This window comes from Anopheles gambiae, chromosome 2 (assembly GCF_943734735.2).
Source record: "Anopheles gambiae chromosome 2, idAnoGambNW_F1_1, whole genome shotgun sequence".
Taxonomy (NCBI): Eukaryota; Metazoa; Arthropoda; class Insecta; order Diptera; family Culicidae; genus Anopheles; species Anopheles gambiae.
Genome location: NC_064601.1, coordinates 82,032,382 through 82,285,976, shown reverse-complemented (window position 1 = coordinate 82,285,976; position 253,595 = coordinate 82,032,382). Strand labels below are relative to the sequence as shown.

The window sequence follows — 253,595 nt, the reverse complement described above, 5'->3', positions numbered from 1 at the left end:
ATCCCAATCTATCGCTGCAGCGTCGCGCAAATCCGCACTTCTATCGCTATTTTCGTCTTCGGTAGAGCTAGTTTAGAGGTAAAGTATACATTTTTTGAACGCCTAACATTTTGCCAACCCGAAACAATCATATTCAAGTGTTCAGAGCAAATATGTGGTTATTTTCGATAGAAAGTACAACAGTATTTTTGCAACTTTCTTTGACAACCGCATCGAAAATCTGACATAAGCTTTCAATGTGTTTCCTCTCAAGTTCCCAAATTCGAGTCACCCCCGAGCATAGGTGAGCATAAGCATAAACATAAACATTGCTGTGTCAGTGTGTGAGTGAAAGCGAATAACCCCTCAAACAAGCGCGAAAGCAACTACGATGGCCGATTCCGCAGCGACCGAAGTCCCGGCTGCAGCAGCTGCTGCCCCAGCCGCCACGGCCAAGTCACCGAAGAAGCCAAAGGCGGCCGCCGGCCCCAAGAAGCCCAAGCAGCCAGCGGCACATCCTCCGGTCAACGAGATGCTGCTGGCCGCCGTCAAGGCACTCAACGAACGCAACGGTTCCTCGCTGCAGGCGATCAAGAAGTACGTGGCGGCCAACTACAAGGCTGACGTGACCAAGCTGGCCACCTTCTTGAAAAAGGCCCTCAAGACTGCCGTCGCCAACGGCAAGCTGGTCCAGACCAAGGGAACCGGTGCGTCGGGCTCATTCAAGCTCTCGGCCGCAGCCAAGAAGCCACCGGTGGAGAAGAAGAAGAAGGCAGCGGCCCCCAAGAAGTCGGCCTCTGCCGCGGACAAGAAGAAGAAGACCGCAGCCAAGAAGCCCGCCGGAGAGAAGAAGGCCGCCGCCAAGAAGACCACCAAGAAGGCTGACGGTGCCGCCGCCAAGAAACCGAAGGCCGCCGCAGCTAAGAAACCCAAGGCCGCCGACGGAGCGAAGAAAGCCGCCAAGAAACCGGCAGCCCCGAAGCAGAAATCCACCAAGCCAACCAAGGCCGCGGCTGCCAAGCCAAAAGCACCGAAACCAAAGAAGGCAGCAGCTCCCGCCAAGAAGGCCGCCGCTCCCAAGAAGGCTGCCGCACCCAAGAAAGCCGCTGCCCCCAAAAAGGCAGCTGCAGCCAAGAAGTAAACCACCTACTACACGTTATACTGCATGCTTCTACAACAGCATTGCAATAACGCTCTCTTGGTTCCAAGCAACAGTCCTTTTCAGGACTACAAATCGAATCATTCAAGAACTTCATCATTTCATTCGAACACCTTACATATTACATAGATCGGCGGATTACTCCTGCTCGGTCGAATACTGCATGGCTTGTTCAGCTGGCATGCCATCAAGTTTGTTGTCGTTTCTTTTTCTCTCGTTTTAGATTACATTTTGGCACGCACAACAGGAAATTATCCCAACGGCCAAGCTTTAAGGCCAGCTCACACATCGTCTACTTATTCCCAACTCCGCTGTGATTCCGAAAAACATAGGGCCTGCTGCATCCATGTAGTTTTGCCTGACTGTCGAAGTATAGCGGAAACGTCTTGTACAGGAAAATCGAACCGTCAAGCGTGCTCCAAGCTCTGCGACCTCTTTACTACCCCAAGTCCTAAGCTCTGAATTATCAGAGTAGAAAATGTATGGCTCTGTTTGTGAAAATGACGCTCATCTATTTTGGCGACATCCCAACAATGTTAATACACAAGAACAGGTAATGACGGTTAGTGCATGCTACGACAAAGTCCAACGAAACCTCACTATGAACATGCTCTCTAGCATGCACATACACGCGACGAACATGGTTTTTCGGAGATTGAGCCAGTTTTGCCATACGCCAATGTGCCGTGATAGCTATTGGTACCCTAGCCATTCGGTACAATCATTTACGACCAGTCCATCGATGATGCCTACCCGTAATGTACTGTATGTACTACTCAAATTAAACGGGCTCATCCAAAATTACAGTTCTAACTAACCCATCGTGCCATATTACATTGAAGGTAGTACTGATCTGATTGATGTAACATTAATCACGTACTTGTACTTCTACAACCTTACATGATGCTTTGTCCTTACTAGTTTCACGTGCATTATCTGTGGTCGGATCATTTTTTCCCCTTGTTTTATAGAGACTTTGAGCCTCATTCGCCTCTTGATGATCGGATCATCCTGACGCTCTGAATTCATGCCGATCTTTTTATTTGAACTTTTAACCGGATGAATTGCATGGGATTTGTATATGTGAACATGGATTTTTTTAAATTAGATTATACACAAATGGTGATTTTTTTCTTTTGTTTATAGTAATTAAAAACTTGGTAATTAAAATATTGTTACTCTTCTTTTTAAGATTTTCTCTGTTAGCTTTTGGACCCGGTCTCATACATTGTTTTCTCTGCAGATCGGCCTTATTGGTTGTATCACGAACGAAACGAAAGATATTTCGTAAACAATAAATACTATTTATGAAGATCTAAAAAAGAAGAAGATCTCAGAAGATGTCAGAAAAAGGAAATTAGACCAACCGCCGATGAAGATTACTACTACTATATAGTTGAGAGTTGAAACCAAGATGTCAGCTCACGACATCTTAAACTCCCTAGTGCAGCGGTAAAGTACTGTAGCGAGTCGCATACGGCTCTATGCTGTTTAGATCTTAGCTCTTTAAACATCATATATTTCATAGAAATAACAGACACCCAGGGGCGAAATAAACACTAGGCAAACTAAGCTGCTGCATGGTGTTAATCCACCACTGCAAGAAACTTTTTCTCTTGATGTATTCAGCTTGGCTTTTCAGGTTGAGTCGTTTTGGTCGCAAAGATTATACGATGTATAAATGCTTTTTGAGGATTTTTCCATGCAAGGCTCAAAGATAAGTGCTCGTGTTGCCACATCGAATACAAAGGCGTCGTCGTTGTCAACGATCAAGATGTATGTGAAACTTTCGCTGCCAGATTCAGTGACATGTACAGCGATCATAATACTGATGCTAGTAAAATTGAACGTATATGACGCTCGAAATAACGCTCGAAATAACATCATCAATATACAGAATCTACGTGTGGACACGGAAAGTGTTAAAAACGCCTTAAACAAGCTTAAAATGATTTATTCTCCTGGTCCGGATGGAAATCATTCGTTGTTGTAAAAAAAATGTTATGATACACTAGGTCATCTATTAGCGCGTTTATTTCAGTTGTCATTTAATGAATGTAAAATACCTGAAATATGGAAAACGTCGTGTATGACTCCATTACTTAAAAAAGCGACAGAAATAAGGCACCAAGTTATCGGGGGATCACCTCATTATGTGCCACCTCGAAAGAATTGGAACTGATTATTATACATCAAAAGCTACTAAATGCATTTATGCACTAAGGATGAGCAAAACGGCTCCGACCGACTGCAAACAATTTCGGAGCCGGCTTCGCATCAACGGCTCCAGAGCCGACTCCGCACCCACGGAGCCGGATTCGACTCCGGAGCTGACTCCGTACCCACGGCTGCGCAATACTGCAAACACATCGGCTGTTAGCTTCCACACTTGCGAGAAGATATATTCGTGTTTAACGCTATCATGCAACACGAAGGACGAGTGGACGTCACACGAAGCGTGAACTTCAGCGTGAACTGAATTTCAGCCATGCAGCTCTATAATCTTTGGACAGGAAGATTACGCTCTCCAATACAAATTTAGCGTAAACTTTTTGAGTTTACGCCTCGTGTGTCATCCGTATATTGAACCATTAGTCCGGAGTAGTGATGGGTAAATGCAACAAAAATCCGGAATCGCTTCCGAATGACTCCGCCAAAATTGGAAACGGTTCCGGAAGGTAGGTGCAAAACTCCGATCTCGGAGCCGTCTGGAGCCGTTCGGAGCCGTTCGGAGCCGTTCGGAGCCGTTCGGAGCCGTCCGGAGCCGTCTGGAGCCGTCCGGAGCCGCTAGTCGGCAGCCGGAGCCGTCCGGAGCCGCTAGTCGGCAGCCGGAGCCGTCCGGAGCCGCTAGTCGGCAGCCGGAGCCGTCCGGAGCTGTCGGAGCCGTTGGAGCAGTTGGAGCCGTTGGAGCCGTTAGAGCCGTTGGAGCCGTTGGAGCCGTTGGAGCCGTTGGAGCCGTTAGTCGGCAGCTGGAGCCGGTCGGAGCCGTCGTAGCAGTTGGAGCCGACGGAGCCGGTTGGAGCCGGTTGGAGCCGGTTGGAGCCGGTTGGAGCCGGTTGGAGCCGACGGAGCCGGTTGGAACCGTTGGGGCCGTCGAAACCGACGGAGCCAGTTGGAGACAGTTGGAGCCGTCGGAGTAGTTGTAACAGTCGGAAGCATTCTGAAGCGCATTAATTCCCCGATATTAGTGATAATTTTATTGTAAAAAACAGCTTACGAGTAAAAAAGAGTCTTCTTCATTTATTGATATTAAGTTTTTTTGTGTTTTTTTTTTCAAAAATAAAGCCAAAAATAATTGTTTGCTCCTTAAACAAAATGATCCTCCTTGCTAAAAATGAATCAAATTAGGAGGTCAAGGAGCAATAGAACTGTGACGGGAGGTGGGTTTGATAAATTACGAAACAACGAGGCAGACGAGTGTAATTATGGCAGTTTTGCACGGTTGTTTACATCGACTAACGTGTATGGTTTAGGCCGCACCTGTTTTTTACCGAATAACTTTATTTTCCATCTTTTATGAAAATAAAGATCAATAATAGTTTGATTCATAGTTTTTCCCTATATATATACGGAGCAAACAATTGTTTTTGACTTTATTGTTTAAAAAAAATACAAAAAAACTTCAGAGCAATAAATGAAGAAGACTCTTTTTTTACTCGTAAGCTGTTTTTTTAAATGAAATCATCGCTGATATCAGGAAATTAAAGCGCTTCAGAATACTTCCGACTATTACAACGACTCCGACGGCACGAACTGGCTCCGTCGGCTTCGACGGCACCGACGGCCCCAACGTCTCCAACCGGTTCCGTTGGCTTCAACGACTACGACGGCTCCGTCGGCTCCAACGACTACGACGGTTCCGACCGGCTCTGAACGGCTCCGTCGGCTCCGTCGACTCCGGACGGCTCCAACCGGCTCCGTCGGCTCCAACTGCTACGACGGCACCGACCGGCTCCAGCTGCCGACTAGCGGCTCCGACGGCTCCAACGGCTCCGACGGCTCTGGACGGCTCCGACGGCTCCAACGATTCCGGACAGCTCCAACGGCTCCAACGGCTCCGACGGCTCCGGACGACTCCGACGGCTCCGACGGCTCCAGCTGCCGACTAGCGGCTCCGGACGGCTCCGACGGCTCCGGACGGCTCCGACGGCTCCGAACGGCTCCAGACGGCTCCGACGGCTCCGGGCGGAATCTACGGTTTGAATTTTTCGGAATCGGAGCCGGAGTAGCAATGCTCGGAAGCGATTCCGAGCCGTGGGTGCGATTCCGGTTACCCATCACTAGTCCGGAGCCGTTGATTCTCCGCCGGCTCCGCAGCCGTTCGTGCGCTCTGAAACACCCATCACTACTATGCACTACATCTTTACACCGATAGAAAAGTTTTATAATGTTGTGTTAAGTATTATCAGAACAAACGCGGAATTATTATTATACAATAATACCAACTAATGTGAAGTAAGACAAATTGATGCAAAACATGAAAACATGAATTAATTGGCTAGGTTAGCTCTACGTAATAAACACAGTTATAAGTTTTCCATACTCACATCATTTTCATCTTTTTGTTTGGTTTTTTTTCTGTACTAAATACAAATTTGCGAATAGCAATGCACTACAATTTACATTACAGCCACCACACATTGTTTCGAGTCTATTGCGGAACGACATCACGAGTGCGTAGTAAAAATGAACAAAATGGTCGAATTTTGCATAATACCGTTGCGTCGTTTGAAACCGTGCTGCCAACTAGATCAATAATTTGGTCGTGATGACGTTTCACCGATGTTCGAATTGATCGACTTCGAATAGATTTGTTGCTGTCAATTCAAATATTATAGAATAGCATTTAAAACAGTTTTAAATGACAACGATAGAGGCTGGAATGTGATACTGATTATATATTGACCCGCTTGCAGCTTGTAGTAAAAAATAGCTTCAAAAAGATGACGAAAAATTGCAAAAATGATGACGTATTTTTGCCCTCTCCTACATTAGGGACAATCGCTTGAACACGGCTGGCTAGAAATGTCGATGTTATTTTCTCAATATTTGAATCAAACATAGTACATTGCAGAGATGCACCTTTACATGCCAAACAAATTTGCGGATTGGTATTTTATCTCATGTTTATAAGCCTTACTCGTTACAGATACATTACACCAAATTCTTCCACTATCCCGCACTACATAAATTCCTCCCCGCTAGCTTATGTTGATTTGTTTGTCAACCAAACATTCTAACTAACAAATGTGATCTAGTTCTGGCATACCTGCATTTTGAATCTTCACAATGCGTCACGCGTGTTTCTCTGCATTTTATCTCACACTGGACGGGCAAACCGAAAGACAAAATTAAACAACGGCAGCCTACATTAAAACGGAAGGGCGTTTTTTCCTATTGCAGCGCAACCTGACATCTTGATTAAGCTACGTTCTTACAAATAGGCATGAATAACTTAGCAAAAAGTATTATTTCAAACAAAATTGCAAAAGTACGCATCATATGCGACTTAACTTTGTTAGCTCCTCAACACTGCACTGAACAAGCTGTAAAAGAAACAGATTTTAACGGTTTGAGAATGAGAATTTTTTATTATCTAAACCTCAAATAAACCTCATCATTGGACTTCTGGTCTGGTTTTGGGCAGGGAAAATGTATAGGGCACTGAAAAACAACACAATCAACCCTAGACTGAAGTTAATCATAGAACCTGTATGAACATATAGTATATAAAGCTAAGGGTTATGTATAGAAGAGGGACAACATAGAACTTTAACATGAAAATTGCATCGGTGTAGATTTTGGTTTTTCAATATCTAGGGTCGTTAAAGAACCCACATTCTTCGATAGCGTTGTAACGTGCGAATAGTATTTTCAAAAGTACTTCATAGTAAACAGCTCGATCATTACGTGTAATTCTTATTTCCTTGCTGTCCTGCTCGTTCGTACGAGCCTGGTGGTGGCTGCCCAACCAACGCCTGAGTTTCTGCTGTTTCGAATAAATTGTCTAGTATTAGGAAAACGGTTCATTTGACTACGCGAGAAAAACAATCAAATGTGTAATATTCCCGATCTCCTGTACTAAAATGTCTACAACGTTCGCTTGCATATAACATTTTGATTTGGTTCGTTGGAATATGCCATACATTATTGGGTACTTGTTTTCTGTTTATTCATTATTTGTTTCCTAAATTAAAACTAAGATATCATACCTGCCACACTAACTATTCTACTTGCTGATACACCATGGTGTGTCCCATTACTGCTACTGGTTCACAAATTTCCACTTTCCATTTTTTGTTCCAATTGTTTATAACCGTCTGCTTAATGCACTGTCGGGCTTTAATACGCACTATTTGGGATTATAATAGATCAACCCATGCCAAAGCAATATTTCTACACACACACACATACACACACGCGCGCACACACACTCTCTCTCTCTCTATTATGCTAGCTCGTTCCGTTTTGAAGACCTGTGTTTATAGTTTCGGGACACGTCTGTTGCAACATCGGTATTTTAAGAGTTTTAAAATCGATCGAACTTATGTTTGAATGTCGCTACCTCACCATAGCTACACAACTGTGTATGCGAAATATGCATTGTAGGTTTATTGTGTTTGCACCACGAGCGTACCCGCAAAACAGTTCAGCTTAGTAAGTATGCTATATACATACAATGATACCTTTTAGTTGCAAACCATGTTTATCTTTGAAGAGCTGATGTAGAAAAATTCCTCTGGTTCGTGGCCATTTACACACTGCACCATCGCATTGTTTATTTTACTTGCGTACTTAAATGCTGCAAAAACTCGTAGTAGGACAGCGAATTTGGATTCCGATCGTCTACGAATTTCTCTATCATTGCCGACCTAAATTGGCTGGTATCACTGGGAAAAGAAATGTTCAGCGTTAATCAGTTGCGCGGTACCACCGATGGCTGTACTAGCGAAGCTACGCTAAAAGCTAAGTTTTCTTACCGAATGACTTGCACATACGATGTGTAAGGTTTTTCTTCATTTACAATATCCAAGAAATTTAACAAAGCTTCACTCGCTTTCGTTTCCCGACTGGGTAGATCGATGCAAAAATCAGGTATTTCAGCGACTGAGTTGTATCCTACAGACAGGGTGGAGATAAATGTGTAAGTAATTTGCGATCATCACCAAGCAAAACCGTCCTTCACCCCAACTTACCCAAGATATCATGCACTATGCTTGAAGCCACATTGGAGCCGATATAAATGTACATGTACGGACCGCAATCAAGTAAAAACATCGATCGAGAGTCTAGCCTAGAAAAGGGAGAAAAGCAATAGTAAAATTAAAAAAATCTTCTCATCCAACACTTTTCATGACTCGATATTTACTTCTCGGCTGATAAGTGCAATCGTGGCGGCTCTAGCTTGTGTCCGTCATCGACGTAACCACCGGTACCCGATACAAACAGGCAATCTAATAGGTAGAAATCGGGATAGATGTACCGCATCAGTTGATCCAGCGGAAGGGATTTCATTTCACTCATGGCAAACACACGATCGTCTAGCCGTGTGCTCGTCCCCGTGCGGAAAGCAGGCTAAAATACAGAGCAATTATAAAAATAAGATTCGAACCGTTCGGGAGCGAAACCCAAACAAGGAAGGCATTGCCACTTACATGCTTCAACATGGCCAGTATGTACAAAGGCAGCAGTCGCAGATTTTCCGGCACCATTAGTTTGCTCGACGTTTGGGCCAGATTTTGCACCAGCCTGAACGCACTGATGATGTCGACCGTTGCATTAATGAAGGCATCTCTGGCATCGGACAGACTGGACGTTACGGAACGATCGACGGCCATCTTCGACAGTAGCCCGACTATGCACTGCGGATCGGCCGAGTACATCACCTCCGACAGGCTTTCCGTAACCGGTATGCACAGCGTGTGCACGCGGATACGTCGCTCTGCCTTGCTGCTCGTGTAGAGCAGGGCCGCTTGGAAGCAAACCGTCTTGATTTTGGTTAAGCTTTCCTCGTACGTTATCTGCAACAAAACAATGCGATTCGCTATTAGCATATGCTTGCCTCGCCGTAGCGTTGTTGATAAAGCGGCTAGATTGTGGTAGTCCGCACAACACGCACCTGCATTCCAAAGCCTGCGTCCGGATTCACGTTCGGCAGGGACAGCAAGTCCGTCGAGCGGACAAAGAAGTTACCGTGGAATGTGTGTATTGTCAACCCCCGAGTGCACCGTACCCGCATCACCGCCTCGAACCCAATCTTACGCGTCAGATAACGCTCCAACGACTTGCGAAGCGTTTTAACTAGCTGCGGCTTCGATTCACTGTACAGCGGGATATGGTGCATGCAGCCACCGCTAAATTTGCTAATGCCAGCTGGTAAACAAAACAACAAATCAACAATAAGAAGAAACAGTTTAGTTGTGCTGTCAAAATAATCCTGGCGTTTTCCTTTCGCCGCATTTTGCTACTCACAAATTGTTGCTAAATCACAGTATTGACTATTTAGTAAAAATACATCGACAGCAATCTGCTGACCGGAGCACTCCAAAGCGAGACGTTTGTAAAAATCTGTAGCCGGTCCTAGGTGGGCCACTTCCTTCGAGGAACGATTGTTTGGATTTTCTCTGTAGAAAGGTAAATGCAAATGGAAAAGTCATTGAATGTAGACGATAACGATCATATTTAATTGAAAACATTATTTTCAATTAAATACCTTGACTGCAGTGCTCCCGGACCGTAGTTGGGTAAACATGTCTGGAACACTGTAACACGTCCACCGGAAGCGCTCTGTAAAAAACAATTACACATCGATAAATGTTTACCTTTTTTTTAAATAACAAAATTTTATCCTTTTTTTGTTTTGTTATTATCAAATGCACACACACACACTTACCATCAGCTTATATGCCACTTGTAACGCCGCTCCCAGAGCACTATGAGTATCGTGTGTGTGTTCGAATCGCTTGGGCAATTGTTTCAGTAGATCTTTGACCAGCTCTTTGCACGACTTCAAGTTCACTAGCAGATTGTCCGGGTACGGAAGAAACACGTCTAAATGATTAAAAAAACAAAACACATTGCTTAATAATGTATTGTTCATTTTCCAGGTTCAGTTAACAGTTACCTTCAACATCCAAAACCGTCACCTCATGCGGTTGATTGTATTCTTCAGAAATGTTGTAGAAATGAATAGCACTGTTGTACGCAATAAATCCGACCTGCGTACGGGCATCCCCGGGCAGGGAATCCAGATGCTCCATCAGCGTATTGCAAACCGTGTACAGGTAGCCCGACTGTTGGGCTAGCGATGATACATCTAATAGGAACAGATAGATGGCCGGTTGTGGTGGACGCAGCTGGGAAAAGGTGGATCGTACATTTTTAGTTACGTTTGCCAATGTTTGGAAGACCTAGACTTCTTTGGTAGACCTCTCGGTCTCACTCTCGTTCTCTCTGCCTTACCATGTATTCTGATGGAGCAATAAATTCGATCGTACTGGACTTGATCTCCGGTCTTCTGGTTGGATCGCCATAGGTTTTGGTAACTGGATCATACTGAAATTCTTCCGGCACTGTGTGTCAATAGGACAAATAATATCGATATTAATTTTATGTACATCGAGCAGTAGTAGGCACAAGTTGCACAAAACAACAGAATACATACGATCATTTGTACGATAGCAAAGATTGCACTGCCACTTTTTGCTATCCGAGAAGAACACGAATGGATTTATGTACGTCCGGCAGGATTTGCAGCGTACGATTGTGTTGCAGGAGATAACGGGCAGGTTCTGAAAAGCATCAATATGGATAGGGTAAGCGGATCGTGGCATTGTTTTGTTTTATTGCCCATTTGTTTCTGCCACTTACATTCAAATCCCGGAACGGATGAATCAACAATCCCAGTGGTAGGCGTGATTTTTGCAACAGGGACGATGATTCCGGTATCTTGTTTAGAGTGCATCGGAATATGCTGCAAGGAGTGTGGAAGGAAGCGGGACGCCAAAATTAGAAAATCGTTCTCAAGTACAAACAACAATCGACAAAACTTACTCCGGATTGCAATTGGCCGAGCTTTGCAGCGGATTCACCAAATGTATCGACGGTGGAGTCACTCGATCGGTGGGTAAAACGTGTCGATTCTGCAGCAAGTCGACCGCATTGGTGCCCCACAGGCTGTTGAAGCCAGTGCGCACAACATTTCTCGAGTAATCTCGCCCGTACCCACCGTCATCGTATCCCGCCTGATATTTGCTCTGATCGTACTGCTGACGCTGTTGTTGCTGCTGATGCATTTGTTGCTGAGGTTGCATCTGCTGTTGCTGCTGCTGCATATACTGCGGATGGAACTGTTGTTGATTCTGCTGATGCTGTTGCTGTGGTGGCTGCTGGAACTGTTGCTGTTGTTGGGATGGAAATTGATGCTGTGGCTGGGTCTGCACCGGAGCGCCAGGTTGTTGCATCATAGCAGTGTACGGGTTTTGCGACGGAACCTGACCACCGCTCGCTGACGGAGGAGCAGCACCAACCATCGCCGATGCCCGGGGATACATGGGCCTTTTGTTCAATGGCGTTTGCCCGGCACTGAGTGCTGTGGGCATAGTTGAACCCAAGGCGGCACCTGTCGGTGGAGGAGCATTAAACTTTCCCATCCCAGCGGCTGCCGCCTGGAGCGATGGATTAGTAGTGCTACCAGGCCCATTCGGCATTGGACCTTGAAGCATCGATGATGGCGCCGTTTGTTGCTGCGGCTGCTGTGTATGCTTTAGTGGTGGTTGTGACTGTTGCTGCATTTGTTGATACTGCGCACTGGACGGTGGTGGCGCTTGACCGTACCCCCGACCAGCCGCTCCTGCCGGATGCGACGCAAACATAGCCGCTGCGCCCATTGTACCGTTTGTGGTAGCGGTGGAGGCAACTGGTGGCCCACCACCGTTAACCGTTGGTGGTGCTTGCTGCGACTGCTGATTCGGCGCCTGCGTCGTTGCTGCTCCTGCGCCAGCTGCCTGCGCAGCAACGCCCATGGTAGGTGGCCGCTGCAGGCTTAGATCCTGCACGCTGGCGGTTAACTTTTGCACACTTTGCTGCTGTCCGCCCAGTATCGTCGGACCGGTCAGCGTTGGCGTAGAAGCGTTCAGTGGCGTCGACATACCGGATGCACTTTTTGGTGGCGTGTTGATGAGATTGGCTGCGCCGGGCTGCTGTGCCATTTTCGCACTGGACCAGTTGTTGTTGGGACTGAGGTTGTAGCCGCTAGCGGTAGCCTGCCCACTCGGGAGCGTCTGAGGTGCGGCTGGTGGCGGTGGTTGAAGTTGACTAGATGCCATCGACGGAAGATTGTTGTTGTTGTGGTTGTTGTTACCGTTGGTGGTAGGATAGAGCCGCGCCGGTTCGGACGCTAGTGCCGGCGCCGTCCTGGGTGCTGCCACGGCCACTGGTGGCATACCATTGCTCCCGAAAGCCGGTGAAGATGTACGCGACGAGGTGGTACTGTTCCCGTTCGTAGTTGCCCAGTTCTGTACAATGTTAGTTCGAAGCTGCGTAGGCACTGCTGATCCTTGCGACGGTATGGGGAATGCTGCGGCCGCCGCTGGCGGTCCTCCGGCGACAGCAGCACCAGCAGCAGTGAACGGTTTTGCTGTAGTGGGCGGAAGCTGACTGTTCGCTATCGCTGGCGGAGGACCATTCGGCATTGTAGGTCCCTTGGATACGTTCGATGCGTCTCCAGATTGTCCCTTATACAGCTGCTGGTCTTGACTTTGCGGCTGCTGGAGTTGTTGTAGTTGCTGCTGCTGCTGCTGCTGTTGTGGGTACTGATACTGCGGACTTTGGCCATTGGATGTGTGTGGGAAACCGTTGGGAATTCCATAATATTGTGGTGGATAAGACATCATCCAGATGTAGTGGACGCTTTAATAGAGCTAAAATTAATAACAAATTAATAAATTAGTATAGGAAATGCAAGAAAAGCTGTAGACTGTTATTAATTAACTATTAATTTGCACACTGCCCTTGAAGACCCTCAACTTCGTACAACGATATATCGATATGAAACAACATATCGTGTCCTGTCTTAACGTTTTCATACATTCATACTTTCCTACAAGTATGAAAATTGTTAACAATTAGTTATGAGAAAAATGAAGTTTTCATCGGAATCAAATTTGGCTAGCGCTGAAGTTTTCTGGAATCGCTTCCGGATAGTAGGTTCGGAATCGATTTCCAGAATCGGAATGGGCTCAGGAATTGATTCCGAAATCGGCTTCGGAATTGGTTCCAGGATCGGCTCTGGAATCAGCTCCGGAATTGATTCCAATACGGAATCGGAATCGGGTAGGTCCGATTCCGTGCTCCCACCACTATTCAGAATACTTCAGTTTTTAAGGATATTAATTAAAACTTGATTTCCTTAACATAAGTCTCAGCAATAACGCGATCTGTTGCCATGTAATTGCGATGTAATAAGTTAATGTTTTATTGAAACAAAACAAAGACACGTGTAATACAAAATGTGCAGTTCTACGCATAGCTGCGCGAGACTTAGAAATTATCAATTCATTAAAAAGAAATATCTTTGCATTCGTAATGTGCGTTGTACTACACACACACAGTCAAAAAGCAGCTCCTCATCTCGCGCAAATGTTGATCTGCGCTGCGCAGACTGTGTCACTACCACAAAGGGACAGTGGAACAGACGGCTTATTCAACAACCTTGCTAAGCGGCCGTAGATAAAGTGCTGTTGGTGACCGTGAAGATCCCAGGGAAAGACGGTGGAATGAACTTCCTTCAACCCGCACGCATATGTCGACTATTTGCGAAGGTTTTGTTTTATTTTAAAGAGAACCAATGTGGACAGAAGGTGAACAAACGTTGCTATCAGGAGGAGTAGCAAATATTTCTTATCAAAAATTGACGATGCGCGATTAGGCGACTACTACAGAGACTCCTTTACCACGTCTCGTTTTCACTCGGCTCGAACACTATGAGATGCACATGTATAGCCACGTGTTTAATTGCTACGTGTAGGGCCAGCTTTCATTGATATGGTTGTATTGAAATATCGCGTAAAACGTACGTTCTACGTGATCAACGGTGGTAATACAATCATCAACGTTTGTAATTGAATGCTATCCATGTATTAGTTGCCCCTGTTCAGTTCCAGTGGAACAATCATTACCAAGATGTGCGATTCATTGGGTGAGAATCCAAATTTCGTGTGCATGATGACGTAAAATTATCTTTAATACTTCAATAAATGTAAACAAAAACTGTGAAAACAAAGCAATCTAAGGTACAGCGCAGCCTTAAGCTAACTGCTGAGTCATTATTGTGTTGGTGACGCACGATCGCACAGCTGGGGATGGATAGGTAACTGATGCGAGTAACACAAACTGAAACTGCTACGTGATCGTAATTCAGCTGTTTGTTACAATATTTTGATAATATTGAATGCCATACATATTGTGCAGCTACTATTTGTTGAAATTATAGCAAACTTTCGTATTTTAAGTTAATTTAACACTATCTCTACAAGTGATACAAGTGATGAAAACTGAAAGATTTGGTTGACACACTCTCGAGGTCAGGCAGCTCTAGACAATGCAGAGCAGCAACAACATCGATCATAATTGGTGGCGTCCTTCCACCATGTTAATGACCCAATTTGTGCCGAACAAAACGAAACGTTCCTTTATCATGCACATATACACACACACACACACACACACGCTGCCAGGCAAATCGACAAGGGCAAACGGAAATCCCAGCCAGTGGATTATGAATCCACTCTGCAAGTGAGGAGGACGACAACGACTTCATTCAAGGAACAATCTGGCCCAAACCCTGCCCTCTGTCCGTTTAACTCAGAGACACGTTGACCCTCGCTTCACACACAACGCAACACACGCTCACACACTAGTATACACACATACGCACACACACACGCACGTCAGTAATTGAATGCAAATCGCAATACACGTTCAAACGAAATCCTCCTCATTCAAGGAACCACTGCACACGGAGGGGTTACAAACGGGCCTGCTTCAATCAACTGCAACTTCACCACAGTACCATGGGAATCGATTCGGGTGGGTAGATTGTCCACTCTTGCACTATGCAGCAATATAGCAGGTAAGGCTAGTTGCAATATCATTTCACAATGCGCGACACCACCGAAACCTTCACCAGCTTTCGAGAACAACCTACTCCGAGCGAACGACACCACTTCCAACTCATCATGAATCGAGCCAATTTTTTTTTCGTAATCATTTTACACACTGCCAATCGAAAGCAAGGAGGAGGGAGGCACATTCCACAAACGCAGCGAACGACACACATCTACATCGCGCTCGCTGCAGGATCTGCACTTCGTTAGCACGGAACGCACATTACCTAGCTGTACTATCAATCGCGTTCTATCAATCGTACGAATGCTTACGTTTATTCGCTAACGTGGCGAGTAATTTCGGTGAAAACTATCCGCACTCTTGGCCACTATCGAACACGGGAAAATAGGCACCACCAAGTTCCGAACTGCGCGAAAGAGGAAAAGATGCGAAAATGCGACTTGACAGCTATGTTACGTGGCCACGAGCTGACGTTGTCATGCCTGTCAACTTCCACAGCGCACCCAAGGTACAATTTTTAAGAGGTAAAATGGTTGGTTTTTGGTCGTATAGTGGTTGAAATAGCATATCATTCTGTTTTAGGATATCGGAAAAACAATCATTTGTTACTTTTCATTGGATTTCATTAAATTTTAATTTACAACTGCCAAAAGAAAACCAAACAAGCGTCTTCATCACCAGAGTGGCCAGATTATTTTTGCGGTTTTCGGTAGGCGCATTAAAATTTTATCGGTAGTTTTCGGTAGGAGTTTAAGATTATTTCGGGGTAGTTTTCGGTAGGCTTTGAAGTGTTGAGCCTACTTAATACCCCCCGGGGGGGAAGGGGGGGGGGGGGTTGTCGTAGATGGAAGCTAATCTGTCCCATGAGGAACAGCACGAGAAAATAACATCTTTCATTTATTTAAAGGAGATAGTTTAGATTTGGTTCATAGCGCCCGCTGCGCAAAGCGACGGAAGAAATCAAGGCGTTCAGAGAATTTTATCATGCCTCCCGCTGCGCAAATTCGAGCAGTTTTCTGCGTAGTTTTTTGCGTCGTTTTGTGTCAAAAAATACGCAAAAAAATACGCTAGACTTCAGCCAAAACTACGATAGCCAGCGTATTTATTGCAGTTTTTAGGTGCGGAACGAGCGCCATCTGTTGAAGGAATGGATGAACTATTTCAGACGGTGGAGCAAAAAAAACGGCCGAAAAATTCAAAAATATTGGCGCCCATTCCTTCCTCCTCCTCTTCCTCTAACTCCCTTCCCCTCCCTGCCTTGCCTTATACTTGCGCTTCAGCCCGTGCCTTTCGCCGTCAGCTGATTGTGTGTATGCGTTGGTGTATATGTACATTGCGGTTGTGTATTGTAATTGGTGGGTGTTGGCATTTATTTATTCGTGTGTGACCTTGACGATGCGGGAGAAGCTGGTTCATTTTGGGATTTAAAGTGTTATCGATGTATTGATGGTTTATTTTATTTCGTGCCGCTGCTGATGATGCTATTTAATGCCCGTGCCAATCGAGGGTGAAGAAGCCAATTTCAAACAAGCGTACGAGAACGTCTAACACTGATCTAATATTTGTTTTTTAAATCTGAACATGTTTGATGCTTCAACGACCTTCTAAACATCATGTAGCACGGTGTATAGTGGCAATAATTTTTTTTTTTCAATGTGCCGGAATTTGTCTCGAGTTTTCTGGCCACGACACACACACACGGACACACACACAGCGCGGGGAAAGTGATCGTCCAGCCAACAATTCTACTGATAAGGTAGCGGAAATCGATCGTGCGTGTATGCGCGTTCGGGGTGCGTTCTCGCGTACGCGCGTGCATGCGTGCGTGCGCGTGTGTGTGTGTGCGTGCGGGAACCCCAAAACTGTTTGATTCTGATGCGTGCATTGTCACCGGCTGCGTCTACACACTCCATGCATTCTCAGAACACGCACTGTACGCCGCCCGGTCGAAGAGGGAAAGAGGGAAGGAGGGAAGGAGGGAAGGAGGGAAAGAGGGAAAGAGGGAAAGAGGGAAAGAGGGAAAGAGGGAAAGAGGGAAAGAGGGAAAGAGGGAAAGAGGGAAAGAGGGAAAGAGGGAAGGAGGGAAAGAGGGAAAGAGGGAAAGAGGGAAAGAGGGAAAGAGGGAAAGAGGGAAAGAGGGAAAGAGGGAAAGAGGGAAAGAGGGAAAGAGGGAAAGAGGGAAGGAGGGAAGGAGGGAAGGAGGGAAGGAGGGAAGGAGGGAAGGAGGGAAAGAGGGAAAGAGGGAAAGAGGGAAAGAGGGAAAGAGGGAAAGAGGGAAAGAGGGAAAGAGGGAAAGAGGGAAAGAGGGAAAGAGGGAAAGAGGGAAAGAGGGAAAGAGGGAATCCCTCCTTCCCTCCTTCTCTCCTTCCCTCCTTCCCTCCTTCCCTCCTTCCCTCCTTCCCGCCTTCCCTCCTTCGCTCCTTCGCTCCTTCCCTCCTTCCCTCCTTCCCTCCTTCCCTCCTTCCCTCCTTCCCTCCTTACCTCCTTCCCTCCTTCCCTCCTTCCCTCCTTCCCTCCTCCCTCCCTTCCTTCCCTTCCACCTCCATATTCGTACCTTTCCTTTCCCGCTGCGCATGACCGGGAGCAGGGGGTACTGGCACACAGCTGTTGGAAGATTGAACGGTATACTTAAATTGCCAGCGGGGAGGGAGGGGGATGGTCATGGGATCCCTACGATCATCTTTCCGGGGGCCTTTGTCGCTAATACTTGTAGACATATGGCATATCAAAGACTAGAGATCATCGGTGACCGCCTAGTCCGCCTACCGTTAGATCCACCGCTGGTTCATGACGGTTTTTTTTTATGGTGGAGGTGCATCCTTCCCCCTGCCTGCTGCGTATGCACCGGGCAGGAGACAGTGTGGCAGTATGCAAGTTGCACACTGGATAGGAGCGGGCTCGCGGCACCGCCATCATTCCGCACATCTGCATGCCCGTCGTGGGTTCTAATTGCGTATGAACCATCCGCCGTAGCAAGGGGTTAGTCACCGGCTCCGGCTACGTGGTACTCAAGTCCTGAAAAGGCCGGCATGATCGCGTTGGCTATTACGCCAATAATAATAAAAAGAACTTAGCATAGCAGTCCACACCCGGGTAAGAGTTTGTCTTGACTTTGTTGCTGCCGGGCTACCGCTGTGACGCGACAAATGCACGGAATGCACTCGACCAAAACATGAACCTACCGATCCGAACCCATTCCAAGGCAGTGCCGGTCGCACGGCGTCATGATACCGACTCAAAACCAACAAGCCACCAGATTCTGGACGGACAGGTGCAGTATCATACGCGCACCGTAATAAACCAAACCAGAATTCTCTTTTGTATGAATTCAATTCAAGTTTTGTTTCCACTTGCGTCCGCTAGCGGAATTGGAAAGAAATGTGTAACATATCACATGCACGTTTGCTTCGATCGTTTGTCTTTTTAATACCCCCAACAGCAGAACCGGTCGCAAAGATGGTGGTGCCAATTAAATGGTTGTATTGTCTCCTAGGTAGCGGTAATCGACCGGGCGGCGTACAGTGCGTGTTCTGAGAATGCATGGAGTGTGTAGACGCAGCCGGTGACAATGCACGCATCAGAATCAAACAGTTTTGGGGTTCCCGCACGCACACACACACACGCGCACGCACGCATGCACGCGCGTACGCGAGAACGCACCCCGAACGCGCGTACACGCACGATCGATTTCCGCTACCTTATCAGTAGAATTGTTGGCTGGACGATCACTTTCCCCGCGCTGTGTGTGTGTCCGTGTGTGTGTGTCGTGGCCAGAAAACTCGAGACAAATTCCGGCACATTGAAAAAAAAATATTTTTTATTGCCACTATACACCGTGCTACATGATGTTTAGAAGGTCGTTGAAGCATCAAACATGTTCAGATTTAAAAAAAAATATTAGATCAGTGTTAGACGTTCTCGTACGCTTGTTTGAAATTGGCTTCTTCACCCTCGATTGGCACGGGCATTAAATAGCATCATCAGCAGCGGCACGAAATAAAATAAACCATCAATACACCGATAACACTTTAAATCCCAAAATGAACCAGCTTCTCCCGCATCGTCAAGGTCACACACGAATAAATAAATGCTAACACCTACCAATTACAATACACAACCGCAATGTACATATACACCAACGCATACACACAATCAGCTGACGGCGAAAGGCACGGGCTGAGGCGCAAGTATAAGGCAAGGCAGGGAGGGGAAGGGAGTTAGAGGAAGAGGAGGAGGAGGGAATGGGCGCCAATATTTTTGAATTTTTCGGCCGTTTTTTTTGCTCCACCGTCTGAAATAGTTCATCCATTCCTTCAACAGATGGCGCTCGTTCCGCACCTAAAAACTGCAATAAATACGCTGGCTATCGTAGTTTTGGCTGAAGTTTAGCGTATTTTTTGCGTATTTTTTGACACAAAACTACGCAAAAAACTACGCAGAAAACTGCTCGAATTTGCGCAGCGGGTGGTCACATGAGGCCTTTCTGAAGTCTTGGTCGGAAAATTGTACTAGGGAATTTAACCCAACAAATGATTGGGACGCTCTAGCAGCAATCGAACGCGATATCGAACATGAAAAATATATGGGATTTTACATGTTCGATATGATAACCCACAAATCGAACATGTGAACCCAAGTGCCACAAATCTACTAAACGACCACTAAACGCCTTCTAAACGACTCAAGCTCTCTACCTAAACGGAATATAGAAAGTTTAATACATTAAGTGATTTGGGAAATGGTAATATGACTTTTTGGTCAGTATTACGAAAAAATCTGTGATTTTCGGTAGGATAAACGAAAAATCAGTAGTTTTAGGGGACTCATCTGTGAATCGGTAGGCATATCAAAAATCGGTAGGAATACAGATAAATCGGTATTTCTGGTCACTCAGTTCATCACTGCACTATTGCAGTGTTTCCCAGATATGTGTGTGATACCCCAAATAACCAAATCGTCCTTAACCCACTGTAAAACCACTTCAAACCCACGTGGGTTTGTGGTGGTCGATTCAGTCGTTAACCCTCCAAATTTTAGAACAATCGGAGCTGCCAGTTCCGATCCGATGTATTTATCTTGCCCACCCTTAACCCACCTTTTCCAAAAATGCTTTGAGGAAAAGTTTGGTCAAGGGTTGGCTAAGGTCAATATGCTGAACAGGATTTTAACTCTTCGATTGATTACATTCATTCACCTACATCACTGCACTTAAAGTTCCGCAATATTATTAGTCTATAAACTATGCACTGACCAGCGAAATGAAAGAGTCCACTCGCAAGTAAACAAACACACAGATACACATATTACACATGGATGTTCCACAACAAACCAACTTAAACACACACGTTTACTTGCTTCCTATGCTTAATTAAATCACATTTTAACACAGGTGAAACACGTTGAGCGAATAAATTATCCGTTCATAAAAAAACTGACTTCAACAACATTGAAGTGGCTGCTTCTGTGGCCGTGTGGCTTAACCCACCAAACTGATAGTTTTTTAGCTTTGTTTGATGGAACTGGATTTTTAGTACAAGAAATTGGTGGCGTTTTCGGTATCTTGGTTATATGGGACAGAAGTCACAAGAGGCGATAACTCAAAAAGTTTACGCTTGCTTTGTATGAGAGAGCGTAAACGTTACGTCAAAATATTGTAGGGTTGTATGGCTGAAATGTAGTTTACGCTAAAGTTTACGCTGGATTTGTATCCCAAGCGCTACAATTCCACTAAACGGCCTCTAAACGGGTTCTAAACGGCTCAAGCTCTCAACCTAAACTGAATATGAAAAGACTTTGTTTAACAGACGGCAAACGACTCATCCATTCTAAAAATAGCATCAAAAAAGGCTGTGGCGCCATCTGTTGGTGAGATACCCACACAGTGGAGCTTTCTTCGCTTTGAGAGCTTTATCCTTCGGTCTACACTGTTGTATGGTTTCGCAATGAAGTTATGCATAGCTAGAACTAGAACGGTGATACTATTATTAAAATACTTAACTCCCATGGAAACCACCAGCACTAAACCATGTAGATCTCTTTGTGAAATTAGATGAACATTTCACCCATCCTGATAATTTTGTATTTTTTTTTTAATTTTTAACGAGCTACTATTTGATTTAGCTGCTTTAATAGATTTCTAAACACAATTTTTCACTGAGGTAGGGGAAGTCTAGCAGCCTGTGGTGAATCTTTTTCATGCAATCCAAGCTATCCATCGCTGGATCGATAGCAAAAATATTTGCTTGCAATCTTTTGACAGGCCGAAAAAAATATCATGTTTTTCGCCTTTAAACATTAGTTTTCGATTGCTTCCAAGTTTTAAATGTTCTAACGGTTGTATATTGTGCATGTCTTACAACAAGAACCCGTTTTTTACGAATTATTTTGTTAAATTACGATAATTGTGTCCTGCTAAGATTCGTGGTGTGTGAACGCAAAAATATTGGCAAATCTTTTTTTGACACTTGTTTCTGGTTTAAGGGGAAAGATTCGCAAAGAAAGATATGCCGTGTCTGAGCGTACCTACTGGAAATTAAAAGCGTTGTGTCTGCTCTATTTAAGAAAAAACTGAATAATTACATACGTATACTTTTTAATTGAGATGTCAGCCATCTTTCTGACGTTCAATGTAAGAGCATGTATACTAAAAATATACGAATTGCAACTGTACATATCTTATAGAATACTTCTACTCATTGGGGGAATCAGATCATAACAGACGTTATATTTAACAAAATGTGAATATTTCTACGTGTCGGAAACGAAAATAACCGTTGCTCGATTTGCTTCTTACGTTTTCTGCATGTTTCCATAAGTTTAGTCGTGTCCGGCGAGTATGCGTAGGATTGTCATTTTGACTTCAAATTAACGGTCAATTCAACCGCACTACAGCACTTGACGTAGAAGTATCTGATTTTGCGCAACGGACATTTGCAGCCAACTGTCAAACGTCTGTTGCTTGCAAGGTGGATTCAAAACATCAGGTGGTGGATTAGGGCCTTTGGGGGGTCGCCATAGTTGGGGGGACTTTACGTCATTTTAGAACCGTTGACCATTGGTTTCCGCACACAAAGCTTAGCAAATATAACAGATTTCGATTTGTTATTATGTGCATTTTAGTGCGTGTCTATTGATTTTATCGAAAAAACGTAATATATTAACAAAAGATTTGATCATTTGTTTATGCACGAAATTTAAAATCATGCTAGCATGAGTTCTAATCTCAAGTAAATTGCGGCCATGCGGCTCGTAGATAATGAGGAATTAATGTAAAAATCGAAAAAAAAAAATAATGATTTCTTAATTTTTATCATCAAAAATGTCGAAAACACAAAGAATTCTAGAATAAATTCACAGAATAACACAAAATAACACACTTCAATGTATGTTTCAATGTTAAATAAGAGCTCACAAAGTCCAAAATATATTTTTAAAGAATATTTATTCGAAAAACTGGGGTAGATAAATTATATGAACAAATTTAATTAATGTAAACAAAGTTTGAATCCTGGGGACCTTACGTCAAGTGACGAATTGTCAAAATGCACCAGAGTCCACCATCTGATATTTTTAAATCCACCTTGGTTGCTTGGGTAGGTCGCACCCGTTTGAAAGCGTGTGCTTAGAATGTTTTTAATTAAGATCGAATCCAAAAGTAAGGTCTGAAAAGGAGCATTTCTTCCAGTTCTCTGCGGGTGTATAGTGTTGCAAGAAAAAGCAGCAAATTGTGCAAAACGATAAAACATATCCGTGTGCTGGTGGTTGATTTATGAATGCATTGAAAGTTCGATTGTGCGCATAAAACTAAACAAACTGCTAGTTATCACACCCGCAATCCGGTCAACAGGATGGAAGGTAACGCCAACGCAAGCATCCCCGCAGTAGCATCATCAAGGTTCGGGTTCCCCCGATCGATAAACGGAATGAAAAGAAACGCATCCTTGCGAAACGGGGGAAACAATCGTATTTGCTCCGGTGGCATGTGTTGTGAGGAATTGCACCACACGTGCACTGAAAAAAAAAGAAAAGAATTCTAGCGCCGCTGGTTGGCGAGAGAGAGAGTTTATGTTATTTTTATGCTCGAACGCAATTGTAACAATGCCGCCCGAGAAGTCTCCGTGGAGGAGGAGCAGTGTTTATGTTTGCGGTGCCTGGTTGCTGCGCTCGTTGTGCGAGAGATGTAAATGAAGTACATCGATCGCACTCAGAACGATTCAGACTTTTAAATAACTCACCGTTTCGGGGTCTTCCATGGATGAGAGGAAGAAGAGGAAACGAATAATTTAATACACATCTGGTTTCTTAGCATTTGTTTCCATGTTTTTTTTTTGTATACTTTGCGCTACCTTTTTGAGTTTCTGAAAAGTCAATGAACTAGTATGCCGTATTAAAGGCATTTCTGTGTCGGTCTAATCAGTGTGCGATTCCTTTCTTATCTTTAATTTTCTCTTCCTCAAATTTTCCTCCGTCTGCGCCCCGTAATAGCTGAAATGGATGAAATCATCGCCGGGTTAAAGAATGCAACGCTGGAGAAAAGTTCTGAACGTGCCCTACCGTTGCTGAAGCAACTATCCGATGCGGAAACGAACCTCTGTGATAAATACGATATTAAGAACGATTTGCTGGAGCTGCTGCAGCTGCCCGATGCTGGCGTGCAGATACAGGTGGCCCGTTGCATTGCCGAGGTGGCCAAAACCGAACATCAGCGAACCAAGTTTTCCAAGGAAGACATCATCCGGCGGCTGACAGAGCTGCTGCAAAGCCCGGCAGCGCAGAACGGCGGTAACGCAACCGATCGCGCCGCCCTCGAGCTGGCGACGCAAATTTGCCGCGCCCTGGGCAACATCTGCTATGCGAACGACGAGGCGCGAAACATTATCAAAGAGCTCGGTGCCGATGAACGGTTTTTCGCGCTGCTCGATTACGACGTCGATACGGACGACGAGGACCGGGAACAGTTTGTGCGCGTTCGCTGTGGGCTCATTTCGAACTACCTGCTGGGCAGCGACGAGATTGCCGAGCGAGCGGTCGAGCTGAAGCTGATCGATCGGCTGGAGCGAATCCTGACGCGCTGCCTGTGCGATGTGGACCGGCACGAGGAGCTGCTGCTGAGCATACTGCCCCCGCTCAGCATCCTGACCGAGCAGATCAGCGATCTCTACTTTGCGCCGTCGCTGAACAAAACGATCGCGCAGATTTTGGCCAAATGCACCAACCCGGACATTGCCGAGTCGTGTCTCGCGCTGCTACACTACGAGGCGCAAAACGATGACGTGAAGCTGCTGCTGGCAGAGGAGGGGCTGTGCGAAACGATCTACCAGCTGCTGGAAAAGTACAAAACGTTCGCCAACACGGACGAGGCACGCGTACTTATGAAGCTGGCCTGCGACTTGATTGTGCTGATACTGACGGGAGGTAAATAGCTTCTTCGACTACAACCTCTTTGCGAATGTTGAATGGGTTTCTTCTTCTGTTTTTCTTTAGACAAATCGATGCACTATCTGTACTCAACGCCACTCTTGAAGTGCATGGAAGATTGGCTAGATTCGTCCGACGTAGAACTGCTAACAACCGGCGTGCTTGCGCTTGGAAACTTTGCCCGAACGGACAGCCACTGCATTCATATGGTGGAGAACAAAATTATGCACAAACTGCTAGGTATGTCTATGCTTATTGCTTCCACAGAAATGAAGGACAGGACTTATTTAAAATCCTTTTTCTTTCCCATTTCCTATCGATAGCTATTTTGGCTAAAAATAATGGAACGGAACACCAGATGACGCTTCAACATGCGCTGCTAAGTACACTGAAAAACTTGGTTATACCGAAACCAAATAAGGCTGCCGTCATAGAGGCCGGTTTGGTGGACATTATTTTACCAATGCTGGAAATACATCAAGCGCCGGTAGTGTTCAAACTGCTCGGCACGCTACGAATGACCGTCGACGGGCAAGGTTGGTTGTTTTTTTGTCAATTTTCATCGATTTCTTGCAACCGTGTGTTAAATTTCCCTTTTTTTTTTAGAAAATCTTGCCTCCCAGCTGTTGCAAAACGAAAAGCTAGTCAAACAGCTGGTACACTGGAGCCAAACGTCCGAATTTACCGGCGTCCTGGGCGAGTCGTTACGGCTGATGGCATGGCTGATCAAGCACGCCTACCAGCAGCGCGACAGCAGCGCAAAGGCAGCGATGGACGATACGGGGCTGCGAAAGTTTGTCGCTATCGAGGGAGCGGTCGCCAGTATGGTCGGCATGCTAGCCTCAACGCATCTGGTGATGCAAAACGAGGCCCTGATTGCGTTGAGCATTTTGACCACGCTTTACCACAGCAAGGCGGCGTCCGAGAGCAACACGCTGGACGAGCTGCTGGTGCAGGCCGACGTCGGTGCCAAGCTTGCCGAGCAGATCACGCTTAACGGTGAGTCGATGACGAAGGAGCTGGTGGAAAACCTGCAAACGTTCGTAAAGCTGCTACGGTCGTCGAGCGACGCACTGGTGGCCCATTTGCGCCAGCACAACATCGAAGAGCTGCTAAAGACGATACCGAGCTTGGTGGAATACTGTACGCTTTGAATGCATTTTCCAGTGAATCTAGCTTCTACTGGGATGATCACAACACCATCTTACTTTACGGGGGGGAAAACATGATTTTCATTTCACACGATTTCCTTCGATTTCACGCAAAGGTAACCGATTTATCAACGTTACGTTATCAACCGAACGGGAACAGTCTTGCACAGGACCAGTGTTTGATTTTCACCTGAAAGCAATAGAGTTTTAGCCATAAATAACGATATTGATAGCGAACCGTTCGTTGAATAGAATAGATTGTTTGTGGCATTTTACAGCAAATGACATTATCGTACCATTCTATACCATTCTATGACAATCTGCATTAAAACGAGGAATCTACTTTTAGATTTGGGTAAACACATTTTAGTTTACTAGCAGGCGTGCAAATGGGAATATTAGGGCCAAATACTTGATTACAGGGTTTTACAGGAGTTCTCATAGCTCTCGGACACTTTATTGCCTCTTTCTTACTCGAAATGAACTTAATGTAATGGGAATTGGACTCTATAGCACGTTTATTGGACAAATCCAACAGGAATTTCCAAGGAGCTTGTCCAAAAAGGGTGCCATAGAGACCAACTTAAATCATATGAAGTTCACTTCCCATAAGAAAGAGGCAAGGAAAAGTCCCACAATTATGAGAACCACTGGAAAGCCCTGTATGAAACCAATCGTACTTCTACCACTACATCTATCCCCCTTTTAATACAATATGAATCCGATCAGCACACAACGGATGGCAAGTGGCAAACAAAAAAATGCATTTAACAGTTTTCTAGCCCAATTTAGTTTGTTTGCAAAGCATCAAACACCGATCACCCGATGTTGGGAGACATTTTCAAGAGCAATTTATAATGTAAGCTTTAATTTACATAAACACACAGCATGGATAGGATTAGCGATTAAGAGCAAAAGCGTGTATTTTGAGCATTGACACATAAGAAGCAACAACCGTTCGTTCACTCGGCGTGAATAAAAAAAAACAATACTTAACCAATGATAAAAAAAGCTATTAAGCGATAAAAATGACAGTTCAGTTTCTTAATATACATGAGATCTAGTGAAAAATGAGACGCACAGCATTACAAAAAAAAAACACACACACACACACTCACATCGACAAAAAATTCACACACACGCAGCTTCGCGATTTGTGCAACATAAACACAAAGCATTAACCTCTAGTGAGCAGCAAACAGCAGCAAGAAGTAGAGAACAAAGTGAGATATTTTGAGCCGTTCTAGCAGTTTTATCTCTTTTTGGGCATTTGAGCGTGTAGAGTATTGCAAGGTAAACATCCAGTTTTTAATAGTGTGTAAGAGATATCATATTTAAAGTGGCATTACCTCGATTCGATCAACCAGTTATATTCACTTTACAGTGAAAGAGTATGATAAGCGTTTACCGAGCGAGTGGTTTAGGTATGTTGGGGCAGAGGTGAAAGTGCAGATAAAAGTGCACGTGAGCAGCAATAGCCGCAATCGTCGTAGCTTGTTGTTGACACCGCGTAATGAGCTAAATCGTAAAAATATATATATTTGCTTGCGTAAGAAAACAAAAACTCTCGAAAACAATTATGCTTTGCTAAAAAACAACTGAACGCACTGATCTTGATAATAGAAAATTTGAAAAATTATGTTGCGCAAATTCATCACGCCTCTGTGTTAGGATCCCAATTTCATTGAATTCTAACGCAACAACGACAATTATCCAATAATGTGTATGATCATCACATTGCTTCGGGCATTTATACCAATGGCCAAGCTGTAGTATCCCCTAATAATGGCAACAACATTGGTTCGCCTGCGGCACCATGTCGCCAACACTTGAAAAAGAGTCCGTTATAGATAGCAGAGATATTTAGCGTCTACGTAGGAGTGTTCCCCCTAAAGTAAACAAAATCATACGTCAGTATTTTACTGCATTTAGCTATCTTAACGTAACACACACAAACCAAGCCTAAGTGCATCAACCATTATGCAAATGTGTATGCAAAAGTGCATAGTGGACGAGCACGGAACAGTTTTTCGGTAGTTTTGGGGCAAGTCCTCTATCCTTCATACACAAACACACATGGCATACAAATCTTGTTGCAAGCAAATCAACAAATAGTAAAAATACCAATATAGGAAATATGCAAATGGTAAGCAATGTTTTTTCAACGATGAATTTAAACAAACCACAAATACTCCGACGATTATATTAGTATGCGCAGTTGAGAGCAACACCGGAGCGTTAGTTGAGAAATAATAGCACAAAAGCAACGATAAGTTAAAATGTTTGAGCTAGCAAAAAGCAAAAAAAAAGCAAAGCAAAAAGAAAGAGACTTTTATCAAACTGTTCAGCAAATTCAACATTTCTCAAAACTGGCAACGCGCGCACATTCTTCCGAGCAGAATCAAGATTTTTCAAACTGACATTTTCATCTCCAACTTTCTCCTCTGTGTAGAGTTGAGTATCTTGTTTGAAATCCCGTAACCTACTTTGAACTACTGTTACATATGACGCATGTGTAGTACATTTATGTAGTAACGCGTCCACCGAACCAGATAGAAATTTTACAAAGAAATCTCCACTTCACAGAAAAGCGCGCAAACGCAAAGATCCCGTTAGTAGAATGAAAAAAAAAATCAACCACAACCTAACGGCCCCCATATAATGCGATAAAGCGCAGCCTTTTTAGCACTGTTGCTAGAAAGGGCAGCGTGAAACGGTACAGTTTAACAACAAAAAAAAGAAAGAAAAAATAGTCAGTAAAAAGTGATGAAAATAGGGCAATACGAGTGTTAAAATAATAATAATAATACAAATGAAATAATAATATTAATAATTACACTAATAATCAAACATACATACAAATGCAAACATTATGTGATGTTTCTTTTTTCACTAGAACTATAGTGTGCAAACAGCGCAGCAAAGAAACCGTGTGCCCGGGGCTAAGAGAGATTGTCTGTTTCACGTGCGTAGGCACACATATTTTGTATTAGCACTTTCCTGCTATTGTATAATTTATTTTCTAACTTATTCGGCTTAATAAATTTTTTAAAATACTTCACAACGAACGCGTCCTAGTTGGTAGAACATAGGAAAGAAAAAAAAACACCGTTGTACGATGAAATACTATTAATCATTTGCGGTTGATACGCGAACGATCCCCGTTTTCTCAATACCTTAGCCAACCAACTAATAACGCTTTTTGTACACCGATCCAGCAAACGTTTATTTTCCTTTATCTCGTGCTAAAGCTTTATAAATGCTTTACCCCCCCACAAGCCTACTATTATATTGCATATGTTATAATATATAAAACAAAAAAGTTTCCATGATGACCATAGATAAACGCAACGTCTTGTTACCTTTTTGTTTTCTTACGAGATGGAGAAAGTGTTATTTTATCTTAGCCTATATTTTGCTTTTCCCAAAAGCGCTCGTCCGTTCGACTGTGACCCACCCATGCCTCCTAGTACCGGTGGCGACTGTAATGCATCTGGGGAGGTGGCTGTTGCTGCGGATTGCTGATCGGTGGCGGTCGCGCCGACGGGTAACCCTGCGTGATGCTTCCGCTCTTCGGCAGCTAGATGGCAGCAAGAGAAATAAAAACCGTGCGTTGCTTTTTTGTGGTTTAAGGTCTTACAATGATTCAGTATCAGATGGTGTGCGCGCAACGGACGTGTGCACCACGCGCAAACACGGTGCAATCAGCCAAAACTTAAACGTATGCAAAACTTAGTATGAAGAGGTTAAGGGATGATAGAAAATGATGGATGGTATCTAAATCGTTGTTAGAATGTTTGTACAAGCGAGGTGCAATGTGCCTGTGTGGTTCGTGTTTTCAGTTGTCATCTGTTTATTGAAAGATATGTGTGGAAAAATAGTAGAAAAAAAACAACCAAACATAATCCTAATAGAAGTAGAAAGTCCTAATAGCTTTACAGGGTTAAACGAGTAAAATGCAGAAGAAGTACATTAGTGACCAATCGTGCTGGTACGGTACCAACCATCGGGTTAAGACAATGTGTGAACCCTTCCAGTATATAATGGGTTTAGTAACGTGTTCTGTGTAATACTAACTCTACCCCGCCGCGTTCTAGGCTCATTATGTAGAAAGGTGTGAGTTGGTGTTCGAGAAAAGGGCGGAAAGGGTTAAAAAACTTCCATCGTCTTGACGTCGTCAGCGTGGCATTTCGGATACATACATCACGCGATAGGAAGGAATAAGCCAAAATAAAATAAATGGAAGCAACATTGTCTAGCGTGCTACGTGCATAAACGTAACCGTGTGCGGATGCGTGTGAGTGATAGGAAAACATAAGCGATAACCGAAAAAGCCGTCCGTGTCAGCAGTACTTGGATAAGTCAATGGCGCTTACTTGCTGGTTGGTAGCGATCGTGTGCATTTGAATAGCGGCTGGCCGCAGGCTGGGCGCGTACACGATCCCCTCGGGCAGGTGGGTCGCTACCACGCCGGGCGGCGGCTGCGCCTGGGGCGGCACGCCCTGCAGCTGCCGCAGATCCTTGCGCTCGTCGTGCTTGACGAGCTCGATGTGGTACGGCACGAGCCGCTCCTGCGGGATCTTCTCGATCGTGATGGTTTTCATCGGTGGCTGCTGGCCGTGCATGGCCGCGACGGTGTGGTCCAGCGTCGGGATGTGATAGAGGTTCGCTTGCGATGGCGGCAGCGGCCCCAACTTACCGCTAACGATCAGCTGCTCCGGTTTCGGCTGCACCATCGGACCGGGCTGGCTCGGTATGTCCACGTACTGGCGCATCGGAATGGTGAGGCTGCTCTGGTACGGGTACAAAATCTGCGGCTGCGGCGGTGGACGGTTGTCCTGCGGGTTTGCTGGCGGGGCGCCCGGATAGAAACCAACCGGCGGACAGTATTGGGACTCTGGAAAAGCATAAGAAGAAATCATTATTTGTCTCGTACCATGGGCGAGTTTTGGAAGCTAGCTAAAAAGAGCGTTTAGTTTTTGCTTAACTTTTTTTTTTAATTTACATTTTACACACACACACACACACTCACACACGCACACCCATACATACAAACGCAACTGCACACACGCGCATTTTACTTTATTTACATACGCTAACAGATTTTGATGCTATATGAAATTGTCTAAATCTAGTCAAGACGTTTTTCTCCCTCGCTTCTGATATTATCTTGACCATGTTGAACAAGCCATTTTGCATTTGTTTTTCTTGCAAAATATCAGTGAAATTGAATTTGATGCGATCAACAGATTCGACGTCAAGCTAAATGTACCTTTCTCTTATCTGTATTTTCAAATACATGCTACTGCTCTTGCCTTAATTTACCCTTACGATACAAAGTAACAATTACAACACAATGATAGACTTCTTGTTGGCAATACCCAGTTTTGAGAGGTGTTGTGCCTTATACATAGAACCGATTGAAGGATTAATAATGAACGAAAGTCTAAACCAAAATGCAACAAACCATTCATAAAATGACGCCCAAGCTACAATGTCTGATGTGTTGTTAAACAATGAAATACTTATATATCATAAAACATTCGCGCTTCGTGGGGACTGGTACGTGATATTGAAATAATGTTGTGTGGCTCTACGTATGCACTTAGGAATCAAGCAGCAAAAGCAAACTTATAAGGTGTATGGATAAACTCACTTAATATGTGATGGGGATTGGAGGTTCGTGCTAACTAAAACCGATCTTAAAAACAATTACCAAAGCATGACAGTGTTAGGGGTCTGATCGGGGTTTTGGTTTAAAGGCGCAGGGTGGGAAAACAAGGGAAATCATTTTAAAAGGCCAGCTGTGCCAGGGGACCACGGTACCACCCAAGCATTGATGAGGAACTAATCATACCGGAATGAAGGCTAAATGCTAAATGTTACTCAATTCGCACACTTACACACATTCCTCTAAACTATATTGGTTTGATTTGGATGTTAGGTGTACTGTAACCATACCATCAAACATTTGTCACACCAAGCTAATAATAGATTTCGCACGACCATTTTTACACTACTTCGGAAATGCCTTCAAAACAATTGTTATCAGTTCTTAAAAAAAAAAACGGTTCGATAGCTTTGTTTTCTTTTTTTTAATTGCAACTATTTTGAAGGCATTTATGATTACTCGTGTTTTATTCACTTGCACGAGCATATTTGGTGCATTGAGTAACGTACTAAACAAAGATGAGTTAAGAAAATAAAAGAAAAACAAAACAAAGAGAAAATATTATACAATATTGAATTCAACTCACTGTTCCACAACACGGCACGGGCCACCTCTCCGCCCCGTCTACCTTCCTCGATTTCTGTGTTATTCAAAAATTGACCATTTGATACCGCGAATGGGAAACGAATGCGCAACGATGAGACAAAATCATACGGGAGCGTAAAGGGAGGATGGGGGGAAGTATATAGAAAAAAGAGAGAAAGAGAGAAAAGGAAACAAAATGAAACGTAAGAAACATGTCGGAGCGTTACATCAAATCAAAGGGCAGCCAAATAAGGCGTTGGTGGTTCGTAGGCGCATCTTGTTTACGCAGCGACCAAGAAGAGGCATTTGGTGAGATGAAGCTAAAATGATGCGAAACACACATCAGCATAGTCTGTTATCGTAATGGTATAAGTTTTTGTTTTTATAATAAACACAAAACAACAGGGGACGACAATTAATTCACAAAACTCTTGTGTTTGCAGCGGCAAAACCCTCCAGCAAATGGGTGAGAGACGGCTTATGAACTGAAAGGTTGACACTTCATGAACTGAACTGGGACTGAGGGCTAGAAACAAAAGATGTGATTAAAACATTCAAACCGTTGGCGGCAGAGTATTGCACAACGAAACGAGTCACCGCAGTGCACAAACGAGTTTGTGCGAGTGAAAGCATCAATCCTCGCAGAGTGCACCTCCTGGTTGACCGTGCGTGCCAGGAGCGGCTCCTTCTCCGTGTCTCCGGCTCGGAAACCGGACCGGACAGTGCGGTACGGTACGCGAGAGATCGTGGATGGTAGTACTTACTCTGCGGCATCGCATAGGGTTGATTGTTGAGATTGGGCTGCTTATAGTAGCCCTGGACGTGCTGTACGGGCGAAGGGCTGTGGGTGCGTTTGCCCACATTCACCTGCGGGTTGCCCTGCAAGTTGGGGTAAGCGTCGGTGAATATGCGTTCCGACGAGAGCATCACTTCGGGTTGACTCACTTTATGCATCATATGCTGCTGCTGGTGCGGTGGCATGGACCGCTGAGGTAAGAATATTTGCTGCGGAATATTTTGTATCGCAAACATCTCCCTAATGAAAATCCAAAAGAAAAAAAAAATAGGAACAATGTTGTCAATACAAAGTTCCCACCGTACGCAAACGATGAGCATGCCGCCGGCGTAAACTCACTCTTTCATCTGCCGTTTCCTGTTGTCGTCTTCGTTAAGCACTTTTTTCAGCTGCAGAAACAGCTGCTGCTTTTCGTTCCGCAGTTCGTCCAAGTTCTTTTCGAGCATCAGTATTTGCTCCTTCGTCTCGCCGAGCGTCATGACGTCCTGCTTTTCCCGTTCCTCCCGCTCCCGTCGCAACCGCTCCTCCTCTACCTCGGCCTGGAGCTCTGTGTTAAAATGGAAGCCGGAACAAAAACAAAAAAAAAAGTTAGCTTACATGTGAATGGAATCGATGCGATTCTGGTCAAGAGCAAATGTACCTTGCTTTTTCCGTTCCCGTTCCCGCATGATGTGGCGCTTCAGTGCGTTCCATAATTGCTCCTCCTTTTCCGTTTTGGCCGCAGGCTGCGCTGGCTGTTGGGCTGGCATCTTTAGATACTTTTTCGCACTCATTTTGTTGCGTTTCGTAGCAATTGTTCTGCAATATATTTACACTGCGCTGAAAGTCACTGCGTTAGTCTACGGGTAGTCGCTTTCTCCGTTGTTTGCACAAGCTAAGTGGGAGATATTATTCGTTTTTGTTAATTTCTTTGCAGCGCCAGCTTCCTTTGCAAGATGTTTGTGTTTTCTTTTCTGTGTGCGGTAAATGTCAAACCGCCCCAAACCTGGTGAAAAATAAACAGGAATGCCCGGCTGTCAAGGTACCGCTGCAAACAATGTAAACAAACGCACCGCTGTAAAAAAAACAATATAAATTCCCTGATTAAAACAATTATGATATAAATTATTTAAAAATCCATTGTTTTAGAATGGAAAAAACAAGAAATCAGAATTGTACGAGGATGTACTCTAATATTATTGAATGTCCGCTTTTCGAACCAGCCCGGTGAAAAAGAAAACCGTATACCTTCAGTCGAAGCTCGATGGCGGCTAAACAACTTGCCAAATTGCTGTCGGCACAAGTGCGCCAAAATACCAGAACCATATCCAGTCGTACGTTCGATAAAATGCCGGAATCGCAAGGAAAAAGGGGTGCCTTTATCGTGCTGGAAGGATGTGATCGCACCGGCAAAACGACGCAATGCAAAACGCTGGGTAACTATGGTGCCGGAAGCCTTTGCCGGAAGAGGGATTATTTACATTGCCACGGTACCGGATCTGTTTTCAGTTGACAAATTGATGCAGGTGAACATACGAGCCCAGTACATGAACTTTCCGGACCGATCAACCCAGTGCGGTCAGCTGATAAATGGTTATCTGACGCGCAAAGACGACTTCACGGACGAGGGCATCCATCTGCTGTTTACGCTGAATCGCTGGGAACGGATGAAGGAGATGGAGAAGCTGCTGAAGGCTGGCGTCAACCTGATCGTTGACCGGTACTCCTACTCGGGCGTTGCATTCAGCAGTGCCAAGGGTCTCGATATGGAATGGTGCAAAGCGCCCGAGTCGGGGCTGCTGAAGCCCGACCTCGTGATACTGCTTACTCTGTCGATGGATGCTCTGGCGAGGCGCGGAGGCTTCGGTGACGAGCGGTATGAAGTGGCCGGCTTTCAGAAGAAGGTGATTGAGCGGTATGGCATGCTGAAGGATGACCGCTACTGGAAAGCGATTGACGCCGATAAGACATTCGACGATGTTACCGCAGTTCTTTACGAGGAGGTGCTACGTGCAATTGAACATTCCGGCGACAAGCCGTTAGAGAAGTTATGGTAAATGTTGTCCATGTCCCCGCAACGGTATGCATCGTGCATTTAAGATAAGCTTATAAAGTGTTAAAATTGTAATAAGAAGACCATGTTGCATGTAGAACCAAAAGATGCAGACAGAGAAGTTCGGTATCATATACGATGTTTGAAATACATTTTTAAGGAAAGGTGAAGTTGAATTGATAAATTGCTTTTGAGTTTATGGTGTTTAAAATTATTTCCTATTTTATGCGCAAATGGTAAACATCCGATCCCGCATAATCATCAAAATTATACTAAATGATAGTTGAATAAAAAAATGAAAGCCTTATTCTTGCTTCGTTTAAATAACATCGCAATCCGCGCTGGATTTGCGATGAATTCCCGGTGCAAAAAGGAGTAGAGAACAAAAGACAAAAAAGCTGCTGCTGCATTTACACGTTGAAAATGAGAGAAAATGATTTCGGTGGGTATTGATCAAATATTGTGAAACATAAAACGTATGGCAGTTATCCTAGACCAGAAATAAGTAAATATTATATTTTGAAATATTTTATTAAATTATTTTAAATTATGTTATTTTATACTTTATATGGAAGATTATCCACCTTGTGCCGGTGTCGTGGTACAGTCGTCAACTCGTACGACTTCATGACATGCCCGTCATGGGTTCAAGCCCCGAATGGACCATGCCGGCATACGACCATGGTACATGCAGGCCTTGACCGACAACGGTTGTTGAGCCTAAGAAGAAGAAGAAGAAGAAGAAGAAGAAGATCCACCTTGTGCGTGGGAGTAGGACATAATAAGTGCATTGAGAATAAACCATTAATTAATAATTAATTAATTCATTTCTATAACCACCTACCCGTGTATGTTATGTTCATTCATTTTTATAATATTTTTTTTTATTGAAAAATCGAATCGATCCAATTTTCAGAATGTCTAGAAAAAACATGTTTTCAAACAGTGGTAAAAAAATCAGAATTTTAATTTTTTTAAATGTACTTTAAAAAATAAAATCAACTTTTACCCCTTACTTCTATAACCACCTACAAGTGTTGGTAATACATACAATAAAAGATTTTGGTTGCAGTTTAGTAGTTAATTTTGTAATGATATGTATAGTAATGCATGTACTTATATTTATAGAAGTAATTCCAGAAGTTTTTTAGCTCCAAATATTCTACTAAAGTCATATAGATAGAAATTATTGCCCCAACAATCGGGACGACGTGGAGATCTATTAGGGCGGTGGCAACACTTTTTAGCATGCGATTTTATCGGACGGCCTGTCAAATTTTTATATGGGATTTGACAGATAACGTCGGACGACGAAATCGCACGTCCGACGTTATCTGTCAAATCCCATATAAATCTCGTCAGATAAAATCGCATCCGATCAGCGTTGCCACCGCCCTTAGTCCCAAGTGCCACAAATCCACTAAACGACCACTAAACGGCTTCTAAACGACTCAAGTTCTCTACCTAAACGGAATATAGAAAGACTTCGTTTAGCAGACGGCAAACGACTCATGCATTCTAAAAATAGCAAAAAAAGCTGATGCCGCTCTCTGTTGATGGGATACCCCCCAACCAGTTGAGCTTCCTCGCTTGGAGGGGAGCATTCTCATCTCCTCTGTACTGTTGTATGGTTTCGCATTGAAGTTATGCATCGCTAGAACTAGAACGGCAATACGATTGTTCAAATACTAAACTCCAATGGAAACCACCAGCACTGAAGCAAGTGAGAATTGAGTAATGGTCGTTGGTGTTGATACCCACGTATCTGACCACACGACCATTCATATAGATTTTTGCTCAGAAAGTTATAAGGCTATATAGGTCATGATAAGATGAAACTTGTCGAAACACATTGCAAGAAAAGGATAGCAATATAATAATCAGTTTTAATACGCCATCTATTGATCAAACCAATGAAGCTGTGGAGCTTTCATTTTTTTTCTATGGATATTCAATTTTCCAGTCGTTTAAGCTTAATCTGTGGCGCTTGGGGTGTCAGTTGAACAATTTACTGTGAATTAAATAAACATAACTAAAAGCCATACATCATACATTTACAACATAAAAAGAAGTATTGTTATTATAGCTACATAAAATAATTTAAAAAAGACATTCTTTCACCAATAAAAATTAAAATTCCCTTGTAAAATGTATTACCTACCCGGGTATGTGGTCATATAGATGAGGGAGCATGTTTGGTCATAGAAAAGAAGGTTAAATGAACTTATTTTTTCGTTAGTCTTGTTTTAGAGATAATTACCACATCTGAAGTTGAGTTTATGAATTATTAGATCCTCGAGCTGGTATACATCATGTCCTTTTAATTGGAATATTGCAAAAAAGTTATCTATTCAATTTTCACGGATATGTAGTACAGTAGAGCGTCGATTATCCGGGCAGCTCGGGACCGGACGGTTGCCGGTTAATCGACTTGCACGGATAATGGTCCAAGAAATGTCAAACGCATATAAAATAAATGAAATTCACTAGTTTTATGATTAATTCACCTGAAATCAATCGATTAATCGTTAGTAGAATATAATTTTAATCAATAACTATAGGTTTAACAACTGTTCATGAACAAAAATGAATTTCCAAAATACCACTAGACACTACAGAGCTGCATAAGAAACTGGTTACCCACTTGACTATCTCTGCAAACATTCGCTGTACGCATGAACAGCTGTCAGATTTATGCGCACGGCTAAGCCGCCTGCCGGTTAATCCGTCCCCGGATAATCGACGTTCTACTGTATTCTTTAAAGCAAAAAGTGATACATTTTTCCACTGTTCTAACGTGTTCTTTTTATGATGTTGCCCAAGTAGAACTCCCCCTTGCAGCAGAACGTCGCAGCAAACATCGCGGCAGGCTGCGCTGTGACAGCTTGGTGCGATGATTAGGCGGTGTTTTTTCCCTCCCGAGACCGATGATGGGGGACTGCTTGCTCTTGCCGTGTTTTACCCCGTTTCGCGAATGAAAAGCATACGCATCGTTACTGTGATTGTCCCGAGTTGTTAGTTTGCGAGCAGAAATAGGGAGAAGTAAAAGCGCCAGCGTGCCGTGTCCGTGAACGTGATCGGCTGCGACGTGAACGACGCTCCGGCCAGAGCCACACTCTAATCCCCTTTCGATGGCGTAGAGATCTGCCCGCACACACCACCAAGCGAGAAGAAAAGAAGGCAGGAAAGAAGGAAAAAAAGAAGAGCAGGCTGGCTTGCGTATCCTCTCGGTCTGTGTGAGAAAGGTGCGTGTGCGTGTATGTATGTGGCAGAAGCTGTGTATATGCGTGCAGCCGTCGGACGGCGACGAGCATAAGCAAGTTCACTACTCACCCAACCCGCACACACCCCTGCCGCTCACCCGTTGATTGGCGAGCATAACTTTGGCGGATCGATTTTTACACAATATGCGTGTGTGTGGTACTGTGTAAAACCGGCGCGTGTCGCAAAAAGTAGCCGGACAATCAACAAATCCGGACGGGAAGTGACGGCTCGGCAAGCGAACTGTCCTAGCTAGAACTGTCCATTCATGCGTTGGAGGTGTGTGTAGAGCTTTGTCCTTTTCATTGGCCCATCACCATCATCACCATCGCCATCATCATCATCATTAATGCGAGTGTGCGATGCGATGTTCATTATCAACGCAACGGTGTGTTCGTCAGCGTAGGATATAAGGTCATGCTGGTTTGGAATCGTACTTTGTGCTTGCCATTGTTTCCCTCATCGAATGCCGGTTCCAATGATCGTTTGAGATGGATTGTGTTCCCGACGGTCGTTCGTAGTGTGTGAGAGCGAAGGAAAACGATATGAATAATCTGGCCAAAGTGTAGCGTGCATCAATGGTACAGGATCAGGCCCAGGATACGGGATTGCCGAATGCGCGAGGTGGATTAACATAGTGGTGCGAGTGGCAGGGTGAAACGAGCAACTGAATGCCAATGCTGTTTGATTTAAATTCCAGAGAGATTCACATAGAAACACGACAACAGTTACAATTTCCTTGTAGTAGCCCGCAGTAGTTGATCACTAGCGTGATTGGCTGGCAGACGGGACGGGACGGGAAGGCAGCATCACGAATGTCCCAAGCGTCCCAGTAGCTATAAACGTCTAGCAATGTCTGGGCACAATCCGCCGCATGGGCGTTTAGGGCAACCGAACACTACGTGGAGTCCGCTACAGGTATATGTGAAAGACGCGCCATTTCTGGTACCAGCTGCTAAAAGCATTTTCCCCCCTGCACAGGTCCCGTCATATGTTCCACGGCAACCACAGCTGGCACACATGTCGAGCGAACGGTCGATGGCACGCTCGCCGTTAACATGGCCCGCACCACCAACAACGCACCAGGACAAGATGTACAGCCTGATGAGCGGAAACATGATGAATGTAATGTCGTTTTTGTTTTTGTTTTTACGAATTTCTATCGTGTGACCATCAACATTGTACGTATTTTGCAGAACATTGAAATGAACCCACTGCTGCAGGGGTACGGCCGAAACGTCGGTATGCCATTGGGATCGGTCGATCTGACGCTGTCGTCCGCCAGCCGCAGCACGCCGTCCCCGAAGGGAGCGCACAACAACGTCCCGGTGCCGGCGGCGACCGGCTCGACGCATGGAACGCACACCTCCTCAACGACACTGCCATCAAACATTCCCACCGGCGGGGGCGCTCACGGTCTCGCCGGCGATGGTGGCCTTTCCGGAAGGTAAGGGAAAGCGAGAGCGTACGTTTGTGAGCGAGTAGGTGTTTTAATGCGGACCTACTTCTTCCCCTCCACAGCAACCATCAGCAAGCACGTGCATCACCATCGGCGAACGTCGGTCCGGCTCCGGGCGGCGTCATCCAATCGACCACGGTAGCGGCACTGAAGGAACGCATGCAGGGCATGGGCACATCCCTGACGCCGGGCACGGGCGGTGGAGCAGGCAGCACATCGTCCAACAGCTTCGCCCTGACGAACGCAATCAACGACGGCAGCAACAGCAGCAGTGTGATCGGTGCGAGTATGATGCGGGCCGGCGGCAATGGGTTCGGTGCAGGAGCACTGAACAACCGTACCGCGAACGAGCTGGCCGCACTCGTGTCGGGCAGCTTGCTGGTGAAGGATGCGAAGCAAATCAACAGCGAAATGGATGGCAAGAATGGACGCGATTGTGTAAGTATGGGCTTGGTCTGTTCGATACATACGCAAAGGTAACGCTAAATCTCGTTTTCGATCCCCTTTCTGGTAACAGTTCTCGCACCTCGAGTCGGCGGATTTGGTGAAAGAGTTCGTTTTGCAGACGATGCACTGCAACGCCCTGTCGGTTTCACCGAAACGAAGTAGGTGTATCGGTGGTTGGCTACTAGCAACGAGATTTACTGACAACCAACCAATGTTTGCCCTTTCCAGCCTCGCCGGCGAGATCATCGTCGGTGCAGTCAGCAGCGCTAAGCCCGACCAGAAGTAGAAGCCCACCACAGCTCAACCTGCTGCTCGGCTCGTCCAGCATCGATGGCAAGCTCGGGGTGGACTGTTTGACCGGTGCATTTCCCTTGCCGACCAGCAACGCCGCTGTGCCATCGCTAGCGCTAAACACGGACGCTACGGCGTCCGCAGCCGAAGGACCGGATGTGGGCAGTGTGGCGGCCCGAGCAATTGGCTCGTTGCTTGCTGGGGGCAGCAGCCACGATCTGTCCGTCGGTGCATCGATACCGGCCTGTCCGCTGGCCAACCCGGCCGCTTCGCCGACCGGTCACAGTATGGCGTCGAGCGAAGATTCGGTCGATTCGTCCAACAGCAGAAGTAACGGCAACGCGCGACGAAGGCGAAAACCGGAGAAAACGAACAAAATGAATGCCGCCGCCTTTCCGCCCGAGGAGGGCAAATCCTTATTCCACGGCGCCAAACCATCCACGGACGGGCCGCCGACGGCATCCGCAATGCTCGACGAGCTGGACGGCTTGCGCTCGAATCACACCGGCCGGAACGACATCACGGCACTCGCCATCGAAGGTATTAATGCGCTCAGTCACGGTTTAGCTGCGGCACAGTGCGATCTTAGTCAGCCTACATCACATGCCAGCGCGCCGGTGGAAGGTGCTGGCCCCCGGGCAGGTAGCGGTGGTCAGCCGCACGCGAACGATTTGCCGCACGAGCTCTTCCGAAAGGCGGGCCCGCTGGCCGAAGCGTCCCCCGACCAGCAAAAGCTGCTAGAATCCCTCATCCAAAGCAATATGAGCGCGAACAGCACAGTGCCGCCCGTTGCGGTAGCTGCTGAGGATGGTAAGCTTAGCGGCACCGCGGCGGCGGCAATGAACGATTGCGAAACGATCGACAAGATCGCCGCCATGGTGTCGGCGACGACAGCGATGGCGTCCAAGTTTTTCGCCGACAAGGCCGGAACCGAGAACGGCATCGTGGACGAGGGGTTGCCTGCTACGTCCGGGATGCATTGTAACGGGCCTGCCCTGCCCGCGAAGGACGTACCGGAGGGTGGTGGTGATGGGGAAAACGTTCACAAGGCTGACAAAAAGGCAAACGCAGCTGACAGCAGCTACGAAGAGGTAAGTGTGCTTGCGGCTGTGTATCAATTGCAGCATTGTAAAGCTAAAATATTCCTTTGCGCACTCCACAGGTGGAAAATAAGCTAGAGGAAATGTTTGCCGGCATCGAGGAGGAACCGGAGAAGCGTACCGACTCGGTGTTACGAGCCGAATCGGCCAGCAGTAGTGAGGATCGAGGCTCGAGCGCGGTTGAGCCGGTGACAGCAGCGATCGACAGTGCTGCGCCAGCGAAGAACCTGTCCGATAGCGAGGTGATGAAGCAGCTATCGAACGATCTAGCAGCGTCGGCCGCAGCGGCAGCAGCAGCAGCAGCAACAGCAACCGGCAGTGATAGTCCGGCCGGGACGGGTAGCGGGAAAAAGCCACTAACTCCAGCACAAAAGCGCAGTATTGGCAGCAAGGGAGGACCGGCCGGTGAAATGGCCACTAGTACGCCGGCCGCGAAACGCAAGCGCGGACCGAAGAAAAAGTCGAACGGCAAACCGTCCGTCCCGTTCCTGGAACCGGAAGGGCCGCCGATGCTCGGTCTGAAGGCGCTAAACAGCAAGCAGAAAAAGGGAAAGCCCGGTAAAAAAGGCCCGGCCGCGGGCAAGAAGGGAAAGGCGGGCGGCAGCGGCAACAAGGGCAAGGGAAGCAAGCAGGACGAGCGCGACGAGGGCGGTGCCTGGTCCGGGGCGGGCACCAATAATACGTCCAGCGCGGAGGCCGGCGGCGGAGGCAAGTACCGGGGGCCGTACGTGCAGGTCAAGTCGAGCGGAAGCCACACGGTCATCAATGCCCCGATCAGCGAGGAGGACGGCGAGAAGACGCAGCACAAAACGAAAAAGTTCGGCAACAGCCTGAACAGCTCGGAGCGCAGCAAAATCCGCGGCCTGCACGTGAGCACGCTCAGCACCAAGTACGATGCGGACACGACCGACACGAGCTGGATGTGCGTGTTCTGCAAGACGGGGCCGCATAAGTTCCGGCTCGGCGATCTGTTCGGACCGTACATCATCAGCACGACCTCGGGCGAGTACGAGCAGAGCCAGGTGGATGTGGACTTCTTCAGCGTGCGGCGAACGCGCGAAGATCTCGAATCGAGCCAGGCGAAGCAGCGGCGGGCCGCGGAAAAGCTGAAAGAGCAGCAGCAGCAAGGCGGGGTAAGCATACGACTTCGCTAGACCGCTGCAAGTCGGCATTCGATCACACTTTGTTGCACTGCTTAATGATAATCCTCTGCCTCTTGTCAATTTTCTATTCCAGCCCAAGGGTAAGAAGCGAAAAAACGCCGCCGGAGCTGCGGCAGCGGTACCCGGCGCACCGGCAGGACCGAGCAGTGCCAAAGCGATGGCACTGAAGCAGGAACCGTGCGACGATGTGGTCGATCGGTCGGCGTGCGAGATTTTCTACGGCATGGTCAAGGCGAGCGATAACACGTACGAGGTGTGGACGCACGAGGACTGTCTGGTGTGGGCGCCCGGCGTGTATATGGTTGGGACGCGCATTGTCGGGCTGGAGGCTGCCATCTGGAACTGCTGTCGGCATCAGTGCCAGCTGTGCCGAAACTATGGCGCCGTGCTGAGCTGCCTGCATCAGGGATGCCACGCCAAGGCGCACTACATCTGCGCCCACAAACAGCACTGGAAGTTGACGGAGGATTTCCAATCCTTCTGCGACCGGCACTCGGGCCATTCGGGCGGAAGCGTAAACGATGTGTCTAAGGTGGAGGAGGTTGATGCCACTGGTGGTGGTGGTGGTGCTGTTGCTGCTACTGTTGCGCCACTGGCGACGACCAAGCAGCTGAAGAAGGAGGCCAAGTCAAGCAAAGAGACGCTGGCCCTGACTACCAGTGCGTCATGAATCGTTCTCGTGATGGTGTGAACAGGATAGATCAAATTCAATGGAGAAAGGACTGATCGAGTGAGAATCATTTTAGCTAGCGCCACTCACAGCATGGAATTGAGAGAGGTGGGGGGCCCTTCTGGCAAGCCGTATACAAGGAAGCTTTTTTATGATTGCTGTGTAACAGTAAGTTGTAAAATGTTAATGTGTTCATAAACTGCACATAATCACACTTAACTAGAAGAACGCTCTTGTCACTATCTTCAGTATAATTACGACCGTAACGCAATGCCGTATCGCTTGTCCCGCTTGAAGGCTGCGAATCGCGCTGGGTAGGAGGGGAGTGTGGGGGGACATTTCAATCGTGCCGCAAATGTTTTGCTAGTTTTAGTATTGCCCATGTTTAGTTCCACTCCTGCCGGATAAGATTTTAAGGTGCTGGCGCTGCATGATAGTTGGTGGCAGCAGCGAAATACGTATTTTGGCTATATTTTTATATTTATTTCACTCCACGTGCGTACTCCACGTGCGTACCCTCAATATAGTCCGGATCAAGGGTTTCGGATATGCATGAAACATTGTAAATGCACAAAACAATCATTTTAGCTAAAAAAAAACATTCACTTTCAGCAGTGGTAGCAGAACAAGAAAGGTGTTATCGCAAATCGTTAACGACATTCCATTTCCCCAACTGGAAAGAATACTCTCATAATGGCGCATTTTGGCAATGCTTTATGTATATTGCGATCGTGGTGTGCGTGTTTCGGGGTTTTCGTTTTAGTCTAAAAGCGTTTTAGTCCACACTGAATCAAATAGTCTTTTAATTTCGTTTTACTATCAACGAATCTCTCTTATTCTAGTGCATACCGCTCTTCGTTCTTAATTGTACATAGTTATAGTTATCGAACCACAACCAAACCAACTTTCAGTCAAAAAAGAAGCCTAATTTCACTTCGATTCGAGAATCAAGTAACTGCCGAAGCTAGCAAAACATTGTCCCCCGGGATGGGAACGTGGTGGCACATGCGAATTTTAAACCTTCACAAGTGATGAAACAGCACGGCAATGTGTTTGATTTCTATAATATAAATATATATATATACAAATACTTAACAATGCTCGTAAGATGAAAACAGTTTTTAAGTTAATTGTAATCGTATAGTCAGGGCCATCACTAGCGTTCGCCATGGTTCATATACAAAGATATTTTTGTATTCGGAGAAAAGGAGACGTAATGAGCAAATCGAAACACACTACGTAGCATGACAAACATTTTATTCTGAATAAGCCATAGTTTACTTGAATTAGCGTATTGATTAAACTAATCGTGGTCAGTTTTTGTACTATAATAGGGAAGGGGGGGTTAGACGCTAAAGGATATTCCACCTTGTGCATCATTGTGGCTAGAAAGTGTAGTGGACAAACGGACAAACGAAGCTGATGCCGATATCGCCGATACTGCTCGATCGAAACAATCAATGCGCAACGATCGTTGTTCCACATTTTGGACAACATTACACGTAATAGATGGTCGGGAAGAGGGGGACGGCTACACTGTATGCGGAGTGCGATGTATGCGCCGATAAGCCGCAGCTGTGTAGGGCGAGTGCGGGCAACGGCGAGCGAAAGCTGAATTTGTAAAGACAAGTTTCTGTGTAAAATTTGTCGAATGCATGTGATTTACCGTTTAAAAAGAAGTGTAAAAATATGGAAAAGAAAGTTATTTAACAAAACCAGAGACAAACAGAAGGTAAAAGCAACAAAACAAATGCAGTAAACAGAGATAGTAAAATACAAAGAAAATAAAATTTAAAACAGATCAAATTCTACTGTAGAAGTATGTCGTTTTTGCATTAAAAGTCGAACAAAATTCGGATAATAAAACCAATGTAAGTTTTATGAAATGAAGCGATCGGCATTTTGAGAGATTTTGGGGGTTGTTGTTGCAGACCGGTTTGGTTATTTTTGTTGTTTTGCTCTTTCGTATTTATTGGCGGTGGGTTTGGCTTCAGCGATCTTGAGTACATCCTTTAGTTGCCTTACTTAATGTGGTTTGTATTTTTTCTTAATAGGTGACATCGTGTGTAAGTCATGTGCTTGATCGAATCTAATAGTCATCCCATTTCTTGTTTTTGCCATCTTGAAGTTGAAATTTCAGCATGTCACTAGAACAGTGTGATATATTTAAAAAAATAGGATCTGAAATAGGATTTAAACTTGCTGAATAATGTAAAACTTGCTGATCACACGTAGCCTTGTGTTCGGATACCTGTCTACTGCAAAGGTACATGTTTAAAAAGCAGTGACTCCAACTGACGGCTATAATCTCGAGATGGTAGAGAAGATTGAGAAAGGTTTTTCTGGCTATATGTAATCCAGGCCGTTGAAAACATTTTGGAATGGAAATTCGAAACGAAAAATCTACCAGATTTTAATCATCTTGAAGAGATCGCTGAATTTCAAATTTTGTAAAAGATCGTTGAACATTAGATCAGTGCTCTTTAACCTTTTTAGGATTGCGGACCACTATGTTCACCAATCAAATCTTTCGCGGACCACCTATGTTCACGCCAGAGACCAGAGGTTTGAGATCGCTATACTAGATGATCGATCTATCTCATAAAACATTTTACAGTGTTCTTCCGAGGTTCTCATAACGTAACGAAACTTTCTTTCTGGAAGTGAACTTCTTGTGACGGGATTTCGACTCTACGGCACCCTTTTTGGACAGGTACATTGGAAAATGCTGTTGGATCCAAAATGATCCAGTCCAATAAGGGTGCCGCAGATTCCAATTCCTGTTGTATAAAGTTTACTTTCCAAAACAAACAATCCAGGAAGTGTGAAAATGATGAGGACACTTGTAAACTCATGGCTTATAATTCTGGCATTTCCTGGTGATTGCAACCTGGTAATTGCTATTGTTGAATCGCATTTGGATCGTACCACTAAACGAACCGAAGAAACGACTCGAATCTCGTGGTGAAAGCAAGTCTTGGCAGTCCTTGTAAGGCCGTAGATTTCGATGAGCCGAGAAGGGAGTTTTTGGAACACAATGATAGTTTAAATACCATACCTGCATACCAAAATACCATGCATGAAGTACCAGTACCATGAAGTGAACAAGAATGGGAAATTGTCGGCACGTTTTTATTTCCGTAAAATATCTGCTTCAGAAGGCTGACATTTTCCCGTTTTCTGTTCAGGTATGAGACACATACATACCAGTGCCCCTTGCTACAAATTTCTTCGGCAGCTACCAAGCTGGGTTTTGTTGAAGGTAAATCCACCACTGACCCAATTTAAACTCTACGGCAGATGCTCCAGAAGTGCCGGGAGCGCCAGACCCCTACGCACCACCTGTTCATTGACTTCAAGGCGGCCACGGCACCATAGAACGGAATGAGCATGCAGCGGTACCAATTCCCTGGGAAGTTGATCCGGCAGTTAGAGGCCACCATGAACGGGTTGCAGTGCAAAGTGAGAACATCCAACTTGACGTCGGAATCGTTTGAATCTCACAGGGAGCTGAGGCAAGGTGACGGACTCTCCTGTCTGCTCTTCAACATCGCCCTGGAAGGTATCATTCGAAGCGAGGGACTAGACAACGACATCAGTGGCACGATCCTCTACCGATCTCTTCAAAGTCTTGGCTTCGCGGATGATATTGACATCATTGGTAGGACAACAGCGAGAACAGCGATCTGTCCGAGATCGGGTGTCTACATAGATGAGAGGCTGCAGCCAGGGACATTCATATTTCCTGGAGAATGATTGTTGACCAGGCTATGTCACGTCGACGTGCTCTATCGTGAGTAGGCCAACATGGGGGAGAAGAAGAGAGGACATGGTCGCATAAAGTGCACAAGAAGCTCCTCTCTTTTTACTAACAGGAATGAAGGTATATTAGTGTCAGTATACGTGGAGGTATATCGTTGTATTAATGTACTTATTTATTTAATGATGTACTTACACTTTTTTCCTCATTATTGCGTAAATTGCGAACAAATGGATCTAATCGATCTAATAATCCTCATATCTTGACTTAGGTGGCGATGTATACGACTCAGCCGAAGGTGGTTAAGCAGTCGATTGTTTCAGTTTGTTTTTTACTTCAATTTTAAACGTTCAGCCTTTCCTAAATGTGATATTCATATTTCTCAGACAAAAAATACACCAACAAAAGGCAATGAAAAGGCGTGGAAAAAGAATTTTATTTCTGTCACGATCGTGATATGATCTCTGCCTGGGTGATGATGATACTGATAGAGAGTGTGTGTTTGACTGTGTGTGGGTATGTTATTACATGAAGATGTGGAATTTCATAACTATGTTCCTTTAGTTACACACCTTGCGCATTTTATATCGCACCCTACGCTTATGACGTGCACGTGTGGGAGAGTGTTTGTTCTTTAATTTGCCTATTTTTTTTTTTGAAAATTATTCATACTATGAGCTGAATTGTCGTTAAAATATTGCGCTAGAATTCAATACTTATACAGATTGATTTATACCTTTCTGTTTCTTGGCTATCCTGTGGTTCGTCTGGGTGTGGAACACTTGTAAGATTTATGGTGAGCTGTTTCTTTGTATCAACGGAACACTTACTTTCTGAAACTAGCCACACAAAACCATGCTGCATCCACTGGTATTTGTGTTACTTCTTTAGATAACTTGCATCACAAAATGTACATATGTCTAAAATAATGGGGAATCTTTTCGCAATATGCACAAAATATATCATCATTTGCTGGTTGCACGCATTTGCGATAAAGTTGTCAAGTTGTTGTAATGTTATTATAACTCTTTTTGAAACATATTTTAATGCTCGCCACCGGTGGAAGAATTAATTAATCAGCTCAGAATTAGCAGACAAATTGCTTTAAATTCAGTATTCAATTTGGGATGCTTAATACGGCAAACTTATATGTAACAGTGAAACAGATGCATTAACAGTAACATAATCTCTTAGATATATCCTTTGGTTCGTGTTCTTTATTTCAGCTTTGTCTAGTTTTGTTATGGTTGAGTTTTTCTCTGATTGTGATTGATGATTGCACAGTTCTACAGTATAGTTCTCTCGAAAGTGAACGGTGTTAGTACATTGATGCGTATGATTTGATGCGGTGCGTACGTGTATGGGCATGGGCGAATGTTTGAAGCATATGAGAATGGGGGTTTCCCTTTTCGAGGTTCGCACTACTAACAATTACTACCACACAATCATAACACATCGTAACACATCGCTGTATGTTATTTCGTTTTAGTGTTGTGTAGTTTTTTAGGTTTTAGGTTGCCACATTTAAAATGTTCTTGCTGCTGTCACCACATCCTACTAATGGGGAAGGGTTGCATTACGCTGTGTTACAGTACATCTACGTCAACCCGCTACAACAGCGCCCTCTACTGCCGCCATTTACTATGCATTATTCCGAAAGGCTAGGCAATCGTTCCAGCATGGGTACTAAACACGATCCTCCTCAACACACACACACATATCCACACAAATCCAGTTCTCGCTATAAACATCATTGACGGGGGACAATACATTAAAACATTGCACGTGGCACACGGTGCAAGCACGGTGGTAGTGGGGATGTTTTAGTGTTTTATTTCTGCTTTGTGCCGACGCTACCTTCCTTCTAACCCTCGTAGACTACCAACGTGTGTATGTGTGTGTTTACAAACTACATTTTACATCGCGCCAGGGCTGCATCCATTATCCTTTTTCGGTAAATCATCATCAACATTATGCTCTAACCATTAGTTTATCACATACAGTTTTTGTTGTGTTTAATAGGGCTGCAATGCAATGCACAATGGAAAACGAATAAACAAAACCACTTTTCTAAAATCATCATTCGTTCAACAAAGTTTGTGTAACAATTCGTGTTATAGATAGACACTGCAAGAGGGGCCACGGCCGCTTTCCGATCAGGAATGGGGCAACACGCAACTTGCACACATCGTGCGTTAACTAAGAGGCACCCACTTCGCTACTAAATGGCTCCATTTTGTCGCGTTCATGTTCTCTCGATAAGGCAAATGTGAAGGGTTTGATAGACTTGCTGCTACTGATGCTTCACTAAGAGCGATAATCTCTGTCTGCGCACTGTCCGGTAAATTGATCGAAACGAATCAGCTGTATGGGCTAACGGAATGATAATTTACGGTTTGCTTAAACCTATCGGAACAATTTATCAATGTGTGTGTGTTGTCTGTGTGTGTGTAAAGCTAAAACAACGCAGCGTTGCGTCCAGACGCGCATCCGCCATCTTCATGCTGCTAAAACTGGCGCGATAAACAAAGACCGAAGCCAGATGTTGTGTTTATGTGAAAACGTGATAAAAGGATCTGTTCACTCCACTGCTTCAATTCAAGTGTTACAGCGAACTAAATACACGCACACATATACATAAATGTGCTTCGTCCACTGTACTGTACGGCCAATTATAATTGTCCAGACGTACATGGTACTTTTAGTTGACTGTTGTATTTATGTGCCTGCTTGTGTTACGGTATACTAAGGACTTAATTTACATCACATTCATTAGTATAGCTTGGGGGGGTTTTAAATTGCATGTTGCGTGTATAAGAGGGGCCAAACATGGTTCAACTTTCCCGTTAACCGCATCAACAATCGTTTCTAAACCCAATAATGTAAGTGCGCTACTACCGACGGCCCGTATGCCCTAGCAAAAGAATGATAACGGATAAAGCTTCCTGTTTGCGTGTGTACTACTTCTGCTACTAAGTGTGACATCATCGTGCGCTAGTGACGTGAGGATGGATTTGGGGAAAATGAGGCGGGGCTTATATGCGTGTATTATTACTGGTTGCCACCGTCCATAGTGCGCAGCGTGTATTTTTAAATTTTATTTTAGGCTTGGTGCGTTTTTCTACATGAGAGTATCCTATTACGCGTATATCGGTATATAGTTAAGTAGAGAGTTGCCTGGTACGTGAATAAAAATGTAGCGTACCTGCCTCCCCCCCTCCCCAGTATGGGATACAAACGGTTACTGTAAGCTCTGGTACTGTGTGTTGTGGTATGTTACGCTGGAAACGATGCAAATGATCTGCAAACCGTTCATATGCGAGTTTTTTTTATTCATGACGCTTCTTTCTTCTACCATGACGAAATGGTTCCCAATAAAATGCTATCTGATCTGAGGGGGATGAAGAGAGGAAAAAATGGATAAACAGAGGTGACACTTCTACTCCTAACGATCGGTACCGGATAAGTAAGGGTTCCGTCTACATCGATCGACTGTGAAAAGCGTTCCGTAAGTTGTACACCTGGAACAGGTGGAACAACAATCGGTTCGCCTACAGCGATGCACCATAAGAAAGAAATGCGGCATAACGTTCATTCGCTAGTAAATCAAACAAACCTGTGGTTGAGCTGCGTACGCTTATCACCACTGACACCATGGTAGGCGGAAGATCCAAAACCATTCGTTCTAATTTAACCGTCATACACATTTAGCTAAGTTAACGAAAGGTTAGCTACAAGTTAAGGAAAAATACTGGGGTGTGAACGCACCCAAATAACGTTACCGTAGGGTGCAGCAGGAGGTTAAAAATACTACCAACCAGCAATATACGTTTTAGTGAACGGTGTAATAGAAGCTCTCTGGCAGCTACACTACCAGCTGAAACAATAGTAGAAGCTCTAGTAAGGATAACGCTAGGTGGCAATGTTGCACGGCATTGCAAACGCTTCTTCAGCGCTTCTGGCTACAGCACTTCACTACGATTCTGTGGTGTATCTATGTAGTTTGTTCTATGTATCGTACTTTTAGTTTGCTAAAGCTGTTACTACTAAATCTAGTGAGTTATGTTAGAAACGCTCGAAAGCTCCTTTTGTTAATGCTGTACTGTACTGATGTAAGCTACTGTTTGGTCAGCAAGTAAGCAGGCTGCTTACTATTGACAGTCTATAACAAAACAAGATTCACTGTTTTGTGTGAAAAAAAATCGTAACTCAAAATGTACAACAACAGATAGCTGCTATTTGCTTTTGCAAATTAGTTTAGACTTCTCATTGGGACTTTGTACCTTTTTTGGTCGAGCGAAATGAGCGCGAGCAGGTGAGTGATGCGAACATCATGATAATGTTAAAATCATGACACATTCAATGGAATTTGGAAAAACTAAATATTTAAATTAATCATCATAACAAGTTTTTAATTATGTTTTTTCTGATTTTTTTTAGATAAAAATATGTGATTTGATTGAATGAATCCATTTGACATAAAATAAAATAAATTTAAATGGTTCATTAATCTACAGTCATCAAAATTTGCACACTTCAGAGACACACTCAATGCTAATCGATCAAGAGTACACAACGCACTAAATCAGGTGAATGAAGCAATTGAGGTAACTCTTTCGCTCATAACTCGACACTCCTTGAAAATTTCACAGTAAAAACGACAGACATGGAAGTCATTTGTAAAATAACAGCAGCTTGAAATGATCGTAACATTTATGTGTACATCCCCTTAAGACATCCATCGACGGATACTGACAGGTGAATAGTTCCCGCTTTATCAATACCAACATCGGAAATACTAGTATTTGATAACACGATTGAATAAGTTGCTGAACCAAGAATACCATTTCTAATGCACTATTGTATTAGTGAACTTTCCTTACTACTAGCATATGCACAGTAGCTTCACTCAAGAGCGCCTAAATTGTGGGAACTGCCAATTGAGCCTGTGGCTCAGAAGTTGGAGTCTTTTTTGAGATTAGCTACCAGTGCACATGATAGTGGTATAGAAAATTCTTCTACATTTCTTACCGCGTTCGTAGTATTCGGGCAAATCTTGCACTGGCCGCTGATAAATGCCATTCTATCGTTCCAGTATATAGTGGAAGTGGTCGTTGGTTTGGCGAAATGGGGAAGGGGGGAGCACGGAGAGCACGACTTGCACGGCTCGGAGGTGTGTGTGTCTGTATATGGGCTCTATTCGGAACATTATCACAAAGGGGGTTTCTCTGTTCCCCTGCCCAAACGCATTTCAAAGCGTTGGTGGCGAAGGATAGTCCGTTTTATTTCTACACGTGGTAGTGGGAGCAGGAGGCATTGCAACGCTCGAAAGCCATTTCACAGTTTCACCGTCTACTGTGCAGCCTAAGGGAGGGGGGAAAAGGAGCTTTCGCTAAGAGTGTATTAAATTCAACCTTTGAAACTACCCCAGAAGTTCGGCAAACTAAGGCTAGATTGAATGAAAGCTAAGCTAAATCCGGAACTATCTGAAACCTAGAGGAAAGTTAGGAAGGTGTCGACTTGTACTAGCTACAGAGACTATTATAGGGCTAGACTATAAGAGGATTAATCTTCTCTACAGTAGGGCGTCAAAATGTGCGCAAAAATGACTTAATGTATGAATGTCTGCTTGTGTACCCAGTATGTACTATTGCAACTGAGTGTGTCTGTTCGCAATGGACTATGAAGACTCTGTATGTATTAATGTACACAATGTATGCCCATCTTGCCATTGTACACCAACACCAATGACTTGTGTGACGCAGCAGATGCCGGGTTGATTAGTAGTTGATATTTTTGGAAAGATTCTAGTAGCACGGAAAAAAGGCTCAACCATTTCGTTCCGGTTTTGAGATATTTAAAATTTCCTAATGAGCGTAACGTAACACGGGTGGGTATGTACAGGTAACGATGGATATTAGATATTACATTGCTGGCTTGCGCCCTTTGATGTGTTTGGTTTTTGCAAAATTCTATGCTTCAAATGTTAAAATCGGTCTGGTTAGACATGGTACAACATTGTGATCGCAGATACAGATCCGTTAAGCAAGTAGTATGTTCGTTTTTGTATTATTGTTTTTTGTTTTGCGAAATGTTACTCTGTTCGTTTACCTTTGAAAGTCTACCTAACAGTAACAGGAAAATTATACCATCGTACAACCAATCGGGGACTCGAATGCCAAAAACACACAAGGGTGAACTGTATTGTACTCCAGTTGGATACTAGACAATCCCTTTCTTGTTCCTAGGCTTCTTTCGACAAAAACTGCCCCCAAAAAACAGGTTCTCCAAACTAGCCTTGCGGTGCAAATGTCAATATCAAAGATGTGGGTGCGCTTGTGTCCAGGACCAGGGATTGGTTCCTATCAAACATTGCCTTAAAGGATGTGTTTGCTACCTCCATTAGTGCCAGTCTGCCTGTAATGATTTCGCTTGTTTTGGTCTGCGGATGCGGTCGTGTCGAATTGGTTTTCTTTTTTCTTCTTGCTCTTCTTCCTTTTGTTTTACCTCATATAAAAACTCACTCCCTCACAGCGGGAGAAAAATGTATCAAAATCGATTTTGTATGTTTGTTTTGCGAGTAGTGGCAGAGTTTACACTGATGAAACAGATGAGTGAGACTTGTTTGTGATTAGGAATAGAGGAGGGTGGTTACATCCTCGATTTCCTCGGCGTTAAAGGACACTGACATAATGGTACACTGATACAAAGAACATCGAAAGACACCGAATGATGATGAGACAACAATATGATGCGGATGCGACTTGTGTGCGACGTGATGCAGGATCGGTACGGTCATTAAAATGGCAATCGCTTTCGGCTATGCTTTGGTTTGGGTTTTGGGGGTTGTACGCGGAATTGGTATATTCGGGTACGAGGGGTGTGGGTGGGAATCATCACCCATCGAATCTTACTGGCCGTTAACCAATCCCCACATCTTCTGCAAAAGGCGTCATTCAATAATAGGCGTTTCATTCGATGGTGGACTGTCTGCGGGAATCTAGAGGAATCTGTAGTTGTTTGCTGGTGACGACTTTGGGAAGAGCAACAGATGTTCGATGCAAACGGTGTGAGTGTGTGGTGCTTGGTGATCTGATGTGATCTGTGACAGGTATGTGAGGTGTCTGTGTGAGTGTGTGTGTGTGAATTCAGTACTTGAGATATTTGGTGTGTCGCCGCGTCTTCTTCACTACTGGCAACCCGTCCAGCCGGCCATCCGAATAGTACGAACAGTCGAGCAACTTTCACCAGAATGACAGGGGGCGTGAAGTGCTCTTCAATTTATAGCGCGCCCGCCGATAGTCCTGCGCGTCGAGCCGGTAGAGAGGCGATATTTTGACGCCCGTTTTCTCCGGTATGATCTGGAACCGTGCCTGCGGGTCCTTGGTGGACTCGGGCCGGGCGGCATTGCGTCGCGCTGCGGTAGCGATCGACGCAACGGACGGTTTGGTGGGATGCACCGTTAGCGGGCGCTTGGTCGAGGACGGATCGCTACCGGTCGCAGCCGGATGTCGATCCGTGCCGGCACCGAGCGGCCGGGCGGCCGAACTTGCCACAATGTTCATCTTTTTGGCGGGAATGTTTTTCAGATAGTTCTGCTCGACGTGACAGTTCAGCGGCGAGTACTTGTTCGGTTTGTAGATGGAAAAGATGTTGTTCAGGAAGCTGATCGCGTTACTGTTGCCGCTGATCGTATTCCCCGCTGGGTCGAGCGTCTTGGCACTGGTCGATTCGTGCGGTGCCGCTGTCGTTGATCTCTTCTCCTGATGATGATGGCCGGCATCTGCCACCAGCTCTCCGTACAGCCGCTTGTCACGATCTGCCGGATAGACTTTGTGTTTCGACAGCTTACTTCTGCCTGGCTGGTTGGTCCGATGGCGATGACTATGGCTGTGATTGTTCGACTTACCGATACCTCCCTCTCGGTAGTGGTAATGGTCACGATGATACGGATCGTCGTCGTGATAGATGTCGATAACTGTGCCGTTGTTATAGCATCGGCTCAGGTTAACATTCTTAACCTTCTTGGAAGGTGCGGTAGCCGATCCTGCTCCAGCCATCGCACTACGACCCGCCGTTTTGCGCTCTTCCAGCTCGCTCGGGGAGGTTGGTGACGGTTTTTCCAGCTCTTCCCAGTACTTCTCAAAATCGAAGTTGAAATCCTCCAGCTCCAAGTCGGTCGAGTCCGAGGAGGTGTCATCGAACCGGTTGGGTGGTTTTACCTCGAGCATGCTTTTGTTTTTCGCTGGAGTGGTAGGTGCCTTGAGAAGAAACCGTCCACTGTCTTGCAGCTGCCGATGGTTACGCTCGATGCAGCAGTTTTGGTTGAAAAAATCTTCAAATGATCGTCGATAGTTGTCGGTATACTCAACGTCGGCGAATTTGCACGCGCGATCCAGTCCACCGTGGAGCAGTTGCTTCGACCGCTGCCGATCTCTGTACAGATCGGCTACGTGGCCTGGTCCGATGCGCGATGGGTGACCGTACAGTTCGCGTGCCACTCCACCGTAGTCACCGCATGCGATGGAGTGACGATCCTCAGCATACAGCGTGTTAAGATCGCTCTCTATTTCCTCGTGCTCATCCCGATCACGCTCATCTTCGTCCTCCTCGTTCTCGCCATCCTCGTCGTCATCGTCGAACAGATCAAAGTCCTCCTCCATAACGTACTGCGGCCGTAGTGCAATAGCATCGCCGCCTTCTCCTGCTCCGGCCCGCAGATTGTTCCGATTGCGCAGGTTCCACTCGCTGATGATGTTACTGTTGTTATGACGGTAAGTGTTATTGTTCGCGCTATGAATGCTGTTATTGTTAACGTTATTGTTGTGTAGATTATTGTTGTTGTAAAAGTTTTTCTCATCCTTGCTGAAGCACGTCTCGTTAAAGCAACCCTCCCGATCACACATCCGTACCACCGCCCGCTCACCTTCCCCATTGCGCCGACGGTGGCTCGGAAATTCCGGCATCTCGAAGCTGTTACGATTGTACAGCTTTGCCATGTTAAAACCTACGCCCATGCTGCGCGACGTGCTGAACGAATATGACTTTGGGATTTTGGGACACCGCTCAGTCCACCCCTCGCGCTCCTGCCCGTCGCCCAGCTCGTCGATGTCCCGCATTCGGTTCACGCCGAAGCAGCAACTGTTCGATTTAGGATAGTTGTGCCGACGCTCGAAGTGACCGTCGATGGTGAAGATACCGTCATCCTCCAGCCCGGCCATGCTCATGTTACCGTTGATGTCGCGTCCCCCACCAGTGCCGCCCAACCCGTGTGGCCCACCCCGTCCAAACCCGACGCCCAACTCGCCGTCCGAATTGTCGATCGATTGATTCGAATAGATGTTCTCCGTATACCAATTCGGCTCTAATGAAGTTTTCCGAGGCCGTGGCCGCTTCACTGGATAATAGTTGAAGTGATGTCGGTACAAAATGCGCTCCTGGTTGTCGTACTTTAGCCGGTGCTCCACGTTGTACTTGTGGGCCTTCATCATTTCCATCTTTTTCTCCCGGAACTTTTCCCACTTCTCCCAGCTGCGATCGTACGATTTGTGGAAGTTGTTGCGACTCTCGCGGTGATAGTGATGGCCACTGGCGTGACATTGGTCCTTTGGCTCTCGGCTCTCATGCCGTTGCCCACTTGCAGCAGCAGCAGCTGCTGCTTCTTTTCGGCTTGATTTTGCAGTCGTGCTTGTCCCCGTGCTCTTGCCGGTAGTTCCTGTATGCTGTCGATAATCTTTATCACGATCCCGGTCGAGTTTTTCCTCTTCCGGTTGTCAGACCTCCTGCAAGTACTTGACCGGACAGACACCCTGGCGGTTGTCAGCCGAACGGACCATAACCATGCCGTTCACTTCATCACCGACCTGTAAAATTAAGACACAGGTGCAGAATTGGTGTTGATGGTTTCAATCACTCTGGTGTATAACAAACCTGAATAACGATCTGATCACGCAGCAATGTTAGCGTACCGTCTCCCCGTTCGTTATCCGTCACCTGTAGGTTGTGTGTTACTTGCAGCGGCTTCTCCGATGCAGCCAGCTTGGCGCAGTATTTCGAAGGGAAGTAGCCTACCTTCCCGAGACACTTTCCTTTCCACCAATCCGGATCAGATGTATCGATCACAGTGACCTGTAATGATCACATATTTATCACCATCACTCTGTTAGCTCATCCATTTGTCACCAGATTAGCGTACCTTGTATCCTGCTTTCAGATCCAATTCATCCTGATGCCGAGACTTGAAGTTGTACAAAACAACGTAGAGGTTTGTTGGTAGGAGACGATGAGATTTCTGCACAATAGTGATGAGAAAAATGTAGTTTTTAAGAATGACTTTTCGATGTTTGGTTTCATGATGCATTATTATAAATGTACAGTATCTTTGCCCTCATATCTTATCTCTTATCTCTTAAGGTATTAAATGCATTTTTTTTTGCACGACAACCGTTGTCGGTTAGTGCCTACCAGCACCACTAGTAACTTATTGATTACCCATAACAAGATAGTCAGTCCTACGTGACCATTCATAGTCCATTCGGGGCTTGAACTCATGACGGGCAGCTGTTAAGCAGTACAAATTGACGACTGTACCACGAAACCGGCCAAATGCAAGGTTTAAATAAAATTTAAAGTCATTGGTTCAAATATACAATGGGCTATGTTTCTCCATGTTAAAGAGCCTGACTATGCTGTTTATATGGGTAAACCAATTAAATTACGGTAGTGAAGTTTATGTTTGAACACAAAGAAGGTTGTACGTACTAGAATGAAGTTAACTCAAATACTAGGAGAGTAATAATTGAAGTTGTTTGTATATTTAATTACTTCGGATTATTTAACGCCTGTTTATTATCGTTTAATCAATCAATTAGCTAAGTGAATGACGTGAATATAATTACAGCTACAGCTGGAGATCCTAGCTTTTCCGATCGTGTTTGATTGCTCATAATAATATATTTTTATTTATTTATTGATTTATTTTATGCTTATATGTTATGCAGCAGCGTAAATCTCTACAAATGAACCCTCATTGTTTGCCTACTTCAATATTTATTTAAATCTAATTATGTCTTTAAAAATTAAATGAAAAATAATCCGAATGAATAATCTTGAGACAATTTAAACAAAAAACGAAAAAAAAACTACGTGTAACGTTTAAAGCCTTTGCTATATGCTGCATCAGTAACAATTGACGCTTATAGCGTGTAAACTATCATTTCTCGAATTTTATAGTCTATTTTGTCTATTTAGTCTATTTCATGAGAATATTTTTTTTTTAAATTTAATGTAGGACTGACTATCATGCTACAGTAATAAATAAGTAACTGAAAGCCAAGCCCATTAATGGTACAGGGAGGCCTTGACCGACAACGATTGTTGTGTCAAAAAGATGAAGAAGAAGGAGGCTTCAAATATGCAAAAGTATTACAGTATATATATTAGGTATTACAGTATATATTATATTAAGTATTCAATTATTTTTTTCCTTACGGGAACATAACAAGATTTTTAGTAGGTTTCTAAAATTGGCAAAGATCCCTAATTTGTTTAAAAAAGTTTTTACGAATAAACAAACTTTATATTAATTCATTCCAACGATTTTCGACTATTTACTAAATGCTCAAAGAATTCAATCTCAATTTCAATTTTCGACACTTCAACGGGCTGCCATCGTTGTTTTCACCGAAGCTTGAAACCGGATCTCGTCACCCGTTGACAGGTGAAGTGTTGAAAATCGTGTTGAATAAATTAAAAATTATTATGATGAAAATAAAATATCAGAGTGATGTGGAATAACTTCTTGCGCGCGATGAAAAACAATGTTTACATTGGAAAACTAACATGGAAAACTGATTTTTCATTTCATTTTCATCATCATAATTTTTAATTTCTTCTACTTGATTTTCAACACGTCTCAAGCTGGATTTAGTCTGACAGTTCTTTGTGATGTGTGACGTGAAAAACTGTAATTTTAATATGAATCAAATAGACCTTTAGACAGCTGTTGAAAAACATCTAGGCGGCGAATAATTATGTGCACATTCGAAAGTGGCTTGGAAAACCCTGCATGTTTTAAAGGAAGCCTCTTTCAAGTTTTTTTTTTAATTTTAAGCTAACAAGCTTTATAATCAATAATCAAAATGCTAGGAAACAGCGTAAGAAAACCAACGTATCTAGCATGAACGCTCGGAATGCACGAGAAAGAGATAGGGAAAGATTGCAATCATTTGGCCATTTAAGCAATGTGAAAAATGCTACCGGGTTTGAATCCAGTCTTGCCCGGCAACTCACCTGATTTTGACGAACCGGCGACGGGCAGGGAGAGGTGCTGGCCGAAGAAAGGCTTTTTTCGATCTCGTCCGGCAGATCGACGGAACCGGTCTTCATGCCACGCGTAGCGTACAGGAATTTTCTCTGCGTACCCGATGGGCTCGACGGTGCTGTTGGTGCGGGCGCGGGTATATCGATACAATGCAGTAAGACAAGAAACGGAATGGGGTAAAGCTTTACTATCGCTTGTTATTTAGGCTATGCCCCGAAACACACGATTTGGTGCACGGTGCCCCCGCAACGCGCCAAATCGTTTGATCTGTACCGCACGCGGTTGCTTCAGTGTGCAGCAAAACGAAATGTGGTGAAGGTGGTGCGCAGAACAAAACGAGAACGGGGAACGATGGGGGAAGGGAGTGAAGGAAAGTATGTATTTTTCAAATGTTTCAAGGCATTCGGGGCAAGTGTAGCGAACAGAAAAGGGGCCGGGAGCTGAGCGACGCACTACTGGAAACGCAGCGCAGGAAGCACCGATAGGCTCGGTTAGAACGACTAAAACACCATTGACAAGGGGGGCAGGTGGGCACGGGGAAGGTGGTCTGGGGGGCTATGATACATTCTTTCTCAAAAGGCAAATCCCACCCCACCGGCTAATACTTACAGTGTAACCTACTATTGTTAGATGGCGGCGTGCTGTGTTCTAAGTGACCCCCAGAACCGCCGTGGCCACCGTGACCAGTCGGTCCCGGAAGTCGCCGTCGTATTTGCCCATGCAATTCGGACGATTCTGGTGAGTCCAAGCTGAGTGATTTCATTCTAAGGTTCAGCTTTTGGCGTCGAGGTGAATGCGGTGCTACAAATGTTAGGTATTACACAGGGTACACAGGGCAAAGAATTATTTTACGATTAATTTACGCAGCGGCCAAAACGCGCCGCCCTCGGCAGGGAGAACTTGTTCCGGACAAAACAAAAGCGATCAGGAACGTTTAAAAAAAAGCTAAGAAGCGATCAGAAACACAAAATGTCTAACACCGTGTGGTAAGCAAGTGAGCACATGCAACACGACAGCAGCATGTTTGATGGGTTGGCCTGCAATACGGCCTGCCTTGAGGGGGTTTTGCACGCTGCTACTGGTGGGAACACGTTGTGTAGGCGACTCTTGGCAGCTTCCGGTTGCCAAAGAAGCGAGTATGGGTATGATGGATAAATCGATCGATTGGTTGGTGCATGTTACTCGTTAATGTGGCGCCTATATTTTGCATCAGCTCAGCAGCAAAGCAGTGCAAATACGAGTTTTTGGATTGGTTTTTGGAACGAGTTCCTCGTGGTTGATGGGCACTTTGCCGGGCTAGTGGCCTAAAATGTTGCAAACACTTTTATGCCTCTAACGTGCGTGTTTGTAGGAACGATGATTGTGTGCTGCTAATTTACTGTGCTAAACTAAAACACAACATCCTTGAAACAATTTACAGCTATCCAAAATGCACACGTTTCACACGTGCAATCGGAAAAGAAAACCCCTACAAAAACGTTGGCAACGTAGTGTGCAGAAGTGGTACATGCATTTGCTTTTTTGCTATTTCTTTTGAACATGTAATCAATGAAAACGCTACTGCTCAATTTAAATCATGTATTCGAATCGAGGGATGAATCGGCATTTTTATGCTCCAGTAAGCTCCGATACACTCTTTCCACGCGTACATCATCGATCAACGCGTGTGCTGTCAGCGAAATGAGGTTGATTATTTGAAGCCATGATATATTTGCATTATTCAACACTGATTATAAAATCATACAACGGGAAAGCCAAACGATGATGGTGAAGGGCGGCGGTGAGCGCAGCAAAATCGCGACATGATTTATGCTCACAAGGCTACCCATGCAGATGCGCTAGGTTCCCGGCTGCTGCCTGACTGTGTAATGCCGCGGCGTTGGCCGATGAATGGAGCCGTCGATAGGCGCTATTAGGCGGAATGACAGTGATATTTTGGCCGCACGGCCTTTTGTTTTCTGATTGTTAAAAGCATTTTGGTGTCGCTAGCGTGTTTTTGCATTGGTTTTCGGTTTTACACAACGGTTGATAGGGATATAGGGAAAAAACGGGAAAGGAAATATGAAAGTTCTACGTGCACATAAACGGTATCCACATGCTGGAGCAAAATTGTGCAACTACATACATTACAAATATATTACAGCTTATGGTACGAAATACACTATTTAACAACTGAAATAAAACAGTTAAATTACAATGCAGTTAATGAAATGGATGTATGGTGGAACATCTAGTTATGCTATGGAGATATGAAGTTACAGTATCAGTTAAATGCGTGTTATGGAAGTATTGATGTAGATCAGTTATAGTGTGTCGGGTTTAGCCGAATAGGAATATTTGTTATTTCTCTAAACAGTGATCCTATTAGAATATGTTTAGTTTCATTACAAAATAATTATTAACTTATACTGCAGGGTGTAATGGACTGTTATTGTTCTACTGTTATGGTTTAAATGAAGTAAAAATAAACAATTGTATGTTCATTTTTTACCATATTGATATCTTCTTACTCTGATAGACTGTAAACAGTAACTAACTTTTCAATCACAAAGTAACTACTGTAACTTCATCAATCGACAAGCAAAAATTCTGATAGATTTGGGAATAATTTATCGTAAATGTGTGTAAAGTTCATTTTGTTCGAAGTTGGGGGTGCATATTCTTTGCTTTTTTATTCTTGTAAATGTGTTCACGTAGTGAGACAAGCTTAAAATGTGAGTTGTTAGAAAATATGACTAAAAGGGAAAATATATGTATTTTTGTGTAATGGCTAGCTCTTTGGAACCTCTTTTTTGTCCTACTAAAAGATTTTTTTATTGTATTTACCTAATATATTTTTTATCATTTTATTAATCTTATTTTTTATATCTGATTAGTAACAAAACAATGCAGTTTTGCTAAGCACTGTAATGCATTGGGGAAGTTAAAAAAAATCAAACGAATACAGTGAACAATTAATAGTCCGCACCTTTTCCATCAACATGCTCTTCAATCCGCACTTTCGAATATGATTTTAAATTTGATTGATCATTATATTTCTTATTGAGAAATATAGAAGCTATTTGTAATAAAACCAGAATTCTTTAGTAAAACTAGAAAATATATGCAATATAACTATCGGATCATGGGTCAAGGCAAAAATAGAAAACATCAGACATTAAAATTTCATTCGATAATTCACACTCAATCAAGTAATTTTACTCGCAAAGATATCTTTGATATTCGTTCGATTTATAACTGTAGCAATGCTTTAAAATGTATCGACCTTAAACAAAGGTTTAATGCAATCATTTTAAGCATGTATGTACGTGTGCCTACGCATCCGACGTGTGCATAGACACTTGTCGTAAATTTGAAGCACCTTAATATGTTAATAACCGTTCCATAATATTTGGCATCAAAAACAGCGTGTGCGGGCCCCATTTATTTGCATCTTTCTAGCAGCACCGAGCGCGCAGATGGCAGTCTGTGGACTTTCTTGCCATATTTAATCCTCGTTTTCTTTCATTATTCGAATGCTGTTCCCCTTCCACGGAGCTCGCACATCGCAAAAGAAACAAACAGGCGCTCTTGCTCGGGCCGTGGTAATGGAGGAATCGCACATCGCTTGCGCTTCATCTGTTGTCACAACGCGCGTCGTTGTGCGTTCGTTATGCGAAGAAAGGTGCAGACAAGATGAAACAAACAGGGCCCGGCGCGAAGCATAATGGGCAGTATGTTTGTTTCTTTTGTATAATACGTATTTTAATGATCCGGATCCCAATCCATCGAACCATCGTACCGGGACCGATGGAGCACGAGGTGAGGTTTGTGTGTGAGAGAGATATAAGGCGAGGGACAGGAGAAAGACGCGCTTTCGGTTCGAATGCGGATACCAGTGGAAAGCTCGTATAATTTGTGCAAATACTCTCGAGATCAAATTTTCATATTCAACTTAATGTGTTTCCCCTTGTATCCGAGCGGCAGGAAAGCAGCCTTACTTCATTTGCTTACGAATGAAGGTAAGGGAAAAAGCTTATCCCAACCGCCCAACAACCGTTCCGGGAAACCGGAGGGTGGGAGAAAAATGATGGCCAGCAATTGAAACATTAAGCTGGCTTGTAAGAACAGGCATTAGGTGAAAAAGGGAAGCAAAACACTAAACAGGAAAAGAACACCGAGTAAGCGGAAGACAACAGCAGTGGAGCAGAGATAAGAAGGAAGGAATAGAAACATGTAAAAACAACAGCACAGAATACATTGAGCACTGCGAGTGGTTCGACAGACAAGACATTTAAGACCAACAACGGTACAACAACGGTAGAGGCCCCGTAGTCGTGGCCTACGCTAGAAAGTATGGAGATCAAGGTGTCGTAGAGGCAAAATGATCTGCCTGACAGCAACTGTTTGGGTTTGTTATCCCTTTATCGCACTCTAGCACGGCTTGAACGCGAAGGGCGTTCTGTGGATGTGATGTTTTTCGGATTCGGAACAAATCAGGCCACGAACCCTTTGGCACGGTTGAGGGTTGCGCTATATTTATTGCGTTTCTTCGGTTTTCAGTTTGTGCAGTTGACTCACTGTGCCGGCCTATTGCTGCGTCTAGGACGAATATTATTATTATGTGCGATCGTATGTATGTGTGGGTGTGTGTGAGTGATTGTATACGCAATTAGAGAAAACTGTAGTGCTCTCCAAGGCAGCATCGTGTTATTGTTGTTGTTCGTTCCATTATTGGAGGGACAAAAATGAACAACAACTGAACGGGTGTGTATGTGTGTGTGGGTGGAGTTTTATTGGGGCGGGTTCGTGCTTGGGTAGCATTAGTGAAGACTTCGCTATTCGTATTTATCACAGTCCGTTCGATAACCGTTTCGCTAATCTGTTTTTCCTTTGCCGGGAGAAATATATGCGTGTGCGTGTCCGTGTACCAGGCAGCGAGGCAGCTTTAGCCATCTCTCATGCATTTGAAATCGAAGATATTCGTTTGGGTGGATACAACAAAAAACCGTACCGCCACATCGCTTATAAACGTTCCGTTCAAGGGATGTAGATCGATCGATCTGAGCGCAATGCAAATGCGTTGACGGCAAAGCAGGGGTGGGATTTTTTCTCTATTTTTGATCGCACAAATATGAAACCTAAAAACTATCCCGATGAGCGATATCTAACAGAGAAATTAGTCGTTCTAGGCTACTGGTGCGAGCTGTCTGGCTGCGAGCGGATTCGGGACGCAAATGTCAAACCTTACCCTTGCCAAAGCTAAAATTGTAACTGTCGCAACTAACTGGTGTCCTAATCCAACGTGTCCAAGGAACAATAACTAAAACTGCTTCTGCTCGGTTTAGGATTTAAAATCAAAATCCGATCAGGGTTTGTCGCTTGCTTTACACACACACACATGATGCTACGTAATCGAACATTGCAACGCAATGCACCAAATTAACAATTTTTATTCAAACGGAGAGGATAACAAAACAGGGCAACTGCAACCATATTAATTCGTACAGTACAGGCATCTCGCAGAGCGTGTGTTTGCATGCGCAAACTCGTGCGCCGTGAAGCACACGGGAGGCGTGTATAGCAAGTCATACAATAAAAGAAAAAGGTATCATCTCCTTTCGATGTGTTTATCTTCCAGGGGTGCCGCGGCGCGTGTCTCAAACTGGCAAGGGGGGGCAATGTTGCCAAAACAAAACCTTATGCTAAGCTTGTGTCGGTGAAATTGTCCTTTATCTGCTTGCTTAAGAGTAAGAATCATCGTTCAACACGTGAGTGTTCTGTCAGGCCGCCTATACCTATACACCGTCCGATCGTGACGTTCACTTCTTTCGCTTGCCATCTTTTTTGCCCGATTGCATCTCCTCGGGCGGCGGTTCTTCCACCACGAAGCAAAGTGGCTGACCGAACGGACGCGTCGAAATCATAATGTCATCTTCTTCCGCTAAAACAGTAGGGAGAAAGAGAGTAAACATACACGATTACATCAAGCGCTCAATGTGAGGACAGTGTGGACATGGACAAAGAGTCAGGGAGAAAGAGAGTGAGAGACAGTCCAAACCATTCATGATCAAACCACGCTAATGATGCGGTTAGTAGTTGCACCGTCACAATCGGAAAGCAGCATAGCTTGGTTAATGGTTAATGATCGCTCAAGCGATCCTTCAATTAGTAGTTAAAAACTGCACACAATAACGCTGCAACGGGTATAACGGTTGTGTTAGTAAAAATGGATAGCGGAACTTCACTATTTCTCACACCCACACACATATATGCGCACACACACACACAAACGATTGTGTGGCAAATGCTTTTGTCGATTATTGGCGAACGTTTTGCAGCCTGTTCGAGCCTGCAGATTTGTGCCGAATGTCGATGGCAACGATGGCTATGGCAGTCGTTATTGATGGTGGCTGAACAATGGAAAGATCTTGCACTGAGCGATTTCCCTACGAACAAAAGCCGTTCCCTGCGTAGGGGAGGGTTTTGAATGACTGCAGGAGGACTTTGTGAAGCAAGAAAGTACGTACAGAGAAAGAGAAAGAGAGAGAGATCGAGAGAGGCAGCGGGTGAGAACGATGGGTAAAAAGACAAAGAGCATGAAGCGAAGGAAAAAGAGTGGGGAAATCATCTGTAGAGCATCTAATTGGTTTTCCATCATCCTTACCGTGGCTGCACGTGGGCTGCCACCCCTGCCACTATGGTACACTGCACATCGGCCAGAGCGTGATACGTGATCGATCAATCGATGTCGAATGTATGTGTGTCTATGTGTCTATGTGTATGGTACATCTATGGTGGTGCGCAACACACCAACAGGATGTGGAATGGATGATGCCTTGGGCATGATTTTCCTGGTACTTCTAGCAGTGGAGGTGAGGCGTACATAAAATCACAACACACTCACAACATTCACACACACACATTACACGTCACTAGATGCATGTAGGCTGCACACTGCACAAACGGTAAATGAAAACAAAAATGATGCAGCTGCACCTTTTTTTTTTGGTAGGTTGAGGACGGGCGAGTAAAAATAAAGTACGTTTTAAGCTGCAGAAAACGACAACAAACACGATAGCACACAGAAACGGTAGAGGTTTGATGGTAAGGATGGTGGAGGCAGCGGTTTTGGGAACATTTTCCATATAAATTGATGATGCCGGCTATCGACTAGATGGCAACGGGCAGTTGCAGGAGCAAACGTAGTAGGGCGTAGTCGTTGGCGTAGGGTTGGAAAATGTTAAACCAAACCACCGTGTTGCAAGAGACACCGTGTGGCAAAAATTAGGAATACATTTAATTAACTATTGGCCTAAAACGGACTGGCATGTTAGAGCAGCTTGGTCGGTTCGGGGATGAAAAAAAGTACAAAATTTTGATGTTTTGAGGCCATTGTGTTGCCTCCGCTCAAAACAAACAAACACCGATTAGCTTAGGGACACTAAAGGGGAGGGCAAGACATTCAAACTGCATATTATTATCGGCACACTCAGACGCAGACGGAAAACTTAGAGCATATCAATGCATAGGTAAAGAAACAACAATCAAAAACAAAAATATGCATATGAGCCAGAAAACAAGGAAGAAGAAAAAAAAAACACGATTGGTACAAAACGACGATAGTGTCTAGAAAACAAATTCGGGACAGGAAACAACTGCAATTAATTACTTTCAGGTAGCGAGATCGATCGATGCTGTGCCGATCGTAGCCGCAATATGCCGAAGCCGGACATGGGTCGGAAGCCTGCAAACAGTCGACGCCTGGCACCGGAATCGATGGCCGCCGCCTGGTGCGTGTTTGGGTTCGTGGGTACGCGCATATCTGGCCAATGTGAAGGGACAAAACAAGTGACTTTTAATGATGCGGGCTTAATGCGGGATGGCCCCGGCATATTGCTGGGTCGGGTTGGATGGTTTGATTGGTAAACTGGCGAGGGTGATGATAGTGTTCGTGTTCGTGTGTGTGTATGTGTGTGTGTGAAAGATTTATTTTACCCCTTTACCCGGCTGCATCTTCAGCGTGAATTGTTGAATGTTTCGAAAAAGTAATTATGCATGTGCCTATGGTTGTGTTTGGGTGAGAGAGCTTTTTTCGTACTATGTGGGTTGCAAGGCGAAAAGATCAATTATTTGATTATGCTTATCGATTATGCACTGATAGGGTTTAAGTATTTCAAATCGTGCTCAGAATGGTAGCAATAGTCAAAAATTGGTATGGTAGCTATGGTAGGTTTGAAATAAATATATAAATTCATTAAATAACAATAATGTTCGAGTTATACGTTTTCCATCCTTTGACTGTCCGAACAGTTATATAAGTTTTACTAATCACATTATTGTTTATGTTATATTGAAAAAAAATAGATTGATTAATTTTAATGTGCAAGTGGCTGTCGATACTATCGCCAATTGTGAAAACCTAATATTATGAAATTGCTTGATGACTAATAAATTTAGCTATATTTTTTTAATTTTTGGGACCGCTTTTTTGTTTGTTTGGAGACTAGTTTAAATGTAATAAGAATAATGTTGATAGAAAAAATGTGAATAAAAGGTTAATTTGTATGTCTTTCCTGCATTATATTTGGTGATGCTTGAACATGATGTACCTTAGAAGTGTACGAGTTTTCAAAAATTTACCTAAGACTGATTTGTATGTAAGAAGTAAAAGATCAATCGACATTTAGACTTTTGAGCAGGAAAAATCCACGATTTGAAGAAATAGATATTGTTATGTTCAAGGCTTTAGATATGCATGTATTTCGCTTTGTGGGACTTGAAGATTATATGATTGAATATCGAGGAAATGATTGAGAAGATATCTAAATTTGTTGAGTTGTAAAGAAAACGCAAAATGAAGCTTTCGCCATGAATATCCCGATTATTAAAATTCATCAATAAATTTTTTTCTTCAATACAACATATTTACTACAAAAGTTTAACAATACTAACTCTCGAATGTTCAGCTGCTAGCTGGCGAGCGATCGATGAAACAACCATAAGATGAACAAAAAGTGTACGTATCTACAAAATCCAATTTTCTAATGTTCACTTGGAGTGAGATTAACGAACTAGAAATAGCAACAATGCGTTCAACTACGATCCGTAGATGTCTATGTACAAAAAAGGATAACTCGCGTGCATTCGCGCTAGTGAAAGGAGATGCTAGAGTACATAAGGTAAAGCGTTATAACGGTATCTACAGAGACTGCAGGATCGGCTGACCGAACTGATAGTCAAATGGAAGAAAAAAACGGACTACTCAGGCATAAATATTGCGGGAGTATAGAGAAAGAGAGACAGTGAGAGAGAAGGACAGAGAGAAAGAGCGAAGAAGAAATTGGTGAAGGCAATAGAGCTGAGATAGAGGAAAAAAGGTTGACACAGCGCGCTTGAGAAGAAGGTTTAAACTAGTAGCGTCAAAAACAAACTGAACAGGACACGGTGCTGTGACATTAAAAGAAAGAAAGAAACAAAAACGATATACAAAAACAACCGAAATTGGCCAAACGGAACATGTAGTTAAAAAGAGCAAAGACAACAGAAAAAAACTAATAGTGAAAACAAATAAAAAAGTTCCGCTCGGGAACGGAACCACCGGCGGACCTGAGCATGACATGTCCGTTGCAACGGGTGCAGTCAGTCCCTGTTTCTGGTGTGGATAATTTGGCCCCTGAGATTTGACTGGTCCCCGCCATGGCGCTCGGTCCGGATACTCAGGCACTTTCACTACGGGAATGTCTAGCGGAGGGTTCGAGACGGTTTGGTTGTGTCCGGCGGCGGCGGCGGCGGCAGCTGCGGCGGCTGCAACCGACCCGATCGGTCCTGGGCCCTTTGACGGATCGACAACAATTTTGCCGCTGGAAATTTCGCCCGCCTGCTTAAGGACCTGATATATCTGATCGACATCGGTTGGTTCTGTTGAGGAGGGATCATGAGGGTTTTCGTTGTTAGTTGCGTCTGTGTCTGGGCGAGTGGCGGTTTTGTAGCGAAGGACACGAAAGAAATACAGGACTATAGATGGACAGGATGGTGAGACGAGGAGGCGGAGGGCATGAGGAGGGAAGAGAGAGAAAGAGAGAGTGGGGTAGCAGAATTTGGAGAAAGAGAAGCCAGTGGGACATCAGTGGGTGTTGGCGTTGGGAACATAGTGTCAGAGATATTTACAAATTATAGTTAACACGATATATTTTATAGAGAACAGCAAGACTGCTTCAATGTCATATGTTTGTTTAGTATTGTTTTTTTCTGCTTGAAATGTGTTTTTTTTCTGGTATGTTTTGAGTACGATCACGCCCGGTCAGACGACTCCGATAAGCCATTTTTGAATGTGATGCGGGCTAGCGAAGCTATCAATGATTTAAACAATCAAAAATAAAATAAAACAAAACAACACAGATAGTAACTGACACTTGAACACATCATTCACACGATGAAAACTACCAGGCGCAAGGCACACAACAGTTGGCCACAGAACCCTACAAATGTCGCGATAATTTGAGGTAGTAGTCGGTTGCTAGTGCCTTGATAGCATGACGGAACTGGAAGCAGCGGCAGTTTTTTGTTTTGTTTGCTGTTTTGTTCGTTGTAAGTAGTGTTAGTAGTGTTTTCGCTTGAGCCATTTTGGGCGCATCGACGGTTGGCTAGAGCATGTGGATGAATAATTAAAACAAAAGCACGATTTGTCGAGGCCGCCCTGTCTGCTTGACAGACGGCGCGAACATCGACAGCCGGCTCGTCGCGTAGGTGAGCGGATGAAACACGACCGGCAACGGTTTCCCGAATGCAATCGGGTTGAAACAAAAAATATAACGCGAAAAACGATTGATGGTGGATGGAGTGAGAGAGAGAGAGAAATGGACGTTGAGACCGGGTGCATTGTTGTACTCACTTTCTTCCTCGACCTCGGTGGCACGGTTCTCGATTTCCGAGGTGCTCTTCTGGCGGCGGAGCAGCTTCTGCTTTACCTGACACTTTGGCAGCTGCGAAGCACAGTCGGCGTGCACGTTCACCTTGCATATACGGCACCGTAGGCCCTGGCGGGTGTGTCCTGGCGTGACCGAAAAAGCCGGACGGAAGAACAAAATGGGAGAAAGAAAAGAAAGAAAGCGGTAAATGGATAATTCCATTAATCATATCCAGCTCGATGCTGGAGGTGTGGCACGATTCCGGGCAGTAGTGCGGACCTCCCTTGGGGAATGGGGTGAAATGGGGTGAATCAATTAAAAATGCTTTCGTTAGTTGAATAATTACGTTAAAATGACACCTGTAGACAGTGCACACAATCGATGTTATAGGTGGAGAGAGCGTTGGCATAGGTAGGCATAGGCAACGAAACCTATCGCCCCATTGTGTGCATCAGGTGCATTTTATAGTGAGGGAAGAGACAAAACAACGAAGAAGAAGCAAAAAAACCGCACACTCACAAAAAAGAACACCATAATGGAACACATGAGTTCATCTCGGCGTTTGAGACAGCAGTCGATGTGTTTCAAGTCTAACCACACGGGAAATTTTGACATAATGCCAAGCACAGCACACTGGATACGTGCTATATGTGCGCTTGCTCGTGGACATCAGAACTGCTGTCGATGGCTTGGGTAATGGGCCTGCCAAGCGCACCCAAGCAGGGTGCTGACCTCGAGCATTCTCCATGATCGTTCATAATTTATTCCGGCACAGTCCGGCTACAATGCACGCCCATGACGGATCAATTCAACAGTGGTGTTCATAATTTGGAAATTAAATTATAATGTGCTTTGTGTACGAGCATACGGTTTGCGTCCCTCTGGGTTCTGCTAGTTTTTAAAGCTTTTGAGGGAGGAAACGATGTACGAGAACACTGTGTGGTAAATTGAAGCCGATGCGTTGGAATATTGCAAACAATCTACCAAAGGTGTTTTAAATGTTTATACTATAGCTTACAGAATACATGTGTTGCAAGATGTAGTGGGTAATTTAACGGTAAAATATTCTTCATAATGTTTATACTTCAGACTTCCAGGTACACTGGATTTAAAGATATTAGAATTTTAAGAGTCAAATTATGTAGCTATTTACTTGAAATATCTGGTAAATGTGTTTGCTTATGTTCATATTCTGCTGTTGTGCAAAAACATCAAACTTTGCAAATTTCCAATCGGTTGAAAAGGTTCACCAAAAAAAGCTTAAGTAAATCCAATTGATCGTATCATATACGTATCGCAACACATTACCATTGAAGAGAAAGTCTTCAATGAAAGATAATGTTTTTAAAACTTTTTGCCAAGACATGTATGAGACAGTGCCAAAACATAGTTACGTTAAAAGTCGTTTGATTCAAGTGAATCATAGCGAACTACGTAAACGCTGATGAAAGTTGCTGTTTTTGTTTGTTGAAGGCTGTAACGGTACGAAGATGTCACTAGTGTTGAAATCAGTATTTTGAAGGTCCAAAAGATTCCTGAAAAATTGTTCAGACTCTATCATCAAAACGAGGTCTAGCTACTATTGCATGAAATAAGCACTGACTTTGAGTGTTTCGATAAGAAATACCTTATAAACATAAAACACTAAAAATGAAATGATAATATTGATTAATCTTAAATCAATATTATTGGTGAAAAATTGCATTTTCTTCTATTGTTACATATCCGATATCCTTTAAATGAATAACGGAGTGGCACTATTTCTGATTGTATTCAGCTTACGAGTTGAGTTTTGTAATGGTGTATTTGTTAATTTTTAGAATGTAATAGTTGATATTGTCCGGTCTCGTAGTACAGTCGTCAACTCGTACGACTTAACAACATGCCCGTCATGGGTTGAATCCCCAAATAGACCGTGCCGCCATACGTAGGACTGACTATCCTGCTATGGGGGGAAATCAATTAGTCACTGAAAGCCAAGCCCACAAGTGGTACAGGCAGGCCTTGATGACCGGCAACGGTTGTTGAGCCAAAGAAGAAGAAGTTGATATTGTAGTAAACGTAAGAACTACATCACAGGCAGCATTACGTGAAGATTACAATGCATTTAACGTGACATTACAAACGCTTACTGAAAAGTAATTGATTTATTTTACAAGGTTTCTCAGGCGACCTCAAACATCTCAAACCCGTGAAAAGCATTTGAAATAATTCAATGATAGCTCGAAGTTTTGGGTGATTTTCACTGTGAACAGTGAACAATTGACTCAGTTGTGCAATTGTACAAACTGGAGATGAAGTTCACGAGGTTGACCTGACCAGAGACTGTGCTGTACTCGCGATCTTTATCTATTGATTTTTTAAGTAAAACTACCCGTACTGTTGGTACGGGCGAGCTGTACCATCGTTACATGCTGCGGACAAAAATAGACAACGCTTTGTAGCCCGGCCGGTGGTACGTAGGATTTCCAAAACTTTCCGTCCTGATGGATGGGAGGTTGGTGAAGTGAATTATTTAATGATGGAAGTAAAAGCTCTGAAACATGCTCCGAAGCATCTTTTGCTGCCACTGCCAGTCTTCATAAATGTAATACGTCTCCAACCACAGTGACAGTGGTTTGTTTGGTGGATCAGGGAAGATGATTGAGTTTCGCATCAATAATTCAACGGCCAAGAAGGCACATTGCACATGGAAAACGACTTTCGGGCTAACATGTTCCGAAATTGTCGTAGTTCGCTTTCGCATACGGCCAAATACGAAAGTTATGTGTTCTATTTCGGGCAGGTTGAAGCCAAAAACGGCAACGAAAAAAAACACACACACACACCTAGCACAATAAGGTCTCGTTCGGCTTAGGTACGGCGTGCCTGTGGTGGCCAGCTGATGCCAGCGCCCGGCAACAGACGATGAAGTTTTATTTGGCGCTAGGGGGTTATGGGAGAGGTGGGGCTAAAAATTCTACGACAATCAACAAAAGCACTTTTGCGCGGGTTGATGGGCACCGTCCGCTGCATCGATCGAACAGTTGCCGAAGCCTTTCGAGTAGAATGTACGTACCTCGTAGCACTTGCGAGCAAACGTCGCACGGTGTGATCTTTTTGTAGGTGTACTCCTGTAGATTGTGATTATCGGTGCCATCGAAGCGGATTTGTGCTCCATTACCGCTCTTCCTGCAAGGATGTAGTAAATTACGATATTAGAGAAGAATTGGAGGAAGAACAGACCGGTTGCTAAACCGTACGGCTGCATACGTGCAAGTAGACACTCAGTTGGAAATTAAAAAAGAAATATGTGATAACTGATGGCGCAGAACGTGGGCCAAAAATAGATACATCGTTAGTGATAGTGTTGAAGACTTAGGGTAATTTAATACATTTCGTCGTATTATTGATTGGGTAAGAAAATCAGACATTTTATCGTAGCTTTGAAGTATCTCCTATCCACAATTGTAATAATGGAAAAAAAACGATTTGGATTTTATAGTTCAGTATTTTGTCAAAACTTCTATCCCACAGCTAGTTGCTGGTTTTGTGCAAGAACTTAGGACGATACATTCTTTGAGTGTAGCTATATTAATGAACATTAGGGGCTACATCTTTATCATTTTGTCCACGTTCAACCGTGAGACAAGAGTATAAAAAAGTAAATATTGTAAATGAAATGTTACATTAGGTTAAAAAGCACTTTGTTCAGCGAAACTGAAGGTAATACTTCAACGCATAAATTAATGTTAGTCAAACAATAGCCACACACACACACACACGCACATTTTGTTGCCTGAAGTCTAGCAAACTATACGAAAACTAAGGAAAAGCAGTAAAAATATCATCGTAATTGTTCTATAGGCGAGATTGAAGCAAATCTATCGGGATTGACTAGATAATGTTCAAATCTAAAATAAATCGAGTAAACAGTTAACTGTTTTTTTATTGCTTTTTCTCCTATTCTCTAATACACTTGATACTATAGAATCTCTTCGATACCACTTTAAGGAGCTTTTACGGAAATGCAACTACTATCATATATATTCTGATTGAGCAGTTAACTGAGGAGAAGTGTATCATCTTCATTATTGTGTACGCCTAATTTAAACAGAGGATTCTGCGGCTCTGTGCTACTACTAGTCGTAAAGGAATAAATAAACAGGGATTAAAACGTATACATAATGCCAATAGGTGATTATACGATATGGTAATATATAATAGATATATATGCTATCTCCTTAATATTACACGTGGAGCACACACTACGACAGTAAATGCAATACTTATATACGTTTATACAGCAGAGTATATTGTTTATATATGATTTTGTTGTTTTTTGTTGTTGTTGTATGTTGTTACCTCATAGTCAACACCGTAGACACTGCATGGTACATTTGATTGGTTTTGGTACTAATTGTGTGTTACCGAATTGCAAAAGTAATAGGAAGGCAATAAAGAAATCAAATGAAAGTTTTTATTAACAGTTTTCGCATACGCATGAGGCAGCGTTAAGGCTCTAGACAGCAGGGCAGTGCCTAAGCTGGGAAAACGGGATGTTTTGCACAAGATTTTGAAGTTTATAGCAGGAAAAAATACATTGCGGTCGGTTGGGGCGATTCGAATGCGACTGTATAGCTAAGCTTATCATCATACGCATGAATGTTAAAACCGATAATCGGGCTAATGCAAATTCCCTATCCTTTGGACATGTTCAACATCATATTTAAGGTTAAGATAGTCAAATAACTAATATAGTACAATTCACAATTGAGGTAAGGCTTTTAAAGCAAGAAAGAGATGATCTTTCTGTGTCTTCCTTTTGAAGTAAAAATATGTTTTGATATTATAAATTATTGGCTTGGCTTAAATTTATCAACTATCCAGGAAATACTTGTTACGAGAGGACGCATCCGTTTTCAATCACAATAGCGCATCCGTAACACAGTCACCGAAGATCTAGCTTATAATGCGTTATAAAATTGGCTTCAAGGTAACTCTTTGATAATGAAGTAATACACGCTCATTACATTTTTGCGTAGCATGATTTTGATGTGTAACAAGATTTTAATATATATTATTAAAATCAGTTCCGTTTGCAAGGAAAAATGAAAACATGCCATTGGCTTAGTTGAAATAATTCACCTAATAATGGCAGTGATTCACACCTAACAATCGAAGCAAAAAGCCATGAAATGTTCCCTCATTCCTTTCATTGTTCACAATAAAGTGATCACGAAAGCGAGCAAGAAAAAGAAAAAAAAACACACACACACACACACGAAACAAAATGTTAACGACAACGGCAAAACGCTGCCAATAGCGGCGCCATTGCTGTTGCGATCAAAAGCGAGTCGAAGCAGTTAATTCACGTGTAGCGGCAGCGTGTAGATGAAAATTATGCCCCACGCTGGCACCAGATCGTGCTAGAGGGTCTGTACAGGCAACAACGGTCCATGTTGAGCTCATCCTTATTTTTCCTCCCGCAACACTCATGAAAATGTCGTGTAGCCGTTTCGAATAGAAAAGCAAGGTTATACGCCCGGGTGTTTTTTTTTTTCTTCTCCTGCCTTTTCCTACACTAACACGTTATCATTTGTGATGAAAGCGGATGATGATGCCCTGCAGACAGTCGCATTCTTGAAAGACCGTGGCACTACAACCATTTGCTCACGCCTGCCTGAAATGGGCCGGTGTTTGGAGGTTGAGATGTGTGGCGAGGTATGGGTGAGGTCTCTTTGCCTAATGGATGGTTCCCGGTAATGAACCTGGGCCGCCGTGGATGCCTGGATGGATTGAATGGAGGTGTCGGAGGTGATGGAGACACGAGTGCCGAGAGCGGGAACATGGGAAAGCGCGCGCAGCAGAGATTAAGGCGGGGTAGGGTTCCCGCTATTTTAAAAGCGTGAGCGGTGTTGTGCGGCGAAAAGGTACATTATAAAGGATTGTGGAAAGCCCCTTCCGCTTGGGCCAGGGTGTGAGTAATTCGCGCAGAAGAAAATGGAAAAGTCATCGGTGAGAAAAGTTAAGGCGTGGGGAAGATAAGGGTAAAAATGGACCATGGGAAGGCAGGGGCGAAGAAAGAGTAAAACAAAACGTTAAGCGAACATAAAGCGGGCGATAAATGCGAAGAAAGGCTTGAAACTTAAGATATTGCAACGGTTCGGTGGGGCAAAATGAGCCAAGAACAGTAGATGGAGTGGGATGGAAAGGGAGCAAACTAAAGAAACAAAACAACAAGGAAAATAGGGAGAACAGGGATCATTCAAACGCTACAGTAACCAGAGGGACGTTATAGAGAGCGAATGGGGGAGGGGGAAGAAAGAGAGAGATAAAGTTAAAAAAAACTGTTCCACTTACCTATCGTTCGCCGAACCTGCCGGTTTCAGGCTACGGAACGCTTTTAGCCACTTAGTCTTCATTGAGGAAGAACTAGAAGAAGACATTTTACGTTCACCGCGAGGTGAACCAGGATCTATTCTACCCAAAAATAATTCTTTCTGTAACGAGAGTACGCAAAGTAGAAAGAGGAAGAAAGGAAGATAAAAGAGAAGAAAACAGTGAAATTACAGATAGACTATTCTAGTTCGGTGTAATATTAAGTATTTGCTATCGGTGTAATGCAATGTTTTGCTCAAATCTATCCCGATACCAATCACAGCGTATGTGAGTGTGTGTGTGTGTGTGTGTGTGTGTGTGTGTTTATTTGTGGTATGTGTATGTGTTGTAAAGATTTTGTTCAGTACTACATCCATAATCGCTATGCGTTGCTATAGTAACTCGATTCAAGGTAGTTAGAAATGTATCCACTAATAGCTAAACAGAAAGCTAAAGGAGTCTATTCAAATGGAATCGAAACATTCGGTAGCAGTAATATAGCTTATAGTATTAGTAAAGGTGTAAAAGTAGGCAGTAAGTAAGACTAATTGTAAATAAGTAAAACACAACCGAAAAATGCCAAGGCCATCAACGTCTGCTATGAGCTAAATACCTATCGATTCACTAGAATAAATAAAAAAAACAGTACAAATCTACACCTAGATTGCGGCAACGCGTAGTAGAGTGGCAGTAGTTGAAGCAGTAGTATGTTATTGCTACGAAATGGATTGCATCCAATCAGGTGGTTGAAGTGGGCAAACAGCAGCTGTAGCATCTCGGCTTTCTTCGCCTTCTGCAGCAGTGCAACGTGCTGCCCATGTGTGTAATAGAGAGAAAGAGAGAGAGAGAGAGAGAGAAAGATAGTGCAGCCGGCGCAACTATTATGGTTCTAGTTTATTCAGGTCAAGAGCTCTATCCGATCTGTGAAGCTGGCAGCACACGACGTCCCCGGTGGTAGGTCGCGATACACATCTCGTGATCGTATAAGCAGCCCTGGCAGTCCCATTGCAAACAATTCCCGCCCATTTCCCGCCCATACGGTGCCGCCTGCAGGAATGGTTTGTGTGAGAAGCTTTCATGCGTGATGTTCTTCAAAATGAATGCTCTAATAAATCATACCGAGCGTCGCAAAAGAAAAAAAAAAACGCTGGGAAGCAATGTCGAGTGCTTTCGGGTGCCCATCTTCCTCGGGGTCAACATTTATAAACTAGCACTCGTACACACATACACACGAACGATTGTGCGGGGATGCACGAGCCTGGTTGGTTGACGCGGTAAACGAAGGCAGAAACTCAAACAAATTTCCACGTTTCTCACTCCAGCGCAGTAAGCGTTGTGGCCTAGGCTGACACACCGCGTGCGGATTGAGGCGGGTGGGTGCCGCAAACCGTGTGTTCTCGACTTTTATCGACTCCAGCGCCTGCGAGCCCGGTTCCCAGGCGCTATCAAAAAGCGAACTTCTGCCCGTAAGATATTACCGTGGCTTGAAAGCATCTCGGACAGCGCCCGTGCGCGGGACGCGTAGGAGAAGGGTCCGATGGAAGGGATAATATACCTACCGGCTCTATCTATTCAGCAAAGTGGACGACCCTTTGAATGCAGATCGACCTTGCTGAGGTTGACCGCAAAGGGAACATTTTTTTCCACTTTTTTCCACTCCAGCATCCTCTAAGCGCGTCCCACCGGCAGGGGTTGGTTCCTAATGCGAACGAACCACACTGGCGCGCTCTACTTGACGATTCTTTGTGTCGCTAACGAACCGGACTACTTATGGGTCCCTAATGCTTACCAGCTGGCACTGAATTGGTTAGGCCTGCGATGCCTCCCACGCACGGACCATGCGCCAAAGCGGATGGCAACGCACACGTTCCAGCTGAATGTGTGTGTAAGTGTGTGTGGGCCTTGAATGTTTTCATTGGGCAGGTGTTAGAACACACAAAAGCTCTCGAAACCGGAGAAGCGCCTTTGATTGAAGCCTGTTGCTGATAGGAGGTTGTATGTTGGGTGAATTGAGAACAAAGAGAGAAAAAAAGCTTCCAACAAATGACACTTGGCTCAAGCACGAAAGCGTTCAACGGCCGGATGATGCTCGGAAACTCGAAAGTCATTGTCAGTCAATGGTTTCTTTTTCCCGAAGAGCTGTTAATTATATTGATCCTTCTCTTGTCACCAGAAGCGGAAACAATCCGTGTTTCTGTGCTGGATTCATTCCTGTCTTCGGTTACTGCGCTCGAGAACCACTCATCCTGGAGGGTGTGAAAGATCATTAAACTATTGAAAGCGAAATCATAGCATGACAAATAACGAAGCACATGCGTATAATGACGCTGACTGGCAAAACAGTTTGTCGATAGCTGTGGTTTGTAACGTAACGAAAAAGGTTCGAAAATATCTGGTTCACTGATCATTATTGCGGTTAGAGTTTATGTTCAAGATCATGATACTGAATGTTTTACTGATTGTAAATGATGTATTTTTGTGTAGGTCTTATGCCGCTTATGAAAAAAAAAATCAAATTTATTTCCTCAAAGATGCAATAAATGAGAAAAATCTCATCTGGAGAATCTGTTTTTAGTAATAGTTCAATTACTAAGTTGAATTACACAGAATAGAAATTAATTCCGATATTTTCAATATTCGGTGCAATTATTAGTCAAAACTTAAATGGTTCTTTATTCCATTCCATAGTTCAACCGAAAAAAAAAAAATAAAATACGGAATGCATCATTGCCATAATATCGAGAATGGCAATTGCAGATAGCGTAAGCAAAGGTGAAAGTACATACTTATTGTGAACGAATTGGGGCGCAATATTGAATATTCTCCTGAAGGTTTGGTTATGGCTCTAATTGTTTTACTCAGAAGAACCTATAATTTATGATTTTGTTGTTTTTATTCCACTAGTAGAAGGAAATTCGGTGCGTATGTTGAATAGGATACTTAATTGTGGTGTGTTTGCTGATTAGGAAAAGATATTACCTTTCCCTATAGCAAAGTCCTAAAATAAACCAGCCATAATTAATGTTAAACATTGGGGGTTTTACGATTCTAGCCCTTTTTTATATTAAGTTTGACATGTCATGTCATGTTGACATCATGTCAATACTCCATACAAAACACACACAAAAAAAAAAACTAGCTTCAGATTTTCAGCCTAGATTATTGCAGCCTTAAACATATGTAAACAAACGCAAGCTTCATTATGTTAGCTAATAAATGTTTCAATGTTTTGGCTGAAGCAAAAGCGTTTTGTAAATGAATGTAAATAAATGAATACACATACACACAAATGTTTTGTCGAGGAATGTCAAAAACTATTTGATTGGATGTTTTTGAATCTACAAAAATGTACTTTAACACATTTAACCCAAGTAAAAAAAAACGATTTTAAAATGCTTTTTTTAGCCCTAATGGTGAAATCCGATATGGCGGAACATAAATGAAATTTTAGCTTTCTGGCTAAATTATAGTTTTAGTAAAGTTGCACTTATTACAAATTCTGTTTATGTTGTGCAAAACACTACGCTTGCAGGTAGTGAATGCGACATCATTTCATGACACTTATAAGAAATTAAAAAGAAATCTTACAAATGATCGAGTGCAATCAATTGAAAAGAAAATCCTACAGCATTTGCCTCTTCAATAAATGTCATTAAGATATTTTGTTCGTTTCTAAGAAATGTGCGTTTTTTTTTTGTAAATTTTATTAACAATCATCTGACTACGTATGTTTTAATACCTATACAGATAGTCTCCGTGATACGCGGTACAAATAATTTCTCTTGATATCGAACTCTATAAAATATACAAAAAGGTTTAAAATTGTAATATTAATTCAGAATCAAATGGAGTAATTGATTAGTGGCTAAAATCACCTATTATATACAAAATTAGCAACATTTTTTGCTGGAAACTGCGTGATTTAACTTACACTGATATTCTAGATACGCGGATTCTTCCCTGTTCGCATTAATAGCATATCTCGAGGACAACCTGTTTATCTAAGCATTTATGTATGAAAGTTAAGAACAGCAGTTTGAGGACTTATTTAATGCAACAGGAATGATTCAAAATTTCATTCTTGAACAAATAAAAATAAAACTAATTCACCACATCTTACAACTTTATACTATCGTAAATTCAATTTTGCCAAAGCATAACATTAATAAAAATGAAAATCATTAGCAAACATAAGCCAACAATTAAACATCCCAGTTTATATAAGCGCTGCTAAAAATCCATATCACTTACTGTCGTAATCACATTTTCTACCATCTTTTCAGAGAGCTTCATCATGTTGCTGGCAAGCTTCTTAGTGCTACAAGAGACGTCTTGCAAGTACCTGACTTATAATTGGGCTTTCAGCGAATTCAAGCTGCCAGTATTTCGCTTGAGCGCGAAATATAACCCAATTATAGTGAAGTTATTAACTCCCCAGTTACGCCGAACGCAACGGGTACCCAGCCTTGTAACTTTATTTCAGACTGGCACTTGAATCGCAATTGACCTAAATTGAATGGTAAAATTTCTGTGGAATTATCCCCAGTGGTCATTGTTAGTGTTCGAATGAGGATAAAATTTTGTTCTACTGCGAATAGATTCCTTCGTAAAAGGTTACTATTACAATTAAGTTTCGGTTCGTCGGATACGGTAAAATAGGTAACGTACCAGTCGAATAATTGGCAGCTCAGATGAATATAGTGTTTTGTTTGGAATATCCATGCGCTGCCCAAAAAGATTAAACCATGCAATTGAAATGGGAAAAAATAACGCAAACAACTCAAAATATCTACTGTAATGCGTAATGCATGCTGTAGGTTATTATTACCGTTCAGCAAACGCTATGCGACTTAGTAAGGTCATTTTTTAAATTATCTTTTATGATTTTTGACAGTACAGTGAAACTTGGATCAACGATGGAGAATAAATGTGTAAACAAATCAAATCTACATTTTAAAGTTTTTATTAGCAACGATTGTATATTTTTTATATTTTATCAGAAACAATTAAAAAAATGGCAAATTTGTTGACACTAATTAATTAGCACGGAATAAGAATGTCATATTTTTAGTCATTGCAGTATCCTCGTATTTAGAGGCAAATCCAGTCGCCGTCGGGTTTGATCTATCACATCAGTGCACAGTGGGCAACGACCAAACAAACGCCAAGATGAAAATCAATTCCTCATACTACTTTTGCAATTTTTCTTCATTCAAAATCGCTTTCACTCTTTTAAGAAAAAGATAAATAATTATTGGGGTCGGATGGTCGTAGCTAGTCGCAGCGCAACGACTAAAAGTAGGAAAAATGTTGATCTTTCATATTATGTACGACTATAAGTCACGACTGAAAACGAGTCCAATCAGGAAAAAATCACTCTCAAAGATGAAAATATAAAACTTTTTAGAAATTCTGTTTGGTTTTTGATCATTTATGAACTTTGCAAACAAATTTTTGACAATTATTTAGACATAAAATAAAAGAATGTAGAAAACCCACTACACCCACAACGACACATTGATTTTCAAAATCTGACCATTATTTATTAAAATAGCTCTAATTTTTATTTTGAAAAAAATAGCTCTAATTTTCACCAAAAGCACAAATTTTGTACTTTGATGGCCTATATCTCCTATATTTGTGAATTTAGGATAAAAACGTGGAATATTGTGGTTTTAACTAAGTTAAAGTATCTGTTTTGAGAAAATGTGATTGTAAAAACAATCATACATACATACTTAAAAGTGATTGAAGAAAGATAAGTCCGCATAAGCCTACTAAGATCGAAAGATCGAAAGACCCCCAAACGGAGCCGTAAAACCGGTAATTTTGGGGAAGTACATCGTATTTCAACTATACTGTATTAAATAGACATTTTCCTTCTTGCTGCTAAATTCATGGGAAAATATCTGCACCATTAGCAAATTACATCACTATTATAAACATGCTTATACTTTTATATACTTTTGTAAAAAAGTAACGCAACGAACGCGATCCTACCATTTTCATTTTGTTTGATTATCATCATTTTAACGATCCCTACCATCTTTACTGTACATCCATGTTTCACTGTACAATACAAAATATAAATAATTTGATATCTGTTCTCAAAGCTGGAACGATGTAAGCTTGCGCGGATCAAATCCTTTCTTACATGAAAAATCGACTGAATCCAATAAATTTGACCATTCATTTTTTTTATTCTATTTGCAACCGTCGTAAGCGTGATAGCAAAAGTAAATGCTTCATCGTAGGAATGAACGATCGAACGAGCGAGCGAATGTCATAACAAACGAAACGAAACAAAAAAGCAGAGCCGAAAAGCAAAGAGAAAAAAATGGATCAGAAAACAGAACCGAACACCTAATGAAAACTAATTTACCAATCCGCAAGTGCTGAAGTGCATCCTGCAATCGTAAGATGCCAGGAGCGTGAAACAATCGCATAGTGTGCAGAGAGCGCTGCAAAAGACAAAGGACCCTGCAGCGGGCTGTGACCGGGTTATGCCCGGGCAAGCGTTAGCAGCGTTCGCAGCGCAACCGGCAAAGGGACGGAGGGCAACCGTTGTGCCGCGTGCTGGATACTGGGTGGCCGACGTCAACAGCGGCTCCAGCGCAGCCCATTCGCTGGGTCCATTTGCTGGCCGTTCGTCGCTTCCAGGGCGTTTCAGGCGCGGAGACGCGGAAAGGCAACGGACACCCGTGGGCGCTCAACCCAGCAATAGATGTATAGGTAAGCACCGTACCCTGTGCGCAGGCTAATGGTGTGTATGTAAGTTTGGTCATCGATTTTGTGCACATCGCCCCCCCCCCCACGATTTCGACCCGCATTCGACCGTAACCACGGATGCATCACCAGAACACAAGACATGTAGCAGGGACGAGAGAGAAATAGATAAAGAGTGATTTAGTGCAGATAGTATGCAGCGGGCGGCAGCAGCAAGCCTGTGAGGGTGATGGTGGCTGGGATGGTGTAACGAACATAATAAAAGAGGAAAAACATACAACAACAAACAGCCTAGCAGCGACAACAGGCAGAGAGACACATGTGAGAGAAAAAGAAATAAAGAGAACAATAGAGAAAGGGAGAGAGAAAGAGAGAGAGAGAGAGAGAGAGAGAGAGAGAAAAGAAGGCAGAACAAAGACACATAATTGAAGACTAGCGAACAAGAACTAGATGAAGATAAAAAACAATGGAATCAATCGCGACAGGGCCGGCCGCCCGATGGGTGGCGGCTGCTGTAGCGTGAAGTGAACGAAATTCAATCTAGCGATGGTAGAACACCACCATGCCAAGAACAATAGAGCAACACAATTGCACGGCAGGATGAAGGATGCGTGCAAGTAGAAACAGAAAGAGAGAGAGAGAGAGAGAGAGCGCGCGAGACATGGCCAGAAAATCGAATCGATCGAATCGAACATTCGAGGATAAGGACGTACAAAGAAGTGGAAAAAACAAACGTTTGTGTAATGTGTGTAAGTGTGTGCGAGGGGAGAAACTTACAACACGATAACGGATCGCTATCAAGCCCATTTGGAAGCGACACAAAGCAAACGATAAACACCCCCGGCAACCCGTGGTACCAGTGGACCCCCTCTTGGAAAACGGGTCTGGGTTCGAGGTCCGGGTCAGCTACAGAATCATGCGTAGTTTTGTTTGCATGAAGCCGGGCTCCGCGTCGTTTGTCTCTCTCCGCACGCTGCACAGGATGGGGTTTTGATTTTGTTTAACTTTCTGATTGTGGAGCAAACGTCCGCTTGTGTGCGACGTCACGAAAGGTTTCGTGCGCGTGCAGATCTTAGCCTAGCGGGATGGTAGAAATTGTTCCACCAGTCAAGGGTGCAGTGGGCTGCAAAGCAACTGGAGTTGAGCCTTCTTTTGCGCGCAGAAAGCTCCGCTTCATGTTCGCCTCCGACGGATCGACGGGGTGGTGCGATCGCGACGCGAGGTAAACTACACTGTCACTCTCCTGTCACTGCCGTCAGCTGCTGCTGTTGCTGCCTTTTTTGAGCGGTTTTTTTGTGTGTGTGAGCTTTCTGTCATAAGTTTGGTACGGCTTACAGCCTCAAATATTCCTCGCCCTCTAGGCTGGCAAGATTGGGCAGACTAATAAGTGTGTGGTAGAGAAAGAGAGAGAGAGAGAAAGAGCGCGAACAAAATAAAACCAAAGTAAAATAAAATCGAGTAAACGAAGACTTTGTTGACCGTGTACGCGCGCGTGTGTTTGGTTGCGTGGGCTCAGGCAAACACCTTCCCTCCCGAGGGACCGAGGCGCACGTCGATACGGGATGGCTGAGGGGATAATTGATGCTTTTTCATTACACTCACGCACTTGGTTTCGTTTCGCTACTACTACACGGTCCCCTCGCGGCTTGCCTGGGGTACCTGGCCAAACTGTACCTTCCTCGGTTTTGGGTACTTATTTATGGCTTCTTTTCTCACACCTCCGTGGCAAGGGCGGTGCTGTTGCTGCTGCTGCGGTAGGACAGGTTGGCACAGGGCTGGTTTGACGAAGCTGTATCGCGTCCGCTGCACTATATCCGATGCTGGATGCTTCAACAATCTCACAGACACACTCACACAAACACACACCGTTAATCAGTCGCTGGTGAAAACACACACTTTACGATCGTACGCGCTGCTTTATCACTGTCACTCGGTCGTTGTTTTCCCCTCCCCCGATAAAAAAGGCATCGGGCTAAGAATGCAAACCAGCAAAAGGGACAGTCCAATATGGATTTTTTGTTGTTTTTGTATTTTAGCCTACACAATAGCTCTTTGGTGACGCTTAAACCGCTAGCAACAATGAGTGTTTACGTTTGTGCACGATTTCGACGATTTTTGCTATCACAATATTTGCTGGAGTTTCGCTTTGCTATGGCACCGTTCTGCCGGGATGATGCTCTCCGGCACCAGCACGCGGTTCTCCCTTGGATTAACAATCGGCAAACACGATGGTGTCGTAAAACGGTCGAGAATATTTGCAATAAATATAACTATCAAACTCCTAACCATATCGTAACAGGGCGCTGCGTTTAAGGTGTTGTTTTGTTTTTTTTTTGTATGTTTTGTGCTAAATATTTTACTTTCAACTGTGCGTATCTACGTATGTATCGGGCATGTCGCCTTGTGTTTGTATAATTATCGTTTTAACAAGACTTCGGCGGCCAGCGAAAGGTCAGTTGTAGGGGGGTTTTGTTTGTTATTCGTCGCCGTTGCCAACGTGGTCGCTGCCAAAAAACAAAAAACAAAGCACTCTCGCATTACACATCCAAACCCGACGGCGCACCGGGCGTTGAAATGGAAGTAAAACTTGTTATTTCCGCGCTCGATGGGCTTATGTATAATACACGTTCATATTCACGCACACTCCAAAAACACACGCACGACGCACACTGTATCGCAGATGCGTTCTCTTACGCGCGGGAAGGCCGTGTCACACGCGCGTGGTTTACACAATATCACAATGATTGTATGTAATCTGGCAAATGGGAAAACAATTTCTCTGTATGTGTGTGTGTTTTCTTTTCACCCAAAAAGCACATTAACTGCAATTGCAGCTCACATTCGCTGCCTTTGTTTTTGAAGGAAAATATGGTTGTTGTAGAAGGTTTGAAAGAAGCTTCGGTTTACCCGGGGGATCCCGTTGCAACTGTGCTCGCTCACTCACTCACTGCCTGTCAAAAACGGCCTGTTAGTCAGCCCGTTTTGGATGGGGACGTCCTTCGGCGGCCTCTAATCAGCAAGCACCAACCCAACCTGACAGCAGACGTGGCGTTGACACATTCCACGGGACGCAACGGAACGAGCGTCGTCCTAAACCTGGCCGACCCTAACCTTGCGCTGGTCGGCGGTGTTGGTTGTGCTGCTGCTTTCTCCTTCGGTCGGTTCGTTTGTGTTGTTATCAGGCGTGAAAAATCATCAGCCCGATCGAGCTGTTTTTCGCCGCTGCACGATGTCTTTGTTGGGGAAAGGCGCCAGCCATGCTTCCCACGCGAGCGCCCAGTCTTCTCGTGTACGTTCTTCGCTCGTGTTCTCGTTCTTCTTTTTTTTTCGTTGGTGTACAGAAACGTTGAGATGTTTCACAGGGCAGGAGAGGTGTCAATGGGTACACCTGGCCGCAGTGTTGCTGAACGATACTCTCGATGGAGAGGAGTGGTTGGTGCACTGTGCAAAGGCAACACTTTAGCCGCAACACACACAAAAGCGCACCCAGTAACAACTGTCCATTCGGGGACCACCGCACTAGCACTGACCGAGCGCGATAACTCTCCGGCAGATGGAAGAACTGTTTCCGTTTTTTTTTTTGGTTATTGGTTGTTGTTGCTCTTCCTGGGCAGACACGGTGTGGGCTCGCTAGCTACTGCAGGCAACGATGGTCCACGGCACAGCGATATGTTGGCGTAATACGGCGGAGGCACTTCACCGACTGGCAAACGTCCGACTTGCACTGCATGTTTCCTGGGCCCGGGGCCCGTCGCGCGTGGGCTGCAGGCTGTGTCCTCACTGGCTGAGAGCTGTAGGGCACACGGTACACACGCTAGGGGCGAGTGAAGTGTAGCCGCGCGTCCGGACAGTGTGGTGTTTCGCCCGCGACCTGGTTACAAATGCGAGCCACTGCGAGCCAAGTCGGAACAGGTGACAGGCCACCACCACCACCACAACACACAGCAGCGGACAGAAGCAGTACGGAGCTTTCGCTCGGCTCGGTCGGCTCGAAACTGAACCGAACAGGAGCAGAAGCGGTCGGATTTTCGACGTGCACTTCCCTGTGGCGACTGTCGGTGTGCCTGTGGTAGTGCAGGCCTGTCGAAAACCGAGCACTTTTGATGGCCGCATGCGCACTGGCTGGACGCGTTTTCGCGGCGTTTCACCGTTTCAGCTGCGAGAGTGAATAGCATTCCAGCACTGTGTCGTATCGGGACCGAATGCATGGCTACCACTTTCGCCAGCCTCTTCGTGTGTATGTGTGTGTGTGTGTGTCTGTGTGGGTGTAGTTTGTTTCGGGTACGGACACGTTTTCTGAATGAAACATTCCCGTCCCTGGTTGTGCAATATTGATAAGTAAGCAGCAGGCTAGAAACACGAAAGATAACCCCATCCAATCAACGGAGGCTACCCGGAGCCGGCAGAGCAATGGGCAGCATCAATAGGGGTTGCGCCGCGGTTTCGGCTTTTATCGATGAAGCTTGATGTGGTGGAGCAAATGTTGGGCTTTTTGAGGTAGAAATCAATTTCGGGCAATTTACTAATGGTAGCACTACAAGCACCGTACAACACATCCTTCACGGGAGTGTTTGCAAAGTCGTTCTTTTCCCTTTACCGGAGTAGACAAGACATTAAACCATTCATACAGAGTGGCATTTTCAGGTCTGGATGAAATATGAAATTCGTTTTTTTTTTCTATTTGTTTAGCTAGTAACACCCACACGGCAGCTGCCACGTAATGATCGATGCCTTCGTTATCGTTTGAAATAGACAGGCGTAGCAAATGGAGACGCCTGGTGCTTTACTCGTTTGGTACATACGAGTGGAAACGCGATGCGATAAAAGCTGTTATCAATTTATTAGAGACCTGTTTTGTTATGTAAATGCATAAATAATCTTTTTTGAGAGTCATTTTATGTATCCCTCCAAGGAAGTATCCCTATCGTGTACTACTGAATTAAATTTAACATGTAAAGAAGTAATAGAATTGCGCACCAACAACCATTACAAAAGTTCAAATTTAAAGCAATGCCCAGGTCTGTGTATGTGTTTATTTTTGGTTCTCCAATTCCCCGTAGTAAATAGCTCGAAAATAGAGCTTGGCATTGTGTCCCAAAGAAAGCACCCAAAGACAAGCAACAGCTCAAAGCTTCTTCGGTGAAAAATTTCATCGTGAAATGTTTCTGAAAGCTTGCTTGGAACTGATAGACAAATCGAATTAGAACTTTTACTTTGGCGCACTATTTCTATGTTGTAAACAGATACAAAGCGAATGGAAATTAATGAAGCTGGAGCTACGATTGCAGCTTGCGAGCTATCTCAACCTACCACCTACTCTAGACAAAACACATGTTTTAAGCAGATACTTATTTGAATCATCCAAGAAATGGCTACTGAACTCTTTACAACTGTAATGGAGCGCGGGACACGGGAGCGAGTAAAATTTGTAACAAAAAAAAAACAAAACAAAGAAAATACAATACACAATCCTTACCTGGGCGCGGACCGCTGCAAGATGGATCTGTTTGGCCCGTACGTCGAATTTTTTCATCGAGATATCCTCCTGGATCTCGTTCGCCTTACTGTACAGCTGGCCCTCGATGCCTCTGATCTGTGTACGAACTAAAGCGTCTACAGAATCCTACAGAAACGGATGCAAACAAACGGGTAACAGAAGAGAAAAAAGAAACCACAATAAATTTAATTGACGCGCGCGCCTACGGCTACGGTTCAAATTTCAAACCACACAGCTATTGCGAAAAGCGTTTTGTAATATCGGCCAGGCCGGGCCTGAAGGCAAACAGTGGTCTGCTACCACGCAGTGTGATATGCAGAAAATTAGAGCGTCGAACACAGACTAACAAAAAAAATGTTATGAACTGGACTGAACAAGAGCTATTATTAATTAAGCGAAAGAAAAACACGACAATAATACAATCAGAGTAAAAAAACACACACTCCACAGACAAAGGCACGAGTAGCGCGCCTCTCGCACGCGGGCAGCCCCATGTAGTGCAAAGTATAATCAAAACGAAACACAACACAGTGGATCGGAAAACTGGAGAACACTTCGGAGGACGTGGCCCGAGCAAACATGCAGAAAACAACAACAACAGAACGAAGCAGAAACAGAACAGATCTCAGCCGGACCAACCTGTAGTTGTTTGATTTGAATTTCTAATTCCTGCGACTCTCGTCTCAGCGCTTCCAGCGAGGGCCGCACCTGGATCGTTGCACCGCGGTCGACGACGAGCTCATCCTTGAACACCGGCAGCATGGGATCCTGCAGAGAAGGGAGAGGGAGAGCAAAAGGCGTAGAGCGTGTCAGCGGGGCGAATAAAAAGTTGTTCCCCCACAGCTCCGGTCAGTCATAATTGTGGGAGTTTCGGTTTCGGATTCCAATTAAGTATGGTTGCATCTGGTTGTGACCCATGCCGACTACTACCCGCCCGCTTACCCCGCCATAGTCCGGATAATCGTCAGCTCCAGCGTCGGTGGGCGCATTTGCTGACTGCGGTGGTGCAAATGCCTTTCGTGGAATTCGCTGGTTGTTCTGCGGCACTGGAAGCGTGCGAACGAAGTATCCAAGATCGAGTGCCGGCGAAACGTTCTTGCACTGCACTGCCAGCCCATCGTAGCGCTTCGCCTGTTCGGCTGCCTGGAATAGTAGCAAAAGGGAGAAGTGTGGTGAGCGCGGGTTTGTTTGCAGAGAAAGCTGGCAGGACATGGACCAAGAAAACCAGAAGAAAGAGAAAGAGAAAGAGAGAGAGAGAGAGAGAGAGAGAGAGAGAGGTTGACGGTACAGAAAATGGAGACGATGCCGTAAGCAAACTGACACCGTCAGTTGTCAAGCAGAGCGACGGTAAGGCTGGGCGATGGTGTCAATGGCAGTGAAATTCTTCACTTTTGTTTGAAAATTAAACATGTCGCCTTTCCTTACAAGCTGCACCACTTCTGGGAACGAAGGTAGAATTACCTCAGAAACTTGAAATGAAGGAATGTGGCGCTTCCGCTGCTCCGAGGCTTTGTGTGGCGGAAGTTAAGATGTTACCAAAGTTCATATTAGATTTATTATGAATTTACTCATAACACATTGTTTTTGTGCTTAAAATTTGTTCCTTTTGCAATGGAAACAGATAAAAAACAAGCCAGGAGATACAGTGAATACATAAATCAGAGGTTTTATTTGATAAGATAATTATGACAAAAAATAATGAGACCGCCAAAACAATTCTATCGATTTGATGAAAAATTTTATCAAAAATGAAAAATTTCAAAACTGACACTCCTGAAAATGAAAAAAAAGAGAAAGCTCGATAAGATAATACAGTCCCGAAGACTCATGTTGGAAAACCCCGGATCAGAACAAATTAAATTATTCAAACCTTAATATTCTTTTGCTGTTGTTTCCGCAAAATGTTGACTCTAATTCACCTATTTTTGTCTCTAAGGCATCAATTTTTGTCTCTGAGCCAATTGCTTTATTTCCAAAATTAAACGTAATTTCTGAAACTTTGGGTTCCAAAATTTCTGAATTCTAGTTCAATAGTTAATATTGTCTTTGACAGAATTTAAAATAGCACAATTTGTATGTCTATGTGGGAAGTTTTAATGGAGTGAAAAAGTTGGTATGCATTTTCATGTGTAAACAATGGCTTTAGAATTTCGAAAATTTAACTATTTTTTCGTTAAAAACAATCAAATTACACGGTTTCTATATTTTTTATGTGAAGTAAAATTACAATTGTCATAGATCTGCTCAAATGCCTTGTAAAATTACGATGATTCCTATAAGAATCAAAAGTTGATGACTTACAGACAAAAATAGGTGCGTTAGAATGAAACATTGATGCGCACTGTCATAAATTGATGCCTTAGAGCCAACATTTGGTGGCAACGACTGTATCAAGCAACATTTGTTTATCACTTTTTGGTAAGATAATCAGATTCGATGATTATGAGATATTTTTCGGTGCCTAAATTTAGAGTATCTTTAATCTTAACACATTCTTTGAAACAAATAAGATGCTACTTATTTATATATTTTAAAACAAACCCACCTTTCCTTTAAGATCATATTTGAATTATTTATTTATTTAAAAATATCAAAAAAAGTATTGCGAAAATTTTTCGTTTCTGTATGAAGCTTCCTCAGAAAGAAATCACTAAAATTGATCGATCGTTATTTCTGGTCCCTTTCCATTTTATCCAAGTTTTACTGTACCGCCATTATTTGAAGAAAAAAAAAGCACGTGCGTAAAGGAATGTTTTAAAGTATTTGAAACAGAATTATGTTTTTTTCTCCCTTGCAAACTTCATCTCGTTACGAGCATAACGTGAAGAAATCGTACACGCCGTACAGGGACTTAGAAGCCATCGTCGCGAATGCTGCGTCGTAGGCTGACGGTAATTGGCAAGAGTTTTATCAGGGAATTTAACGACTTCCGAGTGCGCTATCGTTCGGGAGGATCGACAAACGATTTTCACACTATGTAATGTTAATGGAACGGCAAAATTTGTTCCGTGCCCATGGGCAACGACGTTTGGCATCGAGGGGACGACCGTTGCTCCGCAATCCGCTCACGTGTTAGTGACAGTGTGTGTGTGTGTGTGTTTCTGGTGGTTCTACGAACGATCCACGAGCCGGTCGCACATCAATCGAAACAGGAAAGTATTTGCCCGCTCGCCAAAACTATCGCTCGCTGTCGGCGCTGGTGATCTGAAGCACAACTTTCTTTACAAGTGACAAATATTGATACTGAAATTTAATTGGATTTTTCATTGCACTTTGCTACCACGTTCGGGCACGTGGCAGCGTGAAACAATCGCAGCGCAAAGCGGCAAAATTGATGGAATCATTTCATTCCCCGTTCCTCCATTTTGCTTCATAATAAACTGCGCGGAAATTTAGCTTCCCTTCAGATACATTTTTCAACAACTGCTGGGTGGTTCATTAAAGTCGGAAATGGCTTGCTCGGTGGGGGATGAGATCGGTGATATAGTTAAATTTCACCCGTTCTGTGCTGGTAATTTGGCCGGGGCGGTAGCAGGTGAATAATACAAATAGAATTCTCATTAGCGATTTCATGTTTTTGTTCCGTCACTCATTAATTACCCAGTGCGCTTTTAACGATCGTTACGATCTCTCGGCGAACGCACAGAGGGAGAAAGAAAGTGAAAAAAACAAAAACCAAGTCTGGAATGAATGCCACAATCGCCCGGCTTCCATGAAGTACGCGTACCGGCGTACGGCGGTACAAAAACACATTCACCAGATTTGTAAAGTATCCTTTTACAACTTCGGCCCGCTTTGGCCGTAGAGTTAGTGGGGCTTCAGCGTATCCGTAAACGGTGCAGAAAGGGTGAAAATTAATATTTTATTTTCACGCTACATGCCCAACCAGCTGCTGAAATGTGTTTTTTATGTATCATTTTTTTATGCCGTAGTATAGATGGAGCCATTTTGATTGAAACACCAACTTGAAACGATGCAGACGAAACTATGAAAGACTTTTGTTGAGCTGTTTACTGCTCGATCTAGAAAAAAGGGAGCGCCGTCTACAGTATCCCTCGCTGTCCAATGTAACATTATTAGTCGAGAGACGCAACTAATGGATCATTGACTAAATTAGTATCGCGTCGATGCTGCGAACGATAGCGCTTACCGGTGTGTAAAGCTATGAACGGAAGAGCAGAGACCAACGAGATACAGCTACATCCATCGCATCCTAGCTGGATCAATCCGTGAGGAACAAGCTGAATAAAGCACCGCGACCACCATAAAGCAACGCAGGTTCTTGCATATTTGATTAGCCCGAGTACGTTTGCACACCATCAACATCAAAGAAAGATGGCGATAGGTAGAGCATAACGCTCCGTACAATATCTATGCAAAACAGCGCCGGAGCGTTTGAATGAGATGAATTGCAGGCTCGTGTTGTAAAACCGTTTCACGAACGCCTGGGGTTTTGTAAGTCTTTTATCGTTGGATTCCGTTATGCTTTATTAATGAGTTTTCATTGAGAAAATTGCCCTTAAAAGGGCTCGACGTGGTTAATCTGCTTATAACAGTTGTGGGGGTGCCAATCGCCTCTGCTCGTGCTAGAGATTGGTGGCACCATAGCTGTGAATGAACAATGAGTTTGAAGTGCGTTATTCAATTTTAAGATTGGGGACCTAAGAATTTATGTAAATATTTTACACCGCATAACTTTTAATTGCTTTTATCTGTGATCTACGTCTGGTTGCAGTAGAATGCGATTTTATTATAACTTTTCTTTATCAGTGTGAGGTAAAACAATTTGATAGTTAGTAGCTCACTGTCTCATAAAATAGGTAAACGTTAGCTAAGTTAGTGAAAGCTGTTAGTTTGCTTAGGAATTAGATGAAGCACACAGTCGTACGACCTAGCAACCTGTCCATCAATAATTCAATGGAAGAATGTTCAGTAGAAAACTTCAAATATACTTGAGCTTAATTTTTTTCAGATTGAAAAAAAGCTAGGCTGAATATCCGAGGCTAGTTTTACATGTGGTTCTTAAGCAGTGTTGAGATTTCAGCTGTTAACTGTAAAATCCATATAAAAAATTACTACAATAATGAAAGTCCCTTGTGGTGTATTGTTTTTTTCATAATCTTATTTAATTTAGCGATTCAAAGCGTTTGTTTGCTGTGTCTTTAATAGGAGTATGAGCGGGTTTTTTAAAGGTGCAACGTTTCAGAGATCCTATCAGATTTTTCCCAATAATTTCGAAATTAGCCGACCTGGCCGTGACACTCTATCTCCTTGCTAGATGTTAGAAGGGGAAACATATTTTAAGATATTCTGTGAATGAATTGCTATGATATTCATATTATAGACAGGAAGTTGCCCTAGAATTTCTAGTCCCTTTCACATAGTAAAAAAGGATCTGTCGAGATTAAATAAATGAATGGCTAAATTTCAATTCTACTTCTTCGTTAAACTCCGTCACGTATCTACAGTGCTCGGCAAAATAAAGTGCCCACTACTTACAATTATCCTTTTTTTTCATTTTCTCGTGTAAAATGAAGTTATTGCACTGCTTAATTTTTTTTTAAATATTTTATAATATGCTTGTGAATAATAGGAATTGAAAACTAAAACATGTTCCTATAGGCCAACATCCCAACACACAAAATCAATTAAAAAATATATATTCAATTCATATACAATAAAGCACTTTTAGTAATATACAAACAAACAAATAAATTTTAATTAAAGCTCTCGATAATGCATGAGAAGAACCATATGCAAAAACTAGATGAAAAACTACATAAAACTTAAAAAATTAAAAACAAAATCACGGCAAAGATCCTGAAATAAGTCTAGATTGCCAGAGAAATGCATATAAATTATTAGATTGGTGTTATATTTGTTAAAAAAAAATATTTTCTCTAGAACGATTAATGTAGGCACTTTATTTTTTAAGAGTGATTTTGATCAATCATGGAAAAAATATTTGTGCTTGAAGCAAACTTCTCATTTTTGCCATGGTTTAGAACTGCACATTCATAAGCATATAACGAATAATGTTTCAGAAACTAAAGCATTATAATAACTTCATTTTTCACGAAAAACATGGAAATAGTGTAAAATTGTGAGTAGTGGGCACTTTTTTTTGCTGACAACTGTGTAGTATGTTAGTTTCCTTTCATTTCGAGTTAGTTCGAATAACATTTTTCATGCATTATCCATTCCATTCAAATACTATTCTTTTTCGTAAAACTGCACCACACTGCGTCTTTTGAAATTTAAACCAAACACTGATGCTATCAAAATATTGATTGAAAGTAAAATGAAAAATTCATTGGATGAGATTGTTTTTTAGTCAAAACACCTACCCAATGATAAATCTAATGCCAATCGCAATTAAGCGCAGACGTGCGGTTCGCTCACATAAACAACCAACAGTTGGCAATATTCGCCATATTTCAAAGTGTCTACGTGTAATGTGCTCGTGTGGGGTATTTGCGCGGTGTCAACATTAACCAAGCGTGAACCTTTTCCCCGCCTGCAGTCTGCGAGTTCCTTATGTTTTATTAATGAACTTATCTCACTCGGTGCTCGGTGGCAGCAGCCGCGCGCATCAACGTGTAAACGGGTGGCGAGAGAAATGTTTCGCTCCCGCTCAAGCCATTGACACCGGGTCCCGCTCAACAATGGGCGATAAAATATTCAAAATCAACACAGATCCCATTTAGATCCCAAATTTTTGGTAATACCTGCATGAGCTTCTTGGCGTACGTCGTTGCGCTCGTTGATTGGTTTGGGCAATTTTTAGATCAATAGGAATCGATTAACGCTGAACCGAAAATAAACGTGATTGAGGAAAGCGAAAAATAATGTAACAAGGTTGGATTTCTTTCCTACTACCGCTGCTACGGCTTATCCCACATTGTCGACGGTCTGGCGCCGGCAGACGACAATGTCACGTCGTCTATTTAGCTTTCGGTTATCTTAGAGTTGCTTCCGGCCACGTGTTGCTTCCTTGCCGGGCCGGTAAGTGCGAGGAGCGTATTCAATCAAAACGTGTGGGTCTTCTGGGCAAATGGAAGTTCAGGAAATACGCACACACACACACACGTACACATCAATGATGCCACTCTAAATGGTGCGTATGCAAACGATGGCACAATGCTTGTGCGAGAACGTCTTATCAAGGCGAGGGATAAAAAGGCAAAGTAGTAGCAGAATCGGACAGGAAACGCATGGATTGGGCGAGAACAAAAGAGGTAAGGGACGGAAGCGGCAATATAGATTTTGTGATGTCAATTCTATTTCGGTACTACCGTAAGCCGGAGGACAAACGCGATGGGGAACCTTTTCCCTAAGCCTGCCGGATCTGCAAGAGGATCATTCAATTTAAAAAGGGACCGGGGCCTCGTTACAAGAGCCCACCACTTAATTGATGTAGTTGCCGAGACGACCGTGCGAAAGAGGGAGGCAGCAGGACGGCCGCATGACACAATCACAAGGACTTCTGACGTGCGACCTGGGGACGCTGGGGATTCACCAATTTGGAAAATTCTAATCTCTTTTGCATGAGACGACTCGCCTCCCCTTCTCGGGCAAAGAGGCAGTAACTGTGAATAAGAGACTGCTTTAACAAACGGGCTGAGCTGCTCCACCACTAGACAGGACGTGTCCGGAGCCGGAGATGTCCCAATCGGGATGATTATTTCTGCAGCCACTGTCACGTTCGTCGTCAAGCGCTTCTGCCCTTCGTAGTCAACACTTGTGCGCTGAAGACGGTGTGGCGATGAGCACCACCCGGAAGATTCCTTTCTGTGGCACCGGGCACAACCATTGTGCGCTCAAGAGGGCGTCCGCTCGCTCGCTGCGCTGCACTGGGCGGGCCGCAGTCGAGCTTGCAAACGAACCTCACTCGTAATGACGTGCGCCGCTCAGCGGGTCGGCTGCATCAAGCGGAAAGGCGGGGAATAGAGTCCTGTTAAAAATGTTACCCATCCCATCGTTATGTGAGCGGGAATGAGTAATGGCAATTTGTCTTGTCGGCCCGCAGGTGGTCCGGCTATTATCAGATCCAGCACACCGGTAGTTATGCTTGAAGGTAATTTCCATCTATTAAGAAACTCGTTCTCTCTCTCTATCTCTCTCTCTCTCTCTCTCTCTCTGTCTCTCTTTATCTCTCTCTCTCTCTGTCTGTCTCTCCGTTTGGTGACAGCAAGTCCGGCAAAGAGGCAAAGTGTCGGAAGTGCCATTCCAATGGAACGCAGTGTCTAACCTTGGCGGCGATGGCTTCGGCACCCTGCAGCACAGCTTCCGACACGATATTGCACAGGTCGTTGTAGATCTCCTCGAGCTCCTGCATCAACTGGGGCAACGTTTCGCAGTGGTACGCCTCGAGCATCGCATTGGTCGCATGCAGCTGCTGCACGTACGCATTGTGCGAGTCGATGTACTGCGTCAGCGTGTGCTGCGTTGGGCTTTGACGGTGAGCGATGTAGCATTGTTTGTATTCGATTCGGCACTTGGATAGTTTCTCTTCAGTCTTGGAAATGATTGTATCGAACGATTCCCGGTGTGTAAATACTTTCCTGCTCTGGACCTTGCGATAGAACGAGCGTTCCAGCAGTGGACGAGCGACCTGGCGCGGGGAAAGAAAAACGGGCATTAGACATACGGAGCTAATAGGAAAACAGATAAAGTGTTATGAAAAAAAAAAAAAAAAAAAAAAAAAAAAAAAAACTAGAGAACATGGAAAAAGTCGAGTCACGCTACGGTTCTTGTCAGATGCGCAGTTTTTCGCTTTGCTCTACCTCCTCGTACGGTCGAAAAGCCATCGGTCGGATGAACTGTGCTGGGAAACGGTGATAAATTAATTTGCCTTCCAGCCAGAGCGAAACTGTTTGATTGATTACTTGCAAGACATTTTCATTAACTTCGGTAACTAATACGCACGGACGGATGAAAACAATATCTACGCACCAGTAGTGTAACCCTCTGCAGTTGTTGCTGTCGTTGCTGAGCGTATGATTTATTGACGGAACGGCCCCAGCAGGGCAAACAGATTGCCAAACTGGGCAACTTCCCCCTCCGACACGTCCGGTACTCACCTGTCTGGAGAGCGTGCTGGCCACGTCGATTGTTGCCTGCGAGTCCGCTTCGATTTCCTGCAGCAGCGTTTCCCAGGCCGCAAACAGGTTCGACTGACAGGCCGGTCTGCGCGGGCGGAAGTAAGCCAAACGGTTGGTTGTTTTATATTTAGAAACGTGCCTCCTCAGTACCATTAAATTCCCTCTTCTCCCAATTTCCTCCTGCCCGCGAGTACGTACCGTTCCTTTCGCAGTTCGCTGTTCCGTTTGCGGTAGTTCGAAACCAACACTTGCAGTGCCTCGGCATGCTGCTCGTAAAGTTGCGCCAAGGTCTCGCTGAAATCCGAAACTGCAAATGTGAACACAGATACGAATGATTGGAAAGTTAATCAACCGTCGAAGCGCGTGCTTGATGTGCTTCATCTGAGTTTGTGGAGGGAGGAGGGCAGTGTACACGGCTCTGTGTACGGGCGTGATGTTATGCTACCCAAAATACTCAATTAAAATTCGTGCATTCGTGAAGCGGACCGCTTAAATCCAGCTGGCAACTGGTTTTGCCCCTAATTTGATTGAGTTATTTTTCTGACGCAGTCTATTGGAAAAAGAGTTTCAGGACGGTCTGTCAAGGAAGGCTAAACAGTGGATTGTTGAGTTTTTGTGTTGTTTGAAATTGTATAACCGTATCATTTGAATCTTGCACTTGAGAATGTTTTTTAAACAGACTACAAGTAATATTATCGGTTTCATTTGATTTTATTTAATTTCGTGGCATTTAAGAATTGTTTGATTTTTTGTACCAAGCATATATTTCTGTACGCCACGACACATGTTCACGGAACTTTTCGTGCAGCGTTATTTCCAACGCTTGCATCGATACGATTGGTGAAAATAGAGGTATGCCGATATTTTTGTTTACGAATCATTAGCGAGTAATGAGGTACTCACACGCGCACTGTGCGCACTGGCTCACAGGGCGCACACAACCGGCGTAAGTTTTGCCGGGTGATGGGCCTCTTGGAACGTGCAGCGTAGTAGGCAACTCGCATACCCTCTTCACATCAGAGCACGTGAAGTTGGTGATCTGAGCAGCTCGTAAGCTGCTTGTCTATTTTATTGCTTTGCTTAACCATTAAGGTGAGTAAATATAGGAAATATAATGGCAACGCAAATACAGGCTCATGATTTATTTGTCACGGTGTAGTGGGATGACCGAAGGAATTACAGTAGGACAGAAGAATATTATCAATAGGATAAGATAATACTGATCATTGATAGCAACGTAACATTATTTGATTAATAATTTGAGAAATTTGTGGCTCGTCTTTAACATGCTACCGAAGGCGTTTTGTAGCGCTATTTGTGTTACTTATTGACTTGTTCTTCAGCAGCATTCTATGTCTCGATTACGATACGAGATGAATTTTGTCAAATTGTACGATTTCACAAATATATTTCAGGATCAAAAAGGAAAAAGGGAAACATATAATAATTAAATGTATACTGAATGAATCATTTCAAAAATCTCTTTTAGATATATTGTTTTAGTGTAGCATCGTTGGTTCGATTATGATTGGAAAATATTATAAACAGTGGGACCCTTTCCGTTGTAAGTACGTAGGCTGAAATTTCAGCCTGTCAGCTGTTTGCATTGTATAGCAGTTTTCGAGCAACTATCTAAGTAGGTTTAATATACAGGTGGGCTTATCCCAAGGGTTATGAATTTAGAAGGCTGATTTTTATCGCTTCTGCTTTTGAATGAAGATTGTAAGAGTGTTTTGTATATTTGTCAAGCTTCCAGAAAGCTTGTTTGAACAAAAAATTTCACCCATCCTGTCAAAAAGTGATATTCAAATTTGGTTTTAAAAAACATACTATGAGACCACCTGGACTACATACCCTTTGATTCTAGATTCCACCACGTGATCTCTTTAATGCACCTTGGGGTAAATGTAATCAACAGGTACTCGAATCTAATTCTAGCTTTGAGGTTAGGATAATCTAGACTGAAAATTGCAGGCTAGTTTTTTGTGTAGTTTTGTATGGAGTGTTTACATGATTTCAGCTTCCAACTGTCAAACTCCATACAAAAAACTGACTAGAATCGTGAAGGGCCCCAGTGTTGGCTTCTAGGTAACGATTTCGGAAAAGAAAAGTATAAAAGTGTAGAATACAACGGAAACAAACGTCTCTTTTTTAAACGACACTGAAGAAGTAGCTCCGTTAGCTCACAACAGTAGCATTGGTTTGCATTGCTTTGGTTATTTTTTAATGATAAAATATTAACAGACCGACAAAAAAATATACTATGTTGTGATTTTTCACAATTGGTTTTGGCATTTTGGATTACAGAAAACCACAGAAACATGAAACGGAAATCAGAGAACAAATCAGAGAGTTTCAATAAACCTCATTGCAACCATTTTGCTAGCTCCTTCATTGCTTTCATTCAACAGAAGATTAAAACAGATACGTAATAGCTATGTAAATTGGGCTTAAAAATTTCCACGTCACACTTTAAAGTTTGAATGTGTTCTTTAACGTGTAGAATAAAGTTTGTTGTACGATACCAAACCAAAAAATAGAAAAAACGGCTCTACATTTCCTATTCTGTTCCGTTTCGGTACAGTGGTAGTGGTATAAAAATATAAAATCGCCCAGCACCAAATATCACAACATCGGCAGCAATTCATGCATCGAACGGTACGGTACCGGTAAGGCTAAAAAAAAAAAGAACTCCGAACACCGGGCACAGAAACTGGTGTCTAAGAATAAACGCTCGTGCATCTAATTTCTAAAAATATTGACCATCGCAGGACCAAGTCGCAAGTCTGGATTAACAAAACAACAACATATTAATTTTATTTCGAACCCATCCAATCGTAAAGCGTATCGGCCAGATTTCCGCTTACCTTGTGACCTTTTACCTTTTGTTTGCGCGTGTATTTGATTGATCCGTTATGTTGTTATTGCGTATGTGAAATACAAAACAACAGCTTCTTCCATGTTTGGTCCATCCAAGCTAATTCATGTAGTTATAGCATAAAAATAGAACAGCAACCAATAGCAAGATGCGATTTCACAAAGCCTCTGGTACCTCTTCACCAGATCAAGCTGTCTTTTCCAGTATTCCTTAGTTCACTCGCACTTAATTGGTGAACGTTCGGGAAGTGCTCTTAAGCTTCAGAGTTGAGAAAACCCCAAACCTCCATCGTAGCTACGTCAGCTTAAAGGAGGCGAAAGAAGTTAGCATTAACAACACGTGTATTGACTAGCCCAAACTTAGATTCTGAGAATTTTTTTTCATCAAGAGAAATGACTGCATCGGCACGCAGCTATCAATCTTCATTTCCACCGGCTCACGCGTTTTCGGTAAGAGGCGAGGGCGTAGGTTGGTATATAAAAATGCCGCTATTATTTTTCTTCTAATAATATTGTGCACGTACAATTTTACGAAATGGCATACATTAATAGTAAAGGATGGGTGGTCGTTGCAATGGTTTTTTGGACCGATAGTCCCAAAAAGAATCTCAAGTGGTTGATTTGAGTTTCAAATAAAGGGTGGAATAGAAAGTATAAGCACAATTAAAAAGTGAGCAAAAATTAACTGTTGGAGCAACTGCTGGAGTCGAGCAGTTCGGAGCGGAGCGGAACAAATCCGTTCATTTTTTGAACTTGTTTACGCTGACATCACTAGCGGTTTAGATTTAATAAATAGATGACGAAAAGGCTTTTTCGTCCTTTTCTTCTCTGGCAAATCGTCGTTACTAGATTGGTAATTATTGGTAGCTTAGAAAACAGAAAGAAACGCGCAAGACTTTTTCCGAATTTCTCCACCGAGTTAACATTAACAGTTGTTCCAAAAACTGAATGTTTATTTTATAAGCCGTGTTTGTGTCGTGTTCTGAACAATTCTCTAAAATATTTGTTTTTTATCTAATCGTTTTCTAATGACCGCACTTTTTACCTGACGCCGTCCATGAGGTTCTGCCCAGACTTGTCCGCAACGATGTGGCGAAGAAATGATGAGTCGTACGTCAGTTTTGACTGTAAAAGAGGTATTGTATAGTCTTCAATTTGTTTTGGTCAAGAATTGGCCACATAAATTCGTTGGGGACAAGTCTGTGCTGAACCTCATGGGAGGCATCAGGTTAAAAGTGTGGTCATTAGAATGGGCTACGAGAATTGGCTTAGCGAAAGATTAGGAATCGAGCATCATTTATGCAAAAAACTTTTGCACTTTTCGAGGGAAGTATTTCACATTTTAACAGAAACTGTTGAAAAAATAGTTTCGAGACACTAATTAATAGCTTTAAATGTAAACAATCAAGTACACGAAGAATCAGCTGTTTTGCATCATCCATTTACCAGTAACGTCATTTCGAAATCGTGCATATACTTTCTGGTGTACCATTTACATGAAAACATGTGTGAATATATCCCACGAATACTTTGACTTATCCCAAAAATAAGTCATAAAGGTGAAGGTACAGTTGCATAGGATATAATATAAAACATATTGTTGTATATATATCTATGAAGTTAAAGGTGTAATTATAATTGTTTAAATTTTATTAATTGTTTTTTATAGTTTGGCTAAAACATGATAAAGCAAGTGTATGTCAGTTATCAACCTTCCATTTTCAAGATTTGATTTGGTACGTTTCCACAGAACGCGAATCTTTGATGGTGTATTAATCCCTTTTCATTAACAGAACAAGAATCGCAAACCTTTTTAGCGTTTCCAAAACACGATTCCATAGGTGAAACCAAAAATTGAATTTAAATCTGTCAAAACATTACAAGGAAAGATTTGTGCCATCCAGCAATCAGCGGATTTTGATATGAGTTTTCAAGCAGGCATCGTTACATGGAAATGCCTCTAATGATACTTAGAATTACTTTTGAATGTTCGAATTGGAGCTATTGGAGAGGATTGGATCAAAAGAACAAACAATTGGTGTTTATACTTCATTTTTGAGAAGAGACCAGACTGTATCACAAAAAGGGTTCTATAAATGCTTGTCACTTTTTATGCCATTTAGTTAGTAATTGAATAAAACAAATTATCATTCTTGTCTGGTTATGTTTTGAAACCTATCAAAATAAATTCATTCAATATGCATGTCGACATTATTTTCTTCTCTTTTCCTAGCAAGATCCAATTTAGCACAACTGTAAACAAGAATGAACATTTACTTTTTATTTGACGGCATAACATTTTCAACTTTCCCTTGGTTCACACACTGAATGCTGGAATACTGCAGCGCTAGTTTCACCAAAACTTGCTCATAATCGATATTCACTGCTTATAAATTCTTAATTCTCATTTCCTTTACAGGCTCAAGAAAGCAGCAATGGGAAAGGGAATATGCTGTCTTGCCGCCCAAAACACCACCGCCAAGGAGCAGCAGGAACCGACAATAGCACGCCCAAGCATCGCACGCCGCACAACGTACCGTCTTCAGTTTCCCCATTCCCGCTGTCGCTCATCTGATCTGACCACGGAAAATCGTAATCCGTACTTACCTGTTTTGACTAGCTTAAACGTTACACCGTTGTGTGACTTGAGCGCTTCATTCAGGCCCGGGTGGCCCAGATCCTTGAGCACTCCTCCGCCCCCGGAGGTGGACATGCTTCCTCCGAGTGACTGAAACGCGGGGCCCGCACTCGGCGTCGCTCCACGCTTGCTAAATATGTTATGTCGATGGCTTTTTGATGATTCTGCGCGGAGTCAGGTCAGCACGTCCGGTAGTCCAGGGAGACCGGGAACAACCCAGATAAGAAGTATCGGTAGCAAAATGGCAATGTGTGCGAGAGAGAGAGAGAGGGATGGAAAGAAAAATAGACAAAGTTTTATCAATACATCGGTTTTCGTCGGACGCCATCTCGGTGCTCGGTACTTTGGTGAATTTCCAAAAAGTAAAAAAAAGAAGGCCAAACAGTGCGCGCTAAAGTTAGGATCACGCGTCAAGAACAGAAAAGCAAACGAGAACAAAAAAGGAAGAAAAATAAAAACCAAATCACTGTGCTGATTAAGCTATTTATTATAATCTCATTTAGCGGCATATTTTTGCATAAAATCTCAATCCAGCATGACAGCAGCGGGGGCAGCGTCAGTGTCGCCACTGCGGTCTCGTGAGCGCGGTAGCACAGCAAGAATCGCTAGTGTGTAAGGACGCATTTAGTATTAACGATCTGACTGACCGAGCATGCTGCCGTCATGAGCCTGGTGTGCTTGGGAAGTTGGGGAAGTTGGTGGTTGGCACTATGTGGCATGGTTTCTTGGTGGTAAAACGAAAACAACAGCACTCAAGCACTTGCAAAACGGCAGCTAGTTATTGCTGGAGCGGGACAGGACCGGGCGCACAGCTGTCGGTGCTCAGTTGACAGTCGATTTGTCGGTTTTGCCATTACCATCCAGCACCGTCGTCTGGACTGGATGCGGACGAAGCCCGATAGATCAAGCGGACGAATGGGACGTATGGAGGAGAGATCGCCAGTTTAGCGACTTGCAATGACCAAAGGGTATGCGGTATATGGTTGTTCTCTCCGGTTGATAATGAATAGAACGAGTTTGAGCGACAAAATGGTCGTTGGATGGATTCAGCCGTGACAATGCATTATAGAATCATGCACTCGTCGATAGATGTGGTTGTTCCAGTTTTTACAGCGTTCCAGGTATAAAAGCCACGGATACCGTTCGGGTGTTTTATTGGTTCTATGTACATCGCACCCATTAAGGCCAGCTGACAGCTTCACACTAGATAAAATAGTTAACACAAAACACACACACACGCACACATACAAGACACACACTTAAACACACAAACGACGAATGCGATGGTTGATCAGTACGATGGAACGATGTGAACAGGAAGTACGTGATACAAGAGGACGATGCATTTGGCAGCTGTTATATCCGAATGCTTTCAGGCGCTTGGGATGGTGGAGAGAAGAGTGGTGGAGGGGGAGAAGATGGAAGATAGCCGGATTAGTTTGGAAGCAGCCTCAGTGATAGGTCACAGTAGTATCAACACCGGATTAGGCAAGAGAGACAGAGAGATATAGAGAGAGAGCAGGAGAGTGCGAGAAATCATCATCATGCACTCGACGGATGATTCTGAGCAGAGGGAAGGGGTCGGCAGTGCGGCATGATATGAGACAAGGGACACGGGGGCACGAATGTCTGTGAACTCACTCAGAAATTAGAAAATAGAATAGCAACCACAACTAGTTGGTCAGGGGCACCTGTCGTCACCTTTCTGGGACGTCTCAGCGTCGGCGAACTCATGCTCTGCACTCTTGGAACGTATGCTAAGCGGCGACTTGGGCTTCCGGAAGAACCCTAGCGAGCTGGGGCGCTGGTCGTACCCGCCGGCGGCCGCTGCCCGCAGCCCGCCGTCGGCCTCGGCCAGCCCCGGATCGGAGCCGCTCGAGCCGAGCGCATCGAGCGACCGGGGCGTGGGCTTCTCGCGCACCTCGAGCGAGTACACCTGCTCGCCCGACTCGAAGAAGGCATCGAAGTTGCGCTGGCGCAGATTGTCGCGCGTAAAGACCGGATTCGACACGTGTATGTGCAGGTCCTCGCGGACGCGCGAGGCCGTCTCGCTCTGCTCGATCGAGGAATGTGGTCGCAGCCGGCCCAGCTTGAGCTGCAGCTTCGATTTGGACTTTGGGGCCCCCGCCGCCGCTGGCTCCTTGCCGGGGCCTCCCCGGGGCGATGCGGCGGTGGCGGCAGCACCTCCTCTCCCGGCCCCTAGGGGGCCAGCGGCCGCCGCTGCGGGGATGCCGTTACGAGGGCCTGCATCGTCGGCGAAGGTGGCCAGCTCGCTGGCGTCTGCTAGGGCGGTGGTACCGCACGGGCCGTCCAACTCGTACGACTCGCCTGACTCCTGGCGTCGGTTGCTGGCGGCAGACGTGGTAGCAGTCGTGGTGGTAGCAGCGGTGGCAGCAGTGCTGGGGCCTGTTTTCGACGAATCGTTGGCCTTTTTTGTGTTGGCGGGTGTGTTCGCTTTGGTGGCAGTGCTTTTGGATGACTTGGATGGGTGCTTGGAGGAGGTGGTGTTGGATGTGGAAGAGGTGGTGACGGTGGTGGTGTTTTTGGAAGTGGTGGTGGTGGTGGTGGTGGATGAAGGCCTACTGCCTGTGGGCACAAGCGGCTCCCTCAGGTTGTCCAGAGTTGGTCTGGGCGGTACTCTCGGTACGGCAATTCCGTATGTCAACAATATGAGTTCATCCGCCGGAAATATTACGTACATTCCTGGCCCCGACGGAGCATGGCGAACGACTGGTGGTTTCCAATGGCCAACTGTGTTCCAACTCAAAGTAGTACATGCGCTTACACTTGCCAGGCGAAAACTTCCGGTTGCGGTTGTTCTACGTTTCTACGTTAAACCAGCTGAAAGAGGCTGGTGCTGCTCTGCTCCTGTACCAGTCCGTTCGATTGAATAAAAACCAACATTGGCCACACTAGCACCACCACGGCCTATTGGTTTTCTGGTGGTCGTTTTGTCAACGTTGTTTGTGCTATTTTGCTGACGGTATTGTTTTTCTTTTGCTACACTTTACCTTCTCAACTTTCACTGCGGACATACGCTCCCTAATGTGTCGATTATGGTTGATGTCTAGAAAAGGAGAAAATATACAAGCAATACGTTTAGTAAACAACGAGCACGTGTATGTTGCCATGTCGATTTATCTCGCTATTGCAGGCTATTCCAGGAAATCACGCTTGGGAAAAACTATTAGCCGCGCGGTTTCTCAATAATGATCGATATCGATAGGATACATTGCACCGAACGTCTTAGTGTACGTGTTCAACTCAGATGTTGAGATAATGGTTAATGGTTGCCTCCGTTACGGGGGCCATTTTCTGAGGTTGTGCAAGAATTCAGAAATGAATGAGTGTGTTTGTATTTATTTTCCTTTAAGATTTCCTTTTGATATTTAGGGGCTGGAGTTGAAAGGGCAATGCTTCCGGAAAATGACCTCGAAGGTATACTCAAATGGTTGTTGAATTATTCATTCGTTTATCGTTCGATGCGATTGGCCGCCAATCAAACCGATTACGAAACGATCTTGAAGTACGTTCCAGGTCTGGGCGAAGTACGGATGAAAGATTTTATTTACAAGCCAGGTTTTCGCTGCAGAATCGAAGTCCTACCTTGACCCCTACAATCAGATCGGTATGCGAAGTATGTTTTGATCCGTCGGTGGCACCATGCGTACCGTTCGCTGAGTAGCACTCATTGAATATATCGAGGGTTAATAGCTTTCAGTTGAAAGAATATTGACCCAAATCGCGTGGATGTGTTTTTATGACTCTGTTTCGTATCTTGACGGTGGTGCAGTTTTAGCTGTGTTTCTAACATTGGTTGGTGGTTATGATACGTTTTCCCCTGTGCGCTTCATCCTTGTGTTCTGGTCGGTTAATAATGCAAAGCCAATATCCGAACTGATACGTGGTGAAACAGATGCAAAAGGTAATATGGGTGCACGCGATGTGAAGGAAATTGATTTGCGTGTAATACACAGAAGTCAATTAGGAAGACGTTTCTAGGTAGTAGGGTCTGAATAAAACATGCATTGATGATCTGTTACGGTTTTACTGTAGAAACGCTATAAATGTACCAATAAAGATATTGTGAAAGATAATTGATTCGATATGGTAAATGTGATTTCTCAGGAATTCAGCCTTTCACTGTTCCATGAAAACTGTGGCATCCTATCTTAAACCTATTTGACACAATAATTTCAGCCCTTGCGCCACCGATTAGAGAAAAGGTGTCACATCAACGGATAATGTTTTTAATGCTAATTATTTTATGAAGTACCAAAAGTATAAAAATATGCAGCATGTACTTAAAGGGCAATTTTCGCAATTTAAACGCAACTCAACCATTGTCCCAGTTTTGAACCAATTTTTGACATTTTTTTAAATAGTAAAATGGTAGACGTCTAATATTTCATGGTTACTGTTTTGCTGAAAAAGTGTCAATATTTTGCCTATAAAACAAAAATGAATAGACTAAAAACAAAACATTGAAATATTTTCCGGTCCATAAGATTTAAAGAATGTCTGGAATTTGAAGTAAATCGAGAATTAATATTATAAACTACTTAAATATGTATTGAGGATACATGGGACATTATTAATTATTTTAGTAATATTGCTATGTAGTCTGGGAGCAATATTTTATTTAGATATTTTAGATATTTATGTATCTTCTTTTAAAAATAGCTGATCTACGATTGTATGTGCTACATATATTAGGTATCATGTTATTGCTAGGATATCATGTTATTGCCTTAATGGCTAAATATCATTTGCTGTAAAATAATTGCACCATATGACTGCTACTGTCTTACGTCCAAAACACTTTGGGGACATGATAAAAAATTTGATGTTCGAGACGTTTGAGACTCAACATTTTATAGTATATAAGAAATTACATACACAAATAAATACAAATAAATACAACTGGAATACACAAATTTAATTTTTACCTTAACTTTATCCTTTAGTAATAGCATTGGCATTTGTAATTGGGTTATTTGTATAATAGTCAGCTATTTTTACTGATATTCTTATATTTGCATGAATATTACATACTATTATTGTGTCTATTTTGAATACTATTATGCCAGGAATAGGATTTTACAATCATGCAACAACAGACAAAATTTCAAATGAATTTCGGAAATGATTAATCTACTAATTATAATCTTTCTTAAAGCGATATTGAAATTTTCTAAAGCTGGAAACCCCGTCCAACGAAGCAAAAAAACTTGCTTAAAGCAGAACGAGTGGTAGGAATTTAGTTAGATTTTGCATTTCCTTCGTTGCTGTCAGGCAACGCCAGCACCCGTCACGCCGGTGGTACATAATATTTCCATTAACATGCAAGTATACCGACGCAGTATTAGCACATTTACGTGCGTCCCTCCCTGCTGTTTTCTTCGTGTGCAAAAATGCTAATTCATGTTTGTCCCTTTGCAGTGCGCGTGCATAGTTTGAGAAATGGCACATGTCCATAAATGCGCAGGACGCCGACAGGTACAGCTTGAATGCTGGGGTATCTTGCTCGCAGCACCTGTAAGCCCTTGAGAGCGTGGAACAATCCGACAGTTGATCCTGCTTCTCGCTGGAAAACAAACCCTACCTTCCCCCCACCTTAGATAAAGAGTTGATGGAAGCAGCGTGGAAAACAGATCGAAACATTGTTATTCAATATTGCATTTCTCTGCTTACATTCCTTCATCTCTTTATCCCTATTAGATAACGTGCATGACGTACAGCTATTCGGAACAGGAAAATATTATGATACTCGCAGTTGGTTCGAATCACACTAATCCTAGCACAATTTGAAAGTTTTTGCACGAAGTAAAAGTTTTGTTTCATAACGAGAACCGTAATTCTTTGTGGGGTCGTACGGGAAATTATTTGATCCCAATGGGGAACAAACCCAGAGATGGTCGATTTAATCATACTACACTTTGTTCAGCAATGTGAGACAATGCGTACAGACTTTATGGTTTGTTTTATCTTTAACACTTTAGATACCACAATATGAAGATATCAACTCATTCTGCGGTATTTAAATGATTTCTTTTGAGGATAAAGTTGACCATAATCAATCCTCAATAAACATTTTGAATTATCAATTGATAATGGAGTAGTAGCTCATTTTCAATATTTTAGGCGTCATTTTGATAAACAAAAAAACGAAACAAGTAACAATAGAACTAAAAGAAGCAAAGTTTCGTTCAAACATGAACAATAACAAAATGTTGTAATTTGATTGGTTACTACCACTTTTACCTATTGTAAGAAAATATTAAAAATATGAAGCTAGCTTAAATTTTATTTCTTATTTCTTATTAGGTATTAAATGGTTTATTTGTTGTTTGTATGTATGATTTTTTTTTTGTAATATGGTGTGAAGAAAGCAGCAATATGTTAACAAATTAGTCATTTTTAACTAATTAACTTATCTCTGCAAAAGGGAACTTTTTTCTTCATTGTACGAAACTTGTTTTTTTTGTAAGATTTCAGTCAAACAGATCTGTGACAGCATACAATCATAAGAATATGTGAATTATGCCTAACATTATACAATTGATTTAATACAATGTATCATAAGAAGAATACAATGCTTTTCTTTGCAACGAATGTCAATGCGTTTCTGCATATTGGTGGAAATATATTCATCGTAATTCACGGTGGAATAAAACCGCTCCACGTGCAACACGCTCACGAGTGCAATCTAATCGTATGTAAAACGACATTATAATGTGCCCAGAAATGTTCACCCAACACTCATGCCAGCTACACCCATTGCTTTGGTATTCCATTGCAGAATGGCGGAAATACGTTCAAAATCTTTCTCCAGCCAATCTTGGTAATGTGAAGTGTGCGTGCTGAATATCTGTTTCGCGTGCCTTACATTTTTTGTCGAAATCGGTCGATTCATTGCGCCATGAGGAAGCACAAACGCAACGGTATTCGCAGACGGGGAAACGAGGGCAAAAGATCTCACCGGGACAGTGGGCACAAATATTGAGCAAATGTTTATGGTGACAGTTGCCATGACACCTGAGCGAGTTTTGCTTTTCCTGGGCGGTGGAAAACCGAGCTGCCTTTGTTGGTTGCGTGTCACTGCAGGAAAGGGCAGGAAGGCACGTGGAGTACCGTTGGCCGTCATACGCGCGATGCGTGAGGGTAACGAGGATGAAAAACCACTGTGAAAAAAGTGAACCACTGAGAAAATGCTCTGCTTTTCTTTGCGAGGACAAACGTTTGAAGCATTTTCCGTATGCTTTCGCTGAAAGGACCGTTGGGCGGGGTGAGCAGTTTGGTAGCCAGGGCCTGGACGAAAGTTCAAGCACTGTTTTTGTTTGCGTTGCGCACGGCTGATGGATGACGCTTTGTGGCAACGCAAAGCCCTAGACAAAATATACAACCGTATATAGAGCGTTGCCCACAAGCTGTGGTTCGCTCTAGATAACTGGGCGGTTGATTTGTATTGAAAAAGGTAAAATATTTTTCTTCCAGAAATATCGCTTACCTTCACAAGGTACAAGCAACGATGGCAACTTTCAAAGCAACGTGTGTACCGAGGTATCGAGAAAGGTTCGGAGGTTTTCAGTTTTTCATACCTCTGTGCGCATTCTAAGAAGTTTAATGAAGTAGATATACAAGTGAAGTAGGTTCGCACGGAGTGTCACGACAGCGAAGCACGCAAAAGCACTGCGTGCGATTTCAATCATTCAAGAAGCCCGGGTTTCATCCCTAGAGCTAGAGAGCATTGAAAACCCGACAGGCCAAAGGGTACGAAGTGAAGCGTACCTGCCTTGACGGCGAGACACAAATATGTTTGGGAAAATAAATAAATTCAAGATGAAAGAAATTCGGAAAGAAATGAGTGTGCGTTGGTAGGTTCGACGAAATGGGAAAAGGAATTGCCAACTGATGATGAAATAAGAACGAAACACAAGACCGTCGATGCTTCGAGGTGGATGGTGGTGTGGGTAGAAAGGGATGAATCAGTCCCGTTGGCTTTTGGGATCATTGCGTTGCTGGGACCTGCGGGCAAGGTGGAAAGACGCGTGTGAAGTTATGAGAAATAACTCGGTAAACCCCATCTGCATATTATTTCGTGTGCGTGTGTGTGTGTCGGGTGTATTGTTGGTGCTGTCCTCATGATCTGTCAATAACATTCATATTACATACTATATGGCTCGTGAAAGTGACAGCAGCCCAGTGGCGATTGATGTCCTTCAGAGATGAGAGCGTTCGAGTTTTGGCTGTTGAATGAACAAGCTTGGCAGTAAGCAAAAATGTAAAAAAGAAACAAACGCTATTTTCAGTATTAAACTTTTGATATTTTGCTATTGTTCGAGAACAAATTTTGTCATTATCCATAGAGCAAACAGAAAATTGTCAACTTTCCAGCAATCGTGAAAAGTGTCTATAATAGGTATACCGTTGCCTGGTAGAATAAATATGAAATGGAAACTGTATATACAGTTTTCGTACTGATGAAACGGCTACAAAATCAACTCCCTCAAGATTCTGCAAATTGAGAATATCTAATTTAATAGCAAGAAATACATCCATTAATCTAGCAAAAAATTTAATAATGTCACAAAAATGTTAGAGCCAGAAAAGAGCCACCAACGTAGTCAATTTCAAATTTGTGCATGTTGCAATAAATTAAATTACTTTCAACGCTTCAATTACTGTGGCTGGCGTAGGTACTTCACAATCTGCATATAATTTTTTTCTGAACAATGTTGGCAAATCTCGTTAAGCTAATACAAACATTTTTGGTGTTCTTTTTAAGTAACTGTATTGCGTTGACACCATGCTTCAAAACAAAATTATGTTTGAAATCCAAACTCTCGTCTCTGCAAAATTGTGAAATGTAAAGCTTTGACACAACAAAGCGGATAACGAATAACGCGCTCATGATTTAATTTGTCGTTGTTAATGAACATCAACGATAAAGTGACGGCATGCGTTGATTTTAGCAACAGCGCTATTGTATATGTTGTTAATGGAAGATAGTTCTTGAAAACGTATTTTATGGATTTAGAGCACAGAAGTTACTGCAAAAAGGTGGCTACGTTATGTATGAACTTGGAAAAGTTTCGTTGATACAACGAGAATGAGGTCAGCAGAATAATTGATGATAATGGCATTTCGTCCGTATCTAACTCAACGACATTAAAGATGTTCTGCCACTGAATTGTTAATGGTTGCTACTTTTTTTTTGTTTGCAGGAAATTGGTAACTGAAGTCCTTACATTAAATTGAATTGAATGTGCGGGATATGAATTTGTTGTATTGCTTCAAATTGTATTAAAAAAAAACAAAATCTTACAGATCGTAGAATGGATGAATGATAGAATATTTAAATTCCACTACATCTTGGATTCCACTCCATCCTGAATAAAATTTAAATCAATTCTAAAATTTTCCCAACTTATATATGATCATTTATGCTATACAGCGCCTACCACAACTATATGGACAGTCGTTTTTCGCGATTTGCGGAAAATCTATAAAACTGGCGATTTTGAAGCGGTCTAAGAGAACATCGATGGTGAATCAAATTTAAAAAAAAAATCGTTCAAAAATGCATTTCTTTAAAACCTTTGTAGAATATGTTATTTATATTTTTGAACGATTTTTAACTGCGTTAGTTAGCACACAAAACCTGTTTTTCGAAGTGTCTTTATAGTTATGGTACGACCATAAATTTGTTTTTTCGTCATAAGTCGTGTAAAAATGTGTTAAAAAAATTTGAACAAAATATACGAAGATGTAAAACAGTATTCTGCACAACTCATACATTCACTATTTTTATCTATCTCTCATGGATTTTCCGCAAATCGCAAAAAAACGACTGTCTATATAGTTGTGGTAGCCGCTGTAGAAAAGAATATATGGAGCATAATGCTTGAGGTGTCAAAAAGATTTTGATTGGAAACTACAAAAGTTTGCATTGACATTGTTAAAGCCATTAAGTTTAAGCTGTTGTTACTTAAGACCATAGGTTATTCATTCAAATTGTTAAAATTTTAGGTAACTTTTTTTTTAAATAATTACCTTGCAAAATGAAACCTAAATATTCATCGGTATTTTTCTTCCGAGAAGGATCTTTGCCGGTATCGGAAGAATTTTTGTGATTGGATGTACAACAGGAGACTTTCACGTCGTGTAGTACGACCGTAGTGATATTTTTTGATGACTTTTGCCGGTGTTTGATTTCACTAAGGAGTCAAAAATCAATGTTCAGATTGATAATGTACCGATTGTTACTTGTTATCTTGGACATTTTAATTTAATGCCCTGAGAAACAAATGCTGGTATCTGAATTCACAATGTAAAGAACAAGTTGAGGAGTATTTAAAAAAATCTATGTTGTCTGGGTTATTCTGAAGCGTCGAAATAGTAGCCAAACTACATACAAAGAACAACAAATATGCAAAAGAAATATTTAAAATTTGTATGAACTAGCAAAAGCTACTTGGCAGTAGAAATAAAACTTTGTGTGCGTAGATGTTATGTGCTCCTTAGGACTGAAAATTTGCTTGACTGAAAAATCATGAAAGATTGCTTGACACATGATATTTTTGTTCGTATTTTCTGCGAAGCAACAATAAATTGTGAATTAATTTTATGTTGCTTACTTGGCATAATAGCCGTAGTTGAGCTCGTTCTGCCGTAGGACGACAAATGGGATTAAATATCAATGACTAATTCGCCTTTAGTATAATAGACAATATTGCCTGTGAGGGGACCCCAGTCCATTGCAGTTTGGAACCCTTCAAGGGTGCTCAAATGCTCAAATTAAAACTAAAATAGCAACTCATTTTCATATGCTACGAATCAAAGACGCTCCCTAATTATACAGTGAATCGAAGCATTAAAATCGTAATATATGCGTGTTATAATACGCAATCTATCTACTTGAAAGGGTCATTTGATCCATAATGCGAAGTAATCGATAAGTTATAGAACTTCTGATGTGCATAAAACTATCTTTGCATCGTGCGACATCGTAAATAAAATCTTATTATGGCTGTGGTACACTTAAATCATACCTTATTTATAAAGTGGTTTTCGTTTGACTGTTTTTAGATAATAAAAAAATGAAAGATTTTTCCTTGATCAAAATTTAAAATATCAAATAATTAACACTAACATTTTTGGTTTATAAGTGTGACACACGATCATTTTCTGGTGCTATAATTTTACTCAATAAAACAGCAAGTTGTTTAACTTATCCTCTTTAGTTGTAAAATAAATCCACATCCCTTTTCAAAAGTCTCATGGTGAAAGTATTTTAACCGTTCGTTACTCGATTGAACGATGAACGCTAATGTCGATAAATGTACTGTGGCTTCCGCAATGAGTTGCGCCGCGAAAAGCGAGCGCAAGAGAAGGAAAGAAAAGATACAGGAAATCATGTTCCTATGTTTCTGTCACTCTGTTTACAAACGGATATAAAAATAAATCGTCAATCCATACCATGCTTCAGGATATAAATAAAAAAATCTTCAGTCCATACGTACGTTTTCTCTGTATCTTTCTAAAAACACTACGATAAAGAAATTCTCCGATTCTTCTCAGAAATTCTACCGTCAGACAACTCCGTCAATCTTGTGCAGTTTTTCCGTGCCATGTTTGATCAAACTAGAATCATTGCAGGTAGCGATAACAGACTGTTGAAGTTCATAAATAAAGATCCAAGGTTGCGCCACTCCATTGTGCATGAAAGATTATTTCTTAGGATTTTTATAGAATGTATAATGTCAATACTGCGTGAGAATGACATATTTTGCTCTCTTTATGCAACAACATGTAAATGATGTTGTAAATGAAATTATAATGAAAATTCTAAATGCAGTATAGTGAAGATATTGGCAAAAGCCAAAATTGAAGGCTGTGGCATAGTGCCTGTCTCCTCTCGCTAATCAATACCCACCTTTTCCGTACTGGTACGCCTTCCCCGAAGAAATTCATTTTCTCTCGGCACAGCTGTCGTTCTACATGATCAGAATTTCACCACCGCTCGGATGAAGCTCGACGCGGCACATCAAAAGCGAAGGCAACACTACTTGAAACCGTGGTACCTGCACCATTCTCACTATTACAACTACGAACACACAGGCTGAAATTGAGTTTCTTTCCGGTAGGTAGGTTGTGCTATGGTTCTGCCACTTTGAGCCCTCGATGCTGTTAATGCACGCTTCATTAAGCACTTCTCGTAATGTTGCTCATTTTTGCCCACCGTTTCGTCTCGTTTGAGTGCTCCTGCAAATAGTAAGAAAGCAGATGCATTAGTAAGATGTGAGTGAGCGTCGAGGGTGGAGGAAAAAAAATTAAGTGCCCGTTTGCCCTTGCCCTTAGCCCACTTATGAATATCCCAACACTGGCTGACAACGTTGCTTCTGGCAAAATTCATTCTGTGCTCGAAGGTTGCGAAGGCTAGTGAAGGTAGGCGGGAGTGTTTTTTTTTTGTTTGAAATTTCTAAACCATATGAACCCGTTCAGTCACGACCACTTCTCGAGCTTTCCTAACCTATGATAAACGTTCCGTCCTTAGCAGAAGGTTACTTAAACGTGCCCGTAACCGGAAGTGAACCTGAATGCTTTGCCGAATGCACTTGACTTTTACGCGTGTGTTACACGCGTTTGAGGGAGAGTGGCCAGGAAAACAATTAATTATTTCATTTCCCACACTGACATCTTGATGTTCCGGCACAGACCGCAGCAAGCGCCGATTGCTGCTGCTGTTGCTTTCGCAAGACTTGCAAGTTATTTTTGTTCCTATCGACTTTCTCATTTGTGCTTATTGTTTGGCTTCAAAACCGGCCCCAGCGCTCAATGCCATCGTAAACTGGTGTTTGCACTTGACTCTCGATATCTCGCTTTTATTTTCACTCTAAACAATCCGCCTTTCTGAAGCATCGTGGTCTATTCGTACTTCATGATTTAAAAAATATATAAAAACCACACATACACACCCAGTCCGCCTTTCCGAGCATTTTAACTGTTGCAGCATTTCACACGATGCTCTCGCGTGTGTTAGAAGTGTCAACATTCCTACCGATGAAGCAAGCCAAATCGCAGCCCTCTACTGCTGTGTTGTGCGTTTTGCTATATTTGCTGGCTGTATTGTGAGGTTTGGTACCCGTCCCGATTCGCTTGTATGCAGCAAAGGTTTCCCCGTTTCGTATGCACGTACAGATGAATATTTCTATATATTTCTGCCACCAAAGCGTTACGAAGCGGGGCTGACCTTTTATATGTTTCTTTTTTTTCCTTCCTTTCTTGTTTTCAATGCAATTCGGTCAAGAGAAAAAGGCCACCTTTGCTGCACAGCATGCACGCTGGGGCGTTTCGTCACCGGCGCAGCATTACGAGCATTGCTTTTATGTGCAATGAAATGGCGATAGGATGGAAGGATGATGAAAACAAATATGTGCTTCATATGTGATAATGCAGGTCACAAATTGATTGATGATTGAGTGTGTGCTGCGCTTGATGGAAATAGCTGACCCATACTGCGTAGTTTTTAAAGGTGATTTTTTACAATGTCGTGTTCCAATAATGGTGCTATAAGTTGCTGCGCCATGAAATGCCATTTTTTGTAAATGTATAATACTCTGCTATAGTGTTATTTTACAATGATCAACATTCTCGCTTCAACATAGCTCAGCTTGGTAAATCAATAAAAGTTAATATAATAACTCGTATAGAAATTAAAAAATACACAGTTACCATTAAACTGCTTAGAAATGAAACATCCATAACACACATTATTGCTGCTAGTGAATAATGTCAAACTGTTACGTTGCACAGCCACACCGATGAGGAAAACAAATCAGATTGAGCCATGTCTATGCAATTCAGTCTCATTTGCATGCAGTTTTAAAGCACTCTCGCGTTTGATGACGTACCGAGAAAGGTCTTCTTATTAATTACAAGTGGAATTCATTCATTGAAGCTAGGTGCTTTCGCAAGGCAGTGTGTTTCTTTCCCTGCTCTTCATGGGAAGTCCATGAGGTCGATGGAAACAAATGGATTCAACTCTTCCGAAACCACTTGATCTATGACCCTATTGACGTTTCGCTACCAAGATGGCACTACAGACACGAAGCTCTAAACTGCACGGTACACTCATGACACGGAACGGTGAGTTCGGGAGAAACCAACCAACTTTTGCTTTGTTTCCATCCATCCTTCCTGTGCTTGCCAAATTTGTACAGCCACGCTTCGCCAATATTTGGTGTTAGGCAGGGAAATAATTTGCAATTTGCCGAACTGCTGACAATGCCTTCGAGATATAATCATCTTCTTCGTATTCGTTGAAAGATTCCAGATTAAACAGAAACGTTTTTAAAAGGTTAACAATGCGCTGTTAGTTTATTTTTAAAAAAATGTCACAATACAATAGATTCTAGATTCGTTAAAATAGTACATGTTGAACGTCATGTTACAAAATCAATTCAAAATTAAAGAGCTTCAAACATTTAGAAAAAGATTGGGAGAATATTTTAAAATAATTATTAAACTCTAATTTTATAACCAGAATCATTACCTTCTTCAGTTTTATGTATTAAACCTAGACAGTCATACTGGCATTTAAAGGCTTTCGAGAAAGTACGCACCACGCATCCGGATGTTCAGTCTTTTTTAAAGGAAAACGGTCCATTTAAGGTTTGCAAAAGGCTTAGGAAATTCGATTCATTTTCGTGCACGTGAACGTACTAGTGCTTTCATTTCAATTAACTGAACGTGAATCGCGATTCATTTGTTCATTTCAGTTGATGAAAATATGGTTAATGGTTTCATTTCAAAATAAGAATATAATAAGCTTACTACATCATGAAAATTATTTGGTAGGCTAGGGTAACCTTTTTTCGACTGATTGAACGATCTTTTTGTGAACGACCTGGTCATAAGGTACACGTTCATATTTGTATTGGAGGAGATGAACGACCTGGCGTAATGGGACGTTCGTTATATCGACGGGTTGGATGTTATTTTTATGAACAACTCAGTACACTGTGATTTATAAAGAACCAGTGAACATTGATAAAAAAATAAAATATCGTTCATGCTTTCGAATGAACTGAATAAATTGCACGGTTCTGGATCTTGAGGCATATCTCTAGTTTGAAACCACGACGGTAAATAAAAATAAAATATTAAAACATAGCGACAAAAAAAATACAAAAAAATGTAAATTAATGCTTTTCTGAACTATAATGAGCTATAAAAAATATATATGTAGCCAATTAGACAGTATCATTTGGTAGATTCAATTTTGTTGAAGATATGTTTGAAAGACACTTGCAAAAGAAAGATTTAAAGGATACATAAAACTGCACCAAAACATCCTTTGGTTCAACACTTTGTTTTCGTGATCTTTGCTGTACTCAAACTAACAAACGAGGTGACGTTACCTACTGGGAAGTGAAGAGTGAAGCCCACTTTGCGTCCAACATTCAACAATAAAGCAATCCATTAACGGGGGCGCTTTGACGAGCTAAATGAGTTAAATACTTTCAATAATTAGATCGGAAAGCTTGAAAGCGCGTGTGAAAACTGTTTCGCCCTAGCGAAAGACTTTGAGCCCCTTTTTTGCCACCCCTGTTCTCATCCTGTACTGGAAGGTCCGGGAAATCTTTAGCCAGCCATCACATGCTAATGGAAAAGTTGCATCCGATAGTATCTCTCTATATGTAGGTACGTGTTTGTATTTTCAATGAGCATACCATCGTGTTGTTGTTCCCTGTGCCATCAGTTGGTTTAAAAAGCGGTATGGTAATGAAATATTTTACGATACGACCAGCACAAGGAAGTAATAATATAAAAAAATCAAACGCGAAAAAGCACACAAAGTTATATCGGTTTTATCTTTCAATATTTTTCCGGAGAAAATATCTGTCTCAAATAATCAGGGATACTGACGTTACAAACTTCCAAACAGTTTAGGATCACGTTTTCTCTCCTGGTTGGTGTAGCAGCAATACATATACACCTTACGTATGCTTGATACAGAGGCGGGGAACAGGAGAGTATGGGCTGCTCGATCCCTTCCTCTGCCTGGAACCTTTGCTACCATTACAGTAATTGTCGCTTGTCACGGCAAAGTCAAACTTTGCCTAGAGCCTTCGAATTCGGGAAACCGTAATACTGTTGAAAGTTGGAACTTTTCAGCCATACTGTAAGAAGTCACGTTGTGTGCAAGTCGTAGCGGTCGTGGTGAAGCAACCGACCAAAAAAACCCCTATAAATGTATATCACCGTTATTAAAGAGGGCAACTGGTATTCCGAGGCACTTTGTAGCTTTTAGTGGTGTGCATTGCGTGATAGTTTTTGCTGTTGGTGCCGTTGTACCCATCATTATCATAATGTTGAACACTTTTTTTTCGCCAGCCTATGCTCGAATATCGAAGAATCTTACAGATGTAATAACCATGCGCATGACAAAATGATGTAGGCTTCTCTGGAGATATGTTTCCCAACAGCTTTTACGCTTATGGACTTGTTCGTTATGTTGTCTCTCATTGCTTTTTTTTTTGACTCTGCCTGATATGACTTTTTATGGCTCTGTTTTTTGGGGAGAGGCTTTAGCTGCTGTTCGATGCGTGGCAGAAACACGTAAATTCAAATTAAATTATCCGTCTCAGAGCGAACACACGCACACACCTACAGACATACACACATTGCAAACACGTGCCGAGGCCCTGAACGTATCGAAGTCTTACTTGCGAATTTTCTAAAAACCTCGTCTACCACCCAGCCACACACACACATACACACACAGGTAAAGTTTTTCAGTGTTCGGCACGGTGCCCCGTGTCTGTTGAGCAGGGACGAACCCGAAAGGTTGTTTCCCTCGGCTGTGAGTGTGCACATTTGTTTGCATTATTGTTTTGGGTTTGTGTGCCTGTCTCCTCCCCCCGCCCTCCCTCCCGTGCGCCACTGACAACAATTTATGGGAGGGTGTGCTGTCAATTGGCTTAACGGTGGAGGCGCCAAGTAGATTGAGAACGCAAGATGGAGCCGCCAGGTACTGGTGTTATGAGGAGGGGGGGAGAGCATGTGCAGGCTCACATACAGCGCAGCTTCATCGCAGCAGCTGCAGCCTTACATACGTACCACGGAGAGAGGGTAGGAAGGGGGAGATGGTGAAGAATTCGTTACGTTCGAGTGCATTGGGTTCTTTTGCACCCTTATCGGATGGACCACCCCGCACACGCCTTCACGGGAGCGTTTCGGAGCGTGAAGTTGATCATAACGCTTCCCTGCTAGTCCATCGTAAGTTTGCGCAACCGTTAGACAAGTTCGTTAGGAAATCAAATCGTTGCCTTTGGGTGAAATTCAATTTTGATGCTTTTCCATCGCTTCTCTCCTGCAGCCGCTAGGAGGTTTCGCTAGCAAATGGAGCGTGCCAACTCTCCATTTTTTTTCTCCAAAATCACATTTTTTTGTTTCACGACTACGTTTCGGGTAAAAAGAAAGGCGAAAAAAATACACTGTTAACTTTTTTAGCACACAATCGTGGACGTTTTAAACGAAATTTGTGGAAATGCTACCGAAATCCGATGGGGGAATGGCTCGATCAATGTAATCGCTCTGGTTTCAGCCGATGCCCGGGAGGAAGAATGATCAAACGAAAAGGTGCTACAACTTGTTTTACAGCACGAACAACGGCTATAGTTGATTGAGCTTAGATTGTTCACCATAAATTGGTCGCATTGTTAAGTTCCTTCTTTAAAATAAAACAAACAATAGGGCGTCTTTAAAGCAGGCAAGACACATACCGCAAAGGCTAAGCTATCCCGATGTTCTGCAGCTAATGAGCGTGCTCATCTGAAGTTGGGGTCATTTTTTTTCTCGCGATTCAGCCCGGTTCTATCGCCTTATGCACACGCGACAGATGTTGCAATGACGTCAGCGTTACCTCGTCGCGCGGAAAATTGGAGGATGTTTCTTCTCTAATTATACACGTGACTAATTGGATGATGTGTGGAAAGATTGTGTTGGAGCGAGTTGTTTTTTTTTTTGTTACTGAGAGATTGTGTGCGTGTGTATGTACATTTTCCAGTTTTCCACTCAAGGCTGCCCGTGACTAAGATGCTGACCCTGTGTGTCCTGTGACGGGTGTTAAAACATTCCACCAAACCGTAGCTCTACGCCACATTTACTCTGCTGCACAAACGGGTTCATTGTAGCAGAGGCGAGAGGAAACGGACACTTGACGAGTGCAAGGTGAAGGTGGTCGGTGCACGGGGTGCAAATGTTCAATCGAGAGGATTCGCGCAAGAAAGACGTAAGCACTTGGGGTTTTTTTTTGTTTGTTTATGGCTTCATTGCTTAAGATAATTCGGATTGGCATTTTGTAATTCGTATGTATTTTGATACATTTTTATTTATGGTAGCCCGTAAATGGATAAATAAAGAATATTAATGAATTAAAGAAGAGCAAAATGATTTTTTTTTCAATTCAAACATTCACCAATATTAAGGCGGAACGTTCATTAGAGTGATCGTTACACTTTGTCCATCCGAAGCAACTAGAGTCTAGTAAAAACTTCCTATTCGACTAAGATCTTGGCCCGTCATGCGTTTTTATGTGCTTCATTTTAAAAAATTTCTTCATCGTTAGAAGAAAAAATATTCCTCACACCCCCCCCCCCCCCTCCTTACGAGACCAAGCCACATTCTTCCGTACTGATCGCCATGCTGTCGTGAACGTTCGGCGTAAAGCAAAGCGCACAGTTGAGGTGTTGCCGAGAGGATGAAATAAAATGTAATACCAAAAAAACCAACAACAACAAAAAAACAACGAAAAACACGCTCACAATCATTACGCAAAACAAATTTACACTTTAAAATGTAAACCTGTTTCGGAGGGCGTTTAAAGAGAGGGAGCAGTTTGAATCGGAGGATATGTGTATGTGTGTATGCGTGGATACGTGTTTGCCCACGCGCTTGACCATGGTACGGCAAACGGTGACAGCGACACGTTTCCGTTTGGTTTTTTTTTGTTGCTCTTGCTCCTTTCTTCATGGCGGTATAATTAGATTTAGTTAAATGTAACGAACGATAACAAGTGTCTTTTTCCCTTCGAGCCCGAGGTTCTAGTGATCAGCCGCTGGGAGATTGGGGGTCGGTTGGACCCTTCTACACGACTCGAGCGTTCTGATGTTATTGCTGATGTCACACAAACACACACACACATACACACACACACACACACACACACACACACACACACACACACAAACGGTGTGGTACAGAGTTTCCCAGATTGCCGATCGAGCTCGCGTAATGCACCGGTATGGAAAGCATTTTTGCTACGGGCGTTCGTTTTCACCGTGTCGATTCTGAAGTCACACACACACACACACACACACACACACACACACACACACACACACACACACACACACACACACAAGTGTATTGGTGTCTCCGAAACGCGGATGTCACCGCCGGTGGAGCTGGCAGCGCGTGTAAAAATAACACCTCCTCGGTACGAAGCGCACACACACACACGCGCAAACAGGCGCGATCAAGCTGTGCGGGAACGAACGAGACCCACGCGCACGCGGACGGCACAACTCGTGCTGGGAGCATAACTCGATCTGGCCCTATCTGCCACCAGTTGATAGCATTAATCAAATTTTGCCACTCACCTTGCCGGGTAGCCGGTGTACTAGCTACGGAGAGCCCTCACGGATGCACACAGAACACAAACACACACACACACACGCTCTCGTTCGTTCGGATGCACTCGCGCACGACCGCTGCACACTCACCGGTGGTTCCCTGGTGCCCCAAACGGTTCGAATGCACTGGTTAGTGTAGGCGTTTTTGTCGTTGCACTCGAGCACTCACAACAACACCAACAGCACACGGCAGCAGCAGCAGCAGCAACGGCGGAACTGCAATCAAACAATCAACAAAACCCCCGAAAATCAAACAAACGTTTTTCCACATCCACTTGTTGGCATGGTGTGATGGGAGGAGCGGAAGGGATTGAGTGGAAGCCCCACACCTTCGTCCACGCACTCGCACTCGCTGGTATGCCAACACACTTGCCCCCTTGCCCCCGCTTTCACCGAACGAGCCGGGTCGGCCACCCCAGACGACGGCCGCTTCATTTCACTGACATTTTTTCCCACGTCACAAACGGTGTATGTCCCCTGTCGCTTGCCTTCTCTGTTTTTTACGCCAAATCTCAAACACTGCCCTACCCGCACCCCCCCCCCCCTCCTATCGCCTCCTTCCTGTCTTTTCACCCCGCACACCACACCACATGCTGCCGCGACCGACCGCCTTGCGTAGCGTGATATTTTGCCCAGCGGCCGAGCGCACAAATGCGGGGGGCTGAGTTTGAGTTTATTTTTACTACTGATATTTAATAACTTATTGAAATGTGATCCGCACGGCGTGGTGGCGAGGGGCCCTGTCGATGGGCACGCTATGACGGCATTTGGCAGAAATTCCCAGGCGGTCGATCGGAACGGCAGACCGCGACCCGCCCGGTTTGCCACACACCTGTGGGGTGTGTGTGTGTGTGTTTGCGTTGTTTGCTTTGGGAACGATGGTTGTTCTTTTTTGCGCTGCGGGACCTGCACTGCCACTCCATTCAGCAGGGCTATTTTCCTTACCCTCTTGCACACTCTAGTCCTAGGAAAGCTAGGTTAGCTGGTTCAACAAGCCGCAGACACTCCGCAGCTGGCCACTTTTAACGTGTGTCTTTTGCAGGTGATCGGATCTTCCGCAATCAACAGATTGGGTTCTTCTATTTGGTACAGAGCGCGTAGAGTAACGCATTCAATTCAACCGTGGGTTGCCAGTGGAGCTTGTGCATTCATCTGTGTGCTTGCACGAAAAAACCGCAGCAACTAGCAAATCACGGGCACTCACGGCACCACCATAGGAACTCGTACAACTATCACACCACATCATTCCCTTCGGCGACGGGTTCAATGGGTAGGAAGACATATTTTAAAGTGGATCCACCACCGAGCGAAACTCGGTGTGCAATGCAAAAATAACCGAAAGAATTGGAAAAGAAGTTTGCAAAATTTCAAGATCGCGGAACTGGTGTGGGGCATTGAGGTGAAGGGAGGGTGTAGATAATCTAAATTTTTACACATACATGAAAAGTCACTTCTAAAACGGAGGGAAATGCAGCAGAAAAACACTAACACACACGCACGATCAATGTGCTCGCGTGTCTGTTTGGTAGTACATTTGGCGAGCTCCAAAAACGGGGCACACTTTTAAGTGGACAGTCTCACTACTCAACACTCTCCTTCCCTTCACCCCCTCCCTTAATCATCTTCGTCTCATCCTATCCCATTCGCAGGTACACGCACCACCGACACCGTCTTTCAAGCGTACAGGAACCAACCGCTGAGATACACGTCCGCACGACAGCGCGTCTTGTTTCGAACTGACACGGAAACCCTTGGCAAACGCGCGGCACGACCGCAGCTGGCGGTTACTACGATCGCTCGTCGTGGCCGAGACGACGACGTCGCCGTCGTTGTCGTTACGCTATAGGTGGAGGGCTGAGCAGCAGCAGCAGCAGCCGCAGCATATGAGCATGTACACTAATGCACGGAGATTATTATTACAAGGAGCAGCTGACTGGCGCAGCATTACTGGTGCTGGGTTCTTGTTGGCACTCGCTTCTGCTGCTGGTGGTTCGGAAGGAGGCAACCGAACAGCCAAAGCACGAACACCCCAAATGCATGGCCACAGGAGGGGAAGGTGACGCGCCTGCGGCTCGGGCAGTGTGGCAGCGCGCTGCGATGAAAGCGAAGGCAGCATGGCGAAAGTGAGCATATTTTTCTCAGCTCGCTCTGGTTCCTGCTATGTTTCTCTCTCGTTCTCTCTCTATATCTCTCTCGCGATCTCGCTCTCTCTCCCTCTCTTTCCCTTCGCTCGCTTAGCCAGAGTGCATCGGTAGGAAGCGTAGTCGTGGAAGGTGGGAAAGTGTATGGGAAAACCTCCGCATACTTCGACAACTATTTCCACAACCCGCGCTCGTTGGCACGACGAGAGTCACTGGTAAGGGGGAAGGAGGAAAGGAGGTTTGCTGTGGTTCTTTACTGGGACCGTTTCTGACGCAGGGGAATGTTTGACGGACGCGGGTATATATTGACGCGCCGTGTACAGTGCACTGTCAATCGTTGTTCGTTCGTACGGTTCACTAGCTATTGCAGGAGTTGCATCGGAGTAGTAGTATTACAGTGCGGGTCGCAATAAACGCTGCAGAGCTGTTGTGAAGAACTAGGATGCCATTTGTTCAACATGGCTGATATTTGAAGTACTTAAAACTACAAAAGTCTTAATTTTTTGCGATGAATCGAATAAAAAAAACCTATTCGTTTCGATTCTTTGTGAGTCATAACCAAATTTCGGATCGTAGAACTTAGTCCTAGTTCGGGCCGATCTGGTGATAGAGTCGTCAACTAGTACGACTTTAACAACATGCTCGTGAGGGGTTCAAGCACCAAATGGTCCGTTTACCCCATACATAAGACTAACTATCCTGCTATGGTAATAAATAAGTCACTGGAAGCCGAGTCCTGAAAGCCCACTAGTGGTACAGAGCTTTTGTTAGCTCATAGTAAAACTGAGATGTGGGATAGCGAATCGATTCCTTGTGATTGGAATCTCCCGTATAGAAGAAGGTAAACAGATTGGACTGCAACAACTACGGGGGTATTACGGTATTAATACCTATTATTCCTATTACTGCCTATAAAATATTCTCCCTGATCTTTCAGGATTGACTTGTCCCTTACGTCAAAGAGATAGTCGGAAACTATCAAAGAGGATTCCGAAACGGAAAATCATCCACTGGAGAAGATAGCATAATACAGACAAAACACGTACCATCTCATCATTGATTTCCAAGCCAGCTAGATAGCATAGCTGGGGTAAAAATGTAAGACGCCATGAGCTCATTTGAAATCCCAGCCAAACTGATAAGGACAGTTAAAATGACTATGACCAACTCAGGGCTATCAGCACAGGTCTGTGCCAAAGGGACGAGTTTGCTTGTCTGCTATTCAACTTGGTGCCACAGGGCAATCCAGGACTCAAGGGTGGAGACTTCGGCAACCATCTTCCATAAGTCAACCTAGACCCTGGCGTACGCTGATCATATGTACATAATTGGTCTGCGGCACTCCTAAGTAGCAGAAGCCTGCCAAGAGATCGAACTGGTGGAGAGAGAAACTTGGATTGCAGATAACCAAGGCAAAGACCAATCTGATGGTGGCAACATCAGCGGCTCTACGAACAATATTCAAAATAACGTAAAGGTTACGGACAGATAGGTGAACGCACTTTAGAAGTCGTCCAACATTTCGCGACGGATGAAGCTGGGACTATATTGTACCTAAATAGTACACAGCTAAATAGTACACGCGTACTCACATACGCGTCTGAGACATGGACAATGTCTAAACTTGACGAAACCCTCTTAGCCGTGTTCGAGAGGAAGATGCTCAGAAGAATTTTTAACCCCATAAGCGTGGAAGCCGATATATCGACGAGCTATATGAGGTGTTCGGCCACCTCACTGTCGTGCAGCGTATCAAGCTTCCCTGGCTCCAGTGGGCTGGCCATGTTATACGTACGAAAAAGGACCACCCAGCTCTTACAGTCTTTTTTTGGAAGATTGGATTGGATTGGAAGGAACGTTTGGATTCCAAATTTAGGTATCAATATGGCGCGGAGATGTCCACCATTAAGCCCGTGCTAACATTTTGTAGACAAAGTAAGTAAGTAACTTAACCTGCAGATCAGCAACTTTAAGAGGTAAGCAGGCAGAAAATTAATAAACAACATTGAAATTGCACAACACCAAACGCAATAGAACCCGAATAAGGAAATCGCGACCAGCTGAAAAAGAGCTCTTATATATGGAATTTTTTTGATGCTTCTTTTTGCATTATTTTATATTATTTAATTATAATTAATGTCTTACACCCCTGTAATGAACCAACTTCGTTTGCAGCGAATACTAACCCTCATCCATCTAAATTCTTTGACACAGATTCGTTCTTTTCGTACCTTGTTTTCTCGCGTTTCGTTATGCCATGTAGCTTTGTAGATGTTTGTAGAATTGAACTGAAGATGTTGGGCCTCATAATTATTGCTTTGGCCTCTCATCTTTGGTATTATGGACACTTCAGCTTTAAATTATACGAAGATACCATTTGATTTCAAGACACACATTATATTCTATAGCCTTGCGTGGGAAACGAGGCATCAAGGTCTTTCGTGCTTTAACTGCATCTGGAGCACAGGGAAAGGTCTTAAGACATTCCGTAAAAAACGTCTAAAATAAGCTGCAGGATCATGTTAAACTTAGGATTAACCCATTAGAAAAATATTAACTTCAATAATTCACAGTTTTAGCACTTGTAAGGTATTGAGTTCATGTTAATTGTACCATATATTCATGTTAATAGTTTTAACTCTTGCTCTTTCACACCAGATGAGCGGCGTTTCAATTGCCATTTGGATAAGTATCATTTCCTTTCTAATTAATCTCCTACAAACAACTGCAAACGATAATATCACGTAAAACAAAACGAAGGAATTAAGATAATAAAATATATTACTGGAAAAAAGATTAACTTTGTTTTTTTTTTTATAATAATCCTTTGAAAACACTATTTCCATAGATGTATGTATGAAATATACGTATCACGTTTTGCAATAACTAAAAAAATTACTTTCACGAGTTAGACTTATATCATAATGTAAGGCGAATATGCTGTTTGTAACATTCTTTACAAAAGTAGAATTCTAGAATAATTCTGCGCTGCTACCAACAACAATTTAATCTTAAGATTAAAGTATCTAAGTTTAATTTTTTAATGTGAATGACATAGTTATGGTGCCCTTTACTACAAATCTGGGTTGGATAGGCATGGTTAATACGCATTTAACAAGCATTTAGATCGAAACAAGAACGTAATTGTTTAGAGTGGTCTCGTTGGTAGAATCCTTTCTAAAGCTTAGAAAGGCCATGTGGTTGTCGTAAACCAAAGCGGATTACCCTACGTTTTGTATCGGCAATATCCTGCGGTAGGCGTATGGAACACATGCATAAAATGTAACATTTAATTGGGATTATGCACCCGAAATGCACGCGCCATGCGTTGCAGGCATGAGTATAATAACGTGCTCTAATGGAATAGCCCACACATGTTCGATGCAAGGTGATAAGTGAACGGAACGTTATTTAAAATGCGAGCGTATTTGTTACATTCAGCAATAAACAGGGAAAGCCTTTCAATGTTTCGGTTCGTATCGATCGCGTGGTAATAAATATAACTTCCCATGAGAAACTTTTTCGTCCACACTCGTGGATAACGCATGACGCAAGTCGATATTGGAAAGATAGTACGCGTGGAATGCTGTGAGTATTGAATTGATAACACGTTTCACACAGTTTTGGGTTTGCTATAGAACATGTGATAAAATATTATTACACGAGCCCAACGATATGATAGAAAATGGTGAGAAAACGATGCACCTGGGAAACATACGTGACAGAAAAAACAGAAAGTTATAACTGATGCTGACCTACAGCTACAAAGCGTGAACAGCAAACTTTTTCTTTTCCCATGTGTAGCAAAGAGTCATACATTATTGATTGATTAAAAATAAACCTTAACTTGTTGAATTGTTTTTTATCACATACAATAACTTAAAGATCATTGACTAACATGAATATAATCTATTTTATAGAAAAAAAAGTGTTTGGATCTTACTTTCAACTTTTCGTCTGTTTCAAATAGCAGATTTCCATAAAATTCAACTGAATCTATACATATTAAAATGTTTCGATATTTTTTTACTTCATATTTTAATTAAATTCCTCACTCTCCTTTGTCTTGCTGTATTCTGTTCGACCTGTTTTCTGTCTATTCCTAAAATAGCTTTAGAATGGTAATTGATACTCCCTCATCATTATAGGAACTAGTCCGCCTAATTGTTAATGCTGCAGGACTTCCAAAATATCCTGTAATTAAATCTTTAAATTGTTTAAAGCGTTGTTGGCAATCTGCTTGTATTCTGTTACTGTTAATAATTTGTTAAATCAGGAGTGATTCAGGACATTATATTAAAGTAAACAGGATGCTTTTTTGCTCGATTGATGAATTTTAAAACATTGAGAGGAATGGATAAAGAAGGGTACAATCGACTAATTTCATGGTTCGTAGGAAGTGTACTTAAAACAAAAGAAAAATAAAAAGTGATAAATAACAAATATTTATATTCAATTTTCACGAACCTTTTATTTACATACATGTTAATGAGTCGATTAAAAATGCTACATCACGCAGAATATTATCAAAAGCATCTTTTGCATCGTGCAAATTATATTTAAAAACTTTATCAGTAATTTTGCGATTCCTTGACACCTCTAGCCCATTTCAAAAGAAATGTATCGTTGCCCGTTCGATGGATGCGTCCTATTCAAAGCTTCGAGCATAATAGATTTAAGTTTAGAATATTTCTCGTTTGTTAGTCAGACTTATTTCTTGACAAACAGGTGAAAAGCATGTCCTGAAGGGTGGTTTCGACATAGACAGGTAAACTAGAGCTAAGGACAAGGCGGTGTGTGAAGCATATTTAAATCCAGATGTATTCTTTAAAATGCCTAGCATTTAACCATTCAACTTTGTAACGTCACAACTGATAAGATTTGTTGCTCCTAAGGCCAAGATAGATTTCGCAAATAGAGATGTTTCTAATCCTATGTCTGGGAGTTCTAAAAAAAGAGTGATTTGTTGTATTACTAGTTTGTAATTTCATCTCAGCACTAAACGATTTGTATGTTAAACTACTCCTTTGTTTTTTAACACACTGATATAATACAGATAACATTACGTTTTGACTAACACCTTGCTGATTTTGTGTGTGCATAAAATGAGGAAATTTTGCAGAGAGTTGGGTGAAGTCAAATAATAAAAAGGATGTCAAAAAATCAGTACAGGATTTGTGTAGGTTTATCATTCTTCAAAGATTTCAAACAATTGAGAAAAACGTCCGATAATTTTTACCGCCTTTTCTATTCAAAGACAACTCACTGACAAGAAGGATAGTGTCACTGACAATGAAACTTGAAAATATAATCTACTATCGCTTAGATTAAGCTTAATATTAAATAAGGCCGGTCCGCGAACCAAATGCGGCCCGCCGCAACATTAAATCTGGCCCACAAATGGATTTGAATGAGTTTACAAGATGGAAAGGAACTCTTTTTATAAAATTACTGAAAATTTACGCAATATGGCCGAAACCGTTCGCTCTGAATAAAAAAAAGAATATCTTTAATACCGTCATACTATTCAATCTTTTATTATCGTTATATACATTGGCGGACTAATTACTACAGGGGTTTCAGGAGTTCTCATAATTTTGCGAAACTTTTTTGCCTCTTTGCAGGCCATTCAGATAGCTGATGAAATATGTCAAATATGTCTTATGCCAATCCTAAACGATTGAAGCTTTGTTATGAATTCTGTTACAAAAACTATATTTTTCTCCTAAAATTATTTTAGCATAGCTCCTCAAACTCAAGTGATGAATTTTGATATCGTTCAAATGCTTGTATATCATGAAGCCGTTCATTTTGCTTATTCAAAGTTACCTCCAGAGATATCATATTTTGTTCAAAAAATAATATTGCGTCCAGCGTTCGCTTTCAGCAGGAACCGAGATCGAACTTATCTACTTCTATTACAATTAGTTTTAATATTAGGAATTACCAATATTTAACATTGAATGATACTATAACAGAGAAACAACAATATCCCCAATCGTATTGCGTGATATCATAAAGCAATTATTCAGTAAAACAAACAGTAGCAAAGTTAACACGTTTGTAAATGTAAAATTTAAGACTGCTAAGGAATATTCATCTACTGGTCGAATCAAACATTTTCTTATGGTTATGTACACCTATGCAAAAGCTTAGCATGCTTTTTCCGAAAGCTTGCTGTTAGTTTCAACGAAAACCTGCACATTTCGAAAATCGCTAGCTATGACGTACCAGCTATACGATGGAATGTCAAATATTCATTCATAAAAGTGGTTCAATCGGGGTACCCTGCCGAGGGTGGACATTGTGGAGAACGCAACGAGGGCGAAGAGTTTTCGAACAGTTTTACATCAGACCGGATGCGCATGCTCGAAGGCTCGCTCCCACTCGTGATGTGGTCGTGTGGAGGCGACCGTTTGTAAATAAGATCAATAATTGAGTCGAATCCGCCGTCGTTGCATTCACACGTCGTTGCGTTCATGTTCGCAGTCCTCGCCAGCGACGTTTCGGTGTAATACCCAGTGTCACAGAATTCAGTGTGTCGAAGAGGGGTGAAAAATCTTCAATCACACTGATTAGTGCTCCGTGGTGAGGTGAGCGTGCTAATACTGGAAAGTTTGGCATACCAAAGTTTGCTGTCCTTGCTGTCCAGAAACCCGTGGTGGCTGGCAAGTTCCAAGCTTTTAGCTCAACTACATGTTGGCTGTTGGGGAGATTTTTCTATATCTCTCTTTCTTTTTCTTGGCCTTTCATCGCATATTGGTTTCCCCTCCTCAGTTAGTGTGCATGTGTTGTATGAGTGTCTGTCTGTGGATGTGTGTGTGAGCGTTTGTACATGTATTTGAGTGTGTAGGTGGGTCCAGCAGATGGGACGAGTGCTGTGAAAAAGCTCAGCACAGTGAATTTTGACACATAGATCGTCCTCTGAGGCAGCACTCCAACGGTGTGTGCAGGCATAGACGAATAAGTGCCACTTAAGGGGGCTAGAGAGAAGAAAAAAATAGCTCTTCACGTTCGCCGTGTGGTGTTTGCAGGTGGGAAAATAAAAACTCACAGCCTACAAGGAAGTGTAGCTACTGCTTGCGAAAGACACTGGTGCTTGGGAAGGTGGGCTGTGTGCAGGCAGGCTGCGTAACCAGCAGTGGGGAAAATATTGATAGTTTCACCCTGGCAGGAGCCCTCACTTGTGCACCGTGGGTCAACCCAGTTAACACATACTCTTATTCTTTTTAGGATTGCTTCCGTTTCGCACGGGTAACGCTTTTCAAGTGGTGTTAAAACATAGTATCATACAGCAAAGTGCGATAGTGCGGAAGATAAAATAAACTGCAGCAGCTTCGATTCAGTGACGGAGGACGACTATAGTGTGACAGCGCGAGTGTCTGTGTGTGTCTGTGTGTGTGACTATCCTGCTGGAGAAATTAAGTGATTCCGGATCCAGCGTCGACGAGGCGCTCGTACCCTAAGCTAAACACATAACACGCATCCTCCGCACAAGAAGGGCAGCTACAGCCAACTCGTTAACCGAGCTCGGAAGTTTTCCAGTGGAATTTTCCATCAGCAAACAGTCACTGCATAGAAAAAGGTACGTGCATGAATTTCCTCCACCGTCAGGTCTGATCCGTCCTGTCACTGTCAACAAGAGACTTTCCTACCACTGGAAGACGTCATACGAGAGGACGTACGAAGGGTTGGCGAAGAGAAGAACCTAACGAGGCAGTGGGTCGCAGTGTGCAGTGCGGGGTGGTACAGTAAAAGTAGCACAATGTCAAAAAAGCCCGTCATGTTTTTCTCGCGCTGCTCGCTGCTGTATTACGCAAGACATACACCATCCGCTTCGGGAAGGTCAATCACTAAAATGCTAACTATTGACGCCAGCGGCAACGCCAGTCTTGGAGACTGGTCTTTTGGGCTCAGGTTTTTTTACTGCTCACTATTGCTGTCCGGACCAATTGCTGGGCTGCTGGCGGTATTATCTGATTCTGCCTCGAGAGCAAGAACACGCTCAACGGCGCAGCGCTCATCTGATGCATAAATGTATGAGCGACTAACGAAAAAATCAATAACAATCACAGATAGCCATAAGTTAAGCTGCGGCTTTTTATGTGGGTTGAAAATCAGGGGATGGGAAGGGTGCGCGGGACACGTTATGTTCTGACCGTGCGATTAATTGTTTCCGTTTTAACGAAGCTAGCTGCCGGAGATTGGGTAGCTTCCTTCACTTGAAACGGCATAGGCAGAAAAATACGTTGGTAGGCAGATTGAAAGATGAAAAGTGTTAAACTTATTTTTTGTCATTGTACGTGCTTATAAATATTGACACAGTTTTTTAAAGTTACTTGATAACCTTGAAAGTTTGCTTTTCATACCATTTCCTTTGGTTTAAAAGATATGTATAAAGTTTAATTCAAAAATTGTTTTTACACCAAATAAATATTTTGAGGTTTATTTTATCATTTTCCAATTAAAGGCTATTCTATCTATGTACATTAAAACCAGAATGTTTGTTTGATGTTTATGACTGCTTTCGATTTTATATTGATGGTCAAGAGAACGAAAAAAATAATAAAACATTTTTTTTCTTTCGAGTGCTATCAAATTAAAAAAAAAAATGACTGCTTGACTGTAGATGAATTACAACACAATACAGCAGTCATTTTGATATAAATTGATATAAATATAAATATAAATATATATATATATATGTATATATATATATATATATATATATATATATATATATATATATATATATATATATATATATATATATATATATATATATATATATATATATATATATATATATATATATATATATATATATATATATATATATATATATATATATATATATATATATTAAGTTACCCACTATTGAAGATCGTTCACAGCGAAAAACAATGTAATTATGAAATGTTGCTATTTGGCCATAAATCAAATTTGATCATTTCATTTCTTCAGAAAATTTCTTGACAAAGACTAGAAAAAAGATTTCTAAAACAATTGGTAAACCAAAATCACTTCAATCGGTATGACAGGTTTCAAAAACTTCTAGTTAACGATCTAGTTTTGAGAAATGTTTTTATAAGAAGAAGAAGAACACATTGTAGCATTCTATGACAAATGGAAATTTTTCATGTAATGTTTTAAAGTTTCCAGTATTTTTTGTATTTTGGACTTAAAGACAATGTAGAATAAAATAACTAGACATTGAAAGCATGTTGATGTTGATTTGAATACAACAAACTGCTGAAAATAGTAAGAAAACATCATAAAATCTATTTTTTTAATCAGGAGGGACGGCTTTGCCGTATGGCTCTCATAAAATCTATTACAAAATAATAAAAGGCTAATAAAACACCTTTCTCCAGCTGTTTGGAATAAATATTAGCAGGAGAAAAATACATCTTGTGGAAATGGTTGCTCAAAACTAACTTAAACGAACACTGCTCGTGTTAAAGCAAGCATTTAAAATGCATTGCCCGAGCATTGCATATTTACTGCTTCGCTCTTTCCTAAGCCATGCGTCACCTCTCATCATCGCTGATCAATTAGCACCCACGCACGGTATTGCTGCAAATGAAAGCGTGCCCAAAGCCTATTCGTATGCAAACTACTTGTTTTGTAAGTGGTAAAACCACGTGTCAAGGAAATGTAAATAAGAATTTCGATTGCGCAATCGTTTGTGTATTTTCCTCGAATGTGAAGCAAACCGTACACGGCAAGGCTATCGCAACGAAACAATACAGAAACACGCGACTCGCTCCTTCTTTTTCGGACAAATCGCAGCTGAAGCACATCGTTCGAAATGCAAACGCACAGCAACGTCACAAATGCCTCTTTACCGGGGTTCGAAAGCGTAGTATCGCCGGGGTCAAGCTCAAGCGATTTCAATCGCCCTTCTTTGAATGGTCATTCACAAAGCGGGTTCTAGTCAACGGCTTTTGTTACGGGGCTTTTGGGATTGGGAGTAGGGATGTTCTTACACGCCTCCCATTTCGGATGCGCGTTTAGATTGCACCGATCGCTAAAGGTGAGAGCAGCAAGATCAGCGATCAACCTTTCAGAGCAAAGAATCGTCGGAGGTATCGGGAGTGAGGCTTGGCTTCCAGAACCGGGCTGGATTATAAAACGGGAACCGTAACATTCCAACACCGTCAGAAGTTTGTTGGCCCTACCCGAAGCGGTACAGTAAGTTCTCCGGTGTCCACCAAACGCTGTCCAGCTGAGATCTGCGGTCTGTCGCCGGGAACCGGTAAATGATCCCCTTGGGTTTGGGCAACTCCGATCGAAGGTGAAAGTGTAGCGTGTTGTGAGAATTAGAAAACGTCTTCGAGCTGTTGCTATAGAAAGAGAGTAGAAAAAGAAAAGTGAAAGTAACATGAACAAAGCTAATCTCTACCAGCAAGCGAATGGCGTGCAGCGGCGCGATGCGATGGAGATATTGAAAGAATACGCACCACTCATCAGCTGTCCAAGGGATGGCGAAGAGGTTGCCCTGTTAGACATTGGGTGTGGCAGCGGGGACGTGTTGGTGGACTACATTCTACCGGTGCTGAGCCGCGGAAGCACTCCTGTGGCGCGCGCATTGGCGACAGACATCTCGGAGCAGATGGTGCGCCATGCACGTGAGTCGTACCGTCACGTTAAGACGATCGAGTTCGACACCCTTGACATCGGCATCAAACTCGATAGTGCAAAGTTGTCCCGCTGGGGACAATTTAGTCACGTTACCTCGTTCTACTGCCTACACTGGGTTCAGAATCAGCAGTAAGTACCTTAAAAAAATGCAACTGTAATGTGCATTGATGTCGATTTTAACGTGACGCGATATTGATTGCAGCGTAGCCTTTTCCAACATCTACAACCTTCTGCAGCATGGCGGTGACTGTCTGCTGGTGTTTTTGGCAAACAACCCAATCTTTGACATATACAACCAACTGTCTCGCTCACCCAAGTGGTCCAAGTATATGTACGACGTAGAAAAGTACATTTCGCCCTACCAGTATTGTGAAAATCCAGCAAGTGAGATCGAGGATCTGCTGTGCACGGTGGGCTTTCAGCAGTATCAGATACAGGTTCGCGACAAGCTGTACGTGTACGAAGGGCTGGACAATTTGAAACGTAAGTGCGTTTGTCATGACTTGAAATGACTTGTTTATCATGAGTGTGGAAATTCATTTTGTTTTTTTTTTTCAATTCGTTCCTACAGGAGCAGTTTTGGCTGTGAATCCATTCAGTGAACGAATGCCACCAGAACTGCAGGATAGGTTCCTACTGGACTATATCGCTGTTGTGCGGCAGATGTATTTGACCAAAACTGGCAGCGAAGAGAATGATTGCAATCTTCAATTCATATCCCCATACAAGTTGGTGGTTGTTTATGCGAAGAAATAACAAACAAATGGAAGCATTGGATATACCTACCGGAATACTTTGAAAACGGAATTCATCAGAAATGTTTCAATATGATAGTTCTGGAAGCCAAGCCCGGTTCTGGAAGCCAAGCCTACATTAACATGAAATACACCCTTTTTAAGCAAACTGTTTCTAGCTCTTAAAGTTCAATAAATTTATTTTTACCTCGGAAATGGTTATTATTAACAAATGACTAATATTTGCGTTTACTGTTAACTGTTTGCAAAGTACAATCAACTACACTATTATCCAAAAAACGATTTTTTTTAACAAATACCCCTGTACTCGACCAGTCTATACTGCCTATTGAAAAATAAACCGAACAGAGCTATTAGAGCTATTATTTTGCTCGAAGAACGTGTATCGAAATGGTGATAAGAAAACAGCCCAACCAAGCATACCGCATGCGCTATTGCAGTGAGTTCATGAGTGTGCTATTTATTAAGTTCACCTCCATGCGCTTGTGAGGCTTTGCAGCCCTGGCGCAAGGTCTAGATTATCAACAAGAAACTGTATTGCTTGCCGTGTGCGATCGGTTCTAGTGGCCCAACCTAGAGCTGGTGGCATTAGTTTCGCCACAACCTCATACGATGCATGATTGCAGTGCAGTGGTTGTATACGATTATTGTTATGCATTCGAGCACCAGAAAGGTCATACAAAGTGTAAGAAAACGTATTTGCAACAACTGTTGTAGGATAGATTACAGTGACTTGGTGGACCAGATAACAATCTTATGTGCTGACATGTTCTGCGCTTGAAACAGCTTACTTGATAGGTGTGATTCATACCATATAAATCTATTTACCCACATAGATGGCCGGCGGTGGTGATCCCAAGTGGCAGAAAGATGCGTCCGATCAGAACTTTGACTACATGTTCAAATTGCTCATCATCGGCAACTCGAGCGTCGGCAAGACCAGCTTCCTGTTCCGCTACGCAGACGATTCGTTTACCTCAGCTTTCGTGTCGACGGTGGGCATTGATTTCAAGGTCAAAACCGTGTTCCGTCACGACAAGCGTGTGAAACTACAGATTTGGGTAAGTATGTGTGGTGGTGACATATTTAAAAAATATTCAAAATTTCCTTTGTGTCACTCTCACTTACAGGATACTGCCGGACAGGAGCGATATCGCACAATCACGACAGCATACTATCGCGGTGCAATGGGTTTCATTTTGATGTATGACATCACCAACGAGGAAAGCTTCAATTCGGTACAGGATTGGTAAGGATGTTGTACAGAATGGTGGAAAAGCAGTTTTTCTGCCTTGCCATGTATCAATCGTAACTTTCCAATCTTCTTCGTCAGGGTTACCCAAATTAAAACCTATTCCTGGGACAACGCACAAGTCATCCTGGTCGGCAACAAGTGCGACATGGAGGACGAGCGAGTGATCTCGTTCGAGCGTGGCAAGCAGCTGGCCGACCAGCTTGGCGTGGAATTCTTCGAAACGTCCGCCAAGGAGAATGTACACGTTACGGTAGAGTATTGAGACGCAGTGGTATCACGGAAGCCTTAGCAATGAGATTAATATATTTCAATTCTCCTTTTCTACTCCACACCACCACCATCACGGCTGCATATAAAGGACGTGTTTGAGCGGCTGGTAGACATCATCTGTGACAAGATGTCGGAGAGCTTAGATTCCGATCCAACACTGGTGGCCGGTGGTCCGAAGGGCCAGCGACTGACTGACCAGCCAGGACAGGGGCCACCCAATGCAAACTGTAACTGCTAAAAGAAGCAACCTCTTCAAATTTGCTTGCGGGTGCTCGCACCTTTCGAGCGCCCGTGTAAGGTTTTTTGGTGTAGCTAAAGAAGAACGCCCCCCCCCCCTAAAACCCCAACTGAAACACATACGCAAACAAATATCCCTACACAGACTCAAACACCTTCAAGCACTCGTTATGCTTTCCTAGCCGAAAGCGGCCCACGGAAGATCCAGTGTCGTGAACTGTGAACTTCTATGGCAAAATACACAACACAACAATGTAGCAAACCGATTTGAACCACAGACGGTGCAGTATGCCGAAGGCGAACACAAACCACTGCTACTGCTGTGGTGTAACCAAACGTCCAACCGTGGGCGAGGACTATCGAGCATTGCAGTGAGGTTTGAGGTGGAAGTATAGTGGAATATTTGGAATATAGCAACCTGAGTTGTATTGGAAACATTAAGATATGAGCATGTGTATGTGTATGTAACGGACAAAATGTGGTTTACGGATGGATGGGTTTTCGTAGTAAGACGATGGAACAACACATTGGTACATTAACCACTAATCAAATACAAAACCAGACAAAAAACAACAATCCATACGTCTCGTAACTATTGGGAAGAGAGAACGAGTTATAAAAAACAAACAAACAAACAAAAAAAAACAAACAAAAACATCCACTAAGCAGAGCAAAAGGATAAAATTAAATTAATCCAATTTAAAAAAATACACACACACAAACAGAATGATTATTAGAATTTATTCCGTAATTTAATGAAAGTATAACTTCAGTAAGTGCAGAAAATATTCATATCGAAGAAAAAACCAAGAACGCAAATTTGCAAAACATTAATACACTTCAAGGTCACTGTGTGTAGCTATGGGTTAGTCATTTCAACGCAGCATGAGAGTATATTTAAAAATGGACCTAGTGTTGAAACAATAGCGCAGAGTCGGATAGCATAAAACGACGCCATTTTACATAAAAAAGTGATGTTGTTTTGTTGGTTGCATAAATCGGTCTATTATTGTAAACATATTATCATTCAGTGTGACAAGTCGCAACAACGGTCGCTTAAAAGTTCCGTGTGTCGATGCGATAGGTGCGTGAGTACGTGAACGAACAACGGCAAAACATAAATAGGCACAGATGATGTAGTGAGTGTACGATGGTAAAGGAAAGCACCATATGGTCGTTGAGGCTGCTAGACCGTTTCCGATGTTTGGTTTCAACCGCATTTCGTGGTTCGTTTTAGCTCGGGGATTTGATGATCCAGCTCTGGTTCCAGCATGCGAGAACCGAGCAAGCACTGCAGATGTGTAGTTTCATCCAGCCAACTAGATCCGGCTCAGATTAAAGACATGGATGGCGTGGCGATCATTCGATGAGTTCGTATAAGGTGAGGATTTGTATTGTTTAGATACGTTGTTTGTAGCGAGGAGTGACAATAAGCTTAAGGATGAAGGTAAAATTCAAATTCAATCCCATTATTGTTTCACGAAAGGATGTATAAGTGGCAAAAAAACGAGTCGTACCCTGACATGGGTCATGTTTGAGAGCAAATTTGAGCTGTTGGTCACAAAAAGTCATACACACACAAACACAAACAGCATTTTAAGCTCAGTTAGGTGGACGTATACATCTTAGGATGTGTTTTATTCGAACTTCTTTAAAAAAAATAACTATCACATGTTATGGAAGCAGTATTACCAATGTACAGAAAGTTGTTCGTAGGATGCCCATCGTATCAAGTTCATTGAAGCTTTTCGTTTCATGTAATGTAATTTAAAAAAAATCTGTTGCTTTCAACGCTTTACTTTGTTTAGTTAGAAAAAGAAGAACCAGTATTTATGTTGGAACTTGTAGCGGGATAATCGGTTAAAGAAGCCATTTTATTTTAAAGAAGATCTCATAAACAATCACGCCAACCATATGCTGCACAACCTCGCGGCACGAACTACTTATGTTTGGGAAACGAATGACCAAAAACCATTTGGAATCTGTCATTTAAATATAAATATATATACATACATGTGTCATTATCATCCTCACTGTGCAAAACTACACATCCTCATATAGCGTTACGAGGAACGAGTTGTTCAATGCGGCAAGCGAAACGCGAATAGAACTTTATTTTAGTCTAAGTAACAAATCACATCGACTTTGAAAATAGTATAAACATATTACAAGGTTGAGATTAGTGCGGAGAGGGTTTGAAGTGATTCACAAAACAGCAAAAAAAACTCTGCGGACAGGTTTAGTTTCAAAAACTGTATGCAAAACGAGGCGGTGCATGTAATTCAATTAATGGACGATAATTCAGTGTTAAAAAATAGCAGAAAACAAACATTCGACGTATGTATGTGTATACGTTCATGTTCGAAAAAAGTATTTTTATCGTACGTTTCAAAAAACCAAATATGCATCTACATGTGCCTACTTTGCAGCTGCAGTGAAAGATAGAAGGAATTATTCATGTCCTAATATGTAGACGTTCCTCCATAGGCTTTAATCAACCGGTTAACATTGAACTCGTTCACTCTCCGCAAGGTGTAAAGCCGTGCAAAAGCATCGCTACTCCACGCATCTATGCCATGCTACGCGTTCAAAGCAGCGGCAAAGCATTATCTTTCTAGCTACACATTTTGTTCGCAATTGCAATGGAATGCAATTTGTGAGGTCACCGTACACTGCAATCAAGCAGACTCGTTTTTCTACATATCTTTTTCGCGCGACCACCACCACACCTCTTAGTATGAACCTATAACAAAAGTCTTATGAAAGTTGTTCAACTTCAACAAGTGTAACTTTAAAAGCTTATCATTCGGCAACAATTCCTTCATTTTCGCCTCATTGTGCACACTCGCGGTGTGCTGTTGGCAGAATGAATCCGATGATCTGGATTGCTTTTGATTAGCACACTGTAAAGTGCTTCTACATTTGATCTGCTGCGTTCTTGAGCAACTCACGAGTCCCTATCTCACGAAAACGATTAGAACCAGTCGGATACAAACACATCGAAATGTATCAGAATGAAACTAAAACTAAAGCGCAACAGAGCCCCGCAGACAAAATAGAAAACGTATTAGGATACGCGTGCGTCAAGCTAGTACAGTTTCTTAATCAACCGACCGGCAAAAACCAGAGCAAGGTAAATTATTGGTCATCATAATTGTTGTCATAATTAAAAGTATATATATACATATATATATACATATATATATTTAGCAAAATATATACGAGGGAACCTGGTCCTGTAAGCTCGAAAATATGCTCAATTTTACGTTTCTAAAAATTCCATTTGCAGGTAAGTAAAGTGTTTCCTCTTTAGAAATTTGTGTAATTGCACTGTTTTATTGTTATATCACATCACGAGTGCTAAGATTCATAAATGAATGTTTGCATACGTTTCACTTTATATTACGCTATCCCCGAAATAACAAATCATACAATTTTCGACGCTTAACCAACGCCATGATATGGTGTAGCTCAACGTACCTTAAAGAGCTCAGCTACAAAAAAAACACGAAATGTAATTGCATTAATTGCTCGAATGATACTAAACCCAATTTTTTCAATAGGCTTAACTGGGACATTTTTAATAGCTTTTAGATCACCTGATCTTTCCATTCATCATGATGTCACCTAAGTACGATTTCTCAGATCACACTCCTTAGACTGCATATTCTTTCCATTCGTCAGAAGATTGCACTGTCTCGTGATTATGACTCTAGCGCATTCGGTTCAAAAGGCTACTGAGTGAAGCGATATTTTTTTTTATGTGATTGCGATTACGTCAATGTGATCTGAATAGTCCATCCTTTGAAGTGACCTATAAAAATTGAGTCCCAGATATCTGCAGCAGCTTTCCAGAGCTTCAAGTGAAAATTGGTGGATTTAATATATATTTGTCATAGAAATTGGAGACATTGGAACAAAATTCGACAGAAGCTTCGACATGGTTCTCTTGCACTGCACTCCCCATAAGGCGGTTCTTAGAACAGTCGCGTCAGCTTATTAAGAAAGTTTGCAGCATGATATTTCCAGATCGGTCTAATCAATGAAATCGTATGGCGCCTTGCAGTCAATGAAAAAGTGATAGATTGGGATCTAAAACTTTCGTCATTTCTAAAGGACCTGAAGGTGGTGGTCTATCTAATCTGTCTATAAAGTCCAACCAAAGTGCCTGACTAAAGTGTCGACTGGTAGATAGAAATGTTGAAATTACTCGATAGGGTAAAAACTCCTAATCTTGGATCACTACATCGTCGGGAACCGACGTGACTGCTAAACTTCAAGGATATTTTTTACATAAACGAAGGTTTATTTGAAATTGCGACTTTACTGGTTTATTCGTTGAAATAGCATTTACAGTTCATAATTGTTCGTCATAAGAAATTCACGGGGGTAGTCCCGTGGTACAGTCGCCGACTCTAACGACTTAATAACATGCCCGCCATGGGTTCAAGCCTATAATAGACCGTCCCTCCCTAACAAGGATTGACTATCCGGCTGCGTTGCGTGGTGATGAATTAAGCCGCAAAAGCCTTTATAGGCTGGGCATGTACGCGTAGGACGTTACGTCAAATAGAAAAAAAAGTAATTCACGAAGGAAACGAGACTAAATTTGATTTAGTTTAGTAGAACTAAATGACATTTGATAAACGATATAAAGACCAAACTCATGGTGGCAACATCAGCGAACCTAACAATAAATAATAATAACCTACGTAGAAGTGACGTTCAGATATGTGAACGCATTTTTGAAGTCGTCCCTGGATTCACCTATCTTGGGTCAAAGGTCAGCAACGACAATAGTATGGTAGCTGAGTTGCGTGCAAGGATACTGGCTGCCAACCTGTCTTTCTATAGCTTGAAAAATCAGTTCACCTCAAAAAACCTATCCCGACGGACGAAGCTGGAATCATATAACACCTATATAGTAGCGATACTCACATACGCCTCTGAGATATGAACACTGTCCAAATCTGAAGAAAACCCTATTAGCCGCTTTCGAGGGGGAAAAGTTCAGAAGGATACTTGGCCCCGTATGTGTGGAAGGACAATGGAGGAGCTGCTATATGTTTAATATGTTTAATATGTTTATTGATTAATCCATCGGGATCTTGAAGAATGTACTTAAATTAGTGCTTAAAGACTATGTAAGGTACATAAATCGATAGGGGAGAACTGGTGCACAAGAATAGAAAATGTATTTTGAAAATATAATTATTAGGTAAGTTGTGTCCTGAGTCTATCTCTAAAAACATCTCTAAAACGTGCAGCGTATCAAGATAGTATTAAGGACCGTCCCCCTGTATTAAGGATTGACTATCAACCTGCGTGATAATCAATTTAGTCTCGAATGCCTGTATAGGATGGGCATGTCCGCGTAGGACGTTATGCCAAATAGTAGAAGAAGAGTAATGTAGAGTCTCTAAAATTAGGATGAATCAATATGAAACTAACAAATTAAATTAACAAATATCATTATTAAAACATATAAATATTGAAATACATTTACATGAATTGATTAAAGTTGCAGTCTACTGATGAAACAATTCAATGGGCCTAAGCCTGCCTAAGTCACATTATGAGTTATTGGCTATCTGTGATAAGTAGGTGTACACATACCCATGCGCTCTGCGTATGGGTAGTTGGTCCATACTGGGCTTAAACGGACTATACCGAAGGGGACCTCTCCAAAATATTTACTAATGGCCTATTTTCGGATTAAATTTACTTTTCGTTAATTGATACTAGTTTGAAAACTGCACCTATCAATTCGAGTTCAAGAAACAATCGTCAAATTACGTTTGCCTTGTCAGCTAAATATAGCACATATCACTACAGAATCACCTTCAACATGGCTTGTTGCAAAAAATCATGGTCTAAATCTCACCAGACGTGATAATAACTAAATGTTTTAATTGCTCTATTTTTTATTGAGAAAGAACAGTTCAAAAAGGCCGTATTGCTTAGAATGAAACTCTATTATGATATAGTAACAAACTTTCTCGAAACTGTGCAAACATCTCTATGGGGGTTTCCTTTATATTCAATAAATATTTAAGAAGCTCTCATAACTAACGACTTTTTGGAATCCCTAGAATCTATATTTCTCTAAATTCCTAGAGCTAAATAATCTGGACAAAGCTGATTTGATTACTTCTTCTATTTGGCGTAACGTCCTACGCAGACATGCCGGCCTATACAGGCTTTCGAGACTTAATTCATTACCACCTAGCCGGATAGTCAATCCTTGCTACAGGGGGCATTCTGAAATTGCTAAAATCTAATGCTAATTCTAACCCCTACACTGGCAGCGAAACGAATCACTTTAAACAATGCATGTGCGAAACTTTCGTAACGTTCGATATGAAAATTCTTCGCAACACCGAATTTTCCACCGAAAAGAGAAAAGCCTCAGCCTGATTGGATGCAATGGGGAGGACTTTTCGAAAAGGCTTTTTCTGTCGCGCACTCTTCCTTTTTTCGCTCGCACTGTCTATCGCAGCCTGCGCGTTTTACCCGTTTGCCATCGAGGTAGGACAGTTTTGTCCCAACCGAAGCGCCCGTGTGCGTGCGTCAAAACTCGTGATCGAATGAATTGCCAACGCAATTGCTCGGCCAACAAAATTCCAACCTTCCAGCTCGTTTCCGGCGGTGTTGATTATCCGAGAGAGCAGCTCATTCGATGTACGTTTCGGCGTGGTGCTAAACTGGTGGCCAATACGATTACGCTACGGGCAAGCAAGTGAAAGAAAGGCCGTGGCCGTGTAATCATAAGAAGAAGAAAAACCCCCCCGAAAAGAAAAAGGAAGCAGGAAAAATTTGTTCGTGTGTTTGGGGCGTTAATGTAAAGTTATTGCGGTTGTGTTTGAAGTGTGATAAATGAAGTAGTTGTGCAAACGATGCAAGCGAGATAGCGAATTAGGCAGTTTGGGGCGCGCGCGTGAACGAGAGAAGAGAGAGGGTGAGAGAAAGAAAGAGAGAGAAGAAGAAAATGGCAAGGGCGAGTGATTAAGAGTGCGTGTGTGCATAAGAGAGAGAGAGAGAGAGAGAGAGAGCGAGAAAGCAAGAGATAGAGAGATAGCAGAGCGCGGCAAGCGGAACGGAGTAGGAAGTGAAGGAAAAAGAAGAGGCGGTAAAAGATTCGGTTGGTGATCGCGGCTCGCCCCAAAAGTACGTGTTGGAAAAGTGTGCTCCCCCTCCCTCGGTGAACCCCCGTGGCCACGCATGGTCAGGGTTGGTGCAGAGTTGCTTTGGTGAAAATGCTGCCGAGCTACCGTGCCCAGTGGAAAATGTCTGCGGCTACCGTGGATTGAAGGCCTGCTGCTGCTGCCAGTGTGCCTGCACGCAGATTTGCGTCCGCCCTGCTGCTGTAAAATGTACCTGTGCACGCGCCTCAGTTACAGTCGGAACGGGCATGGCCGGTGGTGAAACGGTGGTGAAAAAACAGGAAAATAGGCAAATTGGTGTGAATCTTCCCCCTCTCCAATAGCAGGTGCGTGTGTGCGTGAGCGAACGGAGCTGAAGGTGACAGTGGCTGAAACATTGATTAACGGGCGTCGAGGTTGACTTCGGCTAGAAAGTGGGTTCACTGTCTTGTCAGGCAGTGTATGGAGCAAAAAGAAAAGCGAAAAAAGCGGCCTAGTGCAAGTGTGGTTCTGGCTCAGCGAGATTCGGTCCAGTAGTGCGGCAGGAGTTGCTGCTGGCTGCTACTGGTTGGGTTCCGTGCGCTTCAATATCCCACGTTGCGTTCGAAACCACCGACTTGAGGGTGCGAGGAGACGAACCCGACTCGGCAGAGGGCTGGTGGGCTGCCTGCTGCTAAAGGCGTTGGTGGTGGCCGTGCTGGTCGGCAGTGCTGTGACAGCGGCAGGGGGGTGACGGGGGCGAGTCTTGGAGGAGGAAAATTCTGAGGAAAACAACGACCCGCAGTGCGTCTGCGCGCTTCCGAATGAGTGAAAAGCGATGAAGTGAACTGCCCTTCAGTGCCTGCCGCACACAACACATGCAATAATACGCGCACACACACACACACGGGCACACACTCACAGCATAGAATCGTTCATACCTATACTCCCAAGCTGACACTAGCTGCCACACCGACACACTCACACACATACACTCGCACAGACTAGCTAACGAGTGTCGGACAGCGCCTTTGCGCGAGGACGCATCTCAGTGGTTCAAGGGAAGGGGCAGGAAGGCGGCAGGATATTCGAAACTTGATTCAATCGATCGTTCAATTCGAACAGTGCGTGTCGGCGATGGCAGAGTGCTCCAGTGAAGCGGGTCGGCGCTATCTTTCACCGCGCTACGTCGGAGGCGCTGCACGGTAGTGCGCTCGCGAGGGGCCGTGGCCGGAAAATCCCGAGCGTTTCGAGGACCCGTGCGGACGGGTACGCGGTGGGCCCGCGGTACGCGCAGGTTGCCGCGGTGTTACTGACCGGTGCACGGACACCAGCCCGGATCGGCCCTGGTGCAGTGGGGCGTGGAGTTTGTGTGTGCGTGTGTGGGCTTGTGCGGGGGAGGGGGGAGGAGTGCAGTTCCACGTGCGTGTGTGTCGACGGATGATGGAGCCGGGCGTAGCGGTCATCCCATCGCCTGCACTGTCGTCGTCGCTGTCGTCCGGACTGCTGTGAGCATATTGGGGCGGATTGGCGTGTGTTTGCGGAACTAGGCGGAAGGAATTAGCTAATCACGCGGGGCGACCGCCGTCGTGCACGCCGCACGACCGTCCTCCGGCGACTACAATTTCCGGTGGGCAGGTGCCGACGGATGTCGCGTTTATCGCCAGCGAGTGTCGATGCAGCGAGGGGGCTCAAAACAGTGCCCCCTAGGTCACTCTTTTGAGGCATGTCGTAATGGCAAGGGAGGTAGGTATCAAGTGTCAGGACTTGTGCAGCCCCAGTGGTTCGAAACCTCCAACTCCGCAACAGTGTCATAACCTGTGAACGTGAACATTTGGTGCTCCCGGTTCTCGCTACTACTGCTATTGCTGCTGCTGCGGATACTTCTACTACTGCTGGTGCTACTGGCTGTTGGCGTAATATCCTCTAGACGGCCGTTTCGAGCGACACACTTTGATCGCGTTTGGGTGTGAAATACGGGTAGTTTTTTTGTTGTAGCTGTTATTGCAGAAGTGCGCTTTTTCGGCGTAGCTCTCGCTCCCGTGGCCATTTTTTCGCCCACTCTCGCTCTACCCTTCAGAGAGTCGGAGGTTTTCGGCGAGCAAAGGGTCCGGCCCGAGCCCGATCACTACCACGACCTGCTTGACAGCGTCCGTGGGCGGGTGAAAAGGTTAATGAAAACAATCCCAGTTGACTACCCTGCCGTTGACAGATGGAAGTAATCGCATAAGTATGCTTATGCGGTCGGTGCGCTGCCGTAGGTGCTGTCAAAACATGGCCCTCGGTCCTCGGTATATCCAGTGGGACGTACCGCGATCAACCATGCAAGCAACAAAAAGCAGCGTGCAACGACGATTCATAGTGAATGGGTGTCAATTGCGGTGCTGCTGTAGATTATTTAACACAGACCAGCCCATCTTGACCGTTGCAAATCACGCTTTGCAGGATAGACTATTAGACTAGCTTGATTTGTTAAGTACTTGTAAATAATAATTGGAATTCTGTGGCTAAACCTAAAAAAAACTTGTGTCCCTGGATTTAATATGCAAGCTCTTCCTCGAAGATCTTTGGATATGCATTTTGGAAGAAACGATTAAAGCAGTGCCTGCTAATACAATAGTAGTTTCATTCAAAACCATCTAAACATACTGGTAAATGGATCGATTTGTGTTGATGTCTTTCAGTGTGACTAACCTGGACTCGCGTTACATGTGTGCAGTGAACAGAAGTTGTCCTAGGACTCTAACGCGATACCGTACCTGCATGCCACTGCTGCCAAAGCCATCCTATAAGTATTTTCACATGAATATGACATGCAGATGATCAGAAGTGCAGGTAGATATTGGTGTGAAGAGAGTTACAAAAAACTCCGTGTGGGAGCTCATAACAAGAGCCAAGGAGAGCGTCAATGTTTTAAAGAGAGAGATATAAATAGAGACAGAGAAAGAGAGAGAGCGAGAGCAAGGGAGCGAGCTGGAGAACTCAAAGAGATCTTTGATGGAATCTCTGTCGGAGCGAACTGAGTGACTGTTGGAAAATGGGAGCACTCAAGAACGAGAGTGTGAGAAGAGTGCACATGGGATAGGTCAGAATGTGACTAGCTGGAGGCTGGAATGTTGGAGGCTCTCTGGAAAATCAGGATATCTCTTTTCACACGCTGTTTGATTGCGGTTAGTGGTGTGCGTGTGTGTATTCGTAATTTCGGGATAGGAAAAGGAAGAATGGATAACCCGTTTTTCTCTCTCTCTGCTGGAGCACGGGAGAGAGGCGATGGTCGTGGTGCTAGTGGGGTTCCGTTTTCGGTATATAGGGATTGTAAATTTATTGCATTGCAAGCGCTACTTTGTCCGAAACGAGGTTACACGACCGCGTTACCGTAAACGACCGACTGTCGATGCCAACTTTCGGTCATGAGGGCAGTGCACTTTGTGTCATCGCGCCGTAGCAATCGTTCTCGAGGTCGAGGTGCGCTCCATCGTGGCTGTGCTGTGCGTTTCGTTGCTTGGGCTGGGCTGGAATTCCGCCACGCAGCGATGTACACTACGAATTGTTTGGCTTTACATTACCGCAAAAGTATCGAGTTTTCAGGGCTATTCGATCACACTCAGCACAGTTGCACACTTTCTTCCTGTCCATTGTGCCAGTGAGCTGAAGCAGCGCAGACACACAATTGTGTTTCGTGTGAAGTACGCGAGTGGAAATGGTCCTTCTATCGATATAGGGCAGTGCTTCTATCGATGGTCGGGCTGTAGGATCTGTGATGGCGATAAGCCACGTAGAGAAACGATAAGATTCGAACCGCGTAGTGGCACGTGAAGTCATCTTTGCCCTTTGCCTGGACTTTATCTGTTAGTTAGCAGTGTCTGAAAAACGGTTCGACCATTAAAACACTTCCGAAGAAGCTTTTGGGTACCATCGTGGTTAACAGTAGGCTCACTGGGACGCGTGTAACGGTGCTTTTGTTCCTATAAATCCGAAAAAAGGAGAATTTAGAGAAGCAGCTGGCGAACGTATAGCAGCAAGTGGCAGTTCGTAGTGCAAAATGTAGGGCAAATCAGTGTGGCGTCTGGTGTATGTAGTTGTATCCCTCCCTCAAACTCCCTTTACGAGTGTATATAGTACATACTACAGAACCTTCCTAGCCATTCTAGCCACCCTAACCTTTCAGTGCCTCCAGTAAGCGCTCAATTCTGCCATCAACGAATAGCGGGAGAGTTTTCCAATCCTTTTTTTTTCTTCCCGCTGTGCCCGTTGAGTGAGATAGAAAGGCCAAGAAGAGCCGATGCTGGTGCTGCGAGTTGTTCTGTGTTATGTGAACGCTGGTTGGTACTTGCAAACGGGCACATGCGGCCAAAGTCAGGGGCCAGCCAGCACTAGCACAGATTGGTGAAATCGACTACGGCAGTAGTCATTGGAATTTGTTGTTTTCTGTTGTTATACGTTCTCTGTGCACGAAAGTACAACACAAAATTGGAAACCAAACTGTGCTTAAAGACTGTGTCATCCCGGGTGTTACCTTTGTGTTCTGTTTTAGATGTAGTTTGGAGCGACCTGTTAACGGTGCTTAATAGTTACTTACGGAAAGGATGTTCCTGCTGTACTGTAGCCTACTGAAAATAAAGTGCAAGTTTACGAATGATGACGTTAAGGATTTCAAACTCTACTCCCTGTGATAGAAGCGATGTGCATCGGATTTGTACATTGGGTGGTATTAGTAGGGTAAAATTGGTTTACGAAGCCAACCGTTTACAATCCATCTTCCCAATGCTGATCACCAATCTGCCACCGGAACACTTGAACTTGTGGCATGAGTGAGAGCGTGTTCCGAGCCTTGTTTCGAGCTGCACGATTGCCCTAGTTCGTGTTTGCACCTACTGAAACGGCCAAAGCTGTTGTTATCCGCGCGCCTGATACTAAGAGACCTTACAATTGCCAAAGGTGCTAGTTGATGCAACATCGATAGGAACCCAACAATGACTACGGAGAGGAAAGGATAAAACATAAGACTGCAGGAAAAAAAACTGCCGTCACACAAACAAAGCAAATAAAGCTAAATCAAAACTCCGCAGCAAGCTACTCCTCGGTATACCAAAGAAATGCAGCACAATGTGAAAGTTTTCTTTTTTTTGGTATGATCTTCGAGCGGCTGTGGAACCGGAATGCTTCACACGCCCGTAGGGCATCAATCCAGGGGCAGTGTCAATAGCAGCAGCAGCAGCAGCATCATCATCACCAGCAGCAGAAGCAGTAGTAGTAGCAGTAGCTAAAACAAACACAGCCTGCACACTACGGTGTGCATCGATTTGTTCGTTTGTGAGTGCAACCTCCGCGTTTGTGTGTGTGTAGCGTTGAAGATGTGGTCTGCAGCGTTATGTACATTGGGCGTTTCGAAACCGATTTGGGGCTGCAACTGTTTGAACTTTCGCCAAGGAATGTCCGTGGTACGTGGTACTGCTACTGCCCCACCCAAGCGGTTGCCTCAGCCTTTTGGAAAGCAAGCCAAAGCACACTCAAAACTACTTTAATTAGAACCTCCCCAATCCTACCCCCTGCCACCATAAACTGCCTCCCGCATCTTGCCAAAAGGTCAGAGCAGCTTGCCTGGATTGACCGATTGGCACTGGCGATACGGCAGCAAGGCATGGTGATTCGGTGTAGGTGTGTGTGTGTGTGTGTGTGTGTAGGCTGCGATGCTGAGAGCTACAACCCCGGTGAGGCAAAAGGCGTAATTTATCATCACTATATCTGTATGCTTCATTTCCCATTTGCTTTCCGCAGGAGTCTCGTGGCAAGAGGCCTTTAAAAATCTGGGACAGTTGGCGCAATGTCCGTAAAGGTCTCGTAGTAGGTAGCTTCGAGGAGCTAATAGTTAGAGGTACGTGGCCGCTGAGAAATACTAGCTCTGATACCCGCCACTCGATGGTGGCCGGACCGGGGCCGGGTGGTCAGGTGATGAGCAGCACGGTGTGGACGTGGTTTTATTTGCTTGTTTCCCGATGTTACTGGACATCTTCATAGGATCATTGCAGCGACGACAAATGATTGTGAATCTGTGCTAAACCTGCATAAAAAATATCCCCCTGTTGAAAAACAGGGGAAAATATCGAACAAAAAAAAAGTCAACTTATGATATAAAAGGAATAAAAAGTGCATATACACACGCGTTTGCTCTCATGTCGCCGTACACATCCTAAGGACATCCTTCCCTGCCCTGCCCCTGCTAGTGCTCAATAACTCGTCCAAAGCGAGTGCACACGGGCAGGAAACAGCACGAAACGAAGTGGGGCTGACACTCGGGTGAGTAGAATGCAAGTGACCGAGTAATGGAAAGTAGGCCAAACTAGGACACAGCGAAACTGCCATTGCCAATTATGACTGGATAAGCGCGACGAGAGGGCAGCACGCGGGAAAAGCAAGCAACGAAAGCAGCACAGCGTGTGCCATTCTCAGCAAGACATCAGAGAGACTGTGTACGTGTGCGTGAAATCTAGAGAGGGAGAGAGAGATAATGGAGAGTAGAGTTCTGGAAGCAGAGTACGTGAACACGACGGTACATAGAGAGCATCAAAATCCTTACTGCAGGAGTAAAACTCAACCCCGCTCTTCAAAAGAGAAGCGCAGAGGGCGAGACGACCGCCAGAGCGTCCCAGAGTGTAAAAGAGTGCTCAATTCACTCAACTGAAAGGTAATAGAAAATGAGTGGAATCCCTTTTTTCACGTGTGGGTGGATTGAAGCAAAAAGTTCTCTCCCTGTCACACACTCGCTCTCTCTCCAATTCTGAGGATGCTGAGGATGATCCTTTCGTGAGTCTCTGCTGAGCATTGAGCGACTCTCACGTTTCGCAAAAATGTGAAAAATTGTCCGATCCGCTACCACTACGGCCTACACATACACACAGCAATCGTCGACCATTCTGCTATCAAGGAACGTTGCAAAAGGTGCAATTATTCACACCTCGAAGTAAGTGGCCATCAAACATCAAAACAGTTCTGGGCGTATTGTTCCTAACAGTTTAGAAGCGATTGATTAATCTCGATGGTGGTATTGTGGTCGTCCGAGTCAGGGCAAATCTCGGTGAGTTTGGTTACATATCGGACTCGCTTCGAACTCCGAGGTTCCACCGATAACGTGAAGAAAGTAACTGCGGCAGAAAAAATCACACCACAGTCTGAGAAAAAAACAGATCATTACCACACCGTGCTGCATCATCAGCCTCACCAAACTCCTCCTACGATTAATGTGGATGTACAGAAAAACGTTCTCTCCTCAATGTTGGCTGTCTAAACCCCTAGCTGACTCTTGTTTTCTCAAATGTGTTTCCTTTGCCTTTGCATGCTACCGATATAGGAAAAGATAAATTAGGAGTGCCAGCCTCCGAGCCCGTGCGATTGGTGTTGGAATGCGATGGCACACAGGTGGAGGATGGCGAGTATTTCAGGACGTTAGCGAATAATACCGTTCTGCTTCTGCTGCGGCAAGGTGAACGTTGGTATCCTACGGGTGTGGATGTAATTAAAGCTGGTAAGTTTTACCGCGGCCACGGAGGTGAATCGACCAGATGGTAGGCATCGTTATTTTTACTAAAATATCTTCTTTTTTTGTTGTTGTTTGCAGCAATATCAGCAATACCAAAGATCGTTTGCGAAACTATACATGCATTGGAGCTGCAGGATGAAACACCCTCCTGGAAGATTATGGATAACAAGGGTCGAGTCACAGTTGTGTTGCATTGGGATCAGCGGCAAGGCGGCGGCCAAGGGGGCGGCGGCGGAGGCGGCAGCAGTAGTAGCGGAGGCCCGGGCGGTTCCAGCATCGGGCTAAGCAACGGTCCGACGTCGGACAAGTTTTCGCCGTCGAAGAAGAGCCTGTCGACGCAGAACTCGATCGACAAGTCGTCCGTGTCGAGCCAGCCTCGCTTCCCCAGTCCGCAAATTACCGTGATCAACCACGATGATCCCCAGTCGCAGATGTACCATTCGGCCCGGCGGCTGTCCAAGCAGGGCGGCTCGTTCGACAGTGCGGTCGGGGCGGTGCACGTGCACACGCCCGAGTGTGCGCACCACGCGCACATGCCTACGCGGGCCGGCAGCCCCGGCGCGACCGAGTGTGACTTTCACTGCTGCGCCCTGCACGAGGAGGGGCGCAAGATTGCGGTGCACAAGAATGTGGCCACCTCGCCCATACAGGACGGCTCTGCCAGCCCGCAGCCGCCCCCGAGCAGCCTGTCGGACAGCCGGCGCACCTCCACGACCAAGGGGCACGTGCGCTTCCTGGACATTGGGCCCGAGCGGGACAGCTCCGAGAGCGAAACGGAGAACACCGTGATGGAGGACGAGACGGTGACGTCCGAAAAGTTTCTGCTGCTCATCGACCAGCTGTCCGTCGACCAGAAGCGGCACCTCAGCATCAAGGACATCGGCATCATACTGGAGCGGCTGAGCTCGAAGATACTCGACGTCGAGCGGTTGGATCGCGAGAGCGAGTCCGACGATTGCTACAACTGGACGATCAAGGCGACGATACGCGGGGACGCGCTGCGCGAGCTAGGTGTTATTTACAATGGAAACTATTACGCAATATCAGAGCATCCGGGCTACAAGGAGGAGAACGAGGAGAACGGCGAGGATGCGGAGGAGGAGGACGAGGATAGGTTATAAAATCCGCAACCTGGTTGCTTGAGCGGGGGCGGCTCGCGGTTGCAGATAAGCCCTCTGTAAGCCACCGAATGTTGGTCAATGCGCCCTGTGTTGGCAGGCCGCGCACCACCTGGTGCCGGCGCGGTGCGCGCCATTCCTAGTGATTATCTTTATATTTAGCCGCTAGTAGCAGCGCCACCCATTTGCCGCACCACCTGGGTCACCTCTGGCCAGGGGAACCACTCCACCCCCCCCCTCCCTCCCTCCCTCCCTCCCTGCCCCCTCCCACGGAGGTAGTGCTAACTGTGCTAGGGCGGGCAATTGTTTTGGAACGGGGTGGAATTCAGGGAACGGAAACCCTAATATTAGCATATTAGCTATGTTTGTGTGTATGTGTGTGTGTATGTGAGTGTGCACGTGTATGCCGGAGAATTTTGTACCCTTTGTTCGAGAGAGAGACCGAGTGCGCTACAGGAGGGAAGGGGATTGTAGGCGGAAGCAGCAATCACACGGACAGACAAACCACACCTCCTCACGCACACGTAGCAGCAAAACAAACCGAAAAGAAACACATCCAACTACTGTGTAGCATTTTGTACGGCGTACGATTCATCGTTCAGGATCGGGCAGGCGATCGGTTCCTCGATCCGTAGTCGATTAGCCAGTCAGTCGCATAAAACGAGCTAGTTGAGAAGGGGGAGGGGGGACGGCAAACAAGTGCCAAAGGAGAAGTGACTCATTCATCACCCCAGTTCGGAAAGCCGGGTGAAACGAAGACACACACACACACGCTCAACAATTGCATCAAATTGCTCCAGTTTATCCACCAAGTGCAGTTCAAGCTAAAATGCGCCAGCGAATGACCTGACTAGGCGACAAAAAACACGAAAAAACTTGGTTATTCTAGTTCAAATAAAAAAAAAACAAATAATAATTAAACCCCCTCCCTCTCCATAAGGAAAAACAAACACGAACGACACACACACACACAAGACAACACAAAACTGGGCTAGCGCCAGAGTGAGAACTCGTTAATATAAAGTAAAACTCGAATAAAAACCTTACAATGATAAACAAAGCAAAACAAAAGTAAAGTAAACGACGCACTGCACGCCATAATAGCCAAACTATAAGGCATCAAACAAAAACAAACTTAAACAAACAAAAAAAAAACATGAACATAATAAAAAAACAACAACCGGCATGAGTGTAGTAGAAATGAGAACAATGTTTTTAAAACGCTGCCAGTTACGAAAGTAAATTATAACGAACAATAGTGACAAACAAAGATGTCGAATTGCAAACAAGTGGGAGAGAAAACAAAAAATGGACGCGAATATCAAACACGATAGACATTCGTATCGTTACAAGCAAGCAAAACAAAAAAAAGAAAATAAATGCCGAAGGTGGTGTTGTGCAGCATAGCAAACGAATAACAGAACACATTCAAATGTTATAATGAGCTGCAATCACAATACAAACGAATTGGACTTAGAAAAGGTCAGGGTTGACGGAGGGACAAAAACAAAAAAAATAAACCGCACATCATTGTAATCATTACCTAGAAAAGAAACTAACGAAAAAGTATTACTAAGCTGTGGCGATCGGAGGGGTGGTAGAGTATAACATAAAACGAAGCAATTAAATTAAAAGGAAGAAGCGAAAGAAAAACAGAACAAAAGTCAAACTTTAAAACTGGCACTGTGAAAGAGAAGAAAACTAAGACATAAAGAAAATCCACGAATCATACAAACGAAATATCGTAAACGGACGTCGTATGGTCGGGTTAGCTTGTTATTAAAAACAAACAAAAACCTACAAAAAGTATAAATCATTGGATTGGACTTGAACCGGGAGCGATCGTGTATCGAACACTTGTAGCTGAACGAAGACATAAAAAATAAAATGAGGGTTATAAAACCAGTGTGCGAATGCAACAAGAGGACAATTTCAAGCAAGTAGGGTAAACAGCCGTACTAGACTAGATTTATTTGTAAAGTATATAGGAAGTGCAAGTGGAAGCAGGAGTAACGGGAAACCAGAATACTACTTGCACGATGCCGTTAAAACACATCTAATTCGATGATAGAATTTGAATAAATTTCAAATAACCGCAACCCCATACTAAGAACAGCTGGGCGTGATTTAATTTAAACAAAACACTTAGCAATCGTAACCCGATAGAGACGTGCTCGTTAGTGGCAAAAAATACACTGACACACAGAAAAAGAAAACCGAAACCAAACATGCAACCCTGATTAGACAGGCAACGGCTGGATCAGCTCACTAAACAGCGACACAAACACACAAAAGATAGACACTTAATAGTACGAAAACCTTTAATTGCAAAAGTTTTTTGCCGAGATATGCAAGCGTAGAAGAGTCTCAGTTAAGCCAGTTGTTATAATGAGTGAATACAGTTGAACAAACATTGACAGCAGCAGAGGAAAAGAAACGCTACAGAGACAGAAGTGAGAAACATAGACCGAAAAAAAAACAAAACAAAACAAAACAAAAAGTAATAATAAATAATAACAAAACTATAGAGCTCGGCAGCCCGCAACGCAACTACAAACGTGCCATCAAGGACACTATGGTAATCTAATTGAGTATTTGAAGATAATCGTACAACATGACACCTTTTCCCGCTCCAGTTCCCATTCCCTCCAGAAAATTATACGCTCCCCTAAATCCTCAAAACAAACAAATGTAATGGAAAACAAATGACGTTCTTACTTGCACCACTACCACAACACGAGAGTTTAATCGAACAAACAAACAAAAAAACCAAGAAAAACCCCAAATAAAACAAAGATTTAGAAAAAAAACATAAATTGCCTATCAAACTGGGTGGCAAAACAGATAACGCAAAAAACACAAAATAAAAAACAAAAAAACACACACACACAACCACACACTAACCAAGATAGGATTCAGACCCAGCACCGGTGTATGCGATTAATGGTATATGGTACGTTGCTGGGTACTGGAACCGCTTTGGGTAAAATAATATATATTATATTATTGGTAAATGAGTATTTGGAGCAGATGTTATCATCGACGGGCATGCGTTCCATGATGATGCTACAAATAAACTTGTTGAAGGAGTCGTGTGTTGAAGGGGGAGGAGAAGGGGGAGGAGAAGGAGGAGGAGTAAAAAAATGCAATAATCAGTCAGACACGTCAGTCACGCGTACACTTTTTTCGGTGAAAATACGTACACTGCGAGAGCAGCAAATCAGTGGGAACCAGCCCCGTTTGGAGCTGGAAGTTGCCAATCAGGACGCAGCAGATATTTACGTTTGCCTGTATTTCTTGTTTGTACACTCAATCACCCCCAAACACTTACACATACAAACACAGTGAACACACTTAGTGAAAATGGCATTGTTTGGCACCGGTGCAGGAGGGAGTGGAAGCGTTTTGCGCCTCGAAGTGGCGAAACACTATAGCGCGGTGGTTTCGGAAAATTGGAATCGAAATAAAAAAAAAAAACAAAACGTAAATGTATTAGAAAGTATGCACATATGCACATATTGCTGTGTATACGTGTATGTGAAATTATGCATGTACATGTGTATATTTGTATGTATGTGTGTGTGTAGAGGTGTATGTATGTGTGCGATCGAGGGGGAGGGGGGAGAGAGAGAAGTCGGTAGAAAGGGGCGAGCTTGAAAGAGGATTAATACTGGACTGGGTGCAATCTGTGGCCGTTTTGGGGCGTAAGAGTCTACCGTTTGCTACTAAAGTTCACTACAGTTGCAACTGATCAGGCTTGAATGCGTACATTGGACTGCACTGCGTAACGTCTGCACCGAGCGTCTTCTTTCCTCGTAGTTCTGGTGACGGTTGCTGCTGTTAATTTGCATGTGCGTGTATGTTTTTCAGTAACAGTCTTCTTTTCTATCAACTATTAGACTCACACACACACACACACACACACACACACACACACACACACACACACACACACACACACACACACACACACACACACACACACACACACACACACACACACACACACACACACACACACACACACACACTCACTCACACACACACACACACACAGACACAGACACACACAGACACACACTTACACTCAGACACAAACAGTACCTGTTTAACAAAAGTTGCAGAGCGAAGGCGCTGTGTAGCCCTTCATTTGCATGCTAGTCCGCTAAGGGATGGAATTTTACGTTTATTCGTAACAGAAAAGAGCCCCCGTCTCCTTGGCGCATCGTGAAATAGACTTACTTACTGTTTAAGTTAATAATAGTGTACCACTGCCATTAGTTATCATGTAAATCGCATCAGGGTCGGGAAGAATCTATTTTTTTTTTTTATAAAATTATGATGAAAATCTCTCTGATGGTTTTTAAAGGTGTTTGCTGTTATTGAGCCACCAATAGCATTTATTTGGCCAATAATTTATATTAAAGGAAGTACAAACACTCCCATACGCACATTCATTACTTACGCAAGAGCACTGGAACATCGTTTGTTCAACGTAAATGCATTATCGCTAAAGAAGCATCTGCAGTTAAGACGCCTTAGGTCGGATCATTGTCAACGAGGGTGTGTGTGTTCGCTTCAAAAACCTGTTTCGTGATTGACTGCCAGTATTCCTATCTTTTGTCACCTCAATTTGCCAAAAACGCATGTCTGCCATATATCTATCCTGTGCCAAATGCTACATGTAGTCTGATGAAGGTAGAGAGACGAAGAAACTTTTGTTTTGCCTAGCTCGAGGATATTTAGTACGATAATAAGAATAATGGCTTTTGTTACTTTTGTATGTACCGGCTATCCGTTTTTATAGTATTAATTTATTCTTGAACGATTCATTGAATGGTATGGATTGGTTTTGTTTTCATCAGATGCACAAGAATGTCCGTAACGAGAGTGAGTTGAGCTTTATCAAGATCGTACGGCAGCACTCGATTCGACACACCGGTTGTCTCTTTGCTGTGTAATCAGAATCGGGAGTGGAAGTAATAAACAAATAGGAACAAATCTTGTCACAGTGTACATGAATGGATACGTTACTTTGTTAATCCATTGTATGTATAATGAGTACCCGGTTTAAAACAGTAACAAACAAAACCAAACAATCTTTATCATCGGTGTAGTCGTGTGTTGGGCTCCAATCAAGCCGGGCGGAGATGGCCTACCATAATCCGTCACTTTGGTTGCTACTGCTTCTTGCGTGATGCAACGTGTACGCGAAACATCTTACCAACTACCAGCCTACAGTTTGATGGAATTTAGTTACAATTTTACGTAAAAAAAAACACTACGTCTCCTTCTGTACTGTGCAGCAGCAACATTCCAGACAGAAAAATGGAAATTTTATACGTATTTATTTTTGCTTGAATAATATGTTTAAGCCACATCCAAAAAAGAACCATCGTGTTCGGTTTAAATGTTATCGGGGCGTTGCTCAAATTAGGAGCAAAACACGCACGCCAAGCAACGTGACTAATACAACAAATCATTGAATACATAAATAGGTACTGATTCGTAAAAAACATACACAAAAAGAACATATTAATTTGAAAGCAGGTGGGGAAACGTCAAGTGAGAAACTGCTAATACGTATGATTCCGACAAGAACGGAACGATACAAACGAGCAACGTACCTAAGTAGGGGGGGAAATCAATTGGCCAGTGAGCAGTAAACCCTGCCCAATGATCGCGGGAAAATCGGATGTGTTGTGCTATCTTGTCCCGGTGAAAAAAGGGCACCGGGAATTACACATCTACAACAACACGAACATAAACACACACACACAGAGAGACACATTCGTTAAAGAAGTTGCAACTCGGCGCAGCGGTGCAACTTTCGTAGACACAGCTAGCGAGTTAAATTATATATGACACTGCCCTAAGCCCTACGGTTTGACACCACAGAAACTCCTCGTAGCGAACGCTGTGGAGGAATGCAATGCGCCAAGGGGGGAACGCTAACATACGACGCCTGCAGGCCGCGTTAAATTCAATGCATTAACATAAATAACGAAAAAAAAAAGGAAAATGCTAATCCCAGCGTAAAATCACATGCAAAGGTACAGCGGTAAACTGAAACGAACTTAAAAGCAAAAAGTAAACGGCACGTTAAAACGATACCAACCCTACACATACATCAAAACCGGAACGTTATCCTTGCGCTGGTTTGATCTATTGCGTCAAGCAGTCCCTAATTGTGCAGCCTCCGAGATACATTACCGAAGCATAACCGTAACACTAGTGAACAATCGCGCCAAAGCCAAAGCGCACGAAACGAGGCGCCTCCATTAACGGAAAAAATACACACACACACACACACACACACACACACACACACACACACACACACACACACACTTCGCGTAATGCAATGCAAAGGTAAAGGATACTATCTAAAACCCCTACTAATCGACTGTTCGTACCATTCTAGATGAGAGGGGGAAGGATAGCATAACCCTTCCCCAAACTGCACCGTGCAGAAGTAGTGAAACCCTGAGGGTTCATACCGGGGAGGGGTGGAGGGGGGATAGGGTACAGACAGGAACGGCGTTGTAGAACTTTCATCTGCCAGCTAGAAGGAGAAAAGAGGGGAAAAAAGAACGGAACAGCGGCAATAGAGCGGTTTAGTAAACGAGGGAAAAGAAATAATTGAAATATAGCAAACTTCTAATATAAACGATATCGTAACATATTTTTTTAAATATATAAAAGAGAGAAAAGAAAAACGTCAAAAAATATAACACTGAACGCGATGGAATGCCTGCGGACAGGAGTATCGTTTCGAGAGAGCAAACAGGCGCAAAGGTGCGAAACCCGAATCCCGGATTGGATCGCGGGCGTAAAACAACTGTTTGCAGAGCATAGAGGAACAGCATAAGTGCAGCGAAAGAACGTAAACAATCCGCCAAAGGGATGTCACTCAATCATGGTGGAGGAAAGCTGTAGGGGGAAATAATGGTGGAACACGCAGCTATAGCTCTCGTAGTTGACAGATACTTACCGGAATTTAGCCGCATGATTTCTACTACCACACATACTGCATAACAGGAAAATAATCTACCCCTCCCCTTAAAAGCTAAGCGTGGTATACGTTGCTAATCAATCCACTGATTATCGCAAACGGAACTCGGAAAGCGATACACTTACACGTACCCCCGTACAACATAGACAAAATGAAAAAAAAAACAACAACAACATCACACGCACACATACACAAACACATACACAGACATTGATGAAAGTCGAATTCATTTAATACCTAGAATTATTAATCTAAATATTCACGTATTTAAATGGTGACTGGTCGAAGGATCACGGCCCTTGCGGCGGGTAATGTAGCAGAACAGTGGCAAAAGAAAATTATGGAAGAAAACTAATTAAACGGGTTTTGAATATAATTCAACAAAGTGAAACAGAATAGAACAAACGAGTAACCAAACAAAAAAAAAACTAGATCGTGCGTGGGACAAGCATGCAACACGTCAAGGATCGTCTGCGCAAAATGCACACGTTAGCAACAATAGTACGCATACTGCGGGAGTACGCAAATGAGTAGGCTCCAACCATCACATTAGTACAGACACTGTGACACAAACAAACAAAAACACACACACACACTCTCACACACAAGAATTCCCTTCGGTTTGTAAAACAAAACCAAACAAAAACCATACGTACACATATAGACAGACATAGAGCAAGTCAGATCACTGCTACATCTACTACTATATATATACGTTAAATGGGGTATTAAACTATACGCATACATAAATCGGCAAACACCGAAATCGCCCAAAGAGAATGCATGGCGTTTTTTTATGTTTTTAAAACACTCACACACAGCAAGCGTATTGGTAAAGTGACTAACTTCTATCTTCGAGTGCACCAAATTTAAACCCCACTGGACACTACTTACAGGACACACACACACTCACACAAACACACGTACACATACAAACATCGACAGCCATTTGCAAAGAAATAGCAACAAGACGAATAATAGCAGAGGAAACTGGAAAACAACCACTTCTCCATAGTCGCTCCTCCCCCTTACACCACCTTAACTCACCCAGCGCTAGCCTAATGGGTGGTTTGGAGGCAAATGTAGGAAGAGAATAAAGTAAAACGAAAAAGAAGCAAATGAAGAAAAAGCAAACCGGTACGATGGTAACTAAAGAGCAAGATGACGAAGAAACCGATTGTTTTGTGGTAGTCGATTGGGTGTAATCCTAGTCAATCGAAGACGATTCATTGGATCCTGCAAACCTCTCCACGACAGAAGAGTGTCAGTCGGGGGATGGCCGCCGGGTGCGGTGGAAAGTGTTGTTACACACCGTGTGCGCACAACAAAAAATGCTGCCGAAGGAGAAAGTACGCAAAAAAAACAAGTATGAAAGTATATTTAAAGAAACAAAGAAAAGTAAAAAATAACTAATGTTTTGTATAGAATATTTCTGTTATATTATGTAAAAATTATTTAAAAATGAATAAAAATTAATCGCTTAAGAAGTTTAAAATAAAATTACAAAAGAACGTCTTACCTTAACTCGGGTGCCAAATAACTGATGGAGAATCTCGTGATTGGCCCCAGGTGGCTTGGTCTCGCAACATATGCTGCTGAAGGGTATTCGGCCGCACCGGATCTTTACCACCCTCCCCAAGCAGCTCCTGTCGAACGCCAGCGAAACGAGGACACTCGAACATGATATGTTTTCATGTTCTCAGTGAGGACATGTCTTCATGTTTTCGTGTTTGCCAGGTACCAATGCCGGGCAACACGCGTCGAGCCCACCGTGTACCGTGTATGTCTACTTGCCGTTTCACTGACGGCAGATGCAAGGAACCATGACTTGGCCGTCGCTGGGGACGCTGTGATTCAGCGTAAGACGCGATACAGCTGCAACCACGCAACCTGCTTTCTCCGTGATCTACCGAACATGCGGCATTCAATAAAGGTGGTCGTAGAACACCTAGGTAGCGGACGCTGTGAGATGACTTGATCTCTACGTTGCCATCGTGGATGATTTTCTGCCTCGGTTTCTTGACGCTGGAAATGGGAACCATTTCGGTTTTGGTAGGTGACAGCTAGGGCGGATTAACCAGTACGCAAACCTGGCGGCCACGTGGTACATCATGGAAAGGAACTCGCATCGACACATCAAAAAGGCCTACATTAGAGAGGCCGCTTAGGTGGTAGTTCCAAATGGTGCAACCGCCTTCGCAGCTGCTTCCTAAATGGGAAATGAGGTTGGGTGCAAGCTAGTAATCGGAACATTAAGGCCGGGCTACATTGATCGTACTCCTGAGTGTAATTTTTGTGAACGCGTACGCCATCTAGCGGCGGCGGGTCGAAGCTAGAGGCTGGTATAATTTATCTGTCAAAAAGTGTTTTGGGTCCAGGAGGCTATAATTTTACCCAATGATGGAAAGATGTTGGAAGATGGGGAAAAATGTTGCCTAGCGCTTTGTATGAATGACGATTTATCCACCAACAACAATTAACGGCCTATTTTGTTGCAATTTATGGACATTTATAAACATTTCATACGGCATACAAGTAGCCTGCTCGAAACTTGATGAGACACCAAGTATGAATAATTTTGACACATAAATTATACCGACATCTAGCTTGCGCTGGTCGTCGCCAGATGCGCTAGTGAAAATAAAAATTACACTTGCGAGTACGACCAATGTAGCCCGGCCTTTACGATCTATATCTGTGAGTGGATTCCAGTCCAATAGATCTTATTTTCCTTCTATTTTACGAGATAGGGAAGGTCTAATGGTATATGCCTGTCTGGATGGACAGACCAGAACGACATAACCGACCAGCCGTAGCAGAACGAATGAGTTTTACTAAATGATGTTTTTGTCAAATTATGGGCGATAATTTGCTGTCTCATGTACATTGTAGGACTCTTTGCTAGGCGTTTGTATGGTACTATTTAAGTATAAAGTGGAAAAAAGTGTCGAGTGGTGCGTAAGTAGATTGGCAAAGGATCTCGATCTTTTTGGGAAAGCTCATTTCTACAAATCATTGATCTCGCCACTCTTTGACTTCTGCTCATCCATTTTGTTTCTTGGCAACAAAAGTCAAATTAAAAGACTACAAAGGTTCAAAAACCGTATTAGTTAGGTTAGTTCTGGGGTGCGGTCGACGTACGCCATCTGCGGTTATGGTAGATATTCTTCAATGTCAGCAGAACAGAGGATTGTATACCATACCATGAACTTCATTTTTAAAATGTTAAAAGACCTGTTGCCTGGGCATCTGGAGGAGAGCATAATTCGGGGGTACGGCATCGGTCCATCGGCACTGTTCACGCAGGGTTAGTGAGCCGAGGATACCCAACTTGCATTCTGCAAGTGCTAGAAACTCTTTGTTTTTTCAAAGGGATTCAACAGTACAACAGTTTACCCGGGGAAATTTAGAATGCGAGAAGCTTGCCGGATTTCAAACGTAAGTGCGTCACATATGTTAAACAAACTGTATAATGTGAAATATGTGTAGTTGTCCTATGTCACAATGTAATGTGTAATTACAGTTGTCATCACGATCTTGATGATAGTGATAAGATTTTTCTTTATCTATTATAATTTTTTATTTTATTTTTTTGAAAGAAAACGAAATCCTTTTCAGAGAAACTGATTTAGGAACTCATAGCGATCCAGGGACTTTTAAATACCCATACCATACCCAAATATCTGTTCGAATTGCTCATATAACTAATTTCACATCTTCTCCTTTCTTATGAGGTTGAGACTTCCTGGACAGCACCGTGAAATCTCTCGAAGGTGAATCTTCAAGAGACCGTCAGCTTAGAGAGATATTCGCGTTGAGGAAAACTGATGAAGGTGGTTCACTGAACTTACTATTTCTATTCCTAAGCAAAATGACTACGAAGCATAGCAATAGTATAGTTATAAGTTATAAATCTATAGTGTAACTCAAAAAGCTGCATAGGTACTACATATGCGTATAATATAACCTAAGGCATGATTTTTTTGCACCAGCATAACCGAAGAGTTTCCTCATGGACATGCAAAAGGAATATTCTTATGCGCAATACATACGCAAAGGTTTTCGATATACGATATCCGATGCGCATGGAAATGTTCTAGAAGCCTCAAAGTTAGCACCAATTTGGTTATAAGAAAAAATAGGTATCCGATATAGGGAGGCCGCCCTAATCTGAATTTGCGATACCCTGGACAGTTCCTTAGACCAGTGCTCTCCAACTTTTTTAGATTCGCGGACCACTTGGCTTTAAAAAGACATTTGCCGCGGCTCACATCGATAGTAGGCATGCATTTTGTACGCTTAGTTCAACGTTTTTGATCAAAAATATGTTTTATCTTACAGGGTTTCCCACGATTTATTGGTCAGTTCCCATGATTTGTTGGTGCGTTCCCACGAATTTTTGGTCGTATCCCATAGATTTTTAATTCGTTCCCATAATTTATTGGTATTTTGGATATCAATACAATTGGACCAAAAAAATCTGGGAAACGGCCAAAAAATCGTGGGAACGCACTAAAAAAATATGGGAACCCACCAAAAATTGATGGGATCCAACCAATAAATTGTGAGAAACCCTGTATTCTAGACATGCTTGTTTGATAATTAATCTTGATTGTGGGAAAAAATTGCACGATATGTGTAGTAATTGGCTTTTCTCCTTTAAAAATAAATTCTTTCGCTGTGGTCCTTCTGTTAACGCCACGGACCACAGGTTGGAGGCCACTGCCTTAGACCATTAATTAAAAATAATTAAATTTACGCATAATTGAGGGCATTCTTCAGCTATGTTCCTGAAAAAAAATCGATGTCTTAAAAACGGTTAAAGAAACGGTCTAACAGGAAATACCTAAGTAAATATAATGGTTGATGCTTAACCCGATTTAGATGGTAGAAAAACACACAACCAAACACCTTTTTACTGAACAAAATCTAGTGTAAGTTTTAATTCTTCTTCTTCTTCTTTGGCTCAACAACCGTTGTCGGTCAAGGCCTGCCTGTACCACTAGTGGGATTTGGCTTTCAGTGACTAATTGATTTCCCCCCATAGCAGGATAGTCAATCCTACGTATGGCGGCACGGTCTATTTGGGGATCGAACCCATGACGGGCATGTTGTTAAGTCGTACGAGTTGACGACTGTACTACGAGACCGGCTGTAAGTTTTAATTAACATGTACTAAAACCTTGATCGTGAAATCCTAGTTCGCATTATTTTTGGTCTCAAAAATCTTGGTAGCAAAATCTTTTTACAAAACTATCTTCGGCGCAAAATCCTTATTCATATAATTATTGGTGCATTTATAACGCGCAATCACAAACTTAAAACCCACGGACGCAAATACACTGAGTATTCAAAATGGCAATCGATGCAAACCAAGTTCAACTGAAAATAGTTTGGCACGTTTATTTATTTATTTCCAGATAATTTATTTTATTTATTTTCTTTATTTATTTATTTTAATTATGTATTGCTCAATCGTATTGCTTCAAATTGTACAGACTTGACATTCATAGAATGGGTGGAGAAATATGATACACACTATTGCGTTAAAAAACTTTTGTTAAAATACTATTAATATTTTCTTCCAATTTGATTCTATGTGCAAAACTGAGCTACTTCTCTTACAACGAAATGTTGCTCTACTTTTATTTGCATGGTGGTGGTAGGGCCTTAGCAGTGAAGATTCGCCAAATAATAGTCAAGGAAAATTACTAGGTCTTCTAGAAGCTGTTTTATACTTTCGGAAAAGCTATTTGATGCGGAATTTTCAAACAGGAATCTTGCCGTAGATGTAAAACTCAAAACTAGTATTTTATTTCTGTTTTATTTTAAAATTCAAAAAAGTATTTTTTCAAGCAGTAGACAGAGCATGGTAGTTCTAAGTAAAACAAGATGGCATTTAAGTTCAGGAGATTGGTTCTTCCCTTTGAGGGTGAACACAATTAAGGAATGCAAATTTCACGACATTATCACCTATCTGAAATTCCCACCTCGACTTCGACTCAAAGAGGCTGCCAAACCCGGAAGACCAATGCTCCCAAACGTGTTGAGCATATCATCCTCCAGCGAGTAGCTGTGCATCATGCGCAAGATACGCACCAGTACCACTTCCGCGGCCGTGTACTGATGCTTAGGATAGCGCCTTCCCACTTCGTTCATGTGCTCTACCAGCATCGGTAATTGATGCTCCGGGACATTCACCATACGTAGCAGTCGGAGAAAATTTGTTTCCTGTGGGGTCATATTACGGACATCCACGTACGAAAAAGATTCACATACTGCGCAGCGACACTTGAAATAGTAGGACTTTCTCAGGCAAAATATACGGAACGAACGATCAAAGTCCATTGAAGCAAATCTGAAAGGATTTATAAAAAAAAATATTTTATTACGAGAAAAATGTTAACTCTTTGAGAAAACTTACGCATAGACGTCGAACAGCTGTTCGCCGGCAGCGATCGGTCGGGTAGCTACAAAAGCACACCTACCATCGAGAAGATGGATCGGGGCCACGTTTGGTATGCAGCTATGATTCACCATGCTAAACAAAGGGTAAACAGCAATAGCATGCATTTCGTCGGAATATTCCTCCTCATCGTCGCTATCGTACCCAGCATAGTTATACTCATAATACTCGTCTTCCTCGTCTTGGCCTTCCGAACGTTGCACGTGATACACCTGCTTCTTATTGATCAAGGAAGTTTGCCAGTGGCGTAGCAGCAGATCGAACAGGAGCTTGCTTCTTGTCGGGCTCGGTTCGCAAAACGGTCCGAGATCGGTGCGTTCCAGCAATAGTCGGTGCACGATTGAAGTGAAAAACATGAGCACAGCCAGATCTTCGCGACTCCGTCTCTTCTGGTTCGTGGCGAGCACGTGCACCGTGTCGTAGATGTCGCTGTCCGTCACCTTGTTCCAGTCCACCGTAAAAGCGTTCACCTTCGTTTCGTCGAGCGCGTTCAAATGATTGACCCAACCCTCGAGATCCTGTTCGAAGGAAGCGATCGCCGTGGCAACCATACGCAGTCCCACGATGCCTCCCACCAAGCGACCAGCAATGCGCCAACAGTCACGAAGCACGCCACACTCGTACCGATGGTACTGTCTGTACGCTTTGTCCATACATTCGTCTGAGCAGTACATCGTTAAAGTGCATCCTTCGCAGGGAATGAGCGTAAACGTGTCCTCATTGTGGCAGAAAGCGCAACGCTTGTACCGTTCCTTGTCATTCAGCATGCTAGCATAGGGTTTCTCAATCAGCAGGACGTCTCCCGCCTTTAGATGCTGCGTGGTCACTAGATGTCGACCGAATTCGCTGTTCTGGCGCAACTCCACACATTTCACCAATTGAGGGACGTTTGCGTGTGCCTCGTAGCTCAACTTTGATGCCGGATATCCTGAATTACGTGGCCGATACTGTCCAGGCGTATGCATTACTCTGTCGGAAAATTCTTCAGCATCTTCCTCGATACATCGCTTCACATACTGTTCGCGCTTGTTCAGTTTGTCCGCCAATTGCATCGGGTAGTTTGATGCCCTTGCTAGGCGTATGTTTTCCAAACACTCTTCGTACAGGCCAAACTTCAGACAGACCGCCGAACGATTGCCGTACGCAAGCGCTCTGGTTTCCGAACCTTGCTCCGAGTACGCGATACTCTCGTTGTAGTGTTGGAGCGACTCCATGTACTCACCGATCGACGGGGCGAACCGCTCATTGCCACAGTTGCGGGCGGCAAGCGCTTTCGCATTGTCCTTGGCGTCGGGATGAAGATTAAACCGGTCGCGAAACGGGAACGTGCGCAGAAAGTCTTCGATTTCGCGCTTAATAATCTCTGCTACCATATCCTTGTCGCGCTGGTTGTGGACAAGCTCGTTGATACGCTGTTTTAGCAATTCCTCCCAGAGTTCATGGAAAAGCTTGACCACATTGCACTCTTTTTCCTGCAGCGATTCAGCCATGCTCACGTCTGTGTTTGGTTTGTTTTTGCGTGTTAACAAAGTTTGAAATTGAAATTAAAACATGAACAACATATAGTGTGCACTACGATAGATGATAAAACCTACGAAACACAAAATGGAGATGAATGTTCCAGGTAGAGCCCCCTTTACATCGACGTTGCTTTATTTTCTATCAACGTGAAGCCGGTTATTGTGAGACCGAACAAAGACCGCGCAAATAAACGTACGGCGTAAATAAACGTACCGTGCAATTAGACGTAGAGCGAAATTTGTATCGCAAGACAATTTCGCGCTGGTTTTAGATCAATTGCGACCCGCTAAACATTGCGAGGGCTTTTGAATAGTTTTTTTTTCTCGAAATTGTCTGGTAGTAGGCTATTTGTTAATTTCATCGCTTCCGCCTGAATAATTTTTCATGATTTGCAAATTTACCAAAACCGTTCAAATAGACATAGAGCGACAACGTCGCGCGCGACAAAAAATAGCTCAAATTTCATTCCGCGTAGATCAAAGTAGCTCATTTGACTCAGTCAACCAACTTGTTTTTATGTTTGAAAACACAAAAAAAAGTTAAAATGTGTTCAAATCTATTTTTTGCGTTTGACATTAACCTGGCTCGTAAACAAACTCGATACTTCGATTATTTCGGATGAAGCAGAAATGTCACGCGAGACGAGTAGCAAAATTGACTGTTTGCAAAATTGAGCTACTTTTTGTAGCGCGAGAAGTCGTCGCTCTATGTCGAACGGGAATAGGACATTGTGATGTTGAAATTAGCATATTTTTAACTAAATATAATGTATGTTGACTGCTGTTTGCACTACTGTTTGCGAGGTACTATAATCACCGACAAACCGACGTGACACTTCGAACAAAATGAGCTTCAAAAGTTGTCTCCTTATTTCAAATGAAAATACGTTAAACACTAGCGCCATCTCTATAATGATTCGATTACTACACTGACACAGCGAAGAAACTGCTAAATCCCTTTTTTTCTTCGCAAATTCCAATGCGTATTGTTTTATTTACTTCTCACATCTTTTGCATTGATTTGGAAACTTATAAAATGATTTTCCTGGGTGTTTTGTCCAGTAATTCTCACAAAATATTGCCTCACACTTCCTTCGCAATTTGTATTTGGGAAAGTTGTTTACATCGAAGCAGCAGTGAACAGAGCTAACTTTGACAGAAGTGATCGCCTCACTGGTAAATGACAGTACCCAAGTGCCACAAATCCACTAAACGACCACTAAACGGCTTCTAAATGACTCAAGTTCTCTACCTAAACGGAATATAGAAAGACTTCGTTTAGCAGACGGCAAACGACTCATGCATTATAAAATTAGCAAAAAAGCTGGTGGCGCTCTCTGTTGGTGGGATACCCCAACCAGTTGAGCTTCATCGCTTGGAGGAGAGCTTTCTCATTTCCTCTGTACTGTTGTATGGTTTCGCATTGAAGTTATGCATCGCTAGAACTAGAACGGCGATACTATTGTTTAAATACTAAACTCCAACGGAAACCACCAGCACTGAAGCAAGTGAGATTTGAGTAATAGTCGTTGGTGTTGATACCCACGTATCTGACCACACGACCATTCATATAGATTTTTGCTCAGAAAGTTAGAAGGCTATATCGGTCATGATAAGATGAAACTTGCCGAAACACATTACAAGAAAAGGATAGCAATATAATGATGAGTTGTAATACGCCATCTATTGATCAAACCAATGAAACTTTGGAGCTTTCATTTTTTTTTTCTATGGATATTAAATTTTCCAGTCGTTTAAGCTTAATCTGTGGCGCTTGGGTACTTTCGTGTGGCACACTTTCGTAACGCCAGTGTCACGTCGGTTTGTCGGTGCTATAATTATATCTGCTAATACTATAGGTCAGCGGTCGGCAAACTTTTGAGGCAAAGGGCCAAATTTAGTAAATGATCTAATCGCGAAATTCAATGCGCCGGCGATTACAAGGCGATTAGAAGGCATTTAACGGAAATTCGGGGGTAGGGAACTGCTTGTCCTCACGAGCTGCTCAACTGCGAGAGCGCTGGGGCAATAAAGTTGTATGAAGTGCGATTTTTTTTTCCTTATTTGAGTTTCACCTACGCTTGTTTGATATAGCTTCGTGACCATCAATTGGCATAGAACGCAAATGGCCTCATCAGAACTGGCATGCAATAAATACATTGATAAAAGCACCGTTAAAAATTCAATACCGGCCTTCAACACAATCGCACACCAGCGCGAGCTTAGGCCCGTTCTGTGCTCCATCGGATGCGATTTTATCGGAAGGCCTGCCAAAATTTTATATGAGATTTGACAGATAACGTCGGACGTGCGATTTCGTCGTACGACGGAATAAAAAAATTTTGATTTCATCCAAGGATAATGTATTTATGTCATTTATAACACCTTGATTTCATCGGACGCCGCATCCGATATTATCTGTCAAACTAAATGTGTGGTGTTTTGTAGGAACAATCTCAACTTAATTTTTCATAATCGTTATGAAATCGTTCACAGACACGGGCCTTATTGGCGGCCATCTTGAACCTTCAAAAACCTTCGCTCGAACCGTCAAAACCGTCATAACGACTTACAAAAACAATCGCCAGCGAAGGAAAATCGCACCGATTAGGAGCGTTGGCGAGCACAGGAAAACCGAATTTTGATTGAAATAGATTTTTAGATTTTTTTTTTGCAATTTTAGCGTTTACAGTCTTTCCCCGAGTTACGCGACACTCGAGTTACGCGAATTCGAGTTACGCGAATTTTTATTTTTGACAGTTTAGATGTCAAATCAGTACAATTTTCTCCATCAATTGTCAAATGAAAAATAATTACCGATAAATAACCAAATTTTCTACACCAATTGCATCAAATAAGTATTAAATTACATAAATGAACTAAATTCAATCAAAAATTATGATAAATTAAGTATATTTTTGCTGTAAAGGCCGGGCTACATTGATCGTACTCTTTGCTGTAATTTTGATTTTCACTAGCGCACCTGGCGGCGGCTGACCGAAGCATTTTTCCAAACAATTTGGAGCCGCTTCAGAAAATATGTTAATTTTCCATGTTTTTTGCTTAAACTGGTCTGAAAAAGCTATGCAATTGATAGATAAAGATGTTGTGCAAGTATTCCAGCCGTTTTCGCATCGAAAAACGGTTATAAAACTACTTAAATTTGAGATCCGGCACTACCCTTCCCCCGACGACCAAAAAAAGCTTCCACCAGCCGCCGCCAGATGCGCTAGTGAAAATCAAAATTACGCGTGCGAGTACGATCAATGTAGCCCGGCCTTAACATGTGATATTCGACTTACGCGAAAATCCGAGTTACGCGAATGTCTCCGGAACGCATTATTCGCGTAACTCGGGGAAAGACTGTATACTATTACGGGTTACCCGTCGCTCTAGCACCAATCGTACATTGAAAATGTTAAATCCCATACATGTTTCAGAGCGTTTCTACATACACCGAGAATGCAGCTGAGAGATGGCTGTGAGAGAATTGACAACCGGTTTCTCACACTGGTGTGTGTAGAAGCTCTGAAAAGCGCCGAGATGAGACTTTTAAAATGATGTTCAAAAAATCCATTTTAATCGCTAAAATGAAATCAAAAAAGTTTCTTTTACTTTTTAATAATATTTCTACGATTATTAGACGGCAAAAATGCAAACAATAATTGATCGATCGCTATAAACTGCCAATTCAATTTTTTCTCAGTTCCATCGTTCTTTGCATGCCGAGGAGAATTCTCTCACCGAAAATGCTGTCAGTCGCTGTCAAAGCATGCTGTCAGTTATTTTCTCAGCTGCATTCTCGGTGTATGTAGAAACGCTCTCATGTTCGATGTCGTGCTTGATTGGTACCAGAGCGCCGTCTGAATTATTTATTATTTGTCTGATTGTTGGAAATGAATTTATTTATTTTTTGACTTTGTAGTAATATTTTTATAGCTTTTTGGACTTATTAGTTTTGGCCATATGGTTTTAATTTTTATATTCAACTTAATTTTTTAACTTAAATAAATAAATAAATAAACACTGTGGCAAGTAAATGTCTGCTAAAATGACCAACAGTGCTCCCGCCATGCTGCTTCCATCAGCACAACAGCAACAATAACAATGATCGTGCTTGTTTACCTTTCGCAACATTTTTGTGATAAGAAGATATTCTGATAAGTTTATGCGTAGATTAGCAAATACCACCTACCCGTTAGTGCAATAATTGACGCAAAGTCACCCCTAGTGTGATTCAATAGTGCCGTGCCCGAGAGCATCATGTTGGATAATCCCGTAAAACCGACGGAGGTCAGCGTGAAGAATCGGATCGATTTGGCGGTGGTTCCCCTGGAAGCTTTAAGCTCACGGACACGGGAGTTGGTAGCCGAGTTGCTGAATCACAAACGAATATTCACGTCCGAGGATGGCTACTTTCGTGACTGGCGCGGTGTGTTCGATGTCATTGGCATTCCCAAAAGCTTCCTACCGCTGGTGTCTACCAATCCGAATCCGACCCGCTGCCTGCTGGACCTCTGGCAAAGCGAAACCCATCAGTGTAAGCGCGAACCGAACCTGGCCGAACTGCAATGCGTGCTCGGTTGTATCGACCGTTGGGATATACTGGACGACACTTCCAAAATGTTTGGTAAGTTGCCGCATGGCGGATCACAACTCGTATCGAGCCAACTTCCAACTGATTCCGGCTCGAATACTTTCAGAGCGTGATGCAGAACAGTTTCTACTGCGGGAGCAAAAGCGTGCTGCACAGCGGGGGCGCGAAACGGAAGCGACCGAATCGAAGGTCAGCGCGGATAGCGACATTATCACGCGGGACGATACGTCAGACCACAAGCAGCAGTACGATGCGTTCATCCTGTTCGCCGACGCAGACATAGAATTTGCCTCGAAAATGGTGGACAAGCTGGAGGCGCGCGGGCTGCAGCTATGCCTGCGCGATCGTGACATACTGGGTGGAAGCAATTTTGAGCACGAAGTCATTTCCCGCCTCATATCGGAACGCTGCCGGCGCGTGGTGGTGATCATTTCCAAAGCCTTCCTGGCCAGCCCGCTGAACGACTTCACCGTCACCTTTGCCCAGGCGCTGCAGATAGAGCAAAAGGCGCGCAAGGTGATACCGTGCGTGTACGATCGGTGCGAGCTTCCGCCCCACCTGCGCTACACCTGCCGGCTGGACTACCAGCGGTCGCAAAATCTGTACAACTTTTGGGACAAGCTGGCCGAATCGATACGCGATACGCCCCGGAAGGTGGGCTTGGAGGTGAGCGGGCGCGAGTTGCCAGCACCGCAGAAGCCACCGGTCCACAGCAAACCGGTGGAATTGATTGGCCCACCGCAGCCGCTACCGAAGGTGGGAGTTGAGCAGCCCCCGTTGGTCGTGAAGCTTCCTAGCGCGCCAGAGCAGGACAGTCGCACCGGAAGCCTTAAAAAATCACACTCCTTTTGGGACATTTTCTCAAACTTTGGCCACAAAAAGGACAAACTGAACGGGAGCACCTCGCAGCTAAACCTAAACGAAATGGCTACCCCGTTACCCAGCCCGAAGAAGGTGGGCTCTTCGCCGTTGGCACTGATCAGGCGCGATAAAAAGCAGCCCCCCGCTGCAAGTGCTTCGTCTGCTCCGTCCGAATATCCGCTAGATCTTCCGCCAGTGACCAAGCCAGTGAAGTCGAAAAAAAAGTGGTATAAGCCGGGCAGCCGCAAGCTAGCTAGCGCTGTGTAAATATGCCAGCAGTGCCTTTTTACGATGGCATCGTCTGTGACACCGTATCGTACGGGTATGTTCTGTATTTTATTTTCACATATACACATTGCTTTTACACAATAAACTCCGTACAAGAGTACTGATTCGAGCGAACTACTGCTTATCTTGTGTTGCCAAAGAAATCAAAACCGATTAAGATAGTAGTGCGCGGAAGCGCGCCCACCGGCACACGCGGGTCCAATGTGTGCCAGTCGCTCGTGATTGATGCTGATGGAATGATAATGCCGGCGGGTGTATTGTTGGGTGAGATATACACGTTTGAAGAGCTCTCGAGACAACAAAACAATCGAGTGTCTACGAAATCATCTCTTTTTCTTTTTTTTTATTATTATTTTTTCACTGAATCGACTCATCTTGATTGGCCCAAGCTAATCACGCATTTATTTTCTCAATACTACAACCACTCACCGACACCAACCGCTGCCACTGTTGTTTGCCGGTGTTAAAATCAGTTTTTATTAATTTCTCACTAGTTTGTTTGTTTGTTTTTTTTTTTTTAATGGATTCAACACAATAGCGATGTAAAAAGAAAGAACAGTTTCATCACTACAGACATTCATGTACTCGCTACTGCTCCGCCAGCGGAAGCATTTCAACTGCCACCGAGCGAGCGGGACGAGGGTAGATTCCTCAGCCCCTTCTCCAGGTGGTCGGCATCGCCGGCGGAAAAGCGATAATTCGGTGGTACGCGGTCCTGTTTTCGGAAGATATGATTCATAGCAGATTGCTTCAGTACGTTCACGTTCTCGTCTACCAGGATGCAGTCCGTGTCGGGCACTGGGGCGCGGCCGCCCTCAGTCCCGAGCAAAGGTACGTCGTGCGGATTAGAGGGAGCTGATAATAGCGATGGTAGTGGTGGTGGGGGCGGTGGCGGAGGTGGTGGTGGTGGTGTTGTTGTTGTTGCGTTCGATATGTTGTCACAGTTGTCCTCCTTGGCGCAGGCGCTCGAGGGCGCGGAATAGAAGTCGCCCTCCTGATGGTACGCATCGATCAGCGCTCGGTGATCGTACAGCTGGCCGTTCAGCTCACACTGATGGTGGTGTGTGGCGGGCGGGTTGCTAATGATGTTGGTGTTGGTGAGAAATGGGGGAAGTTTGTAGGTCGGGACCGTGTCCTGTACCCGCGACGAGATCGTTTCCCCCGAGCTGGCCACCTCGGAGATGGTGTTCAGCGGATACGATTTGGCGAGGTGATCGCTCTCCTTGCCGAACACGGCCTCCACGCCCAGGATCTTAAGCACCAGGTGCGGATGGGCGAGGACAACCTTTTCCAGCGTGTCGAAGTCGATCATGTTTTCGGTTTGCGTCGAGCTGGACATTTCCTCCGAGTACTTCTGGGACAGGATCGACTTGCGCCGGTACATCGCCTCGGACAGGACCTCCGTACCGTTGGGGCTGGCTATGCCGCCCTCGGCAAAGACGTTCATCTCCCGGCACCACATCTCCGGCGGATGGGAGCTGCTGCGCGCCATTAGCACGTGATCGCTGTCGCGCAGTATGCCTACCGCACCGTTCTGTAGGTTCGGTATTGACCGAGCAGGCTGAAAATGGCCCAGATCCAGCTGGGAATTCATCGTGTTGTACGTCATCTCCTGCAGCGCGTGTATAGCATTGCGTACCTGTAGTGAAGCAAATTAAAAATAAGGTCAATAAAACGAAAGTAAATTGGGGCTAATGTGTGTTCTCATCACTGGTGAATTGATTATTGATAATGTGTAAATGCAAGTAAAATATATCACATAATTTGCATTGTTTTAGTTTGTTTTGACTATCAAGATTTAAACCATCATTTACAAATATGAAACAGATCATCAATATAATGTTGTTGTTTTGTAAAGTCAGGTTGGACAAGGATAAAATGCCCGTAATTATATTTAATTTAAATTTATTTTTACCACTCTTCTAATTTCATCGGCGTGTGCCCTTTTAATAATGATTTTTGCATTATACAAGTTAATATGGGCAGATTACAGGGCTGCGCAACTAAATTTAAAAGATTTCCTTTAATCTTAAGAGTACGCCGAAATTAATGGCCTCGAAACCCAATTCAAATGAGGTACTGATGACGACCGCTAAAGAGACCTAAAATCAAAGCTAAACCCATACTGATCCTGACATCAATACATTACGTTTTCTGGTTCAAGAACTACATACAATGAAATAACGGTTCTGAATATAATACTGACCCTATACCAGTCCTGGAACCGATATTAAGTCCATACTGGACCAGGAACCAATACTAATTACACCGGTAAAAGAACTGATCATGCATCCATACCGGTCTTGGAACCTATTATGTACTCATACCAGCCCTGGAACCTATCATGAACCCATACCAGTCCTGGAATCGATCATGAACCCAGAACTGTTATGAACCCATACCGGTCCATGAACCTGTCATGAACCCATATCGACCCTGGAATATATTATGAACCCATACCGGTCCTGGAACCTATCATTAATCCATATCGGTCCTGAAACCAGTGAACCTATACCGGTCCTAGAACCTATCATAAACTCCTACCGGCCCTGGGACCTATCATGAAACCATACTGGCCTTGGAATCTATCTTAAATCCATACTGGTTCTCGAACCAATCATGAACCCATAATGGTCCTGGAACCGATCATGAACGCATAAAGGTCCTAGAACCCATACTGGACCTGGAACTGATACTGAACCCAAACCGATCCACGAAACTGTCATGAACCCATACCGGCTCTGGAATATATAATTAATCCATACCGGTGCTGAAACCTGCCATGAACCTATACCGGTCCTAGAACTTATCATAAACTCCTACCGGTCCTGGAACCGATTAAGAACCCATACCGGCCATAGAACCCATAACGAAAACATACAGGACCTGGAATCTATGATGAACCCAAACCGGTCCACGAACCTGTCATAAACCCATACCGGCCCTGGAATATATTATGAACCTATACCGGTCCTAGAACCTATCATAAACTCCTACCGGCCTTGGAATCTATCTTAAATTCATACAGGTTCTGGAACCAATCATGAACCCATACCGGTTCTAGAACCGATCATGAACCCATTCTGGTCTTGGAACCTATCATGGACTCGTACCGCCCCTGGAACTTACCATGAACCCATACCGGTCCTGGAACCGATCGTGAACTCATTATGATCCAGAAATAGCTCGAGATTTGTACTATTTTTATGAACTGTACCTGGAACTGTTCCGGATTCGGATTTTAAACGATACTGGGAACCGATAAAATTCCAGTTCCAGTCGACAAATCATACCCGGTAGAAATTATGCAGCGTAGGAAAGCGTTGCAGCGTAAGAATTAGCGTTTTAAATAGCGTAGGAATTAGCGTAGGAATTAGTGTTTGAATCAGGGTAGGAAATTCAGTAGGACTTACATAGCCATGATTGTAAAAAAGGTCTATAAAAGAAACATACATCAAACAATTGAATGCATCAACCCTTTACCAGCCCATACAACTCATTATTTGAAGCATTAATGTTCATGTCAATCAGTGCTTTCCAACTTGTATAGGATTACGGACCACTTAGCTTTGTAAATACGTTAGCCGCGGCTCACAAATATTGATGGCATATAATTTGTTAACCTTTTTCAAAGCTTTTTCAATTTTTTTTTTTATTAAAGTATGAAAAAATTGCACGATTTGTGTTGTAAAAAGCTTTAAACAAATCATTTTTTTTTCTCAAATACAAATCAGAATAGATTTCTAATGTATCATTTATTATTTAAATATTTCGTTCAGTATTTGAAATCTACTGCATCATTGATTTGAATGAAGGTAAATGAACAGCAGAAAATCCTTTGCAGAACATTTCAACGCTCTGATGGGTGACAGCTTTGGATTGATTGTCGATAATGTTCTTCAAACCCGATAAATCTGACATTCCAATGTAAATGAAAAGTGTAAGGAATGAGAAGCCATCGATTGAAAAAAAAACTATCACCCATGCTAAGTGATTGCAGTGTCATTTCAAAACATGCAAATAAGCTAGCTTTAACAATCATGTTCAATAAGTGATACACAATGTAGTTGTGACTAGGTTTGGAGAGACAGCTGTTTACTGTAATCAGGGTTTGAATGCCGGCTTTTTTTTTTAAACAAATCTACCTTTTAAAATGAAATAAAAATGTAGTTAAACTTTAAGGTGAGCGTTGATGTTAAATAATTGATTTTCACCATGTGAAAGTTTGCAATCATGGGAATCAAACTGTACAAGTTTTAATCGATTTGTTCAGTGCTGCTTGCTCTTCACACACGCAACAACACTCAACAGTTTTAAACTTCGCGCCCGTAAAATATGTAACAATAAACCGCACCGCCCGCTTCGCGCAGTGTTAAGATGAATTATTAATGATATTCCATTATGCTGTCGGTTTGTAGCCTCGGTCAAAAATCTCGAAAACCACTTGTTGTGTGCTGTTCAACATCTAATCGACAAAATACTATAATCCAACGGCGAGCCAAGTGCAAACGCCAAGTTAATTAGAACTTTTCCCGCTCTCCCGTTAGCCCGCCCTGGTGTTTTCCTTACCTCTACGCTAAGCGCAGCCACGTCGTTGTGCAGTGTGGTAACCTGATTGTCCAACCGCTCCACGGACATGCGTCCCTTCTCCTTCTCTTTTGCCACCTCCAGGTTCAGTCCTTCGAAAGAGTTGGCCTGTTCGACGGTAGGCGGCTGGCTGGCCGTCTGCACCGACCGTTGCCGCTCGACTCGCTCCCTGAGCGCCACTAACGACCGATTGCGGCTATGGGTGGATTTTGTGAGAAGGAAGAGATGGGTGGAGTGGGAGAAGCGGTACGAAAAATGGGGAGAAATAAATTAATAATATTCTTGCATTTCTATGCCAACGGAAACGAACTCGAATGAATCATGAAACGAACGAAACATGGAACAAATTATGGGATGCCCTTGGGCCTGGTAGCATTATAGCTAAACTAAAATAGGTTTTTTTTTGTCAATATTTGGATTAGTATTACCTCATTTACCCTCTAATTAATACGTAAATTTGAACTCTTCTAAGCATCACATTCGATTTTAGCTACATCTAATCAACTGTCGTTACAGTAAGGACTTGCTACAACAGTAGAGTTTTTAAGGAGCTCCTGTGAACGAACACATATGTAATAGGCTATCATAGACCACATAGAGCAATCAATAAGCAATCAATAAGTGGCCAACATTGGATAATCTTAAAAATTCAAAAATATTTTATTTGAACCGGGGATAGCACAAAACGAGTTATAAAATTTTGTAAATAGAAAAAATATTAGATTTTTTTGTGTAGCGCATATTACGCGACGATTCAACATAAATCAATAACATGAAACATCCAGTTCTATCGTAAAGGTTTGATAAACATTGTTCGGTTTTTTTTTCAAATGCAAGAAAAACATCTTCGTATCTTCGCTGCTCTTTTGACTTTTATGTTTAATTTCAGCGCTTGAAGTACTTTTACCACTAAAGAACATTTCAAACTCCCTCCGTGCCATCGTAAAAACGAAAGACGCCGTCCCTCGGCCCTTGCCTGCTACCTCCACCAGCAAACAAACAAACTTTATCTCTTCGATGCTGGTTCCGTGCCGTTTTCGGCTTTACTTCACGAAACTTTCCAGCGCGCCTGTTGATATTCGTGCGCGCTATTTGTTTTGCGCCCCCAAAACCCCGTATACTCACCTATGCACCAGCTTGGCGTGCCGTGGGCTACTGCCGACGTTGTGGGCCGGCGACTTTTGCAGCGCGGTGTTCATGGGCGAGGCCGAGCTAGTCTCCGCGTCGGACTGGTTCTCGTCGTCCTCGCTGATGGAGGGCAGCGCCAGACACGGTCCGTTGTTTTCCGTCTCCTCCTCGGCCTCGTACCCTTCGCGCAGGTTGTACGTCAGGTCGTGCTGGATGTCGTTGGCAAACTCCTGCTGGTACTCCGGGTACAGGCGCAACACTTCCACCAGTCCGCTCATGTGGATGCTTTTCAAATCACAATAGGTGAGTGCCTGTAATGATGGGTTCAGGGAAATGGATGAACCGCCATCCGATGTGGCTCGGCTAAATGCCGGCGCAATCCCGACGGGATGCACGCTCGGCAAGATAGGCAGATATATATACCTTTACATCGCCGCTGCTCTTAACGATGGTGTCCTGCGAGCCGGTGTTGCCCGAGTTGCCCTGATTCCCGTGCAGCAAATGTATGCTTATATCACAGCCAACGAGATCTCCCTTGCCTGGTTGCGAAGTGATGGTAGGATTCGGGGGGAGTGAGTGAGAAGACCCCCAACCCGAGTGGACACCGGTGCTAATTAGCAATGGTGTAGAAACTACGGCTGTACCCGCACACTTACCTAGGATGGCGACGACCATGTTGTTTTGCATGACCTCCATCGAGCCGTTGCATATGTAATAGATGTAGCTTAACGCATCGCCTTTGTGGATCAGATACTCGCCCGGTGCGCAAAAGTTCGCCTTGATATGTAGTGATAGCAGCTTCAGGCAACCCTGGAAGAATCAATTAGCGCGAAGGAAGAGCAGGATTCAATCACGCAAAGACTTAAAACTTGATTGCAAAAAAAGAGAACCACATGGACAACAAACAATGCCGTGTGTCTTACCTGTGATGCGGACTCAAAGATTGGAAGCTGCAGTATTTCACGGTGCAGATGCATTGATATGTCGCCCCGTAGCTCCTCGGGAAATTCTTTTAAAATCTATAAACAGAATTGAAGGCAACACGTGTCAACGAATAAAACTAGCGAGCAAGGTAATAGCTTTATTAGTCCACATATTTGGTGGAAAGCACGGTACCGAAAGAATTTCCAGGATCAGGATCATGAATTTCTAGGGATTTGTTTCATTCTTTGAAATTTAGGGTTAGTAGCTCTCTAGCGCTGTTCACTTTTATCGCCAGTTCAATGTAACCGAGTGCAACTTAAACTTTTTTGTTTGTTTGACATTAACGGCTGATGTTTATTCAACCGAATCAACCACTAAATCCACATGTACTTTCACATACTTCTATAACCACGAATAAACTGTACCACAACAGGGCGCAAGTGGTTACGTACACGTTGGAGGGAGTATAAAAAGTGACATGATGGTTTGAATAATGGTTTCTGTGGATTCAGGATTAAAAAAAACCAAGCCGCTCGCATATTTGAAGGATTGGATGGGTAATGGAAAGCGTTTAAGTGGAAATTCATTCCATATCGTTACCATTCAACAGTACGCAATGAATAACATTGTGTTAATAAAATGCTCTGAATGATTGACCCACCGCTTTGGGAGCAAATTACAATGCCATTCACACTTGATGTACAGCAGCTCGATGAAGTTCATGTTGTTGTTGATTATACATTGACGATTACTCAAATTTTGTTTAAGTTGGACTGATCCATTGTTTTGATGCATATTTTCTATAGTTTGATAACATAATTTTGTATAATCGTGTGAAATTGAATGCGTAATGTAAGATAATGTTAATGCTTGTCGGCGTTAGATAATGTTAATGCGTTGTATGCAACTGGCGTTGATGGTGAATTTGTATTCTTTTGTCACAAGTATCTAATATAATGGATTTTCAATGGACGTCACTTTGATTATGTTAGAAGAAGAGTACATGCAACAATATGTTTAGGCCATCTCGCAAGTGTGATAAAGATATACAGTCGTTTTTGACAAAAAAGTTTCTCCTGACATGACGAAGAAATAGCAATCTTAATAAAATACTCTATGAATAAACATGATTATAAATAAACTCAAATTGATTGATAATAAATGCTTACAGTATTTACTTTTATGCATCGTATTACGCGTTTTTTTCGATTTCATTGAGGCTACAGCAAGATATTGAATAGCAACTTTGTCATCTAACGTAATCTGATTAATTGAAGAGTTGAGAATGGTGATTTTTTACTAAATTGTTTTGAAAAGACATATTTTTCCCAACATGAATATTGAGATTTATTTCGATACTGTAATTTGCCAACCACTCCGAACCAAAATATGGCAAACTCACGTCGTAAAAGCGTTATCGGTCGCCGTAAATACTCATTCAGGAGACGTAAACCCATATAAAAATTAATACCGAATTAATGTCAAAACAGTTACGTCCTCAATATACCACGTTCTCGTATATAATCTTGAATTTGGGTGTTGTAACATTTCTTAATATGTTATTGTTGTTGTTGTTGATCGATTGTTGTATTGTTGATCGATTGTTGTATTGTTGTTTATTTGAAAAGTATTAAAAAAGATATTTGTTTGTATTTGAATTCACTCAGGAATTTAACAAAAAAATCAACATAAAATCAACTTAAGCCCCCCCTTTTGATAAAATGTACCAAAAAGGACTGTCGAGACTAGAGCAGTTTTCCTATCTAGTTAAGGGAGATAGTTTTGTTAGCCATTTTGTTGCATACGATAAAGTGGGCTTTTAACTACCTTTTATTTTATTTCTTGATTACAAAAATAGTTTCACCACTGTTAAAAAAAAATGTTTATAAATGTTGCAGTTATTCATATCCATAAAACTGATTGGAAAAATACGTTATATCTGATTTTATAAAAAAACAGCTGGCTCCAAAAACGCACAAAACGGAAATTGAATTCAACATGTGTTGCATTAAAAAATTGATTGACGAAATCCTGTAAGATATTTATTAAAACTACTTTAAATCCCTTGAGAGTCAAAGCGTTTTTTCACAACAGTTTTACAAAATGTACCCATACCATCTCGGTATGATATTTCTAAGAAGTTATGCTTTTCCACCATACTTGATGAAAGGTTTTGAAGCTGAAGCTTGATGAAAGGTAAAAAAGCAAGTCATCTCATTCGGTGTCAGTAGCTGTCACAGTTCATCAAAATTCTTCAAACACAATGTCATCTTTTGTACATAATCGAAACGACAAAAACAGGTTTGAAAAAACAGTGCAACAATGAATAAAGCATAAGGTACAGAAGGACTGGGAAATGCTTTCCATTTCGGGCACTAAACTTTATACTTGCACTGCACTGATTGAAAGAACCACAAAACTGCCATCAAATTTGCACAGCACTTCGGTGCAATAGTTTGTTGCAATGGGACCGAGCACAAAAACGGGAGGGTGGAGGCAAACTGCATCACACGCGGGAGCAGGAAAGTCACAATTCTCACCGCCAGTAGCCAATGTTTATTTTTGTTTCATTGTGTTCATGCCGTGACAAACGAAAACCCCAACGTTATGCGTTCCATTAAAAGTTGCCCGTTCCGACAGCCGTTTGCTCGTTCCGCTGGTGGCGCATTAAGCAGCATAAAGCTTGAGCAGAGTGAGAGAGGTCGGACTCAGTGCAACAACGAGCTGGTTTTCGACGGAAGTAATTTGTATGACGGTGACGGGGTTTCCCTCATTACCAAGACGCTCACATACGCTACCACCATCAACTTCTTACGCTTACTTACCTCGTACACATCAATTCCATGATTAAGTGACCACATTGTTTGAAAGTAATCCTGCATCCGCTGTTTCAGCTCCTTCGGCATCTGGTTAGGACGAAACGGAAAGTGCGAGTGCGCGCGGGTTCCATGCAGTCGAATGAAACATGAGAAACAACAAGCGCGAGAAGAGAAAAATGGAGCAAAAAAATAAATTACATCCCTTCCGGCACAGCCTTAGAAAGTCAAGGGTGCTTGCGATGTAACCAACAAATCCACGATGTCAAATCACGTTGCACCGTGAGCGAAAATTATGTCACAATCGGTCCCGGCGGGCCGCTTATTCGCCACCGTTGAAAAGCCCTGCGAAGTGCTGCAACTCACCTGATGCAGAGCGATGAAATCCTTCAAGTCACGCCACTTGCTCTGGTACAGGGAGCGGCGTGAATACATCCGCTGAATTATGGCTGTCACGTTTCCGAACACTACGGCGTGCATAAGGGCTGGGCGGTCGCAAACGGTGCGTGCGTTGTTTGGTGAAAGAAATTGAAAGGAAAATCCAGAGGTAAGCTGCTGGTAGGAAACGAGACTACAGGGAGTGTAAAATATATATATTTCTCCTTGTGGGTGAATCCAGCTGACAGTGATAAAGGGCGGGACAGGTTAAGGAACGAGCGAGTAGATCGTCCCAATCGTGCTTGTTTGCTGGCTAGTAAACAGCGAAATGGCTTCGGAGGGGGAGTAGAAAAGGGTGGCAGGTTGGTGGTGGTGCTTGTTTATAACAACTACGTCCGAACGCCGTCTCGATCGCGCCCCACCAGGGTTGAAATAGACACCACGGCTTTGACGAACCGCTTCGCCCCTGCCGAACCCGTGCCGTGAAGATTGTGGCGGGAAAATCTAACAAACTCTCTGCCGCGTCGTGACAGAGAGCCTCCTGGTCTGGGTCGGGCACACGGGGACAAGGGGAATAATTTTGAACTTTGCCAGCCCACTGCCGCCCGCAAAACCTCATTAGGACAGTCGATATCGCGAATTCAATCGTGCGGTTTTCGAGTAGGAGATTTGATTTGGTTTTTCGTTTCACTCGATCCCCCCATTCGTCACCTTTTTGTGGATGCCCTTTGTGCGACGGATTCGTCGCCTGGGCAAACATCGAATCTTCTCCGCCTTGGCCGTCGTGTCCGCCGTTGGAAGGATGGAGTGCGGTGGGTCACGTTTTAGAAAAGTGTCGTCGGGCGACGTCGTCATTATTGACTTTTCTCTGCCCATACTGGTGGATGAGATGAGTCGTTGGCCGCTCGGCGGAAAGAAAAACAAATTACAGCCCCACGCCAGATTCAGTGTTTGGGGAAGCATGAACAACCGCAAAACCCACTAACACTGGGAAGGGAAGTACGTCCACCCTCGGCGTTTGCTGCTCATTTCTACCCACTTTCTTGGTATATTATTTACTCATTTTCTTCTCCATTTCAGTGTGGGCCCAATTCAACACACATTATGCTGTGTGGATGTTTCGAAGACGCTCTGTCATTTGCACCTATTGTTATGATGAGCAGTGGTAAGATTCTATTGCCTCACAACCACCAAAACGTCACATTCCGGAATGCAGACGGTTCGGGACTTGGTTTGCCTTTTTAGGTGCTGTTTTTTTATGGTCGCTCAAACGAGAAAAATAAGCTGTTCATGAGAAAGGTTCGTCTTTGTTTGAAATGGGAAAATGGTAGAATGGAAAGCTGGGTGTTTTTTTACATTTGAAATTAACCCTTTTATTTCTTATCTAGCCCAGCAGGAAACTGGAATGATATGATTTTCAACAAAAACAAACCCTTTTCTCACAATCACTGCGATGAGTATTAGCTATTTTCTTTTGTATGTGTGATCTGTGCTAATACATAACTTATTTAGAAGGTAATACACATATATATATACTCTGATGAAATAAGCTACGATGAAAATACCCAAGTATCTGTATACATAACTTTCACAAATATATCTGTACAATCCTGACATGAAAACCCTACGTTTTTTATTTGCCATCAGGGCCTCTACAACCAAAAGAACTTTGTGTTAGAATTAAACATACATCTAGAATTAAAAATTAAACAAATCTGAAACCTTCAGGAAAAATACAGAGACTATTACTGGTTTTGACATGACGTGTACGAAAACTGTTCAACGCGCGGTATAGACCCGGAATTAGGTTCTGAAGCAATTTTCAAATGCAAGTTCCTGAACTGGGATATCTTTCCAGGATTGTTCGTCTAGGTCTTCCTATACCACTAGTGAGATTGGCTTTCAGTGATTTATTTGTTACCCATAGCAGGATAGTCAGTCTTACGAATAGGGGATCTAACGTATGACATGGTTCTATTCGGGTCTTGAATCCATGACGGGCTTATTGTTTAGTCCTATTTAGGCATATTGTTTTTCCTTAGTCGCAATATTTTCGTGATCTGTTCAAAATTAATTCTCTATCATTTGGAAAGACGGACATAATGTCCAAACTAGTACAGATTTAGTGTCAGTTCAAAGAAGCATCGGTTCGAGTAGTATGGTGTCTAGAGAACAAAACGAACTCCCGGACCGATACTTATACATCAAGGTAAATTTTTTTTTTTAAATTCAGTTTGCAAACTATAATCATAAGTACCGTTTCAAGAACCATGACGAGGAACAGGTGCAGGTTTCACAGTTCCAGGACATTGCTTCAAATCGGACATTAGTTCCTAAACTACTATCAGCTTGATATCTCTTCCACTACCAGTAAAGATATTCTATCAATTTCTTCAATTGCGATAGCTTCAGGACCATTTTGTGGAAGAAGGTAAGGTTAAAATGTCCAACGTCAAGAAATCTGTTGTAATATCCCAGTATCCTGCTATTGCGGTAACAATGCCTGACAGCGTCCTTAGGATTCATGTGCATTTTACATTGCGTAGCGTATTAAGTAAGAAATCAAATCTCCATCGTTTTTTTCTCATTAGACGAATTTATTCCTTTCTTGTAAAAATTTAGCTAGTGGTTCTTTGAGTGGTTCTTGTACTATCTACACGCTCTTGAAACATACTTCACTATGAAGATATGAGATAGGTTCTAATAAAATTATATTAGAAGTTCATTGCCTTTTCTTTCTTCTCGTTATCCTAGACTCGTACAATAATTCACTAGCTGAAATCATCGTTAATTATGTTATATTTTTGCAAATATGTAAAAAAATAGCAATCCTCGCCACAATGCATCGTTTTCATACAAAGTACAGACCGTATTTTGTTATCTTACTGGCGAATAAATTCCACAGCACACCCGTAGTTGAATGGTTCACACAGAACTCAGTGTCTAGATTTCAATTAGCAACGGCTGTACGGCTGCCTAGAACTATGTTCGTATTTCATTCCCCAAAACTAGCCAACAATCATGCACCCGTCCTGTCTATTACGGTTTGTTGCCACTGCCCCGCAACGATAGCGTTGGTGTGTAATCGAAAACAACTGACGCAGGAAAAGCCGTCCATTTTTCCAGCCCTCTGTTCGGTTGCTGTCCCTCGCGGGGCTTCGCACGAATCAAGCAACGAACCCCCGGCTTTCTCCCACCCCCACTCCCCCCTTCCACCCGGGAATTTTACCCTTCGAGCAAGGTGCAAACAGGACGATCCAATCAACACCACAACGAAGCTTCACCGGTCGCATCATGATCACTCAACTCAACTGTATCACCACACACACACACACACACACACACTCACACATATAAAAGGTACATCAACTCCCCTGAAGCCGTTCCCCTTACCCCGCTCGTATTCACTTACCTCCAATCAGCATCATGATGATGCTAAAAATTTTCTCACTCAGTGTAGTCGCCGAAACGTTGCCGAAGCCCACGGAGGTAAGGCTGGTGAAGGTGAAATATAATGCCGTTATGTATGCCTCGCCGTGTGTCACGTTAGATACGGGAATTTTAAGACGCTCCGCCAGTGTGTGGATCCAGCCTGCCGACAAGAGACAGAGAGAGAGAGAGAAAGAAAGAGACAAAGAGAAAGGGAGAGAAAAACAGAGAGATCGTGACGGGTGCCACGAAAGTAGAGTTTGAAATGGGGAGAGCGATAGGAAGAAGATGGGATAAAACTTGAAACCATTCCATAACGAATTTGTGGTTGATGAACTGTCGGCCCAGTGAGCCAGGGACGCCCGGGCTGCTGCCTTTTGCACCTGCGGCCATCCACCGGTCGGGAATATGGGCAGGAAAACAGGGCAATCTGGCGGGGCGGGAAACTTTTCAAACACTACACACCAAACTTTCCACGGAGATCGTACCCTAGCGCAAAACGCTTAACATTGAGAGTCTCTTTCCCGTGTGGTTCCGCACTAATCTGCCGCAATCGTCCCTCTCGGACGAGACAATGCTGCAAGGTGAGGTTTTTGTCGAACACGTTACGAAACCGGGAGTGGGAAAGAAGAGGAAAAAAGCAGCTCTCTTGAGTTTTCCCTGTTCCGGCGGCTCAGTTTTCCGCCCGTTCCGCTTACCTTACAACTCAGGCTTCAATCAGGGCTGCCTATATTCTACCAGAACTGCTCTTTCTCTCTCTCTAACCCATCCGTCGGGTGGAAGCAATCTTTGCTTATCTTATTAAGTGTGCTTTTGCGTACGCGCACTTTGTTTGTTGCTTCAGGTGCCTTTTTGCGGTTTTCTCAACACTTTCCCTACGGCGGGCGGGCAAACACAAACGCACCCCCGCACCGGTATCTAGTTGCCCAAAACTCGGCAAAGATGGCTTGTGGCGCGATACAATACAGCTACTGCTATGCCAGTTTGCTAAATCGATCGAAAGTGAAATCGGTGTGAAAGTAAAAGGAGTTGTGAAGAATAGCTGATGGCGGAAAAGTAACGGAAAGCAGGAAAGTTTGAAGAGGATTTCAAATGTACCCATGCACTTGAAATAATATTGCAAAAACTCATTTACTAAGATCCCGAAGCTCTTACGTGTACGATGGAAAGCTACAGTCTGCCGTTGAATGGCAGCTTGTTTTACACGAGGACATATTATAGTATGTTTAAACTGGTTTCTATTGGAAATGAATGCCTTTGATCTATTCTAAGTGCAGTAGAACAACCATAAAGTGTATGTTGAGCTCGTGAAGAACAAAATGCGAAAGTAAAACAAACTACTTTACGTACGATACAAGCTTAACAACGCACACAGGAATGTTTATGCTAAAAGTTCAATTTGCAATTCTAAATATGCATAACTTGTTTTGTACCAAAGTGAGAATCAACTGTCAGCTCAAAGATAAAGCGATTGTTTGGTAAAGCGAGCTCCATTTCGAATTCATTTTTAATCACTCTATCTGCGCTCACTCTGAGGAGATGCATCTACTCATTTGGCCTAATTATCGTCACTACAAACGCAAAACTCAAGGCTTCGCTACGCTCCAGCGTACTGTGCGGATGAAAATGCACTTGTATACCGCTGATGCACTTGCATATATCGCATTGGAAAACATATAAAACTACTACTAATGGCTTCTTGGCTAGCTCTGGGCGCGCCTCTGTGTGTGTGTGTGTGTGTGTGTGTGTGTGAATGTAAATGAAACCCCAGTCGCCAAACCACTGTTACTACGCTTCGTTCGATGATGGTGCACGGGTGAACGTGCCGCGGGTGCACCTAACACACTTACCAATGTCCCAGTCCGCGTCGTTCATGAGTCTTTCTTTCTCTGCAATCACAAACCATACGCAAGCCAGCCAATGTGCAACTAAAGAGAAGCATAGCATCAACAGGGTTAAAATCATAGCCGTGTACTGCGAGTATCTATCCATCTTTTGAAGCAATCGTGCCAGCCGCAATAAACGTGTTAATTTGACTAAGTGTATGTGAGATTCCTGTGCAGGGAAGAAGAAGAAGAAGAAGAATAAGGGGAAGAAGAAATGGGGGGAAAACAGGTGAGATAAAAATTGACCATTGCTTGGTACTAGGATTCGCCTACATGTACAGAAATATAACCTAGATTGACAATAGATTCGACCAAGGTTCTCACAATTGTGCTCATAGTAGAGAAAACACGCGATAAAGAAAATATTGGTAAAAAGTCGTAATCATTATCGGAAGCAAGGGGATTGTGATCATGGACGGTTGGATTGTGTCAATGATTGAAAAATACAGTGCATATTTAATGTCAAAATTTTGGATTAAATTATTGTCTCAATAATCCCTCAATAATTTATAGGAGTTTTGAGATAAATGATTTTAAATTTTGATAGCTCTACACTGAATTTATTATTATGCAGATAGTTGCTGATATTACAATTATTTCAATTATAGGATCATTTAAACAATGCTGAACACTACTCAAAGCTATAGGGGGCTTGATTAACTACCGTTTGATTGTACACTTTTCTTTTTTAAATTTTGGATGCCCTATATTGCAACACACTGAGTATTTGAAATGACCTTTATGCAAAGCTTTAGTTGAAATGTGGTGTGGTGTCCTTATTTTTTTTCCTATGACGATCAAATCATTTTTATACAAACCTTTTCAATCCTTTTTATATTACTTTGTTTAAAGATGGTGTTATGGGGTTTGTTTTAACGTTAAAACAAACTTCAATTATTTCATTATTAACTTGAGAACAAAACTCGAAAGCTAATAGTTCTTACAAACAATTTTGATCCTTTCAAGTATCATTTATAGCTCGAAAAACTACATCCGGCTCTGAGAAAACTTTAATGTAGTTTGCTTAATTCGTGTCATAAGTCATGAATCCTTACTTTCTTTAGCACACAAACCTTTTGCGTTACTTTGCCCTATTAATGGTAGGTTTTGAAATTTTAAGATCCACTAGTTGCTTGTTGGTATGAAATGAAAGTTATAAAGGGAAACTTATTTGAAAGTATATACAACGTACTACGAAAAAGCTCATAAGCTATAAAAAGAGCGTCTGTAAACTTAAACTCATCACAGCGAAACCCGAGAGCTAAGCCGCTTATTCTGCTAACGAATGATTCGGACGTCACTCACACATTTACCGCCAAAGAAAAGTTCGCTAGGTCTTATTTAATGGCTTGTTTTGATGGTCTAAATTTGCTTCCCTCAGCATTAAACTGAGCGTACATCAGTGCAGCATGTTTCGCCTGTCCACGGTTGATGCGATAGAGCGGCGATGGCTCTGGTCTGGTAAATGCTACCCTCCTCTCCGAATGCTCCATGCAACCCCGAAAAACCCCCTCCCCTTCCCGTTGTGGTTGCCGATGAATCGGTCCCAAAAGCGTTTACCGTGCAAAATTAACTTACCTCACCACTAATGACATTGCTTGCGTACAGGTGATCGAAGGGCAGGGCGGCTAACAGATCTACGACGAACCAGCTTCGCAGATAGTTCAGGGCGATGCTTTTGGAATCCGATACAACCTCACCCTTGCGCGAGACGTACGTCGTGCGGAAGTTTACTAAAATATCTGTCCAAAAACCAAAGCGCCAAGGAAGAAGTTGGAGAAGGTGTCAGTGAAAAGGACGGCAATGACAAGATGCAGTTAACCAGGAGTTAACCGGGTGGGTGCAAGTGTGGGTGATGTAAAGGGGGAAAGGTGAAAGTTAATATTGGTCTGCCACTGGTGGGAGGCAAAACGGGGGAAAGCGATATGTTTCCCGGCAAAAGAGCGTATATACTTGCCGGGCTCCGGGAGCGATCACGGCGCACGGTAGCCAAAATGATGGCCAAAAAACCCCCGACGGAGCAATGATTCAGTTAAATGATGCAATTAGTTATATATCCTCAATAAGCAAAAACACCGCACCTGGGGATGCCGGGGCTTGGGCGCCACGGGAGAGCGCCCGGCAAGAAAAAGGGTCGGGAGATAAAGTTTACTGTTTGCCATTACCGTTTCTGGGTTACGGCTTTGCTCATTTTCTTCATTGGCTACAAAGTGGCAGCGCACAGTGGCAGCGCACGGAAGCGATGGATGGGGAAAGGGGAGAAGACGGGAGGGCGAACGAGAAGGGGGGGGGGAGAGATTAATATTTACCAACAATAAATAAAGCCTCGACAACAACATCCGACACCATGGTTAAGCGATCAGTTTTAACGAACGCCGCATTGTACGGCACGGCGATGGCGACGTAGAACGTGGCGACCAGAATCATCCAGTCCCAGCAGCCCTTGAACATGCCGTAGTGTGATAGAATGAAACGCGATTTCTTTAAGGCTTGCGTCTTGTACTCAGGTAGCGGTGCCTCACTCGAGTGCAATAGATTCTGCAACGGGAAGAATGAGCAATGAGAGCAAAAGGGGGAAAGGGCATATTAGCTGACGAATAGATTCAATATATCGAGGCGATACATGGATACCATGGCATGAAAGCAAAGCAAGTGAGCAAGTGAGCAACAGCGCAAGCGAGAAACTTGCCTCCACGTCTACCTACTTACGCTATTTAGTTTAATTTTAGTTTTCATTTTCTCCGGCTTGTAGTGTCCGGACAGTTGATAGAGAACGGCTCGCGACCGTCGACGGCCCATGTTCACACCTGGCGGTATTTCCAAACTATCATCCTCCGCCCCATCGTCTGCAAGCAAAGAGGTTTCAGCTGATCGAAATCGTGCTCCCAACAAAGCAGCTAAAATTTCCACCGGTGTAAATGTCGAAAGAATTGAATTGATTAAAAAACACACACTGAAACATTCAACAGAAGGTACTGGCAAATGGGAAGGGACCAGCACTAGGAAGGATAGAGGGGGAAAAATAGAAAGTACGAATCGGCATCGAGCAAGAAAAAAGAAACGTTGACACCAAACCGTATAGAAAGAGAAGAGGTTTATTAAAAAAATAAAATGAAAGAAAACGAAAAAACACAAAACCAAACCAAACCAACTGGTGGAAACATAGAGAGAGACAGAGTGAAAACAGACACACTTAATTGTTCCACGAGAAAAACGGTTCAATTTCAAGGTACCGAACGGTTCTGCGCGTTCCAATTGGCGTTTCCCAAACCCAAAAAAGAAGAAAAATAAGACCAACAGATAAATCTTAGAATACTTTCAAACACACACACACACACACAAACACACACCAATGACCCTATACTACACGACTGTTTTGAATGTTTTTGAAGATAAATCCGAATTGGTGAATGATGTATGTAGTCTTCATTCTATACTTCAATGGTAAAACAAAACAAACTACATTCAACGTACAGGATACCAACAAGATCGCCAAGATGACGCTCAAACGTTCCTATGAACTACAGGAAGTGAATAAATTGTATAACAGTTACATAAAAATCACAACACAATAAAGAAAAAACCGATCGCTTATCTGGAGCAACATTCATGCAGTCAGTCAGGAACGGAATGCAATTGTACGAACTACCTCCTGCAGCACTGCACAGGCAACGGCAGTTGGTTCCTAATGCGCTTTTTTGCTTTGGTAGGCGCATTGCTGTTTGTTCCAGATGAATACTGAAACCATTTGAGTTTTAAATGTGTGTCTGTGCATCCTTCCAGGAACGTTAATCTGCTTGCTCGAGAACTTTTTGTTTTCGTAAACAGTGGGCCCTTTTTTGTTTCCTCGAAGGATTTGAATTGGAAGTGTATATTGTCGCTACAGTTTCCGGTTAATGCATTCGCTATGGTTGGATTTGATTACAAATTATCATTTTCTAGTGATGGGCATTTGGCATCATTAGAAGAGGACTGCTTTTTTTCTTTTTCGTAACCTTTAACAAAATTATGACAGCCAAACTGCGTATTGGCATTATTATTCGACTTTCGACAGAGGAAGTAGATTTTCTGGTCCTTGTGCAATCATAAAACTTCAAGACAAAAATAGAACAATGAACAAACAGTGTTCCCTGTAATGCTCAATCATCTCTGCCTTTCAATAGAGCTTTAAATAAGTGCTTGTAAGTTTTTTTTAATAGAACAATTCTGAATTTGTTTGCCGTTAGAAGCAACGTTTGTTACTGTAATAATACGCTTCCTAAAAGCTTATTACAATAAGAGTAATAAAAAGTAACATTGAACATCTTCTTGTGTAGAACTTGGACATGGCCAATCAAAGTAAATGTTGTCCTTTTTATTACCAAACAGTTTAATTGATTCGTCCAAACTACATTTTTGAAGTATTGAATACCATTGCACAATGGGCAGTTTAGAACAAATTGCGGGATGAAATTATTTTTGCAGAAATTGTTAGTTTTTATCGTTTGTAGTAAAGTATTTTGATAGTAAATAACATTTTATTTGTAGTTCGCATCCATACCACCAGGTGGCGCTACATAAAATAGTGTTTTAAGAGATTTTTGCTTAGTTTTATTAATTTTGTGTGTTTTTTTTCTTGCATTATTTGTTGCTAATAGTATAAACCATTTTAAAATATACTGTAATGTTCCATAATGAAGAGTAAATAAATAATAATAATAATAATATATAAACAAAACATAATAATTTTGAATAAAATAATTTTTTCTGCTTTGTATAGGACAATTGTAGCTAATTCTCGTCACTTTTACTCACAGGTAGTACAAATATTAAAAATTTACATACACAACTTAGGTGGATGCTATTACAAGCTCCTGACGTCTAGTTCACTTTTCTAAAGACATGAATAAAGGCATTTAAATAATTAGATAGAGCAGGTGCATTGAAATAAAGTACTTCTCAAATTCGTAATGAAAAGCAGCACATATTGTTTGTCTTTGAATATTCATCCAATACCTTTCCAAGTGCTGTACTGCCTTCAGAAGGGGTAATAAAACTAAAAATCCTTCTTGGTTTTACAACTATCTGAAAAAATCAAAATTGCACGATAGCTACAAACAAAGTATTTACTTCATTTGTAAAGTTAAACCCTGTCTTTGTTTTAGTACGTGTAGCTACTGATATTGAACTGGTTAACGAATCAGAGGAATACAGCTCATTATACAAAATGTCCTGCATGCATGTGGATGCATTTTCTTTCTTGCAAAATATTCTTTGTAGCATCTCCCCTCTATCCTTATATTTAGTTTGTCATGAGTTTTGGGAGTTTCTTCTCCCAAAACGCCAATAGATGCTACTGCATTCATAACGTTTTCCTGTTATGCGTATAATTTAAGAATTACTTTCCTTATATCCTTCTATAATCTGCAGTAGGACCAAAAGGTATTTGGTTCTGATTTGCTTCATTATATTTAATGATAAAGTTAGGTTAGAATAGAAATTTACATATAAGATAAGTACATGAGCTGAAACTAAGATACACAGCTTCGTAATGGAAATGAAAGATGATCAAAAGCACGTAGAATATATTTTTGTAGAATACACGAAATACGCTACACTAGGCACCTATGGAGCCGCCTAGTTACGCATGTGTCTGTTTTTAGAAAAAGTTGATGTGAAAAAACTTCAATTAAATTCGCGTTCGCAAACTTTCGCAGAATATTTTTTCACAGATTGATAGTATATATATTACACTATGATGTGACATATATGAGACAACGCCACTCTACGCCACTTTTATAATGGCATCAAGTCAAAAATTAAAATTATGAAAATTTTCAGGAGGTTTCTTCAGTTATTATCGTATATTTTTGCATAAAATTAACTTAGCTCAAATTTTTTCATCTGTTTATAAAGCTGACTAAATATCCTTTATAAAATGTCTAAATTTATCAAAATCGGTTCATATTTGAAAAAGTTACAAAGGTTTAAAGTTTTCCAAAAAAGTGAAGATTTTTCTGCGTTTTTTTAACAAATCTCAACTTTGAGAGGTGTTTTCTAGAGAACCAGAACAGATAAAGAGCTCATATTTGGTATTTTTCTTAGTTTAACCCTTAGTATTTAAACATATTATTTGGAATTGCGCTATTACAAAGTTGATTTTTTGAATTTCATCCCGGCAAATGCCCATTGTGCATTGTTCACCTAGAGTTTACGATGCAGATAATCCCAACCAAATAACGATATAACGATACAAAAAAGGCGGTTTTCATTAATTAGTATTTGTAAGTTAACCACAAATTAATATGCTTATTAATTTACTAAAGATCTAAAAGGGTAGTTTCTCATTAAAACTCGTATAAATAACCGATTAAGTTTGATCAAATTGTACAAATAAATTAAAGGAAAGCGATGATGAGCAAAATTTGATAACAAACCAAAAGTGTCCCATTTTTGGGACATAAATACAACAACAATATAAAATAATTTAATAAAATTTACAATATAAATATTTTACACCTTTACAGTTGATCCTTTGTATGTTCCCCTGGACACAGATCTTTATAAAACACACGGCCAACCAATAGAAAATACCGTACAGTTGGTTCGTTTTACAAAATGTCTATCTTTTTTTTTGTAATTTCAGCTCAAGCAAACATGATTTGAAGTTCAATTAAACTGATTAACAGAATTACCATAACAAATAAATTTCATTTCGTATGTTGCATTTCGTTGGGCGTCATTTGGCTGGATTCGTTAAAATTTCCCAGTTATTTTTTTACCCGTGTTTTCCGCCACGCAACGACATGGCATTTGTTTGACCTCTCAGGATAGATTCCATACCCATAACTTTTCTACCCGGTGTAATCCAATCACTGCAAGGACATTGAAAAGTTGCTGCTTGCATTTGAATATTCTGCATATTAGTTACGACTACTGCGCTTGGAGCTATCAGCATGAGATCATACGCGCCCATGTAAATGCAAATTTTCCGTTCCATTTTCACGCTCATTCTCGACCTTGCTTGCCATTTGAATTGAGGCATATAGAATCGCTTGAGAGTTAACTGGAAACGTTTCCGCTTGTGAAGTAGTCTGTCGAGTCGAGGAATAAATGAGCATCGTTTGAGCTACCCGTATGAAAACAGCATACCACACTAGAGCTCATGTGCCGGGTAAAGGGGCAGAGGGTCAAATTGGGTAGTCGGAAACGGTACTGAAGAGTAATTACTAGACAGGAGCGGGGAAATTAAATCGAATGCATTGCGTGCAACAAATCTCGTTCCCATCCGCCTAGTTTGCCGCATGCAGAGCAAAGGAAATGCACTAAAATAGCTTCAACAATCATTGATAACGCACCTTCAAATCTGGTGCAAAATAATCAATGCAACGGTGCAAACGTACGAGCAAATCGCAACGATTGCATACATTTAATTGCTAATCTATTTGATTTACTCATTCAAAACAGCCATTCAACTTTTATTGTTTGTTTAAAAGTATTTATCTGAACAATCTTTATCTGAACAATCCAGTTTGCCAACAAAGTTTAACATTGTAGGCACAAACAATATTGTATAATCATCCTTGGCTTTTTATCTCAGATGAAAATATATTTGTCTCAGGTTATCGTGGATTTGAATGCAAAGAGACCTTACGAATAGGCCTTATTATGAATTATGTTCAGCGAAGAAAAGTCATGATTTTTTTTAAGGATTTTAATTTATCCAATTTCCAAAACAGTAATTATATTTTAGATTTATTATATTTTATATTATATTTTATATTTATTATATTTTAGTTTGATAAAATTTTGTGATAATTCTATCTTTTCCACTGAATACGGCAAAATTTTTATTACAATGATGGCAACTTTAAAATAGATTTTAAATAATATTCGTAGCAAATGTAGCGTTGTTGTTGTAGCGTTGTAAAAGATGGGGTTTTTACAATGTTTCACCCATTTTATATACACTTGATGCAAAATAAGCATTAGAATAGGTTTAAAAGATAGAAATCCGGGAAATTTTCATTCAAAAGAATTCTTGGCTTATTAAAAAGAATCAATATCTAGATTAACAATGTTGATTCTTTTGAATTAACAAAATATAAATAACATGTTGCCATATAAATTTTTAAAACCCTTTACTTTTTTATGTTATCAATAGGCTGTATGTATCTGTAAATGTATGCATAATGCATACATTGGAAATTCGAGTGTACTCGTGACACTGTTCGTACTAGATATTTCCTTTGCGCATTTTTCCCTCAAAATGCTTCATTCAGTACATCACAACTCGCGGTGGAAGATACTCAAAGCTCTCAAACCCAACAAAACTGTATTAAAACTACAAGAATGACACGTTTAGGAAATTTCCAAAACTAAAAGTACAGCAGTAAATACATTATGGAAAATAATACGAAAACCTTTTACAACCAGATTATTACCAAACTGTTCAAAAGAGATTTATTACAAAACGCATTGCAAGCTGGTTCCTAACATTGCGACTCAAACGAGGTATTGTGTATCTGTTTGGTTATAAAAATGATAAACATTGAAATAGTTTACTTTTGGATAACGTTGCCCTAACTTTTCCCTCTGCAAAACAAGAAGCGAGTACGATTGCTTGTTCGCAGCTGTAGGATAAGAAATCGGAAACGGGCAGATATAGTACAGTCACGAAACGAACAGAATTGAACAGGATTAAAAATTGTAAAAAACAGTTAAAAACACATACTGAAACGACGCACGCGGGTCAAAGTCGAAAGCAAAGAATTACTTAAGATCGGGTCTACTTACCGCTATCACATTCGTCCGACATCGACATTTCCGACATTTTGGCAGTCGTGACATCCTTGTGCGATGCCAGGAACAGCACAACTTCTCGCTTCTCATTTTTGATCGGCACAATATCCAGCAAGCACCAAAACGGCGTACCTGTAGATAGGGTTTTTCCCGTGATGTCAAAAAATAACGCAAGAACAAAGAAATAAAATAAATCGTACCGATGAAAAGTTGTCAGAACAGACATGAAATGTTAAGCATAACAAGCATAATAACTCATTAAAACGATTACGAGCAAACTTTGGCAAAAGGGAAAGTTTTTTCCAGGATTTTTGGGTCGTGGTTGTGCAAAAAAAAAAAGAAGAAATCCCTAGCTGCCTGCCACTCTTCCCGGTTTGCTGTCGCGCAAGGAGTTTGTGCGCGTGGATTTATTCCGGGCCGTACCATTCTCCAGCCCATCAAATGCCCTAATACCGTGTGGGTTTACTACGAGGGTTTGGCTTTCGCTCTGTGTGGTTCAGGTTTTTTGTTTGTTTCACTTGACTGAAAATTTAACGGAAGCACTTTGCAAGGCTGGTGACTGTGGAGAGCGATTTCATTAGCGTAAGTTTTGATGTCCCGGTGTCTGTCCCATAAATCATGCTACCCACCAGCTGCGGGTAGCTTATGTCTTATCCAACCCATCATTCCGGTCTCATCTCTGCTGCTCTCTTGGTCGGTCGCTATGAGACAACCAGTAACGTGAGCTTCAACGCACAGATGGTTGGAGTCAGGGTCGGATCTTTCGAGCAATGCCGGCACCGCGCTCGCTAAACTTTTGCACGAAAAGTGTGAGCAGCAAAAGGAGTGCGCTAAAAAGGTGAACCAACAAAAAAGACCACCATTTACGGGCTGTTTTTGGGGATAGCGGCAACTTCTAGTTTCGCTGGTGTGACTGGTTGACAAATTTACTCTATTCCTAAAAGAGTGTGCGTGTGTGCGCGGTGCGGCATCCGGTGCCGTTCCGAGTGAAGTGTCGTTCACAGTTATTATTAATTTGACATCGTAGTCGCGAATCAGGTGCAGATGGCTGTTAATAAATATGTATATTTTCACGAGCAGACACACATACGCCCGCCAGTTGTGCTGAATTGACAGGGAAAGAAGCTAAATATTAAGTTGTCATGCCGCAACGCAACAGCTGAAGCCGCGTCCTTCTTTCTGTGCGCATGTTTTGTCTCGGTGGTTTGCTCAAACGATGGAGATAATCGCATTTAAAGCGGTAAATCTATGAATTCATACAGCGATTTAATCCTATTGACTAGTGGTCGAAGAATTTTGTTGTTGTTATTTATTCATGTATTTATTAGCATTCTAGAGCAGCTTTCAACCTTTTGGCAGCTTTTCCTCCCATGGTTGTATGTAGCTTTACATTCCTCACTTACAACTTCATGAGCCGGGGGAGGGGGGGGGGGCTTGTTCAACTATGGTTCAACTATGGGGTTCAACTATGAACTCCTAGACTGCCCCTAGACCCCTAGACAGCAGTCCATGGCTTTTTTTTTATTCTATTTTACTATTTCTAAACAATAACCACCCTTTTTCAAATAACCACCTTCATTGTTTGTTTACTTTTATCTTTCAAACGCAACAGTGGTTCAAAATTCAAGAATTAGGAGTAACGTGTTCTACGGATGTTGAATGCTAAGAAGTGTGTTCTGGAGTTCAGTCGACGTACGCCGACCACTGTAATGCTAGATATTCTTCAATGGATGTCGGTACAGCAGAGGATTGTGTACCAGACCATGATCTTCATTTCTTAAATGTTAAAATGCCTGTTGCCTGGATATCTACGCAGGGCTAGTGAGCCGAGGATACCCAATTTGCATTCTCAAAGTGCCATAAACTTTTTGTTTCTCAAAGCGATTCAACGGTACAACAGTTTAATTTAAGCTCGTTTTTTAATTTCATTACTTCTATTAGAGTTGAATTATCTTATGCTGGAAATAGACGAACCGAGATCGTCGCGGTACCTCGAAATTCGCGCCTTGTTTATAACAGTTGTAGAACAGTAGAGCTGTCAAATCTTCTGCGCCTCCAATCGCGCCTGCTGTTTTGCAGAGATACTCTACCTTGGTATTGCTGTGCGATTTGCGGTAGCGCGAACCAATAATTTTTACTTTTTCCGGTGGATTTGTGTGAAAACTCGTGTCGAGAAATGAGTTTTGTATTTTATTTTGCATAAAATATGTGAAATAAATAATTAGATTCGCAAATTGATAAAAAATATTTCTTCTTAGCACATTCAATCGTCACTATAACAGCTCAAGTCATACGCGATTTTCGCGGTACCGCGATGATCTCGGTTCGTCTATTTCCAGCCTTATAGATAGGGTAAATGTACCAGTATTGGGCAGGTTATTGCAGCAGTTTCACTAAAACTGTTGGTACACTTACATTTTTTATTATTTTTCATGAAAGTGACATTATTTTGAACGATAAACTATCGAATTGGCTGTTTGTTTGGCTGGTTCGACGATGAATGCAGACAAGTGACCGAACGTAATAATACTGCATACCGAGCAATGCAGCATAGAACGCGGGCATGCGCAGAGGAATATTCACGGCTTAGACGCGAAGAGAAACGAGTTCACCGCTGCAAGAAGCATGCTTTGGAAGAGCAAAACATGCGGGAACTCGAGCAAACCAGAGAGGCGTACGGACCAACACGAAAGTTTTACCAAGCGATAGCAGGTCACCGAAACAACGTTGTACCTAAGGTAACCTGCTGTCGCAACAAGGATGGAGATCTGGTCAGTAACCAGCCAGAGGTCCTTTCGCGGTAGGCTCAGTACTTTGATGAATTACTCAATGACCAGTTTAGCGAACAGCTAGAAGCGCCACTAGCAGATAGTGTCATGCTACTGCCACCAAAGCATAGAAGAAACACGAAAGGCTATCCGTCGGCTGAAAAATATCAAGGCACCCGGAACCGACGGAATTGCAGCCAAACTGGTCAAGAATGGAGGTGCACGACTAAAAAACGAGATTCATCAAATTGTTGCTGGGGTGTGGGATAGCGAATCGATGCCTTGTGATTGGAATCTCGGCATCATCTACCCCATATACAAGAAGGGAGATAGGTTGGACTGCAACAACTACAGGGGTATTACGGTGTTGAATACCGCCTATAAAATATTCTCCCTGATCCTTCAGGATCGCCTTGTCCCGCACGTCGAAGAGATAGTAGGAAACTATCAAAGAGGATTCCGAAACGGAAAATCAACCACTGATCAGATCTTCACCATGCGGCAGATCTTGGAGAAGATGGCTGAATACAAAAACGACACATACCATCTCTTCATAGACTTCAAAGCCGCATACGATAGCATAGCCAGGGTAAAACTGTACGACGCTATGAGCTCATTTGGAATCCCGGCCAAACTGATAAGGCTAGTTAGAATGACTATGACCAACGTCACATGCCAGGTGAGGGTGGATGGAAAACTCTCAGGACCTTTTGCTACCACCAAGGGTCTGCGCCAGGGGGACGGGCTTGCCTGTCTCCTATTCAACTTGGCGCTAGAGAGGGCCATCCGCGACTCGAGGGTGGAGACTACGGGAACCATCTTCTATAAGTCAACCCAGATCCTGGCATACGCTGATGATATAGACATCATTGGTCTGCGGCTCTCCTATGTAGCAGAAGCCTACCAAGGGATTGAGCAGGCGGCAGAGAACCTCGGATTGCAGATAAACGAGGCAAAGACCAAACTGATGGTGGCAACATCAGCGGACCTACCAATAAATAATCCAAATCTACGTAGGCGTGATGTACAGATAAGTGAACGCACTTTTGAAGTCGTCCCAGAATTCACCTATCTTGGGTCAAAGGTCAGCAACGACAACAGTATGGAAGTTGAGTTGCGCGCAAGGATGCTGGCTGCCAACCGGTCATTCTACAGCCTGAAAAAGCAGTTCACCTCAAAGAACCTGTCGCGACGGACGAAGCTGGGACTATATAGTACCTATATAGTACCAGTACTCACATACGCCTCTGAGACATGGACACTGTCCAAATCTGACGAAGCCCTCTTAGCCGCGTTCGAGAGGAAGATGCTCAGAAGGATACTTGGCCCCGTATGTGTGGAAGGACAATGGAGGAGCCGCTATAATGACGAGCTATACGAGATGTACGGCGACCTCACTGTCGTACAGCGTATTAAGCTCGCCAGGCTCCGGTGGGCTGGCCATGTTGTACGCATGGAAACGGACGACCCAGCCCGTAAAGTCTTTTTAGGCCGTCCACAAGGACAGAGGAGGCGTGGTAGGCCCAAATTGAGGTGGCAAGATGGCGTGGAGGCGTCCGCCATTAAGGCCGGGATAACAGACTGGCAGACGAAGGCGCGAGACCGTGAGCGGTTTCGGACACTCCTGAGGCAGGCCAAGACCGCAAAGCGGTTGTAGCGCCGGATAAGTAAGTAAGTAAGTAAACTATCTAATTATGCTGTGCTATTTTTTATTTGCCGATTTAAATGAATTTTTTTAGATATAGTCGTGAAAATGCAAACACTGTTTTTGCTCCTATTTTCGGCAATTTCGTCCTATTTTCTGCAGGCTGTGCTCCTATTTTCGGCAACGCGAATACGGGTCGCTAAATGTTTTAATCAATGCAAATAGGTAGACAAATATATTTAAAACAGTTTTAAACTCTCACTTTTCTAAAATTGGTGTTAAAAAGCACTTAAATTATCACTTTTATGTTGCCCAATTTGGTCATTTTGCTGGCAGTTTTTACAGTCTCTTTGATGTGAGTTACAAACAAAGTAGGCATTGGAAAAATGAGACTACCTGACGGCTATCGAGTACTGGCACACAAATTATTATTTTTCTCGCAAGATATTGGATTAAATATAGTGAAATTGGTAATATTTGATACAAGAAATATTGTTTTAAGTGTCGGCATACGCGTTGTAGTGTTCTGGTCAATTTATAAATGATTATTCACTAAAATCAAAAGTGTGTTATTGTTTCATGTTTCGACAGGATCACACAGCATTGATCTGTCAAAAATCAACATTGACCGTGTACCTATTTTCGGCACTATTTAAAGTAAATAAATATTTTTTTCGTGATTTTAAAATTCTAAACGGGCTAGAATAAATTCTACAACCATAGAATCTTTCATAAAAACCACACTTTCATTCGTTTACTGTTCTGGTTCTCTTAATAACGAAACCTGCTGAACTATTGGCTGACAGCAAATGTGCAGAACAATTGTGAACTCTGCACATTTTGTTTGATATTTTGAAAAATATGCAAGGAAATGATGTGATACTTCATATATGAATAACAAATGAGCATATCTATATTAAAAAATATGTGTGGAGACTATTTTCAATGCGTTTCTGCGTAATTACACATTTTTAGTTACCCTGCCGAATACTGGTACAGTTACTCCAACACAGGTTTGAGAAGGACGAAAGTAGGGTAAGAGGTGGGACTTATCAAACACCTTCTTGGTGGGGCATGAGTGCTTGCATCCTTATGACATGCCCCAACCATCGTATCTAGTTAAGTCTTTTTGCATTTTGCAAAATTTTCATCGAAAATTCTCTCCTAAAATTTCACCCTGTTTAAAACCGCTAGTCTAGAAGTTTGATTAGGATTTAAAAAAAACTATATAATAGAGTGTTGGGTTGCTGTCCAAATGTTCTTGAAAGGTGTAGAATCGTTGTTTGCACTATTACAGGATTCCACGATTTTTTGTGTAATGAGTTCGCCGCTAGTTACGGTCGCCATTTAGTAAGTTTGATTTTGGATAGTTACGGTCGGCATTTAATGTGATGATGATGTAGGGGAAAGCAGGGCATGTTAAGCAGTTTACTGAATATTCCTTTGAATATGCCACAACACACAAATTTTCTTTCATTATTGTATGCCTCCACCATTTATCTATAGATTAAAATTGCCACATAGAATGTAAACAACATAAAATAATGTAAAATAAAAGTTGATGTTTTACGAGAAGCTATTTTGACACGCGGGGTAAAATGGGCATAGCCCTGGGGCAAAATGGGCATATGTAAACAAACTGTGAAACGTCAAAACACTGGGGCAATATGGGCCACAACAACTGCGCTTAGGAAATGGTCTATGCTTTTGCGCACGTTTCGTGAAAAGTATTTTTCGTTCTATTTTTTGATTTGCTGGTCAGAAAAGCCCTGAAAATTCTTCCAAAAATATTTTATCAAAATTAAAACAGTTTTTACACGTTAAAATCTACAAAATCGAATCTTTTGAAGCTGTGCCTGTTATCATTTTTGAGGCGGTAAATACAACACCATAGCCTCACCAAGCGCCGTATGTCAAAAGCATCTGCCCATTTTGCCCCAAGCGTAACTGCCCATTTTGCCCCAACGTGAAGCATTTTTGTATTTTTCGTTATATTAGTAAAAATACGCATTCAATCGCCTTGCTTTCTTCAGACAAATTGTAAAGAAATATCATATCTTTAAAAATATATCATGAAAAACTTCAACGCATCCCTGTGACACTCGTTTAAGCTTATTTTCGAAGTCGCAAAAATTACATCAATATGCTGCTGAACCTTATTTTGCATTTTTCTTAGTTATTTGTTATGTAAGGGTTAAGAAACTTACATGGTATTCATAGAACACTCTAATGAATACATTTTGAGCATTGGAAAGTATCTTTGTAGTCAAATAATGCTTAAATAGAGGGTGTCCATTTTGCCCCACATGCCCATTTTGCTCCGCTTTCCCCTACATACCGTTTCCGTGTACCGTTGCGATGGGTCAGTGTTTCGCTGACATGTATCGAGGTAGAATAACACTTTGTTTGAAGCACTAGTGTAGCACTTTTCGACACTAGTACGTTCAGGCGATTATAGAATCCCTGAAAGGGTTTCCCTTATTGGAATCGTTGGAGGTTAGAGGCCTCTCCTTGGGTAAGGCGGACATAAGGTCGATAGATGTTGGATGAGCATAGTCCTATCCTAGCAGTCCGAACGAATCTAACTCGCCATGGTCGGAGTTGGGTTTATTTATACTCAAACTAGTTAAGGCCCGGTAAAATCTACCGGATGTCCTCAAATTTCAAATTATTTTCAACCTCTACACGATCAGTGGCAACAACCATAACTCAAACACCTATTTGTTCTTATGCGTTACACCACAAACACCACAAACCTTATAATAGAACCGTGAAATATCGATGAGGCTACTTTTGAGCCATATTGATGTTAAAAATTAGGCTAATATCTTAAATAATCATAAAAAAACCCAGTCACGCAATTTTGTAATTTTTTTGAACTCGTGTTCAAAAATAAGGTTATTTGCTACGCACGTTAAGTACCAATGAATCTTATTTACTAACTCTTATAAGTAATAACAATGATGATCATGATTTTATTTTTTTTTTGCGAATTTTGTGGCCATTTTGATAAAACAGAAGGTTCAGTAGCTGCATTCCTACTTATTTTCAATCGAACTGATACGTTCCATGCCTCTGTTGACACAAATGTATAATGTTTTGATTATTATTGATGATGATGATGTTTTGGAAACCATAGCTAAGTAGTAACCTCAACAACGTGTTCATTGAATAACGTATTGATGTACAGTGGATTTAAAAATTTGGGTGCCGCTAATACATATACAACATGTTTAGATCCAATCCCAATTGTGTACTTAAAAACATACAATTATTTAAATGCTCACTTCTGATTCAATCCATTTTGTGTTTTTTGTGCCCATAAATGTAAGATTGAACTACAAAAATATGATATCGCACATGGTTTGAATTCCATTTTTACTCTTTTTTTCGATTTATGTTTCATACGTTAGGTAATAAGTAATTGATGCTTAGAACATTTTCAATGTAAATTTTCCCGGTCTTAAATTTCAAAAAGGTCATTTCCAAAAACGCCGTCAAAATTTTGTTTTATTATCCTGAAACTGGTTTTGAAGTATTGAATGGAATTGGTATTTGTGTATGAGACAATTGTTATTGTGGCGCCAAATATCAATTTTCAGCAGTGAACATATCCCCTCATATAACCATTCCAAATGTGTAGATCTAATATTCCAATCTATACTGTTATAGAAATGAATGGTTCAACACTGTTAAAGCCTTTCCAGATCAATTAACTAAATTCACGTTTATTTGCAAACTACTTTATTTACTCTTGCCGCTCCACATTTTTCAGATTTTGCTTCTAATTTGACGTGTCCTTAACTATAATGTGGTTGTTCTCAACCAACACCATAGTACGGTGATAGCATCACATAGTAGATATCGTCATCACTCTTGATAGATACAGTCAGAGTCTTTTCAGCCCTCTTGGGCACGTTACAGTAAACATAGTTTCATTGTGGATCATGCGTTATTGTCATGCGTTTTCCTTGTCCCGACTCAGCCAATATTGCAAAGTAGTAGATTTGGGGCGGTCCCGTGGTACGTGGTCGTCAACTCGAACGATTCAATAACATGCCCGTCATGGGTTCAAGCCCATGGACCGTCCCCCGGTAGCAAGGATTGACTATCCGGCTACGTGGTAATGAATTAAGTCTTGAAAGCCTTTACAGGCCGGCATGTCCGCGTAGGACGTTACGCCAAATAGAAGAAGATTTGAGGCAGTGTACATGTTCGACGTCCTGGGTATAGCGACCCGTTTTACAGGATATTCTTAATCACACTTATCTGCCGATGACGACGGTGTATGTAGTATTCGAGATGCTTAAGCACCAATAATGAGTATGGTTGGCTTTATGAATGATTGAATGAATTGGAATATCAACCATTTCACAATTAAGCTATTTTGCACAGTTTTCAGACATGTTTTTTTTTAAATATTGCCTTGAATATCTTGATTTATAATGGGAAGGGGTATGAGATAGGACACATTATCATCAGGTGGCTAATTTGCAACTTTAATTATCTAAAAAATAAATCATTATATCCAATACCATATGATTTCAAATCGGTTTGTGTAAACAAAAAATATAAGTAACCATTGCCCTCATTACCCTAGCAGGGCCCTCAGGGCTAGCAGTGCATGGAGCAAGCCTTTTCGCAGCAACGCGCGTTGCTAAGAGAGCTCTGTTCTCTCTCTCGCTGAATGTTTACTCTCACGTCATTGTGGCGATTTTCGATTTTATATATCGTGAGAAGATGATATGGGTTTCATACATTTGTTTTTGTAATTTGTTTTGGCCCAATTAGTGATATGAGGTGCAATGTATACATTGTGTGAGACAGTGAGATGTCTGTCATTATGTGCTTATGCAGCGCTTTTAGTGTTTTTTCGAAAGTTCCTGAAAGTTTCAACTGTTCTAGCCAAAGAACGGGTGCGTTCGTTGATCTTTGCCTACACTGCGCTTTTAGCGATAAGTTGCCACGCGTTCACTGTTTGTCTACTTTGCTACAGTAACGCTTGAATTGCTTATGTTGCGCGTGTTGGTTGTTTTTGATAAGTGTGTCTCAATGGTTTTTATGAACGTTATGGTCTGGGTATGTTGCTATGGTGTGGATTGATTTGCTGATTTGTTGTAATGAATGTGTTGCAATAGTGTGGATTTGGCTTTCCGAAGTGTATTAAAATGGGTCTATAGCTGATAGTGCGGTTTATTATAAGTTCTGTTTGCTTGTAGCAGATATGCTACATTTAGTATCGTCCTATACAATCAAACATACAATCAAACCAAAAAAATATATAGGAAGCAATCAAAAACATTTGGATACCCACTAAAAAACTTTGGTAAACCCAATATAAGGTAAACCTCATATATAAGATAACCCCATAAGGTGAACCCTATATATCTTGAACTTTTTTTGTAAATGAAAGCCTTATAAACAAATGATACTTAGCAATGATAAATATTACATTACGTGTACTCAGACTCTTATAAAATCCAAGTGTTGGGTGAAGATTGGATTTTATTCGGCCCAGATCGGCTGGCTTTGTTATAGAATTTTTGATGATTGATTCATGATTCATTTTCTACATGTATATTCTAACTCTTCTCTGTAATGGGATGGGATCCGAAGCCCTCCGAGGGATAACATAGGCTCTCCCATCCAACTCCTATTCCGACACGTCCTCGTCGTGCAGAGTGGTAACATGTGCCTCCATATATCCTAGCTTGGGTACACGGGCTAGATCCAACCCCTTGGGCGGATGGTGGCATATGGCGAACCAGGAGGGGGGTGGGTATCCCGGGAAACTGGGTGCCTGAACGTCGGGGGGGCAACCCGACGCAAAATAAAACGGCCACGTGGGCGCAGGGCCAGTCACCCAGTCTCACGTAACAACTGACTACAGAAAGCATCAGAAGGATACGAAACGGACTTAACGATACCGACCCAACGCAATGCCCCCGGACAACGATAAAAATGGGCTCATGGAACGTACGCACTCTTAGCAAAGCCGGAGCCTTGAAACAACTTGATGACGCCCTAGCCACACTGAGCATGGACCTCGTAGCTCTACAAGAGATTCGGTGGCTAGGGAACGGTGTGCACAACAGGCGTGGTAAGCAATGCTACGACATTTACTACAGCTGCCACGACCGCCACCACGTGCTCGGAACGGGTTTCGCCGTAGGTCCCCGGCTGAAATCCGTAATCATAGATTTCAAGGCTATAAGCGATAGGCTATGCACCCTGCGCATGCGAGGCAAATTTTTTAATATAAGCCTCATAAACGTTCACGCCCCTACCGAAGATAAAGAGGAAGAGGAGAAGGACCTTTTTTACGGCCGCCTCGCTAGAACTATAGATGCGTGCCCCAGGCATGACCTCAAAATCATCCTGGGGGACTTCAACGCAAAAGTCGGTAGGGAGCCAATGTACCGCCAATACACTGGCTGTCACAGTCTGCATGAGCACAGTAACGATAATGGTAGTAGATTGGTCCAGTTCGCCGCAGCGAACAATCTGGTTGTAGGAAGTACCAAATTTGCGCGGAGGGACATCCACAAAATGACGTGGGCGCACCCGGATGGCGAATCCTTCAACCAGATCGACCACGTGTTAATAAGCCGCCGACGACAGTCGAGCCTGTTAAACGTCAGAACTTATCGAGGAGCCAATATCGATTCCGATCACTACTTGGTTGGCTTAGTGATACGTTGTAGAATCGCCCGCCCCCGCGCCAATGGGGGCGGAGAAAACACGCAGCCTCGGCTCAACACGGACTCTCTAAGGGACATTACTGTCCAACAGGAATTCAAAGCCGCTTTAGACGAGTCTCTACTACCAGAAAACAGATATGAAACTACGAGCGAGAGGTGGAACGCTCTAAAAACAAAAATAATAAACTGTGCAAGAAATATACTCCCACCACGTCGTGGCAACACCAAATCTGGCTGGTTCGACGATGAATGCAGACTAGTGACCGAACGTAAGAATACTGCATACCGAGCAATGCAGCAACGGCATAGAACGCGGGCATGCGCAGAGGAATATTCACGGCTCAGACGCGAAGAGAAACGAGTTCACCGCTCCAAGAAGCATGCTTTGGAAGAGCAAAACATGCGGGAACTCGAGCAAACCAGAGAGGCGTACGGACCGACACGAAAGTTTTACCAAGCGATAGCAGGTCACCGAAACAACGTTGTACCTAAGGTAACCTGCTGTCGCAACAAGGATGGAGATCTGGTCAGTAACCAGCCAGAGGTCCTCTCGCGGTGGGCTCAGTACTTTGATGAATTACTCAATGACCAGTTTAGCGAACAGCTAGAAGCGCCACTAGCAGATAATGTCATGCTACTGCCACCTAGCATAGAAGAAACACGAAAGGCTATCCGTCGGCTGAAAAATAACAAGGCACCCGGAACCGACGGAATTGCAGCCGAACTGGTCAAGAATGGAGGTGCACGACTAGAAAACGAGATTCATCAAATTGTTACTGAGGTGTGGGATAGCGAATCGATGCCTTGTGATTGGAATCTCGGCATCATCTACCCCATATACAAGAAGGGAGACAGGTTGGACTGCAACAACTACAGGGGTATTACGGTGTTGAATACTGCCTATAAAATATTCTCCCTGATCCTTCAGGATCGCCTTGTCCCGCACGTCGAAGAGATAGTAGGAAACTATCAAAGAGGATTCCGAAACGGAAAATCAACCACTGATCAGATCTTCACCATGCGGCAGATCTTGGAGAAGATGGCTGAATACAGAAACGACACATACCATCTCTTCATAGATTTCAAAGCCGCATACGATAGCATAGCCAGGGTAAAACTGTACGACGCTATGAGCTCATTTGGAATCCCGGCCAAACTGATAAGGCTAGTTAGAATGACTATGACCAACGTCACATGCCAGGTGAGGGTGGATGGAAAACTCTCAGGACCTTTTGCTACCACCAAGGGTCTGCGCCAGGGGGACGGGCTTGCCTGTCTCCTATTCAACTTGGCGCTAGAGAGGGCCATCCGCGACTCGAGGGTGGAGACTACGGGAACCATCTTCTATAAGTCAACCCAGATCCTGGCATACGCTGATGATATAGACATCATTGGTCTGCGGCTCTCCTATGTAGCAGAAGCCTACCAAGGGATTGAGCAGGCGGCAGAGAACCTCGGATTGCAGATAAACGAGGCAAAGACCAAACTGATGGTGGCAACATCAGCGGACCTACCAATAAATAATCCAAATCTACGTAGGCGTGATGTACAGATAGGTGAACGCACTTTTGAAGTCGTCCCAGAATTCACCTATCTTGGGTCAAAGGTCAGCAACGACAACAGTATGGAAGTTGAGTTGCGCGCAAGGATGCTGGCTGCCAACCGGTCATTCTACAGCCTGAAAAAGCAGTTCACCTCAAAGAACCTGTCGCGACGGACGAAGCTGGGACTATATAGTACCTATATAGTACCAGTACTCACATACGCCTCTGAGACATGGACACTGTCCAAATCTGACGAAGCCCTCTTAGCCGCGTTCGAGAGGAAGATGCTCAGAAGGATACTTGGCCCCGTATGTGTGGAAGGACAATGGAGGAGCCGCTATAATGACGAGCTATACGAGATGTACGGCGACCTCACTGTCGTACAGCGTATTAAGCTCGCCAGGCTCCGGTGGGCTGGCCATGTTGTACGCATGGAAACGGACGACCCAGCCCGTAAAGTCTTTTTAGGCCGTCCACAAGGACAGAGGAGGCGTGGTAGGCCCAAATTGAGGTGGCAAGATGGCGTGGAGGCGTCCGCCATTAAGGCCGGGATAACGGACTGGCAGACGAAGGCGCGAGACCGTGAGCGGTTTCGGACACTCCTGAGGCAGGCCAAGACCGCAAAGCGGTTGTAGCGCCGGATAAGTAAGTAAGTAAGTATTCTAACTCTTCGTTAGATATGTACAGGTGCTTTTAACTGTCTGTCGCAGGTTTAAAACACAAGTTTGAAGATAGTAGATTAATTGTTTGTTTAAGTTTATCATTTTTTGTTGCGATTTTGGTTTTCGGTTTCGATTCAAGTGCATGTGCTCAGATTCGTTCGGATCAACTTCGATTCAGGCCGACTCCGACTCCGGACAACTCAGGATTCGTCAAACTCAGAACCACTAGTTCCTCCCGTAGTTGGAAACGGACTAACCGAAGTCGGATCGGAGTCATGGGTACGCCCAGAGAGCACATGCCTACTTAGAACAATAAACCTTCCCAACAGCTTGCTTCATATGCTTGGGCAAGTATTTGTAGCTAAAAAAATGTAGATATGCATAAAAATAAGCATCACAACAACAAAAAAGGACACAATCCGAGCTCGCCCGGTTTATGAATGTGTGTCACGCTTTACGACCATATGACCCGGCAGCCATGGAAACATTCGCTTACCATTTTTCTTGTAGAAGATGACCTCCAGCTTGAGCTCCGACTTGCCGTCCAGACTCGTTTCGATCATGCTTTTATGCTCGTCCTTGGTCTCGGGGCCGTACAGAAAGCGACAGGCACAGCCTGCGAAAAGGATACACGGGTAAAAGGATAGGGGCAGTGAATGGTGCTGCGACGGCGGCTCAATCGCATTCCCGGGCACGGGAGATAATGCACAACTTTATTACCTTTTTGCATAATTTGCGCTCGCGAAAACCCCGACAGCTCCACGAAGCCATCGGAGCAGTACACTATGGGATACCCGTTCACTTGTGCGTTGCCTAGTACGAAGTTGGAATCTGAAACGAAGTGTAAGAAGCAGCACAGCATATATTTAAGCGGCCCATCGCTATACAGTGTGCCATTTGTTTAGCACACCACGCGTTGTTCGCGATTCAGTGTGATAACGGGGCGACATGGTAAACAGCACGAGGAAGCAACGTTTTCCTTATGTCTATTGTGGTTCACAGCAAAATGCTCTTCTGGCCCGAATGGTTTGGTTGAGCGAGTTTCACGCTTCACGGAAAAGCGTGTTCGCATTCAGCAAGAATGATCGAACTGAAGCAATCATTGCCCTTTTGTATGGGAAGAACTCCGATGGAGTCGCTAATAAATAAAGGAAACCATAAATCTGACATAAAGCTGGCGTGACGCACCACAAGAGCTGACAAGAGTCGGGTCCTGGAAATGCCTCCAACCTGCTTTCTGTCCGGGGAATACCGGTGCTGGGCTCAAGGTTAACAAACGCTGCGAGCAAATTTGTCCAAATGTATGTCCATTTGTCGGGAGATAATGAGCTCTGTGTGTAGCAGATAAATGCTTGGCAATAACAATATCATAATAATGCAGAATGAAAATTTTTGGATCATTTCATATGACTTGCTTTGGTGTTATTTAGCAATGTATTTTTTTTGTAATAATACTTTATGTATTTTTTGTTATAAAAGAATGGAAATCCAAGAATTATCTTAGCTTATTATATATTGCACACACTTGTGTAAGAAGATGTTGCTGGCACCAAAAACATGGGAATGACATTACGAGTTTTGACACGGCTTTTGAACGTCGATTGACTAGCGTATGCTTAAAAATACCAGACAGCTGTCTTTCTTTATACAGACAAGAACTCAGATTTCACATGATACGAAATAGCAGTTGTACATCTCATCTGTACTACATCCACCTTTGCTTTTGTTTGTTCTTTTCAACTCTTTTTAGTTTTTTTTTATGGTATGCCGCGTGGGTTGAACATGCGATAACTGATGTATCGTTTTGTGTTCTCACTCTTTGTTTCTCCAATTTCAAATCATCTATTTCAACAACGAAATATGAAACGAACGAAATTCTATTTCAAAACGCACATGAAAGGCAATCTGTTTTCATCGGTGGTATTTTCATATTGTTAGACACAAGCCAATTTAAACTCGCAACAAACAGCATCATGTCCTGCGTGAGTTTCAAAGTGAGTTTCAGCATAAATACACGGCCTCACATATGCCCTGGAGCTTCCAACTAATTCAGCTACCTGTCTGTTCTAGTACATTTGAACATTTGAAGCACTCCTTTAAGCCAAAGTTTTCATCGCCGCGGTGCAAATTTATGTCTACTGGCGAGCAGCTCCGAAATTCTCCGCCAACAGCTTTCCGTTTCTCAACTTTCCAAGATTTTGCCACCGAAGAGGCAAAGGAAAGTCACACATTTATGTGAACTCAATTAATTTTCCCGCACCGTATCCACAACGGTGCCGTACGGGCCCGGGAAGTCATGCGTTTCATTTACCTTTGAATGAAAAACCATTCGAGGAAGCAATTGTGAAAATATGAACACGGCGTGGCACTTGAGGCGGGCAAAGGCCGTACCAACGCTACCACCACCACCATTAACAACAACGATGGCAAAACGGTTGTGGTAGGAAAAAAGGAAAAGTTTCGTGCCTTCTTCCGTTTCAATTTTAGGACGCTTACGGGCACGGCGGTGTTGGTCCCGTTTCAGGTAAAACAGCGTTCCACAGCAACACCACCCATATGCACACCCACACAAACATACACACAGACACACACGTACGTACAAATACACACAGAGCCACATTGAACCGTGCACAAAGCGCACGACCTCCGGATCCTTGACGGGGGCGCGTGATGAAATTAATCGAGGACACAGCTTGCTTCCTTGTGCGCCCCCTCCACCGAGCACCTTTCCGCTGGTGTTCGGCACTTTTAAGTCAGTTCGGCAAATTTTAATGCCACCTTAATTAAACTGTCTACTTACGTGTCCCATCGAAGCGGGTCGCTATCGTATCGAGGAAAGTGTTCTGGGGCGCCAGGAGCCCCTTCCGTGCCGGCATTTGGGTGGTGTTTTGTTGGCCGTTCGCTCTTCAGCCGTCCCAGGCGGAAGTGTTTTGGGTGGTAGGGGCTTGAGGGGGAGGACCGCACCTAAACCTGCAACGATTGAAACGGAATAAAAAAAAATTATGAAAAGCAAGCTGTGTTTAGCATTGGAAGAAATTGTTTTGCAAGAGGCTTCCCCCCATATCGTACCGTGGTGGGAGAGGGAAGGAAAAAACGCAGCGGATCGGTTGTTGGAGTGTGGCGTTATTGTAAACGATACGCGTGTGGTGCATGCTGATTTCGATAAATATTTACCGAGCAACCTAAAATACAACACATATACATACACACAATTTCCAAATACACCCGCTCAGGCTGAAGCAATTGGTTCGTAATCGTGTTTTATCCGCCAATGCTGCACGCGAATCGATCACTTCGATTCGTGATACTCGACGTGTGTTTGGAGACGATGCGATGCTTTGAACGGGTCTCCCGCGGTTTTCAGTGCGACTGTGTACGGAAGCGGGCCCGGGCAAGTCGGAAAAATTAGCACACACTCAATGTGTGTGCGCCGTATCATCCGCCCTATCAAAGCGCAAACAACGGCCGAAGGGAGGCATTGGTGCAACACGTGTGCAATCGAAGGAACCACTGCTCGGCCCCGGGGGAGTGGGTGGAGTGAGAGAGGGTAAGTTAAGCGATTGGATGAACCTTAACATCTGGGCCTCTCTCTCTTTCTATCTCTCTCTCTCTCTCTCTCTCTCCCTCTTTCTCTTTCTCTCTTTGGTGTGACTAATCACTATCACAAACGCGGACAGACGCCAAAGACGATAAGATAACTTACACCAAACAAACGAATCGACTATCGATGTTGGCATGAATATCAAACAGTATCGGGTACACGCACATTTTAATGCCACATCGAATGAGGTCTGCCGGACGGAAAGGTGTCTAGAAAGGTGGTTAAGGGGTCTGCATATTTACACATTGCATTAGGAAAGGTAAAAAAAATTATAAGGAGGGCAAATGACAAAAAAAATTAATAATAATATCAACAATAACAACAGGTCCTGTCATTCGATGTTTCGTTTAGATACTTTTAAATAACTTATGATAGTTAATTACAGATAAAAATGACAAAAAAATGTTGGAAAACTTGTGAATGATCTGAATGCGTCAATTGATTGATTGAGCTTCAATGACGAAAAATCAACTCCTTTTCTTTTCTTTTTTTAGGAGTTGCGCTAGATACTGAGTTAACTTACCGCGTGCTGTACGAGGATACAATCAACCGCGCAAATAAGCCACTAGGACTAATTCTAAGAATAATGCGCGATTTTAACGACCCTAAGGCAATCTCAACAATACATGCTAGTCTTGCTAGGTCCATCCTTGAATTTGCATAAATTGTTTGGTCTCCTTATGCAGATGTATGGATAGAAAGGATCGAAGCGCTTCAATGAAAGTTGACTCGTTATGCTGTTCGTAAACAGAATATGGAATATTCCCTCGCGGCTTCCGCCATATAGAGCTCTCTGGTTCTTGAGACACTTCGCAATAGAAGAAAAAATAAACAAATAAACACATTTTAAGGCCTTAAGAGGGAATGATGGCTAGGCGTGTGAGATTACTGTCAGATTTTCATTTTTCTTGCTAAAAACCTATGTTGCCTTGAGTTCCTGAAAATATATCTCATGGTTTTTTAATAATACATATTATATTTTTATATTTTTTTTCATAAAGGAATTAATAACCAGAATGTATAAATGGTGGTTTTAATATTTTTTAAGTGACACAGGAAATAAATTTACATTTTCAACGCATGCTGCTTCATCAGTATCAGTATCAAGTCTTCTTGAACATAATAAACTAATGTATTCATATGATTTATAACCCTACATTTCCTGAAAAAGACGGGATATTTAACTGGTGGTATAAACACTTGTTTCCGACATAAGGAGTTGCAGAAAATCTTAAATAGTGGTGCAGTAACAAAGCCAAGAGACCTTCACGAGCACGCATGTTTACTGGGAATAAAACAAAACAAAGAATACATGGAACGAAACGATTAAAACATAAATTCCACTTAATATTTGTTGCAAATTTGTAGATCCTTTGTAATTGTTTGATAAATCTATTTTACGGTAAAAGTCGTAATTAAACGATGGGGAAGTTTACGATACTATAACCTAGTATCGATGGGGAAGTTTACGATAACCTTTTTATATAGAGTTTGACAGTTAGCGGCTGAATTTATGGAATTATGATTGGAATCATGGCTGAAATAGAATCCCGTTAATATAAACCGAATATCAAAAAATCATAATCATACAAAGAGTGTGGTTTCTGTCACACAAATGAATTTGTTTTTTTTTCTTGTTCGTATATCATAAATTCTGGACCATTCTAGACCACGTTTGCTAATATGTTTTTACTCCACTCATAATTCCCCAACAGGCAACATTGATACATGCTGTGTCCACAACCATCCTGCCCACACAAATACTTCGGATGGGCCAAAAATACTTATCTTTCCAAAATAGTACCACTGCTCGTCCCTTTTCAATCCACAAGCTTGTTTTGCGCGACAGCATCGCCCCGCTCCATCGGATCCGCATACCGCCTGGCCCTCCCACCGATAGATAACGGTGCCAGAGCCGGTAAACGATGGTGAAAATGATGCGATCTCCTACCTGCCCTGCCCTCTACCTGGTTGACTTTGTTTATGCCGTGCCATTGCCAGCATATTGATTGTGTAAACAATGTTCAAGCACCTAAACGCGTACGTACACACACACATACACCGGCCGCCAATCTTCTCACCTAGAAACTTCTCACCGGGCCTTGTTTGTAGTTTGGCTCAAACTGCCTACCATGCGGAACAAAATTAAAGGTCGATTTAGTCGCATCGCTCAACCAAAAGGTGAGCGCTGCATGGGAAAGGCGTGAATTGGAAATAATCAAACTGTTCTATGTTGGTTCACGCTGTGCGAACTGCTTACAAAACGACCCTTTTCCACGTTCCGTTCAGTTGGCGGCATACAACAGAATTCCAGGGTGGAGGCGATTGTACACCCACATGCAGGCTAATTTTTCTTCTTTATTGATCAGCATGTGTTATCGAACGGCATCCAGCGCGATCTACGCAACGCACTGCACTCTGCTTCCGGTACCGGGGCGTCTTTAGTCCGCCCTGTACACGTGGCCGTGTATTCCCTGGAAGTGTGCTCTTGAACGGCGCTTGTACAGGTGCCAGTGTACCCATCAATTATTCCCATGACCATCGACGGTGTGGTGCTTGTCGTCACGATGGAGCGTTTCCGGCAATCACACGACCACGCGCTTTCCGCTACTTCCAGTGCAGGCTGTCCTGTAGTACCTTTCTAACCGGGTTGTAGCGTGTTTTCCATGAATAGTAGCTTCCCTACAACCGTGACAATAATTACTCAACCGATCAGACTCCGACGGTAAACACTAACCACAGCCACAGCGCCCAAAGCGCTTTGGTGGATCAAGCGCTTAACCATACCAGGTGAGCGACACGTTGAAATGATCATTAAATAAAAAATGTAGTGCAAGAAAAATCGAGTCAAAAGCATCGCCCCAGGGCGGTCCGGGTGGCTCTTGTTACCATACCCGGACCATCTTGATATGGGGTTGGGTTTAAAAAAGGAAATCGCTCGTATCGGAACCCTTTTTTGTACGTTCGCCTTCACCCGTACGGCAACCGGAGCGGAACAGGTTTGTCGGACACTGCTCAACATAGATGCAACAGGTGGGCACAAGCCTAAACCCCCCCCGGCTGTTGAGGTTAGATTATGATTATTTTTAAAACCGAGCGAGAGTTTTGTTCCATTTTTAGATACCTTTCCCTTTGCAGCCGGCAGCCGTTTCAGTGGAATTGAGCTTTTAGTTTACTTACTTTACTTCGTTCGGTGGTTGAACGGGTCGTGAGGAGCAAACGGTAAAAGCTATTTAACAATGAAAAAATACTTTAGAGCAAACAGAATACCCGGAAAAGCTGGCAACGCCATTCCCATACCAACATACCGGTTATTCATTATTCAAATGATAAATGTGATTATTACAAAAAGCTCTACATTATATCATAAATGAGGAAAAAATCATAGACCCATGCTCACTACACCTACGCAGATATCCGAGTGAGGGCAGGCTTTGAATCTGATATGCATGCCAAATATTCTCATAATATTCAATCACCAAAGTGTCACAATGATGATTGACATATACCGAACACACGTCGTTCCGGTCGTTTCATGCGCCTTTTGTAAGAAGCTTGAAATCGTTTACCCAAAAGCTTCACTCTATCAGACACTGGGTGGAACCGTCTTGTAGCACCGTACTACGGAATAGGTTGATGTTAGATACTTTCGCTCGCTCGCTATTGTCTTAAACTTTGCCTTTTTGTCAGGCATTTACTGACAAACTTATAAACACACCTCTCTTTCACACACACACACACACACGCACACAATCCAAAAGCGTCTTCAATTTTGTACCAACTTTAAGAGAACCGCCCAAAGCGATCGTTTGCCGATGCTCGGCAATATAGTCACACCAAATCGAAATACGAAAAATGTAAATTGGATTACGCGTCTCGTTCCTTTCATCGAGGCGAGTTCGTTATCGGCCTCTCCTTTCGTTGGGGGAATTGCAGAGAGTGTATTGCTTGACGCTGGCTTCGTATGTAGCAAAGTTCAGCAATCGGGCAACATGCAGTATCTGTAACCAGCTGCTGCTTCTCCTTCCCCCTTCCAGCAACAGGTACGGAACCATTGGTTCCATTGAAAGGAAACACAAAAACAGGATTCTTGCTTTTCCCCGTGTGCTGGTTTTGCATTGCGGGAGGAAATTGGAAGAGGAATTACTTTCTTCACTGTTGTGTTCAGAACGTTTCGTTTAGTAGAAGGGAAAAAAGAGTGTAAGACGAGAGCTTTGCCTGCTCTCCTTTCCGGTAGAATTTCAATCGAGCTGATTAGAAATGAAGCTTAATGGTATTTTCATTTTCGCATTTCGGTCCCAAACATTGAATCACGCTTAATTCTCTTTGAAGCGATCGCCTAAATTATGCTCGCATCACATTACAGCCGATAAAGACCTATCAAGCAGCCCTTATAATGCATCCTTCTCACCATTATGCAGTAAATTATATTATGGGAACGGGCACAGTTCCACCGCATACCGAACCAAAACGTTTTTTTTTAATGTTAACGTTTTAAATATTTTAAAGAAAGATGTGTACAGTATAATAAAGTGTTTTTTATATGTATGTTTAATACGCATGCCATTAATGACAAATACGACACAAAAGCGTACGATGGAGCTGAATTTAAGTCTCTGCTATTGTAATTTTTCCGATTCTGGGAAACACAACAGCAAGCAGAAGGGTTTGTCTTTTACTTCTTGGTTCTTGGTCTTGGTTCTTTTACTACTAGGTTCGAATTATGCGGCTTATATATTATTTTCAATTTATTGATTACAGACCATAAAAAACTGTATCGTTTCATTATTTTCAATATAAAACTTTAATTCTTACGAAAAATGATAAATAAAACCATTCAACCTTTTAAACAGAAAAAGATGGGAAAATCAAGCCATTTAACTTGGAGAATATTATGCTAATATCAATATGATATTGTATCAATATGATATCAATAGTTTTTAGTTCCAAAGAAATGTTGTACTTTTGCTTTCGGATTTCTTCTTCTTCTTTTGGCTCAACAACCGTTGTCGGTCAAGACCTGCCATGTACCACTACTTGCGGGCTTGGCTTTCAGTGACTTATAGATTCCCTCCATAGCAGGATAGTCAGTCCTTCGTATGGTGGCACTGTCAATTCGGGACTTGCACCTATGACGGGAATGTTCTTAAGTCGTTCGAGTTTGGATTGAATTTTATTTGCATTTTTACCACGAGAGCGGTTTTGGATTTAATTTGTTTTAAAATTAAAGAAAGCCTGACTGGTCATGGAACGTTTATATAACTAGTTTATTCATGATTTGGGTCGTCACACCGAATTGACTCGTTTAGTTCCAATACCACTGATTCCTGTTATTATAAAACTTAACTAATTTCTATTTTGATTATTGTACATTCTTATACATGCTGATACAAACGATCTATACCGGCGAATAATAACAACCTGTGTGTAATTTGATTGCTCAATTACATTGAACTGTATACATGATTCAGTTCAGTAGAGTAAATAGAAAGATACAAATGTTCCACTCTATGATGCTTAAAGCCTTCTCACAAACTTCTTTTTTCTGGTAACCGTAGATGATGATGATGGAATTCCCGGCAGTCTCAGCGCAAAGGCTTTACGAAAAGTTTTGCTTATTTTCCAAACGAAATTAAGCCAGCTCAACATCAATAATGCCTATCGCAGCGAAAGAAGCACCAACGTCGTCGATTGCAAGTATCTGCACGCTTGTTTGCTCACTAAAGTCTTCGAGTGACTGATGTTTGTAGCAGTGGGTGTGTCACGCCGTGCGACGTGTTCAATATTTGCTACAGTATGCATGCTTCTTTTACGCTCCAAAATCTCATGAATAAATTTCTACCCTAGATGAGATGGTATGCAATCCATCTCGTCAGAACGATTGCAGAGCAGATGCAACCCGTGCCGGACAGGGACAGGATGGCTGGGCTGACACCGAGTGATGCGGGATGCACCGGCTGCGAGGAAACACAGTCTCCATCCCGGGGTGATGAGAGCGACGGAAGAGCTGTGGTTTGCGGTTCCACAGTGCTTCGTGTGCGACCACGGAAGATTGCCCCTGGTTGGGCTGCTGCTGCGACGAATGGGCAACTTCGCAGCAGTATTGCGGAAGGCACTCATTTCCTTCTTGCCGTGCAAATTAAATTAACTACTCAAAGATACAACTCTTGCTCTTGGGCTTCTCTGCCCAAGCCGGCCAGGTTAGTGAATTGTTGCCTTACCCTTTACGTGCCAGGTGCTCGACCGTTGCTGGCGGGTAGCTTCCATCGCATTAGTCACTTTATCACTCATTTCCGATTCTAGTTGGCCGTTCTTACACACCGGTGGATCCTGTCATTTCAGAACCAACAATGTAAATGCAGGGTGGGGTGGCTCAACTTGCTCTCTTATCTCATTCGAAGTGTTTCCCTTAGTTTTTGCTCAATTTTGCATCGCAATTTGGTGTATTGGAACATTTATGTTTGCAAACATTTTGATTTAATTGAGAACTGAGAAAAGTGTAGAATTTATTTCCGCTGTGGTTTACGTATTTTATTTAGAGTTTCGTAAGGTTTCAGCTTCAGTGTGATAACACTATAAACTTGATGCATGTTATTGCATCTAATGTTCAATTAAGTTCCATCAAATCCGACCAATCAAATTAAAGTATTATTCCAGCAAAATTAAAGCACTCACTATAAAAAAACAACGCTCGACTACTAATTTCTTAAAGCTAATTTCTTATAAACTACGCTTGCTACATGCGTAAATACGCTTTGCACCATTAAATAAGTAGATTAAGTTTTGCTTCTTATGGTATTAAGCAATATAACCAAAATTACATAGAACAATAAATAGAACAAAAACGTTGATCAGTTTATAAAATATATGATTCCTTTATGTTTAAATTGCACAGCAGAAAAACTGATTATTATCCAAATTTTCCTTTTCATTTGCAATTATGTTTCTTCTGCTTATTTTGATGCTTGATAATATTGAAATTAATGTTGCCTCTTTAGGCGCAAAACTTTGAAAACTTGAGCGTTAATTCAATATGAACGATAACAAATGAACTTATGTTTTCATAAGCCAAGATGTGAAAAAGTCCCAGCTTATAAAGTGATTGATAGCTGAAAGCATCGTCGTAAACATGCTAAACTCATTCTTAATTTATTGATCATCCTTCCGCATGCTTTTCATTATGCCGTTTTTTGCAATACGGTTAGATAACTTTCCTCTATCTGTATACTTTTCTTTCAAGGAGAAGAAAGGATGTTTTTTACCGTCTTAATTTATGATACGCACAGCGTTAATTAAAAGGAACGTCAGTCAGACTCCTTTGTCATGTTGAGTGATTGAACACAATCAACGGATGAATACCGATGTTTTCATGTTATTGTTTCACATAAAATGGGTTTTCATTTTGTTCGACAAGGGTACGAATTTAAAAAAATAATCAAAACACAATATTCCATACCGTTTACTAAAAAAATCTATAAAGCCTAAAACAAATAAAAACGACGATAAAAAAACAAAAAAATAATTCTGACGGCTCTATCATAACAAAACCGCCCTCCCCTAGTGATCCCTTCCCGCCGAACAGCAGTGGGCCGTAATGACCCCCTTCTTCGTGCAATTCGTCGATTTAACTGTGTATATTCTATGTTTGATTTCCACCTTCCCTTATCCTCTTTCCGATCCCGCATCAGAACCCTCCATAATCCCGTGCTGCCTTAATTTTTAATTTTTAAATTTTAGATTCTAATTTTCTAAAAAAAATTTTTTTTTCTCTAATTTTTGATAATTTGTGTTAATTTTTGTTAGGTTAGGAACATAGGTAATAAGTATTATTTAAGCATTTGTGTAACCAAAAGGTAGACAAATAAATATGAATATGAATATGAACAAAAAAACAGAAAAACAATCTATGCATCTCCAACACCTACACTACCGATCGCTTTGCGCACTGTGATAAGCATACAGCATCCATTAATTAGAATGGGAAATATCTTCTCCCAACGCATAGAACATGAGCGAGAAAGAGATCACAGACGAAAGCTTCCGCATTCATCTCGATCAGTGTCATCCGCAGGATCAGTCGCTCTCCTCTCTCGCTTAGTATCAGCGAAAATATATCCTCCCTTTCTTTGAATACGAGCAAGAATGAGATGAAAGACAGTTTGGTTACTGATAAGAGCTACCTCTGCATTTGGATACTCTCCTGTTACCCAAACTGAAATTCGCTTCGAAAACAGCAGCTCAAACGGATTTGCAAGGATCAAAAAGAGAGAAAAACATGCATGCGTCTCCTTCAGCCTCACCCACACTACCGATCGCTTTGCGCACTCTGTCATCAATAGGATTATATTTTTTTTCTTCCTATTTCTCAATCTTTAGTATCATCGAGCTATTTAGTAATCTTTTATGTTCTAATATTGTGCACTTGATTTTGCAAAGCCGGTCTCGTGGTACAGTCGTCAACTCAAACGATTTAACAACATGCCTGTCATGGGTATGAGTTCAAGCCTTGAATAAACTGTGCCGCCATACGTAGGACTGACTATCCTGCTATGGGCGGAATCACTGAAAGCCAAGCGCACAAGTAGTGGTACAGGCAGGCCTTGACCGACAACGGTTGTTGAGCCATAAGAAGAATAAGAAGATTGTGCACTTAAAAACAGTATTTATGAACTTATGATTTTACATTATAAATAATCGCAATAGATGCACTATTAAAAATATGCGTGTGCAGTGTCAGCACGGCTGCCCATATCAGTATCTTTTATTGGAATTCTACAAGCATCTGTTTCAAAACAACCTGAATCCTTTCCGTAAAAAAATTCGTTTATTTAAAACAATCAGTGGATGGATCTAAAATACTTTTCCCTATTTTGTTTACCAGTGGATTTTACGCATGGATCCATGTTTGTAGTTGCATGAATATTGTCAAGATATTCTCATAGTCGCATATAAATTTGAAAGGGCTACCTATGAATATGCGCTGCCCTTGAGTACAAAAATACTTAGTAAACCGTGGCAATTCAAATTCAAACGGTTAGTGACGTAAAATCTAATTCCAATCGAAAACAAAACACAGCTATGTAAAGTTTATGGACGATCATGAGAATGGTTGAGTCAAATATTCAGTTACTTTCCCAAATACAGTAAAAAAAAAATACAGTAAAAAAAAACAATTAAAGGCTGTAATCTATTAAGTAATGTTTGAGTTTAGTCTCTTTTATCTGCATATATTGGTACAAGGCATCGAATTAAGCGTAACGTAATTGATGGATCAATGCTCCTGGCTAACAAAACAGGTTTTCCAATTCCATCAACGTTTCATTTTGGTCCAAATGTTCGGAACTCTATTCCAGTTACAAAAGAGCAGATAATAAGGCGCACACCGTACATTAAAGCATTATTCATTTTCCTCTCTAGTCATGGTACGGCAATATTTGGTACGTTTCGTGCGATTGGCATAATAACATCAAATCTTCCGATTGTGTGCCGATTGTACATCCGATCAAACGTTCCGCTTTTTCTGGTTCGCTGACTCGCTGATACATCCACTGCCATACGAAGCATAAGTTTTGTGCAGCTTAGTAGAAGATACGCGTGCAGTGGTGGTGGAGCTTCAATAGAGAATAAGTTTACTGCCCAGCGTCTCTCATCGTCTCCCGTGAATTACCTCGGAAGCGTCCTATTTCAGAGATTGAACTGGCGTAGGAGTGTGAGGTAGAAAAAAGTTACAAGCACGTACCCTGCGACCAGAACACACTAATCAACGTACCATAGAACGGTGGCCTTCGTTCAGTGTTCTCGCTGCTACTTGCTGCTTTCAGCTCACAATACTGCGGACTAGCGTTGAACCAGGTAATACAGCTCTCTGTATGTATCGAGCAAAAGATCGTATTTTTTATAGCAACGTATAACTTTTGTAATCAAGTGAAAGCCAAACTCAAGAACCGGATATCAATTTTGCTGAACTTTTAAAGATTACTTTAAAATTAAAAGATTGCGTTTTGTTGGTAGAAACGGTGCACAGCGAACCAGTATGTAGTTTAGTAAGCGCTCAAGCTGCACGAATTGGAACACCGTCTCCGTAAAACAAAACAGCTCTTGCCCAACTCACTGGGCTCACTGACAACGTTTCTGTTGTGGACACTTTCAACTGTGCTTCAAGCTAATCGTTAAGCACTGTCACGGTGCAAAGTCAAAGCTTTTAGCGATATGCAGGCAGGAAAAAGCATTAAAAATTACTCTCCCATTAACAGATCCAAATGCTGTTTCAAAAGCTCGTCAGAAAAATGGCCCGTTCCGTGAAAAATAGCGCACAAAATCAAACGGAAACCATTGCGCTGCGATGGTTCACACGAACCGAGCATTACTTTAAAACTTCCCACCGGGCTACACCGAACCACCTGTTGGAGGGAAACTTTACCGGGAAGCAGCAAATTTATAGCCCCGATCTCGAACTCGACTAATGGTACAACTTTTCTCCCGTGCGGTCGACCCGCAGCGATTGCAACGAAAACTTACAGAACCGGGCCAGAGTCGCCCGATTTCCCGACCCATTACGCACCACGTTCGTAAATGCCGGGATCGGGGGTCGGTTTGGCGTCGTGAAAATCATCTACCGAAGTTAGCAGGCAACAGCTTGGGTCGTCCGCCCGCCGTCTGCCCCAACCGACGTGGGTGGGACGTGTGCTTCACGTGAACGATATCCCTAACCGAACATGAAAGCAAAGGCAACGGAGCATTCGTCCCCCGGTGGCATTGGCATTGCGGAGCTCGCTTTTCTAGTTTTTCGTTTTAGGTTAAAAGCATTTCCTTTTTCTACGATTCTTCTTCATCTAATCTAAATCATCTCTTCGTGCCCTCGGAGATGCTCACTCCATGGACCTGCAGCCTCCAGTTTACCGTCGACCGCGGGTACTGCTAGGGTCGATATAACACGTCCACAGCGTTAACGTCCCGGGCCATCAACACTACGGGCACGATGGGCAACACGGTCGTATCACAGGCGCTACGATCAGCCTGTGGATTCTTTATCGGCCAGATGCCAGTGTGCGTAGGTCCAAAAGCCGGCCCCCAATTCCTGGAGCGGCGGGATCAGCAATTCGGTACCCACCGTAGCGTGGAGTGAGTTTTACGACGCCTGAAGGGTGATGAAAAATCGAATCTCCCAAAGCTCCCGAGTCTGGAGTCTAGGGGGAGCCCCCACTTGGGAGGTAATGCGAGGCCGTAGACATGGAGGTGGGAATAGACGAAAACTCATTTCGATTCGTTCCGTAAGCTTCACTTCAATTCCGTGCCGCTTCCGCCATTTGAATCAAGAAGTGGAACATATTCCAGTGTACACTCTCTCACACACACACAAGCACCAGCTCGGTCTCTTCAGGCAGTCTGATTGTAAGTACACAGTGACGGTCAGAGATGTAAGACCATCATAGATTGTATCAATTGTTAGACAAACTGTGAGCACCTTGCTGAAGGTTTCTCTAGGTGTTTCGGCATTATATATTCTGATTCGAAAATTATGCATAATGTCTCCAAGTATTGCAAACAATTGAAGTTAAAAGATTGCTTTAATATTGATGCTGCAATATTTAACTACACTTTTAACAGTTAAATATTGACTTTCTTTGGAGATGAGACAAGAGTACATAGCTTAAATAACAACATGAGGTCTTCTTCGAATGGCTTTAACCACATGATACTGTAATAGTTTCTTGAACATCACCTTTTCGAGCTTTGTATCCGCCTGGACGCTCAGTTGAAGGTCACACAAATATTCCATCAAACCATTGAATAATATAAAGGAACCACTAGAAGAATCAAAGAAACATGAGAATTTTCCTTTTCAAACTGCATCTTAACCAATATTCCTTTGTCAATTACACCGTAGCGTCTTATTTCAGTAGAGCGTTAAAGCATTTCTTTCTAAATCCATTGAAATGTTTAAAGCCAACACACATTTATACTTTCATGCTGGAATTAACTCGATAGAACTAAGTTCTTTTGCCAACGAGTTCATTCAGCTGTCTCTATTTATAAAGCAAATGGATTCAAAAGGAATACGATATTGCTGAAGATCGCCAACTACCCGCCAATTACATTTACGCCAATTCAGATTAGTTTAAATTTGTAGACCAAACTGAATTTACATTACAATGAAATGTTTTACTTTATTCGACAGCTCGATATGATGAAAACAATGTTTTGAAAAGAGGATAACAAGGTCCAAAGATGACCTTAGCTCGTGGTACTCAACGGAGTTTTTTTAAGAGTATCTTATTCCAATTCTTATTAAAAAACAAATGTTAAGACTACAGTCTGTTCCCGAGATACGCGGTTCTCGAAATACGCGGATTCGGAGTTACGCGGTTTTCTTAATTTACAGATCAAATGTACAATTCAATCAAATCAGTACAATTTGCTTCAAGAAGTGTCCAATGCTGTATAAATTGTATTTTTGCTAATAATGTTAATCCACTTAGAAGTGAAAATGAGGCAAAATTCTGCAAAAATCGTATCAAATAAATGATAAAGTGTATAAAACTACTAAATTGAATAAAACATACCGAATAGTCAATTATTATTTTGGCCGAAAACCACGAAATTCGACTTGCGCGGATATTCGAGTTACGCGGATTCCTCGGGAACGCACAAACCGCGTAACTCGGGAACAGACTGTATATTTGAAAATCTTTAGCCGTCGAATCTGGCAACCCACGTAGCAATATAACGATTAATATAGTAAACTGTCTCACACAGTCCAAATATGAAGAACACCTAAACACAACGCAGCAACAAATCAATAACAAGCAGAAAACAATTCCCATCCACGCGTGGTATGGATTTCGATGTTTACTTCCTTTCTGCCGTTGCCATTAGCTGGCTGGTGTTGCGATCATTACCTTTTCCGTTTGTTTTGAAGTTGCTTTAGTTGTTGTTTCTGTTCGTTCTTCCTTATCGAAAAGCGCCCGGTCAGCAGCCGAATCCAATACCGATATTGCAAAGCTCTGTTGCATGGGAGGCCCACCTTGGGTCCGTAAAAGTTGTTGGCCCATTAAAACTGGATTACGACGGATTTTGAGAGGGATCCGGCCGGAACGAAAATAAATATAAAAAAAAGAAACAGCTTCCAAACGAACCGTCCCTGCTGCATCACACTGCTAGCCCTTTTTAGTCTTTGCCCACCGCCACTGTGCTTTTGCACGTGCCGGGGCAATGGGCGAACGTTGCCGAACCCTAGCCAAGCCAGCCAACCGTCCCCAAAACGAGCGGCAAAATCAACTGATCTAGCTGAGCATTAGCGAAGGACACGACATATCGGGAAAGGGAATCTATCGCCTACCAAAGACGGCCAGCGTCGCAACCGGAACGGAACCGGAAAGGAACGGGAGAAATGGAACGGGAGAATCGAGAAAGTACCCAAGTAAATGGAGAAGTCAATCAGAAAATTGCCACTCACCTTTTGCAGTTGCCCGCTGCGTGTTCCTGCGAGCCGAGTGTGGGATGCAGGCCAACGTCGAATGGGTCTCTACGTGCGAGTGGTGGGGGGAAAAAGTTGCACCCAGGAAATCACACGGCTCTTTGCATCCTTTGAGCGTTGGCGAAGAGCACGGCCACCGTCTTAAAAATGGTGAGGCGAACGAGAGATGCGCTGACCGACAAAAGTCGGTTCCGGTCCAATGTCGGCGATGGTAATGTTAAAGGTACCGGCCACGATGATGAATTGATTCGTTGGTTGTTTGCCTTTTATCGCTCTTTTTCCTATTTCCACTCACTCGAAATCCACTCGGACTGCGGGGTCTTAGGTGAAAGGATTCTCCGCACGGGTCGCCACACCGGTCAGCGCGTCTAATGAATGCAAGCCCAGGGGTTCGGGATGTGCGGCGAAACGGGAAGGACAACGAACAGGAAAAAAAACAAACAAACAAGAGCATTGAAGGTAGAGAGGCAAAGGAGAAAACCAAACACTCGCTTTTTTCTGCGAATGGCAATGCACCACGGTGTAAACGAGTGCAGAAAACGAGAGCAAGGTCAGTTACAACCCAGGCGCCCAGGCGAAGAACGGAGTTTGATCTTTCGCCAGGTCGCCCCCGTCCACTATCAAGGAAATGCATCTTTCTTCGTTCCCTCTGCTCTGAAGCCTTTTCTGAGTGCGAGTTAGAGACGTCGAAGAAAATCGACGCAAGCCACGAGGCGGAAAAAATGAACTGAAAAATTGCTTTCGCCTCGAAAACGATCTGTAATGGACGGCGCAGGTGAAGAAACGAGCAGGGAGAAATCAGACGCTAAGGTATCTCTATAAACTGCATAATCGCACTCCCACACACACACACACACACGCACAGAAAACACATTCACGCAAATATATACACGCACGTACACGGCACACAAACATACACGCACAAACACACGAAAGCTGCCATTTCCTTCGCCAGCGTCACTTCTGCAAAAACCCACGCGGGCAGCACACACTTGCCCGCTTAGCTGGCGGCACTTTCTTTGCACTATTTATACTTGGGCTGCTGGTTCTTTCTCCACTTCTCTCGGCTGGCCTTGGCAAAGAGGGTGAGAGAAAGAGAGAGAGGGGAGAGGGAAGAGACCGACTGGCGTTGGCGGAGCGGGACGCTGCCAACGGCAAACAGTTCACCTTATGTATATTTTAAAACACGCTCAACACTCTCTCCCCCGCTATCAACACGGCGCTGCGTTCGTCTCTGCAACAGTTCTGCGTCCCTACCCGGTTTTATCCGGCTCACCTGGAGCAGCAGGAAAGCAAAAAAAAAAAGAAAATAATAGGGGACCTGGTGGCTCGGGAACCCCACCAGCAGCTTGTGGGAAATCGCACCGCGCCTTGTCTCTTTAGCCCTAGCAGCAGCAACAAGCATATCCCCAGCTCAGCCCGCGGTACCTTATTTGCACCGCATGCTGCATTTTTCTTTTATGCAACCGCCCCCTTCAACCACCCTCATCGCTCTTATTTTTCCTTTTTCAGAATTGTGGTGCTGGCTGAATGCTGTGGGAGCTTTTTTTTGTTGTTCGCCTGACTCCTATCGTCATCTTGCTGTTGCTGTTGTTTGTTGCTGAAGCACTGCCTACGTCGTGACGGGTAGACGGCGCAAGGAATTGAATCTGCACGACCATCAACATCATCATCACGTCGTCGGCATCATAATTTATCATCTCTCTTACTCTTTATTATCCTTCAAACCCTCTCTTTCTCTCTCTCGCACACACTTTCCATCTCAACAAAATGCACGCGCATCTGTTCGCTTGCAGGTTTGTACAGCACCCAGCATCCTCTATTATAGTTTTCATGGGGGAGAAAACAGTGCACAGGGACTCGGTAACGCGGAGGCGCACGATGGTTCCATTCAATTTTAACCAAAACGCGCCAAAACGATTATTCACACAGAGAGCACACACACACATTACGAACGGCAAAGCAATACATTGTCGGGGATTTACGAGCGCACCACCGGATACGTCCCAGTAGCTGTGCACTTTTTCGTTTGCATCGCGCTAACTTTCGGGGTAAATTAACATTCCAGCACGCCAGCTAGCGCACAAACGGCCTCAGAACAAATGGCAACATGGTCGCATTAGAAGCTAGTATGTGTGTGCGTGTGTGCGCCTGCTTTATGCTACACTTGTTCCCCGGGATGCACAACAGTTCTGAGTCCTTTGCAGCAGTCCTTGCTATATCGCTCACAAAAAAAAACACACACACACACGTCTATAGTTGGTTTGTGGCAGAGCTGGAGCTAAAAGGAGACGCTTAGTAAGAAGGCCCCTCAGTAAACCACACTGCATCCAGGGCTTCACGAGGGCATTCGTCCTCCGCAGCACGTGTGCACGAATGAAGACTTCTGAAGACTGAATTCCTTGAAGAGCTGCACTGCAATGGTGTACATAGAAGTGTATTTCTCGGGTTGCATTTCTTAGTTTTCCTCTCTCTTTTTTTTTGCTAAATCCTTAACCAACCAATTCCAATCTGGGCCCTTCGTTTTGCGCCAACACTCACAAACACACACACACACACACACGAAGCGCACGCAACCAAACTTCATTACCGAAGCCACATGGCTTCCCGCGGTCCTGGAGGGATTTGATTCCTTCACCATTTCACTGCCCGCAATAGCACCTAAACCCACTCAAACCCGCGCGTCCCAGCATCCGGCAGTCGGGCGGGAAGCTGAGAATCTAACCACCGGGCAGCACCTACCAAAAACCGATCCGCAGGCAAACGCGTCCGGGCAACCCCGGTTAGGACGTTGCAGTAATTGACGTGGGGTGGCCGGTTGGTAGCGGTCGGTAACGGGCTCGACGAGTGCCGCGTCCCCAGGCTCGCGAAACCAGCGGGCTACATGTGACCAGATGTGCGTCTGGCGGTGCTGGCTTCTGCTGGTGCGTTCGCCACTTGCACAAAGCGGATGGGGGAGGGGAGCAGCTGTTGGTATCGCGCGGAGCACAGAGCAGGGACAAACTTTGTGACGAACCGGAGCAGCGATTGGGTCAGCGCGGAATGAACCGATTCAACAAACTGTTGCCCTGGGCAAGTGTGTGGCTGCTTCCATCGCACGGCACGGCACGACACGACACGGCTCGTTCGGTTCGCTCGTACGAGCCAGGCGGCGCTTCGCAACGTGCACGTTCGCGGACATGCGCAACTGGTAGGTCGCAGCTGGTGCACGGTCGCGCACGTTCGGGTTTTCTGGTCACCGAGTCCGAGGGTTTCGGTGCTGGAGCGTAACTGTCGACAGTGTTGCCGTCCGTGCCGTGTGGCGTTCGCTCGTAGCCGCGCGGGATAGCTGTGATACGGTTCTGCAGTACACGGCGGGTCGCGCTACGCTGTGCCGAGCGTTCCGCAGCGACCCGGAGACCGGAATCCGGATCCCGGAGCCGTTTTGCATGTTTTGCTGTTTCATGGGGTGCCCCGGTTCATGGGGTGGATTAAGCGAAGCGTTCCAATAGGGAGGGAGAGGTTGAGCAGGATTGGTGCACGGTGCTGAAGGAAGCTGAAGCTGTCGGTTCCGACGAATTTCACACCACGCTCAAGAAGGGGACCGCAACATCGGAGGGCCGGGGAAAAAAGGGATGGAAAGCAGGAAAATCCGGAACTTCCTCCATGCTGTCGCTCCGAAAATCATCTGCTTGATAAAATTCTTCTTCTTCTTCCTTCCGATAGCGCGCTCCGTCGCGCCGTTCTTTGTTTGCCCAATGCTTGCGCACACCGTTTGGGGGCCAAATACTCGCCCCCCCCCCCCTTCCCCCTCCCACCACCTTCCCCTGCCCGCCTGCTGATAACGGGAATTTGTGGGCGCTTGCACGTATGTGTGCATGTGTTTGTGTGTGACCTTCGTGCCTGACGGGGGAACGAGCGGCGAAAAGTTGACTTGGCTTGGGAATGTTAAATGAAACACACACACACCCACACAAAACAACAACAACAAAAAACTAATACACAAACACACATGCAAAAAAGGGAGATTTGAAACATCGATTAAAAGATTGCGCCACGCTGGGAAAAGGGGTGCGGTGAGGGCTGTATAGGGAGGTTAGCACATCATTTGGAATTCAAAACAAAAGCACCTAGGAAAGGCAAACAAACAACCCAATCCAATGGCAAGCGAACGGTGGCAAACAATCGATCCCGGCCGGGCGCAACCGAGGAAAACCCCCGCGTAGTGGCAGGGGGAAAGGGAACCACGCGGCCCTTTAGCACACTCCCGCGGGAGGAGTTTATCACTCATCCCGGGGTCCCGGGCGCGCGCAATCAGGAAATCGGTGGAGCGTTTTGGTTTTGGAAACAGTTTGTTTAACAGTCGCAAATGATAATCTCGAACGATACTTTAAACTGTTAACTGCTCTACTGCTCGTTCTTGATTGATTCTAGGTCACCAAAGGTCGACTTTTAAGCAGCATAAAAAACCCCATCTAACCGCCTTATGTAACTATTTACAATTTCCAAGAGAAAGAGAAAAAGTCCTCGAAAAGGAAAGCCAGACTCGGCGAATGGCGAATATTTGATCAGATTATGAAACTAGTCTCGGAGTGTGCGATAGGTCCTAAGCAAACAGTGACTCGGCAAGGGGCACCTTTGGGCACGTGGGAGCATTCGTAGCTGCAATAACAGTCATGGCAAAGCTTTGGTTTCCGTTCAAACGATTTCTCGGCGGACAAAAGTGCCGCGCAGGACGTTGCTCGCTTCTGCTCGTGGGTGAACGTTTCGTAAAAGCTGCAAATATACTTTTTCCCGAATGGCAAGCAAGGGAAATGAATTCGTTCAATGATTTCGATGGATGGGCTGTGTGGGTGTGTGTGCGAAAAAATGGGGGAAATCATAAATAATTTTAATATCGGCATTCCAACACGCTAATAGTCAATATCCGATTCGAATCGATCGTCTGCCTTTATCGTAAAGGCCGACGACGCTACTGGGTGTGATATTTTGTTACGCGTTATGACAATCGAATCGATAGCCGTTATCGTGCACTTCCAATAAATGCTATTTCAATTTAAGTGATACGAATCCGGCCGCCAACACACGTGCCCAACACTACTTACGATGATAAAGGGCCAGCGAGGAAAACTGATAAGATCGATCTGGTTAAAGTTGCATGATGCGGCTGACGGATTACAGCAACGGCTGTAGGGAAGCACTTTGCTGTGTGCTACCGATTTAGCTGTGACCTTGAAACTTGAGGACTATCAATAGAACTGGAAATCGGATAGGCAATCTGCCAGGCTTGCATTTTCGTTTAGTAAGCTCGCTTTAATTTACGCTCAAAACGAATTCGTATTTGTCTTTTTTTATTTATTTATTAGATATTTAGCTTTCAATAGAAACTGAGTACGAAGTGCGTCATGATTAAAAAAGAACGACAGATATTAGACAGAAACTAATACAAATATTAGTATTAGACAGAAACTAATACAAATAATAGAAACTATCATCACATATAAAACTTTTATTTTTTTATTTTTATTATTATTATGCCTTTGATTGTAATGTTGTTCTACTTTTCCTGTAATTGCGAACCCATAGATACCAGGCGCCTCCATCGCTATTAACAGATGGCAGAAAATAACAATAAATCGTGTATTTGATAAAAGCACTTTCTATAACACATGTTGATTATTGTTTTAATTTATCATTATTTTCAGCTAATGAAGAGCAAATAAAAAGACGGCAAAGATTAAAGACTCAATAACGCGGATACATAATGAACATTTTGGGAAATTTCATGTTTTTTATTCAAATTAGTTAAATGAATCGCTAATTGATGGGCAAAACTATAAATTACAGCGAGTGATACTCAATCTATTCTACATGCTCGCAAACAAGCGATTTAGCATACCTCAGCTATTTGTGTTTATCTTATGTAATTTAAAAAAAAAACAAACAAGAGTATTCAATCTATTTTTCATCAGGTGTCAGAGCTGGACAGCATGCTGGCCACTTGATCACTGTAATATGTTTGTAAAAATGTTGTTGTAAGTATGGATTGGATTACTTAAGGCAGGATTTTTGGCACTTTTTAACTTAATCTAAACCTATTTGTGCGCTAAACTGTTTTTAGATCTAGATAATGTTGAGCCAATTTTTAACCTTTAATGCATTTAGGTCCACTTCAATGACAAATTTCTTAAGAGAAAAATCTTCCCAAATAATAAGTGCATCATGGCAAATGTAGTGTAAGAGCTCTGGCTCTACTTAAAACTTGTGTTTAACATTTGTGGCAACACTACTGATGCGATAAACGTAATCATCAAGTTTGAGCTACACCCAGAAAGAGAACAGTTTTGAATTCTTCCTTGGTAGAAAAATAATTTACGAAAAATAAGTACAATCTAAACTCCATCAAGAGTCGTTTACGTTGATATTCATGCTATTGCATGTCTTAACTTGTTGCAGAAAAAACCATATCTTTTAACACCAGAAATGGTAATCATACACGATTTTGATTAATTTTTGTGAACTAATACAGAGCTTTTGTATTGAATCTTCGCTTATCTGTCATTGAAACTTTGTTTGGATTTTTGTTTCAGAGGTGTTTATTTTTACTTTTGTTCATTACCCTGTCGACTCAGTTTTTTTTTATTCAGAAGAAACGGTGCCGATTCAAGGACCTGTTTAAAAGATATTAAATAAACATTTACGGTGGTAATCTACCTCTAAAATTAATAGAACCCTGTTTTTATTCTTATTTCGCATTGTTTTTAGGAATATTCCAGTATAATACTTGCACTTGTATAACAAGATCTCACGAACAATAAAAAAATGCGACCAATGTAGCTAAGGTTTAAAAGAAATAGTAGATGTGCTGTGTATGTTAAACGAGCCCTTTAAGTAACGTATGAGTTGTTTAGAAACTGCACTTGGCATTTTTCATGATGATGCAGGATTAAATTATTACTAGATCATTTTACAATTGAAGAAGGATGATCTAGGAGAAAATAACAAAATTTTAATCTAACAAAAAATATCCCCTAAGTAAATTTTTATGGTCTCAGAGGTCAGTGGAAATAAGCAATTGTTTCCCAACTTTTCAATTCGCGGGGCGCATTGCATTGCAAATAACGTCGTGAAGGGTCATTTTGTCGTTACTAACGCATAACCTAATAACGCTTAAATCAGGTTTCGATTTACTACTAACTAATAATAATACTAACTTATTTTTTGTATGTAAGCTATCTGTTATTGAAGATTGATTTTTGCCGTTAACAAGTCAAAGTTAAAAGTTTAATTTAAATAGTCTCAATAACAAACTATTTATTTTGATCAATTTTTTACATAGTCGACGACGGACACATCAAAGGTCCTGCACTAGAGCATATTGGTACTTGATACAAATAACAGTGCTTTGTACGATGTTATTAAAAGCATAAGAACAAAAAATGTATCAATAACAATTGGTTATTGTTTAAATTAATATCAAGTTCATTGTTATACTCATCATTCATAGATAAAAAAGTCAACATTAGGTGTACAGGATCAATTACAGGGTTCCTACGATTTATTGGTCGGTTCTCGTAATTTTTTGGTTGCTTCCCATATTGTTTGTTGTGTTCCCACGATTTATTGGTTGGTTCCCAGAATTTTTAGGTTTAATTGTATTGATATACAATCAGACGATACCAATAAATGATGGGAACGAACCAAAAAACTTTGGGATACGATGAATAAATCGATGAGTAAAAAATTATGGGGACCGATCAATAAATCGGGGGAAACCCTGTATGATCGATGTATAGGTAAATTTCAGCGGTTACTTGAAGATGCATGCAGTTAAGCTGATATAATTACTACAACCTACCTTTACCTAACAACAATTGAGAAAACATTTAATATAATATAATTTTTATTTAAATTTAAATACATATTTAAATACATATAATTTTTATTTAAATTTAGATTTTACTGCAAAACAATGTTTGCGACGAACAGTTAACCCGAACCGTCTTCACCATTAATATCCGTTAATATCATCCAAAACGTTTTCAGTGGGTTGGTTTGTTTTGTGACGGTTGTTTCGCTATTTGCATGGTTTTTGGAATTACCAACAATAATCTATAAAAGCAAACCAACCACACAGAAACACCAATCATTCGTCAGTCGTCAGGTTCGGTTTGCTTTTCACTCGTTTGATTCGTTAAAACGAACGTCCAATGCTCGAATGGATCATTTCGTTCCCGCTTCACGTACATACGTGCGAGAGCAATTGGCAAACAACAATTACCATCCGCTTAGCCTGGCAATACAAAAGCACTGTAACTCTTCCCCTCTGTACAGCCGCGGACTTTTATACACCTTTCAAAATAAACGAACTCCCTCGGTACGCGTGTACGGTCATTATTTTTTTCCGCGCTCTACTTCACATTTTGCACCCGTGCACCCCCAGCATTCTTCGCATCCAGTACATTTGCTCTCGAACGACCGCGTCCCAACGAGTCGACGAGATATTGCTCGAAAAAACAGTCAAGGGGGCATTGGTGGTTATGGTTCCGCGTTGCAAACCAACTACTGCTCCGATCCCACTCACCTCGTCTTTACAAAAGCAAGTGGAAAATGCGTGACTAGCGTGTGAGCGCGTGCGAAACAATGTTTGGTGAAATAAAACATACATTACGTTCTGTCCAACCCGCCCGCTCGCCCGCTTTTATTCAACCCACCCACCGGTCGGTTGTACGGAATTTTGTTTTCCCAGTGCAAAGTTCACCTGTTGATAAGTGAGCGGGGGGGGGGGGGAAGGCAGGCTCCAAAAATATTCCTTCCGCTCATTACTCGCACTCGCGTTCTCGCATGCTCACTTCCCGTTGCGGTGTAATGGCGGTTTGACGTTTTACTCGATTGGTATGCATCTTTCGATTGTCCTCATTCCCTCTTTCTCTCTACCCTCCCCCTTCCCTACGCTTCAACCCCTTTTCCAGCTGGAGCTCAGGTCGGTCGGTCGGTTCGTTTGTTCAATCGATCAGTCCTCACCTCACCGGATCCCCGCCTCATGGTCGCAACGACCAGCAACGACAGCTAATCGGCGCCAATGCTAAGCGAACGTAACCGAAGGCCGGGTTCGCACCAAAGGTGCTGGCCCGTTTTATATATATGATTGCTCATCAATTTGCCTTCCGTTTGGCCAACAAATCCTAACCATGAGGCTAATGAGTCATGAATTAGATAGGCTTTCATGCCGGCTGCCAGCTGCCTGAACAATTTCCACCCCTGGCAACGCACGGGACGGAAACGCCTGGGCGGCAAAGCGCGAGAAACGCACGGGACACGGTGAGAAAAATTGGCACCACATTTATCGGCGTTGTTTGTACGCTTAGTGTGTTGCTGTAGCATTTTGCTTTGGCCTTTCTGGCGGTTGGTCTGTCTTTCCGGTTTTTGTGCGCCCTGTTTTGCTTTTATTTTTAACGCTCGCTCGGCGGAAGGCTCCACCGAGTTGGGCTGGGTGAGTGAAGGGAGGGAGGAAGGAAAGATTTTGATATTCGTAAGGCGCCTGGCATTTCTGTTTCTGGCAGGAGTGGAGGATTTGATTTTCCCCGAATTCCTGCACCAACATCGGGCGGCGGGTGGGCTAGTCAACGCCACTCAGGATGAATAATTTAACCAGCTTCCTCTGGCCACGCTAATTAGCCAGCGAGCTCGTGACGACTTGTTTTAGCAGCATGGTAGGCAACGCTGCAACGTGAAGTTGAAGGTTTCGATTGCGTTGAATAAATCATGTATTTTTCATGTTTACAGGACCTGTTTTTGTGATTGATAAATTTTCGGTTTAATCTTTTTAATAATTCCTATGTTTTATCGGCAATCATTCAGTTGGGAATCGATATTAATGCATTAACGCTACATTTTTTTCTTTTGCTCTCTTAACACACAGGCTTGTTGAAGTCAATAGCAATTGTTTAGTAAAAAAACAGTTATTGAATTCCATTTAATTATCAAATTTGTTATCGTTTATATGACTGTTTGTTACTTTTAGGATATATTATTAATGCTAATACTAATTTTTAGAGTTTCCACGATTTATTGGTTGGTTCCTATATTTGTTTGGTGCGTTTTCCAAAATTTCTTGGCTCAATTGTATTGATATCCAATCGAAAAATATCAATAAATTGTGAGGAACAAATAAAAATCTATAAGATACGATGAATAAATCGTGAGACGAGCCCAAAACAATATCGGATCCATCCAATAAATCGTGGGAAACCCAGTATGAGCACAAGCTACAAGGTACAAGGCGTCTCCATGGCGAAGCACTAAATTGATTATTTTTCTCATTAGTTTTTATCATTGTAGAACAAACTACGGCCCGCGTGCGGCCCTCAAGAGCCTTTAAAGCTGCCCGCCATAACTTATTAAAGGTTAGTTTTTGATTCATTCATCAAACATATTTTTTTACTTTTGAAAGACGAAAATCAAGATTCAAATAAAGAGAGCTGTAGAATATGATATATTCAGTTCATATTTCCTAGTTAAAACGAGATTTTAAATTTCGCCTATTGTGCAGGCAGTGTCAAAATAACCCTCAGCAACGTTAATTTTGAAGCAGTGCGGCCCGCAAACTGAAAAGTTTTGAGACACCTGTTGTAGAACAGAAAAGCCGGAACTAATAAATATTGACCGGTCTCGTTATACAGTCGTCAACTCGCACGACTCAACAACATGCCCGTGTCGGTGATGTCTGCTAATAAGTCAATAAGAGCCAAGTCCACTAGTGGTACAGGCAGGCTTTGAGCGACAACGGTTGATGTGGCAAAGAATAAAGAGAAGAGATTATTTTAATTTTTTACTAATGGTTTTTTTTTTCTATAGATCAGTAGTTGTTATTAATATCGATACGGTGTGTAAAAACATTTTTAAAAAATCAAGCAGTTAAGTAAAGTTTTCATTCGATTAACTAATATTTACAAAACCACAAGCAAATGCATTTTAGTCCTCAAATGACTCAACACTCTATTATTAAAGCGTTCGTAACTATTGATGTAAAGTGTGAAGAAACGGTACATCAAAGAACTGCACTATTATCGATCGTTGCATAATACACATTTTCTCCCATCAAGCTAGAGTGGATCATTTACATACAGGGATAACGTGACCTCGTCTTTTCAACGGTCAAGAAAAAAAACTCACCTATATAGCCATATGTCTTGTATCTTGAACTGAGCAGTGATGCAGTGAAACCTTTTTAAAAGACCATTCAAAAGAACGGGTTATTTATGGATCACTTCATGATTATTTTATGTTCTACAGCCTCGAGCAAAATATGCTTTAGTTGTAAAGTTTTTTTTTCTTTTTTCACATTTGTAATATGTTCATCACCATTAAATCACAAGAAAGTGTTGTGACCGCTTACTAATGAAAATGTCTATTCTTCTTCTGTAGTATTCTCATTTCTGCAGTGCTTCAAAAACAATGAACCGATCGCTTGCACTACTGTTGCACCTAGCCATCACTTGACGTTTAGTAAGTAAGCTTTAACATTTTGTTATTGTTATTATTGTTTTGTGCTAGCTAGAAAGACATTATGATTAGACTAATCTAATCTAAAGCTATCAGCATTTACATTAAGCAAATTAGGTTCAAGCGTGTTTAAGTTTAAGGTGGGCCTACACCGGTTACGATTGTTGCGCTAAAAAAATAAAATGTTTGTAAATCGTACTTTATGGTACAAGAACACATTTATGTTTGTTTACAGAAGTACACACCCAAAGAATTGAACCCGGTTTAAAATAAAAACTCGAATATATGGGTGCTATAGTTATAGTTATTTTATCCGTGTGATATGATTCCGTTTTTTTCCATTATTAGGATTCATTGTATGTACAGTAGGTGACCGCTAACTGGATGTGTTTTAACTGGAGTGCTTTTTAACTGGAGGTTCGCTAACTGGAGTGATTCTCAGTTAACGAACACTTAAACGTCAAAACATGAAACATCCGGAATCTCATGAAGAGAAATTTGTCACAAATGTGCATTTTTCAAACAAATTTAGGGTCTCTTGCCTACGTTAGCTATTAGTTTATGTTATTACACGAATTACTATACTTTATATCAATATAAATGAAAAAAAAGTTTGGTATGTTTATTCCAGTCAACACCGGTCAAAACAATCAATCCATAGAAACGTCACTCCAGTTAGCGAACATTGTTCGTTAACTGGAGCTTGTTTACCTCTCAGTTAGCGGTCACCTACTGTATCTGTAGAAAACATGTACGTTTCAAGTACAAACATATGTAAGAATAGTCATTTGTACGTGATTGGCAAGAATTAAGTTAGTCGTTATGTAGCAATCAATCAAACCGGGATTATTCCATTTTTTCACATTTACAAGTTGAATTGCTACTGTACGTTTGAATTTTATAATTCTTGTAGGAATTTATTGTTTGTACAATACGATTTAAATTGTTATGTTTTATTCAGGAGAAACGATTTTCGATAAATTTGGCCCTTTACGTCAAAAGTTTGCCGACCACTGATCTAAGTACTTCATATTTTGATTCGTTTCGCTATCAATCAGTATTTTAAATTCCAGGTTTTTCCCCGTTTTTTCCCGGATTTTTTTGGGGTTTTCCCGATTCACTATACTTCGTGTGCCGGTTGGTTATCGATACTTCAATTCCAAATCATTATATCATAAAGCGTTTTCAAAAACCGTTATCTAGAGGATGCTGGGTAAAGACGGGCATTACGCGAAAGATGGACACTTAAATACTGATCATAAATAGTGAATTATTCAACAATATAGTATCCAAGCTAGAGATGCGACAACACATTTGAGAACCATTTTTGCCATGATTTCTATCAAATTTGTTTAAACAAATTTTCAATAGTGCGCTCGTTTGTGGATCTAATTTGACTACTATGGATCTTAAGCAATTTAAATATTCAATCTTAATATCTTCGGAAGTTTTAAATGATCAAACTACTGATGAAAAAACGACGAAAAAAGCATTAAAAAACCAAAAATCATGGTGGCTTACCATCATGACACGAACGTGTAAAGACTTTACCAATGACAAATAAATTTTGCATCTTCTATCAATTGTTGATTAACAGATGCCATCACACATCCCGTTAACTGTGTAAAGGATCTAGGAGTCCTCCTAGATACTAAACTCTCCTTCGAAGAACAGATCGACCAAGTAGTCGCTAGTGGCAATCGTCTACTTTGCTTGGTCATAAACATGACGCGCGAGCTTCGTGATCCTATGTTTTTCAAGACACTGTACTGCGCACTTATCAGACCACTGCTGGAATATGCTAGCATTGTTTGGTGGCCAGCATCTACTCGGGCACTTGCGCGGCTAGAGTCCATCCAACGGAAGGCAACGCGCTTCGCCCTTCGTGATTGGCCGCGTCGTCTCGACTACAGAACTAGGTGTTTGCTGCTTGGGATCCCGCCTCTCGCCGAACGTGTTGAGCACACCAGACTGGCATTTATCACGGGAATCTTAAACGGAACCATCGACTGTCCCGAGCTACTTTCAAGGATTCACCTCTATGTTCCTGCCAGAATACTTCGTCGCCGACCAATGCTGGCAGTCGCTAAAACCCGAACAACATTTGGCTCTCGCAACCCCCTTCTTTGTATGTGCCGTCTTTTAAATTCAGCTGACAATATTTACGAGCCTGGAATGACGATAACGGAACTGACTTCGCTTTTAAGTGTTCGGAATGCGTTCAACAATAACAATATATAAATGTTCTGTTCGTTATCTAATGTGTATTGTATTGTATTGTAATTGTGTATCGATTAATAAACTAAACTAAACTAAACTAAACACAATCTTTAAAAAAAGATAACCGGAAGTCATGGACCAACCAGCCACTGGAGAAAGCATAAAATTCTGCGAAGAACGGATTTCCTGTAAAACAGCAGCCATGCATTATCATTATGCTGTTACTCGCACGACGCTGATGATGCACCTCACGAATAGATACAGAAGATATCAGGGGTTTTCTTAATTTTGGGACACTTTCTTGATTGTGTTTTACGGGAAGTGTACTTTACGTGATAAGAAGTGGGTTCTACGGTACCCTTTTTGAACAGGCTTTTATCTATTTACTCCTGCGTAGCAACACACGGACTACGGATCAGACTACAGAAGCGACGCCAGCTCAACCTTCGCGTATCAGTGTGGGAACCCAGTCAACCGGGCGGAATGGAGGTAGAGGCCCCAAACCAAAATGCAAAATTCCAATGTACAGGCGATGTGTGAGTGGGTAACCTTAAAATTACTAAAGGGGACAAAATGATCAGTAATCGCCTTGAGGAGTACGGGGCGTAGTTGGGATCGCCCACTAAATCCACCGTTAAATTCGACACGACCGCAACTTCACGAGAGATGAATAACAAATACGAGTGCACACGACTAGACACACCAAGACCAGAAATGCGCAAGAACCGATATCGGTGAACGCAAGTAGTGCGAATAAGAAGCACATATATAGGGTACCGTATGCAAGAAACGGAAAATGTTGTCCATACACATTAGCTGGCCTGTGGTAAGTTGGGAACAATATACAAAACATCCCGTTAATTGAAAATGCACTTGGTACGACGGTAAACAGTGATCGCAAAAGTTTGTGATAATTTCCCGTACCGAGAATTTTCCCGGAAAAATAAAATTCCCGGCTATTTCCCGGTTTTCCCGGTTGAGTAGCTACCCTGTAAACGCCGTTATATTCAAGATAAAAAATTAAAACAAATCCAAATTTTATGCTTAGAACTAATTAGTTAGTTGGAGTTTTATATAAAGTGTTTTAAAAAATTGAGTTTTCTTATTTCAGTGAAAAAAGTTCAGCATAAAAGTTTTTATGCTACAAACGATGATTTTATTTGTTTTCATTAGAAATAAATGTGTTTACGCAATGAGACAAGTTTCAATCTAAATATGGCGCTTTAATCTACTTCGGTCTTGGCATGGAAAAGTCAAATCATTGTCTATCTATTCAAAGATAGACCCATCATCTTATGGCCTAACAAGACACCCTCCGTGAGTTCAAGTCCTATATGGCTCAAGCACCTAACACAGAAGATTGACTGTTCTGCTATGAGGAAGCCAATTAGGTCACCATCAGCCAAGTCATTTGATGGCTAAAGCAGTCTAGAACGATTGCCATAAATTTGTGGTGCCAAATAAGAAAAAGATAACAGGATACACCAAAACAAAAGTAGTCAAATTGAGTGAAAGGTTGAACAAGATTAGATAAATTAGTGCTCATGTGAAGAGTGAAACTAGGACAGTTTCTGCGCAAGTTCTAGTAAAAAATTCGGACCACTTATTTAACGCTAGAACAAATTATGATTAACCTTTTCATTTTGTATTTGTGATAGAAAGCGTACACACGAAAAGCCACGTTTGTGCAATACATAGGGGTTTTGTTTATTGAAAATAATGCTACTCTACTCGTGTTTGTTACCAGTCTACCTCAACGCTGAGACGCATCGATTTAAAGTATAACGTAATAAGTAAAGTGAGGGGGAGAGTAATGTATAATATGGGCTAACACTAGAAACGCCCCCAAAATTCACGTTGCTTTAAATTTCGATATCGAAAATCATATCACTTTTGAACTGAATGTTCTTCGCATCCGTGCCCTGCTTCTTGCCACCGTTTGACTTTGCGCCTCCTTGCTTGTTGCTGTTTTTCCGCTTGGATGCGGCTTTTCCGCGGCCCCCGCCACCGATGGCTTCCGCTTTCATGGCTGCGGCAATTTCCTTATCGCCAGACTCCGAATCGAACGAAACGCCGCTATCATCCTCGATTGCATCTTTCTCGTCGTGCTGATCGCTGCTGGAACAATGCTCATCGTCGTGATGGTGCTGCGAAATGAGAGATGCAAAAAAATACAATAACAAGTCAGCTAGTCAGTTGACGCAACAGCCGCGTTATCTTAATTGCGTGTGATTGCGGCAGGATGACATGCACGTACCGCATCTTTCTCGTCGTTATCGGTGCTTTCCCCTTCGCTCATTCGTCGTGCATCCGCCCGGCGCTTCACCTCCCTTCGCTTTAGAGCCTTCTTTTTCATCGTGAGAATGCAAGAGTTTGATCTGCAAAGCGGAGCCAAAGTTGGTTACGAATCGCACGTCATCGAACAGCGCGCACCTCGCGCATCACTTACCTGAACAGTTGCTTGCGTATCGAGTTGTTGAATCGCACCGTCTTTCGGCACTCTTCCCCAATCGATCTGGCCATCTCCACCGAAGTGCCCAAATCATCTACAGACGAACATTCGCTGATGCTACGATCGTACGAGCTTCGCTTCAGGATACTTTTGTATTTGCGCGTGAGCGTCGGCATCGTTGACGCCTCTTCGCCGCCGTCCGATTCCTTCGGTGGGCAGCACTCCGATATGCTGCGAGCCTTTCTTGCCTTCGCTTCCGGACTGTCGATTGGTTTGGCCGATGGCTGTATGGTGGCCCCTTCTCCCCCCACTTCCGTGCTGGCCTCGTTTTCGACGATCACCTTCAAATGGTCGCAGAATGAATCGGACAGTGAGCGTTCCTTCTTCTTCTTGCGAGAGTTTCGCTTCGCCTTCTGCAGCGTTCTGGCCTTCTCCGCCTCAGAACCGTCCTTTTCATCGCACTCCTCGGCGGACGTGGCTGAGAATGCTTCCGGGTGCGATGATGTTTCCCGCTCCTTTTCCGAATCCCTTCCTTCGCTCACTGCCTGCAGCACCGGTTCCCCGTGTTCCTCGCGCTTGGTAATCTCGATGCTCATCAGCGCATCGGCCTTCACCTTCGCCGAGGCTTTCGTTGCCTGCCGCACCACCGCTATGCACAGGCTGTCGTCCTCGATTTCCTTCCCGAATTTATTGATCTTGTCCGCAATGTCTTCCATGATCGAGTACTCCACGGTTTCGTGCTCGTCCGGGCCAGCCTGGTAGGAGGACACGCTGGCCGTGTTGAGCGTGATCTGAATAATCAGATTGTTATCCCACTCCTCGTGCTGCACGTCCGTCACTAGCGCGTTCGGGAAGCGCACGAAGAACACGTAGAAGCAGGGGAAATATCCGTTGCCCACGTTGGAAAAGCGACAGTGCACCGAATCCGTCCGGTTGTCGAGCTGGATCGTGCTCGGATCCACGTTTCGCACGTTGAGCGTGAATGCGAGCAGGTTTTCCATTTTGTTGACGGAAAATTTGGGGAAAATCGTTTTCTTCGGTACTTCCGGCGCGGACGGTGCGGATGCCGCTCGGGCCAGCTGTTGGTCGCCGACGGCCGGTGGAATGATGGTGCCGATCTCTTCGATCAGTTTGCCCGCTTCTTTGGCGGGCGATGCCGACACGTTCGCACTGTTAATGTCCTGCAGAGTGATGTTTCGCTTGCGCAGCACCGGCAGCGTTACGGTAAGCGACCGCGCCTCCACGTTGAATGTGGCCTTGCCTTCGCTTTCCTTCACCTCGTAGGGCAGCTTAAGCTCCAACTTGTACCTGGCCGGCTTTTCGCTCACCAGATGCAACGTTGTCTTGGTGACGTCCAGCGCACACTCGGCGGTCGACTTGAGCAGTGGCAGCGTGATGACTACCTTCAGCTCCCGCGGAATTGTTACATCGATTTTTGCATCCAGCTCGTTGGTCATTTCGCCGTACTCCACGTCGCGGCACTGGACGATTTTGTACTCCGGTGTAGTGTAGAACGGGTTTCCGGGCGACGCAACCGCCGCCGCCACCGCCGCCGTTCGGTTAATGTTTTCTTTGTTTTTAGTTTTCGTCGTTCGCTCGCTGCCCGTTTTACCGGGCGCAGGCACGTTCGGCAGCGGTGGCAGCAATTTGTCGAACAACTCATCCTTCGGCAGACTGTCACAGTGGGGCAGCTTTTCCCGCACCACCGACGAGCTGGGCGTGCCCTTGTACTGTAGCTTCGGGAAGCGAAGGTTCGCCCGGTCCAGCCGCACCTTGAACGACTGCTCGACCGCATCGAGCGACGTATCGTTCAGCAGCTTGCGGAAGCCCTCATTCTTCGACGCCAAGTGCAGCGCGTCCGGGTGAAACATCACGTCGTACACGGTGCACTCGACGCGCTTGTTGTCGTAGTCCTTCCGCGGCTGCGTCTGGGCGTACGGGACGCTCCATTTCAGCCCCTTCGTGCCGTCCTCATTCAGTCCGGTGGTGCTGGTCGGTTTCTGCACCAGCTCGGACTGGCACACATTGATAAATCCCTTGCCCTTGCCGTCGACGATTGTTTTGATTACGTAACCCGGCGAAGGCTTGAGGAACTTTACGTCGTATCCCCGCTGCGCCTCCAGCATGGACAGCTCGTCCTCGTACTGTTTCCGGTTGTCCCGCAGCTCGGTGCAGTACTCCATGAACAGGTTCCGGAACTCCTCGTTGTCCAAACAGCGGGTGATGTTGCGGAACTCGTCCCGCGAGATGTTAAAATCTTTCGTCGACATTTTTTGTTGTGATGGCGGAGATGCGCTTAGCACAGCATAAACGATGGCCGGTTGCGATAACGAATTAAAAATAACTATTACGCAGTATACTTTGTTTATAACGAGATAAATTTGCAGGTGTTTCGTTGCCAAGATCCCGGCAAGTTTTTTTTCTGTTCTTCTCTACGAGTGACATATATTTTTTGTTGGAACAATGTGCTCGACGCACTCACTCCGCTGGACATGTTGGCTGACGTTAAGAAAATGTTTTGAATTTCAGCAATTCAGCGAAAAATATCCTCAGAATTAGTGATGGGAAAAATGAAGTTTTCGTCGGAATCGATTCCGGCTAGCTCCGAAGTTTCCTGGAATCGATTCCGGATAGTTGGTCCGGAATCTATTTCGGAATCGACAGCGAAATTGGAATTGGTTTCAGAATCAGCTTGGGAACTAGCTCTGGAATCTGTTCCGGAAAAGAAATTTGCTCCGAAATCAGAATCGGCCTAGAAATCGGAGTCGTTTTCGGCATCTCCATAACAATAGGCTTCATATGATGTTACGTATTGATAGCCGCAAAGAATTCACAAAAAATGTATTCGATCTATTCTCATGGATATTCCCGATCTGATTTCACTTCTTATGCTTCTTTTTTTTATTCAAGAACTGATTCTCATACCGGAGCATATTTCATTTTTCGAGACAGTCCTGATTCCGTTACCGGAGCAAATTGCGATACCCAGATCGATCCCGCAGCCAATTTTGGAATCAGATCCGAAGTTAACTCCGGAAATCGGCTCCCGAGTCAACTCCGGAATCGGCTCCGGATTTGGAATTGATTCCAGCATCTAAATCGGCTCCGGAATTGACTTCGAACACGAAATTGGAATCTGGTAGGTTCGATTCCGAGCTCCCACAACTAATCAGAATCAATTACGATGCATTCATGATGCCAATAATTTTATAATAAGGCACTGGTCTAATCTTGTTGCGCGCAACATTGTTGCTGGCAAAATGTATGGATTTTGACAGCTAGCGCAACTTTGTTGCATGCCAAATTCAATCCAATTTGATTTTTGTCTGGCAACATTTTCTATTTACCTTGGTCATGGTAATCGGGTGTATCAAATGACACAGCAGCAGTGTGCGTTTTGTTGACATCCACTAAATTTGGATTTTAAGCATTTATAATAAATTTTTTGATGTATATTTTGTTTTTTCAACACTTTATTCAACAAGTGAATGATAAAAAATAAACTCTGAGCTGTTAATAGGCAATTTTTTGACGCTAAACAATGTCAAAGCGAAATGTTGCCAGCAACATTCATAGACCACCTCAGCGATATGTTGCCGAGCAACAATGTTGCGCGCAACAACATTAGACCGCTGCCTAATATAATTATATAATGATATTATAATTATAATTTTATAATTAAAAAAAAAATGTTTTCATGCGGCAGACCCAGTGTGCCATAACAACGCGTCCGTCACAACAATAGCGCACAAGGTGAATAGAGATCAGCTGTGCGTCGTTCAAATGTCAAAACACGCTACATGCGGTTACCTGCCATCATACCGTAGTTGCAATGTTTTGATTCGTGTTGCGCACGTTTTCGCGAGGTATCGAAAGCAAAAAACACATAAAATGTCTCGTATAATAGTCAAAAACATACCAAACGGGGTAAGCAAATGATTATCACCATCCCAAAATTTAGTTAACATCTTCCATTGGGCGTTTTCGATGTTCTTCGTTGCAGTACGATGAGGCGAAAGTTCGAAGCCACTTCAGCACGTGCGGCATCATCACGGATGTGCAGCTAAAGTACACGTCCGAGGGAAAGTTCCGCAACTTTGGATTCATCGGCTTCGAATCCGAGGAACAGGCGGCCAAGGCAATCGCACACTTTAACAATAGCTACATTCGCACGTCGAAAATAACGGTCGCCGCGTGTGTGGCGCTATCGGAGTCGAAAAACCTCAAAGTCTGGAGCAAACATGCACAAAAGCCGGCTACCACCGAAACGGTGGAACCGGCGAAGGATGAAAGCAAAGCGAAAGGCAAAGAAAAGCCGAAAGCCCAAACGGCAAAGGACGTGCTCGGCCAGTACGAGAAGGATCCAAAGTTTCAGGAGTTTCTGAGCGCACACAAACGGGCCGGCAAGTCGGTGTGGGACAACCTGCTGGAACAGTCAACCGAAGCGGAGGAAAAGCTGGTGAGTGGCGATTCGGCCGTTGACGTTGAACCACCCGCTGAGGCAAAAGAAAAGGAGGTGGATGAAAAGAAAGCGGCAAAAAAACCAATGGTTTCACTGTTCGTTGCCAAGGTGCACAACATACCGTCGTCGACGAAGCGGCAAGATTTGATACGCTTCTTCAAAACGGTCAAACCGTACTCGGTTCGTATTCCACCGAAGCAGAGCGGATTCGCCTACGTGGGTTTTAAAACCGAATCCGAGCTGAGCAAGGCGCTGCTAATGAACAAAAGCTTCCTGGGCGGAAAGCAGGTGAAAATATTCGATTTTACCGCGCGCAGTGCTGCCCATGCTGCGCAGGAAAAACCCGAAGCGAAGCAGGGCAAGCAGGCGAAATGGGAACGGCAGAAGGCGAACGCGTCCAGTGAAGCGATCTGCGAGTCCGGTAAGCTGTTCTTCCGCAATTTGGCCTACTCGGTGCAGGAAAGTGACATTCGCACGTTGTTCGAGCAGTACGGTCCGGTGGCGGAAGTGGACGTACCGATCGATTCCAACACACGCAAGCTGAAGGTAAGGATTGTGTGGATGAGCTGTCTCTTGTGTTCCATTCTTAGCCGAATTAAACGGTTGTGTTTGCCTTACAACAGGGTTTCGGTACGGTAACGTTCATGATTCCGGAGCACGCTGTCACCGCGTACAACGAGCTGAACGGAACCTTTCTGCAGGGCCGTATGTTCCATATCCTGCCGGCGAAGGTACCATCCGACGAAGCGGCCGATGACGACACTACCGACTACAGAAAGAAGAAGGAGCAAACGCAGAAGAAAACGGCCCAATCAAGCCACAACTGGAACACCCTGTTCATGGGCGAAAACGCCGTCGCGGAAGCGGTTGCGAAAAAGTATGGCACCACGAAGGAACAGATTCTCATCTCGTCCGAGGGTGACACGAGTGCGGCCGTTAGGTTGGCACTTGGCGAGACGGAACTGGTGCTAGAGATGGAATCGTTCCTAAAGGAGAACGGCATTTCGCTGGACGCATTCAGCTCGACCGACGCAAAACGATCGAGCACGGTGATATTGGCGAAAAATCTTGCCCCCGGTTGTACTGCAGCCGCGCTGCGCAAGCTGTTTGCTCCGTTCGGGTTGCTGGGACGTGTCGTGCTTCCACCCAGTGCCGTAACAGGTATGCTTAGATCGTGAGAGCAAAGGGGTATTCATAGAGCACGCTAAGGCATGTGTCATTTTATCGGATAAAATTTCATTATTTTATTTATTAGAGTGTATCTACAAAGATTGCAAATATTCTCTATTCATATGAAAATTTCCTCTTTTTGTGGCAATTTGTTACGAAACAATATGCATTTCGAGAAAAATGCACATATTTTTATTACTTTTCTACATTTAATTGTATTATATGATCAATCATTATTATTGCAGCCGTAATTGAATTCCTCGATCCTAGTGAAGCGCGTAAAGCGTTCAAAAAGTTAGCCTACAGCATGTTCGAATCGCTGCCATTGTACCTGGAATGGGCTCCGGTCGGAACGTTCACGTCAGGCCCATCGGATCCACTCAGCACTGAAGAGCCAAGCAAATCGAGCACAGCGCCCGAAAATGCTAGCAACGCCACGGAAGAAGCAACGGTCGATGATACAGAACCGGAGGAGGGTACGACACTGTTCATTAAGAACCTTAGCTTCACCACGAACGAAGACGCAATCCGGGAGCGATTCCGGTGTGTCGGTGCGATCCACATGGTGCAGGTCGTACGCAGCATGGATCTGTCCGGCAATGGGCGCAACGAAAGCCGTGGGTACGGTTTCATTCAATTCAAGCGTCGGCAGGCGGCAGATTACGCGCTAAAGAACCTACAGTCGGTGCAAATCGACGGGCGAACGGTGGAGCTTGCGCGCAGCGATCGTACCCTTCGGACGGCACAGGAAGGAGCCGAGCGTAGAAAAGGAGCGAAAGGGGCGCAGAAGCAAACTGGCTGCAAGATCCTTGTGCGAAACATTCCCTTCCAGGCTAGTGCCAAGGAGGTGCGAGATCTTTTCAAGTAAGTAACCCTATCTTTTTTCACAGTTTGGTTAACATTGACGCCTTTGGTGATGAGGGGGCATTTGAGGCTACAACGTTACCGCCGCATGTTTATTGATTTTCTATTTTCTTCCGACCCTTACAGACCCTTCGGGGATATTAAATCACTTCGGCTGCCGAAGAAAATGGCCGCCAGTGCTGACGATACTCATCGCGGCTTTTGCTTCGTCGAGTACGACGAAGAATCGGACGCAAAGCGCGCGTTCGATACGCTGGGCCGCAGTACGCATCTGTACGGTCGCCGGCTCGTGCTGGAATGGGCCGCCGCTGACAACGACGTGGAGGAACTGCGAAAACGGACGGCAGAACAGTTTAACAGCCGGGACGGTGGATCCGGTGGCAAGCGAGCGGCCACTGGTAAGGGTACACTGGCAACGGAGGAGTTTATCAGCGCGTCGCAGAGGAAATCCGGCAAGAATGGTGATGACGATGACGACGACGGCGACGATTATTATGGGGAAGGCGCAGTATTGTGAACCAATTAACCGATTAACTAGATGGTTGGGCTTTTTAATCGGGAAATACCGTTTGCAATCGATGGTAGCAACAGTGCTGTGTAAATTTAAGAAAGTTGTTCTTGTTGTGAACCACAAAAATAAATAAATTAAAATAATGTTCTGATAAAGGTCCACTTACAGATCGAAAGAGCGAAAACGTGATAGTTCTTGTTTATTTTGAGTTATAATTATTATTAAAATGTATCGTTTTACACGCCGAAAGAAAGAGTGCTACATATTCTAACCTTTGACATAAAAATTCATCTCAATTTCTAATGTAAAATTCATTTACTAGCGAGGAATGATGAAAAACATGTCTTTAATGTTACAATTTGTTGTTTAAATTGCATCGAAATTCCTTTGATATATAGAAAACAATAAACAACACTCTAAAAGGGTCTAAACATAAAAAGCCGTTAAAATTTGAGCCATTTTTGAATTGGTCTTGTTGCCGAATAAATAATTTATACGCAAACCCTGCACCTTGTGGTTCCGTCGCCGGCTCACCCTCTTATATCGCGCAAGGGCGATCGCGCATAGATTGGCTGCGTACTTTTCTGAAAATGGGGCCCTTCACGATTCTAGTTAGTTTTTTGTATGGAGTTTGACAGTTGGAGGCTGAAATCATGTAAACACTCCATACAAAACCACACAAAAAACTAGCCTGCAATTTTCAGTCTAGATTATTCTAGCCTCAAAGCTAGAATTAGATTCTAGTACCTGCTCGAAAACACGGGTTTGTTTACATTTATCCCAAGGTGCATTAAAGAGATCTTGTGACGGAATCCAGAATCAATGTGTATGTAGTATAGGTGGTATCATAGCATGTTTTATAACCAAATTTGAACATCACTTTTTGACAGGAGGGTTGAAAACTTTGGTTCAAACAAGCTTTTTGGAGGCTTGACGAATACTCAAAACACTCTTAAAATCTTCATTCAGAAACAGAAGCGATACAAATCAGCTTTCTTAATTCATACATCTTGGGATAAGCCCACCTGTATATTATACCCACTTAGATAGCTGCTCGAAAACTGCTATACAATGCAAACAGCTGACAGGCTGAAAT

The 253,595-nt window shown here is 43.0% G+C and overlaps 15 protein-coding genes and 1 long non-coding RNA gene across 31 annotated transcripts in view; 9 read left to right on the top strand and 7 right to left on the bottom strand.

Annotated features, from left to right (window-relative positions):
• Positions 1-5,926, bottom strand: part of LOC133391888 (uncharacterized) — a 77,356-nt gene extending 71,430 nt beyond the window's left edge. The window contains exon 1 of the long non-coding RNA XR_009765334.1: positions 5,686-5,926. This is a non-coding gene — a long non-coding RNA (uncharacterized LOC133391888). The remainder of the gene's footprint in view (positions 1-5,685) is intronic.
• On the top strand, positions 321-1,213 carry LOC133391886 (histone H1-like). The gene has a single exon (XM_061648501.1). The coding sequence runs from the start codon at positions 371-373 to the stop codon at positions 1,118-1,120; it is 750 nt and encodes a 249-aa protein (XP_061504485.1). The 5' UTR covers positions 321-370; the 3' UTR covers positions 1,121-1,213.
• Positions 5,927-6,221: 295 nt separating the features above from the next.
• On the bottom strand, positions 6,222-15,737 carry LOC1274981 (protein transport protein Sec24A). 3 transcript variants are annotated; one of them, XM_314183.5, is made up of 15 exons: positions 15,577-15,737; positions 11,192-13,059; positions 11,009-11,111; positions 10,803-10,929; positions 10,601-10,710; positions 10,263-10,494; positions 10,032-10,189; positions 9,852-9,925; positions 9,611-9,762; positions 9,258-9,511; positions 8,794-9,159; positions 8,508-8,713; positions 8,335-8,432; positions 8,119-8,257; positions 6,222-8,028 (listed from the first exon to the last, which is right to left on the bottom strand). In XM_314183.5, exons 2-15 carry the CDS (start codon positions 13,030-13,032, stop codon positions 7,917-7,919), a joined length of 3,972 nt encoding a protein of 1,323 aa, XP_314183.5. In that variant the 5' UTR covers positions 13,033-13,059; positions 15,577-15,737; the 3' UTR covers positions 6,222-7,916. The 3 variants fall into 3 exon arrangements, with proteins under 3 accessions (XP_314183.5, XP_061504476.1, XP_061504477.1); XM_061648492.1 differs by having other exon boundaries at positions 15,531-15,714; XM_061648493.1 differs by lacking the exon at positions 15,577-15,737 and adding an exon at positions 15,345-15,492.
• Positions 15,738-22,847: 7,110 nt separating this feature from the next.
• On the top strand, positions 22,848-28,897 carry LOC1274980 (GTPase-GDP dissociation stimulator vimar). The gene is made up of 5 exons (XM_061648494.1): positions 22,848-23,119; positions 23,750-24,679; positions 24,749-24,922; positions 25,006-25,218; positions 25,289-28,897. The coding sequence occupies exons 1-5, from the start codon at positions 23,113-23,115 to the stop codon at positions 25,834-25,836; spliced, it is 1,872 nt and encodes a 623-aa protein (XP_061504478.1). The 5' UTR covers positions 22,848-23,112; the 3' UTR covers positions 25,837-28,897.
• Positions 28,898-29,032: 135 nt separating this feature from the next.
• Positions 29,033-33,868, bottom strand: LOC5667391 (G protein pathway suppressor 2). Of its 4 annotated transcripts, XM_061648497.1 has the most exons (7): positions 33,526-33,865; positions 33,225-33,432; positions 33,035-33,125; positions 32,854-32,968; positions 32,091-32,144; positions 30,210-30,730; positions 29,033-29,413 (listed from the first exon to the last, which is right to left on the bottom strand). In XM_061648497.1, exons 1-7 carry the CDS (start codon positions 33,656-33,658, stop codon positions 29,300-29,302), a joined length of 1,236 nt encoding a protein of 411 aa, XP_061504481.1. In that variant the 5' UTR covers positions 33,659-33,865; the 3' UTR covers positions 29,033-29,299. The 4 variants fall into 4 exon arrangements, with proteins under 4 accessions (XP_061504481.1, XP_061504479.1, XP_061504482.1 ...); XM_061648495.1 differs by having other exon boundaries at positions 32,854-33,125; positions 33,526-33,868; XM_061648498.1 differs by lacking the exon at positions 32,091-32,144 and having other exon boundaries at positions 33,526-33,866.
• Positions 33,869-34,115: 247 nt separating this feature from the next.
• LOC1274977 (thymidylate kinase) lies at positions 34,116-35,101 on the top strand. Its single transcript, XM_314179.4, has 2 exons — positions 34,116-34,300; positions 34,374-35,101. The coding sequence occupies exons 1-2, from the start codon at positions 34,129-34,131 to the stop codon at positions 34,919-34,921; spliced, it is 720 nt and encodes a 239-aa protein (XP_314179.4). The 5' UTR covers positions 34,116-34,128; the 3' UTR covers positions 34,922-35,101.
• A 2,706-nt stretch (positions 35,102-37,807) lies between these two features.
• LOC5667390 (uncharacterized protein CG5098) lies at positions 37,808-45,198 on the top strand. Its single transcript, XM_001688493.2, has 9 exons — positions 37,808-38,802; positions 38,879-39,096; positions 39,160-39,303; positions 39,375-39,625; positions 39,700-40,075; positions 40,155-40,242; positions 40,313-41,466; positions 41,538-42,608; positions 42,712-45,198. The coding sequence occupies exons 2-9, from the start codon at positions 39,031-39,033 to the stop codon at positions 43,306-43,308; spliced, it is 3,747 nt and encodes a 1,248-aa protein (XP_001688545.2). The 5' UTR covers positions 37,808-38,802; positions 38,879-39,030; the 3' UTR covers positions 43,309-45,198.
• A 2,282-nt stretch (positions 45,199-47,480) lies between these two features.
• Positions 47,481-125,034, bottom strand: LOC1274973 (uncharacterized). The gene is given in 22 exon segments (XM_061652123.1): positions 47,481-56,931; positions 56,999-57,196; positions 57,264-57,359; positions 59,360-59,508; positions 60,000-60,191; positions 67,042-67,194; positions 68,979-69,290; positions 70,264-70,422; positions 73,338-73,450; positions 74,624-74,674; positions 76,622-76,761; positions 88,842-88,988; positions 89,502-89,630; positions 89,805-90,005; positions 97,114-97,476; positions 97,946-98,051; positions 98,165-98,273; positions 103,451-103,645; positions 105,183-106,548; positions 115,420-115,748; positions 123,275-123,400; positions 124,869-125,034. Coding segments are annotated over 19 exon segments (6,432 nt in total). The 5' UTR covers positions 106,183-106,548; positions 115,420-115,748; positions 123,275-123,400; positions 124,869-125,034; the 3' UTR covers positions 47,481-54,312.
• Positions 125,035-131,841: 6,807 nt separating this feature from the next.
• LOC1274970 (ras-related protein Rab-3) lies at positions 131,842-141,737 on the top strand. 5 transcript variants are annotated; one of them, XM_061652127.1, is made up of 6 exons: positions 131,842-131,913; positions 132,559-132,910; positions 137,561-137,785; positions 137,855-137,973; positions 138,058-138,229; positions 138,338-141,737. In XM_061652127.1, exons 3-6 carry the CDS (start codon positions 137,561-137,563, stop codon positions 138,485-138,487), a joined length of 666 nt encoding a protein of 221 aa, XP_061508111.1. In that variant the 5' UTR covers positions 131,842-131,913; positions 132,559-132,910; the 3' UTR covers positions 138,488-141,737. The 5 variants fall into 5 exon arrangements, with proteins under 5 accessions (XP_061508111.1, XP_314172.1, XP_061508109.1 ...); XM_314172.5 differs by having other exon boundaries at positions 131,842-131,918; XM_061652125.1 differs by lacking the exon at positions 131,842-131,913 and adding an exon at positions 131,963-132,359.
• On the top strand, positions 135,064-136,936 carry LOC1274971 (juvenile hormone acid O-methyltransferase). The gene is made up of 3 exons (XM_314173.5): positions 135,064-136,098; positions 136,172-136,452; positions 136,541-136,936. The coding sequence occupies exons 1-3, from the start codon at positions 135,710-135,712 to the stop codon at positions 136,723-136,725; spliced, it is 855 nt and encodes a 284-aa protein (XP_314173.1). The 5' UTR covers positions 135,064-135,709; the 3' UTR covers positions 136,726-136,936.
• A 3,235-nt stretch (positions 141,738-144,972) lies between the features above and the next one.
• LOC1274969 (uncharacterized) lies at positions 144,973-156,785 on the top strand. Of its 4 annotated transcripts, none has more exons than XM_061643117.1 (5): positions 147,984-149,072; positions 150,142-151,048; positions 151,386-151,482; positions 152,956-153,129; positions 153,223-156,785. In XM_061643117.1, exons 2-5 carry the CDS (start codon positions 150,962-150,964, stop codon positions 154,263-154,265), a joined length of 1,401 nt encoding a protein of 466 aa, XP_061499101.1. In that variant the 5' UTR covers positions 147,984-149,072; positions 150,142-150,961; the 3' UTR covers positions 154,266-156,785. The 4 variants fall into 4 exon arrangements, with proteins under 4 accessions (XP_061499103.1, XP_061499101.1, XP_061499102.1 ...); XM_061643118.1 differs by having other exon boundaries at positions 147,984-149,142; XM_061643116.1 differs by having other exon boundaries at positions 147,984-149,180.
• A 10,297-nt stretch (positions 156,786-167,082) lies between these two features.
• LOC1274967 (SET and MYND domain-containing protein 4) lies at positions 167,083-169,494 on the bottom strand. Its single transcript, XM_001688492.2, has 3 exons — positions 169,339-169,494; positions 167,702-169,241; positions 167,083-167,635 (listed from the first exon to the last, which is right to left on the bottom strand). Exons 2-3 carry the CDS (start codon positions 169,231-169,233, stop codon positions 167,251-167,253), a joined length of 1,917 nt encoding a protein of 638 aa, XP_001688544.2. The 5' UTR covers positions 169,234-169,241; positions 169,339-169,494; the 3' UTR covers positions 167,083-167,250.
• Positions 169,495-173,160: 3,666 nt separating this feature from the next.
• On the top strand, positions 173,161-175,123 carry LOC1274965 (myeloid differentiation primary response protein MyD88). Its single transcript, XM_314167.5, has 2 exons — positions 173,161-173,893; positions 173,967-175,123. Exons 1-2 carry the CDS (start codon positions 173,527-173,529, stop codon positions 174,986-174,988), a joined length of 1,389 nt encoding a protein of 462 aa, XP_314167.5. The 5' UTR covers positions 173,161-173,526; the 3' UTR covers positions 174,989-175,123.
• LOC1274964 (potassium voltage-gated channel subfamily H member 8) lies at positions 175,039-232,434 on the bottom strand. Of its 4 annotated transcripts, none has more exons than XM_061652543.1 (19): positions 232,079-232,434; positions 229,316-229,704; positions 215,059-215,228; positions 212,979-213,089; positions 212,755-212,874; positions 198,933-199,070; positions 192,867-193,054; positions 192,467-192,695; positions 191,736-191,899; positions 190,122-190,326; positions 188,255-188,434; positions 184,831-184,949; positions 184,474-184,554; positions 181,648-181,743; positions 181,381-181,534; positions 181,148-181,263; positions 180,722-181,035; positions 179,579-179,792; positions 175,039-176,648 (listed from the first exon to the last, which is right to left on the bottom strand). In XM_061652543.1, exons 3-19 carry the CDS (start codon positions 215,132-215,134, stop codon positions 175,623-175,625), a joined length of 3,531 nt encoding a protein of 1,176 aa, XP_061508527.1. In that variant the 5' UTR covers positions 215,135-215,228; positions 229,316-229,704; positions 232,079-232,434; the 3' UTR covers positions 175,039-175,622. The 4 variants fall into 4 exon arrangements, with proteins under 4 accessions (XP_061508527.1, XP_061508529.1, XP_061508528.1 ...); XM_061652545.1 differs by having other exon boundaries at positions 192,867-193,003; XM_061652544.1 differs by lacking the exons at positions 229,316-229,704; positions 232,079-232,434 and adding an exon at positions 215,328-215,350.
• Positions 232,435-244,722: 12,288 nt separating this feature from the next.
• LOC1274963 (protein kintoun) lies at positions 244,723-247,977 on the bottom strand. The gene is made up of 3 exons (XM_061644624.1): positions 245,490-247,977; positions 245,298-245,418; positions 244,723-245,187 (listed from the first exon to the last, which is right to left on the bottom strand). The coding sequence occupies exons 1-3, from the start codon at positions 247,760-247,762 to the stop codon at positions 244,903-244,905; spliced, it is 2,679 nt and encodes an 892-aa protein (XP_061500608.1). The 5' UTR covers positions 247,763-247,977; the 3' UTR covers positions 244,723-244,902.
• Positions 247,978-249,275: 1,298 nt separating this feature from the next.
• Positions 249,276-252,683, top strand: LOC1274962 (probable RNA-binding protein 19). Its single transcript, XM_314164.5, has 5 exons — positions 249,276-249,419; positions 249,496-250,500; positions 250,578-251,115; positions 251,370-251,988; positions 252,115-252,683. The coding sequence occupies exons 1-5, from the start codon at positions 249,276-249,278 to the stop codon at positions 252,503-252,505; spliced, it is 2,697 nt and encodes an 898-aa protein (XP_314164.5). The 3' UTR covers positions 252,506-252,683.
• The last annotated feature ends 912 nt before the right edge of the window (positions 252,684-253,595 follow it).

Coding starts and splice junctions, on each gene's coding strand:
- LOC1274965 (XM_314167.5), top strand. CDS start 173,527: ATGTTGGATAATCCCGTAAAACCGACGGAGGTCAGCGTGAAGAATCGG. Junction 173,894..173,966: donor CGACACTTCCAAAATGTTTG/GTAAGTTGCCGC, acceptor GAATACTTTCAG/AGCGTGATGCAGAACAGTTT.
- LOC1274964 (XM_061652543.1), bottom strand. CDS start 215,134: ATGCCGGCACGGAAGGGGCTCCTGGCGCCCCAGAACACTTTCCTCGAT. Junction 184,555..184,830: donor ATTTCATCGCTCTGCATCAG/GTGAGTTGCAGC, acceptor CGTCCTAACCAG/ATGCCGAAGGAGCTGAAACA. Junction 181,036..181,147: donor AGAGCAGCGGCGATGTAAAG/GTATATATATCT, acceptor CCATCATTACAG/GCACTCACCTATTGTGATTT.
- LOC1274977 (XM_314179.4), top strand. CDS start 34,129: ATGGCGGCTAAACAACTTGCCAAATTGCTGTCGGCACAAGTGCGCCAA. Junction 34,301..34,373: donor GACGCAATGCAAAACGCTGG/GTAACTATGGTG, acceptor ATCTGTTTTCAG/TTGACAAATTGATGCAGGTG.
- LOC1274962 (XM_314164.5), top strand. CDS start 249,276: ATGTCAAAACACGCTACATGCGGTTACCTGCCATCATACCGTAGTTGC. Junction 250,501..250,577: donor CCAACACACGCAAGCTGAAG/GTAAGGATTGTG, acceptor GCCTTACAACAG/GGTTTCGGTACGGTAACGTT. Junction 251,989..252,114: donor GAGGTGCGAGATCTTTTCAA/GTAAGTAACCCT, acceptor CGACCCTTACAG/ACCCTTCGGGGATATTAAAT.
- LOC133391886 (XM_061648501.1), top strand. CDS start 371: ATGGCCGATTCCGCAGCGACCGAAGTCCCGGCTGCAGCAGCTGCTGCC.
- LOC1274969 (XM_061643117.1), top strand. CDS start 150,962: ATGTGGTCTGCAGCGTTATGTACATTGGGCGTTTCGAAACCGATTTGG. Junction 151,483..152,955: donor CGAGGAGCTAATAGTTAGAG/GTACGTGGCCGC, acceptor CTACCGATATAG/GAAAAGATAAATTAGGAGTG. Junction 153,130..153,222: donor TGTGGATGTAATTAAAGCTG/GTAAGTTTTACC, acceptor TGTTGTTTGCAG/CAATATCAGCAATACCAAAG.
- LOC5667390 (XM_001688493.2), top strand. CDS start 39,031: ATGTCTGGGCACAATCCGCCGCATGGGCGTTTAGGGCAACCGAACACT. Junction 39,304..39,374: donor TGAGCGGAAACATGATGAAT/GTAATGTCGTTT, acceptor CGTATTTTGCAG/AACATTGAAATGAACCCACT. Junction 42,609..42,711: donor AGCAGCAGCAGCAAGGCGGG/GTAAGCATACGA, acceptor TTTCTATTCCAG/CCCAAGGGTAAGAAGCGAAA.
- LOC1274981 (XM_314183.5), bottom strand. CDS start 13,032: ATGATGTCTTATCCACCACAATATTATGGAATTCCCAACGGTTTCCCA. Junction 10,711..10,802: donor TTGCTATCGTACAAATGATC/GTATGTATTCTG, acceptor ATTGACACACAG/TGCCGGAAGAATTTCAGTAT. Junction 8,029..8,118: donor TCGTATGTGCAAGTCATTCG/GTAAGAAAACTT, acceptor TTCTTTTCCCAG/TGATACCAGCCAATTTAGGT.
- LOC1274967 (XM_001688492.2), bottom strand. CDS start 169,233: ATGGCTGAATCGCTGCAGGAAAAAGAGTGCAATGTGGTCAAGCTTTTC. Junction 167,636..167,701: donor CAGCTGTTCGACGTCTATGC/GTAAGTTTTCTC, acceptor AAATCCTTTCAG/ATTTGCTTCAATGGACTTTG.
- LOC1274963 (XM_061644624.1), bottom strand. CDS start 247,762: ATGTCGACGAAAGATTTTAACATCTCGCGGGACGAGTTCCGCAACATC. Junction 245,419..245,489: donor ATACGCAAGCAACTGTTCAG/GTAAGTGATGCG, acceptor TCCGCTTTGCAG/ATCAAACTCTTGCATTCTCA. Junction 245,188..245,297: donor ATAACGACGAGAAAGATGCG/GTACGTGCATGT, acceptor CTCATTTCGCAG/CACCATCACGACGATGAGCA.
- LOC1274980 (XM_061648494.1), top strand. Junction 24,680..24,748: donor TGTGCTGATACTGACGGGAG/GTAAATAGCTTC, acceptor GTTTTTCTTTAG/ACAAATCGATGCACTATCTG. Junction 25,219..25,288: donor AATGACCGTCGACGGGCAAG/GTTGGTTGTTTT, acceptor TTTTTTTTTTAG/AAAATCTTGCCTCCCAGCTG.
- LOC1274970 (XM_061652124.1), top strand. CDS start 137,341: ATGATTGCAGTGCAGTGGTTGTATACGATTATTGTTATGCATTCGAGC. Junction 137,974..138,057: donor TTCAATTCGGTACAGGATTG/GTAAGGATGTTG, acceptor CTTCTTCGTCAG/GGTTACCCAAATTAAAACCT. Junction 138,230..138,337: donor AGGAGAATGTACACGTTACG/GTAGAGTATTGA, acceptor CTGCATATAAAG/GACGTGTTTGAGCGGCTGGT.
- LOC1274971 (XM_314173.5), top strand. CDS start 135,710: ATGAACAAAGCTAATCTCTACCAGCAAGCGAATGGCGTGCAGCGGCGC. Junction 136,099..136,171: donor CACTGGGTTCAGAATCAGCA/GTAAGTACCTTA, acceptor TATTGATTGCAG/CGTAGCCTTTTCCAACATCT. Junction 136,453..136,540: donor AGGGCTGGACAATTTGAAAC/GTAAGTGCGTTT, acceptor TCGTTCCTACAG/GAGCAGTTTTGGCTGTGAAT.
- LOC5667391 (XM_061648495.1), bottom strand. CDS start 33,658: ATGAGTGCGAAAAAGTATCTAAAGATGCCAGCCCAACAGCCAGCGCAG. Junction 32,145..32,853: donor ACCCTATGCGATGCCGCAGA/GTAAGTACTACC, acceptor TGAATAACACAG/AAATCGAGGAAGGTAGACGG. Junction 30,731..32,090: donor CCGTGCCGTGTTGTGGAACA/GTGAGTTGAATT, acceptor ATGCTTTTCCAG/AGTCCCAATACTGTCCGCCG.